We start from the raw sequence: 268,256 nt of genomic DNA on the forward strand, positions 1-268,256 counted from the left end.
TTATTTTATTTATTTATTTATTAGATTTGTATGCCGCCCCTCTCCGAAGACTCGGGGCGGCTAACAACAATGAAGAAGACAATGTAACAAATCTAATATTAAAAAATAATCTTAAAAACCCCAATTTCAGAGACCAATCATACAAACAAGCATACCATGTATAAATTCTATAAGCCTAGGGGGAAGGGAAAATTTCAATTCCCCCATGCCTGACGACAGAGGTGGGTTTTAAAGAGCTTGCAAAAGGCAAGGAGGATGGGGGCAACTCTGATATCTGGGGGGAGCTGGTTTCAGAGGGTCGGGGCCGCCATAGAGAAGGCTCTTCTCCTGGGTCCCGACAAATGACATTGTTTAGTCGACGGGACCCGGAGAGGGCCAACTCTGTGGGACCTAACCAGTCGCTGGGATTCATGCGGCAGAAGGCGGTCCCAGAGATATTCTGGTCCGATGCCATGAAGGGCTTAATAGGTCATAACCATGATGTTGTATAAGTGCTAAAAAATAGGAATATGTGGAAAAAATGAATACCTTTCTATGCTTACACAAAAGGTCTCAACTTGTTTAGACATGTTTGAAAATTATGTACGTAACAACTCATAGGAAATAATTCTAGCTTCCATTCATGCCACAACAAGTTCTTCTCACAGGAAGCTTAGTTGTAATTAGGAATTCTACAGCCAAGCACTTTATATAATATATGTTAAATGTTTTTCTGGACAATTTTACCATTAAAAACTCTGAATTCCCAACTTCACCATTGCAACCCTTGTCATTAAAACAATTATTGAAGAGTTGGCAACTAAAATCATGTTAAAAAAGAAGCAGGATTTCAGCTCTGGTCTCTAACCTGTTCTTTCAAGTCTTCCAGCCGTGCACTCATTGCCACTATAACTGAGTCAATACACTTTTCTGCTTCTTTTTCCCCCACATTTTTCCCAGCATTAGAACCTTCTTTAGAGAACTACGTTTTTGCATAATGTGTCTGGAGTATTTGAGTTATTTGAGCCTGGTCATTTGTGCTTCAAATGGATACTCTAGATCAGTGTTTCCCAACCTTGGAAACTTGAAGATACTTGGACTTCAACTCCCAGAATTCCCCAGCCAGTGAATGCTGGCTGGGGAATGCTGGGAGTTGAAGTCCAGATATCTCCAAGTTGCCAAGGTTGGGAAACTCTGATCTAGATTGATTTGTTCCATGGTCCATTTGTTTGCTTTCTTGGTTGTCCATCGTATTCTCTGGAATCTTCCCCAACACCAAAGTTCAAAGGTATCAATACTTTTCCTATCCAGTTTCTTCAAAGTCCAACTTTTCATTTCCATAGAATGTTACAAAGAACGCTATTACTTGCTCTACACTAATCTTTGTAGATATAGACATATCATGGTATCAGAATATTTTTCCCAAGGCTTTTCAGAGAATTAAACAGTATATACATTTAATAATTAATAATAATTAACACTCTACCACAGAGCTATCTGTTGTATATTTCTTGACTGCTTGTTCTTTACGATTGATGGTTGATCCTAAAAGGTTGAAGGTATCTAGTACCATTTCAAGATTTTTATTGCCAATTCAAAGGCTGCTTTTTCTACCTTGCTTGGTCTTCTGTGCATTTAATGATAATTTCATTTGTCAATGTACTATGTGCTGTAGTGGATAGAAACAGTATTGATGCTTTTGAAAGTTTGTGTTGGAGAAAACTCTTTGAGAATTCCCTGGAGAACCCAAAAACAAATGAATAAATCATCAAACAAATCAACCCAGAATTCTCCTTCAAGGCACAAATGACCATGCTCAAATTACCCTACTTTGGTGACATTATATGAAGAACTAATTCTCTGGAAAAAACTCTCATGCTGAGAAAGTGGATGGAAAGAGAAGATGAGAACAACTAGCAGCAAGATGGATGGACCAAATTCTTTGTTGCTCTTACTGCATTTCTGTAAACCAGGGGTCCCCAAACTTTTTACACAGGGGGCCAGTTCATTGTCCCTCGAACTGTTGTACGGCCGGACTATTAAAAAAAACTATGAACAAATCCCTATGCATACTTCACATACCTTATTTTAAAGTAAAAAACAAAATGGGAACATACTATTTAGAGGGGGGGGAGAAATCTGAAATTCATATATGTTTATGTTTTGTTTTTAATTTTCTTTTGTTAACATCTGATTGGCTATACAAGATTTTCTTGGTTTATAGAAAAATGTATAAAGAAAGAAGGAAGCACTTTGGCATAATGATTAATAAGTTAGAAATATAATTGGTGTTGTACTTTTGAAGGAACATTAAGGAGAGAATTTAATTAAAATAAAAGTATGTACCTGTGCTCCTGTCACTCACCCGCGGGCCGGATAAATGGCCTCAGCGGGCCGCATGCGGCCCACGGGCCGTAGTTTGGGGACCGCTGCTGTAAACTGTTTAGAGACTTGAAGTAGGAAGAGACATATTGTAAATCCTAAGAATAGAATAGAATAGAATAGAATAGAATAGAATAGAATTCTTTATTGGCCAAGTGTGAATGGACAAACAAGGAATTTGTCTTTGGTGCATAAGCTCTCAGTGTACATAAGAGAAAATATACATTTGTCAAGAATCATGAGGTTCAACACTTAATGATTGTCATAGAGGTCATATAAGCAATGAGGAAACAATCAATATTAATAAAAATCTTAAGGATACAAGCAACAGGTTACAGTCATATAGTCATAAGTGGGAAGAAATGGATGATAGGAATGAAGAGAAAAAACTAGTAGTAATAGTAGTGCAGACTTAGTAAATAGTTTGACAGTGTTGAAGGAATTATTTGTTTAGCAGAGTGATGGCATTCAGGGAAAAAACTATTCTTGTGTCTAGTTGTCTTGGTATGCAGTGCTCTATAGCGACATTTTGAGGGTAGGATTTTTTGGCCAGAATGCGAGGGGTCAGTAAATATTTTCATAACCCTCTTTTTTATTCATGCAGTATGCAGGTCCTCAATGGAAGCCAGATTGGCAGCAATTGTTTTTTCTGATTATCCTCTGAAGTCTGTGTCGATCTTGTTGGGTTGCAGAACCAAACCAGACAGTTATAGAGGCGCAGAAGACAGACTCAATGATTCCTCTGTATAATGGTATTCTAGTACGTAGAATCATCCATGATATGGAAATAGGACATAATCAAGTAAATAAATTTAGTTGGTCAAATGTTTAGCACTGTCATGATGCATTAGGAACAGGCATTCAACATCTAATGTGAGAACTCATGAGAAGTTGAAGATCCACTTAATAACTGTTTAGAAAAAAACCTGTCACTTGTCTTTTTCTTTTTGTTTATTAAATTTGTGCAAGCAATGTGTCTCCTTTTTTATCTTGCCTACTCTGAGAGTTCCTTCCATGTAACCATTTCCTTTCCAAATTATAATAGTCCTAACCTGTCCCACACTTGAGCTGGGCAGTAATACTTCCAATTGTCCAGTGGGATCACTCAAAGTAGCAACCAGCCACAGTCATGGGTTGCTACCAGTTTGCACCGTTTTGGCAAACTGGTAGCAACAGCGGGAGGTCTGCCCACACACACCTGGAATTCTTCAAAAACTCTATGCGTTGCACACCCCAATTCCTGAATCGGTAACAAAGATAAATGAAACCCACTACTGAGATACACCCATACTCTCTGGTTCTTCTTTTGCTACTTTTTCTTTCATTTGGTAACAATTAACAAAGTAAAACCAACAAACAAACCAGCCACCATGGAGAAGGCCTAGTAAAACTGCCAGAAACCAGTGAGAATTGATGACACATCTTTTCTTGGAACGAAAGGAAAAACTGCAGGAGCTGGAAGACGGGTGAGTGCAATAATTGCTCTTTTATTACAGATGAAATGCTGAAAATCAGTTTTTTGCTATTGTTTTTCTCTATAGCGGAGCTTATTAATTCTGACATTAATTAGATCTGAAGGCAAGCATTGGAATCAGGCCATGAAATAATGCAGACTTTGGATTGACGTGGCTGTTGAACATGGATGGGCCCTTGATTTCCAAACATTAAACAAAACATTAAAGAAAAAAGAGAGGAATACTAAACTTAAAGCTTTTAATATACATAGAAACATAGAAGACTGACGGCAGAAAAAGACCTCATGATCCATCTAGTCTGTCCTTATACTATTTCCTGTATTTTATCTTACAATGGATATATGTTTATCCCAGGCATGTTTAAATTCAGTTACTGTGGATTTACCAAACACGTCTGCTGGAAGTTTGTTCCATGGATCTACTACTCTTTCAGTAAAATAATATTTTCTCATGTTGCTTTTGATCTTTCCCCCAACTACATATCTCTCACTCCTTACCCTTCCTCTCATTACAAGTGACACAATTTTGTTCTTAAACTAATCATGCACATTTAAAATGTTCATATTGTAATCTTATGAACCAAGTTTAATCGCCTAGAACAGTAATAGCAAACCTTTTTTCCCTCGGATGCCGAAAGCCCGTGTGCACACACTAACTCACCTGCGGCTATAATTCAGTGTCTGGGGAGGGCAAAAATTGCTCCCCTGCTGCCCAGAGGCTTTCTGGAGGCCAGAAACAGCCCATTTCTGCTGGACCCGGCAGGCCCGTTTTTCACCCTCCTCAAGCTTCACAGGCTTCCCTGGAACCTGGGGAGGGCAAAAACGCCCTCCCCATCCCCCTAGAGGCTCTCCAGAAGTCAAAAATGCCCTCCCAGAGTCTCTGTGTGAGCCGAAAATCAGCTAGCTGGCATGCACATGCGTGCTGGAGCTGAGCAAGGAGAACGACTTGCATGCCGGCATACATGGCTCCGCGTGCCACCTGTGGCACCCATGCCATAGGTTCGCCATCACTGGCCTAGAAGCTCTGGGAATGCTCACAATGGGACAGCTAAGAGGACTTCCTTGGACGTTATGCTTGTTAATTGGACAATCTATAAAACCCTTCAGTTGAAATTACATTTTTGAATACTGCTTGAAGGCGAGGGGCTTAATTAAAGCTACACTGAAATGAAAGAGAGATCCCCAACATAGCCTGCAGTTGTTAAGACATATCTTTTTTTAAATTTTATTTTATTAATAGAGTTGAAAGGGACCGTTAGGTCATCGAGTCCAACCCCCTGCATGAGCAGGAAACCCTACAGCACCCCAGCCAAATGGAAGTCCAATCTCCTCTTGAAGGTGTCCAGAGTTGGGGAGTTCACCACCTCCCCTGGCAGGCAGTTCCATTGGTTGATCGCTCTGACCGTCAGGAAGTTCTTCCTTATTTCCAGGTTGAATCTCTCCTTGGTCAGCTTCCAACCATTGTTCCTCATCCGGCCCTCTGGTGCCCTGGGGAATAGAGAGACCCCCTCCTCACCGTGGCAACCCCTCAAGTATCTGTAAACTGCTATCATGTCCCCTCTAGACCTTCTTTTTGCTAGGCTGTCCATGCCCAGTTCTCTCAATCTCTCTTCGTAAGTCTTGGTTTCGAGTCCCCTAATCATTTTGGTTGCTCTTTTTTGCACCTTCTCCAGAGTTTCGATGTCTTTTTTGTAGTGAGGTGACCAAAATTGGATGCAGTACTCCAGGTGGGGTCTGACCAGGGCATAGTAGAGTGGTATTAGTACTTCCCTGGTCTTGGAGCGTATTCCTCTGTTGATGCAGCTTAGGATTGAGTTGGCTTTTTTGGCTGCTGCTGCACATTGCTGACTCATGTTTAGTTGATTGTCCACCAAGACTCCAAGATCTCTTTCGCAGTCACTACTGCTGAGTGGGGTATCTCCCAGGCTGTATGTATGTCTAGGGTTCTTTTTGCCGAGGTGGAGGACTCTGCATTTGTCGGTGTTGTCATTGGCTGTGAAATTAGAGTCACCTCTATACTATAGCCTATACTCCATACTACAGTGGTGCCTCTACTTAAGAACGCCTCTACTTAAAAACTTTTCTAGATAAGAACCGGGTGTTCAAGATTTTTTTGCCTCTTCTTAAGAACCATTTTCTACTTAAGAACCCAAGCCAGGAAAAATTTCCCAGGAAAATTGTAAGCAGCACGAAGGCCCAGCCAGTTTCCTGCCATTTCTCTCTCTGGCGCAGTGTATGGGAGGCAGCCTTGTGCTGGGTGTATGGGAGGCACGTGCTCCTCCTTGCCACCTCAGAGTCATAGTTCCCTCTAAGCTGAGCAGTGAGCAATCGCTCACTTAAAAATCATCATCAACTCAGAGTTTTCCAAACCTGCCCAGAAGCCGAGAGGGAAAGAGTGAGAGGGAAGGAGAGAGAGGGGAAGGAGAGAGAGAGGAAGAGAGGAAGAGAGAGAAACAGATAGAAAAAAGAGAGGAAGGAAAAGAGAAAGAAAAAGAATGGGAGTAAGGAAGAGAGAAAGAAAATCAAAATCTAGTTTGAAACTAGCTCAACTATTTAAGTGGCATTTTGATATTGATAGAGTTGCCCTATTATGATCTCACTGTTATAGACACACAGTACAGTATTTTATTTTGAAATTCTCTGAGGCAAAACAGGGTGGGTTTTTTGTTTGTTTGTTTGTTTATTTATTTATTTATTTATTTATTATTTCTGTGCCGCCCAGTCCCAAAGGGACTGCCGCTCAGACACTATACTTTTCCGCCCACCCCCCAAAAAATTAGAGAGAACACTGCTCAGAGTCCCTCTTTTTTTTTTTTAAGCCTTAAAGTTTTGGATTTTTTTTTATTCCTCCCACCTCACCTTCTTCCTTCTGCAGCGACTCTCCTCCTCGTCTTCTTCCTCCTCCTCCTCCTCCGGCCCAAATTCCGATCTTTTATTTCTTTCCTAATGGGTTTGCACGCATTATTTGCTTTTACATTGATTCCTATGGGAAAAATTGCTTCTACTTAAGAACGTTTCTACTTAAGAACCTGGTCACAGAACGAATTAAATTCTTAAGTAGAGTTATCACTGTATATTGCATAACATTAAGGTATTTAGAGTCCTGCTAGCCTCCTTTTATGTTTGTTTCCTCTGAGAACTTTGGGCTGAATATCTAAGAAGTGTTCCTTGATAAGCAAGAAAATGTGCTTACTGCTATGGGTGTGAGGCTAAGGCCTAATCCCTTTGCCTTCCTAGACTTTGCTTGCTTGCACCAAGGCCAGGTCACTGTCCTCTTGTGAAAACCTCCAATACTTGCTTCACTTTATTAAGCAAACCACCAAAGTAAATATTCATTTGCAATTGCTGGCCAGAGCTCTGATAGCCAGCCCAAAAGGTGTTTTTAAAAGGCAAAGAGGTCTGAAGTGGTATGCAGGGTTGGGTTCTGGATTCTTCTGCTGCCAGTCCACTCAGGGACGTGACACGTGGGTGAGTGTGCTTTGCACACGCGTGCATGCAAAGTGCTAAAAAAAGGGCATTTATTTATTTATTTATTTATTATTTATATATTTATTCTTTATTTGTTTGTTTGTTTGTTTGTTTGTTTGTTTGTTTATTAGATTTGTATGCCGCCCCTCTCCGTAGACTTGGGGCGGCTGTGATTCTAGGAGGACTCCCAGATTATGGACCCACTCATGCACGGAAGCAAAAAACAAGATGGTGGCGCTTGGGGTGTGGCAGGCCTCGGTCACTGCTGGTTCCAGCAACCCAGGCCGCCAAGCTAGGGTGGGCTACTGCCCGGACGGGGAGGAGCACAGTGGGGTAGCAAAAATGGAGCTCCACCCCAGAGCACCCAATTTGCACTGAAAGATATTGAAAGCAAATGCAGAGCATCCTGCATAAGCCACGCCCACAGTGTGGTAGTAAAAATTTTGGTAGCCCTTCACTGCCGCCAAGTTACTAACGGGTCTCTAGAACCAGTCCAACTGGTAAGAACCCATCTCTGGTGGTATCTGAGATGATTACTCGCCATTCCTTTAAAGCAGTGTTTTCCTACCTTGGCCACTTGAAGATATTTGGACTTCAACTCCCAGAATTCCCCAGTCAGCGAATGCTGACTGGGGAATTCTGGGAGTTGAAGTCCGGATATCTTCAAGTGGCCAAGGTTGGGAAACACTGCTTTAAAGAATACGGACTCCAACATTCTTATTGTAATATTTATCAAAGAATCTCTTAATTAAATAGAAAGTTCAGTTAGCCCTATAAGAAAATTATTGGAATGTGTTCAAGATGAATAATCAATCCTCCCCGAATCAAGGGGTAAGAGAAGCTTCAACTGAAATTTAATCTCAAAGAAGAATAAAAGCAACATTTAATGATCTATGGGAGTAACAGTACAAGTAACATGTATTGCTACCACTGAAAACAACTGGAGACTTTTAAAAAACCTGCCTTTAAATAAAACAATAAATGAATTACCATGGCTTATATAGAAACTTAGAATTAGAACACACAAGCATGTAATAGATTTAAACTAAATGTTAACCGCTCTAAACTAGACTGCAAACAATACGACTTCAGCAATAGAATGAACAATGCTTGGAATACACTACCTGACTCAGTGGTTTCTACTTCTAACTCCAAAACCTTTAACCTTAGATTATCTACAATTGACCTCTAACCTACAATTGACAAAATTGAACATGTCCAAAGACGGCCTACAAGAATGGTGGAATGAACTCAATCTGTATAGTCTGGACTCTAGAGCACAAAAGGAAAAGGGGGGACATGATCGAAACATTTAAATATGTTAAAGGGTTAAATAAGGTTCAGGAGGGAAGTGTTTTTATAGGAAAGTGAACACAAGAACAAGGGGACACAATCTGAAGTTAGTTGGGGGAAAGATCAAAAGCAACATGAGAAAATATTATTTTACTGAAAGAGTAGTAGATGCTTGGAACAAACTTCCAGCAGACATGGTTGGTAAATCCACAGTAACTGAATTTAAACATGCCTGGGATAAACATATATCCATCCTAAGATAAAATACAGAAAATAGTATAAGGGCAGACTACATGGATCATGAGGTCTTTTTCTGCCATCAGTCTTCTATGTTTCTAACCTTTCTGAGAGGTCTGTAAGGGGCGTGCATAAGCGCACCATGGTGCCTATCATCCCTGTCCTACTGTCCTATTGTATTTTATCATTACTTTTTATCATTGTGTTTTTAAGCCCTTGAAATCAATTTTTGCTCAGTGCTGGAGTTCGGTTTTAAACTTCTGGCATACATTTAGCCAACATGTTTGTAGAATTCCAATAAAAAGGAATTTGAAACTTTCTTCAATTGCAGGTTCTATTGTGATTATTGTATTATTGTCTAACAGCCAATTGGAATCCTGTAATTTACATTGTTTATTTGATGTTCTATACCCGGGCTATCAAACTCGCAGTTTGTGTGTCAGGCCACACCCATGTCTGCTTTAACAAAGGGGGGAAAGCAGGGGTGAGCTACCGCCCAGACCGGAAAGAGGGAGGCAGTGGGGTAGCAAAAATGGAGCTCCACCCCAGAGCACCCAATTTGCACTGAAAGATGTTGAAAGAAAATGCAGGGCATCCTGCATAAGCCACACCCACAGTGTGGTAGTAAAAATTATGGTAGTCCTTCACTGGGGGAAAGTCACATACATCACATGATCCCTGTTGGAAGAAGTAAATTTGTCTTTATTGTTGCATTACAAATTTTCAGATACATAAAGAGTGCCCCTATGAAACTGCTTTTGCATTTATGAAATATTTTGGAGTGTTCATAGAAACATAGAAGACTGATGTTGTGGTTAGCTCTGGCCCAGCTCCTGCCCCAAGGACTGTGGATGTGGGGGAGACATCCACATGCTGCAGGCCTGTTTTGCCCCCGGTGGAATCTGCTGATGAAGGCTCCTCTGACCAAGAAGACATGAGTGACAGGGAGGAGGAGAGTGTGGCAGACAGCTCAGAAGGAGATGAATTATCTAGCTCCTCCTTGGATTCAGAACAAGAGTTAATGATACAGCCACGCATGTGGAGAGCGATGCATAGGCAACAACAACTGAGAGATTATTATCAAAGAAAATGAGGCCACCTATGGTTGGGTGGGGCTGTGGTAATTAGTGAGGCTGCTATAAATAGCAGCCTGTGGGTTTGGCCATTGTGGAGGATTATCTGATCGTTGTGTTTTGTGACTGCCAAGTAAGACTTTGACTTTTTGTGTGCTGATTTTTCCCTGCTTTGAAACTAAACCAGAGCAAAGTGTGTGTCACTTTGTGAAAGAAGAAGGACTTTGAATTGCCTCACAGCTGCAAGCTAAGTATCACAGAACTGATAAGAGACTTGTACAAATTACCAGTTTGTTTGGAGACGAGTGCTCTTGGCTATACCAAAAGAGGGCTTGGTTTAAGTGAATTTTCATTATAAAGAACATTGTTTTGCATTTTCAAACGTGTGTGTGTGTCTGAAATTTGTACCTGTGAATTTTTGGGAGATTTCTGCTGCAATCTGTCAATACTTTTAAAGTAATTCCAAAGGGTTTATGCATCCAAAAGTTTACACTTTAAAAAAAAAAGATGCAGCAGAAAATTCTAATGAGAAAATGACGATCTGCCCTCTTAGCAGAAGCAGAGTTTTATTCAAGACTCCACCAATCTGAGAACATTGCTTTTTTATCTTCAAAATTGCCATGGAATTATCCACTGCTACACTAATTAGCCAATCATTGTTCTGTGAATCTGGTTCACCTTGGTTAATTTATCAAAATTATGGATATCCAGAAAATGAAGTTGAGTAACTCATTGGAGAAATGTAGCCTACATCAGGTGGCTGGGTTTGCACTTCTTAGTTCTTTCTTGCTGCTGAGATAACAATATCTCGTTGTTCGCTGGCAAAACACACAGAGAGTAATTTCAGCTGCCTTTTCCACAAAATGACAACTCACTTGTCTACCTGGACTATTGCCTGATCCAATTTTGCATGATCTTCACTTATTTCTAGTCTTTCTCTTGCAAGTCTCAATACAGAATATGATGCCTATAACCAGTCCTTCAGCTGCTTTCCCCCAAACTGGGCTTTGGGGCTAGAAATAATTCTGAATCAGGAGGTAAAAAATAGGGAAGGTCTCACTGAAGGAGAAGTTTATCTCAAGAACCAGCTGTTTCTTTTCTTGTGAGTTGAATCGGCATTTCTTTACCTCAGTGGTGTGGAAATTATTCCAAGATAATTACATGTTATTAACAAATAGCCATAAATAATGAGTCATTCTTTTGCAATATCAACATCACATTGTTAGGTCTATCATAATGTTCAGGAGAATATTTGCCTGGTGGCACAAGTGGATATTTATAACACATGGGATATTTGAGATTCATTCAAAGTAGGTAATGAAAGTAAAATAGGTGTTGTTGTTTTTTAAATAGCAGCAATTTCTGTTATAATACGAGAATAAAGATTTTTAATAAGACACAACAAAATGGCTTCCAAAAGAAGTACTGTAATGGCCCTCTTAAGCAAAGTTTGTTCCCCAAATACCGAAAGGTTGCATGAGGACTGGATGAAATGGTGGAAAAGCAGTAGGAGAGGTGAGAAAAAAAACTCACCTTGGGATTGGCTAAACTTTTTTGGAAGTCAACAAAAATGAATAGGTACTATAGAATAGGCGTGTATTAAAAAATGAATTGGTACTATAGTACCTATAAGCCATTAAACAGAATATGCTTTATAACCTTCCTGCCTTGATTCTTCTGGAACTCAGACCTTTTTGGCCAGAAAGACTTGGATTTAGGCATGTATACAAGGAAGAGGCATTAATGAGTAACTGTTTTAGTTCAAAAGGAAAGCAAAATTGTAAATTGCTTTCTTTGTGTTCTGGGTACTGGTTATAAGAGCAACAAAGAATCCTGGAGATATTTGAAAGACCTCTATGTGTGATTCCTTTTGTGACAATCTCAGTAGGAATGTGCCCTCATGTTTCCCCAGTTTTAATTCATCCCTTGGACTGTATGTTGTTTAGACCCATAAATAATCACAATGGAAATTAAGATGGGTGATCTGCTATAGAGGTCAGAAGAAATGTTACCTTTTCCCCATTTCAAGGTCATTAACCTAAGTTGGTGCAGACTTAAATTTGTACAGCGCTGGTGGAAGCAGATAAAGAAGTTTTCAGCTGAGATGGAGGAAAAGGGATTATTCCAGCTGTGTCATGGGGGGATTATTGTTTTCAATAGCTTTCTAAGACAGTTTTGGAATGAATGAGTTTGTAACAGCAAGTTGAGTTAAAACAAAATCATTGGATTGCAGAATAAAAACCAGCCAGACTTTTGTTCTGTGGCTTAAACTCTCTCTAATTAAGCTATCATTCTCAGCAGTACCAATCAACATGGTCAGTATGGAGAGAGGATGGGATTTGAAGTTCAATACTATCTGTGGCCCTTCATTTTCTGTCACTATCCCAAATAAAGTGACAAACTAGTACACTTGAAAGAAAAACTACACACATTAACAGATCATTAAGCAACAGCACTTCAGAGTGTTCTTGTTACACGGAAAGACAGGATTGTTATAGCTATTTTTTATTTTTCGTCTAGATGCTTTCAAAAATTATGTAGTGACTATCCAGTTTGAGAATACCAGAATGATAGAGTTCAACTTTAATTTTACAACAAAGAGACAGGCTTAACCATAGTTTCAACTAGGAAACTGTAACCATTTCAGATTAAGCCAAGCATACAAATTTAATAAATAAATAAATAAGTATAAACAACATCTACATACTGTGCAAAAGAGACAATAAACAATCCATGAAGGGAACAAAAATACAAAACACACCCAAATAAGCATAGATTAACACCAAGATTAACATCAGACCAACAATCAAGAAGTAAAATGTAAACCTAAATTGAGTCTAAACTAGTGTGTGGTGCTCATTTCATTTTTTTGGCTGAGGGAGCCAGCGTTGTCGAAAGACACTTCTGTGGCCATGCAGCCAGTAAGACCATATGGCAAAGGTGCACAGAACACTGTTACCTTCCCAGGTATTTATCCACTCACATTTGCATTTTTCAAATTGCTAGATGGGCAGAAGTAAACAATACTCCAATCAAGGAACGACATAGCAAGCTAACAATAAACAGTCCAAACAAATGAACTCCAAAACCAACCCCATCAACACTGACAGGGGAAGCCACTAAAATAGAAACTGAAAATAAACCCACTCCCTACTAGCACTGATGATGTTACTTAGTTTGGGTAATGAAATGTCTTCAAGAAAACAATGAAGAACGGAGAGCACCAAGGACCCCTCAGACTAGACTGAAAAGTAAAAAAAGAAAAGAAAAAAACCCTTCCTGAAGAAGGCAGGTGCAAATTAGGTCCATATTATTGCTGAAAACTTTTTAGGGATGTCTCAGTGAAGCCACCTAGAAATTTATGTGATGAGAGGGCATTGCATGTTTTCCTGGACATATAGGAAAGGCTATAATGCGATATGGTAAATAAATGGGATACACAAGGACTATGTTGTAATAAACAGCAGCCGCGCATGCCTTTTGCCTTCTCCATTTACATCTTGGGTTATGGATTACAGATGCCTTTTCTGCCTAGCTGATGTTTCTATATTTATGCCAGGCCTTAGGCTTAGAGTGTTCCAGTCAGCTCAGTCTATTTTCACTAATACATATCTAATGTAACATTGGTAGCAAGCTATATTAAGATGACATCTAGTCTCACGAAAGGTTATCCATTGAAAACAAAAAGTCAGCATGCTATAAGAAACCTTGTGGAACTGACTCGTTAGACAACTTCCTGGTTCCATCTCCATGAACAAGGATACTCAAAGGAAACACCCTGATCACCAGATAGTATGTTGCGATCTATAAGAGGCAGGATTTTTTCTCCCCAGTTGGATTCATATGATACCTTCCTCCAGAGAAACTCTGGTACAATGCCCATTGCAGGTTATGTAAGGTTGCAAAACCTGCTTCCAACATTTAGACTGTGGATCGTTTGGCATAAATAATTATACCTTTTAGGGGGTTATTGTTTAAGAACAGGTTCATATATAATCAAGCTGCAGGTCTGTAGAACAATTGGGTTTCAGCTCCTACAAATTGCAATCAGCCTGATCACTACAGTAGTCAGGGATTATGAGAGTTGCAATTCAGCAATCTCTGTGGAAATATACGTTCTCTTTTCTTTTCCTTTTGGACACTCCCCAAATAACAACTCTATTTATCATGATAAGTAGAATTCTATGGAAATAGTGTTAGTTTTACGTCTTCCGATCAGAAGCAGAAAGAAGAGAAAGAAAATTACATTTTGACTTGATAAGAAAGGAAAACAAGTACATCTCTATTAGCCATAATCTAGGCCAGATTAATTCCCAGTACAATGATGGTGAACCTTTTTTTCCCTGGGTGCCAAAAGAATATGGGGGGTGCTATCGTGCATGTGTGAGTGCCCACACTATCATTCACTGCCTGGGGAGGATGAAAACAGTTTCCCCCGCCCTCCCAGAGGCTCTCTGGAAGCTGGAAATGGCTTATTTCCCAACTCCTGGTGAGCCCAGTAGGCTCGTGTTTCATCCTCCCCAGGCTCCAAATGCTTTCCTGGAACCAGGGAGGGTAAAAACACCCTCCCCCATCCCCCTGGAGGCTCTCTGGAAGCCAAAAACACCCTTCTGGAGCCTCTGTATGAGCCAAAAATCAGCTGGTCGGCACACACAGGCACATTTATTTATTTATTTATTTATTTATTTATTTATTTCTTGACTTGACTTGACTTGACTTGACTTGACTTGACTTGACTTGACTTGACTTGACTTGACTTGACTTGACTTGATTTGATTTGAATGCCGCCCCTCTCCGTAGGCTCCGTAGAACTAGGGCAGCAGCTCACGTGCCAGCAGATAGGTTTGCCATCACTGGCCCAGTATAAATCCAGGACTTTAATCAAGAATAAGGCTTGCTCCTTCAGCAAGTGAGTCACAACCAAACCATCAAACAAATTGAACTGTGGACCTGGCCAAAGTAAATATGAATAATTGCCACTAGGTCACTGGTAGGTAAATGATGCTGAGTTTGAAAATATACTGCTCAAAAAAAAAATAAAGGGAACACTTAAACAACAGAATATAACTCCAAGTAAATCAAACTTCTGTGAAATCAAACTGTCCACTTAGGAAGCAACACTGATTGACAATCAATTTCATTTTGTTGTCAGCACATTCAATGGGAATATTTCATTCATTCAGATCTAGGATGTGTTATTTGAGTGCTCCCTTTATTTATTTATTTATTTATTTATTTATTTATTTTTGAGCAGTCATATATATGTGTGCATATTTGAATAAAATCAAGAGAAGGAAGTAGCAACAGATTCAGATGTATTTTCAACTTCAGTAACTTTTAACATGTATGGATTTCAACTTGAGAATGTATTTTATGTTGTAATGGAAAAGGGACTTTCCTTTTTAATGTTGGAAGTGGCTATTTCTGTATTACATGCTCCCTTTAAGTAGAGTACTGCAAACCACATCAAGAAAGGGCAAAGATTCCCCTTCAGATATTTATAACTCCAGTACCCATGATACCTACTAGGGATGATTGGAGTACTGCCGTCCAAGAGCACAGGTCTAGTTGACCACAAACGTTGAAAACAATTTGGAATATTTTTAGCTATCTGGAATCTTGTACCGTGCAACTTGCAAGTGTTGACCTATTTGCCATGTCTGCCAAGTTCAATATCTGCAGTGATTCCATAGCGGATAGGATCATATAATGCATTAAAAGCTATTACTGTATAGCCTGCATCTATTGGCTGTATACTGGATACAGCTAATATAAACTTCTCTCTTTTTTTAATAGAGCTGTGGATGAATGAACCAGAAGGGATAGTTTTTCCTGAACAAGGTTATCTTGCAGATACTAAGGTGGTAAGCCATCTAGATCAGGAGTCTCCAACCCTAAAACTTTAAGATCTGTGGACTTCAACTCCCAGAGTTCCTCAGCCAGTTTATGCATTTATTTTAAAAGATTATTTACCTGGTTACTGCCTTAGATTATATGCTTATGCTGCAGTGAATGCATTTTTTATTAAAACGAATGGACCAATTCAAAAATATTACCAAATTTATTGCTAAATATACCTTCAAAAGTAGTAGATGAATAGGCACCTCTTTGATGGGAAGGCAACAGCGTTCCATGTGCCTTAGCGTATAGACATACCGACCACATGACCATGGAAGCATCTTCAGATGCTGGTTCCCTCACCTAGGAAACGGAGATAAACACCATTCCCTAAAGCAAGATTCTCTCACTTTGGCAATGTTAAGACTTGCAGACTTTAACTCCCAGAATTTCTTAGCTAGCAAATCTGGCTAAGGAATTCTGGTACTTGGTACACAAGTCTTAAAGTTGCCAAGGTTGGAGAACCCTGCCCTAGAGTCAGACACACTGGGTTTTTTCAAGTATATGCTAAGGATGTTGCTGGATTCAGTGTGAACTTCGCTTCTGAACAGTTATAAAACTTATTAAAATCTGATTTATGTTGTAAACTGGGTTTACCTCCAATTTTAAGACAGAACCAACGAATATTAATCATCAGAAGAAAATAGACGCAGAGTACCCTTCATTAGCAAATACAGTCCTAGGAACAAATTCAACCAATAATTTATTGCAGGTTATTCCTGATAGAAATTCTTAATTTTCAGATATAGAAATTCTTGAATTTCCAGTTAGACACCTTGCTAGACATGTCACACAAAGCTCACCCAGAATTCAGAAATACCCAATTTCCTCAGCAAGAGAGGTATGCAAATCTGCGTGGGAAGCTCCAACACATTATTCCCAGAACAAATAGCTATTATGCATGCAATAATCACTGAAACCAAAATCACATATACAAACAAAATGCAAGCATTTGAAGTGGGTGTGTCAAGAAGTACAAGAGTATTTGAGAGCTCTTGCTCACAAACATGTCCTAGCAATTTCTTTTTCTGCCATACTTTTTCTGCCATGTTACCTACAAGAAGAAACCATAACTAAGACAGCTTCTTTCTTCTCCCAGCAAAATTTAGCCATAAATGTACTCCAGCACATTTCAGTGGCTTCAGTGGCTGCTGATATGACTCAAGACCTGAGATCTGTCCAGTTAGCAAAAATTATCTTGACACACAGTCAGTTGGATATTTAGGCTGGATTTGGCATTTTTGTATGCTTATCGAACCCTTCCCAAGAACTTGGGATGAGCAGATGTGGATGTTTGATGATGTTACAGATATGATAAAAGGATGCAAGCTGTTCAGAATAAAGTTGTTTTTTGCAATTGACTGAAGAATTAATCAATGCTGATGGTGTTCCAGTGGTACTCTAGTTGTTTTGGGATTTCACCAATTACTATTTTATTGTTGTGGTTTATTGCATAGTCAACCGGATAAGGCCAGATTTGGCACTTTTATCTACCTATAGAGTCCTTCCCAAGGACTTAGGATAAGCAGATGTCATTTAACAGATTAACAGAGTATGAAGGGACCTTGCAGGTCATCTAGTCCAACCCACTTATCCAACCAGGAGATCCTACACAATTTCTGACAAATGGCAGCCCAATGTTTTCTTGAAAGCCTCCAGTGATGACGCTCCCACAACTTCCGAAGGCAAGTTGTCCCATTGATTGTTTTCACTGTCAGAAAATGTATCTTATTTATTTATTTATTTATTTATTTATTTGATTATTTGTAGGTTGAATCTCTCCTTGATCAGTTTCCATCCATTATTCATTGTCTGGCCATTGTATGCTTTGGAAAATAGCTTGATCCCTTCCTCTCTGTGGCAGCCTCTCAAATATTGGAATACAGTAGTCCCTCGCTATATCGCGCTTCACCCACCACGGCTTCACTTCATCGCCGGTTTTGAAGTCAGCGTTGGCACAGATACGGCGCTTAGAAGTTTGGAAGGGCAGGACAAGCCAACCACCCCGCGGCTGGGCGAATGATGAGCGGGGCAGGGACTGAGCTCCGGCGGAGGCCCGTCCCCTCGTTCAACCCGCCTCGCCAGTGCCGAGAAGGCAGTCTTTGGAGGCGTGCTTAGTGGTTGGCGGCGGCGGTGTGCTTGGGGTTGTAGAAAGAGCTTCTGGCAGCGCGCAAACGAGTGAGCGCGAGCAAAGAAAGGAACGCGACGCGACGGGGATTTCCAGACTGGGCTCGAGGGCGGGAGAGGAAGTGCTGGGCGGGTGGAGGGGGGGAAAAAAAGAAAAGAAAATAGAGAGAGAGAGAGAAAAAGAACCAGCTGGGGCAGCTCACCAGGGACTTTCCAGCCGGGGCAAGGAAAAAAAGACAACGTTTGGCCGAACTGCTGCAAAGAACCGCAGTGGGTCGGGAATGCTCAGGGGCGGCGATTCTTTTGCCCCCCTCCCCTTCTTTTCCTCAGGCACAGAGTAAGTAGTAGTGGGGGGGAAAGGTTGGCCGGCCGTTGCTCGCCTCCAGGCATCCGGAGCTGGTGGGAAGGAGGAGAAATTCCCCATCGCAGATTTCACCTATCGCGGCCAGGTCTGGAACGTAACACCAGCGATAGGTGAGGGACTACTGTACTGCTGTCATATCTCCCCTGGTCCTTCTTTTCACTCGACTAGCCATGCCCAACTCCTGTAAACATTCTTCATATGTTTTAGCCTCCAGTCCCCTAATCATTCTGGTTGCTTTTCACTGCACTTTTTTTTTTAGAATCTCAACATCTTTTTATAGTGTGGTGACCAAAACTGGATGCAGTATTCTAGGTGTGGTCTTACTAAAAGATTGGCAATGATTGGCAGCTGACTTCCAAGTAACTGATGAAAGAGGAAACAAAGTTATGAAAGAACGTTGTAGAAGAAATTAACCATTTCAGACAGTTAAAACAGTGGAATAGCTTGCTTCCAGAAGTTGTGAATGCTCCAACACTGGAAAATTATTAAAACGTTGGATAACCATTTGTCTGAAGTAGTGTAGGGTTTCCTGTCTGAGCAGGGGGTTGGACTAGAAGGCCTCCAATGTCCCTTCCAACTCTGTTGTTGTTTGTTGTTCTTGTTCTTGTTATTTTATTCACAAAAACAGTAATACACAGCAAATGAGATTTTGTATCGCAACATCACAAGTCGAACACTTCCTAAACATCTAGGACTGTATGATGTATTTTTGTATGATGCACGCAGATCCAATTACAGTTGCATTTTGCAACTGATAGACCATGATTTTGTCAATGCTTATTCTTTTCAAATGCCAGCTGAGGTCTTTTGGCACAGCACCCAGTGTGCCGATTACCACTGGGACCACCTGTACTGGTTTATGCCAGAGTCGTTGTAGTTTGATTTTAAGTTCCTTGTTGTTGTTGTTGTTATCAACAATACAACACAGCAAATGAGATCACTATGCTGGATTTTGTATTTTATCACCAGTTGGGTACTTCCCAAGCACCTAGGACTACATGATGTAGTGGCGAATTATGTGTGCTAACCGCAGTAAAGTGGCCTTTTGTAGTTGACAGATGGAGATTTTTAATTATTATTTTATTATATTGTTGTTGTTATATTATTATTGTTGTTATTGTTATTGTTTTGTTGTTACTATTATTATTACTATATTATTATTACTGTTGTTGTTATTGTTATTGTTGTTGTTGTTGTTGTTATTATTATTATTATTATTATTATTATTATTATTATTATTATTATTATTATTATTATTCACTGATCCACCAATCATTTTCCTTAACTTCTGGTTGGGTGTCTGCTTTCTGTTGTTTTGAAAAACCAGTGCCCAAAACAAAACAAAAGGCAAACAAAAAAAATTCCCGGAACTTCGATGAGTAGTTTCTTGGAAGGAGGGCTTAAGCGAACACCACAAGAATTCCGGGGAAGGCTTTCCTTTTTCACCCGAGGCCCCTTATTTATGAAGTATCACGGCAACAAGATTCAGGAGCGTTTGGTGAGGCTTTTTTTTTCGGGCGAAAGGGGCGAAAGCTCACCTCTGTCTAGTTGCAGGGGTCTCCAACCTTGGCAACTTTAAGCTTGGGGGACTTCAACTCCCAGAATTCCCCAGCCAGCTTTGCTGGCTGTGGAATTCTGGGAGTTGAAGTCCCCCAAGTTTACCTGGCTGTGGAATTCTGGGAGTTGAAGTCCCTCAAGCTTAAAGTTGCCAAGGTTGGCGACCCCTGTTCTCATGCACCTGTCCTTGTTTTGGCAACAACAACAACCAGACTCCTCCACGGGAGAGCCGCTTCCTAACAGGCGCGCGAGGGCAACCCCTTCAGCGACATCCCCGTTGTATGACAGGAGAGGTCGGCGCTAAAAGGGCGGCAGAGCTCAAGCGAGGAATTGTCTCCCTCAGCTCAAAGCCCGACTGAGAGATAAGCGAGCGCGTTATAAAGGGCAGCCAATCGGAGCAAGCCCTGATGCTGGGAGGAAAGGGGGGCCCAAAAGAGGGGGGGGGGAAGAGAAGAGGACTCGTGAGGCAGGGGGGCGCGTCTAATCCCCTGAGAGGGAAGCCGCCTCCGCCTCTCCTCCTCCCCCCCCCCCCCTTTTAGGGTCAACAACGCGAGCCTCTCGCGCGCCACTTCACAAGCCCGGAAAAACTTTCCTTGGAACTTTGCCCGCCGCTGACGCCAACAATCGCTCCGGGTGGGCCCCCCGCCCATCCCTCTCCCCTAAGCCAATGGGAAGCTGGGGAGGGGGGAGAGGAGGACCCGCCGACACCAATCGTGAGGCTCCGGACAGTCCTAAGGGACTTTCAGCGGACGGGATGAGGGGAGGCGTATAAAAGAACCCGGAGGAAGCAATTGAAGTTTGGCCGCCGCCGCTGCCGGTGCCACCGCCGCTCCTCCTCCTGCTGCGCCCGACGGCTCTGCGGCTGCCGCTGTTGCCGCCCGCCTGCTTCTCCTTCTGAGAAGGAAGCCGCGGTTGTGGCGCTGGGTACAGCCGGGAGCCCAGCACAGCCGCTCTACTGCTTCCGCGGGGGGAGGAGAGCGCAGGCGGCGGAGGAGCGCACGGGAAGGGAGGGGGCGGACGGGCGGGAGGAGGGAAGAGCCGCTGCTTGACGGACTCCCCCCCCCCCCCCGGGTGGGTGGCGCGCGCGCGGCTGCAGCCGGAGAGCAGCGAGCGGCTCCATTCATTGAATGCGGCCAAGCAGCCCCGAGGAAGGAGCGAATCCCGGCCAGGCTGCGTTCTTTCCCGGACTGAAGAACCGGCGGGGGCTTGGCTGGAGACGTGCGAGGTAAGGAGGAGGTCGGGAGAGGAGACGGGAAGGGAAGATGGAGAGCCGGGGGTGGGGGGAGGGCGAGGCCGGGGGTCGTGCCGGAATTGCACCGGCTGCTTGGAAAGGCCGAGGGGGCGAAGCACAGAATGGAGGGCTTGGGGAGGGGGGCACAGCGGGGTCTGGAGAGAGGAGTGGCGCCCGTCCTTCTCCCTTCAAGTCTGGAAAGGTGAACCGTCAACATCCCCATACATACTCGGTGGTGGTTTTTTTTAAAAAAATGCTGTAAGACAGGCTACTCGGGAGGGAAGAGGTACTCCCTGAGAGAGAGGCGGGGGGGGGAGAGCGGGAGGGAGGGAAGGAAGGAGAAAGAGAGAGAAGAAAGGGGGAGGGAGCAAAGGAGAGAAAGAGGGAGAGGGAAGAGAGAGGAGGGAGGGAAGGAGAAAGAAAGAGAAGAGAGAGGGGGGAGGAGAGAAAGGGAGAAAGAAGAGAGAAGGGGAGGCAGGGAAGGAGAGAGGGGGAGAAAAGACAGTGGGAGGGAGGGAAGGAGAAAGAGAGAGAAGAGAGAGGGGGAAGGAGCAAAGAAGGGAACAGGGAGGGAGGAAAGGAGAAAGAAAGAGAAGAGAGGGGAAGGAGAGAAAGGGAGAAAGAAGAGAGAAGGGGAGGCAGGGAAGGAGAGAGGGGGAGAAAAGACAGGGAGGGAAGGAGAAAGAAAGGGAAGAGAGGGGGGGAGAGAGAAGGAGAGAGAGAAGAGAGCAAAGGAGAGAGGGGGAGAGAGAAGATAAGGAGGAAAAGAGAAAGGAGGAGAGAGGGAAGGAGAGAAAGAGGGAGAGGGAAGAGAGAGGAGGGAGGAAAGGAGAGAGGGAGTGAGGAAAGGAGAAAGAAAGAGAAGAGAGAGGGGGAAGCAGGGAAAGATAGAGGGGGAGAGAAGACGGGGAGGGAGGGAAGGAGTAAGAAAGAGAAGAGACGGGGGAGGGAGTGAAGGAAGAAGAGGGGGAGAGAAGATGGGAGGGAGGGAAGGAGAGAGAAGAGAGAGGGGGAGAGAGAGCAGGAAAGAGAGAGAAGAGAGCAAAGGAGAGAGGGGGATAGAGAGAAGATTGAGAGGAAGGAGGAAAAGAGAGAAAGAGGAAGAGAGAGAAGAGAGGGAGGATGGAGGGAAGGAGAGAAAGGGACAGAGGGAGAAAAGAGAAAGGGGTGGAAGGGAGGAGGGAAGGTGAGAGAGAGAAGAGAGGAGGAAATGAGAGAAAGAGGGAAAGATAGAAGAGGGAGGGAGGGGGAAGAGAGAGCTGCCTGCAGAGAGGATGTTTTGGGTACAAAACTAGCAGGCTGAGAGAATCCCGGCCTCCCCTGAGTCTCCCAACATTGTTCCTCCTCTTTCCATGTCTTGTTACAAGCCTCTTGGCAAGAGAGGAGAAGAAAGAGGAATGCCAGTGAGGGGAAAGCAGGTCAAGTGGGAACTGTCTTTGGAGCTCTCAAGGGTGCAAAATTTGGAGGACGGTCCCTTGTTGGTTTGTATATCAGCAAGGTCCCTTTAGGTGCAGTGGGATGAAGATCATGCTAGCTCAAAAGGGAGGGAATAGAGGTGGGGGGGGGGGAATCCAAGGACAAGATAGTGTAGACCTGCCTTGGAACTTCTCAGAGGCAAGTGGTTTTCAACTCACAGAATTCCTCCGCTGACTGGGAGCTGAGGCGCATACATCTTAATATTGCCAAGATTGGCCTGAAAGTGCCTTCAGGCCACATATTAAATCCCACGTTACTATATTCTGAGTTAGGTACCAGTCCAAGATGGACCAAACCGTGATGTAAAGCAAGTTGCCATAACACTAACAAAATGGATTGTGATCTGCAAGGTGGGATTTAATTGACCTTCTCCAAATTGCAACTTGATTGGGAGGTCAGCCTTGTTACTTGCTGCTGGGCTAGATCTTCATGGCCCTTTGCCCTTGAAAAGAAAGCAAACATCACACCTTCCTAAGGCAAAGTGCAGGCACCCTTAAAGCCTTCTGTTTGTGTAAACAAAACAACACAAGCACGAAGCTGAGCCGACTTAATTTATCTCAGGTCTATCAATAGGGAAGAGACGTTGCAGTGTTTAATGAAGTACAGTGGTACCTCTACTTACGAACGCCTCTACGTATGAACTTTTCCAGATACAAACCAGGTGTTCAAGGGGTTTTTTGCCTGTTTTCATGAACCATTTTCAACTTACGAACCCTCGCTTCTCTCTCGGTTGCTGCCGCTGCGAGCAGCAGCCAAAACAAGCACTTTTAAGTTTGCAGGCTCTGATGATTGCAAGGGAACTGGAGCCAGGCATTGCCATGCAGGGTCTCCACCCCCCCCCATCTTTTCTACCGTCATGGCAAAGCACGAATGCGTCAGAGGAGAGAGAGAACGGGCAGCGAAGGTAGTAGGCGAGGGGGATTTTGAAGTGAGATCAGGTGGTTGAGGAGAGCTCCTTGGACTCACTTTCAAGATGCCCCTCGCCCGCTGCTACCTTTGCCAAGCAATCACATTCTCCGCCCAATCTCACTTCAAAATCTCCCTCGCCTGCTGCTCCGTTCTCCGCCTGATCTCATTTCAAAATCTCCCTCGCTTGCTGCTACGTTCTCCGCTCGATCTCGCTTCAAAATCCCCCTTGCCTGCTGCTACGTTCTCCGCCCGATCTCGCTTCAAAAACCCCTCGCCTGCTGCTACGTTCTCCGCCCGATCTCGCTTCAAAAACCCCTCGCTTGCTGCTACGTTCTCCGCCTGATCTCGCTTCAAAACCCCCTCACCTGCTTCTACGGTCTCTGCCTGATCTCGCTTCAAAAACCCCTCGCCTGCTGCTACGTTCTCCACCTCTCACCCACCGCTTCCTCCGGTCGCCACTTCTTTTTTTTTAAGCCTTAATGGTTTGGATTTTCCTAATTGATTTGCATGCATTATTCACTTTTATATATGGGAAAAATTGCCTCTTCTTACGAACTTTTCTACTTATGAGTCTGGTCATGGAACAAATTAAGTTCGTAAGTAGAGGTACCTCTGTACTTGGAAATCCCTTTGTGGTAGCCCCAATGGGTATGGTGATTGGGGGTATAGTAAGCTTTCAAGAGCTACTACAGCAATACTCCATTCCTTGCCTAGGAAATCTAACAGCTCCAAGACAATAAATTGAAAAAGTCATTCTGTTGCATGTGTTATATTATATCGATTGCAATATTGGGGTGAATGGGATAGATCATCTTATACAGAGTAGGTCAAAATTCTTTTGCAGCTCCTGAGGGATGTAAACACCATATTTAGATGCTCATTTCTGGCACCTTGATAAAATTTACCAAATACAGTTATTTTTCAATGACTGATCTGCTGTTTATAGCTCAGTTTGATACTGAGGAATGAAATAGCCCATTTATTGGTCATGAATGCCCTAAGACAAATATGTACTTATTGCATTCAGTTTTAGATGAGGAGTCACAAACAACCCAGTTAAATAAATTACAGACCACCTACATCTCTAAAAAGATTCTATTTTCTTTATCATGCTTAATAATATAAAGAGGACTGACACCAAATTTATTAGAGTACAAGTGCCTTGTAAAAACTAGCTCTGCAAATTTCCATTCCATCTGTCTTGTGGGGAAATGGATTCAATCTGGGTTAGATTTAAATTGCTTAGTTCAGCCAACACCTCCTCACTCCTTATTTTTAAGGGCAGGGAGGGGGAATTAATAACTAAGCAGAACTAGTATTACAAGAGGTGATAATCACAGAAATCAATGTCTACAGAATTTGGAGATTAGGATAAAGATTATCAAACTCAGATGAGCAATATGAGGGGCATTGAATAAGCTGATAGATAACCAGATATACCTATTATTGATAGAGTGGAGTGGGGAGAGAAGAAGTAGAAAAATATGCTTATGCTAAGAGAAGCTGCCCAAAAAATCCTCATTAAGTCCACTGAAAGTTGAGAAATATAGGTAAAAATTGTGGAAGACCTTAAAAAGCACTGCTTATGTTCCCCAAACCCTCAGAAATAGTTTAAATACTCACTCGTGACTGACCTGTCTTCATTTGACTTTAAAGGCTGGAAAAAATACCAGCTTGACCTTGTATAAATTATGCAACAGCAAAAATCCCATCTACACAAAAGGAATAGAAGAAGAATAACATCAGAGGCCTGGCACTTTGCATACAACAGCTGATCTTGGAGAGAAGGCAACTGACAAGAATAACAATGCCACAAACTTGTCAGCACCCCCCCACACATCCCACCCTGCTTTTTTGTCTGAGCAAAACTCCTGTAGAATCTGACCTTTGGTAACTAGCAAGAGTTCTTTCCAGTGAGAAAACTGAGCCTTGGAGTTTCAAATAATAATAATAATTTATTGGATTTGTATGCCGCCCCTCTCCGTAGATTCCGTAGACTCGTTTTCAAAACAAAACTCACTTCGTGGTCATTTTAACTACACTGTAATTGATGTTTGAACAGAAAGAGAACAAGAACTGTTTTCAAAGAGTTGGAGGGCAGTGCCAGCAGTTCCCGCAAATATGGGGAAGCTTTAGATTCAGGCATATTTCTTCCCCATCGTTTTCAAAAGGTTTTTGTCAACTTACAACCACAGCTGAGCCCCAAATTTTTGTTCCTAGGCAAAACATTTGTTATGTGAATTTTGCCCAACTTTATGACTTTTCTTCTCGCAGTTGTTAAGTGAATCACTGCAGTTGTTAAGGTAGTAACGTGGTTATTAAAGTGAATCTGGGTTCCCTGTTGACTTTGCTTGTTAGAAGGTTGCAAAAGATGATGACGTAACTCCAAGACACTGCAACCATCATAAATTCAAATTTTGATCACGTATCTATGGGGACGCTGCAACAGTTGTAAGTGGGAGAACTGGTGATAAGTGACCTTTTTCAGTGCTGTTGTAACCAGGCAGGGGGTTGCCACTACTGCTGCTACCGGTGTGGTGTGCACACAACTTTGGATCTCTGGCATGCGTCCCAGCGAGATTTTGCTTCTGCGTATGCGCAGGAAGCAAAATCTTGTGAAGGGAGCCGCGAGAAAGAGATTTCAGTATTTTTTTTTTGCTTCCGCACATGTGGAGTTCTTCACTTCAGTTTTTCACTTTTGTGCATGCGCGGAAGCAAAAAAATAGCTAAAATCTCTTGCGCTCAAGCATGTCCCCTTGCGAGATTTTGGTTCCAGCCCATGTGGACTTCACTTCAGGTTTTCACTTCTGCGCATGCGTAGAAAAAAAAAATCGATGAAACCTCTCGCGCGCAAGCATGTCCCCTTGCGAGATTTTGGTTCCAGCCCACGTGGAGTTCTTCACTTCATTTTTTCACTTCTGCACATGCTCAGAAGCAAAAAAAAAAGATGAAATCTCCCTCGCACATGTGTCCCCCAAGATTTTGCTTCCTGTGCATACGTAGAATCTCACTGGGACATGCGCATGTGCACGCCAGAGACACAAAACTGTACACACAACTCCATTTTTATTACCGGTGCGGCGTCCTCATCCGTACTGGTAGGAACCCGATACTGGTTGTAACTTTGAACGGTTACTAAGTGACTGGTTGTTTGTTGAGGAACACCTATATCTCCATGAACCTTGCGTGGGAGACAAAGACACAGAAGGGCATGGCTTTTGGGAGGGGTAGTTTCTAAACAGTTCCTTTTCTCTTAAAGGCTTCCTCCATCTTCTTGACTCTTCATGAGCAAAACCTCTGCTAGCCAAGAAGGGAGCCGTTCGCTGTGAACGCAACCTGAAGGATGCCCTGGAACGTCAAATGGTTGAACAGCTGCAACAGCCATGGCTCCCAGTCTCAGAAGCAATGCAAGAAATCCTCTTTCGCTTTCTATCAAGCTGTGAGAGACCAGCTCCCAGTATGGCTCTTGGAGGACATGAGGCGCATGGAGGTCTTCCACTGGCAAGAAGGAGGCAAAGTCAGCGCATACTCCCCTTCAGAGGCCCTGCTGTACGCCCTGGTACACAACCACCAGCCTTATGCCCGATATTTACTGAACCAATTTCCTAAAAGTGCCCTTGCAGTACCAAGCCTTCACTTCAGCTGCTGTCACTCTTCAGCTCCTCACTTAGCCATGGCTGTGCGGTACAATCGCATCCACGTCCTGGTAGAGATTCTGAAGGCCATCAAAAACTTGCCAGTAAGCGACCGAGCTGCCTATTTGGACCGCCGAGGTTGCAGTCGAGTAGAAGGTGGCAAAACAGCCCTTCACATGGCTTGTGAACTGGTGAGGCCGGAGTGTTTGCTTTTGCTACTGGGGCACGGAGCCTCCCCTTGCCTTGGTGACTGTGCTGGGAACACACCTCTAGACCTACTTCTGCAACAAATTTGGGAGAGCCCTGCATCAAATCTCCATACCAAACTTCTCCTCCTGGACTCGCTCTTGTTCTTCATGCCGACAGGCTTCCATTTTGCCATGAAACAGCAGCTGCGGGAAGACCAACAACTATGGCAGGACCTTCTGGGTGATAGCCGCTACCAGTGGTTGGCTGGTTTTGCTCCGTTCTCCCTCTTTGTTAGATCCATGCAAGTTTTAATTGGGAGCATTTCGCGCGAACATTTCCCAGAAGCTCTGGATGGCCTACCTTTGCCACACTTTCTGAAACCTTTGGACCTGAAGCTGAAGGGCTAAGACTATAAGCTAGAGAGCCCCTTCTCTCACTTTGACGCCCCCCCCCTCTCTCCCTGACCTTTCAGTTGCTGCTTGTGTGATGAAAATAGGAGAACCCGTGTGCTGGAAATGAAATCTCTGTGGGAGAAGGAGAAGCACTTGTTTTAATTAGAGACTTTTGTTCCCAAAGATTTTAATATGTTGTGTTTTATTTAACTGTTGCTCAGTCGGAGAGAGTGGAACACTTGAGAGTGCATTCTAAAAATACATTTCATTTTATGGCAGGATGCACAGCTTAAAGCTTAACTTGGGCATGACGATTTGTAGACTGCCCAAGTGAATTAGCATTTTAGGCCAGAAGCTAAACCAAGCAATAAAACAAGAGCAGCTTCTGCAATCCATACTCAGTAGTTAATAATAGTAAATAATGCACTAACTGGATACTGATTACCAGAAAAAACAAAAAAGAACCTGGATATGCTCGCAACCAGCAAAAAAAGTTTGGAGTATGTCCAGTTTTTCAACCTTTTGTTTGTCAACTTCAAATTACATGCCACAGGATTGTATATAATTTAAACAAGGACAACACAACCAGTGTTTGAAATGTTGGTTTAAGCTATTATCTCTTATAGAGTTGTGTCCAGCTAATATGAAAAGGCACAAAAATATCATTTCATATAAAACAGCTATTAGATATTATAAAGAATTGGACTATCGGCCAGCTATCCTTACTCTCTTGCACTCTCGTTATCATATTTCTCCAAAAATAAGACCCTGTCTTATATTTTTTTTGAACCCTGAAATAAGCACTTGGCCTTATTGCCATGCACTCAAAAGCCCGATTGGGCTTATTATCAGAGGATGTCTTATTTTGGGGAAAACAGGGTATTTACTCAGACAATATATTGCAATAGGCAATTTCTTAAAAGAATTATTGTTATTTTCTCTGCCACCAATAGTTATTTTGTTATTTTCTCTGCCACCAATAGTTCACTTGTTTAAAAATACACATATCCTAAAGGAGGTCAAATCAGCTGAGCATCAAACAAATAGGAAAACATCATTAAATACATAGCAATCTCCATTGGTATAAATAAGAACAATCATAGTGGAACCATATAGGTAGTAACTATTTCAGTAGAAAATAGTGAAAACTGAAAAAACATTCCAAGTCAAGAAAATATTTTTGCAGTCATTCGAAAATTATTTGAGATCAGAAGGAATATTGAAGAAGATGAAGGTCAAGAAAGAAGATGTAAAAATGCAAAGCTTCACATGTCCTTGTTGCCATTCTTCTCTTCAGTGACATGTTTCATCTGTCTGCTGTCTGTCTGTCTGTCTTTTACATTTGTATAGCCACACATAGTGACTCTTTGTTTCATAAACTTATTTAAGAACATGGAGCTATAAACATTAGTTCACCGAACACATCTGGTCATTCTTACGGATGGGTCCCCTATCTCATTGCAAAATGGTCAAGAAGGGCAAAAAGTGGCTTGGATGAGAATGAGATGTAAAAGAGGGCAAATTGTGCACTCACAGTCATCAAGGTCCAAATGCAGGATTAAATCCAAAAGGATTAGAAAAAGTCCGTCCCCATCATACACAGTTATTGGGTAAAATGCAAAAAACTATTTTACTTCAGTGGTTCTCAACTTTTCTAATGCCGCGACCCCTTAATACAGTTCCTCATGTTGTTGTGACCCCCAACCATAAATCTAGCGCCAATTCTCCCAACAGAGCTTTAAGGTGATTGGCAGGAGGGTCAGAGGGACACCCCCACCGTAAAAGCCTGATTGGTCGGATTGTAAAAATATGTTCCAAGGTGCCAGAATAGAAGCTTTAGTTCCTAACACCATGAGAAATTTGTCTTTTTCCATGGTCTTAGGCGACCCCTGTGAAATTATTTATTCATTCATTCATTCATTTATTTATTAGATTTGTATGCCGCCCCTCTCCGAAGACTCGGGGTGGCTCACAACAACAGAAACAATACAAATCCAAAATTAAAACAATTTAAAACCCATTAATATAAGAACAATCATACATCTCATACAAACCATACATAAAGTGGAAACGGCCCAGGGAAATCAATTTCCCCATGCCTGACAACAGAGGTGAGTTTTAAGGAGTTTGCGAAAGGCAAAGAGGGTGGGGGCAGTCCTAATCTCGGGGGGAGTTGATTCCAGAGGGTCGGGGCTGCTACAGAGAAAGCTCTTCCCCTGGGTCCCGCCAGACGACATTGTTTTGTCGATGGGACCCAGAGAAGGCCAACTCTGTGGGAGCTAACCGGTCGTTGGGATTCATGCGGCAGAAGGTGGTCCCGGTCATTCAACCCCCCAAAGGGTCCCAACTCCCAGGTTGAGAACCACTGCTTTAGTGGCACAGAATAATGGCTTTGTGATGAGACCTGGGCTGCAAAGACACAATCCTTAAGTTCCTACCCTTAGGAACTAGACCATTTTAGCCTACTCTCATTGGCAGGGACACATACTCATAACCCGGAGTTGCCGGAGAAAAACTAGGATATTAATGCAAAGAATCAATACTGAGAATAGGAGACATGCAATTCTGACCTTTAAGGGAAAGAAGCAGAATGGAATGTGGGTGGTAGAGTTGGAGGAGAGCCAGAGCTGGTATTCAGCCGATACAGTACGGTTCAGGCGAACTGATAGTGGCAATTCGGATTTGTTCACCAAACCGGCAAATACAACCCCTGGATGGCCCTGCCCCCATTCAATCCGCCCACCTGCTTGACGCTCAACCCTCCCATCCATGCCCTATATACAGTATGTTGCCTTCGCAGACGGCCCAGCTAGTCACCTCCATGCCTTTCCTGCTTTGCTCAGCTGACCAAAGCTGAGCTTCCCGCCCGCTTGCCCTTTGGCCTTGGGTCAGGGGCTGGGACCCAGGGATGCACCATTCCCTGAGGCCCTGGAACCTCTGCCTGCTCACCCCCCACCTTGGCTGGGTCAGGGAACATCCCATTCCCCAGCTCTGGCCTTCTGGGAGCTTCTTGCATGCCACCCGTTCTCCATTCACCGCGCATCGCCCCGTTTCCCCTCCTTCAGAGGTCCCGGCCCTTTCTCAATTTCTCCGCTTCCTCCCCCATGACCTCCTCTTTTTTTGTCCCGCTGCCAGGGAAGGGTTAACCTGAAGCTGCCGACTATTTTTTGGCTTCTAGCAACAAGGGGGGCAAACAAATGTGGGCTGAGGGGAAGCCCAGTGGCAACGGCTCAGCCCTGGCTTGTGGGCGGCATGCAGTAGGAGGCCTCTTACAGATGGAATTTAGTCACTTTCAGACCCTGGGCAGAAAATAATAGGAAGAAACAGGTTGCAATAGCTGTAAGCTAATTTTTTATTTACTACCGAGTTCTGTGGGCGTGGCTTGGTGGGAGTGGCTATGAGACTGAGTGGACAGGGTCAACTCAATGTCACTCACAGTAAGGTGTCACTCCACCAAGGTACGCTCACCAAGCCACACCCACAGGTAATAGAAAAATTTGAATCCCACCACTGAGGAGAGCCCCTGGTCTTGCTCAGAATCTGTTGTCCTGCTTAGCTTAGGTATCCAGAGTTGGAAGGATGCATTTAGACCAGTGTTTCCCAACCTTGGCAAGTTGAAGGTATTTGGACTTCAACTCCCAGAATTCCTCAGCCAGCGAATGCTGGCTGGGGAATTCTGGGAGTTGAAGTCCAGATGCCTTCAAGTTGCCACGGTTGGGAAACACTGATTTAGACCCCCAATTTCTGTCTCCTTCTCTCTGCACCTCCGATACATGACTGGGTAGCACCTGCCTGAATCTAACCAATCTTAACCTGTGAAGCAATATATAAATCTAAGTGCTATTGCTATTAAGTCTGTTATGTGACAAAATGTCGAAGAATAGATCTAGATCTTCTTCTATATAAATCCTAACAGATATTTGAAAATTCCTATCATTGCCCTGCTCAATCAACTGTTCTCAAGGCTAAACTTACCTGTTCCTTCACTCTGTCATCTCAGGGTTTAATTTCTAATTCTTTGGACACCTTTGTAGCCTTTTTCCAAATTGATCCATTTCTGATTCCTTCAGTGCAGTGTCAGAATTTAGTACTGCACTCAAGGTGACTTTCGGCCAAAGCAAAACAGTGTAAAAATTATTTCCTATGCGTTAAAAAGCATCCTTCTATTGGTACAACCCAAGATTGCATCTGCTTTCTTGGCCTCCAAGAAGATACCTTTCTTGAGTACCAGATCTCCCCATTCTATCACTTGCACAATTGATTTTTGTAAGTGAAGAACTCTGACTTTGTGTCTTAAATTATAAATCATATAGTATTAACTTGTTAACCTATCTTCTAACTTTAATTGCAATAATCTATCACACACATACCTGTCCTTGTGAAGTGCAATCCTTATTCTAGTGATTAATTATCTTGATACATCAGACAAGGATAATCAAAATCAGATCTTTTCTATCATGGTCATTTGGTTATAGTAGTTTTACCGTTTCCCAGTCTTCTTCCGTGAACTGGAAGGATGAATGAGCATGTTTCCTGAATGCTCAAGTTCTAAACAGGTCTCCCTTGAACATGGCGTAGTGGTTCACCAGAAGTTTGATAAAAAGTCTCATTTTCCTGCCTGTTCCGAAGGGCCATCAGAACCTTGAGAAGTTACAATAAGAGGCAGTGTTTGCCCAACATAACCAGCCACAGCTAGGCAACCAGATTTTAGTCTGATATAATGATGCCCAAATTGTAATCCAGGACTGATTTGGCATAAATGTCAAAACTAAATAAAAACAAAGTAATAATAAAAAATTTGAGCATGAGATTTGGCCAACTGGAGTTTTTTTTAAAAAAGTTGAAATCCTGAAAATGCCCCTTAGAAAAGGACATACTATGCATACTATGATGTCCAGTGTGAGAAGTAAAATGGTAGATTAACACTTGACCTGATCCAGCAATAACTACAGTATTTTTTATTTAATGAAACTGCCACTGTGCCTATAAACCTACCTCAGCATTTCTTTGAGAAATTCATCCAATGTCACTTCGTTACAGGATCTGTCATTCGTCCAGGAGTTGGGAATTCTGAAGGTAGACTCCCTATTTGGTGTTGGTTTTATTTTATTTACCTCCTCCTTTTCACTATTTGTCCTTCTCCCATTATTCTCTACCACAACCTCCACATATGCCAAAATAGTTCAGCAGCTCCCTGCTAAAACAACTCTGATTGATTTCACCAGCATTTAAGTATAATGATCCCCTTTTGGCAAGTGGACTTTTGGCAAGTCGCCTTTTGGGGGTAGCTCTTCATTTTATGCCAACTTATTACTTACATTCCCTAAATAAAAAGGAGACAAATGAGAAACTTATCTGTCCCTTCTAGAAGGAGTTGCACAGAAGGTACTCTTGAAAAATGACTGCAAACGTAAGAAATATGTCAAGCCCCTTGAAAATATGCTTGCCTCCCATCCTTCTCAACATTATCCCATACCATTTCTCTAAACAATGAGTTTCCCCCTTTTCATCTGAATACTCAACATCCTTCTGCTACCCAGTATCAAGCTCTAGCTTGGGTGGGTTTCCTCCATTTGCATTTGTGTACTTCTACAAACATACATAAGCCCACAGCCCTTGCTTTAAAGCCAGCCTATTTATATCCATATTTCCTATAGAATTTGGTTTGGAAGTGACATAGAAACATAGAAGACTGACGGCAGAAAAAGACCTCATGGTCCATCTAGTCTGCCCTTATACAATTTTCTGTATTTTATCTTAGGATGGATATATGTTTATCCCAGGCATGTGTGGATTTACCAACCACATCTGCTGGAAGTTTGTTCCAAGGATCTACTACTCTTTCAGTAAAATAATATTTTCTCACGTTGCTTTTGATCTTCCCCCCAACTAACTTCAGATTGTGTCCCCTTGTTCTTGTGTTCACTTTCCTATTAAAAACACTTCCCTCCTGGACCTTATTTAACCCTTTAACATATGTAAATGTTTCGATCATGTCCCCCCTTTTCCTTCTGTCCTCTAGACTATACAGATTGAGTTCATAAAGTCTTTCCTGATACGTTTTATGCTTAAGACCTTCCACCATTCTTGTAGCCCGTCTTTGGACCCATTCAATTTTGTCAATATCTTTTTGACAAATTACTGTTGTAGAATAGTTGATTTAAATCATAGCTGCATCAGAGACAGAACCAATTTTCAAACTTGCTAATATATACAGTGGAACCTCCACTTAAGAACTGAATTCGTTCCGTGACCAGGTTCTTAAGTAGAAAAGTTTGAAAGTAGAAGCAATTTTTCCCATAGGAATCAATGTAAAAGCAAATAATGCGTGCAAACCCATTAGGAAAGAAATAAAAGCTCGGAATTTGAGTGGGAGGAGGAGGAGGAAGAGGAGGAGGAAGACAGTCACTGCCGAAGGAAGAAGGTGAGTTGAGGAGAATCAAAAAAATCCAAAACTTTAAGACTTTAAAAAAAAAAGAGGAACTCTGAAGGGTCGAGGAGAAGCATGCGCCTCTCATACACCCGGCACAAGGCTGCCTCCCATACACTGCGCCAGAGAGAGAAACCCAGGGGGAATGGCAGGAAACTAGATATGCCTTCGTGCCATTCTCAAATTTCCTGGGAAATTTTTCCGGGCTTGGGTTCTTAAGTAGAAAATGGTTCTTGAGAGGAGGCAAAAAAATCTTGAACACCCGGTTCTTATCTAGAAAAGTTGTTAAGTAGAGGCGTTCTTAAGTAGAGGTACCACTGTATTTGGATGAACAAACATTTGTAAAAAATATAAAATAAAAAATAAAAAAGTGTTGTATGGAACAAGAAGCCTACTGTTTAATTATTGTTGAGGGGGGGTTGTGTGTGTTACCACACAAAGAGCTCTTTTGTTTCCTAAGACTTGAAAACCTGCCCAGGAAAGGTCTTTCATCAAGCTCAGTCAGTACATGTCATTGCAAACGTCATTGCTGTGAAGGCATTTCTGCAATGTTCTGCAGTGGAATTTTTCAAAAGCCAATGAAGGGCTACTGCAAACGTGCTTTACAAAACAGTAGGGGGTTGTTATCATTAGCCAAACTAAAAGGGAACAGAATGGATACCATCATGGGCATAAATGGTAGACATAAATGGACATTTTCCCTCGAGGTTTCAAGCAGGAAAAAGTAAAGATACATATGGAATCATCAAGATAAAGATATTAGGAAAAGAGTTGCAAGGTTTTCATTCGTCATATGGCAATCATGGCCAAATTGCATGGAGGATTTCAGCAGACGTTTTGCATCAGATGCAGAGTTTGTTAAGTCTTTCTCCTTGCCTTCCATTCAATTTCTGAGCAGACAATTAGAATTATAATTCTAAGGATGCAACATTTGTATAAAGCTTGACTTTAAAAAAAAAAATCCAGGTCTATGCAATATACAGACTTGAAGGCAACAGACAGGAAATAATTACTTTTCTTATATTAAATCAGCCTACCCCAATTTAATAGTCCCTAGGTATTATTATTATTATTATTATTATTATTATTATTATTATTATTATTATTAATTAGATTTGTATGCCGCCCCTCTCCGTAGACTCGGGGCGGCTCACAACAATAACAAGAACAATGTAAGAACAAATCTAATAATTTAAAAAACACTATGAACCCCATTATTAAAAGCAAACATACACACAAACATACCATGTATAAACTGTATAGGCCCGGGGGAGATGTCTCAGTTCCCGCATGCCTGGCAACAGAGGTGGGTCTTAAGATCTTTACGAAAGGTATATTCAGTGTCAACTCTTGAAGTCCTAAGACGGCATGACCAACTTTGAAACATTCTAAATGTACGGAGGACATCGTGTTAGGGAAGGGTGCACAATATCCCAAAGACTATATGAAAAATGTCTTCAAGTCTGAGCTCATATTTGGAGCGAACAAAGACTTGAAACAAATGGATCTACCACCTGCTTCAGCCTTTATTGCAGTTGGTAACCCAGTCGCTAATGTTTTGACAGTTTCTTCAGCATGAGGCTCCTTTCTGATTGTTAAAGATTACTTCAGTTTAAAAAATAAAATAGAAAATTAGCAAACTGCAGAACAAAACCTTCTCTCTTCCATTATTTTTATTTCTGTAAAAACCTTTATGTTCTGAACTGGTTGAACAGACATTCTTTAAAAATAAAAATGATGGATGGCTGCATTCCAATTCTTTGTTTCAAAAGGAAGGAAGGAAGGAAGGAAGGAAGGAAGGAAGGAAGGAAGGAAGGAAGGAAGGAAGGAAGGAAGGGAGAGAGGATCATTTGTAATGGTAGAAAAATAAAAATAAAAATGATGGATGGCTGCATTCCAATTCTTTGTTTCAAAAGGAAGGAAGGAAGGAAGGAAGGAAGGAAGGAAGGAAGGAAGGAAGGAAGGATGGATCATTTGTAATGGTAGAAAATATTCTGGAAAACTAAAAATTCATCATTTTGTATTCTGCTCCAATTCTATTGGTCATACTTTTAATGCCAGCCCATTTAGGAAGACAAATTGCCCCCTTCAGTGAAATTTGAGACAGGTCTAGTGCCAGAAGACTGTAGAGGGGAGAAATATTATTTTTGTCTTCAGAAAAGGAAGAAAAGAGAACAGCTAGTCACAGATCTTGCTATTGATAGTGGGAGGGAAACTCTGAAACATATTATTAAGCAATCTTTTTGGGAGCATGTATTTTGGCAGAAGTCATGATTAACCAATTTCATGCCATCTTTTGAAAGTTTAATTGATCACAAGTGTGCTACTGTTAAACGGATATAAAGTTTGTTGAACAATTGTACCCAGTAAATAATTGTACATCAGTGGCTCTACAACAGCCTGGAAGAAGTGATGAGTGGTATACTGCAAGGGGCCATTCCAGGCTCTGCACTGTTTAATATATTTATCAATACTTGAATGAGAGGTTAAAAAATAGGATTATCACATTTTGAATTGACCCAAAGATAGGGGAGGGAGGCAGCAAAGTTTAGAGGATACCACCAAGACCCTTTATTTGAATAACAAAAACCAAACATATGAAAATTGAAGGCAAGAAAGGACATAACTGATAGCACTTATCATTGGTGGATTTCAGCAGGTTCTGACCAGTTCTGGAGAACCAATAGTGGAAAATTTGAGTAGTTTTGGAGAACCAGTAGTGGAAATTTTGAGTAGTTTTGGAGAACCAGTAGCACAAATTTTGAGTAATTTGGGGAACCGGTAAATACCACTTCTGACTGGCCCAGCCCATCTATTTTCAGTCTCCCGAGTCCCAGCTGATCTGGAGGGAATGGGAATTTTGCAGTATCCTTACTTTGCCACATCCACCAAGCCACACCACACCCACCAAGCCACACCCACAGAACCGGCAGTTTAAAAAAATTGAATCCCACCATTGCACTGTAGGCAAATAAAAAGATTTTGATAGATCAACAGCTGAACAAGAATTCAACAGTGTGATGCAGCTGCTAAAAAAGTTGTAAGCTACATCATAAAATATATATCTTTATCAAGAGCTCTTGCCTCACAATCAGGAGGTTGTGAGTGCAATCCTAGGTAGAGGCAGATGTAGGGTCTCCTGCTTGGGCAGGGGGTTGGACTAGATGACCTGCAAAGTCCCTTCCAACTCTGTTAAAGCTGAGTCAAGTCATCATTGTAGTTTACATTCTTCTTTGGTCAGGCCACACATAGAATATTACATCTAATTTGGTTACCAGTTTAGGAGAAACAGACAAACTGGACCTTTATGGAGGAGAGCAACCAAGATGATGAGGAACCTCGAAGGAAAAAATTATGAAGAACAGTTGGAGGCAATGAATGCATTTAGCCTGGAGAAGGGAGAACTGAGGAGGATATATAATCTCAGCTTTCATCATTCTTCCCCGTTGTGTTCATCACAGTTTGGATATTGTTGGTAGCAAGGTGGCTTTTCAGTACCAACATTACTCATATGGTTTTCACACCAGTCTATTCCTGACTATAGTAAGCTGCCTGCATTTCACAAATGAAAAACAACTGGTTGTTGCCTGTTTTAAACAAAAAATATTCAGATATCATTGCCAATTTTTCACAATTCACCCGTGTTTCTGTGTTTCTAACAACTATGCCTTAAGACAAAACTCACAATTATAGATTAGGCAAATGAGATGTTTGTGTACTGTCCATAACCTATATTTGATCAGATGAGTTCATACAACACAATACCATATATTAGCTAATCTCATTGTAGACCAGCATATTATGTGAATCCAGCTTGTGCAGTTTCAGTTATAGATTTCTTTGTAAGTCAGGGCCAGAATAGAATAGAATAGAAATCTTTATTCACCAAGTGTGATTGGACACACAAGGAATTTGTCTTTGGTGCATATGCTCTCAGTGTACATAAAAGAAAATATACATTTGTCAAGAATCATGAGATACAGCACTTAATGATTGTCATAGGGGTGAAATAAGCAATGAAGAAAAAAATATTAACAAAAATCTTAAGGATACAAGCAACAAGTTATATCATACAGTCATAAGTGGGAGGAAATAGGTGATAGGGATGATGAGGAAAAAAACTAGTAGTGATAGTAGAGCAGACTTAGTAAATAGTTTGACAGTGTTGAAGGAATTATTTGTTTAGCGGAGTGATGGCATTCGGCAAAAAACTCTGTGTGTCTAGTTGTCTTGGTGTGCAGTGCTCTGTACTGACGTTTGGAGGGTAGGAGTTGAAACAGTCCAGGATGCGAGGGGTCAGTAAATATTTTCACAGCTCTCTTTTCGACTAAATTTAAACTAGGGTTAGTACCCCACAAGTAAATTAAGTACTTTACGCAAACATACTAATACATAAAGTAAATATTCATTCAGCAAAGATCCGTGTGAATCCATGTGCTGTATAGATTCCCTGTCAAATAATTACCAGGTTGACTCATTCTTGCAGTTGTTTTCCTGCCACCATTCAACACTGTATCATCTCAAGCAGATATTCAGGTAGCAAAATGGCATCCCTGAAGACAAGCCTGAACTTTCCTTGGAATTCAGTGTTGCTTTTTAAATTGAAAGCTAAAATACAGGAGGGAAGAATAATGAGGAATTGAGGAATTTATGGAGCCAGGGGAGGGGCCTTCCGGAGGGGGGATGGTGTTGTGGTTGGCTCTGGCCCAGCTCCTGCCCCAAGGAATGTGGAGTGGACGAAGGCTCCTCTGATGAAGTAAGCGTGAGTAGCAGGGAAGGGGGGAGTTTGGCAGACAACCCAGGAGGAGATCAATCCTTATCATCCCTGGATTCTGAACAAGAACTTATGACAGACACACGCATGCGTAGAGTGATGCATAGGAGAGAACAACTGAAGGATTATTACAGGAGATAAGTGAGGCCACCTGTGGTTGGGTGGGGCTGCTGTAATTAGTGCTACAGCTAAAAAGAACAGCGTGCTGGTTTAGCCTTGTGGAAGTTTATCTGATTCATGGTTTCGTCAAGATCGTGGTTTTGCTGTTTCCCTGTTCAAGATTGTGTGTGGACTATCTGGACTTTGGAATTGGACTCAATTTCCCAGTTACTGGGTGAGAAATTGGATTGCATTTAACCTGTGCCTTGTGTGTACCAGAAAATCCCTTTGACATTTAAAAAGGGAGTTTTTTCTGCTTTTCTATTGATAAAAGACTTTTGGTTTTCCTTCTATCGTGTGGTGTGTGTCTTTTTGGACTAATTACCCTGTAATTAAGGGCGGTTGGGACACGCCGGCAGACCACAAATAAAGCATGATTCCTCTGGATCTAGGCTTCTTTTTTGAGAAGTATTTGGTATGACAAAAATTGAGCAGAATTTCAACAGAATTAATTTTCTTTTTTTTTAAAAACCCCACCTCTGATTACATGCAATAGCTTTTGTGGATCCTCATCCTGAACCTCAATACATCGCAAGGCTGAATCACAGTACTGAAAACAGGCTGCAGTATTTGTCGGGCCTCGGAGAAAAATTAGCTTTCAAGTTTTTCTTTATCCGTCAGAAGTTATGCCATCAGTTATTTAATTTTGCAATTTGTGCTTTCATAACCAGGCTCACCATTAGGCAAGCTATTTAGGGTGCATCAATAGAGATGTTTCTGGCAGAGATTCAATGATGCAAGGGTGGCATTCTTGTTAATGGTACCACAGCCTTATTATGAACTCTGCAGATTTCTGCTGGGTAGGAGGCAATAAGCGCAACAGCTGTGAGAAATCTTAAGTACCGGTATATAATTGGTGGCCTTTTGTTCCGCAGTCAAAAAAGTCTTTCCTTGCCTCCCACTTTGGCACCAAAGCGTTAGAAACAGTTGCCCAGATACCTACAAGTTTTTGTGTCATGTTGCTATATGAGAGAAAGAAATAGGAGGTTCTGCTGTTTGGTGGCTGATCCCCTTTTTGTCTGAATAAGCTCCAAGGGACCTAATCTGAGCTGGCGTTTGAAAGAAAGCATGCTCATTGTCAGGAAGCCATCAAAAAAGTATAAGTGATGACTGAGAAGTCTTGCTTTCATTTTCTTCCAAAGAGAATTCTTATTATAATGGAAGAAAGGCCTTTCAACACAGTATTCAAGTGGGATCTCATCAGGGACATTGTTTGTAGGAAGCGCTGGTGAAATTGCCAGATCCAAGCGAGAGAAATTGAAAACCCTACACTATGTGGCATAGCCGTGGTGCCTTGCATCAGTGAGTCTGCGGAGAGGAGCGGCATACAAATCTAATACATTTATTAGTATTAGTATTATTTTCTATTCTTCTTTCATCATGGTAAATGAAATACCAGCAACTAGGACTGTTACCCTGATCAGAAAAATCTCACAGAACAATCTGATGCATGTTTATTTGGAAGCAAACCCAAATACCCATAGTAAGTGACTGTTAGATAATAGTACAGAGCAGGGATGGGTTAAAACTTACCTCACTGCCGGTTTGCTTCCTCTCGCACTGTGTGGGCGAGTGCGCGCATGTGCATGCACAGTACTGAAAAATCCAGGAGGCGGAGCCAAAAACAAGATGGCGACCGCATGCACAGTGTCGGAGATTCAGCTTCTGAGCATGCTCAGAAGAAAAAAAAATCCCCAAAAAAGATGGCAGTGCCCAGCGACTGGGACTGACTGGTTCCATGATGCCATCATGACATCACCAACAGGTCGCTACCGGTTCAGGAAAAATTGTCCAAATCAGGAGGAACCCATCTTTGGTACAGAGGCTTATGAACACATGGACCAAAGGAGATTGTCTTTTTCTTTCTTTCTTTCTTTCTTTCTATCTTTCTTTCTTTCTTTCCTTCCTTCCTTACTTCCTTTCCTTCCTTCCTCTCTCTCTCTCTCCTTCCTTCCTTCCTTATTTATTTATTTATTTATTAGATTTGTATGTCGCCCCTCTCTGTAGACTCTTACTTCTACATAGCAAGAAAAAAGGGGAGAGGAGCGTGGTCATCAGCCGCGGTGGCAAGGAGTTCACCGCACTTTTGCGGGAACCTCGAATCCCTGTCATTTGGGGGTGTTGATTCCATTTAGAATCGGCCCAGAACTTCCCTGAAGGGAGACTTGAGCAGCAAGTATGTGTCAGCTTGAATGGACTCCAGAGGATGGTAGAGGATGGCCTGAAGGAATATTGTCCATGGAGCCACAATGGGCGGACATGACTTCGCAACTAACAACAATAGTACCTAGGGGAATCTGAACTTCGTAATTTTTTTTCTTTTTGCATTTCTCTTCATGTGACCTGTGATTGGAAGAGCTTCCCTCCTGAGATCTTTATTGGGCTTAAAGAAGGCCATAAAACACGGCTCTTTCTTCAGGCATTAAGGAAAGGACATTAGTGGAGCCTGTTATGTATGTTGGTGCTGGAGCTTTTTTAAGGTGTCTCAGTTATAGTAAGATTGAATTCTGTATTATGTAATTTTTAGATTAACGTGTTTTAATGCATTAATATCCTGGATTTATGTCTTTAAGATGAAAAATATTTTTTTCCAAATAAGTTAATGAATGTTCCCAATATTCTCAAAACGTCTCCTATAAAATTGAAATATAATTATACTGGGGCTTCCCTTTCCCATCCAATATCTGTTATAACTTTGTGATAAATTCTATCCCTTATATATCCAACAACTTTCAAATAGGTAAAGATAAAGGTAAAGGTTCCCAGCTCTGGGGGGCGGTGCTCATCTCCATTTCTAAATTAAAGAGCCAGCACTGTATGATTACGATTCCGTGGTCATGTGGCCACTATAACTAAATGCCAAAGGCGCATGGAACGCTGTTGCCCTCCCATCAAAGGTGGTCCCTATTTTCTACTTGCATTTTTACATGTTTTTGAACTTTTGAACTTTATTAGGCTGCGCAACTCCGTCCAGACTCTGGGCAAACTGCCGGGTTGGCAGAGTTGGCACTTTCAAATAAGTTCTCATTATGGTGATTTTTTTTCTCCCTTATTTTGTCTTGTATCACTGTGCCACACCTCGAAGTTTGAAGAACTACCCATTTGTGCAGTCCAGTTTGATCTGCAGGGTTTTTTTTTTTAAAAAAAGTGGAATGTTTTCCATTCTTGTTTCAGATCCTGCAAAGATCTTGCCATTTAATCCATTAGTCTATTGCACACTTTTTCTAAGGGTTTCATGAACTGATATTAAAATATCAGTGGTTATATCTTTCAACATTAATAAAACTTGATGAAGACATTTTTTCTATAGTAGAATATTCTATAGCCAAAGCAATTTCCAGAGATATGCACCAGTAAATTCTCACACTGAAAAGTAATCTTATTTGAAGTTCACTTAAAAGGGCAATTATTCTTGATGTGGTGCTGTAATTGAATTGGTAATATAATGGAAAGGCAAAATTGCTTTGCATATAGGTACATTCATACATAAGTTGCATTGAGGAGATAATGTGAGGTCATCTATTGTCCCTATTGTATAAATCAGCCAATGTCTCCCTGTTGTGGCTAAATCTCAAGAGATATTTTGCTTTTTTTGCCATTGTTCTACAAATAGAATACTATTTAAATAGTATAGAATTAGCTTTATTTGTTTCAGATTGTAAAGATCTGAAGATTTCAGCCATTGTTGTGTTCCATGACCCACACTGCTTTAACAGTTCACATATATTTTGCATTCTATGTAAAATTTGCTGGTACAATCAGAATCCACTGTTCCTGATCCTAAAGCTTCAAAGTATTCCCAAACTGTGATACTCTCACTAATTTGGCTCATGGTTGGAATCATTAGGTTCTTTTCTTTGTATTCTGTGTTCAGAATACAATTAGTCCATTAGTCAATTAGTCCATTGCACACTTTTTCTAAGGGCTTATTTGCTATTACCCATACCTTCTCAGAAACCTCCTGGAGAATTGCATACTTTGCACAAAATTGCACACTTTGGGGTGAATTTTGTTTTTGAAGAGATTTAATAATAATGTTTCATTTTCTGCATTTCTACATGTGTGACAATGGATTGCTGGAGGCTAAAATATGGTGTAATAATTAAGGAACTTACCAGAGCATCTCCAATTCAAATCCACCATCAGCCATGATATTTCATATGCCGATTTGGCTCAGTCACTCTCAGCCCTATCTACCTCACTGAGTTGTTCTTCAGTGGGAAATTGTGTGTGCTATCTGGAATTCCTGAAATAATGTATGACATGAGTAAATAATTTAAATGGCAATAATTTTATAGCATCTATCATCCCGATAACCAGTAATCTTTTCTTCTGAATTTGGTAGAGCTTTGTATCAAGGCATGATTTATTTCTATAAGTACATGAGCATGTTTTCAAAGACCTTTCAAACCCAGAAATGATTGTTATCTCTTTGATTGAATACTTAGCTCCTTATGAAAGCTGAACATTTATTTTGTTAAATGCCTCAAACAAATGACTCCGGCTGTTTTACGACAATGTAAAGATCAATCTGAATCCCCTCTATTCACCTAAAAATCATACGCAAAGTTGCATAAATATACAAATACAGTGATACCTCGTCTTACAAACACCTCGTCATACAAACTTTTCGAGATACAAACCTGGGGTTTAAAAGATTTTTTTGCCTCTTCTTACAAACTATTTTCACCTTACAAACCCACCGCCGTCGCTGGGATGCCCCGCCTCCAGACTTCCATTGCCAGCGAAGCACCCGTTTTTTGTGCTGCTGGGATTCCCGAGGCTCCCCTCCATGAGAAACCCCACCTCCGGACTTCCGTGTTTTTGTGATACTGCAGGGGAATCCAAGCAGGGGAATCCCAGCAGTGCAAAAACAGACGCTTCACTGGCAACGGAAGTCCAGAGATGGAGTTTCCCAGCGAGGGGAGCCTCAGTGAAATCGCAGCATCGCAAAAGCAGAGAGGTCCGGAGGTAGGGTTTCGAGGACTTTGGTGTTTTTGCAATGCTGCAATTTCACTGATGCTCCCTTCGCTGGGAAACCCCACCTCTGGACTTCTGTTGCCAGTGAAGCGCTCATTTTTGCGATGCTGGGATTCCCCTGCAGCATCGAAAAAACACAAAAGTCTGGAGGTGGGGTTTCCCATGGAGGGGAGCCTCAGGGGAATCCCAGCAGCGCAAAAACGGGTGCTTCGGCTGGCAAAAAAGGTGAATTTTGGGCTTGCACGCATTAATCGCTTTTCCATTGATTCCTATGGGAAACATTGTTTCATCTTACAAACTTTTCACCTTAAGAACCTCGTCCCGGAACCAATTAAGTTTGTAAGACAAGGTATCACTGTACAAAGGTAATCATCTGGAATCAACCAAGTAGAATTAAGTATTTGATGAAATAAAAAAATTGTTTCCAGCCAAATAGTATTATTAGCTCAAAACCTGGATTTCTGGGACCTAGAAAAAGAAACAGTAAGGTTTTCTTGGAAGTTTCATTAATTTTATCAAAATCTTTATTATATACCTCCATAAAACCAACTTAGGATAGTTTTACTCTGAAACATAATAGATTGGGGTAGCCTATATATTTCATAAATAAATATACCAAATTTAAATATCAAAACAAAAACACTTTTTAAGAAAAAAATCTAGTTTATTGCACTTATCTGAAAGCTTATGGGGAAAAAACTACAAGTCTATGGAAGTGAAACTATAAACATTTCAGACTGTTAGAAGATACAAAATAACTCATTGGTCTTAGAAGAGTTGTCTACACCAAATCAAATTTATGAATGAAGCCAATCACACTTATGCACCATATAAACAAACTCCAAAACTAAGTAATTAATGAAAGTGGGGAGCATTTTTAAAAGTGTTATTGTGTTTATATACATGCAAACATTCATACATATTTTTGGGTACACACAAATGCAAGTGCGTCATTTTCCCCCCGTAATTAGAATATAAATATTTGGCCAGAAGTGCATCGTGGGGCCACTCCATTTGCTCAAAATGTCTGGACTTTAGAGAAGTGATTTCATTGGAATTCCAGTTGTCAAAATACTTCCAAAGTAATATGCCAATTGAACTAGGGGTAGATGGTCAGCTAGTTAGTTATAAAACCCCTCAGAGGTTGACTCAAATAGATGAGATCTCAGAATAAAACAAATGTAGCCACTTGGCCAGTCCAAAATAAAAGAATCAACCATTAACATAGCATTGATCATACAAATGCTACTGCTGACAAGTATGTCTATGGTGCCAAAATTAGTTCTTATGCAGAAAATCCACTAATACAAGATTGTATCGGGTAGTTTTAGAATGAAAGAAAAAAAATCTCATTATCTCCACCCAGGTTCATCCAGCATCACTTCAGTTAGCTCATTTGCAGATTCAATAATAGTTGCTTCAAATAGTCAGGTCTCAAATAAATATACATACATACATATTAAAAAGTATTATAAATGAAAACTATTGGGATTATATTTTGTTTTATAGTGTTCTTAAGAAATTTGATAATTATGATACATAAGCTGCAGTGATCAGTAAATTATACATTTAAGCATCTCTGCTGTAAACATTTTAAATATAAGACATTGCAAGATTTAGCTAATGTAGCTAAAGTTTCCTATTATAAAGATAAATCCTGATGAGTACCACAACCTTTCTTTTGGGATAAGCTTCTTTAGTACTATATTTAGATTTGATTATAAATTATGGTACAAAAGGAAATACAGAATCTACTCTGAACGCAGGCTTAATTCTGTCAGGCTAAATATGGTACTGAATCTCACCCACAGAGCCACTCTCATTTTATTGAAATGACTTATAATATTGTGTTTAGCTCGCATAGGCATCTGTGGAACAATAGCCTAAATTGTTTAGTAAAACATGTAAGGCAATCTCCCTTAACCAAAAGCCCTCCAAGATACCTTACAACCAAAATGTCCACACTTCTCAATCAAAATGTTTCACATGGCTGGGAATTTGGACAGTAATAATCTCAATTCACAAGAGACTCAAAGTTAGAAAAGAATAAAGGAAACTAATGCTTTTAGCCCAGTTAATCAGAGCAAAAAACTCAGTAGAGCTCTGATAATGAAACTTTAATCTGAGCACTAAACTGTGCAGCTCTTTCCACTAAAGAAATTACAGTATTTTATTCCTTTAAAGGCATACCCATTTTTCCTAAGAGATTAATGTCCAAAATGAAAACTAAATCTTTTCCAGCAGCTGAGAAATAGGTAATGTAACAGAAGTTCTTCCTATATAATACAGACATTAGCTTGCATGCTACAGCAAATTCATTTTGCTGTTAATGAGGTTAAATTGATACATTATGGTCAAAGTACAATTTCTAGAATAAAGACAAGTTCACAATTTCTTTAAGCTGCATTGCCTGCCTCACCTGAGATATACTGAACAAGACATTTCACTAAACAATTTGAGGACTACTGTATAAATTAGTCTCCTATGCCTCAAAAAGGTAATGTTATAAAATGTTTGTGGCTTCAAAAGCTTGGCATTTCCCAAGTGACAGGATTCCCAAGGATGTGTTCTTACTTATTTACTGTTATTCATTTTATATCACTTCCCACTCATCCTCAAAATCATCAGAGTGAAACGATATAGAAGCATCACTGTGTTTCTGCATGTTGCAAGAATGCTGGAATGTCTTTGTGAGACGATGGATGAGATTTCCTGAAGAACCAATTGCCCATAGTTCATCTAGAGGTGTAACTGGAAAACAATAACAGAAAATTAGTTTTAGTATACAGCACAGAAGAACCATGACTCAAGAAATGTAGCTTACCTCCAACCAGAAAAATATAAGGCTGAATTATACTTAAGAATATGGCCATTGAAATCAACAGGATTTGTGGTCAGCGTTCATTTTTCTCATAGTAGTTATAATTATAGTTTATAGTTTATTAGATTTGTATGCCGCCCTTCTCCGAAGACTTGGGGCGGCTCACAGCATAACCGTAATACAATACATTACAAATCCAATAATAAAAATTAAATCAATTTAAGAAAGCATTAATAACATAATAAAATCCCTAATGATGCAATCATACACATTCAATCTAATCTATCATACAGTAAGGCCAAAAACATAATAAAAAGGGGGGGGGGAATGGTAATTATCCCCACGCCTGGCGACAAAAGTGGGTCTTCAGCATTTTATGGAAGGTGAGGAGGGTGGGGGTTGTTCGAATCTCTGGAGGGAGTTGATTCCAGAGGGCTGGGGCCGCCACAGAGAAGGCTCTTCCCCTGGGTCCCGCCAGCCGACATTGTTTGGTCGACGGGACCCGGAGAAGGCCAACTCTGTGGGACCTAATCGGCCGCTGGGATTTGTGTGACAGGAAGCTGTCTCGGAGATATTCTGGTCCGATGCCATGTAGGGCTTTACAGTGATCCCTCGATTTTCGCGGTCTCGATTTTCGCGAAACGCTATACCACGGTTTTTCAAAAAATATTAATTAAAAAATACACCACGGTTTTTTTGCTATACCACGGTTTTTCCCACCCGATGACGTCATACGTCATCACCAAGAGTCACTTCTCTGTCTCTTTCTCTTTCTTTCCTGCCATTCTCTGCTTCAATCATTTTCTCATTTCTCTTTTTTTCTCCCCTTTTTTCTATCATTTCTCTCTCTCTTCCTTCCACTCTTCTCTCTCTCTCTTTCTTCCTCTCTCACACTCTCTTCCTCCCTCTCTCATCTCTTTCTTTCTTTCCTTCTCTCTCTTTCCTTCTCTCTCTTTCTCTATCTCTTCCCCTCTTGCTCTCGAGCGGCCGGGCGAACGGCGGGTGGCCGGGCGAAGGGCGGGCGAAGGGCGGGCGAGCGGCGGGTGGCCGGGCGAAGGGCGGGCGAGCGGCGGGTGGCCGGGCGAGCAGCGAGCGGCGGGTGGCCGGGCGAGCAGCGAGCGAGCGGCGGGTGGCCGGGCGAGCAGCGAGCGAGCGGCGGGTGGCCGGGCGAGCAGCGAGCGAGCGGCGGGTGGCCGGGCGAGCAGCGAGCGAGCGGCGGGTGGCCGGGCGAGCAGCGAGCGAGCGGCGGGTGGCCGGGCGAGCAGCGAGCGAGCGGCGGGTGGCCGGGCGAGCAGCGAGCGAGCGGCGGGTGGCCGGGCGAGCAGCGAGCGAGCGGCGGGTGGCCGGGCGAGCAGCGAGCAGCCGGTGGCCGGGCGAGCAGCGAGCAAGCGGCCGGGCGAGCGAATGGGTGAGTGGCGAGCGAGCAAGCGGCCGGGCAAGCAAACGGGCGAGCGGCGAGAGAGAGAGCGGCTGGGTGAGCGGCGAACGGCGGGCGAGCGGGTGCTGGGAGGGCGGGGGCAGCCGACATTCAAAGCAATCTTTGTCGGCTTCCGCACTTTCGTCGCTCCCCGCCTCCACCATCTCGATTTTCGCGGGAGGTCTTGGAACGTAACCCCCGCGAAAATCGAGGGATCACTGTATAGGTTATAACCAACACTTTGAATTGTGACCGGAAACTGACCGGCAGCCAGTGCATTTAATGTCTTTGCAATAAACAATATTTAATATTTGATTTAATGTCTTTGCAATAAACAATAACAATGGAGTATTACTTGGATACCATTGGCATTGGCAAATCCCCACGATCAATTACAAAAGGCAGCTGCTGTACTTTGAACAGCTTACATTCTGTGATGATATCTTTAATACCAGTAAACAACAACATCTGTCTATTTCAGGTCCTTGGGAAGGATTGGAAAGATGGATAAAAATGCCAAATTCAATCTAAAAATCTGACTGAGTGTGCAATTAAATAATAATAATAAATTAAATTGTCAACAATGTTTGGAGAAAGAAACTCATTCTCATTTTCTTTCCAACTTCGTCTAAATTTTAAAAAAACCCAGAAAACATAAATAGTCCAATGATTTAGTTGAAAGTAGTTGTTAGAACAGAATTTGCTTATCACTTTGTGTGTATGCTGATACCTTTACATGATTTGTCTTGGTAGTGCATGGCTCATGGGCTCTACAGTAAGGAGTTAAGCCAATGGCAGTTTGTTATTCCAAATGGAGATCAAAACAATTACCGTAAATAAGGTCTCTTTAAGGCTGTTTGAGGGACTTAAAATCTAAATGTAGAATGGAGGTGGGTGAAATTAAGATCAAACGGATTAGAACTGCTAGTATATTTTAGCTTTCTGATCTTGAATAAACAGAATTCCTGCTATAATCTCCCAAATAACATGTTAATGGAGGGGGGGGGAGAGATACTCACCTGCCAAACAAGAAACATTTCCTGGAATCTTCTTCCAGTAATCGCCTGCAGGATTTTTATCTGTGATGCCATATCGACGTGCTACATCTCCATTTGGACAACGTGCCCATACAGTCTTCATGCTTATTACTAGCTCACCTGCCTGAAGCCCTAAAAGCCAAGATGTTTGAGGTGAATACTATCCAAATTGCATTCAGAAGAAACATATGATTAGAATAAACGAAAACAAAGCATAAAAACACAAGAAAAAGGGTAGCTTCATACATTTTAAAAAAAATCTTCACAGTTAAGAACTGTATGTACATTTCACGAAATATTTGAGTTCATTTATTCCTTTTTAATTTACTGGGCCTCACAACATCTTGTGATGAGTGTCACAATTTAGGATGTTGGAAGATGGAGGACATTTTGTTGCATAATCAGATAAAATGTGTTACAAAGATTTAAGTAAATTAATTAAGATGGGTCCAAGCATTGGCAATACATGTAGTCTTTGATTTACAACAGTTCATTTAGTGACTATTCAAAGTTACAATGGCATTGAAACACGTGACTTATGAGTGTTTTTCAGTGTTACCACCTTTGTAGCATTCCTGCAAAATTCAGATGGTTGGCAACTGGTTCATATTTATGACTGTTGCTGCGTCCCAATGTCATGTGATCACCTTTTGCAACCTTCTCAAAAACAAAGTCAGTGGGGAAGCCAGATTCACTTAACAATCAGGTTATTAACTTATCGGCTGCAAGGATTCACTTAACAATTGTGGCAAGAAAGGCCGTAAATGGGGTAAAATTCACTTAACAAATCTCTCACTTAATATCAGAAAGGTTGGGCTCAACTGAGGTCATAAGTTGAGGACTACCTGTACTCAAGTTACCACCAAAGCATGTAGTTGTTAAGTAATCTTACCTGGAACCTGGTCCCAATTTGTGCCTACTGGCATTTCTTCTGTAATCCCAGTGCGCACATGAACATTGCATTTGTTGTCAATGGCCCACAGACTCTGATCATTAGGACTAGAGTACACCCTCATCAAGTGGACTCCGGCTGCCTACAAAAGTGAAACATATTGTTTGATGTTACCAATCCTATTTTGTGAATTGGCAAAGGGAGGAAAAATAAATAAGCGGAGAAACCACTGATCAAATTAGTCAATTCTAGAAAAAGAAAATGTCAACATCACTGAAATAAGTAGTGATATGTCTACATATTCCCCATGAATATCAATACAATTTCAGTACATTCAATTTCATCCCTCCACCAATAAGCATGCACAGATGGTAAAAGAGGAGAAAATTATTAGAACTTTTTAACTGGTCACAAAATAAAACTATGTTTAGGGAAATCAAGGTTTCAAAGCATCGATCACAATTTTTGTGCAAGTTATATTACTTAAGGGTTTTTTTAATATCTACAAACATTTATGAGAATACAGCCATAAAATGCAACCCAAAATATAGCAGTTAAACATACAGTGCTCAAAAAAATAAAGGGAACACTTAAATAACACAATAGAACTCCAAGTAAATCAAACGTCTGAAATCAAACTGTCCACTTAGGAAGCAATACTGACGATCAATTTCACATGCTATTGTGCACATTCAACTTTGTACAGAACGAAGTATTCAATGAGAATATTTCATTCATTCAGATCTAGGATGTTTTATTTGAGTGTTCCCTTTATTTTTTGAGCAGTATATTTCATACCTAGTGATATAAATGAATGAATGAATGAACAGGATAATGTGTACCTGAATAACATCTGTAGAAACTAAGAATATATCCATAAAATGTTAGCATAAAATCAGCTCTGTCCTTTAACATATTATTAAATCTAGCCGTCTAGACCACCTATTGCTCCATTTTGCTAATCCAATGTTTTTACCTATCTATTTCTAAAGATATTGCTTGAATTTTAAGTAGTTCCTTCAATCTTCAAAATCTTTCAAAATTTAGAATTCCTTTTCTGAGGTTTTAATACTGCCCATTTAAGCTGATTAAAAAAATTTCTACCACAATTTATGGAATCCCTATTTTTAAGATGCTATTTTTGTAACTTTTGCAAATTATTTGATGCATGCTATTGTATAAATCACCTTTTTAGACTTATGGAGACCTTCCTGGTATAGTCCAGCATTGCTGGAACATACCGGTAATTTTCATTTGCATGTTCATTTTATCAGAAAACCAACCAGGAAAATTGTTCAAGAAGGTTCCATGCTTTTATTCATGACATTATATTTATAATGCCTTCAATGGTATGCAGAGTTCCATAATGTTCTGACTGGATTAGTCTTTCTTGCCTTTTTGTTTCTGCATTACTATTTTGCACAGGAAACCTGAAAAGGGCACACAAGCTTTCATGAACTCTATTCAACTGAGACTTCCGAGTCTGAAGGTAAGCCTGACACCATTTTTATGCCCCCCCCCCCAGGGATGAAAGATAACATGACTGTCCCTAACTAGCTTTATACCCAAGACTAGAACTCATATTCCCCCAGTTTCTGGCCTGGCACTTTTAATCACTATACCAAACTCAACTGGCTCTCTAATTATATTCTAGCAGAGATAAAAACGTATACAGTGATCCCCCGCTCGTTGCGAGGGTTCCGTTCCAGGACCCCCCGCAACGAGCGGGTTTTCGCGAAGTAGCGCTGTGGAAGTAAAAACACCATCTGCGCATGTGCAGATGGTGTTTTTAACTTCCGCAGCGCTAGCGAGGAGCCGAAGATTGGGGGCGGCGCGGCTGTTTTAAAACGTCGCCGCCGGCATGGGGGGCTTCCTAGCAGCCCCCCAAACCCGGGTTGGGGGCCCGGGGGGTGCTGGCAAGCCCCCCATGCCGGCGGCGACGTTTTAAAACAGCCGCGCCGCCCCCAATCTTCGGCTCCTCGCTAGCGGGCAGGCAGGCGGCGGACAAGCCGTTCGCTGGCGCTGGCTCTCGCCGCTTTCGAGCTGAGTCCTGAAGCGAATTCGCTTCAGGACTCAGCTCGAAAGCGGCGAGAGCCAGCGCCAGCGAACGGCTTGTCCGCGCTCGCTCTCGCCGCTTTCGAGCTGAGTCCTGAAGCGAATTCGCTTCAGGACTCAGCTCGAAAGCGGCGAGAGCCAGCGCCAGCGAACGGCTTGTCCGCGCTCGCTCTCGCCGCTTTCGAGCTGAGTCCTGAAGCGAATTCGCTTCAGGACTCAGCTCGAAAGCGGCGAGAGCCAGCGCCAGCGAACGGCTTGTCCGCGCTCGCTCTCGCCGCTTTCGAGCTGAGTCCTGAAGCGAATTCGCTTCAGGACTCAGCTCGAAAACGGCGAGAATGAACGGCGTGGGCGGGCGAAGGGCGGGCGGCAGCGAGGAGTTTGCGTGGGCGGTGGGGAAACTCCTTGCTGATGCCCGCTGCTCGCCCTCCCGCCAGCAAGAGGGGGAAGACCCAGGGAAGCCGCCCAGCAGCTGATCTGCCGGGCGCCATCTATGCATGCGTGCCCATAGAAAAAAGGGCACGCATGCGCAGATGGTGTTTTGACTTCCGGGTTGAAAAATCGCAAATTACCCTGTTCGCAATGGTCGGGGATGCAATAACCGGGGGATCACTGTAACTTGATCTGACCGTCCGGATCTGAAAGTCTGGATTTCCAGTATTCTTTATCACTCACCATCACCACTCAGTGTTTTTCATTTACTGCGATCCATAAAGCTACCTTAAACCTTATTTATTTATTATAAATGATAACAAAGGGAATAACATTAAAAGCAGAATTATTTAAATGGTACCTGATTTTCTAGTTACTCTTAAATTCAAGTTCTGATTAATTCTACATTATCACTTAAATTCTGTTTCCAAATAGCTAATCCCTATTTTTAAAAAGCAGAGGAGCTTTAAAGGGGGAGAAAAGTAGGCAGCCTATTTAATCCTTTCTTTTAATCACAAAACAACTTAATCTCTCTTTTATAACTGAGAACATGGATGAAAGCCACATAAGCAGAAGTTCAACTGCCAAGATTATAGAACAGAATAGCATAGAATAGAATTTTATTTTACACACACACACACACACACACACACACACACGGAATTTGTCTTGGTGCATATGATCTCAGTATATATACTGTACAAGAAAAGATCAGTTTGTCTAGAATTATAAGGTACAACACGACAGTCCAGCAATCAAATCATATTAGAAACCAGTCAAGATAAATCGTAAGGATACAAGCAACAAAGTTACAGTTACAGTCATTTGTAGAAAGAGATGGGTGATAGGAAGGATGAGAAGATTAATAGTAGTGCAGACTTAGAAAAAGGTTTGACAGCGTTAAGGGAATTATTTGTTTAGCGGTGATGGCTTTCAGGAAAAAAACCCTGTTCTTGTGTCTAGTTGTTCTGGTATACAGTGCTCTATGGCCTCGTTTTGAAGGTAGGAGTTGAAGAAGTTTGTGTCCAGGATGTGAGGTTCTGTAAATATTTTCACAGCCCTCTTTTTGACTCGTGCCGTATACAGTTTCTCAATGGAAGGCAAGTTGGTAGCAATTGTTTTTTCTGCAGTTCTAATTATCCTCTGAAGTCTGTATCTATTTACAGTCTCCTTCTTGGAGTTTACTACTCGTGCCTGTCTATTCAAATTTTCTCCTCTTTAGTAGAAAGAAATAACATTATTATTTCACCCATGAAGCACAAACAAACGTCAGCAATTTTTTGAATGGAGGCTGCAATGCATTCCTCTGCATATGGGATCACTGGAATGTGGTAATTTTGGATCCGTTTTGAGGACAACATTAAGAGCAAGAATGGGAACTGTAACCCCCTGGGAAGCATTTCTTACATTCCCATATTTAAACAGCTAAAATTAGTGCCACTAACTTTCAGGATTAAAATAGTCAAGATTTTAGTGCTGCAATTTTGGACTACTGGGGGAGATCTGCTACTCAGATGCATCCCACTAAAATTAACCATTCTCTGCTATTGAGAAGCGGGGGGAGGGTTGCAGCAATTGATGTGCATAAACAGCTCTGAGCTACATGTTGTGTACCTCCCCTTAACATGTTCTTCATTTAATCATGGCCTCGCTTAAATAAGATTTGCATAAAAATCTATACATAAGTTATTTTACTATGTTATGAATATCAATACTGAAGACCATGAAGCCTGACATTAATAAGCCTCTCTGTGTGTGAGAGAGAGGGGGGAAAGGAGAGGAAGACAGAGGAGGAAAGAGAGGGAGAGGGATAGAGAGAGAGGGAGAGGGAGGGAGGGAGAGAGGGAGACAGAGAGAGAGATTTTGGTGTGCCTGGTGTCAAGACAGGAAAATCAGGAATATAAAGATGTATTGAAAGCTTAAGCTCTCTACAAGAATCTGAGCTACTAATGGTCAAAACCTAAGAAATGTAGAAAATGTAGGATTCTTGTACAGCGTCCACATACAGCACCACCGAGGTGGTGCATCTTGTAATGCACTACCTCGTGGTGCAGTACTGCAAGCTAGTTCTGCTGATCTCTGGCTGCCAGCAGTTTGGCAGATGGATTCTCAGTAGGCCCAGGGTTGACTCAGTCTTCCATCCTTCCAAGGTTGGTAAAATGAGGACCCAGATTGTTGGGGGCAATATGCTTACTCTCTGTAAACCGCTTAGAGAGGGCTGTAAAGCACTGTGATGCAGTATATAGGTCTAAATGCTATTGCTATTTATCATCCATTTGCTATGTGGCAACCAGAGCCATTCTTGATGTAAACACACCAATGATGGAATTGTTTCTTTAATTATGGCTAGCACTAAGTTAGTTAGCTTTTAGTACAACTAAAGATCTATTGATTGATGTTGCAGAACTTATACTACATTATTGACACCAGGTATAATGTATGTAATGTATTATATTCCTGTCGCATGAATCCCAGCGACCGGTTAGGTCCCACAGAGTCACCTTCTATAGGTCCCATCAACTAGACAATGTCACTTGGCAGGACCCAGGGGAAGAGCCTTCTCTGTGGGGTCCGGGCCCTCTGGAATCAGCTCCCACTGGAGATTCGTACTGCCCCCACCATCCTTGCCTTTCGTAAGAGTCTAAAGACTCATCTATGCCACCAGGCTTGGGGTCATTAGACACTACCCCCTGGCCGATGAATGTATGGTGAGTTTGTTGACTGAACAGACATGAATATATTTTAATTGGTTTTCAGACTTTTAGATTTTAACTTTAATTAATTGGATTTTATATGTTGTATAAACATACTAAACCAAATTTAATTAATTTGTTTTTTATATGTTGTAAGCCGCCCCGAGTCTTCAGAAATGGCTGGCATTTAAATCTGATTAATAAATTAATAAATAAATAATTACTTAGCATATTCCAATTGTTTTGATCCTGTTTGGTCCTGTAGGTTTTGAAATGTTGTATTTTTTTAAAATTTCAGTGGTTCAATTGTTCGGTTTTATTACCACATTTTGGGATTATGTTTAAGGAAAAGCAAGCTAAATTGTTATTCCAATAAAAAATTAATAGCAGGGATTAGTGACATATATAAATATAGTAAGTAGGAAATTAAGTACAAGATAAAATGAGTAAGAGAAAAACCAGCTGCTAAACGTAGTGAAGTTTCACTTTATAAAAATAAAATTTGCAACTTCATCATACTTCCAGGATACTGGCCAATTGCTGTTGTAATGACAATATCCCCTTCAATGACCTTATCCTGCAATCTCATTTTACATACTTCATTTTCAAAGTAGAACTCGGGTGCCCTAAGGAAAATTTACTCTGGACATGTGCTCTCACTGACACATGCATGTCATCTTAAAACTTTTTTATAGATCTATGCTCTATTCTAGGGCATGAAGCCATTAATCTAACCTTTCTACATTATTTACAAAAAGCAAACAAACAAACGAGTTCTTCCATTTATCCTAAAATCATAGGTTGGTGCATTTGCCCTTTTTAGACAGATTGTTTTAGGAGACTGTGGGAGAACAACTATTTATACCAATGGCATGCTTCAACAACAGAATTGTTAACACAAACATCATCAGGTCTTTAAAAATCTTGAATATGAAAGATATGATATAGCCTGTCCACTTAAATACTCCTGTTTACTTCAGCAGTCTCTGAGATTTGGTTCCAGACTGTCAAAAGATTATTCTCAGAGTATATGTCAGGAGGGCTTCAATCAGAATTTAAGGAAAATAAAACTCAGAGTCCAGTTTGAACTTCAAAAGTGAATTTTACTCAAATCCAAACTGAAAGCATCAAAACCTAAGCAAAGACTGAAGAAAAAGCCGTGATAGTTGCCCATATCAAAAAATCCCACTTGCCCCCCCCCCCCTTTGGGAAATAGTCAATCCCCATTGTTGGTCTTTGTCAGATGGACACATCTTCACACACACACCCGCATCATACTTATGGAATGCAGCTTCTAACAGACTTTTATTTTCACCTCTTCTCAAGGAAATAGAAACTCATCCTGGCCTTTGCCAGAGAAACGAAAGTTATCAGGGCCCTCCAGAAACTTTCCCCTCCCAAATTCCCCATACCCCTCCCCCTGTTACTTATGACAGTCTGACAGTGGAAGCGTAGTCGAGAGATGAAACATAACGAGGCTGACAATAAATCATGTCAGTTTTCTTTTTCCCTGCTTAAGGTTTTCTTGCCTGTGCAAATAAATGATGGCCTTCATGTTCATATACTGAGACATATGGAGAAGGGAAGGGAACTCCCACATTGAAAACAGTATCATTTATCCCTTCTCCATAAACAAAGTAACAAGTGTTTTATTAACAATCATCTTTCTCTTGTTTTAATGCTGGGATTGCCCTCACTTTCAGCAAAGAAAAGCTCTTACATCCCAGTGGCTCTAATTGCCAAATCATTTGTTATTTGTTATTTCTGCGCCAGCTCAGGAAGCTCAAACTGCCCAAGGAGCTGCTGATTCAGTTCTACAGAGGAATCATTGTGTCTGTCATCTGCACCTCTATAACTGTCTGGTTTGGTGCTGCAACCCAACAGGACCGACACAGACTTCAGAGGATAATCAGAACTGCAGAAAAAACAATTGCTGCCAATCTGCCTTCCATTGAGGACCTGTATACTGCACGAGTCAAAAAGAGGCAGTGAAAATATTTACTGACCCCTCACATCCTGGACACAAATTGTTTCAACTCCTACCCTCAAAACGTCGCTACAGAGCACTGCACACCAAGACAACTAGACACAAGAACAGTTTTTTCCCCGAACGCCATCACTCTACTAAACAAATAATTCCCTCAACACTGTCAGACTTTCTACTAAATCTGCACTTCTATTCTACTAGTTTTTCTCATCATTCCTATCACCCATTTCCTCCCATGTTGACTGTATGACTGTAACTTGTTGCGTATATCCTAAGATTTTTATTAATATTGCTTCTTCGTTGCTTATTTGACCCCTATGACAATCATTAAGTGTTGTACCACATGATTCTTGACAAATGTATATTTTATTTTATGTACGTTGAGAGCATATGCACCAAGACAAATTCCTTGTGTGTCCAATCACACTTGGCCAATAAAAATTCTATTCTATTCTATTCTATTCTATTTATAATAGTTCTTCAATAATGAGAGATTCTGTTTCAATTTTTAGCCCCAGAACATGTCCGTGCAGTTTTAGGCAAATATAAATCCTACCTAGGGCTAAGAATGTATGTGACTCAGCTGGCTTTGTGTCTAAGATGGGCCTTAACAGTCTCCCAGTTTCTAGGCTAATGCCTTAACTATTGTAATTATCAATTCATTTGTTAATATTTATAATACTAAAATAATAAGATATTATGTTGAAAAATTTAGCTCTAGGCAATAAGGAGCTGAAGGCTTCTATTGCTTAAGACTACCCAATTAACCCCTTCATAGAGCAGTAGAGATCATCATATAATACTATAATGTAGTATTCAATAGTGTATCATTTTCTGATTAAGCCAACACTGACGGATAAAAGGAGCTTAGAATTTGAGTTAAAATAATCTCTGCATCTCTTGAAAAACCTGTCTGTTCAAAAGAATTCCCTGAGCTCCAGTGTAATATAGCATGGTCTAGATTGCTGAAATAGCTCGAAAGTTGTTTAAATTGCTTTTTTGGATTTTAAGACTTAAATTGGGGAGAGACATTGGTTTTCCTACCCAAGTCTATATTTTATATACTACAGGAAGGTCCCTTCAAAAGTCTGAACATTTTGGTGAGGGGGGGGGAGTAAAGGTATGAGAAGGGAAGGGAGAGAAAATGATATAAGGTTTTATTCTGATTAACATTTAAGTCATTTTAAATGACTTCACCCTAATGAACTCTATATTAATTTAAAATTATGAAGTGTATATAGTATATATTATTGAAATGCTTTAAGCACAAGATAAATGATCAATACAGTGATCCCTCGATTTTCGCGATCTCGATCTTCGCGAAACGCTATATCACGATTTTTCCCACCCGATGACGTCACTCTCTTCCTTCCTTTCTCATCTTTCTTTCTCTCTCTCTTTCTCTATCTTGCTTCTTCCTCTCTCACACTCTCTTCCTCCCTCTCTCATCTCTTTCTTTCCTTCTCTCTCTTTCTCTATCTCTCCCCCTCTTGCTGGCGGGCGGGCGGGCGAGCGGGGGCATCAGCGAGGAGCCGGGCTTTCCCCTTTGCGTGGGCGGCGGGAAAACCCCGGTCTTCGTCTGCTCGCTGCTGCTGCCGCCGAGCAGATCAGCTGCTGGGCGGCCGCAGCAGCAGCGAGCAGACGAAGACCGGGGTTTCCCCGCCGCCCACGCAAAGGGGAAAGCCCAATTCGGCTCCTCGCTGCTGCCGCCGAGCAGATCAGCTGCTGGGCGGCCGCAGCAGCAGCGAGCAGACGAAGACCGGGGTTTCCCCGCCGCCCACGCAAACTCCACCATCTGCGCATGCGCGGCCATGGAAAAAGGGCGCGCATGCGCAGATGGTGTTTTTACTTCCGCAACCCTACATCGCGAAAAATCGATTATCGCAAGGGGTCTTGGAACGGAACCCTCGCGATAATCGAGGGATCACTGTAATGATGTGATATTTTACAAATGATATTGACTGGATTTAGAACTCTACAGTTCTAAACAGTGTTATATAGTAATTATTAATAAGAAAATAAAAATTCCTCTGCTATTATAGCCATAAAGTACTTGCATTTCTAAAAGGAAAAAAGAAAACAGGCTTAATTTATAAATCCCAGGAATTTCTGTAAAACTTCAGTATATAGTGCTAAATTATAAAAATAAAATGGATCTGAATTTTAGCACAGATAATAATTGGTTATGCTTTGAGATTTTTGAAAGCTGGTATAGAAAAAAGAGTTCAGTAATTTTAAAATGTGCAGCTCACATAAAGTAAAAGCCTGCTTGCTTGTAATTTTAAGACAATTTTAAGAAAAACAGAACAGGCTTATAGTGTCATAAAAACTTTTTAATATCCTAGTTACTCCCTGTATGACATATACTGTTCTCAGTTTATGAACAATTCAAGCAGGATATATTTGTTTTCATATGGGAGAAAGCCAGAGCCATACCATAATCACCAAAAGAACCAATGAAGAAAGCAGATCACATTCTTTAGTAATGAGCCTCCATTTGATTACCAATTATTCCCCAAGTCAGATTCACCAGCAGAGGTAAGAAACTTGAGAAAATTTAAGCAAGGTTACACTACCGATAGGTTGCACATTTATGATTTGTATCAGCATGGCCAGCAGAACATAATTTTGGAGTGTAAGATGAGTAAGAAAATGTAGCATTTCATTGGCAAATTGATTTGTAAGTTAGGAAATATGTCAAATGGGGAAAATTATACTTGCAGAGCTCCATATTTCAAAGAAATCCTAGACTCTATCTGCACTTCATCTCCATCACTGTGAATATGATACAACATAATCTCAATCAAAATAATCGACTTTCAATGTACCATAAATGGTTCAGTACAGTAGATTAAAGCTAGGAAATTTTAGCACATTATTTATTTAGGCAAGATAATGTTGCATTTTCAAATTTGCATGGAATAACACCAGGGGTTATTATATAAACATTTATATAGTTATATGTTTGTTTGTTTTTTTATGTCGGATCACCCTGGTATATTGAAGGAACGTCACAGCTCCTTTTTGCCTCTAGGCCCAACCCAGGACCATTTCAAGGGAGTTAATTTATTTATAGCCGACAACTATATTCTGTATGTATGTATTGTCGGCTATAAATAAATTAACTGCCTTGAAATGGTCCTGGGTTGGGCTTAGAGGCAAAAAGGAGCTGTGACGTTCCTTCAATATACCAGGGTGATCCGACATTAAAAAACCCCAAAAAAACCCACCATATAGCCCCTCCCTGGTACAGAGCTGGAAGGGATCAGGTCTGATAGCTCAACTGCTAATTCTCTGCCTTACAAGGCAGAGTCCACCAGATCGAATCCCAGTAAGGAAGGGTGTGGCTAGCTGATGAGGCCAGAACAAGGCCGAAATGGGACCATCCTAGTCTCCCTTAATTTTAAAATTCCAGCTAAAAAAACATTTAACATTTATATAGTTTTATATACAAATATAAATCATTTATATAGTTTGATATACAATTATATAAATTGTTCACTGAGATTTGTTTAATCTGCTTTATGTTGCTAATTGGTAAGAAAGCAAAAGCTTATTCATTTATTGGGTTTATATGCTACTGATTCAACTCATGCGCTAACAAGATAAAACAAATAAAACCACTATGAACCAAGTTATGCCTTTAAGTCAGAACTTGGTTGCTTTTGTCACTGCTTGTTTCCCTTCTTCAGTATGGGGGAACAGCAGGATGTTAATCACCATAGTAAGATGCAAAGTGGAAATTAATATTCCCCTTCTGTTTTTCTACCTGCTTACCTCTGTGGTGAATAGCAGCTGCTGATCCTGACATATGCAGAACGAAATAAATGATGACATAAGAGAACCTGTTATTGAAATGGCTTCAATAGTGTAGCTTGATTTTGTTGTATGAAAACTCTAGGGGGCTCAGAGGCAGGGAAAAGGAGAGAAGAGGGAGCCATTATCCCTGTAGCTGCTATGAGGAGTCATGCCAAAGAGAAACGGTGTTATTGATGATTTAGGCATTAGGAAAAACTCAGGCTTCAGGGACTGGATAATGTTTCAAGTACTTTAATCAGCGGCAGTTATATCAGCAGGTCTGCTTGGTATTTTCTTTTTCATTGTTTTATATTGCCTTGAACGTATTCTGTATTAGCAATTTTAAACAGAAAATGACTATTGATGGCCAGGCTTCAAGAAATATAACCTCAGTTGTTATTATGTCACAATCTGTGTTGCATTCCCATCACCAGACTTGTTTAAAAAACAAATGTAAACAATTATCAAATTTTCATATGCAAACCAGAGCATTCACAAACCACAACACAAGAACAAGAGGACACAATCTGAAGTTAGTTGGGGGAATGATCAAAGGAAACATGAGAAAATATTATTTTACTGAAAGAGTAGTAGATCCTTGGAACAAACTTCCAGCAGACGTGGTTGGTAAATCCACAGTAACTGAATTTAAACATGCCTGGGATAAACATATATCCATCCTAAGATAAAATACAGGAAATAGTATAAGGGCAGACTAGATGGACCATGAGGTCTTTTTCTGCCGTCAGTCTTCTATGTTTCTATGTTTCCATTTCACATCCTTGAAGCATTTTATTCTTCAACATGTAAGTCACAAATATATGAATATACTTGGACTTCTTGAAATCACATGTGAAAGTCAAGAAGAACATCACACTAAATGTTCCAACCCAATTTCATTCTGAAAGTGTACCTATTCAACAGAATTTCTAAGTTCACAGCTTTAATCTTCTTTAATAGCTTTAGATTCCTAACTGAAAAAATGCAGGCCACTGAAGCTGACTGTAGATCTGAAGGTTAGCGGTTCAGATCTCATTACCGGCTCAAGGTTGACTCAGCCTTCCATCCTTCCAAGGTGGGTAAAATGAGGACCCGGATTGTGGGGGCAATAGCCTGGCTCTGTTAAGAAGTGATATTGCTAACATGTTGTAAGCCGCCCTGAGTCTAAGGAGAAGGGCGGCATAAAAATTGAATAAATAAAATTGAATAAATAAATAAAACCAACTGGTTGAAAGTTAAAAGAAAAGTGGTTTTTTACCTGGATGGGTGGCTCAATCATTATCCATGCAGGCAGCATCAAATTTGGATTCAGAGGCTGAGTTCCAACTCGGAAATAAATCCCACCACTGCTGTCACAGGCCCAGATGTGCTGATTTCCACATGCTAAGCTTATAAGTTTCACAGCACCTAAATAGAAATGGGGGATTTTAGTTAGTTAGCCTCTTCAACTGTGATTTATGACACCAGTTAAACTTAACCTACATGATTACTGAATTCTGCCCTGCCCCAGACTAATAATTTCAGGTGAATGGAGATAAAATACTCTTCTCCAGTATCCTATGGTCATGTAACATACAATGAAAAAATGAGATCTAAGCACACTTTTCCTTTCATCAAAAATAATTTGGACATCAAACTTAGTAAGCAAACAAGTCCTTATCACCAGTGCTTCTAATGTGCTCTCAAAATGCCAAATGTGCCTACCAGGCCCAATGTTGGACACTCCTATACTGAATTATCTAGAACAGTGTTTCCCAACCTTGGCAACTTGAAGATATTTGGACTTCAACTCCCAGAATTCCCCAGGCAGCATTCGCTGGCTGGGGAATTCTGGGAGTTGAAGTCCAGATATCTTCAAGTTGCCAAGGTTGGGAAACACTGATCTAGAATGAACCCCTTTGCCCTTTTTCGGCATTCTTTCAATATACAGAACCTGGAGGGAGGAGGGGGGGAATTACTTTACTAAAGAGGTGTATATACTTGCAGAGGAATTCTCACATGAAATTCTCTTTCACAGCCAATAATAGCTTATATTCCATTTCAGATTACCTTTGCAACCTTAATTCCAATGCAATTAGAAAGCAAATTTTGCCCTCAAAAAGAGGGTGAAAACTTGGGTGTGTCTTATACACCAAATGTAGCCCCCCCCCAGCCACCCCCCCCCCCGTTTGGCCTCTGCCTCCTAGCAATTTACCTCCTTGCACAAAACAGAACAGAGCCTGTTAAGTCAAGCAAGTGATTATCAGTTTCCTGACCCTCAGCTGATTGAGGCTGAAGGCAGGCCATATGCTGAAATTGAAAGTGAAATTAAAGTTGCAAGGAAGCAAATTGCTGGGAGGGAGAGGCAGAGGCAGAATTTTATTTTCTTGTGCTAATCAGACTGCTGAAACTGGATGCAAGAAGGTAAGTCAATAACTATAAATGTCTATAGAATGTTCAAATTAATAGACTTATTTTTTAAATACTGCTTTATTATTAAGTTATCTAGACAACTTGACAAAATGAAGCAGCTTTTTTTTTTAAAAAAAAATGCTTGATCTGAAGAGGCCCAGTGCTATTGTATCTTCTTTTAAATAGCAGAGAATAATATATACATTAAGAAAGCCATATCCATTTTAACAGCATCTGTACATGTATAATCTGAAATGTAACAGTGTCCTGTTTAATATTAAGATAAGGCAGCTGAGTTAAACCCTGACTTAGTCATGTTTAGAGTAGATCTATTTAAATAGTTGGGAGGAGTTAGTGTGACTACATTTAAGAAAACTTTCTGGCATTAATATACTACTATAATGTAAATTTCTCCAATCTTTTGCTATTTCTATGGGTCAGGCATACATGCCCATAAATACACAGCAAATAGTGTATATCATCTGTGCTGTTTGCTGGGAGGCAGAGGCAGAATTTTTTTCCTTGTTTTCCTCCCTCCAAACGAAAGTGTGTCTTATACTTTGATGCAAATATACTCCGAAAAATACAGTATGTGACTTCCGGGTCTATTATCCACATGTCCTTTTAATGTAGAAACTCCTGTTTCCACATCTTATACGAGAACATGCAGTGTAAAGGAACACAATTTGTTGCATAATTATGAGATACAAGTTTTCACATGAACTCAAGTGAACTCCCTCTGGAAAACAGCTAAGCTTACAAAGTCTATAAATACATTTTAATGTTTCACATTCCAAATGTTGCTAGCAAATAATGGCTGCTAATGAGATCTATGAGATAATATCTCAAGATTAGTTACTTTTTCATTTCCAGTATACTAAGCTAATAAGAAACATTTATCATAGAGAGCTATATGATTCACAGGGCATGTACTGCATTTTTAGTTTCATTAAAACAGTTGTAGCAACATTTTGCTGCTTTCTCTAAGATTGAAATAGAAAACATAATGATGGCAAATAACTCTGCCCAGTTGTTCGTCTGTCTTCCAATAACCAAATACTTTTTTTTAGAAGTGTCAGCTTGTGTGATTCTTTGTTCTTTAAAAGCCATAAGTATTGCATTCATTTTTAAGAAATGGAACTATTCATTTTTAAGAAATTTAAGCAATAATTCGCATAACCTTTTCAAATATGGCAGTATACAGGAAATGAAATCCCACATTAATGGCTTTTCCCTAACCACTGAGTTAAATGCTACCCAGCGATGTTTGAGCTGACAGAAAAGTATGACTGCCATAGACGATGCCTTACTTGCCTCAACTCCATTTTATGTATTATGTCAAAAACAGCATCAAATTATAAGAAGAGACAGCTTACTAAATGGAGATTTTGAAGACATTCAGTTTCTTACAAAAAAACCCAATGAAGCTCAACTATGAAGCTAAACAAGCTCTACCCAAAACAAATGGCAAGAATTCCTCTAGGTTAGTGTTTCTCAACCTTGGCATCTTTAAGGTGTGTGGACTCCCCATCCAGCAGAGTTAAAAATGTCAAGATTGTGAAACAATCTATATGTGACTGTGAACAGGTGAGACCACAATATCTTCAGCATCACCTTGCAAACAACCAAAATGACCTGATTTGGCAGCATGAACAAAGCAATGTCTTTTACAGATCTTCTGCTAAGTATTTGCCCTAATTTATTTCTATACATCTTATGGGTAGGAGTCAAATGTTTGGTCACTACAGAATTTTAAGATTGTGACACAAAACTGGCCCTGGTTTCTGAGACAAACAGTCCTGAGGAACAGACAAAATATATTGTTTCATAAAAGACATCTAGAAACATCTTGAAACATCCAATGATGTGAGGAAAAAAGTTTCAAAATGATCTTTCAAAAGGAATGAGAAGAAAGAGGGAGATAAAATTACATTTCAATATATTCCAGTTGAAAATTAACACAGTATCCCCACATTTTGGGGACCACAAATTTTGGACACAAAAATAACATTATAATTTTCTATCACGATCACATTACTTTTTTAAAAAGAGCACATTGTACTTAAAAAGGGAAAAAAAATGTTGAGCAAAGCAACTTTATCCTCAGTCAGATATCTGATATAACAACTATTGCATTCAATGATTGAGATTCCTGGCTTAATTGTGGTTGTAGGCTGAGGACTACCTACACATCACTCTCCCTCTCTTCCTCCCCCCCCCCCCCCCCAAAACTATCTACCTATGGATGAAAGAAAATTTCTGAAAGAAAAGGTCATGTAATCTGGGAAGAAAGACACAAAAAACTCATCATGAAACAAAATGTGAATGAATTGCCTATTCTTGGGAAGGGGGTATATATGTATATGTATGTACTGTATACTGTATATTAGACCAAGGAAAGAAGAGTGCCACATAAAACAACTAAGTGGGAGAATGAAATATTCTAACTACATGGCTAAAGTCTTAAAAACAATTTATCAAAACTGGATTCAAATAAAATCAAAAGGATATGAAACCTTCGCTTATTTCTTTATAAACTCTTAAATTCTGCCTTTGTTTCAATATTGTTACACAACACCTAATGAGTCAAAAATAATTTGAAAACATTAGGATAAATTTTGTGTTGATCTAACTTTCAGTAGAGCTATTAAAAATTACTTCATTGCTTGATGGTCAGCTGATGGTTTTAATCTAATAAGTGCTGGGATTTTTGGAACCGAGTCACATACCACCTCCTCTGCATAATTTGACAATTTTTTACATGCACAACACAATTTGATGTCCAAATATACACTTATTGTATTTTCAGCTTCTATTCTCACTCCAGTATTGGTGTTTCTCTTACAAAAAATGATGTGAATTATTCATCTGGATAATCATATGTTTCTGTTAGCCATCACATTGTCAAAGTCCATTTGACTTTATTGCAGAAATTCTGAATATAACAGAGCAAGTTTATTTAAGTCACATGCTATGATGACTATTCAAGTACATGAAGAACAAAGTTGAAATTTCAAAATCCATTGTAATGCTTAATGCAATTTAAGCAGAAACGTTTTCTTGGTATTAAACTAGAAAACTTTTTCAGAAAAAAAAGGTAATGGTCATCTTTTATATAAAATGATAGCAACCACAGAGACTATGCTGTGCAGTGAATATCAATATTTAAATGAACTATGATGCTTGATGATTCTTCTTGAATCAGTGATGATTAAACACCTTGCTGTGTTAGAGATAGAATCCTAGGAAAATGATATCCAGGACCTTTATTTGTTTGACAGTGTTATTCCTGCATTATCGCTCTACTAAGTAACAGGTAACAGGGATTCTCTACATTTCAGGGCTTTCCCACTGATTCGCTCCAGTGTGCAACTGGGATTTTGAAATGTCTCCACCTGCACTTTTGGCTGTTTTGGTGATTAATGGCTACTAACGGCAGGGAAACAGATGGTGACAAAGAGAAGAGTCCACTGAAAAAAGATACCAAAATAATAAGCCCTTCATGGCATCGGACCAGAATACCTCCGGGACCGCCTTCTGCCGCACGAATCCCAGCGACCGGTTAGGTCCCAGGAATGTTTGTGTGTGTGTTTGTTTTTAAAAATGGGGTTTTTAGTGTTTTTTAAATTATTAGATTTGTTCTTACATTGTTCTTGTTATTGTTGTGAGCCGGCCCGAGTCTACGGAGAGGGGCGGCATTCAAATCAAATCAAATCAAATCAAATCAAATCAAATGTGTCATACTTCCCAGCAGCCGATCAGAGCCTACAGGGTTGGCCTCACACGGGAGTTGTACTTACTGGCCACTACTGGTACGCTTCCCAGGATTGTCGTGGCTGCATGGGTGCCCAGCGTGTGTGCATGTGCCCATTGGCACGGGATTTTGCTTCTGCGCATGTGCAGCAAGCAAAATCTCGTGTAAGGATGCTCTCACGCACGGGATTTCACCTATTTCCAGCGATTTCTTAGCTTCCGCACATGTGTGGAAGCAAAAAAACCCCCAAAATTGGCAAAATCTCATGGCAAACATAACATATCTGACACATCTTTCTCCTATTTTACTCACAGCAATTTAAATTATTATCATTACATCAGAGCAATTCTGTGTGTGAACTCTTTTCAATTATATAGAGAAAAGAATCATCCTAGCATAAACCCGAAAGCACCAGCCTGAAGATGACGAGTGGAACCTTGTGGAAACGTTACCAGGAATCTCTAAAATTTACACAGGAAGAAACCCGAATATACCAAGACCTTCATACCTGTACCCGTGAAAATCTACAAAAACAAAAGAATCTAATTATCTACATTTCAGCTAAGAATTTTCTAAAGCTACAATTAGATTTACCTAATTGAGCAAGGTCCAGTTTGGTCCAATGCATTCCTGTTGGGCAATTTGGTGAAAGTGTTCTTATGAAGACTTGTCCCAGACTATTCAAGCTCCATATTGCATCCCGGCAAGCTGAATAATATACCATTTCATTATCAGAAGGGAGCTGAACTGTTGAAGGATGGAACTGAGGATTCTGATCACTAACACAAAATAGGTCCTTGCTACTTTGGGACAACCATAAGAAACTCCCTAATGGAAAGACAAAGATTTTATTAGAAACTCAATTTTATTTAAGAAACCTTTATAAAGATTAATCAATATTTGTACATAAAGCAAAATCTGCATTCTAAGATTGCATTAATATAATTAATATTATTATCTTCATAATGTAGTTAATTCACAAATACTTGGAAATCTTTAAACACATTATAAGTTGATTTAAAGTTATTCCTATATTCCATTTTTTTAAAAATCAAGGCTAAGAAAACATTATTTTTAAAAACCCTATACTGTATGCTGTTTTATCCTAAGATTCTCTTTTCCATACAACTAGATGTTTCTAGGAAACCAACAAGCAGAGCATGAGTCAATACAAACTGCTGATGTTAATCACATAAGAGAGGATTTTAAATTTATAAAAATATATACAAATGTTTCATTCCATGGTTTACCTTATATAAAACCATTTTTTTATTTTTAATACTCAGGAAATTAGTTAATTACTATAATACATTGGCACTGTTCTAAAGTAAAACTGTTAACACTAAATGTGAACAAAACAATCTTAGGCTATGCAGCACTGAGAAAAATATAGTAATATAAAAATTTAATATATCTATAAAACATGAGTGAGGATTAGGCAATTAAAATGTAGACAGTAAGACATATAAAAAGTAAATGACAAATTCTCAAGCTATAGTTTCACTTGATCATTTATTAAATATAATATATGGATTCCTAGTGAATCCATGGTTTAAAGGAACTGGCAAGGATGACCTTTGTAAGTTCTTAAATCACAGTGCAAATTAAAAGTTCATACTTTGAGTAGGAATTTCCAATTTTGCATTCACCTTCTTCTTGCTATGTATTAATTAACTTAGAACTAAACAAGTTTTTAAATTACCCAGTCCTAATACTATTTTATGGTTAAACAAAATGGTAGCAAAGATCAATTTACATGTTTATCTTAGCAGACCCGCGTGAATATATTTTATGCACACACACACACACACACACACACACACACAGAGGGAGGGAGAGAGGGAGGGAGGGAGGGAGGGAAAGACTTGTTTTAACCTTCTTTTGTTGGAGCTGCAGAAGCTAACACAAAAGCCCATTTTGTAGCTGAAGCAGTGCCTCGAGGCACAACATTATTCCAATATGTACCTGCAAAAGAAAACACGAAAACAATTTATATAAAAACAACCTCTGTCCCATGTACAGTGAGTAACGTATGAACTACATTTTTGTTCCTTAGATTTTTATTTTAAAGAAGAACATATTCTATATTGCTGGTTTCAATTTTCATTTTGACCTAATAATGACAATTATTAAATATTCAGTGAAGATATTCCATTCCTACTGAGGTAGCCCAACAAGACAGGCCACATGGAAATTATGGATTATGTTATAAAAGAGCTACTGTAACAGAATCTTTTGAGTCTGTATCTGCTTTCGCTTCCCTCACCTTATGCTCTTGTGAACCAGGAAGGACTTGCCTGAGACATTTTTCATGTTACTTTTGTTGATCCGGGTCCATGTCCTTCCTACCTGACCGTTGCTTAGATAGCAGCTCTTCCTCCTGTCCTTCAAGGTCATTCCCTCTGTCCACTACACATCCAAACAAGATATTCTTTGCAATCCAGTTTGACTCATCACTTTCTTCTATATAATCTTTCCTTCCTAATGTTTCCTATCAAAATCTAACCCATTTAAGATTTTTTTAGGTAATCTAAAATAGGACATTTACTCCCCAAAGTCTGGTTTATAATATACAGTGATACCTCGTCTTACAAACGCCTCGTCATACAAACTTTTCGAGATGCAAACCCGGGTTTTAAGATTTTTTTGCCTCTTCTTACAAACTATTTTCACCTTACAAACCCACCGCCACCGTTGGGATGCCCTGCCTCTGGACTTCCATTGCCAGCAAAGCACCCATTTTTGCTCTGTGGGATTCCCCTGAGGATCCCCTCCATGGGAAACCCCACCTCCGGACTTCTGTGTTTTTGCGATGCTGCAGGGGAATCCTAGCATCGCAAAAACGAGTGCTTTGGCTGGCAAAAGGGGTGAATTTTGGGCTTGCACGCATTAATCGCTTTTCCATTGAGTCCGGAGGTGGGGTTTCCCATGGAAGGGAGCCTCAGGGGAATCCCAGCAGCGCAAAAATGGGCGCTTTGGCTGGCAAAAGGGGTGAATTTTGGGCTTGCACGCATTAATCGCTTTTCCATTGATTCCTATGGGAAACATTGTTTCGTCTTACAAACTTTTCACCTTAAGAACCTCATCCCGGAACCAATTAAGTTTGTAAGACAAGGTATCACTGTACTTCTACTTGATATGCAATTGTTTGTTTGTTTGTTTGTTTGTTTGTTTGATTGATTTTTATGCCGCCCTTCTCTTTAGACTCAGGGCGGCTTACAACATGTTAGCAATAGCACTTTTTTTTTTTTGGTTATCTTGATGATAGGGGAAGGAAGGGGAGCAAGAAGCAAAAGCATTTTTCACTCTGATCAGGCAGTTTTTCTTTCCACACATCCCAATTTCTTGTTTTGGGTCATACTTGCCAAAATGTATGGAGGAAATGAAGTTGCTTACTGTGGTATGGAAATATTGAGTAAATTAATTCAGATCCTAATGCATCTATGAACCTTGAGAATGATATCCAATACTCAGTTTTACTTATGGATCTGAAATATATACTGCTAAAAAAAAATAAAGGGAACACTGAAATAACACATCCTGGATCTGAATGAATGAAATATTCTCATTGAATACTTTGTTCTGTACAAAGTTGAATGTGCACAACAGCAGGTGAAATTGATTGTCAATCAGTGTTGCTTCCTTAGTGGATGGTTTGATTTCAGAGAAGTTTGATTTACTTGGAGTGTTGTTTAAGTGTTCCCTTTATTTTTTTGAGCAGTGTATTTTGAAACTTCGGGCATTTTAATATCTATTGCTATTATCAGTAGCAAAACAACATAGAATATTAGAATGCCAGCATACATTCTACAATATAAATACATATGATACATATATAAATCGTTCCACAATATAGTCATTCAATTTTAAGGTACTGTAAATAAGGCAGATTTATCTTTTTTTTTTCATTTTTGCATGCAGAGTTTCTGCATATTAACTGAAATGCATATCACTGAAATAAAATATAGAATGGGTCTCAGGTGAGTTGAAAATGTCCTAGATAGGACTCAGTCATATGCCTCTACCACTAATACCTTTTATACATTTTTCAATATTAAATCTGGAAACTCAAGACAACATGCATACATTGTGTTTGTTCTTGATTTGAAGGCACATGACGTAATGATCTCACTAAATCTAAGCAAGAGTGGGTGTGGCCAGCACCCAGATAAAGTAAGTCTGCCTAGACATTCTTTGAAAGCTACTTAGAAGATCTCTGGAGGAACCAAAATAATACAAATGTTAGTAATTTAAAATAAGAGATGGCAAAACTGTATACTAGGACAGAGGAATATGTGCCGGGAAAGCAACATTAGGCTCTGCATGCTTGGCTATGATACAACCAAATTCTATATGTTTGCTGATTCCCACATGCCTCTTCCATCCACAAATTGATGTATGACTTGGCAGCATGCTTTATGCCCAGGTGTGACACAACCGACAAGATATTAACCACCATTGCTCAAAATAAATGTGTCCGGACACTTTCTGCTTTGAAAAAAATTGGTAGGAGTAAAATAATTGCTAAATGACTTTAGATGTCTGTATGCCAACAAGGTAAATTTAAAAGCAACCTGAGCAACAAAAAAATGAACTTGCCTATGAGATTTCCCTTTGCTACATGAAATTCATTTTTCCCAGAGGAAATCCAGACACCGCTGCTATTGACTGCAAGTAGGCTTGGTTGACACTGAAGTTGTTGTGACCAGAAAGTTGTGCGTAGTTTGTCTGCCACTTTCTCAACAGGAACCTGGGCTGCTGTTGCTACTGTTTGTGTTGCATGGATTATTGTCTGGAAAAGGCTGCACTGATCGAAGACAACATAATCGGTAATGCTTACCTGGGGGGAGTAAAATACATAAAAGGACTAATTTAGTTTCAGAGCACTCATTAAACCCTCTCTTGCTACGTCACAGGAAAACTCCAACAAAAGGAACAACTTATTTTCAACAGTATACAGTGATACCTCGTCTTACGAATCCCTCTTCATACAAACTTTTCGTGACATGAACCCAGTGCTTAAGATTTTTTTGCCTCTTCTTCCGAACTATTTTCACCTTACGAACCCAAGCCGCCGCTGCTGGGATGCCCTGCCTCCGGACTTCAGTTGCCAGTCAAAGTGCTGGGATTCTCTGAGGCTCCCCTCGCTGGGAAACCCCGCCTCCGGACTTCCGTTGCCAACCAAAGAGAAGGATTCCCTTCATTTTTGCCAGCGCTGCTTTGAATCCCAGCGAGGGGAGCTTCAGGGGAATCCTAGCGCTTCGGCTAGCAACAGAAGTCCGGAGGTGGGGTTTCCCAGCAAGGAGAGCCTCAGGGCAATCCCAGTGCTTCAGCTGGCAACAGAAGTCTGGAGGTGGGGTTTCCCAGCGAGGGGAGCCTCAGGGGAATTCCAGCGCTTCAGCTGGCAACAGAAGTCCAGAGGTGGGGCTTCCCAGTGTGGGGAGCCTTAGGGGAATCCCAACGCTTCGGTTGGCAAAGGAAGTCCGGAGGCAGGGATTCCCAGCGGCGCAAGGCAAAAGGGGTGACTTTTGGGATGGGGTTGCACGCATTATTTGCTTTTACATTGATTCCTATGGGGAAAATTGCTTCGTCTTACAAACTTTTCATCTTACGAACCTGGTCATGGAACAAATTAAGTTCGTAAGATGAGGTATCACTGTACAGCCTTTCACCATTCACATTTTCAAGAAACATAAGATACTGCTTCAAGTAGAAGTGGAAAAATGTCAGCTTTGCAACTATTCTATTTTTTTAATTATTTATTAAATTTGTTGCCTATCCAACATGGGGACATTCTAGGTGGCTTACCGTAGGAATAAAATAAAGGGAAGAAAGAAAATGAAAGGAATGTAAATAGAGCAGAAATAAAATAATAGAACAATAAACAATGGAAAAGAACATAATGAAAATACATCAAACTTTAAAAATGGATGGATGGACAGCACTGTGTGTGTGTGTGTGTGTGTGTGTGTAATTTGTCATCAGTCCAGCAGGCACCCCAGCCCCCCTACATGGAGCCCCTCATGTGATCCCCAACCGGCAAGGCCAGGTCTTTAGGCTCACAGGAAAGGATAGAAAAATGTGAGCAGATCTTACCTTAGAGGGTAAGATGTTCCAAAGGGCATTATAATTTTATAATTCTGACTTTGGTGATGGAGAAAACAGGTATGCAAACTGTATCATTCAGAGTTCTGGAAGCCTTGCATGTAACTTATTTCAATTTCACACTTTGGAAGTAGGACAGTAAAAACTGTTATAAGTTCTACAGTCAGCTATGTGGTGTGTTAACAAGAATAATCAGTAGCTCAAAAATATCCCAGCAAATTTAACAGTCCCTTTAGAATAAAGATGCAGCACAGATGCTCAACAAACTGGAAGCTGTATTGACAGCAAGCAGTCCAACTTACACAAATCCAGTTTTTGACAGGAATCCCTAGATGACCCAATGGGTCTAGCCAATTAGATAGAAAGTCTCCAAAAGATATAGCCATCTTAAGCCATGAAAACCACCCAAAAAGTAAATGAGTGAGAGAAATTAAGTTTAGGAGGCATTCTCTTTAAAGATCCTTGTATCCCTAACCCCTAACCCAGGGGGTCTTCAAACTCAACAGCTTTAAGACTAGTGGACTTCAACTCTAGAATTCCTCCTCCAGTCATGCTAGATGGGTAATTAGAAGGCTGGGATTCTCCTGAGGCTTTCCCTGAAGCAACGGAAGTCCGGAGGCGGGGCATCCCAGCGGCGGCGGCTTGGGTTCATAAAGTGAAAATAGTTAGGAAGAAAAGGCAAAAAAATCTTAAACACTTCGTATCTCAAAAAGTTCATTAGAAGAGATGTTCATAAGACAAGGTACCACTGTAGTTGCATTGACATCCTTCAGTCTAGAAAGCCCATGGTATCATGCTCTGGACTCTGCAGAGCACAAGGCCTGGGTAGGTTAGTATGGAGGACAGACTGTTACCCAAGCAACAGATTCCCCCCTCTGCACGTCTCTAAAATAATCCAATGGAATGGCAAAGGCCAATACAATTGATTCCAGCTACATCGCAGGATTTATCAGAACATGATTGTTGTACACAGTCACGAACTGCTTCTGGGACTCCGGCTTTGGATTTTGCCTCAAGGTTTACTCCTGAAGCCTTTTCCAATTATGGGTATACCACAAGGCAGTGGAGGTTTGCAGTCAGAGCTTTCCTTCTCCTAATGGTTGACCAGGGCGTCTTTCATGTCTTGCTGTGCTCTTAGCATACCAAATTGCTTGCAGAGACCGCCTTCATGACTATTGACTATTCTAGTAGATTTCATGCACTCAGTCCACCGGAATCTGTTTTCCATGCTCAGGATAGACAAGACCCTATCTCGTGACAAGGTCAGTGACCTATCAGCTACTCTCAACCTGATTTAGCCAGCCTGTTGAAGTTGTTGCCCGGGTTGCAGCCGCTACGCATGCTACAGCTACTAGGAGCCACAGGTGAGAGCTGAGTGACAGGTGGGGACCCTCCCCGTCTTCCGCAAGATATTAAAGACTCACCTATGCCACCAGGCATGGGGGGATTAACTCCCCCCTCTCTTCTGACTATAGCACTTGAAAATGGTATGACTGTGTCGCATTGATTGTTTTTAATATTAAGGGGTTTTAATTCTACTTTTATTAATTGGATTTGTATTATTGTTTACTGTATTTATTGTGGTTGTGAGCCACTCCGAGTCTTCGGAGAGGGGTGGCATACAAATCTAATAAATTAAATTAATTAAATTAAATTAAAGGTGAACGATCTGCCCTAAAATCTGCCCTAAAATGAGCTGCCGTAAAAGAACACAACATGCCCCCCCCACCAGAAGTGCTACCCCTCCCTGAACACCCCATACACCCCCAGAATATAGTAAGAAGGTAGCATATGAAGACATTATTACGCTGATGATTGTTATCTTCAGTAACCTTACAGCATTCTAACAGATGTAATAACTCTATAATGATAATGTTTCCATTCTAAATGTAGCTACATTTTGCTTTACAATTTGTAAAATAAAATTTATAATTATTAGTTTTGTTATGATATTTATTTTCTGTCTCAGAATTGTTTACTTTCCCTTTAAAAAAATATTCAATTAAACTAATTAAACTTAATGTTCGGTTGAACGATACTGCTTTTCTCTTGGTAGAATATCAAGACTCCCTTCCCACATTTTTGGCAACTTTCCTATGAGTTAGAACTCCAGTTCCAGAATCTGATTATAGACATAATTCAGATTTATAAATAGCATTCCTACAAAACAGTGAAACAAGACAACCAATGGATATCTAGATCTAATTAGTAAATGAAGCATGATTTCATCACTATCTTAGGGTGGCAATCATTTATGGGTCTTCCCCAAATCTACTTCCTGTGATCTTCTGACTGGGATTGAATTCAGGATATTATCAGGAATGCAAGTAAGAAATCTGAGCCTCACCACCAAATAAGCCCCCTTTTATACTGTAAGTAGAATAGGAAATGCCTACTTGCCACCAGTGGTTGTCGTCCCCTTGTGGCTTCTTTGAAACAACACCAGTCCTAAACCATAGATTCCCATGAATATCTAAAATCCAGATGGTCTGCTGGTCTCCAAGAGTAATACACACCGGTTCTAGACCTTGCACTTCACTGCAAAAGCAAGCAATACTTGTTTTTCTCACAAAATTTATACAATCGATTACTTAAAATTTTCTATCAGTTTACAAGATTGAACATAACATCATTAAATTCAAAACACAGATATTGCTGTGTCCCTATTACATTATCACCCATAGTTTTAAAACTGTAGATAGATAGATAGATAGATAGATAGATAGATAGATAGATAGATAGATAGATAGATAGATAGATAGATAGATAGATGCTAATTAAAAGTTCATTAGAAAAGCAAAATTTTAATAGCCTCTCTGAATCTCTTTAGGGAAAGGGCCATCTGGATCTTGGTGAGGCAGTGGGATATCTCCCAATATATATTTGAACAATACCCAGAAGGCAGTGGTAGGTTGCTGCCAGTTCAGACCGGTTCTATAGAACCAGTAGTGGGAATTTCCCCCCACTTGCTGAACCAGCAGTGATAACCAGCTGGGCATACCCCGGAACCAGCCTATGGCACTGCCATCTTGTTTCTGCATGCACAGAAGCTGTTTTTTGCTTCTGTGCATGCACTGCTGGGTTTTTAGCACTGTGCATGCATGCCCATGTGGCACGTGAGGAAGCAAACTGGCATCAAGGTAAGTCAGAACCCGCCCCTTCCGGAAGCCTAGTGGAAGCCAACACATTGGCTCTAAAGCTAGTTATATGAATTAATGGATATGAGCATAAATTGACCATTGCAGCCTGCACAATGGTAAATTCCAGGCAGTTTTCTAAGGCAGCCTGACATAAAATCCATTGCAATTGTCAATTCTAGAGATGATTAGAATGATTACCAGGGCTTATTAACATTCCTACAGAAAATATTCCTTCCTCTTTTTAAAAAAATACCAACCATAGTGGAATCTCATTGTATTCCAATTCTATTTATTTGCAATTTAATATATTAAATTCAAAAATGGTATGGCATAATTTAGCCAATTAGCACAACTTAATATTTGCAGATACATTTTATTGAAGAAAACTGAAATTTACATTCCATTGATATCAATGGGCTATACTATAGCAATGATTATCTCTCGATTATGCCACTGCTCATTTTAAAGATATCCAAACTACTTAGTGCAAATTAAATACTGCTTAATCTAATTATAATTTAAAAAGCTAATCAATCTTCTCCAAGTCTTACAAAATCTAATAGCAGAACTGTGATTGAAAGTCACTCACAACCAAGTATACAACTGTTAGAAGCCAATCATGAACAATTTGCAAAACTTAGACAGATAACAAATTTTGGCTTTCCTTGGATCAGAATTGATCATACACAGAAGGCCTAAAGGCCTGGCTCTCCCCTCAAACACAGGCTAGGATGAGGTTAAGTCAGGTCAAGAATTTGTTTAGTCTGGTGGAAGAGTTGATAGAAGAACATCAAATAAGCGAATGAATAATGTTATCTGGATCTAGAAGTCTACATATAAAATATGTATGCAATTCTCATTATTAAGATGTAATAATAATTGTGCGAGATGAAAAAAGTGCATGTTCAATTGTATAACTCAGTGGACATTCTTTCCTTCTTTCCCAAGTTTCAAAACATTTAACAAAAAAAGAAAAAAAAATCAATAAAAACCTGATGCCCTGGTTGGGTGATGCAATATGATCATGTGATGCAATATGTTGTCTAAACCCATGCAAGTCCAAATTAAGATGATGAAAACGCTGGTCCTTGCAAAATCAAGAACTATTATAGGACATTCCTACTGTTTAGAGACTGTTTACCTTATGATATCACATTTCCACTGCTCTCCTTCAGGACAGAAACTGCTTACACCTTCACGAAAGAGAAGCACACGCTGTTCCGTTAATGCCCAAATTATATTATTTCTGGCCGTAATCTGCGATAGTTGATATGGACAGTCTACTTTTACTGCCCTGGCACAGGGACGATCCACGCTGAGGCCTTCAAGTAAAATACAGAGAGCAATACTTGTGTCACTTTTTTAGTTTAGTTTTATTTCCTTTCTATGTAATTTATAACCTACTGTATTTTTCGCTCCATAAGATGCACCGATAGGAGGCAGCTAGGTTTGGAGGAGGAAAACAAGGAAAAAATATAGAGGACCACAGAAAGAGGTCCTCTCATGTGCCAGCTCTGCCTATTGCCTCCTGCACTGTGGAAAAGAGACAGAAAAGGCAGGCAACAACAAAGACGTAAGAAGTTCAGCACTCTTCTGAGTTCAGCATTGTAAGCCCCCATTGCAGTGGTGGGCTACTGCCCGGATGGGGGGGGAACGCAGTTGGGTAACGAAAATGGAGCTCCACCCCAGAGCCCCCAATTTGCACTGAAAGAAGTTGAAAGAAAATGCAGGGCATCCTGCATAAGCCACGCCCACAGTGTGGTAGTAAAAATTTAGGTAGCCCTTGACTGCCCCATTGCCACGGCCTGGCTGCTATTCACGGTACAGTTTCCACCCAATTTTGGTGCATCTTATGGAGAGAAAAATACGGTACTTAGAAAGATAAAGCTGTCTCTGTTTTTGATATTATTATATTTGACCTATACCCTATACCAGTGATGGCAAACCTATGGCACACATGCCACAGATGGCATGTGGAGCCATATCTGATGGCATGCGAGCAGTTGCCCTAGTTTAGCTCCTACGTGCATGCGCACACCAGCCAGCTGATTTTCAGCTCACAGGGAGGTTCTGGAAGGGCATTTCTTACTTCCAGGGGACCTCAAGGAGCGACAGGATGGGGCGTTTCTGCCCTCCCCAGGCTCCAGGGAAGTCTACTGGGCCAATGGGAAGTCAGAAAATGGGCCACTACTGGACTCCAGAGGGCTTGGGAAGGGCATTTTTGCCCTCCTGGGGCATTGAATTATGGGTGTGGGCACTTGTGTGTGTGCGATAGCACGCACGCACATGCTTTCGGCACCAGAGGGAAAAATGGTTCGCCATCACTGCCCTATACCTTCAACATATTTCTCTCTTCTGTGTGGCAATAATTCTATTCAACTGTTATCCAGTTCATTCAGTTACTTAAAATTGTTTGAGGATCAATCTAGTGTGAAAGTACTGCAGGATAAAACTAATACCTTTATCATTATAATTTACAAGCAAAGAACTATGGTTTTTGCCACTGGATTTGGCCACTGTATGTGATCAAATATTAGACTCTGTATAATTACTGGAGCACATATGTACTGCCACAGTAGGGGCAAAATATATAATCCCCTCCTCCTAAATTTCATTGCAATCTTTGGTATAGCTTCCAACAGTGAGATTAAATTTCTCAGGGAGACGGGAAGCATAGTTGGCCAGACATCTAAGAATTCCTGCAGGACAAAAACATACTGTATAACAAATCAAAATATTTACTGTGAAAACCAGTAGCAGCTCATAGAAAAAGGGCAGCAATTCAATCATTACAACCATATTTTTCATTGCAATGAAGTACATAAGTAAATGCAAAATAATAATCAACACCTATGTTTTGAAATTCTAAAAATGTCACTACATTTTTGTCAAATTAGTAAGAGAAAAGTCATTCTGATGTTAAATACAAAGAAGAGCTTTGTATTTAACAACTGGATGGCTTTTCTCTTATTGATTAGAAATATAAAATTATTATTAACAAAGAAATTCCCCATTGAGGCTGACACTGTTTGTTTGTTTGTTTGTTTGTTTGTTTGTTTGTTTATAATTTCTATTTCTATGGCTGCACATTTAGGCACAAATTCCTTCCACCATGTTATCATCAAAGCATGAACACTGTGAACACAATAGAAGTTTCAATTTTTTGCTTGCTCGTTAGTATGAAACAGCAGCATGACTACTGGCTGGTTCCAGGCTCGCTGATAATGAAACCCTGTTAACTGCATGCAGAGAAGAAAATTTTGCTGATTCCCTTGTGTGTGAGAGCTTTGTATGTTGCCTGAAAGCAAGTCTGCTAGGTAAGGGAATCCTACAGTGCTGTGGGGCAATTTAGGTTGATTCAAAACCATTGATTTTTATGTAATACTAAGGCAGTTTAAACATTTTCCTCAATGAACAAATAAATAAATAATGCTCTCTCTTACCTTTCAACAAAATTCTTTGTTGGATCAGTCATTTGATAGGCAAAACATTTTTAAAGGACTCCTATTGTAGATCAGCAAATTTCAAGCCAATAAACCCGTGAAAGACTTTAAACTAAAACCATTTGCCATGGTTAAATCCATCAGCATCAGTCAGTTAATAATTTATTTGGTTTTAGTTTTCAAAAGTCTCTTTCAGGGAACACTTTTATTAGCATTAATTTTTTTGCATTGATTTGTAACAACATTGAGTAGAGTGTTTTAGTTTGTAATACAAATGAACACAACCTAGCTATCTCATCATAACAGAATTGCAATTGGACTTCACAGTGCAATCAACCCATTGGCTACAAAACTTCTTTCAAGAAAAATTGTCCACTTGCTTGGAATTTTCACTGAAAAACCTCCACTAATTTTTGAAGCATTCTCTCAGAATGTAATTTAGTAAGGAGGTAATTCCAGAAGAAATATAAAAACTAGCTTAGGTACCTGTCTGTAGATAGAGATCACCATTTGTTCGGATTATCCAGGCTGTGTCATCACTCAAGGACACAAATGCTGCTTGAGGTAAAGCTTCATACCAGTGACGTTTTCCTCTGATAGTTACTTTGCCACAGGCAAAAGCTTTATTGGTTTTTTGCTCAATCTTCCATAAAAGAGTCCCTATGGAAGAAATCTCGCATAAATAAAATTACTCACAAGAGATCACCTTTAAATCTAATGAATTTCTTGTTTGTTAGCAGCAGTGATTTTAAAGTCTAAGTCTTCATCAACCTGGGGATGGTCTGACCACCATGACAAGGAAATGGGAATATGGAAATGACATCCCATGCATTACTGTGGAATGCAGTAATTTATAAAGGACACATACAAGGTTATATTCTTTAGAGCAGAGGTCCCCAACCGCCGGTCCGCGAACCAGGACCGGGCCGTTGGGGTTTTTCAGCCGGTCCGCAGCGCCAGGGCCCCCTCTGCTCCTCCGCCACCTCCTGCCTTTCACCGCAGCTCCTCCCGCACCCGGAACGCACGCCCTGCCCACCTCACCTTTGCCAAGAGCACTTTGGTCCCGGGCTCTTAGCAAGGGGGTTGCAGGAGAGGCGGGGCCGGCGAAGGTGATATTCAATGTCGGGGGCGCTCGGGCGGTTGCGCGCGCTCCCTATCTCCCTGCTAGCCCACTCGGAATATTCAAAATAAGAAAAACCTTCGCCGGCAAAGGCTTTTCTTATTTTGAATATTCCGAGTGGGCTAGCAGGGAGATAGGGAGCGCGCGCAACCGCCCGAGCGCCCCCGACATTGAATATCACCTTCGCCGGCCCCGCCTCTCCTGCAACCCCCTTGCTGAGAGCCCGGGACGAAAGTGCTCTCGGCAAAGGTGAGACAGGCAGGGCGTGCGCGCATCACCGCTGAGAAGAACGGAGAGAGAACGAGAGTGAGTGAGAGCAACAGACAGCAAGATAGAGAGAAAGTGAGAAAGAGAGAGTGAGAGAAAGGGGGGAGAGAAAGAGATAGCAAGAGAGAGAGAACAAGAGAGAGAAAGAGCGTGAGAAAGAAAACAAGAGAGAAAGAGTGAGAGAGAGAGAAAGCAAAAGAGACAGAAAGAAAACAAGAGAGAGAAAGTGAGAAGAAGAGAGAGAAAGAGGGGGAGAGAGAGAGAAAGAGAGAGGGGGAGAGAGAGAAAGAGAGGGAGAGAGAGAAAGAGAGAGGGAGAGGGGGGAGAGATAGCAAGAGAGGGAGAGAGAGAAAGAGAGAAGGAAAGGGGGAGAGAGGGGGGAGAGAAAGAGAGAGGGAGAGAGAGAGAGGAGATAAAGGAAGAGGAGAGAGAGAAAGGAAGAGAAAGAAAGAAAGAGGGATAGAAAGAGAGAGAGAGTGAGAGATGCTCAGTGAGCCTTTCTTTGAAGTTGCCTTTCTTTCTTTCTTTCTTTCTCTTTCTTGCTTTCTTTCTTGCTTTTTCTTTCTCTCTTTTACCTTCCCTTCCTCTATTTCTTCTTTTCTTTCTCCTTCCTACCTTCTTCCCTCCCTCCCTCCCTTCAGTCCTTCCTCTCTTACTCTCCCCTTTCATAAGTTTCCTTGCTTCCTTCCTCTGTTCCTGTCCCTTCCCCCTTTCTTTCTTTCTTTCTTTCCTTCCTTCCTTCCTTCCTTTCCTCCCTCCATTTCTTGCTTTCCTTTTCCTTCCTCCCTTCTTTCCTCCCTCATTCCCTTCTTTCACTCCTTCCTCTCTTACTCTCCCCTTTCACACCTTTCCTTGCTTCCTTTGCACCCTTCTTCTGTTCCTCTCCCTTCCCTCTTTCCTTCCTTCCTTCCCACCCTCCGTCCATTCATTCACCCATTCCTCTCTTGATCGCCCCTTTTACGGCGCCGCTGACAGCTAGCTCCCCCCCCACACACCGGGCCATGGAAAACTGGTCTAGCTTAAAGCCGGTCCCTGGTGCAAAAAAGGTTGGGGACCTCTGCTTTAGAGGAACAGTCACAAGATAGTTGCAGAGTTTTAAAAATCTAAATCAAAATATGAAAAATGCCAGCTCACGGTAAGCTTTCTTCTCAAGTATTAGGCTAATGAATGAAATCATCTTGTAAGCATTCTTTATATGACAATAACTGCAAATAAAATATATCTCTGGTCATTCTTATTTCCAGAATTCAACATCAAAGAAAGTCCAATATAATGAACATAAAGATGTAACCTACAAGTCATCTAGTATTCCTTCCACCCACAACTCATTTTTCATTTATGTCATGCCTTTTAAACTGAAAACCTAAAGCTCTGCCCTGTTGCTTTCCTTCTTACATGCAAATAAAATATAAAAATTAGAACCAAGCAATCTTTTTAGGAATGTGGTGGTCTTACAATAGAATTATTGTATCTATTGTAGCTGAGTGAATAGCTACTTCTAAATAGGGACTAATTTGTTCAAGCAATCACCTAAGACACTTACAGTTTCCTTGGTAATAAACAGCCCTCTCATTAAAAAAGAGAGACTTAACTAGTTTTTGTATCTGGTGGCACTGGCATTGATGATTAGAGAAGTTGATACAGCATTTGTCAAATAAGAAGTACAAAATAGACCTACAGTACTAGCCAGACGTGGTTCGTTAGGAAAGCCTGAAAGCTGAGAAAATTGATGGGACATGGGCATAATAGATTTACTCAGAGAGGACAAAGGATGGAAACAGAACCTAAAAGATTAATTTGCTCCTGATTTATTTCTGGACTGATCCTGGACAGACAGGATGTTATCTATGTTGACATACATAGTATCCTAGCATTGGTTACGCTTTTAAGGGATGGAAAAACCTCGTCAAAACAACAACAATTTGGTGTAAAAAGAGATATAAAGACAGTTTACATATGTAAATCCATCATTTTCAGAATCAGGAATCCAAATGCTACAGAATGTTTTGTTAATACAAATACTAGAATACATATTTCTACTACTTCATTTCTTTTTGTGGGCAATAAGATGTTTTATAAGAGGACAATTAATAAACATCTGCTACTTGAAGTAAAACAGTTGAAAATGACATTTCTACAAAATAAAGTTTGAAATCCATTCATGTTAAGAGCCTACAATATATTGATATGCTCACAACAATTAAACAAATAATAAATACACTCAAACCATTTTTTTCTGCTATAGGAAAAATGGGATTAAAAATCTAAATCTAACCTGAAGGAGAGACTGCCATCTGCTGGACGTTATCTTCAAATTTCTGCCAACGCAACCCAGCACTAGGTAATGCACTACAATACAGGCTACCTTTGTAATCCAAGCACCAAATGTATTTATCGGAGACAACTAGGCTCAGTATTCCATAGCCAGGACCTGCGTATCCCATCCAGCTTTCTGCAAACTAAAGACTGAAGAATTAGAAGAAGCATAATATACCTTCATGATATATGAAGCTGCCTAATCTTGAAATTATGTAAAGACTTGTGTTTTTTGACAAAGGTATGTTTTAATGTTTAATAAAGATAATTGGGTGATCATTGCAAAGCAGGTAGCTTAAATATCTCTAGCAATGGCTGTTTAATTTGTTTAGTGTGAATTCCCCAAGTTTATCATCAACACCCAAAGTCATAGCTTATACAATATTCTAAATTCTCAATTCATTTTGATGATTGTGAGAAAATTCTGAAAAATCTCAATTCAATAGTGAGCCAGAAAAATAGATATAGGTAGTCTTCAACTTATGACCACAACTGAGCCTAAAATTTCTGTTGCTAAGCAAGACAATTGTTAAGTAAATTTTGCTGTTTTTTTAAAAAATGACCCATTTCACACTTTTTTGCAAAACCAGGAGCATTTTTGCATTCCCCCAGCCCTAAAGAGCACTCTGCAGGCCTCCTAAACCTCTGCATACCCTAATTTATTTATTTTTTAAAGGGATGCAGGGGCGGGATTTCAGGAAGCCAAAAATGACTACAATCAGTGTATAAGATGCACTGACATTTCCACCCTCTTTTAGGAGGGGGGAAAGCTGTGTCTTGTACTCAAAAAAATACATTTGGATGTATGCTCCCTACTCAGAAAGCAAGAATAATTTTGGATATAAGGCACAACTTTCCCAGTTTTCTTTCTAATAAAAGTGGATCTTTCGCCACCTGCTTTCAACATTTCAAATATGCCTGTCAGCTGAAAAAATATGAATGAAAAGATGTAAAAAATATAGTAATTCATTAAACTTTAATTCATAAAGAAAGGCTTTCCTATTTCTCCTGCACTATTTCAGATTCTTTTCAAAAGCATCACTTTCTGGCTGCAGGAAAACAATATGAATATGACAAGATGTTCAAACAGAGTGGGGAAACTGAAGGAAAAGGCAATGTGAATACAGGTGTGTTGCAGTCAGTTTGGAGAGACATTTTACAATGATATTTCCAAGAATCGGACCAGAATATCTCCGGGACCGCCTTCTGCCGCACGAATCCCAGCGACCGGTTAGGTCCCACAGAGTTGGCCTTCTCCGGGTCCCGTCGACTAAACAATGTCGTTTGGCGGTACCCAGGGGAAGAGCCTTCTCTGTGGTGGCCCCGACCCTCTGGAACCAGCTCCCCCCAGATATCAGAGTTGCCCCCACCCTCCTTGCCTTTCGCAAGCTCCTTAAAACCCACCTCTGTCATCAGGCATGGGGGAATTGAAATTTTCCCTTCCCCCTAGGCTTATAAAATTTATACATGGTATGCTTGTATGTATGATTGGTTCTTTAAATTGGGGTTTTTAAGATTATTTTTAATATTAGATATGTTTACATTGTCTTTTTAGCCGCCCCGAGTCTTCGTAGAGGGGCGGCATACAAATCAAATCAAATCAAATCAAATCAAATCAAATCAAACCAAATCAAACCAAACCAAACCAAACCAAACCAAACCAAACCAAACCAAATCAAAAAATAAATAAATGAACAAACAAACAAACAAAAATACCTGATCAGATTTTGAAAGCATCTCCTTCTCAATATTTGACCTGGCTTTATCCCGCGGAAGATGGCAAGCTCCCATTTCGGTCACATTTGTCTCCGAAGACGAATAAACCAAGCCATGCCCATAGATATCCTCTTCATCACTTGATGCGCATCTGTCACCTCTAGCACTGTGAGAGTTACTCATCCATTCACCAGCATAATCAGCAATGACTCCTCCTTTGAAATCCTGTCCAAGTAACATCCTCTCTTGAGGATTTCTTTCTTTTTCAGAAACAGCACGATAATGCTCAGGATTCCCCGGGACTGTGGATTGCAAAGATGGTTGCTGCTCCATCCCCATAACAACTTCACTCTGAGCAGACAATTCATTGGTGCAAAAAGGCGTGTCCCTATTTACAGATGTTCCTTTTGCAGAGTTGGTCTCTTCTAGGGAAGCCGAGGGACCCGGCGGATGTAATCCATCTAAAGTGCATTCCGTTTTACGTAGGAGAGGAAAATGGCCTTCATTTGGGGATATCTGTTTGGGGCCCATTTCTATCTTTTCAGACAGGGGGTTCCAGTTGTGTTCACTAGCATCACTACCCATTTTATTTTCCACAACAACTAAGCAGGGATTTGTAACAGGCAAGGCATCTTCTTCTTTCTCACAATTAGAGAGTTTTAGCAGTTCTAGCGGCTCCTTGTTGTCGTCAGGCGTTAGAGCAACTATTGATTCCAGAGACTGAAGTACACTGAATGTTTCAGTATCGTTTTGTGTTTCCATACTGAACACACTTTCCTGTTCTGCGGAACAGATGCTTAAGCAGTCTGTGGTGCTGCCTTGGAGGCTAGAACTAATGGAGCACGATTTCACATTTAGTATCTGGAAACTATCAGTGAAGGCTTGCTGTTCATAAGAGGGTGTGCTTTCCAGAGAGGTAGGGTTTCTCCTGGTGCCATTTTCTAAATTCAAATCAGGTTGGAAAAGGTGGAGGCAAGAAAAATTAAAGGAAGGAAAGGAGAAGTTTATTAAGAACCAAATATCACAAAATAAAAATTTGAAATTTGAATTTATACTTCATTCTAACTTTTACCCTGAGTGATTCAGTAGACTAAACTGCCTATCTGAACACTAGCAATAACTAGCAATGCCCTATGGGTATACAACTGCTGCCCTGGATAGAAATACTGTGGTCTCATAAATCTGGAAGACTCTGAATTGGAGAAGGATGTCATGAAGTATTTTATGGTCACCCTCAGAGGTGGGCTGCTAAGGTGGCACAGTACTGCACCTGTGCAGGTAGCAGAATCGCGCATAGAGATGCAGATGTGCCTATGTTTCAGCGCAGTTTTGTGCTTTCATGCATGCGTGGAAGCAAAAATCTGCACCCAAATACGGGTGCAGCTGCGTCTCTGCACGCAATTCTGCTACTTGACAGGTGCAATAGCAGAATTGCGCTGGACGCCGCTAGCACTCAGAGCCACGGGACGAGCACACGTCACCGTTCCACCCTAGCAGCCCACCTCTGGTCACCCTATAAAGTGGAAATACTATTCAGGATTTCATGCAAGGTCTTCTTCAACTCTGTTTTTAAAAATTATTTAGTTGAAGATGGTGGAAATTAAACCCAAGTTCTTTTATGAAGAGAACACACATTTTGTCACTAAACTTGATACTCCTGATTGCAATTTTAGCATAAACCTAATATAAATATAAATAATATAAATAAACTAATATGTTGTGGTACCTAAGAGTCTGAGCTTCGACTTAGAAAACCATTTTATTTTGCCATTAATTATGTAGAAAATTTGTCTCACCTTGTTTCATGCACTATAAAATAGTAAAATCATTGATCTATCTGCCCAAGACTGCTTCAGGTTTAGAAGATAACACATATGAAGCATTTTGGGACATCAGAAGTGTTACAAAAAGGCTGCTTTCTGCTATGACAATTCTCAACAGTAGAATAAAACATATAATCCAATACTTGATTCCACATTTGAAATTGGAACATTCACATTTCATCCTTCTGCTTTAAAAATATATTGACTCAATTGTGCAGATCCTATGGAACAAAAAACACTGAAGGCCAGCTAACACCAAGAGTCTTAAAAAATCCAATTACCGTAGATACAAAATTTACTACCCAATTAAGACAGAATTACCTGTGCAAATGACAAGTGTAATCTGAATTTTAAAAGGTGTTGGCTTACCTGAAGGCATTGGCTTATTCTGTGTGCTGCGGGGAGAGTCCAAGCATGGGATAAAACTCTGGCTTGTTGTTAAGGGACTGAGTTTAAATTTAGCTTGAAGTACACCCTCTATCTGCTTCATAAGTCAATTTTCAAACGAAGACATAGATGAACTTCCAATGAAGTAGAGTCAAGGTAGTAGGTGTCGCGATCCTGGGCCACACCAAGCCAGGGCAGGTTTGGACTCTCCCCGCAGCGCACTGAGAAGACCGTTCAGGTAAACCAATGCCTCTTCTCCTGTGCGCTGCTAAGAAGAATCCAAGCATGGAATTTACCCAAGGTCAATTGTCTAGAGTGGGAGAAGGCCGGCCCAGGGGAGCAAAAGTGGAGCAAAACCTCTGTAGCACCCGCCTGCCAAAGGCAGCCTTGGTAGAGGCAAACAAGTCAAGTTTGTAATGTTTGACAAATGGGGAAGGTGAAGAGCACATAGCCATTCTGCATATTTCTTCAATGGAAGCCTGCATGGCCCATGCCACTGAGGTAGCTGGACAATAGGTGGAATGTGCGGTGATCCTACCAGGGACAGAACTGGACTATCACTCATAAGCCCGGCCGATGCATGCCTTAACAACCAACCAGAGTGGGATCCCATGCTTGGATTCCCCTTAGAAGTGCACAGGACCATATGCCAGGATTTAAAAAACAAGTGTACAGAGTAAAGCAGCCAAACTCTTATACTATTCATAACAAATGTATAAATTAATTCATTCTGAGATTAAGAACAATAAAAATTATGTTAATTTTATAACTCATTACTCCTGCGACATTCTCCTGCGACATTCTATTAGATCAGATTGGAATTTTACAGGCTACATACAAAAGGGGGGGAAATTAAGAATGTAACAATTAGTCTTTCTCCTTGAGCATTTACCTGCCTTTTTCTTTTTCTTTTTTTTCACTTTGATTTGTTTTATAATCAGTTCCTGGTTGAAATCTTCTGAGCTGATCAGGCTCAACCTTTGTGAAAGTTGTTGATCCACTCTCTGTATTTCTGATGACGTTTGATCCCCATTGGTCAAAGAACTGGAGCCACTGTCCATAGAATTCATAGAACTGCTCCTGCTTCTTGATTCACTGACTGCAGAGTATTCTCTTCTTCTTGGGTTAGTGCTCAAGTCCCCTAGTCCATCAAAGCTCTGTGAGCGAATTTTCTGTGCTACTTCCTGGTCAGCTCTTCCTACAAAGCCATTTTTGTCACTAGGTGTTTGGGGTGAGGAGAAGTTACTTGATTTTGGGTTTGCTTCTAGAGAGGGATCACATGAGACTGAAGCAATTACTAAATGTGGTCTTTCTAATTTTGGGCTCAAATCAGATTCCAGGCTGGTCCAAGCTTGTGAATTCGTATCTGAAATATGACAAATTGATAAATATTAGATGACAATTTACAGGAGCAAGAAAACACAGGAATGACTTATAAAATAGAATTAGTATAAAATGAGTGGCCTTCTCAAATGAGTACTTCTTCTCACAACATACATAGGTTATTACTTCCATTAGCATAAAATGTGTTTTTAAAAAGGATAAATTAATATTTCACAACTTTGCTAGTCATATTAGCAGCAATAGATGTAAACAAATATGAAATATGTACATTACTTATATATTTCCTAGAAATATCCACTTAGTTATTGCCAAAAAGAATATGGGGTAAGAGAAACATTTATATTATTTACATAATATCTGATGTTTTTTTCCACAGTGAATATGACAGTAATGAAAAATTGATTGGAGAAAAAAGTAAGAACTAAGAACTAATACAGTATTGAACAGCAGCCAAATCTTTCTACTGCCATAACATCTTATGTAAAGATCAGGTTACAATCTTTATTTTCTTAAAACTGATCTGTTTTAGCTGGAACTAATTGTTAGTTACATTTAATATGACCTGACAACATTATCAAGGAATAGTTGCAATGTGATGGATAACCATGCAAAAATAAAATAAAATCTATTCATGTTTTACTGTAAAAAAAAGCTTTCTCTTCTACGCTAATGCCTAAGTTATTTGACTTCTGAGAACCCCCCCCCCCCCCAAAAAAAAAGAGTAGGGAGTTCCTGGCAATAATAGTGTGATCTCCATCTCTAGTCACCTGCAACACTAGTTAATAGAGAATTGTTTCCTAATAATCAGGAGCATATGAAGATTTATGGATGCCTCTTGCCTTTGACATTTGATATTAGGTTTAAGAAATGGCTATGTTTGAATAGTTTTACTGAATATAGCTTGTGTTGTTTTAATATAGTTTTTATAGTATGGTTCTTTTAAATTTTTCATTCTTTTGTATGTACCATGCCCCTAATGAAAGAATACAAGAACAAGAATTTTCAGGACACAATCATTTTATACATACCAATATGCAAACCTATTGACATCAATCCTTCAGGCCTGCTTGAGATTCTAATGATATCTCTGTCTCCCTTTAAAAGGAATATCTCATTTTCGGTACAGGACACAGATACTATATCCCCACATCCTTCCAAACTTCCAATCATGGTCTGTGAAAACAAGGGGGGGGGGGGGAGATAGGGCTCCATTAAGATACAGCATTTTTAAAAATCAATGCTACAATCAACCACACCATCATTTGTTTTAAATTTAAACGAAATACTTGTGCAACACTAATTCTGGGTCCCAAATTCAGTAGAAACATAGTCTAAATTCTAGTTTGGCTATGCAGTGAGCAGAACTTATTTCACACCAGTTGCTGCAGTATCAGCAATAATAAATTTCCATATATACTCACCTACAAGCCCATCTACAGGTAAGCTGACTCTCAAAGTTTTACGGTCCACCTGCAGATAAGCCAACTCACATTTTTTTGGTGAGATTTTGGTTTAAAAAATAAGGAACTGTTTATATGCAGATAGGCTTATAAACAAGTATATACCGAAAATGCAGTTGCTTTCAAAAAGTCAGCCTCCAGGAATCAGAGAGGCAGCAGTGGTTTGCGACCCTACCTGTCAGCTTCCCTACTGATCTTCTGGGGAAGACAACAGGGAAGAACTGCAAATCCTATGATCATAGGGCGCTTGGCAATCTATCATCAGTGCAAATGAGTTGCCAAGCCCCCATGTCACATGTAACTTTGGGCATGGGTTGGAAATCTCTTCATTCATTCACTTAAATTCTAATTTCAAATGGCCACTGAATGAATTGTCATTCATCCAGGTTTACCTGTATATAGATCTGGGTAACTGGAACTGATAAATATTATCTGAGATTCACTAAAATTGCTAGAGTCTTTTTTTAATTAAAAATATATATTTGCTTCTAATTGCAAGTTCTGGTGTCTTCCCAAAATAAGATAGTTTTCATATAGAAGTTTATGAACTTGGTGTTATATGAACTTGCAGCAGCAGACCTCATAATAGTGGTGCCTCATAGACAGTCACTTTTAACCTGTTTTAGTTTTCATGTATTCCATTCACCTCATTAGATACCTGGAATATAATCCTGGGAAAAATATACAAAATATATATATTTTGAAAGAGTACAAAGATTTAAAAAGTTAGAGAAAATGCAGAAGGAAGGCTTTCTCCCCAGATACTACAGTAAGTCTTAAAAGAGCTTATAATCTAATCGTGTAAGGAAAATAATTGAAAATTGTGTATTCATTTCTAGGAGCTACAAAATTTAGCTTGGGAACTCTATGCACCTTGCATGCTGCAGCCCAACGCAACATATTTCTTTCAAATCGAGTTACAAAAGACACCCACTAAATTGCAAGGCAAAATCTTTGCATGAAACATTTTTCACATGATTCCTTTCTATCATGCAACTATCTCAGAAACGAATTACAAACTCACTGCATTCTGTCTTGTCTTTCTTACCTGGTTTACTGTATCTAACAAATAAATGCTATATTCATTCCAGCTCAACACCCATCCTTCTTGGAAAAAGCAGGAAATGAGTCCAAACTGTCTTTCTGGGAAATTACAGCTGCTCTTGTTAAAGGAGTCCGCTCGGGGGTATAATTCAAAAGTCTTCATTCCAGCAGTAAATACATCTTTAAAAAGATATGTGGCTTGAACTGTCCCATGAACATCTGATTTCCAAAGGCGAATGCCAGGTCTTGAAGCAAAGAGCATTAGATCACTTTGCTTACGCAGCCCAGGTATAAAGCAGGCGCCAAATTTGCCTGTACTAAAATGTAAAAGCAAAACAATTATCAGTACAGATAAATGCATTTGAGAATGGGGGATATTTGTTTAACACAAGGTGTTTGGGGTGAGGAGAGTATTTTTAGTGAAGAATGAAATCATTGCTTAGAGTTGTTCAGATACAGAGGTTGTTTGGCTTTTTTAAATAGGGTTTTATATGCTTTTTAATATTAGATGTGTTCTACTATAATATTGTTTTTATTATTGTTGTGAGCCGCCCCGAGTCTTCGGAGAGGGGTGAAATACAAATCTAATAAATTATTATTATTATTATTGTTGTTGTTGTTGTTGTTGTTGTTGCTATTATTATTATTATTTCCCAAAATGGGAAGGTGGTGAGACCCCTCCACAAGAAGCCTCCCCTGGATCCAGAAGAATTAAAGAACTTCCCTCTAGTCTCCAGCCTTCCCTTGTGGCATGAGAGTCATTCCTCTATCTTGGTGCTACTTGACCTCTCAGAGGCTTTCGATACCATTGACCATGGTATCCTTTTCGGACGACTAAGGGAACTAGGGCTGGGAGGCACCGTGTTGCGGTGGGTTTCCTCCTATCTCTCTGGTCATTCACAGTCAGTGTTGGCAGGAGGACAGAGGTCGATCCCTAGACCTCTTGTTTGTGGGGTGTCTCAGGGCTTGGCCCTCTCTCACCTCCTATTTAATATCCACATGAAACCACTGGGTGTGGTCATCCGACATTTTGGGGTGAGGTATCAGCAATATGCTGATGGTATCCAGTTGTATATCTCTACCCCATGTCAGTTCAATGACGCAGTGGATGTGATGTGGTAAACAGTGTTGGCTGGCAGGCCCGCAGGGAAGGGCCTTCTCTGTGACTGCCCCAGCTCTCTGGAATCAACTACCCCTTGAAATCCAGACTGCCCCCACTCTATTGACCTTCTGGAAAGCATTGAAGACTTGACATATTTTTGAAATTTCAAATGTGCCTATCAGCCCTAAAAAGCTAATGACATACTTTAATTTGTGACAAGTAGAAATAGCATATATTTTCAGTTAAGCATGCTATTTTAAATAAAACCGGTACTTGAAATCATTCACCTTTTAAAAATAAAAGTTTTAAATATTTTTAAAGAAAAATATTTTACCACTCTTAAGAATTAAAGTTATTACTGTGAGTTTTAAATAGAGACTTTCCTTCAAACCAAAATTTGATAATTACGTTTTTCTGGGTTGAGTTCCAACTTGTTTGACAGATTTTTCTTCAGTATAAAAAAGTACAGTTCGTTGTAAAGTGGAGATCAACAACACTTTCTGGCTATAATCTAGCTGTACGATTGAAGATGGTTCTTCTAATATTAAACTGGAATTGCAAAGACCCTAAAAAACAGAACATAGATACAGAAATAGTTAAATAGTTATAATTCAATACGACTGGCACTCACTGGAACCCAACTCACATAATTCATCTGTCACCATGTTGAAGGTGACCAAATGTTTCCTCTTGGGCACAAGATAACAATATCCACTTACTCCGTATTGTCCTATTGGTCAGAAGGAGATGCATGGTCCTCTCAGAACCCCCATCAGATACAACTCATTTTAAAAAACACCACCACCAGATCTCTCAGTAATAGATGTCGTACTTATTGGCTCCCCACTTTCAGGAAAGATGTTGCAGGATTACACGCATCCTTGATCGACCCGGCAAGAAACTGTATTCCAGGAATCAAATTTTGGAAAATAACGTTTTAGTCAAATAGCTACTCACCTGATCTAAATCCAAAGCAGAATAAACTATTTTCCCTCGGTCATCCCCAGAAAATAACTTCATTCCATTCGGACTCCATGCCAAGGCTGTAATGCTGCTTTTGTGAAAACCAGACACATTAAATCTCCGAAGCTGCAAATAAAGATATCATGTATCATCAATATATTGCATAAAAGAGACTGAAAGGGGAAAAAAGAGGAAACATCCATTGGATTGATTCATTAGTCTAGTTTACAAGTTGGTATTTCTCACTTTGACTATTTTAGTTTAACATATACACCAAAAGTCATTGAATGTGTTAATGGAGAAAGGAGGGGAGTAGAAAGAAAATGGAAAAGAAGAGAAAACTCAAAAATCTACTGTATTTGAAATCTTTAAATATTAGATTTTTTTTTTAGGTGTCTTAATTAAGGAATTATACACCTCCAAGAACAAGTTGTGATTAGGACAAGCTTCACATAGGGTCCTTACTTGTTTGTTTCTCCCAGGTAATGAAGAAACAAGCTGAAAAATAGCAATCTTGCCTGAAACTGTTCCCACTGCAACAAGATCATCAAAGCAGTTTAAGAGTTTCACAATGGTAATGGATTCATTCTTCCCCTAATAAAACAAAATGATGATTATGAAATTAAGAAATAAACTTCACTTGTTTCAGGTCAGGCAATACTATTTTTAAATCAGGACTTGGATGTGGTTTAAATACTATCATTGAATAATTAAAGAACTAAAGAATTAAAAAGTGAATCTCAAAAATGTCGATCTGACAAATAACTAGCTTGATTGCTGTAAGAGATATGAAACTAAAAATATAAAAAGTGGACAGCAATCATCATGTTAATGACTCAGAACTTTTGTGACACATCTTTGGGTGAGAATGAAAAAAATATGGATAAAAATATCTGCAAATTGCACAATTTTAGGCATTATACTGCTGCTCCTAAGAGTTTTTTACGATTAGTCATGAATTTATTTTAAGGCCCTTCTCCATTTCTGCAGATTTATTTTTTCACACTTTATACATGAACAATTGCATTATAAGAGCCTCGATGGTGCAGTGGTTAGACTGAAGTACTGATAGCAGTTTGGCAGATCGAATCTCAGTAGGCTCAAGTTTAACTCCATCCTTCCAAGGTCGGTAAAATGAGGACCCAGATTGTTGGGGGCAATATGCTTACTCCTTGGAAACCACTTAGAGAGGACTCTAAAGCACTGTGAAGTGGTATATGAGTCTAAATGCTAAATGCTAATGCTATTAGTTATAATATTACAAAATCTGAAAAGTGCTATATTGCTGAATGTTGACAAAGATTTTACTTTACCTTGCTGCTACTAACATCCTTTGTTGCAAAAGTTAGGCTTAAATTGAAGAAAGTAGGGAAAAGCACTAGGCCACTCAGGTGGGAACTAAATCATATCCCTAATGAATATACAATAGAGGTGACAAAAAGATTTAAGGAATTAGATTTGATAGACACAGAAGAACTATGAATGGAGATTTGCAACATTTTACAAGAGGTAACAACTAAAACCATCCCAAAGAAAAAGAAATGCAAGAAAGCAAAATGGCTAAGGAAGCTTTGCAAATAGCTGAGGAAAGAAGGGAAGTGAAAGGCAAGGGAGAAATATGAAGATACACCCAATTTAATGCAGAATTCCAGAAAATAGCTAGAAGAAATAAGAATGCCTTCTTAAATGAACAATGCAAAGAAATAGAAGAAAACAATAGAATAGGGAGGGACCAGAGATCTCTTTAAGAAAATTGAAGATATGAAGGAAATGTTTAATGCAAAGATAAGCATGATAAAGGACCAAAATGGTAGGGACCTAACAGAGGCAGAAGAGATTACGAAGAGGTGGCAAAATTGCACAGAAGAACTATACAAGAACAAGCTTAACGTCCCCTGATAACCACAATGGGATGGTCACTGGCCTTGAGCCAGACATCCTAAAATGTGAAGTCAAATGAGCCTTAGGAAATCTGAGCAACAACAAAGCTAGTGGAGGTGACAGTATCCTAGCTGCTATTCAAAATCTTTAAAGATAATGCAGTAAAAGTGCTACACTCAATTTGCCAGCAAATTTGGAAAACAAGGATTGGAAAAGGTAAGTTTAAATTCCAATTCCAAAAAAAGGCAATGCCAAAGAATGTTCAAACTATTGCACTATTGCACTCATTTCACATGCTAGTAAAGTTTTGCTTGAAATCCTACAAGCCAGGCTCCAGCAGTATGTGGATCGAAAACTACCAGAAGTACAAGGTAGAGGAACTAGAGATCAAATTGCCAACATAAGCTAGATCATAGGGAGTTCCAGAAAAAGATCTACTTCTGCTTCATTGACTATGCTATAGCCTTTGATTGTGTGGATCACAGAAATTGTGGCAAGTACTTAAAGAGATGGGAATACCAGACCATCTTATTTGTCTCTTGAGAAGCCTTTATGCGGGTCAAGAGGCACAGTGAGAACTGGACACAGAACCACTGATTCGTTCAAAATTGGGAAAGGAGTCCGGCAAGGCTGTATACTGTTGCCTTACCTAATTAACTTATATGCAAAGCATATAATGAGAAAGGTGGGGCTAGATGAATCGAAAGTTGGAATTAAGATTACCAGTAGAAACATCAACTTCAAATATGCAGATGATACCACTCTAATGGCAGAAAGTGAAGAGGAACTAAAGAACCTCTTGATACAGGTGAAGAAGGAGAATGCAAAAGTTGGCTTGAAACTCGACATTAAGAAAATTTAAGATCATGACATCCGGCCCTCTCAATTCCTGGCAAATAGATGGAAAAGAAATTGAGGTAGTGACAAATTTTATTTTCCTGGACTCCAAGACCACCGCATGTGGGGACTGCATCCAAGAATTAAAAGACATTTGCTCCTGAGGAGGAAAGCTATGACAAATCTAGACAGCATATTAAAAAGCAGAGACATCACCCTGCCAACAAAACTGTGTATAGTCAAGGCTATAGTTTTCCCAGTTGCAATGTATGGCTGTGAAGTTGGACCATAAGAAAGGCTGAGCACCAAAGAATAGTTCAAAAAGGCCTTTGAACTATTTATTTATTTATTTATTTTATTTATTATTTAGATTTGTATGCCGCCCCTCTCCGAAGACTATGGTGCTGGAGAAGACTCCTGCGAGTCCCTTGGATTGCAAGGCGATCCACAGGGTCAGTCCTAGAAAAGATCAACCCTGACTGCTCTTTAGAAGGCCAGATCCTAAAGATGAAACTCAAATACTTTGACCACCTAATGAGAAGGAAGGACTCACTGGACAAGAGCCTAATGCTAGAAAAGATTGAGGGCAAAAGAAGGGGAGGACAGAGAAATGAGGTGGCTGGATGGAGTCACTGAAGTAGTAGGCTTAAGCTTAAATGGACTCCAGAAGATAATAGAGAACAGGAAAGCCTGGAGGAACATTGTCATGGGGTTGCAATGGATCTGACACGACTTCACAACTAACAACCACTACAACCACTGCTATTTGTTTTTAATTAATAGAATCATAAACATATTGTACCATAATGAAAGGAATGCTTTTGTTTCACATTGTTGTTTGGACTCAATTCAAGGGGTTGGTTTTAACCTTTAAATCTTTATATAATTTTAGAAGCAGACATCTCCTTCATTATGAACTTGATCAGGAATTATGATTTATAAGCTTTTGGTAGATATTAGTATTCATAAAGACCCATTTTAAAGAAGGATCTTAGACAATCTGCACAGTTTTTGCTGTCTCTAAACTTCCCATTCTGGGGAGTATTGTGGAAAAGTTGACTGCAGTTTCTAAAAAGTCCAGAGAAAATAAATTATCTGAATTCTTTTCAATTAGTTTAAAGCATATCAGTGAGAAAGAACTAACCACACTTGAAGGGAGAGGTATTTAAGGTTTAGTTTTTTAGTTTTTCTCCTCGTTTTATACCATGCAGCAGCATGCTCCAGATTCCATCTGTTGAACAATGACATCTGATAGAAACCAAGATTCAAACAGGTACTGTGGTTTAAATGAACCTTGAAGATCTGGCTCTTTCCATGAACTTTAGGCTACAACGAATTGTGGAAATCCTTTGCAAGGGGCTGTTATGTTTATTTATTTACTTACTTACTTATTTATTTATTTATTTATTGGACTTATATGCCGTCCCTCTCCGTGGATTCAGTGTGGCTTACAACATTCCAATAAAAAATACAATATATAAAACACTTCTAATCCAATTAATAGAAATAATTAATTTTAAAATTATCTTTAAAAGCTAAACATTTAAAAATCAAACATTCACATGCATACTACAACATCCTACAAATTCAGTGGGCAGAGGCTGGGGTCTAGTGGCTGTTCCCATAGGAAGACTTCCTTTTCTATTTTTCTTTTTCTGTTCGCTACTGTTCTAGTTCTTTGGTTTTCTCTCTCTCTTTCTCTCTCTCTCTTTATGTACACAGGGGATAGAGAGAGAGAGAGAGAGAGAGAGATGTTGTGTGGGTGTGTGTGTAAAGAAAACCAAAGAATTAGAAGTGGGTGTATCTCCAATCACTGAAAAGTTGGGTGGTTTTAAAAAACGTGTCTTAAAATGTATTAGTGCTGCTGAGGATTTTATTCTCCCATAATGAGAAATCATGTACTCTGCAAAGATACAATGCAGTAGAAGAACAAATGTGTCTTCATAGGGGCAGAGATGGTTTCCAAATTGTACATAAACAGAGCTACTCCCACAATTGTTTTCAATATACTTCACTGTCTGCAGCTGGGTAGCAAATAGCTACAGATACTCAGCATACCAATAAAGCAATGCTCTGAGGCAATCATGAAAACCAACTGAATTAGCTTTCCATTTAAAAGGCAAGTACATTAATATAGGGATGCTGCAAAGATCATAACTGAGATCATCACATTTTTCAAAGCTGTTGTGACTTGAGTGGTCACTAAACGAACTGTTGTAAGTCAAGCATTATCAGTACAGCATATATCCAATTGCTGTCATTTACTTTAGAAACAATTGCTTATGAGAAAATTGTATATAAATGAGGTGATACCAATGAACAGTATAATAGCTTCTGGATGAAACATAAATTTAAACAGTACAGTGTTCCCTCGATTTTCGCAGGGGATGCGTTCCGAGACAGCCCACGAAAGTCAAATTTCTGCGAAGTATGAAGTATGCGAAGTGGCTATGAACAGTATCACAAGCCTTCCCTTAACACTTTAAACCCCTAAATTGCAATTTCCCATTCCCTTAGAAACCATTTAGATTATTACTCACCATGTTTATTTATTAAAGTTTATTTAAAAAAAATATTTATTAAAGGCAGATGAAAGTTTGGCAATGACACATGATGTCATCGGGCAGGAAAAAACATGGTATAGGGAAAAAACCCACGAAGTATTTTTTAATTAATATTTTTGAAAAACCGTGGTATAGACTTTTCACAAAGTTCGAACCTGCGAAAATTGAGGGAACACTGTATAGAACAAATTTGCCTTAAGTGTTCTTTAGGGTGTAAATCAAATACAAGTTACTTAATTTAAAAAGAGACTGAGTACAATAACTTACAATATAAATAATTTTTAATCTTGTTTTTAAAAGACCACAGCAACTTACTTAAAAGAATTTTGGACTTTATGTGTTTATCTATTTTTGAGATGGATACTAAGTTAACCAAACATTCTAAAAGATAGAGATATGACAATATTAAAGTTTGTCTTACCTCAAAATTGTATTTTTTCATCTGATTCAAATGCCTGCAATACAAATACAGCATGCCAGTACTGCTGCCAACTGCTATGTAATCCTCATTAGTGTCAAGTGCAGTCAAGTAAACCACAATGGAACGAAATCCTTTCTGGATTTTTGTGGGAATGGCATTGAGAAGGTTGTACAAGGGGCAAAACTCCTTGAAGACAAATGATGGTATCACTGATGCCATAGTAAACACAGCACACTACCTATAGACTAGAAAAGATACATTTCATGTACTCTTGCAGCCCATGAAAAAGCAAATTTTTAAGACCCCATATTATAGCATTCTAGGGATGTGCAAAACTATCAATTTGGGAATGAAACATTTGGGGAGTTCCAGAACATTGTGCTTTTCCTTTCGACTATGATGAACCTCTTCTAGACCAGTGTTTCCCAACCTTGGCAACTTGAAGATATTTGGACTTCAACTCCCAGAATTCCCCAGCCAGCATTCAGAACTTGAAGATATTTGGACTTCAATTCCCAGAATTCCCTAGCCAGCGAATGGGGAATTCTGGGAGTTGAAGTTCAAATATCTTCAAGTTGCCAAGGTTGGGAAACACTGTTCTAAACCATATCATCCCATGTATGAAAAATTTGACCCAGAAAAATGTTTTGAGCACTTCAAACTGCTTCTAATTCAAAGGATTTATGTTTGGAAATTGCTCACCCACTTCCTGGAATATCATGCTTTAGGAGAGGTCAGCATATCCTGGAGCAAATATATATTAAATATCCATTATAAAACAAAAGTGAAAGTTCAAAATACTGTTCCTTACTGAAAAGAAGGCATATCTCACTCTACATATTTGCATGCTAATATAAGTCAGGTTATGCATTTTCACTTGACAATCACTTTATGCAATGTGTGAGATTATAAAATTTAATAAACAATTGTTTAATCCTCTCCTGGTTTAAGAATTAAATGTAATTTGGGATTTTTTATCTTTGGGAAAATAGATGAATTTAAAAGGATATATTGTAATTAATAGAGCTTTATATAGATTCAAGTAAGATTTTTTTTTCTTCCATTAAATTTTGTCAACAAAACAATTCAATAATTTAGCTCCTCTCCATTCACTTTTAACTCCATTCACTTTGGTTGTACAGATTTGGCACAAAATGTGGAATTAGTAGGACAGTGAGCCTAATATCCTGCCAGAACTTTAGATCAAGTGAAAAAATGATCTATCAGGAGACAATAATGTATTAGCAAACACTGTAAATAGATGATGTGTTGATTTTAGGAGCTAAAAAGGAGGGGAAATACATCACAAAAATGGGTACTTTTCAAAAAGTGTTGAACCTCCAATTTTCACCAACACCTGAAGGCAGTAATGGGCTGCCAAAATTTTTACTGCCAAACTGTGGGCATGGCTTTTTTTTGTGGGTGTGGTTTGATGGTCACATGATTTGGTAGGAGGGGCTTCCCGGCCATGTGACCGGATGGGAGGGCTTGACAATCATGTGACCGGGGGTGGCTTAAGGGTCATGTGACTGGATGGGAGTGGCTTACCGACCAAGATAACTTTTCAAATAGGTGCTTGGACTCTTTTTCAGTCACATTGTAAGGTTTTGTACTGAACCTCAAAGGTTCAGTATGATAACAGGTTAGGCAAGTATGTCAATTTTCTTTAATTGCTATAAAAGTTCAGTTCTAGATAATTATTAAAATGATTAAAGCATTTATGAGTAAAAACATACCATTTAATTATTTCCTATTTTAAAAATAATTAAGGATCATACTAAGGTACCAGAGAAGGAAGGATAAAAAAACTCTTAAGTATTTAATAAATAATGCACAAACTTGCTACCCCCTCTGTGTGTCCCTCCCAATGGGGACAGCAGCCCATTACTGCCCAAAGGGTGCTTTTTTTGAGGAGCATTTCCAAAGCAGCCTAACAAAAACACTGTTTAATAACAACAACAACAACAACAACAGAGTTGGTAGGGACTTCTGGGATCTTCTAATCCAACCCACTGCTTAGGCAGGAAACCCTACAATACTTCAGACAGATGGTTATCCAACATCTGCTTAAAAACTTCCAGTGCATTCACAACTTCTGGAAGGCAAGCTGTTCCAATGATCAACCGTTCTGACTGTCAGGAAATTTCTCCTTAGATCTAAGTTACTTCTCCCCTTGTTTAGTTTCTACCCATTGCTTCTTGTTCTACCCTCAGGTGCTTTGGAGAACAGGTTGACTCCTTCTTTGTGGCAACCCCTGAGATATTGGAACACTACTATCCTGTCTCCCCTGGTTTAGTTTTAGTTACAGCTGGCAAAATCCACTTCCAGGCGTTTTTAACAGGGACCAACCTCAGTCTTTCGAGCAAATGCAGATGACCATAGCAAGCATACAAGCCATTTCAACGGGGAGACACGGTAGTTCCAGCCTCAGCAACCTTCTTTTTGAGAAGTTAACAGATGAACAGAGTTGGGACAGGGATCTTCTAGGTCATCTAGTCCAGTGTTTCCCAACCTTGACAACTTGGAAGATACCTGGACTTCAACTCCCAGAATTCTGGGAGTTGAAGTCCAAATATCTTCAAGTTGCCAAGGTTGGGAAACACTGATTTAATCCAACCCTCCACACACACCCCGCCAATGCAGGCCGTCAAAGGAGAGGGGAGGCGGCTGACAACTCACCCCCCCCCCTCCACCGCTAAAGAGAGCAATTGCCCGGCAGCAATTCTTTCGAGACATTAACACACACATCCCGCCGCCGCCCTTAAGACCTTAGCAACACGGCCCTTGGCGACCCAGCGGCCGCCTCGCCTGACTAGGCCGCAGGCTCCCTACCTCAGTAGCCCCTCATGATCAACACGGGAAGCGGGCAGCCGCTCTCTTCCCAGGCCTGACGATGCTGGGGAAAACAAACCCAGCGCCAGCATTGGCAGCAGGCGCGGAGCCTCTTTGTCGGGCGGGGCCGGACGTGAGCGCATTTCCGAGAGGAGGGGTTTCGGAAGAGGGTCGCTGTCCGCGGAGGCGAAGGCTGAAAAATGGCCGGTGAGGCTTTTTTCTCAAGAGTAGAACAGGTGGGTTGGGCTGGGAGGAGGGTTTCTGACTTCTTCGCTAGGCCGCGGCTAAGCCCGCCAACATCTTGAGCGGGGAGGGCTTCCTGTTTAAAAGAGAGGCCGGCGGATGAATAGAGTAACTGCAGGGTTAATTTACTGACAGTTCGAAGTTACAACGGCACTGGAAAACAATGTGACTTAGATCCATTTTTTCAGAGTTACAACCTCGCGGCAGGATACCCAGAATCGCGTGATTAAAATTATTTTAATTTTGTGTTTTCTTTTTTTTTAAAAGTTTTTTTAAAAATTGGTTTTTACAGAATAAAAAATTAATATACATATCAATGGCCCTTTGAAGATCATAGCCCATTTCTTTGTATTCCTTGTTTACAAATCTATGTGCAATGTGTTCAAGTCAAAAGAGCAAAATAAGTTCAGTAATCCCTCGCTTTTGCAGATTCGCTAGTTCACAGGTTTTCAAAGGGGGCTTAAATCCATTAAATCCATTAAAAATTCATAAAATTCTTCTACAGCACTTCTGTATCCTATTAAAGAAACTGGTAGGATATCACATGTAGTTCCAGCTGAGAAACATTATAGAATGACTGTTTAATGCAAAGGGTGGGTTTTAAAAGTCCAGATACTCGTTAAATACATTAAAAACTATATTTCCTTTACTTCACGGAAATTCATTTTTCACGGGTGGTCTTGGAACGCATCCCCCCCCCCCCGGTGAAAAACGAGGGATTACTGTATAGTGAATGACAGATTAGTAGTAATTATTCACATTTAGAAACATTTGTTTGTTTGTTTTGTCAAGTGCATATTGGTGGTATATAAAGATATAATATTTATATACATGATACTAATAAAAAAGAAACATTAAGACAGGGGACAGAAAGCAATCTGGTGCACTTATGCACGCCCCTTACTGACCTCTCAGGAATTAGGAGAGGTCAACAGTGGATAGACTAAGGGTAAAGTTTTGAGGGTTAGGAGTCTGGTAGTGAGTTCCATGCATCAACTACTCGGTTACTAAAGTCGTATTTCCTGCAGTCGAGTTTAGAGCGGTTTACTTTAAATTTGAATCTGTTGTGTGTTCGCATGTTGTTGTGGTTTAAGCTGAAGTAGTCATTGATAGGAAGGCCATTGTAGATGATTTTATGGGCTATGCTTAGGTTGGGTTTAAGATGATGTAGTTCAAGCTTTCTAAACCTGGGATTGTAAGTCTAGTTGCATAGGGTATTCTGTTGTGAGTGGAGGAGTGGAGGGCTCTTCTTGTAAAGTATCTCTGGACATTTTCTAGAGTGTTTATGTCCGAAATATGGTGCGGGTTCCAGACAGATGAGCTGTATTCAAGGATTGGTCTGGCAAAAGTTTTGTATGCTCTGGTTAGTAGTGTGAGAAGCTACGTACCAGAGCAGAAGCTACATAGAATTAGGTTAACAACTCTTAAAGCCTTTTTGGTGATGTTGTTGCAGTGGGCTTTGGCACTTAGGTCATTTGGTATGAGTATTCCAAGGTCTTTAGAATATATGATATTCTAAATATGATATGAATATTCCAGGGTCTTTAGATATAGAAATATCCATAAACCTAGCGGGTAAAGAAGTAGGTACACAGAGGAAATAGTTTCCTCTGCTTATCTATGTGTTTTTGTGTTCTTTTGAACTTGGTCTATATCAATATTATGTGTACAGTATATCTATTTTTGTGTACACTAACACATTGTATCATTCTATCTTACCTTGGATCCATTTATACCAATTGTTCCATATCTTATCAAATTCTTTGTCATTTGTGTTTTCATTAGCTAGTGGTTCTAGTCCCAGGACGCCTGTATTGTCCATAAGTGCAAGAAAAATCAAAGATAACGCAGCAGACTGGCATAACCTAATAATGAAGTGGGAAACCCTGAATGATAATGGGTTTTCTATTGCCACCAAGATTGCGAACATCAAAAATGCTACACAGTAAGTACATTGAACTCATTTGTCAACAGAGTCTGTGCAAAATTCATTTTTATTTCATTTAAACTGAATTTGAAAAAAAAGTCATGATGCACTTGGAAGTTTAAAGAGATTAAACAAAGATGATTATCTGTTAGAATTATTAAGGTGATAGTGAAGGTATTTTTCTTAAATACTAAATGATTTTTTAAAATTATTTATTAGGTTTAAAGACAGCAATTTGGAGATAGATCATGAAGATCCATCTGACAGTGAAAGACTGCCACTTAACTCTAACATGGAACTGGAGCAATTCTGTACAGAACTACTTGAGACTTTTAAAAAATTGGTACTTCTTACTAGAATTTGTGCTGAGAAGCATTTCTATACCCCTCACTGGTCAATAGAAGTATATCTTTGCAGCAAATTGTCATATTAACTTTTAATTATTTTATTAAGCCTATTCAAGATAACAACCTTTAACTTGAAAAGATATTAAGTATATAAGCGAGATTTTAAATGAATGTATCCTATGCCTACTAATTCAGGAATGCCAAACAAAACTATTAAACCAGTGGTTCTCAACCTTTCTAAAGCTGCGACCCCTTAATACAGTTCCTCATGCTGTGGTGACCCCCAACCATAAGCCTAGCGCCAATTCTCCCAACAGAGCTTCAAGCTGATTGGCCGGAAGGTCAGAGAGACACCCCCACTGTAAAGGCCTGATTGGTCAGATTGTAAAAATATGTTTCAAGGCGCCAGAATAGAAGCTTTAGTTCCTAACACCATGGAATTATTTTTCCTATTATGTTAGGTGACCCCTGCAAAACAGTCATTTGACCTCCAAAGGGGTCCTGACCATAGTTCCCTCTAAGCTGAGCAGTGAGCAATCGCTCACTTAAAAATCATCATCAACTCAGAGTTTTCCAAACCTGCCCAGAAGCCGAGAGGGAAAGAAGAGAGGAAGAGAGAGAAACAGATAGAAAAAAGAAAGGAAGGAAAAGAGAAAGGAAAGGAATGGGAGTAAAGAAGAGAGAAAGAAAATCAAAATCTAGTTTGAAACTAGCTCAACTATTTAAGTGGCATTTTGATATTGATAGAGTTGCCCTATTAAGAGCTCACTGTTATAGACACACAGTACAGTATTTTATTTTGAAATTCTCTGAGGCAAAACAGGGTGGGTTTTTGTTTTTTTTTTTGTTTTTTTATTTATTTTTTCTGTGCCGCCCAGTCCGGAAGGGACTGCCGCTCAGACACAATACTTTTCCGCCCACCCACCCCCCAAAAAAATTAGAGGGAACATTGGTCCTGACCCCCAGGTTGAGAACTACTGTATTAAACTATTTAGTTGTGGCTGTTAAAAATGTCCTTGGAGAAACAATATGCTTTGTTGCTATTGCTTACCTTGTCTGTGCCTCTTTTCAAAATTTCTTAGCTGCTAAAATCAGTGATCAAGCAATTTTGTCCAAAGTTTACTGAACGTTCACTTCTTAAATATTGAATCTTACTTGTTCTCAATTTTGCTAGGCTAAGATACATGAGAAAATGGAAAAACTGTGTTCAACAACTAAAGGTGTTTGTGATTTAGAAGCATATCATCATACAGCAGAACCCAAGGCACCCTTATTTCACACATGGCCTGTTTCCCATTTCTGTAAGTAAATCTCTCATTTTGATTAGAACAATTTAAAAGAAATTATATTAATGAATTCAGGGGCCTTGATACCTGCCCTTCGTTAATTTATCAGTGATTTGTGTACTCCTGTCATCTTTCTACTAGCTGAGAAAGTATATTCAGATTCAGTTATCTACTTACATCTTGTGGAGTAAGGTCATTTAAAGGCAAAGAACTAACTTAGTTTTTTATATCACAATATCCTCCTTAAATTTCCCCTTCATAATTGTCTAACAGTCCAACTGTGACTAAATGATTTATCAGTTTCTGATGAGCAAGTAAATACATTCAGACACATTGAAATTTAGTTCTGTCGAGAGAATATTTCATCTGACTGCAGTTTTCAAATTTATATATTATAAATTGAGATGGATACAGTTTAAGCCAAAGTTATCAATTGTATAAAACCTTGAACAAAACTTCAGAATTTACCATTTTTCTATCCAATAACTAATACTGAAAAGTTTTAAGCTAATTTTTTATGTATTGAGCTGGATGTCTAGTAAATTCATAGGCATACCTCTGCTGTTTTCTTGGCAGTAATAAGATTCAAGTGCTAATCAGGTCTGATCTACTTAGATTCCAAGATCAACCACATATTATGCAAATACTATGTTGCAGTATGATGAGAAATGTGACACAAAAATAAGATATAAAACACATTGCAACACCTTTTATTTTTTTCTTCTTCAGATGATGTCTCGCTCAAGCTCTTAGATATGTATTCGCAAGAACTGAAACTCAAGCACACCATTGTGGAAGAAATTGCTCATACTACTGACCAAGATCTACTTATGGTCTATTTATCATCCTGGTTATATCAGCCCTACATTGACAATAACAACATAATTCTGTTAGAAAGTATGTTGTTAGAAACAGGACATAGGCAGCTGTAATTATACCTGTTTATTTGATATATCACAAATTTAAATCTTTAAGTAGCTAATATTGTTATGGATTTATGATTTTATTACAACTTATTTATAATAAAGTTCTTATTTTTTATGATTTATAGCCCTTCTTTTTGTTTCATATTATACCACAAAGCACAATTTATTTTTATTTCAAAGTATATTATAGGCAACATGGTTATTTTCAGAAAACAGTACAGTGTTCCCTCAATTTTTGCGGGGGATGTGTTCCGAGACTGCCTGCGAAAGTCGAATTTCCACGAAGTAGAGATGCGGAAGTAAATACACTATTTTTGGCTATGAACAGTATCACAAGCCTTCCCTTAACACTTTAAACCCCTAAAGTGCAATTTCCCATAGATCATTACTCACCATGTTTATTTATTAAAGTTTATTAAAAAAATATTTATTAAAGTCGGATTAAAGTTTGGCGATGACATATGATCTCATCGGGCGGGAAAAACCGTGGTATAGGGAAAAACCCCGCAAAGTATTTTTTAATTAATATTTTTGAAAAACCGTGGTATAGACTTTTCGCGAAGTTCGATCCCGCAAAAATCGAGGGAACACTGTACTCTATAGTTTATCTGGGTATGTAACTGGGCTCTCAGAAAATTAGTGATCTCTTAAGTAGTTGAATCCTTCCCTAACATAATGTGTCAATATGTGGGAGTAATTTCCTCAGTCTACTCAAACTGGATACAAGTTATCAAGGAAAAATCTACAACTCTACAATGTATACTTCTCCACTCATATGACAGTAAAGCTGCATAATTATATATTTATATTTTACATAAATATATAGAATGTGCAGAAGGCATAGTTTCAGACTCCTATCTTGATTAAACATTACCACTGGCATACAACTTACAACATTTTAAGTGATTAATACAAAAAATAAGCAGTAGAGTAAAAATTTCAGATTGTGTACATCACATTTACAAATATGCCAAAACAGAACAATTATGGGGCAATTATTTAACATGTTAGTGTTCAAGTCATTGGTTGTAAGAAAAAATTAAACATTCTGAAGCCTTTCAAAAAACCCAAGCAACTTGTGTGATACAGCTAGGATAGGGTTATGGAAAAGCAATAGCGGCCACGTATGTAAAATTCAGAACTATTCCCTTTAATTTTTGGCAACATAGATGCTAAATGAATCTCTTATGACGCTGTTCAGTGTTCAGATTGTATTTATAATCTCTGTTTTAATTTATTCCATTCCAACAAAATGTTGGAAAGATTATGTAAAGGAAATTACCTCTTAATTATAAGCAGGATGACTTATTAAAAAAACCTTAAGAAAATGGGGACAAATTTGCTGTAATGGGAAATTCCAGTCAAAGAAAGATCGTGTTCAAAAATGGGCCAAATCTGGAATGGAACTTACAAAGAACATAATTCTAGGAAAAAATCCCCAGTGCTATGGGAAAGGGAATTGTGCTTAGAATGATGCATCTAGTGCCTCCATCCTGAATTTTAGGCAATGTGCAGGCAGTGAACTGGTGACAAGGTAAATTAGAACCCTCTCCTGAGAAAATCTATATACTATACTGTATATATAAAAGTGAAAAACACTCATGCTATGATCACAAAATCTTCAGAACCATAAAATCTACGAACTTGAAATTTGGTACGGAATTTTGTTTCTAAGTGCTCACTAAGAGGATTTTTCAACACGACCATCAGTTCATTAGCATTTCTTATAATATTATTATTAATATGCTCTAATGCTAGTTAGTTAGACATTCTACTCCCTCTCCCAAGCTGAAAATAACTGGAAAGAACGAGATAGCATAGGAGATGTTTCTGTGGGGCAAGTTTATGGGAGAGAAGGGCATAGGATTGGGGAGCCTTCTGAGGGGCAAGGCTGAAGGAGACAAGGGGAAAGGAAAGGCCAATTTTAACTAATCATTAATTTTCAAGCTGTGTCAATTTATCAAGCCCAATCATATAGTTTCCTAGTGGAGCACAGGTATTCAGCTAGTTAATATATTTTACAATTGCAATTATTATTATTATTATTATTATTATTATTATTATTATTAATTGAATTTGTATGCTGCCCCTCTCCGAGGACTCGGAGAATATGTAGAATAGGACACATCTGAAAACCTAAAGTAGATGAATTTTTACTTTTAAACAATCCACGTATACATGTTCTATGTCATAAACTAAATATTTAAGAAAATTTTGATTGTTTATTACCCAATGCCGGTAATAGATATAGTTAAAACAATTAAATGATTCAATATCAAGAACAATCTGTAAGCACTTTAAATCTCAGATAAAGCTCTTCTACATTTAAAAAAAAATTACGGTAAATTAAATTGGAAATCTGCTAGAAACAACAATCTATAAAGCACTAGGGGTTTTTTTCAAGTTTATTCAGGATAACATACACAAGAATTTAAATGTTCATTTTTAAAAGAATTCTGGCAGCTGTCCTTAATTTTATACAATACTGTAGTAGGTAGTCAAGCCATATTGGTACAATATATTTGTCTCTCAGGAGAAATTCATTTTCTATTAACTCCTTATAATACTACTGATTAAGCCCCTCATTAACATTGCATTTTAAGTGCTTCTAGCTTTCCTGAAGATTTGACTCATTCAGCCATTTGAAGAATATTGACTCTTGGGAAGCCAATACATCTTCTCTTATGCAGACAAAGGCCTGTGCAAATGACAAAAGTGCATTGTGATATGATGCAAACTCTATAAGTTATGTAATTGTGGGCAATATGGCAATTCAAGTACAAAAGCATTAAACTTGCATGATAGTATCCCAATGCAAATTTTATCATTTTGGTGTCCTGGTTAGAAAAGAACAACCTGCTCCTAAATACCTCAAGAGAAAACAATATTATTAGAACCAGATTAGCAAAATTATCATTCTGGGGAGATAACATCAAAATCTGGATATTTTTAAAATTTGTACTGTATCTTAAATATGGCCATGCTTGTAGAATTAAACACAAATTTATGTTTAATATACATTTTAAGTAGACTTTCAAAACTGTTTCAAAAATATTTTTATAATGGCTTAAGTTTAGCATCACTGTTAAAAGTGCTACAACTTCCAAAGAATTTGTATAATGTACATAGCACCAGCAAATTACAAACAAATGTATAACCTATAGCAACAGGAAGAAGCAAAGCTTATGCCCCCAAGAAAACTTCCCAGTTTCCATGATCTTCAACATTATCATGTTGTACTTAGTACATTCTCTACTTTTCTTCCACTAAAATACCATTAAATTGATTGTTCATATATTTTCAAGGAAGGATGAAGCTGGTCTTTTCAATTTCCTGAGATCTAAACTGATGAACTTCTATTGTGATGTTTAATACTGTTAAAATTATTAAACTTTTTTAAAAGTTCAGAATTTAACAGCAGTTTTTCTTAAGTTCTTGATATATTTTACTTTTACTCGTTTTTTCATGAAGAAACCAAGGAGAATGATGACTCTATTTTTCAGATGTTTCAAGAGATATAATGTCATTTCATTTACTATGTCCCAACTTGAAATTATCTTTGTTCTTCTTGTGAACATTCTCTATGGTCAGCTGGGTATCTCAAATAATTTAACCATGGTATATTTAAAGGATTTAAACATTTCAATTTTTCTTCAGTGTGTTGATCACATAAATCTGTATTCGTTTTATCATCCACAATTCAGATTTTTTTGCTGTACATTTCTAAAGCTTAAGAAAACACAAAATGCTTTAATTTAAATGTACATTTTAAAGAATAATCTATATAGCTTTTTGAATATAGAACACTGCAAGTTAAGATTTCTTTCACTATACATAAAATTTGGTATTTTTTATTGAAAACATTGAATATCTGCCAAGGTGAAAAAGGCATGAAAAGTACATTGTAAATGGATGAAACAGCACTTGTCCAATCTCCAACTAAAACTGTATGAGGTTGTTGGCTCTGGGAGTGAAAAAAATCTGCCTGAACATAACAAGGCCTCATAAGGTATTTACAGAATTTCTCCACCTGTTTCTATTCTTCATTTAGAAATATCTGTAATTTGCCCTCAAACAGCCCTTCCAGGAATCTTTGCACTTGGTTTTGTCATAGTGCTAAAACATGAAGTGCATTTTGCATGCATAAAGCAGAGGGTTGTGATTTACATGTCATCTATATTTCACCGTGGCTGATTAAATTCTGTTCTCCAGAGGCCATAGGTTTTGAAGAATGGCTTCCCATATAATATAAGGGGTTTCAATTTGGAATAGAAATCCCCATCCATTCTCAAACCCATGAATAAGCAATGGGATACTATTTTCCAATAGGAAAGTAGTGATAGGCAGATAATAAGTGGAGTAATCAAATAATGCACTTCCGTGTGTGTGTATAGGAATCACTTGGACAACTTTCTAATGCCCCATCCATGCTGCAACTGATTCTATTGATGAACAGTGTCAATATTTATGGTACCCCTTCCTTGTGAAAACCCCTAGGCAATTGTTCTATTTTCTATCAAGAAACTGGTAAAGATTACATTTTGAAAAACATCTGCAACAAAACAGCATTCAGTTATAAACCATGAATTCAAACATAGCTGTTTATTATATTTGCCCATTTTTAATCAACCCTATATGTGTATAGTCAAATCAAACATTTCTATCCTTTAGTGACCATATGCAATTACAATGATGATGAAGGAAACACTGATGACTCTCTCAGAACTGTAGAACAAAAGAAAGCTGAAGTAAAGCCATAAGCACAATTGCAGTTTTACTTAGCAATTGTTTAACTACAGAGTTGCCCATTACAATTGAGATCTTCTGTGATTTAAATTATTTGCATCTCATTTTATGAAGATAAATCTATTTTTAAAATTCATTTGTTCATTATTTTATTCCTCCTTGATCTGAATGTTTGACATTAATTTTCTCCAAAATGTTTTCCTCTCTGGTTTTATATGGCAACTTTTCATTGAAACTCTGTTAGTAGAGATGAGGGAAAATAACTTCATTTCCAATATCAGTAAATGTTGATTTACTTTTGAATGCGTGGGAAACTCAAAATTTGGGGTGGGGCAGTGGAGGAACTATTGCATGATCTCATTTGGCACATAAGAATAAAAATGAATTATTAAAACATATAGCGTTTTGCAAAAGTTCAATATTTTTACTCCAGCAATACATAAGACAAAAAAAAAACCAGGCAGGAGTAGCTAATGCCCTTACTGCTACTGTTGGACTACAATTGCCATTAGCTGCAACTAAAATGGTTAATGGCAGGAATTAGGATAACTGTAATTAAAAGCAAAATATTATTCACACTCAAATAAAACACTCTAATACTAATTCCATTATTAAGAGAACATTAAGGAGCAATGTCATGTAACAAAATATTATATCTTATTAATACAGGCAAAAAGTTTAAATTTTGCAAAAATATAAGTGATTTTCAATCCATTGCTGATACTTAGCAGGATAAATTTTAAAACAATAAAAGCATCTTATCATGTTTATATGTTGCAAAATATATGTTACCATGACAAATATGTTTATTTTATACCTCAGCTGCTCATTTTTGTCCTGAAATATGGAGCACTATAGGTTCAGCAGTAGATTCAGCACATTCAGGAAAAGAATTTATCTGGATTTTTGGCACTTCAAGACAACAATCTGTAATTCCTAGTGATTCTGCTATCTGTTAAAAACAAAAAAGAAAAATTTCACTGAAGGTGCCACCTGCAGAAAATAGTCATTCATATCATGAAAAGTGATCAAGGATTTTCTCTGTATTTTGCATTTCTGTTTGTTACATGCTAAAGACTTCATACTTTTTCTAAAATTTAATGCAATGATATACTCAGGGCTTATTAAGAATCCTACTAATAAAAGAAAATCCAAGTTGAATAATTAAGTATGTCATAATATCTTCTTCACCCATTTCAAAAATAATTCTTGAAACGTATCAGGACTTTTTTCCTCTTAACTAAACTAGGCGTGGGCGTGGCTAGCGTGCGATACATACCGTCCGTGGGTTTGACAGCCTTGCTTTACGTGATATTCATATGTCTTTTCTCCTACATCTTCCAGTTTTTAGAATTAAACAAAATATCAAAAACGGTGGGCTAAGATTAGGATTAGGGTTTGACTAAAAGAATTACAGTATTATACAGTGCTCAAAAAATAAATGGAACACTTAAACAACACAATTGTTGTTGTTTAATTGTTGTACAACTCCAAGTAAATCAAACTTCTGTGAAATCAAACTGTCCACTTAGGAAGCAACACTGATTGACAATCAATTTCATATGCTGTTGTGCACATTCAACTTTGTACAAAACAAGTATTCAATGAGAATATTTCATTCATTCAGATCTAGGATGTGTTCTTTGAGTGTTCCCTTTATTTTTTTGAGCAGTATATAGCAGCAAAAGCAGAAAAGTATACCAGATTGACCAACATATACACTGTATTGTTTGTCAATGCTTGAATTCCTCCAAAACAGGAAAAGTAAAAACTTTTTGAGCAGATTCTTCATTTTTGGAATTGTTTTCTTTATGTGATTATCAGTTTTGAGGTTGTCTTGCTCTTTTATGTTTTTATACTTTCTTTGTTGATTTGTTCAGCACAACAAAACAAAATAATAAGTGTTCATTCAATTTGTTTTATTTAAGCAGATCAATTTGCAGAGATTATTATATTAGGACAAGTTATTGTATTCACATCCTGCTTGTTTTCTTTATAACCATTTGATAGGCCATTATAGAAACAGAGTATTGATCCAGCACAGTTTATGTGAAAATGGAAGAATGGATACATAGAGTAATTTGTTCAAAAAACTATGCCAACCACATTGCTCATATTTTCAATGATCATTTCAATGAACCACATTGCTAGTACTGTATTTTCATTGTTTTCTTTTTAAAGGAAATGCAATATCAATTTTATCTATACATAGATTGATTAAGAAAGCTAACAAAAAAAATATCTGAATTATTCTTACCTTGTGGTTTTTAATTTCTAATGGTTGCTTTAATTCATAATTATTAAAATAATCTTGACACATTTTTTTTACCATTGAATGAAGCTCTTCAAACTCCCGGTAAACATCTGGAAAGATTGCTTTTGTTCGACATTTTTTCTCTACCTGATCGAAAACAAGAGCTATATAACAGTATAAGCAAGCTCACAAATAAAAATTGTATATTTCATGTAGAATCTTTTATTTCTTTTCCATTTCTGTTATAAAGGAACTGGCTTCAGCTGATTACACATATATACGTTTTCTAATACTAATCAGCAGACTTGGAATGTTTCCTTGGAAATCCCATTTTCTCTTAAGCAATATCATACTTGCCTTGTTGATATTAGATCAAATTATTCCTACTTTTATACAAAATAGGGTTTGTATAAAATACCGAATTTCAAAGACTTGCCTTCATCAGTAGGAAGTCAAATACAGTAACAACTGTTGTCATATGTGGAACTACCAGCTCCATAAACTCTTCATTGGTGCACTGCTGAATCAGCTGTTAAAGAACACAATTTATTTAGAAATGTCATGAAGTGTTAATATGTAGATAAATAAAAATAAGGAATAATATAAGGAATGATACCTCTTTTAGCTTAGCTTTTCTTTTAAATCTACTAAAATGCTCTGCTGAGATACTCTTAAGAGAATTTGAAGATAATTGACCAAGACTGCTAAATGTTGTAGAACATCTTGATATATTAGCCATCTTTGGTTGATATGATCTTCTCTGTCGTTTTCTTCTTCCAGGCCCCAAATGGGTGCTGTATGCTTCAGACTTTCTATCTTCTGCAGAAATGTCAGACTTCAAAAAAAATGTTCATTAGCATTGTTTGAAATGTTTTGCTTACATATATTCATCATTCAGTTTGAAATTATAGCACCAAATCTGCATTTCACCATGTAAAGATAGTTAAGACCTCTCAAAGATAGCAAATGCATTTTTGAAACCAAAAAAAGGAAGATATGGATTTAAAAATGTTGAAACATGTAGTACTGTATTACAAAAAGCAAAAATGTGATGAGGAGTAAATTTACAAACTTTTTCAAATTGTGAAATGGTAATCTGTAGATTTTTATTTCATATTTGAAATTCAAGATTATTATGAAAGCAACAGCCATTTATTCCTTTCTTGTCATGCTTCCTAATCCAGCTAGTCATTATGAAATTAGAATGTTTAAACTTTAGCTTTGTGGTTAATGTTTCCAATGAAAATTTCATTTTGTTTCATCTAGAATTTAATTATTTATTTTATCATGGCTGAAGGGATTCTTGACAATTTCTTCTAGAATCTTAGTTCAAAGACATGCATTTTTATTCATTCAGGCATGCTAGTCCCAATTGTCTAGAATTACCCATATACTGATAACATACACGAGATTACATAACTCAAAGAAGCAGCTGTTGATAAACAATCCTGGCAAATGGTGTTCATTACGTCATCATTAAGAGCTGCAAATGATCAAATCATCAGACAAACACAATAAGTAACAATAAGTACGTTTTTTAGTATTTTACCCTGATCTAGGGTATATTCGTGATATGCCTGTGCTTCCTGGCTATATTCCTAGTATTTAGAATTTGGACATCAAGATTTGTGCTTTTGGAACACAACATTGAAGAAAAAAAATCTATATGTGTTTTGCAGCAACGGATTGTTAATATTTTTTTTTTTTTTTGACAAAACATTGAGGAAGAGGAATTTCAACAAAGGAGGGGTACTTGTGCTCTCTGAGCTTGGTTGTTTTCTTGCAGACATTTCATTACTCAAACTACATAACATTATTAGTACAATATCACTAGCACTGATGATGTTACCTAGTTTGGGTAATGATATATCTACAAGAAAATAACCTAATTCATTGAGCACAAGGACACCCCTCACTTCAAGCCTGAACTGCAAATATTTTCCTTTATTGATAATTTCAACACAGTCTTTTCCCATGAAGGAAGGCAAATATATGTTTCCCAGGATAATGTTACAAGATCCAACCCGGATCAGTCACCAAGACCAAGGATTTGTCTTACGAGCTTTCAGATTCGTGCTGGAGCCCATCTTCAGGGAATTTCTCTCCAGCTAGATGCGCTGAAGATGAACTCCAGAAAACCGGCTAGTGAGAAGTTCCCTGAAGATAGGTTCAAGCATGAGTCTGAAAGCTCAGAAGACAAAATCTCTCATCCCAGTGTGATTGCCTCAGATTGGATCCTGCAAGTCATTTTTCCTGGAATTCTTATATTCATAATGAGCCAGATTTCTTCCCCTGTCCTTTTATCTGTATGATTGTTTTGCAATTATATTTTATTAATTTCTTGAATCAATTCTTTCCTTTTATTAATAGGTTTAGCAGGTCTTTTTAAAATAGTGAGTGGGATATCACTCTTAAATATGGTAGTAGCACCAGATTACAGCTCATTCTCTTTAAATGCATTAACAAAGAATATGTATTACCTGCTGTTCACTTTCTGTTTGAATTTTTCCCCCCAATTCTGTAGCTAGTCCACTTTTGCTGACTAAAGCAAGAGTAACTGATAAAGGTGAAGAAGGTTGATGGCTGCTTTCACAATTTGCCTTTTTAGCACACTCCAGTTGTGTCATTCCAGAAAGTCTATTTATAGGAAAAGATTCTGAAGACTCTTCGTGCTCATGGCTTGGATTTATTCTGTAGTGCCGTGATAATCCTCTTTTTCCTATGTAGGATTTTTCACAGTTCTGACACTTAAACAATTTTGGTTGCAGGTCATAGTTAAAGGGGCTAAATAATTCACAAAGTTCCTTTACTTCCTGGCATTCATCATCTTCTAAGCTCAGCTCAGAATAGTCATCAGAATCAGATGGGTGACACTCAGCCTGGTTTTCTGTTTTGATAAATTTGTAGTCCTTAACTTTATATTTTGGAGGGCGAGAAATCCGCCCAGAACGAGTTGTCACTTTCAGAGATTTTTTACTCTTTTGCTCTTTTGGCTGATTCCCCTCATTTTCAAGAGTTTTTGCTGGACAAGTTGGAACCAAAGAAACATTTGAAGAATCTTCTCTATCTTTTGTAATGGATTTATGTTTCTGCCCAGGTGTAATGATTTTACTTACTGGTACTTGTCCAAGGGGATGTAGAGGGGCCGAAAGAAATAGCTGAACTGTAGGTTTAGAAGAATTACATAGGAAAAATTGTTGAGATCCAATGCCTGTAAAAGATTGTATCTGAAAAATCTCAGGATTAATGGTGCTGAATCCTAAAGGCTTAGAACTTTTCTCAACTGCTTGAGATCCAGATATATTTTTAGACAGAGTTGTTGCAGAAAATAATTCCAGTCTTTTCTTTTCTTTTGTCTGGTCAGATTCTACCTGGATATGAGTGGTTTCCATCTGTTTTATATAAAAAAAGAGAGGAAACATTAAAGATTAATTTTTAAAAAATTGGTCATAAACATTTTCTAATTATAATTATATTGTTTCCTTTTCTTTTGATTCTATACATTCTAAACTTTCTTGGGAGCAAAAAAAGCAACAAGCTTGCTAGTTATGTAACATTTTAAATAAAGTTCATGCAGACTACAGATTAAACATTGGGTGAACTCATGAACAGATCCATGTATGGATAGCCCTCAACTTACAACTGTAATTGAGCCTGCAATTATGGTTGTAAGCTGTGGTCATTAAGTGAGACACCACATGACTGGGCCTTATGTTAGGACCTTTTTTGTGATAGCCATTAAGTTAATGTTGCATTTGTTAAGCCTACACATCAGTTGTTAATTGAACCCCTTTTTATCAATGTCCCCCCCCCCCCAGAAACCAGTAAAATATATGTAGAAAATTGTAGTTGCATGACTGCAGAATGCTGCAAACCACCATGAAAATAAATAAATGTGAGCTGGTTACAATGATGTGACTGCAGGCTGTGTGTGCGGCCATTGGAATGTCAAAAATAGGTTGTAAGTAACCATGGTACTTTGAAATGGTTGCTAAGAGACTGGCCATTAATTGAGGACTGTCTCTGGTTATCTTAGCAGCAATAGCGGTTTGCCCTGCCTTCCTCTAGGTTTTTTTTAAAGTCTCCAGTGTTCTGTTATCCCTGGAGGTTTCCCATGCACCCTAACCCTTTCCACTAAGGATGCATTACTATTACTATTAGTCTCCTCATCGTTCCTATCACCCATCTCCTCCCATGTATGGCTATAACGTGTTGCTTGTATCCTTACGATTTATATTAAAATTGTTTCCCAATTGCTTATTTGTACCCTATGACAATCATTAAGTGTTGTACCTCATGATTCTTAACAAATGTACCTTTTCTTTTATGTACACTGAGAGCGTATGCACCAATGACAAATTCCTTGTGTGTCGTCACACTTGGCCAATAAAGAATTCTATTCTATTCTTTTGCGTGATAGACCCCTTCAGAGATTTGATCCCTATTATGATCCTTATTAACATGTTTCCATTTCAGTTTTTCCCCCTTTTACAAGCTAACGTTTCTAGTCCCCTCACCCTCCCAGTAGCCCTCCCATTGAACTCATTCTAATTCCCCATTGCTTTTGAAAGGTGGTCTCTAGATATGTATGTATACATACATATATACATACATATACATATATACTGCTCAAAAAAATAAAGGGAACACTCGAAGAACACATCCTAGATCTGAATGAATGAAATATTGTCATTGAATACTTTGTTCTGTACAAAGTTGAATGTGCACAACAGCATGTGAAATTTATTGTCAATCAGTATTGCTTCCTAAGTGGATAGTTTGATTTCACAGAAGTTTGATTTACTTGGAGTTATATTGTGTTGTTTAAATGCTCCCTTTATTTTTTTTTAGCAGTGTTTATGACAAATAAATATACAAACATATATATATACACACACACATATATATACTGCTCATAAAATAAAGGGAACACTTGAACAGCACAATATAACTCCAAGTACAGTGGTACCTCAAGATACGAATCCCTCGTCTTACGAACAACTCGTGATACGAACCCGGGGTTCATAAAAATTTTGCCTCTTCTTACGAACTTTTTTCGAGTTACGAACCGGCGTTCGGAGACTGCTGGGAAGCCGCGCGGCTGTTTTAAAAGGTGACAGCCGGGTGGCGGGGCTTCCCAGAAGCCTCCCGAACGCCGGTTCGTAACTCGAACAAAGTTCGTAAGAAGAGGCAAAATTTTTATGAACCCCGGGTTCGGTTCGGGAGGTTGCTGGGAAGCCCCCCAGCCCGGCTGTCACCTTTTAAAACAGCCGCACGGCTTCCCAGCTGTCTCCCGAAGCCGAACGAGGAAGTTCGGCTTTGGCGTTCGGCTTCAGGAGACAGCTGGGAAGCGGCGCGGCTGTTTTAAAAGGTCGCAGCCGGCCTGGGGGGCTTCCCAGCACCCCCCCAAGTTCGGGGGGGTGCTGGGAAGCCCCCCAGGCCGGCTGTCACCTTTTAAAACAGCCGCGCGGCTTCCCAGCAGTCGCCGAAAGCCGTTTTTTTGCGGGGGGGGGGGGGGTTTGGTTGCACGGATTAATTGACTTTACATTGTTTCCTATGGGAAACAATGTTTCGTCTTACGAACCTTTCGTCTTACGAACCTCCTCCTTGCACCAATTAAGTTCGTATAATGAGGTATTACTGTAAATCAAACTTCTGTGAAATCAAATTGTCTATTTAGGAAGCAACACTGATTGGCAATCAATATCACATGTTGTCAGCACTTTCAACTATACAGAACAAAATATTCAATGAGAATATTTCATTCATTCAGATCTAGGATGTGTTCTTTGAGTGTTCCCTTTATTTTTTGAGCAGTGTATACATACATACATACATACATACATACATACATACATACATACATACATACATACATACATAGACAGACAGACAGACAGACAGACACAGAAACAGTGTTGGAAACCGATAAGGGCAGAAAGCGAAGGGTGGTGTGACTTTTCCCGATCTACGCGATCCTTTACGCCCGGTCAAGTTGAAACAAACCCCAGGAACACAGGATTTAAAACCCACGCCAAGCTCTACAATTCGCGCCCAACGACTCCCGAGAAGCGCCTCAACGACAACGGCAGGCTTCTACCTCGGGCAGGAGAGGCCCCGTCAAAGGAAGAGGCTCTGCCTCAGATCCGACCTCCTGAACTCCATCCCGCCCCGGCTGCAATGGGCCGTTCAGGCTGGCGACCGTCGGCAGACCCGACCCCGAAGTCGAGGGGGAAGTCGCCGGGTTGAAACTCAGAGACAGCAAGAGGGCCGGGGGCCGGGCGGTGCTTTGCCCTTGAGGTAATAATACGGCAGTCCCTGCGGGACGACGGTCCTCGGCCTTCCGTGTCGCCTTTCCGACCGGTGGAGGGAGCCCCTCGTCTTGTAGCTTTCCCGCCGGGACGCCTCCAAGAGCCGCCGCCTCGGCCGCCCGACGAGGCTTCCCGCAGCAAAATTCAGGGACAGGCCTCAGCGGGTTCTCGGCCAGAAGGCCTGCTGCCGGGCCCTCAGGAGGACCAGCAGCAGCGCCGCTCCCGAAGCCCGGAGAAGACATCTTAGGAGGGAGGCGGTGGAGGGGAAGGCCTCATCTCGCGCCTCAGGACAGTCGATGGCTCGGGGAAGCTCGGAGCGGGCGGGTATGCCGGGCACGTCACGAGGAAGGGCGGAGAAAGAAGTCGAGCGCTGCAGCTGGAGCTCTGCCGGGGGGAACCGAGCCTGGTGTCGTGCCTGAAAGCGTCACCCGGCGGCATCCCCCCGAATCCGAAAAGGAGTTGAGCTCAGCGCCCTTTAAAAAGCGGAGACGGTTACGCTTTCCGTGCCGTACTTAATTTGCGAAGGCAAACCCCCAAAGCAGCACCCGTTCTGCGCTGTTAAAGATAACAAAACGCCGTTCAGTTCCTATTGAACTTCGTGGGACGTCTTTTAAGTCAGTGTTTCCCAACCTTGGCAACTTGAAGATATTTGGACTTCAACTCCCAGAATTCCCCAGCCAGGCTGGGGAATTCTGGGAGTTAAAGTCCAGATATCTTCCAAGTTGCCAGGGTTGGGAAACACTGTTTTAAGTTACTCGTTTCTGGGAGAGTCTTAGTTAATTAATAATAATTAAGACAGACAGATAGACACACACACACACTCATTCACAATTAAAAGCAACACGACTTCTGTGGAGCGTATTAGCTCCTTTCTTGAAGATGTGTTATTACAGATGTACCCCCTGCTGTATTATTTAAATAAATTCAGCTGGTATCTTCATGCGTGCATCTTTTTACGATGACATTCAAGCAACTTTGGCCGTGGGTGAAGCATTCATTTGAAATATATTACTAGAATTACAGTACAACGAAAAAAGAAATCGCCCGATGGCCCGTACGGGGATCGAACCCGCGACCTTGGCGTTATTAGCACCACGCTCTAACCAACTGAGCTAACCGGCCATCTTGTTAAAGGAGTTGAACTTTAGCTTCTTTCTGTTGTTAAATCTCGATAACATTGTGTCTAGCTGGAGGTGGAAAAGTTATTTTTGTGGTTCTTCGCTTTTAATTCTAATATAACTTACTTTATGTGATCTCTCTGTCAGACTAAAAATCCCACACCAGAGCAAAAGAAAAAGTACATATAGTAGCAAATTATTTCACAAAGTATAATTAATAATAATAATTTATTAGATTTGTATGCCGCCCCTCTCCAAGGACTCGGAGAAGCTAACAACAATAATACAACATGTACAAATCAAATGTTAAAAAACAATTTAAAACCCCCCTTATTATAAAAAAGAAAACAATCACACAACCTAACAAACCATACATAAAACCATAGTAGCTGGAGGTATATTAATTTCCCCATGCCTGGCGACATAGGTGGAATGTTATTAATGCTATAGAAATAAAGTTGATAGCTAATTTCTTCACAAGTGTATTGGTGGGTTTTTGGTTTTTTGCAGTAGTTTGAAGTCAAAGTTTGAAGTCAAAGTTTGAATTTTCAAAATTCCATTTACACGTTTTCTCAATATATGGACTGTGGAGTACAGAAGTAGGTTCCTACCAATGTGGTCTGGGACGCTGTTCCTGTAGTGACCCACCAATTGCAATTTTGGCACAACGGCTCCAATGCTGCCTTTGCCAGTCCATGCACACCACCATCTTTTTTTCCTAATTTTTGGTGATTTTTCAGCTCTCTGAGCATGCACGGAAGGAAAACCGTCCCTCTGCGCATACATGGAAGTAAAATCATGCAGGGGATGCAATGCGCACGCAGCAGACTGGTAGGAAATGGTAAGAGTAACCCATCTTTGATGCAGTATATGAAGCAAAGCAAATCAATAATACAATACATTACAGTTAATTATTATTATTTGTTATTACTGTATTATTTATTAGATTTGTATGCCGCCCCTTTCCGTAGACTTGGGGAGGCTCACAGCAATGATAAAAACAATATATAATGACAAATCTAATAGTTAGAATCTAAAATAACAATAATACATTTTAAAAGTCTAAAAAACAAGAAACCCCATATAAAAAACATACATACAGTCATATCATACACAAAAAAACCTACATAGGCAGGGGGAGATATTTCAGTTCCCCTACGCTTGACAACAGAGGTGAGTTTTAAGGAGTTTACCAAAGGCAAGGAGGGTGGGGGCAGTTCTAATCTCTGGAGGGAGCTGACTCCAGAGGGTCGGAGCCGCCACAGAGAAGGCTCTTCCTCTGGGTCCCGCCAAACGACATTGTTTAGTTGACGGGACCCGGAGGAGACCAACTCTGTGGGACCTAACCGGTCACAGGGATTCGTGCGGCAGAAGGCCATTCCATCCATTCAATCCTGGTTCTAAAATGAAATTACCTATTACTAGTATCATATGGTTATTTCTGTCCTGCTACTGAATTTAAATAAGCAGTGTTCTCTTAAGCACATTTACTTATTACTAAATTTCAAGGAATACTTTGAGATTTCTTTCAGTCTGTCCTGGTTTATAATGTCAGTTTCACAAACTCCTTGACCTACAACTATTCTTTCAGAGCTACAACTACCCTGCCAGGTAAAATGTGACTTAGGACTATTCATCACACTTCTGTCATTGCAGCATTCCCAGTCATGTGATAAAAATTTGGATGCTTAGCAGTCTGTATTTATGATGGTTGCACCGTCCCAAGGTCAATGATCAACATTTGTGACCATTACATAACAACTGTAGTGATTTGCTTAAGAACCATGGCAAAAAAAATTATAAAATCAAGTGTGATTCATTTTATTTTATTTTAATTTATATAATTTTATTTTAATTTTTAATATTTTAATTTAATTTAACTTTAATTTAATTTATATATGTATGTATGTATGTATTTATTTATATTTGTCAAATATGTATTGGTAGTATACAAAGAAATAACACTGTTTATATACATGATATTGGTAGTAATGAGAGAGAAACTAAGACAGGGACAGTAGGCATGCTGGTGCATTTATGCACGCCCCTTAAAAAACAAACCTGTTGGCCCGTACGGGGATCGAACCCGCGACCTTGGCGTTATTAGCACCACGCTCTAACCAACTGAGCTAACCGGCCACTGACAAACACACTTTTTAACAATGTAAATTCTGGTCCCAATTGTGCTTTACTATCTGTAGTAAATCCAGGGAATTGTAGACACCATGGAGTTAAGAAGAATTCCTGATAACTACATGGGTAGAAGCATGCAATTTTCTTCAAAGCATTATAGTAATGCTTTGGCAGTATTTTTAATATTTTTAACTTCTCGTTTTACACTAATGCCTTGATTATCTTCCCTCAGAGTATTAAGTGGGACAGCCCTGTTTCCCTTTTTCACTTCATTCAGATAAACCAGTTTTTTTTCACTTGTGGAATGAGAATTTATTTAGAATTGTGCTTTGAATCATTCACAGATACGATAGAAGCAAAACATGAAAAAGAACAACTGTAATGCTTAGAGAACGATTCACCAGTAAGCAAGGACTAAGGCAAGGAGGCATGATATCTTTTTTTGTTTATTTCATGTACATATCGATAGGAATAAATGCATAAGAAGTTAAGAGATATTAATTCATACACCTTTTTATGCAGATAATGCCATGTGGTTACCTGAGAATCCAAGAGTTGCAATTAACAGATTTATGATGCAACCAAGAGTATGGATTTGTAAATTAACGTATCAAAGACCAAGATAGCTGTTTGACAGGTAAAATGAAGTGAACAATTCTAAATAATACACAAATGGTGAAAACTTAGAGCAGTCAAATAAATTTGTGCATGTTGGTAGTGTAGAATGTTTGTAAAAATGGAGAAAAGGAGAGTGGGTTTTTAAGATTTATGACTCCTGGTAGAAAGGTAAATGAGCAGTCTTTGATTTGTTGTAAGAAATGTTTGTTGAAGAAATTAAAATGGCTGTATGTGAACATTGTAGATTCTCAAGCTTCTTCTTTCCAATATGTATTTAAGATGGACCAGTGTATGTGTCAGTGTGTGTGTGTGTGTATGTGTGTGTGTGTGTGTGTGTGTGTGTGCAGATCACTCCAAAATAAGACTGGGTCTTATTTTCAGGAAATTACGGTAGCATCTGTATATATTTGTTACCAGTATATACAGTGGTACCTCTACCTACAAACACCTCTACTTATGAACTTTTCCTGCCTGTCGGCGACTACTTCAGCTTCAACCACAACAACACAAGAGCCCAGAACAGATTTAAACTTAATATTAACCACTCCAAACTTGACTGTAAAAAATATGACTTCAGTAACTGAGTTGTTGAAGCGTGGAACTCATTACCGGACTCCATAGTGTCATCCCCAAACTCCCAACACTTTACCCTTGGATTATCCACGGTTGACCTATCCTGATTCCTAAGAGGTCAGTAAGGGGCGAGTACAAGTGCACTAGAGTGCCTTCCATCCCGTCCTATTGCTCTCCTATATCTCCTATACCTGTCTTCTATTCCTATATTTATTTATTTATAAATATATATCTTCTTCTATTCTTTTATTGATATGTTCTATTCCTATAACTTCTTTTCTATTCTTTCTTAGATATATTTTACCATGAGTATATCCTCTATAACCTTCATCATGTATTTTACTATGTGTATACCCACTAAAACCCTCATTGTGTATTGGACAAAATCAATCAATCAATAAAATAAATAAGAACCAGGCATTCAAGAATTTTTTGCCTCTTTTCAAGAACCAATCACTTACAAACCCAAGCCTCCGAAACTATAACCGGAAAAGGCAGGGAGAAGCCTCCATGGGGCCTCTTTAGGAATCTCCTGGGAGGAAAGGGCCTCCACCCTCTCTATGGTTTCCCCAATTGCATGCATTATTTGCTTTTACATTGATTCCTATGGGAAAAAATTGCTTCTTCTTACAAACTTTTCGACTTAAGAATCTGGTCATGGAACGAATTAAGTAAGTAGAGTACCAATGTATGTGTATACTTTTGAGAGCAGGCAACAGAATTTCATTTTTAATGTTTGTCAGTGAGCCCACAATAATTAAAAAAAGACCCAAAAATGACAATAAAGGTAATCCATCTATGTAAGAGCACAATTTTATCTACTCAGTAGTGATAGTTGTCCCAAAAGGTGAATGCAACTGGAATTGGTTATTGAATGGGTTATTTGAATGATAAAGCAAGAACCAGAAGGGTCCAGAATGAATGAATTCTGAATGAACATAGGCCAAATACAAAAGTCAACAGTCAGTACAAATATATTTTCCTATATAGAAAATGAATGAGTACTGAACAGCAAATTGAAAGTATAAAGGAAAAGTGAACAGGGAGAGACTGGAAAAAAGCTTGATTGGATAGAATTGATTGAATTGTATCACAAAGATTCAACAGACAATATATGGAGTGTGTGGACAGTGGGAGCAAGTATAATCTGCAAGGATAGAGATATGGTACAGTAACTAGATATGTGAGATAGATTGGTGTGTGAGATAGATTGGTGTGAACTAGATTGCACCTTGCTTTAATCTGGTTTTCCTCGTGGCTTTGTCATACAGACCATTCCTGCATTTTACATAATACAGTTTACCTCAAAAGGGATAACAAAAGAGGAGTGTACAGTTAACCCAATTTATAGGGATCCTAGCACCTATTTATTGCACGAGGTCTGCAAGCACCAAATGCAGAAGGACCCCTGCAGGAAAATTATGTCTCCACGCCATTTCATACCGCCCCGCCCCACCCGCATCTCTTTGACCATTGCCAACCACCAGATGATGGACTAAAATGGAGCTTGGTCGATTTCCACGCCACGCTACACTAAAACATAGTGGGTGAGTTCACTATTTAATAGACGTCTGGAACACGGCTTATTCCCAGGAAAAACATATCCAACTCTGTTGCCTCCTTAACTAGCCGGTTTTGGCCTAAGAGGAAAACCCCGTACTGTATTTTATATCCGAAGTCGGCATTGGAAAGACTACTGTCAAGAGACCCTCCTGAGACAGTCGTAACGACTGAGGATGCGCAAAGCCGAGCGGGGCTGGGAGCCGGCGGCCGAGGAGTAAAATTGACACTCCGCATGCGCAATCCTGAGAAGCCGCCCCGCAAACATGAATCCTGCCCTTCGCCTGCCGCAGTCAATAGGAGAGGGCGGAGGTTAGTAACTGCGCTTGCGCCACTCTGTCGGAGGCCGCGCAGCCTGCGAGGGTGGGGCTAGGTCGTTTCCCCGGGTTGAGGAGGTGGTTGAGGCTCCGGGGTTGCCAGGGTGACGGGAATACAACATGGCGCGCTGACCAGTTCTGTCGTGGGGAGGGGGTCTGGCGGTTCAAAGAGGACCCGTGTCCTCGACCCACCCCCTCCCCACCCCTTGACCTGGCGGGAACCTGCGGGAGAGGCGGGCTCGGAGGATGCACAGTAAGGGAGGAGCGCAGTGGGGGTTCGCGGCACGTGGTGGAAATAGGTCGGGAACGACGCTCGGCGTTGGGGAGGGCGGCGGCGTGCGTGGAATGGTTGCTGAGGAAAAGAGGAGGAGGGCGAGAGACGCCGCACCCCTCTCCCTTTCTCATAAATCGGGCGAGAGAAAGAGAGAAGCGCTCTCTCATAGCACTTGGCGTATTTGGTTGGATTCGTTTACTGTTTGGAGATTCCATTGGGCGCCCTGCAGAGATTGGGGCTGAGGACCCGCAGTCGAGACCAGGCGGTTGGGAATTATAGCAATAGCATTTAGATTTATATCTCGCTTCATTGTGCTTTTACAGCCCTCTCTGAGCGGTTTACAGAATCAGCATATTGCCCCCAACAATGTGGGTCCCGATTTTGCCCACCTCGGAAGGATGGAAGGCTGAGTCAACCTTGAGTCGGGGGTGAGATTTGAACTGTTGAACTACAGCTAGGAGTTAGCTCAGGGCTTCTCAAATAGTGCCCCCCCCCCGGGGGGGATGCAAAACAATACCAGGGGGGAGATGTGTGACCCCAGGGAATGTGAATTTTTTGCCACAGGGAGTAGCCGGTGCTTTGCACCTAACAATAGCACATAACACAAAATAGGACATACGGAATGCAGATAACAAACGCTTAAGAGACACAATGGAAAAATATTTAACAGGGAAGAAAAGAAAGGAGAGAGATGGATATAACGACAAACAGCAGTCTCTCGAAAGCTGAGATGAGGAAATACCGTGTTTCCCCGATAGTAAGGCAGTGTCTTACTATCTTTTTACCCCCAAAAGCCCCACTGTGTCTTACTTTGGGGGTATGTCTTACATTGTCCCGGGCACCCGGGGCCGGCTCGTCTTCGGGCTTCGGCCCGGGCGAGGCCTCTTCTTCTCCGGGAGGGCGGCGTTAGGCGGCGTTGCGCGGCGTCGGGCCTGGCCTCCATCCCTCCTGCGCCGCGGCGGGGCCGGTCCGCGATGCGCGTCCTGGGGGCGCCCGGCTGGCCGGCTCCGGAGGCTGCGGCTCCTCCCGCTGCTGCCCAACGCCGAGGATGCCCCGCGCCCAGCCCGGCTACGGCAGCAGGCAGGCAGGCAGCCCCAGGCGCGGCGGGGAGAGCAAAGGCGGCTTCGGCCCGGGCGAGGCCTCTTCTCCTCCGGGCGGGCGGCGTTGCGCGGCAGGCGCGGCTGCCTGGAGGAGAAGAGGCCTCGCCCGGGCCGAAGCCGCCTTTGCTCTCCCCGCCGCGCCTGGGGCTGCCTGCCTGCCTGCTGCCGTAGCCGGGCTGGGCGCGGGGCATCCTCGGCATTGGGCAGCAGGCAGGCAGGCAGCCCCAGGTGCGGCGGGGAGAGCAAAGGCGGCTTCGGCCCGGGCGAGGCCTCTTCTCCTCTGGGCGGGCGGCGTTGCGCGGCAGGCGCGGCTGCCTGGAGGAGAAGAGGCCTCGCCCGGGCCGAAGCCGCCTTTGCTCTCCCCGCCGCGCCTGGGGCTGCCTGCTGCCGTAGCCGGGCTGGGCGCGGGGCATCCTCGGCATTGGGCAGGCAGGCAGCCCCAGGCGCGGCGGGGAGAGCAAAGGCGGCTCCGGCCCGGGCGAGGCCTCTTCTCCTCCGGGCGGGCGGCGTTAGGCGGCGTTGCGCGGCAGGCGCGGCTGCCTGGAGGAGAAGAGGCCTCGCCCGGGCCGAAGCCGCCTTTGCTCTCCCCGCTGCGCCTGGGGCTGCCTGCCTGCCTGCTGCCCAATGCCGAGGATGCCCTGTGCCCAGCCCGGCTACGGCAGCAGGCAGGCAGGCAGCCCCAGGCGCGGCGGGGAGACCAAAGGCGGCTTCGGCGCGGCGGGGAGAGCAGGCAGCCCCAGGCGTGGCGGGGAGACCAAAGGCGGCTTCGGCGCGGCGGGGAGAGCAGGCAGCCCCAGGCGCGGCGGGGAGACCAAAGGCGGCTTCGGCGCGGCGGGGAGAGCAGGCAGCCCCAGGCGCGGCGGGGAGAGCAAAGGCGGCGGCGGGAGTAGCGGACGCCTCCCTCGCTTTTAGTACCGTGTTTCCCCGAAAGTAAGACATATGTCTTACTTTCGGGGTATGACTTATATTAGCCGACCCCCCTGAAACCCCCCATATGTCTTACAATCGGGGGGGTCTTACTATCGGGGAAACACGGTAGGACGAAGCTTATGTAGCACTTGGCTTCACTGTGAGAGGAGGAAAGACTGGTATGTTTACTGTGTCTAAAAATGTTGGTAGTGGACAGCATGAAGCCAAATAAATTAAGGTGTCGCTTATACACATTATACTCCAAGCACGCTGATAAGCCACTTGTGTTTTTTCAGCGAAAACCTGCCAAATATAGCAAACAACCATCCAAGCGGAGAGTTGGGGTGTGTGTGTGAAATGTTTACTTGTTCCTGGGGGGGAAGCATAACAGAAAATAATTCAGAAGCTCTGAGTTAGCTGAAGTAGCCTGCAGTGCTGCACTCTAACCACTGCCCCACCCTAGCTCTTATCCCGCTATGGCTCCCGGCAGGAGGAGTTTCAGGCAGGCGCCAAGTATGACAGAGTGGCCCCCATTGCATCTTGCAATAGAAGCGTAGCTCCAAAAAACGAGCTCCAGAATTAGGGCTGATTCACTCCAATCATTCTGATAAGGGGTTTCTGTCTGGCTCCCACAAGAGGAACTATGTCGGTGTACTTTTAGTGGTTCTGCATTTCTTTCAGTTCTTTACATAATACAGCTTACCTCAACAGGGATAAGAAAAGAGGAGTATAACAGTTGTCCTTCAGCCTTTCCAGAGCGAAGCTTCAGTGGATATTACTGTATTGTGTCTGCTCCAAAACATTTTGGACACCACGGTGAACTCGATGAAATGGTCCATGAAAGATCAAGCCACAGTAAATGTGAAGCCTGTATTCCACCCTCTTCCATGGTTACTAGTGTAGAGGTTCAGTTTATCTTGTTTTTTGCAAGCTTCATCTTTGGGCACAGTTTTCACTGAACTCAGAAATGAAAAGGAAGCACTTGGTTGTTAGAATCCATTCCTTTAAAGCTGAACAAGGAAATCCTTTGAGGGCTGGAGGCTGTTTAGAGGCTGTATAGCAAATAGAATCTTAAAATGGGAAATACATAGCTTTTTGGTGAATATCTTGTTGGGTTCTGTTTATTAGATGCAAAAAAACCCCATCCTATTTTAAGGAATGTGTTGTGTTGTGTTGTTTTGTTTCTTTTCTCAAAAATGCACCATCAGTTTTCGGTAACTGCAGTCAGGGGCTTTTATTGTTTTTATCCTGCCAATATTTGTCTTGTCAGTCTACGTATGTCTTAGCTCAAGATGGTCTCCTGTTTCCCCCACAAACATTAAAATGGTTTTGGAGGCTACAGGTTGCCCTTTCTTGCTCTCATGGTTCATTCATATTTGTAAAAACAAGTACAAGCTAGCAACTTTAGAGGAATCCTGTCAGTTAAAGTACGGTACATGTTTCTGTGTATAAATTTCAGCAAGTTTTCAATATCATATTATAGAATTTGAAATAGCCTGACTAGGAAAAATATCTGCTTTAAATCTATTGGGCAGGTGATTAATGACCTTTCACACACTAATGTGAAAATGATCACATGCACATAGATGTTAAGATCAGACATCCAGCCCTTGATTTATCAATGAAACCAAGTGGAGCAAGTGGCTAGTTTTAAATTTCTGGGTGTTATCATAAAAGAGGACCTGACCTGGGGCACTCACCTTGCAGCACTGGTCAAAAGGGCCCAGCAGAGATTATAGTACCTGAGACTTCTCAGAAAGCAACAACTGAATGAAAAACTGCTGGTGACTTTATATCACTGCACTAAGAGAGTATTTTAACTTACTGCACCTGTGTATGGTTTGCCAATTGCACAGTGGCAGATAGGACAGTGCTCCAGAGGGTTAACATCATTGCCCAGAGGATCATTGGTTGCCCTCTCCCCTCTTTGTAAGAGCTTTATAGCTCCTGCTGCCTTAAGAAAGTTCAAAACATTCTTAAAGATCCATCTCATCCTAGACACCTTTTTAAAAAACTATTATCATCTGGCAGACAGTACAGGACAATAAAAACAAGGACAAACAGGGTGAAAAACAGTTTCTATCCCCGAACAATAACTATATTGAATTCTACTGTATAGTGCAATATTAATGCAATATTGGAGTTTTCAATTTAATTGTATAGAACGTGAAGGATGTGTGTTTTTGTTTTATTTTTTTTGTATAATGTACATTGAAAATGGCATTGAATTTTGTTGTGCATGGTACAATGCCGAATTAATGTAAACTATGCAAATGTTAAGGCAGAGATATAGAAATAAAGTATTGAGTAATCTTTTTTAGTCATAATTTATATAATCTATTAAAAATAATTTATATTTATATAAATTGAATAAAAAAGGATAAAATTATACACAAATAAATCATAGGCTCTATTAGAATAATCTGTTTAGACCGAGTCGCCTTCTTATGTAGTGTATTCCCTGACAGATAGTTGCCCATCCTGCAATTGGATACATTCAATAAAGATCAACCTTGTTTTAATAATTGGTTCTTGAGCTTCTTCTGTAATAAGCTCCTGATAGTCAGAAATTACTTTCTTATTCCCAATTGTTTTTTCTCAAAACAAAACATATCAAATTCCCCCAGTCTCTCATAAAACTAAGTTCCCTGTTCCAATCATAAATAATTTTGCTGAAATAAGAAAAACCAGGTTTATATTACAATGGGAGAGAGAGTAAAAGTCACATGATAGGGCTGTATATCGCTTGTAGAATAGTAAACTATATTCAGTGCCTGAAAGTTATATAGGCAAGCTATGAAATTTCATTTTAATGTATGCTGATTCATATACAAAGTTATTCTAATATAATCTAAGATCATAGGTTCATAGGCACATCCTTGAAATGTATAGGCTTGCTTCTGACCTCAAATCACTGAAAATCATTATCTTTAATTTCCAAGTTATGTTGAGATAGGAAGCAAATAAAATTGGAATAAGCCATCAACTATATATATGTGTGTACAAAAATAAAAACATTAGTAACCACCCAAAGCCTGGAAAATATAGAAAATATCGCTCCATCGACTTCTTTGATACACAGTAATACTGGAAAGTTTGTGAATCCTTTTGAATTTTCAACATGTCTGCATAAATATGATCGAAAATATTATCTGTTCTCACAAATCCTAAAACTAGATAGAAAATCCAATTAAACAAATGAATCAAAAATATTTTGAGGAAAAATTGATCCAAGGCTATGGTAAAAGTACATAAACCTCTAAGAGTATCGGTTGATTTGAAGGGATAATTAGAATCACAGTTTTAATCAGTGGGATGATAATCAAGTACGAATGTGGGAAATTATGCCCCTCTTTAAAGAATAGAATTTTGCTATCACTGTCAAAGTCTAAACTCACAACTCAGGTATGTGGAAGTGTGTCATGGCTCAAACAAATGCAATTTCCAAGGACCTCTGAAAAACAGGAGTTTCTATTCATCAGGCTGGAAAAGGTTATATAACTATTTTCAAAGAGTTTCGACTTTACCAATAGTCATTAAATAGAATGTTTAGAAATGGCAATTCAACACCATTTTACCCTCCCCAGAAGTGATTGACAAGCAAGAACAAGGTGTATAATTCTTCATGAGGTCTCAGACCCAGGAAAACATCTAAGGCTTCTCTTGAATTGATGAATGCCAGCATTCATGAGACCACCATTAAGAGAACATTGACAACAATACTGAATATGGCAGGATTGCAAAAAAGCCTGCACTACTTCCCAAAATAATAATAATAATAATAATAATTTATTAGATTTGTATGCCGCCCCTTTCTGAGGATATTGCTGCCAATGTTCAGTTTGCAAAAGACCACATGGCTATTGGAAGAATGTTCTCTGGATGGATGAGAGCTTTTGGGCTTATTTGTTAAAAGGCAGATACTACATTTTAGCATAAGACCAACCCATATGTGAGAGATGGTGGTGGCAACATATTTTAGGCTTGCTTTGGTGTCTCTGGACCAGGGCAGCTTGTCATCATTGATGGAATTATGAATTTTGAATTACATCAGCAAATTCTACAGGAAAAGGTCAGGATATCTGTAAACTGAAGCTGAAAAAAAAGTACAGATATAGAAAGTCTTCATAACCCTGTTAAAATGCCAGGTTACTAAAATTTTCAAAAATCAGACCAAGAGAAATCACTTCAGAATTCTTTCCACCTTTAATACCGTATAACGTGAGCTGTACAATTCAGTTGAAAAACAAACTGGATCTTTTGAAATCACAGTGAAATCTTATAATGACACTGTTGCATAAATATGCACACCCTTAAACTAACACTTTGTTAAAGCACCTTTTGTTTTTTATGAGAACATTCTGTCTTTTGGGGTAGGAGCCAATCAACATGGCACATTTTGCCTTGGGGATCCTTGCCTACTCTTACAAAAGTACTCAAAATCTGTCAGATTTTGAGGGCATCTCCTGTGCGCAGTCCTCTTCAGGTCACCAATGGATTTTCACTTGGACTGAGATCTGGACTCGTTGGCCATTCCAGAACTTTGACGATCTTCTGGTGAAACCTTTCTTTTGTTGATTTGGAGGTATCGTTTGGGTTGTTGTATCAGAAGGTAAAATCTTCAACATTTTAGTAGACACCTGAAGATTTTAACAGGGGTATGTAGACTTTCTACTGTAGGTCATATAACAAAACAGCAACTCCAAACATGACAGAAATAGTTGAAACTATGTTTCTATGTAAACTAAAGTTTGGAACGGGCAAGAAAAATCTGACTAATCCTATAAAAATATGGTGGAAGGACCTGAAGCAGACATCTCAATCAAGGAAGCCCGCCAACCTCCTTGAGTTGATGATAAATAAGGGGGAATGGCCTCCAAGCTGTTGTTCAAGACTCATCAACAATTATTATTTCTGCCCCAAGCAGGCTCTCCATTTATTGAAAGCAAAGTTTCACATACTTTTGCCACACAAATAGGTAATTTTGGATCTTTTCTTTCAATAAATAAATGAACAAGTATAATGTTTTTGACTCATTTGTTTAATTGGGTTCCTTTTATCTGGTTTTAGGACTCTGTGTGTTTATATTTGAGTTCTATGGTTCTACATATCAGGACATACTAAAAAATCATCTGTTCCTTAGCAGTTTTTAAAAGTAAATAAAATACAACTTCAAATGAACACATAACATATTATACTATGCCGTTTGTTTTACAAAAACAAAGCCAAAATTGAGAAGCTATGTGTGGAAAACTAAGTATACCTTATGATTCAATAGCTTGTAGAACCACCTTTAGCAGCAGTAACCACTGGAAAGTAATTGTTGGCTGTGTGACTATCAGTCTCACATCATTGTGGTGGAATTTTCACCTGTTCTTATTTACAACATTGATTCAATTCATTGATGTTTATGGGCACTTGTTTATGCCCAGCTCTCTTGAGATCCTGTCACAGCATTTCAGTTAGGTTGAGGTCCAGACTTTCACTGGGCCATTGCAACACCATGATTCTTTTCTTTTTCAGCCATTCTGTTGTAGATTCGCTGGTGTGCTTGGGACCACTGTCCTGTTGCATCATCCAGTATCGTCCAAGCTTTAGCTATCAGACAAATGGCCTCACATGACTGTACATACAGTACATATGACTATAACTACATGTACTATGAACACAGTCTTTTGATTTTTCTTCCTTCTCATTTTAACACTTCATATACAAAAAACTTGTATCAACAAAACAAATTCCTTTCTATTATACAATAGCTGACTTTTTCATAGACCAGCACTGTGGTTGAATAAAAATAAGGAAATCCAATCATAATCACGGGATCTTTTAGATAAAATAAGTTTTAGGTTGGACTAGAAAACTTCCAAGGTTGCCTCCAACCCTTTGATTATATGATAATATAAACAAATCATAAATGGAAGTTTCCTTCACTATACCGTGTTTCCTCGAAATTAAGACCCTGTTATGTTTTTGAACATCAAATAAGTGCTTGGCCTTATTTTCAGGGAGGCATTATTTTGGGGTGCATGGAGCAAGGTGGGGCTCCTCTTGCTATCTTGCTATCTTACCTAATTTCCAGCTCTCTCCTTAACCTTAACCAAAGTAAATAGTATTTTTGGAGGAGGGCTTATTTTTGGAGGAGAGCTTATTTTCAAGGAGAGGGCTTATTTTCGGGGATGGTTTATTTTGGGGAAAACACAGTAAAATATACATTTAAAAACATGACAATGGTTAAATATTAAATATCTTATTAAGTATGATGAGTTATTACTACAATTACATTGGGAATGCTTCTCTTTACAGCTAGATGCAGTCTGAAGAAGTTAATTCTCACAGAAGTTAGGCAATGGAGAATTATAAGAAGTGCTCTAGAACTGATATGTATGGGAGACGACCAAACCAAATTTTAGAGCAGAAAGGTATATACAAAAAATAGTCAGAATTGGGTGAGTTTCCAGATGTATATAACTCAGCAGAAAAAAAAAGAATGAGTGAGGGATCAATGTATCTGGATAAATATTGTTTGTGGGCCTATAGCACATAGATAAATTTGATTCATAAGTTATTCTTATTCTTATAGAATAACATTAGAATTAAGTTCTTCAAATTTACAAGCTTGGAACATTGTTACATGATTATTGATAATGCCCTAAGATACATTAAATTGTATGTACGTATAAAACAGTCCATTGTAATGATGCTACTGATATTATTTAAGCAAATAGCAGTAATGATAGATGGATGGATGGATGGATGGATGGATGGATGGATGGATAGATAGATAGATAGATAGATAGATAGATAGATAGATAGATGATAGATAGATAGAAATATATAATTTATATCTAGGGAAGATATAATTTATATTTAGTGAAGTGAAAACAACAAACTTCGGTTTCTAAAAACTAAACTAAAACTTACACTGTTTTTATCCTTCAGATTATCTCATGACCATAAGTAGGTGAGATGTAGTTGGTAGAAAACACTTAAATGTTAATTTAGCAAACCAGAAATAGAATTTCTCATATAATTCTCAACAAATTGTACTGGTGTAATCTTTTCCCAGTGCAGAGATGTGAACTTTAATTTTAAATAACTACAGTGACAATATGAAACAAGTATTCTGTTAGAATAAGTAAACTACAATTATGAATATGTTTGATAAAACAGAATTTAAATATATAAATTTACCTTCTAGTTTATTGTTCCAATATAATCTTTTTAGAATACAAAACAATTGGTAAAATTGGAGAGGGAACATTTTCCGATGTTCTGAAGGTACAGAGTCTAAACAATGGACGTTGCTATGCTTGTAAACAAATGAAACAGCATTTTGAAAGGTAAAGTATTATTCTTTTCCATTTTACGTTCTGGTTTAGTTTCAGTATATAAATGTTTTGTTTAAATTTTCATTGCCAAAAGTTGATTATAAAAGAAATATTTTTATAAATGCATATGTAAAATCTAGCTGCCATTGGAGATCAAAATTGTTTTTCCTGACATATCTTATTGGCCTTAAATAAGTGTGTTCAACCTAGTAATTCTTGACCCTACAGTGTAAATACAGCATTGCACAGATTTGAGATTTCCTTCTCAAGAGCTCATAATCACTGAAAGACAGGGAAGTGTGTACTATACTGTTTTCTATGTCAACAAATAAGAAAACATGGCACTTTGCAAGTAGTATCTCATACAGTAGTTATACAGAAGCGAGCCATGAAATGTCACACTGCACCCAGGCAAGCTGGCAACATGCTGCAAGAGATTATTATACCTTATGATTTGTGTGATTCAGGAAAATATATGCAACAATGTGTAAATGTCAATTGTTTATTTTTTTCTAATCTTTTCTGCTAGCATTGACCATGTGAATAACCTGAGAGAAATTCAAGCATTAAGGCGATTGAATCCACATCCAAATATCCTTACATTGCATGAAGTGATTTTGTAAGTGATGCATGCTTTTTGATTCTATACCATTCATATTGCTCACCAGATATTTTATAGAGCTGTTCAATTAATTACTATTTATCAAACAAATCTCATTCTGAGTAAAATTATTTTGCAAGAGGAACCTTTCACTGTAGGATGACAAGATTTCTTGCACCTTTTCTCAAGTTGACAGCAAATAGGGAGTAGGTTGAGTAGGCTACTTAACTTTGGAATTTAATATGAGTTGAATAATATATCTTTCTGTAGTTACTGAACCATCATTCTGTTCTATTGACAGTATGTGACATAGGCTCTCAGGATTGATCTGGCAATCTAGAAAGACTTTAAAAATCACATTAGTTTTATTCTATGTTCATAATTGGCCTCTGACAAACTAATGGTAGAGTCAGAAACACAATAAAAATTCATGGGCTCAAGATTGAAGTGTTTAAATGGCAATGTGTAGAATCCAATCTCATTTCCATAGGTGCTGATTTGAGATTTTGTAGTGAGGAATTTTATGTGTCATTAGATTCTGCTCATTGTGTCGTATGAAAAATCATATCTGGTTACCTGCCTAATGGAGATGATCAAAATAAAGAATATTCTGAACATGCATATATTTTGTTACCATGAAAGAGAAATCTCACAATCTTCAAACATCCTCACTACACATTTTGCTTTTAACCTACACATATTACTATTTAACCATTTCTGAAGAAAGAAAATATATTTTTATTTTTAAAAAGATAAATTTTGAAGGCACATAATAAATATTCAGTGGTAGCAGGAGGTGGGGGAAGAACAAAGGAAACATTGAGACAAACCCTTGACCCTTTTGTATATATGTCATATTGTTGCATTGCATATTCACAATGTGCAGACCTTGTGGAACAATACTGCTTCCATCATTTTGATAAATGATGCAGATGCCTATATCCAGGTCTCAGGGAGAAAGTCTTTCACAGAGCAAGGCAATTTTCTCTCCTATTGCAGAAAGTTGTAGTTCAGTAACTGCATGTAGAATTATATCAAATTTAATTTTGATTTGTCCAGTTACAATTATTTGTCAAGTTATAGAGCTCAGAAAGATCCCCACCTGTGACCACATAATTGGTTAAGATGGGTTATGATCTGATATTATAAGGCATATTTGTGTGTTCATAAGTTATCCTGTTGCTTGCTTAAAATTAACTATAATTGATTGTGGCAGGCAAAAAAAATGTTAACATCAAAAGCATTTTTTTGCATTTTAAATAATGATGGTTCTAATTAAATAAAATATATGCAGCATGGATTTACTTTTAATTATCATGTACATAAGGGTGAGCAATTTGTAAGTAACATGAGATTATCAAAGGTTTGTCCTCTGCTACAGGTGCCTCCTCTTCTCTTTCATACTCCCACTATTACTATCATGCTGATAAAGAGGAATGATCTTCCTCCTCACAATTGTCATTCAGTAATTCACTTATTAGACTTTTTTATTATTGAGAAACTGATTCAGCAGTGTAGCAAAGGTGCATGGGTATGAATCCCCTGGAAATCCTTGTTTCCTGGAACATTTGATTTCCGATTTTCTGTTAAAAATGCTGGGGAAGTTGGTAAACAATTTTGATGAGGAAGATGATTTTTAAAGAGAGTCATCCTCATAAGCCTTATCTGATATCTTTTTTCAGAATCATGAAAGATGAGATGTCAAAATGAAGTTGATTTTCCTTTTCTTATTCAGCAATTTTGAGTCAGTATGCATAATGATAAAAAGCTTGCTCATCTCTAGAGTGGCATATAGCAGTAGCACTTAGACTTATATACCACTTCATAGTGCTTTATAGCCTTCTCTAAGCAGTTTACAAAGTGAGCATATTGCCCCCAACAATCTGGGTCCTCATTTTACCCACCTCGGAAGGATGAAAGGTTGAGTCAACCTTGAGCTTGGTGGGATTTGAACTGCCAAACTGCAGGTAGCCAGCTGTCAGCAGAAGTAGCCTGCAGTACTGCACTCTAACCACTGTGCCACGCGGCTCTTCTGCTCTATAACTGCTCTATTTAACATACAGTGCTTTTTCGTGCATATATAAAAGCTAATAAAAATACAGAAAACTAATAATAGTGGAACCACTTTTAAAAAATAATTGAAAATCTGTCCCATTCTTTAAGTGCTTATACAACTTATTCTTCTTTGTTTCATATAATTCAATTAAAACCCACTTTTTAGTGACAAGAAAGCTGGTGCTGTTGCATTAATATGTGAACTTATGGACATGAATATTTATGAATTGATCAAAGGTATGTAGCATATACAATATCTGAAAAATGTCTCAAACATTTTTTTTGTAATTGTAAGTAAGTAAGAAAGTTGCAGTCTCAGTTTAGCCAAACATCAAGTAAGTCTCTGTTGCATGTTGAAAAAAGATGTCTTTTACTTGCAGTTATGGAAAAACCTTCAGATTAGCATGGATGTACATAGAATCTCTTTCTGGTGGCAGTAGATCTCCTTCAGAATAAGTTAAGGCAGAGAGAGGTTTTGGAATATAGGGGAAGTATCTCCATAATTACATATATTGAAAGATATATGCTATCCTAAAGATGGGCCAGTCTGTAAGAAAATTTAAGGAGAATATAGTTCATTAATTACTGCATGTATTTGCTATATTAAGAATTGTTAAATCTATGCCCCACCCTTACCATCAACCCGAGCTAAGGCAGCATGGATAGTCAGTCAGAGATGACAATTGTATGTCAACAACTGGAAAACTACTTCATTTTGATACAAAATTGCTATCTTTGTTACAGCAGTTGTGTATAAAATAAGAGTTTATTCTGCTTCCAAATACCCATGATTCAGAATGAATAACTGCATGAAATATAAAAGCTTGAGTCCTTTTTTAAAAAAATTCAGATTACAATAGAAAACCATTTCAACTGATATATGACTAGTAAAATATAATCTAAAAGACATCCTAGCCTACTGTGTTTTGTGTCTGTTGTGTTTTGCAAATCCCTTTTAAAGGTAGCCTTATAGAGGACACATTGTAGGAATCTAACCTTAACAGTGATTCAGATATGAGTCCAGTAGCCAGTTCTGTCACTTTAGAAAGATATACCAATGGTGCATCTCCTGAAGGTGGACAAGGTGCTCTCAACAGAGCAGCTTTGAATATCCTGGCTAAGTTAGGGGACATGGCTATAGGCCATAAGTAACCAGATTTAAAAATCAGTCAATTAGCCAAAATCGTTGCAAGTTTTTTATACTCAAGCGATCTTTATTTTAAAAATAAACCCTACTAAACTTGATTTCCAAATTCCAGGAAGGAAAAAACCATTGCCTGAAAAGAAAATAACTAATTATATGTACCAGTTATGCAAATCTCTTGATCATATACACAGGTAGGAAAGCTTTTTTACTTATTTGCTTGCAAAATTACAGTTTGAATATTTAAATGGGCTGGAATCTGTAGACTTTCATTCATGTATCTAATTTATATACAGGTGTCATGGACTTTGACTAGCTTTTCTTTTCTAGTTGTCATCTCTTCTCAGGAATATCTTCAGAACTTTATGGATACTTTTTTGGGGATGGGTGCAACAACTTACATTGAAACTAAGGAGTAGGCTCAAGTACTCCCAAGGGATATGTGGTTTTCTGCACCACAGTCTTAATATAAAAATACTTACCTTTCCTTTGATTTTTATCTTGATGCAGAAATGGAATATTTCACAGAGATGTGAAACCTGAAAACATATTAATAAAGGTAGGTTGTCTTTGATAATTTTAAAACAGGAGCAATATGAATGTACTAAAATTCTTATGTTACAAAATGCTTGTTCTAGGACTGGTATTTGAATATGCACCCTATGTCTATAGGAAAACGTACATTTCAACTTTCTGATGATTAACTGTCAAAATACTTGATCTAATATTGTCTTGCTTTTTCGCATTAGATTTTTTTATTACTCATGGAAAATACATGTTTTTAGACAAGTCAGTCATTTTTGAAACAGGCTGTAAAAAAAAATCAAATTTTATTTTCTTACATAACTTGTGCTAGCAATTATCTGAAGACTTAATGTTCAAAGATTTGATGGTAATTGAGAGCAGAATTTCCACGCTAAATGACTGCCACAATGAAACATGCCACAATGACTGCATCATTTAACAACAGCATCCTTTGGCTGTCATTAAGTGAGGATTTCATGTGACCAGGACTTGCAATTTCCTGCCAGTTTCCACAGGCAAAGCCAATGAGAGAAGCAGACTGAAAGTTGCAAGTTAACCAGACAGTTTGCAAGCAGGGTGGAAGGCAGGTGACTACTATGGATTGAGGGGAGGATTTCTGTGGTGAGTGCATTTGAGCTGGGAAGAGGTTGCTGCTAGACCAGAGTAATGCATGCAGGCTGGTGCAGCATGCATGTGGTGCAGCCGTGCACATGGATATAATCACATGGCCATGGAGGTAATCTGCGGCTCGAATTTTGAGGATCAGTCAAAAATACTGTTTGTTCAGAGTCATTGCAACTTCAAATGGTTGCTGAACAAATGGTCTTTAACAAAGAACTACTTGTATGTAAGTTTATGGAGATTCTCAGTCATACAGATTATGGTTTTTCCAAAGGTGCTTTTCCAAAAGGCAGTTAGACACTCTTGGTGTTTTTTTCCCCCTTTAAAAATGTTTCGCTTCTTATGTAGAACTGAAGAAAATCCTTGGATGAGAAGTGAAACATTTTCAAAGAAAAAATAAGAAAGTGCATTTGCCTTTTGGAAAAGTTGCCTTTGGGACTACCTATGCACTATTTTCACATTTATTTCACAAAGGCTGTTTTGTGGCCAAGGATTCAAAAATCAATTATGCCCAATTTGGACCATTAAAAAAATAGTCTTTTCTGTTCAAAATTAGAACAGGTGAAGTAGATAATTTAATCTTGAAGTATTGTTCATTACTTGTAAATATTATTTTGATGCTTGATCATTTGAGATGTACAAATCGTCTTATTGTAGCAAGATCTTCTCAAGCTTGGAGATTTTGGATCCTGTAGGAGCACCCATTCTAAGCAACCATATACAGAGTATATCTCTACCCGCTGGTATAGGGCACCTGAATGTCTTCTTACAGATGGTTACTACAGTTATAAAATGGACATCTGGAGTGCTGGCTGTGTGTTTTATGAAATTGCAAGGTAGGTTATTTATCAAAAGGAAAGTGGGTAAATTAAAAAGAAAAAAGAAATTCTTCTGAAGTACAGGCCTGTGCAGATATGAGACAGTAATTATGTATTATGGAAAAAAATAGAAATATAACACCGGGGAAGATTTGAGGTTCAACACTGAAACACACATGGAGAAAATTCCAGTTCAAATGTCGGCATTGCTAGTCTATGAACTGCATAATGGCACAGGGAAAGTAATTTAACACTTTGAAAGTAGATTTAACTCTATCTTGATAAGAAAGATTTTGGTATTTGTCACTGTTTGTTAATCATTGTGTTCTTATCTTGTGTAGAATCTCATTGTTTTAATTGAGGGGTTTGTAATTCAGCTTAACATAAATGTGTATAGTACAGCTGAATAAAGGAAAAATAATGTGAAGTTTAGCTGAGGGTCCTAATGTGATATCCAGGCTTCAAGAGTAGCTATGTTATCTAGTTGCAGATAATAGTAAAGATGTCTCTAAGTAGGACCTTTGAAGCAAAGCCATACCATGTGCATATTATATTGAGTTTTGGGGAATACTGTATAGGCTTTAGCAACAAATACTTCATTTCTGGCTGATGAAATATTTACGGTATGTTCTTAAGTAGCTACAGACTGAATTATACAGATAACATTTTGCAATAACACTTGTCTCTTTTTTATGCTTTTTCCCTTTTTATTTTGAAAGATATTATATAATACACCGGTGGGAAATGGGATTAATGACAGTGAATTCAATGTTAAAAAATACTATAGTATTTGCTTTTATTATTTAGTATCAACAATATTATTTAGTACCGAGAATGAACAGTTTTCTCATAATAAAAATATAACCTTGTCACAGATGTTGGTATTCATCACATTATTAATTCTTTATTGTTCCTAGTTTCCACCCACTTTTTCCTGGATCAAATGAATTGGACCAAATATCAAAAATCCACGATATCATAGGTACCCCTCCTAAAAAGATTCTTCATAAGTTCAAACAGTAAGTGTAGTTTCCCTTGATATTCATTACTGCATTTAAGTAATGTTGTCTAAAATCACATCTGAAGAGTGTGTTTTAGTACCTTACAATTAAATCTGACGAAGCATATATCCAGGGTCTACTTTTCAGAATTCAGAACCACAGTCACAACCATCTTATTTTCATGTCCTTTTTTCATAATTTATTAAGATTGTTTTATACTATTGTTCCCTTAATGTGTGCTTCTAGCATTTTTTGCAAGTGTCACAGAATATAGAAAGCCCCCCTTGCTATAAATTACTGTAACTTCTGTGTATTTTTGGCATTCAGTAAACATCCAATTGAATAGAGCTTGAATTCTGTTCATTTTTTTGAGACAAGCATAAATAATTTTCTTGGCAACATGGTGCAAGGGATTTGCCAGTCCTGCCTGCAGACCTGGCATTTCTTATTGGTGGCCTACCCAAGCATTGATCAACTTTTGTTCAGTTTTTCAAAATAAACTAAGATTATAAGTGCTGTCAGTTAGTTGGGCTGATGCTATATAGACTTACGGTAACTATCTTTACTGAATGACCTTTTAAAGGGTGCTTATTATTGGCTTCCGGTTTGGTGGAGATCGCGGCGAGACGTGTCTGGCAGGGCTCTGCCAGGCGAATCTCTTCTACCCCCTCCGAAGGTCGCAATTGCGATCGGATCGGGCCCGGATGGCCCGATCCATGAACAGGGGGCTCTCCTCTGCCCGAGGACCCATCGCCAGGACTCCAGAGGCAGCGGTTCGCCCCGCAGCTTCGGAGACGGGAGAACCGCTCCTCTTTGCTTAAGAGGACCGGCCAGCGCTTTCTCCCCTCACTCAGCGGGAAGAATAAAAGCAAAGAAGCGAAAGTAAAAATATCTACATCTACATCTACATAGAAAAAGAATATAGCAGAGAAAGGACTTAAGGTAAAATCTCCATTGTGTTTCGTTTTTAAGTCAGAAGATCGTAAAACTTTTAAGTAAAAGTTTTTTTTTCCAGGGCGAAAGTGAAAGTTTTTTTCTTGTTTAAACCCATCCGCAAATAACAGCCGGACCTAATTTTTTTTTTCTTCACTTTTACTTTTCCATTTTGAACGTGAGCTTGGGAATCTACAAAATAATTTTCTGACTTTATGCTTTAACAAAATAGTTTAAATTTGACATGACTATTTAGAAAATTTTAACTGCTAAAGAAAATTTCTAGTGATGAACAGAATCTGTTCTTGATAGACTTTTAAAACCATAATCTTCTGGACTTAATTTTTGAAGCGGAGGAACACAGTCTTGCTGCCTTTTTTTTTTCTTTCTTGCTGCCTATTTTCACAACATGAATAACTTAATAATCATGAATTAAATGGAACCTAGAAGAGATTGAAATCACTTCTTTCTTGGATTACTTATTGTTGGATTAACCTATTTGGAATACTTGCTGAGCCTTTTGGACTATTTGCTGACACCTTTTGGATTATTGCTGACACCTTTTGGATTATTTGCTGAGAACTCTTTGGTTTAACATCTGCCTGCTGCACGAAAATTAACTTGACTCCATCTTGGGATCTCTTTCTTTGTTCTTTGCTCCTGTCTTGAATTTGGAAAATAAACTGACTCCATCTTGAACACAAGCAAGCTTTGGAATTGCTTTACTCCTTGAATTTTGAATTGAAATCAAATATAACTTTACCCTTTGAGATTTGGATCTTCATTTCTACTTCCTAGCAAAATTACAGGATTTATAAGAAGAACTTAAGTATACAATACTGTTATTGTGTCTTTGAATAATTATCTGGTTTTTTCCCTGATTTTTCTTTGACTTTCTTCCTTACATTTTTATTACTAGAAGAAGTTTGGTTTGAACTATATGCATTGTTAATAAACCTTGGGTTCCTGCTCTATTCTAAATAGTTGAACTAAAATACCACCCTCCTTCTTTTTCTTTTTGAACAATTCTTTTTACTTCACTTTTTCCCCTTTTCTTTTTTTCTTCCCTCCTCCTAAAGTCTTTTCCTCCAAAAAACTTTTTTTTTCTTTTCTTTCTTTTGTCTTCTATATACAGTTGATATTCCTTCTCTTCTTTCATTTTCTGTCCTCCTTTTACTTGAAAAGGCTAATATTTGTTTTTTTTTCCCTGTGGCACTAAACAATAATATTTCTTTTTTCTCTTCTTCTTTTGAACTCTGTTATTAATTGAATTGCTATTGAATTGGTATAGTCATATTATAAGGGAAACAAAATATATTGAATAGATTTGGAATTTATAGTAATTTCTTTTCCTTTTCACTATATATAAAATTGAAACTAACCTTAAAATTTGAAATAGTGGATTCTAATTTGATAATGTCCCACACCTCAACTTTTGTTAAAACAACAAAGAAACAAACAACACCAACTACCCTATCTCCACAAGTGTCACCGCATTCTTCTCCTTCGCATCAAGTGCTAACCATGTCTACCAAAGACAAAGACAAAGACAAAACAATGCAGTCCAATCTTGCAACTATTCATGAGACTTTGAATGCTTTGAAGGACTTTATGGTCAAATCACAAGAAGATGCCACTCAACAAAGAGAGGCCATAAAGGAGGAGGCAACACAACAAAGAGAAGCCATAAAGGAGGAGGCAACACAACAAAGAGAAGCCATAAAAGCTGACTTGGCAGAATTTAAAGTGGAGATGGCTCAAATGAAAGCTGATATGGGCGAGATGAAAGATCAGATAAAGCAGATTCAACAAACTCTTCAAGAAAGTGATGACCGAGTTAAAAAAGTTGAAGAGCAAGCTGACAAAAATGAGAAAAGAATGGAGTATCTTGAAGGGAGAGCTGATGAAAGATACAAAAGATATGATGAATCTATCATCCAGCTGGAGATGCAACGAGCTTCGTACGGACTTCGATTTCAGAATATAAAAGAGGAAAAAGATGAAGACTTAAAAACGACTATGGCGGAAATCATTGGAGGTATACTTCAAGAGGACCCCATGGCTTTACAGAAAGAAATCGATGAAGTATACCGAATTTCGAATAGCTATATCCGTCGACACAACCTCCCAAGAGAGATACATATTAAATTTACAAGAAAGGCGTTGCGAGATGAGATACTTCATTATTCAAGAAACTCCCCGCCTCAACGACATGGAGTAGAAATAAAGATATTAAAACAAGTTCCAAGAAGTGTCAGAGAAAACAGAAGAGATTACCACTTTTTAACCAAAATCTTGATTAAAGAAAATATCACTTACCGTTGGCTTATTCCACAAGGACTTTCTCTGACATGGCGCTCTACAAGGTACAAACTGGAAAACGTAGATCAAGCTATGTTCTTTCTTGAACAGAGTGGTTTGGGCCACTCCGACCATGCAAGTAAGCAACTAGTGGTCCAATTACAACCAGCTCAACAGCAACCAGGGGAAAAATCACTAATTCAGCAAGAAGAAAACCTGGGGGCAACTGCCCAAGTAATAGAGCAGGACCAAGGCTCTAGAAGAGTTCAACCTCAGCGAGAAACCAAAAAACCTATTAAATGACAACGAATAAAGACTTGAAAATCTTTTCCGTAAATGTTAATGGACTTAACGAACCAAGAAAAAGGAAGCAAATTTTTTCCAAAATCAGAAACCAAAATGTTCAGATTGCAATACTACAAGAAGTTCATATTAAAAAAGATAACCAAAAATTACTGTTGAATCCCAAAATTGGAAAAATGTATGCTGCATTAGCAGACCAAAAAAAAAGAGGTGTAGTGATGTATGTCAAGAATTCTATAAATTCCAAACAAATATATAAGGATAAAGAGGGTAGGATATTGATTGTACAAGTAGACATTGAACCCAGACCTCTAGTGGTTGTTTCTATTTATGCCCCCAATGAAGACCAAATGACATTCTATAAAAATTTACACCAAATAATAACAGATTTAGCTATTGATAATCTATTGATAATAGGTGATTTTAATGCTATCGCAAATAGACAATTAGACCACTCAGGAGGGGGAGGTAATAAAAAAAGGGGAAAAGGCAAAAAAACAAGAAGAAACTTGCTACCCAGTACTTTTCAAAAAATGAAAGCGGAACTATTATTAAGCGATATTTGGAGGGAAAGACACCCTCTCAAAAGGCAATTTACCTTTTATTCCAATCCTCACAAAATTTGGACGAGAATTGACATGTTATGGGCACCAAAAACGGTGGCAGAACAAATAAGAGAAGTTGAGATAGACGTTAATACATGGGCCGATCATAATCCAATAGTGGTCTATATGACGATGAATAATAAACAGAACAATTGGCGGATGAACAGGTATATATTAAACGACAAGAAATATAAGGATTGGATTGAAAAGGAATTAAAAATATTTTTTGAAATTAATAAAACATCAGATACTACTCTACAGAACTTATGGGATACAGTTAAAGCGTACATAAGAGGTTTAACAATATCTTATACAGCAAAATACAATAAGGAAAAGAAATTAGAGTATTTACAATTAACAAACGAATTAAAACAATTAGAATCCTTATCGCAGCAACATACTAAGAATAGAGATCTAAAGACAGAAATAAACGTAATTAAACATAAAATTAGAGTTATAGAACAAAACCAACTAACTGAAAAGATTAAAAGAGCAAAGCAACAATACTTTGAATATGCAAATAAACCTGGCAGATGGCTAGCGTATAAACTTAGAAAACAGAGTCAATCAAAATTAATCCAAAAATTAGAAGATAAAGATGGTAAAAGAAAATTCGATACAGAAGGTAAGGCAGACATTGTGTATAATTTTTATAAGGAATTATATGCTAAAGATCATGTCATTGAAGATGAAGTTTTTAATTATTTAGAGGCTTCAAATTTACCACAAATAACAGAAGATCAACAGGCTACCATGGATGGACCAATAACAATGGAGGAACTCCTAATAACAATTAAAAAACAGAAAAGCAACAAGGCCACAGGCCCAGATGCCATACCTGCAGAATGGTATAAGATAGATAATGAAACAATAAGAAATCATATGTTAGAAACTTTTAATTCCTGTAGACTTGACGGAAAAATTCCTAAATCTTGGTCAGAATCACTGACAACCTTAATACATAAACAGGGTACAGAACCAGAAAAAATTAAAAATTATAGGCCTATATCACTATTAAATGTAGACTATAAGATTTTTATTGCCATTTATGCAGAGAGACTCAAAGGAGTTATAAATGGAATAATACACCAAGACCAAAATGGGTTTCTTCCAGGGAGACAAATTAAAAATAATATTAGAACTGTAATAAATATACTAGAGTACTATGAACAACACCCAGATAAGATGGCATCTTTAATGTTTTTGGATGCTCAAAAAGCCTTCGACAACGTTAATTGGATATTTATAAAAATGCAATTAAATAAAATGAGATTTGGCCCAAAATTTGTTAATCTAATAGATACCATATATTCAAAACAAACAACGAATATAATATTGAATAACAGTCAATTACCAATACTTGATATAAATAAGGGAGTTCGCCAAGGATGTCCTATATCACCATTGTTATTTATTATGACCCTTGAAACCTTATTAATTAAAATAAGAGCGGACCCCAGAATAAAAGGTTTAACCGTAGGAGATGAAATCTATAAACTCCAGGCCTTTGCAGATGATCTAATGTTTATAATTGAAGAACCGACTACAACAGTTCCTACTTTATTACAAACCATTGAACAATATGGAAACGTAGCAGGTTTAAAGATAAACAAAAACAAAACACATTACTTGACTAAAAATATGAACAAAACACTAGAAACTAAATTAGAAACTATTTCTGGAATAAAGACTGTAAAAAAGGTAAAATATTTAGGAATAAATTTAACAGCGAAAACAATAACATTAAAAAATGATAATTATATGAAATTGTTAGCAGAAATTAAAAAAGACTTAGCAACCTGGAACAATTTGAAAATATCTTTCTTAGGAAGAATTGCAACAATTAAGATGAACATTTTACCCAAGGTCTTATTTCTTTTTCAGACAATACCAATAAACCCAGGGGGTATCTTTTTAAAAACTTTAACCAACTTAGTTAAAAAATTTATATGGCAAGGTAAAAAAGCAAGGATAAAAATGAATTGCTTAGAAGATATCAAAGAAAGAGGAGGATTTGGCCTTCCAAATTGGAAATTATACTATCAGGCCGCCGCACTAACATGGCTTAGAGATTGGATAATCTTAGATAATAAAAGAACACTCGAACTAGAAGGACATGATTTAATGCTTGGATGGCACGCATTTTTATGGTATGATAAGGACAAAAACCATTCATACTTTAAAAGGCATACATTAAGGAAATACTTACTAGAAGTATGGAAAGATATAAAGAAGAATCATTTCTTAAGCATCCCAGATTGGTTAGCTCCCTTAGAAGCAATAACGCATCCAAAGTCTATAAAGGACAAGAAAATGACTCATAGATATAAAGAACTATTAAACGATCAGATGAAGCTTAAATCTAGAATTGAACTACAAGAAGAAGGGATAATAATAGATTGGTGGCACTATGCCCAGATCCGATCTAGATATCAGAAGGATAAAACTCTTTACATTTTTAATAAAAGTAAGAATTCTTTAACTACCTTAATAACCACTAACTCTACAAAAATGATAGGGAAAATATATAAACTACTTATTGCTCATAAAAATATAGAGTTGACTTTAAAAGATACTATGATAAGATGGTGTAGAAATATTGGTAAGGAAATAGATATAGACACATGGGAGAAAGTGTGGATTAATAATTGGAAAATGACTAAATCAGTTTCCTTAAAAGAAAACCAAATCAAAATGTTCTATAGATGGCATCTCCCACCAAATAGGATAGCAAAAATGTTTCCCAAAACATCCCCAATATGTTGGAAATGTAAGAAGGAAATAGGAACTTACTATCATCAATGGTGGACATGTAGCAAAGCAAAACTATATTGGAAGATGATTGAAAAAATATTAAAAGAAATAATAAAACAAGATATAGATAATACCCCGGAATTTTATTTATTAGGTGTCACAACCCAGATCTATAAGAAAGAAATTTTTTATTTAATCATACATATATTAACTGCGGCTAGAATAATATATGCGCAAAACTGGAAAGGGGAGGAAATCCCCAAGGAAGAAGAGGTTATAGCTAAGATATTAGATTGCGCTGAAATGGATATGATGACAAGAAGATTAAACGATCAAGAGGATACTAAATTTTACGAAACATGGAACAACGTTTACAAATGGATAGATAAGAAAAAATAAGATATATCTTTAGTGGTTGTTTTTTCTTTCTCTTTATTCTGTATTAGTTTTTATCTAGATGATAACAATAGAAATATTAGTTTAAAAGGATTTTTTGATGATTATGATATAGCTATGTATGTATAAGTATAAACAATATATTAAGATTTTTGAAGTATAATAGTTGAATTTAGTCTTACTGTTTAGATTGAAGGTTTAACACTATTTTATTATAGTAATTAGGATTATATTAAAGGTATCTTTCCTTTTTGGTAACTATGTTATACTAACCTTAATACCCACATTAAGATTTGTAAACTTCAACCCAAATTTATTAATCTTTTCTTATTTTTTATAATAGTTAACACATATGTATTCTTTTTCTATATTTGAATTTATACTTTCATAAGAAGCGGGGGAAATACACCCCCACTTTATGTTCATTGTTTGTTTGTATTTGTTTGTCTTTTTATGAAAAATAATAAAAAAATTGAAAAAAAAAATAAAATAAAGGGTGCTTATTATTAAATGTTCCTCTTATTCCAGTTCAATAGTTATCACCTGGATAATTTAGAATTACTTTTGACTTCCCATTTTCAAGTGAGGGTGGCATCAAATGGATTTAAATAAAATATTTGTGATGTTATGGCGCCATAATACAAGTCTGCCCAATCTATTTGTATTCTAAATTTGAGAAGCATTAAATTGTAACCATTTCATGATACACCCATACACATGTAATTTGCCCTATATGGCTGGCTACAGGGACAAAGAATGCTCTGAAAGTGAAACTTCTATTTTAATTTATTTTGTATTCTTTCAATAACAATAAGGCTGATTCTGTTGACAGCAATGCATTTTCTTTCGCTGGATTTATGCAGGTCAAGAGTGATGAGTTTTGATTTCCCCGCCAGAAAAGGAAAAGGAATCTCTCCATTTATCCCTAACCTGTCCAATAAGAGCCTGACGCTTATGTATGCAATGATACAGTATGATCCTGATGAGAGAATCTGTGCTCACGAAGCACTGCAACACCCTTATTTCAGAGAATTAAGGTAAGGGGATGTGAAATGATTTTGAATTGAAAATGTATTCAGTTGAAAATGTATCTAGCCAGCTAAGATTTAAAATAACTAAGCATAATCATTCTTGATCAATTAAGCTAATAATTTTAGTTAATACTTAAGTTTTAGTATTTAGCCTTTTCATTTCAAATCATTGTTTAATAGGTCTAAAGGAAGGAAGTGAGTGGTTTGATTGTATTTCAAAGGTCATATATGAGATTTTATCTGACTTACTCTAAACAGGTTGGCAGAGAAACAAGCTTTAACCATACACCGAAAAATGAGATTAGTAGAAAATCCATTAGAAAGAGATTCTGTTGGCTTGCGGCGAATTTCAAAGGAGGATCAAAGGCAGGTAATCTTTAAATCAAGACTGAGTAATAAACCTATTTAATTGCTGTCATTTTTATTCACATACCTACAAAACAGCTCGATGTCAACTTTGTGATTTTATTAATCATCCTAGACATGTGAAACATGTTTCAGAATTCTGGTAGAAAAATATTCTAACGTTTTTAATGGTTTTTTGTTGTTTTAACTATTGAACCCCTATTTGTGATTTACAGGTTCAGAAAGGCTTTTAAAAAAAAATATACCATTATCTAATATGCATGCATTGCGTGGAATAGTATGTTATTTTAGTTTTAGATGCTATATATGGCTCCTGATATTTTGTGGTAATTCTTTGAGGACAAGACCCAGGGGACCCAGGGGAAGAGCCTTCTCTGTGGCGGCCCTGGCCCTCTGGAACCAACTCCCCCCAGAGATTAGAATTGCCCCCACCCTCCTTGTCTTTCGTAAGCTGCTTAAAACCCACCTCTGCCGCCAGGCATGGGGGAATTGAGATACTCTTTCCCCCTAGGCCTTTACAATTTTATGCATGGTATGTCTGTATGTATGTTTGGTTTTTATAATAATGGGTTTTTAATTGTTTTTAGTACTGGATTACTATTATATGCTGTTATATTATTGCTGTTAGCCGCCCCGAGTCTCCGGAGAGAGGCGGCATACAAATCCAATAAATAAATAAATAATAAAATAGTCATATGTTTTTTCTGGAAATTATCCAATTTATATCTAGGTCTATGCAATAATAATTTATTTATTAATAATAATAATAAATAATTATGGAATGTCTGCCAATTTCCCAGTTATTCTGGGAATATTAAGGATATCGAAAATCTAGCCAATAAATCCCAAAGTTTATTTTAATTCATTCTCTACCCTCATCTGCCCCCCCAAGCCCCTTCTCCCAGAATCATAATTGGAGAACAAAAATTTATTATAGTACATTCCTGTATTTTATTGCAGAATTTTAGACACACCAGATTTAAGCTAGCAATACGACGTTTCTAGGGTTTATCTAATTCTTTGTAATTCTGGTGGATGTTCCTTGCCTTGTTTACATACTCAAGGATAATTTTTTATGCTAATAGAAGAATAAGAAATGAAGGAAATTGTGTTATTCTAAGGCTTAGAATAATAGATTCCAAGAAGATATCTTCTAAGGCTCGATTTTATAAATAAATGATCAAAGTTTATAAGCCAGTTTTGCAAACAAATATCAATTTTCAACATACCGTATACACCTTTGAAAGTCTGAAAATACTGGAATGTAACCTTTGGCTACTCTTTTAAAAATAACCATTTAACCCTCTTCCCTTTTATTAAACGAACTATATAAAGGCTTCCACTGACACCACACTCCCAAATGATGAGATCATTCCAGAGGCAAGCTGCAATTTTCCCTAAGAAACATTTGGGTAGAACTTTACAATATTTGAGAGTAACTGCATAGGTGGCAATATCTAAACCATCCTAAAGCATATGTGAGGTGATCAAACACATTTAGCCTACATAACATTATTTTTAAAAATTGAACTTGTATTTTTATTTTAAAAGGCCTTTTTTAGGCAAGCCCAGGAGAATCCATTGGGACATCATGGACTTTCCAATGCAGTTGAGTTGCCAAAACTGACAGTTCCTGCTGTAACCAACCTGACTTCTTACCCTAATCCTTCATTTCAGTCAGTTTTTACCCTCCCAGCATCCAACAGACAAGTCCAGGTTTTGCAGCCTATAACATATTTTGGGACACATCGCAAGGTAATTCTGCCTTGCTTATTAGATTACATGCTATTTTGTACAAGTAGATTATATCCCATTTTAACTTCTATTGTCTCATCAACAGCCTGAAAAACAGAAGGAATTTAAAACTCCTGTGAAACAGTACCACCTTCCTGCTCTGGAAAGACGAGGTGGAAGATTTTGATGGATCAAAACACTCATGAGCTGTCTGGATTTTTTGAAACAGTACACAAATGGCAATAGTGCCTTATCATCTCAAATGCTGCAACAAGAACCTACAACAATCCTTCTTTGGGACTTACCCTTTTTTTTTTACAAGTCAACAATGTAACCATTTTTATAGCTCAGAATGCACTTTGATTTTTTTAAAGGAGTTCCTATTTTTTTTAAAGTTTTCTTCTATGATGATCATATATTTAACGGTGTTGCACTGGCAGGAATGAATTGCTAAATTTCTGGGGGAGGGGGTTGTACATGTCGTCATAGGGATAATCAAAGCCAATCTTCTTTATCATTTAGAAATTTCAACATGTAAATATAACAGTATAAAAATTTGTGTTCTGAAATAAATATAAATTAGCAGGTCTTTGTATGGATGGTGGATGAAAAAGATCAGTCATTACTCAATATTCTCTTGTATGGAAATCTATAAGTAGGCTTTTGGTAGATGTATATTGTCACACTGGCATAGTTCAATGTAGAATGTTACACATTTGTTTTGAAAAGTCCATGATGTTTGAAACTCTTGTGCTGGAAGAAATAATCCACTCTAAAGGGCATTTAAGTTAGCTTTTATAGAGGTATCAATAAAAATAAATTTATTAAAGAACTAAGAGGGTTTTTATAGGATTATGATGAGATCAAGTACTATGTCCTCTCACAAAGAATTGTCAAATACCATTACTCTGTAACAAGAACAAAATGATGTATTGCACTAGAGTAAAAAAATATTGATACTGTAGAAAGAGTTGCACCTTAAATAACAGCCAAATAGCAATGCTTCAATAAAAGTGGCAAAAAGATAGCTAAGACTGGACTATATCTTTGAGGAGGGAAACCACAATAGTAAAGTTTGCTGAAAAGTCACAAACAGAACACAAATGCAATATAATACATAAAGCTGTATTTTTCTTCCTCTAGGAAGACAATCATTTGCTTGAGGATTCAGTTCCTCATGATAAGTTGGTTGAATGTAATCTTGCCATTATTTATATTTCTGTACAAACCAAACAATGGAAGGATTGAGATTTATTTTGAAGAATTTTCATATTATTTCACAGGATCATTCATGTTTTCAGGAGAAGGTTTTCTTTTGGGAAGGATAGGAAGTTAATTTGAAATTTAGAATTTGAAGAGCATTATTTAGTATCTAGTTTTAGTTTCCATGATATAAAACGATGTTGAGACTCTTAAACTCTGAAATTGCAGAGAAGATAGCAATATTCCAATATTTAAGGGGCTTCCACAAGCACCTGAAGGCAGGGCAAGAAGCAATAGATCCAATCAAGGAGAGAAACAACCTAAAACTAAGGAGACATTTCCTGACAGAACAATTAATCAGTGGAACCACTTGCCTTTAGAAGTTGTGGTGTTAACAATACTGGATGTTTTTAAGAGACTGGACAACCATTTGTCTGAAATGGTATAGGGCAGTGATGGCAAAAACTATGGCACGGGTACCACAGGTGACAAGCAGAGCCATATCTGCTGGCACGCGAGCCGTTTATTTGTTTGTTTGTTTGTTTATTTATTAATTATTTAGATTTGTATGCCGCCCCTCTCCGCAGACTCGGGGCGGCTCACAACAGAGCTCTAGGTTAGCTCTAGGTTAGCTCCAACATGAATGTGTGTTCTGGCCAACTGATCTTTGGCTCACACAGAGGCTCTGGGAGAGTGTTTTTGGCTTCCAGAGAGCCTCTGGGGGGAATGGGGGAGGTTGTTTTTACCCTCCCCTGGCTCCAGGATAGCCTTTGGAGCCTGGGAAGGGAGAAACATGGGCCTACTGGGCTCACAAGAAGTTGGGAAACAGGCCGTCTCTGTTATACTGTTCTACTGGTATAGGGTTTCCTGCTTGAGCAGAGGGTTGGACAAGATCACCAAGGTCAATTCCAACTCTATTATTCATTCCCCCTCCCAAAAAACTCTCCAGCAGGAAATTCTGAGCAAAATTCTCAAGTGTAATCTGGATCTCAGCCTATATTAAAACAATGGTTCCCAACCTTTTCAGCATGGCTGACTGGTAGTTTAGTTTTAGTTTAGTTTAATTGGGTTTGTATGCCGCCCCTTTCCGAGGACTCGGGGCGGCTCACAGCATATATAAAAGACATGATAATACAATTGATCAAATTAATATAATTAAAAATCTTTAAAAATTCTAACTTCAAAACATTCATTAACATTCACTCAATAAATCACACTAAAAACACTTATTGGTCAGGGGGAAAGATCTAATGAACCCAGGCCTGGTGACAAATATGAGTTTTTAAACTTTTTCGGAAGGCAAGGAGGGTGGGGGCAATGCGACTCTCTGGGGGGAGCTGATTTCAGAGGGCCATGGCCCCCACAGAGAAGACTCTTCCCCTAGGTCCCGCCAGCCAGCATTGTTTGGTTGATGGGACCCTGAGGAGACCAACTCTGTGGGACCTCACCGGACGCTGGGATTCATGCAGCAGAAGGCGGTCTCGGAGATAATCAGGTCCTATGCCATGTAAGGCTTTATAGATCATAACCAACACTTTGAATTGGGTCCGGAAACCGATCAGCAGCCAATGCAGTCTGTGGAGTGATGATGAGATATGGGCATGCATTGGAAGGCCAATAACCACTCGCGCGGCTGCATTTTGGATGATTTGAAGTTTCCGAACACTCTTTGGAGGTAGCACCATGGTAGGGGGAGAGGAAATGATTCTGGGCCAGCGGTAGGTATGTGCGTGCCCACCACTTGCACAAATTGAGCTTTTTGGTGCCTGCACATGTGTGAACACCCACCACTCACACAAATAGAGCTACACACACACACACTTGCCCAGTGCTTAAACGGCCTGGTTCCAAACAAGCCATGCTGTTGTGCTAAACAAAGATGGAAAAATCTCTTTCAAGAACGTTTATGTTCATAAGGCATGAGCATTATTTCATATACACGGTGTGCACAATTATTAGGCAAGCTGCATTTTTGAGGATTAATTTTATTATTGAATAACTACATGCTCTCAGTCAATCCAAAATGTTAATAAACCTCAAACCTGAATATGTTAAAAAGTAAAAGTGGGGTTATGCCTATGTTAGGAGAATATCTATGTGTGCACAAATATTGGGCAATTATTAGTGTAGAAATTATGCAACTAAATGAAAAATGAAAAAAATTCCCATCTCACTCATTTATTTTCATCTGTTAAAGTGAGAATAATAAAGAAAACAACTCAAAATTTACAAAGAAACGTTTTTAACAGTTCAAAAACAACATATAGCTACCCTTCTTTTTGATAACAGTTATAAGCCTTCCATTCATGGAATCTGTCTGTTTCTTGATCTGTTGATGATCAACTTTTTGTGCAGCAACAACCGCAACCTCCCAGACACTTTTCAGTGACTGTACTGGTTTCCTTCACTGCAAATCTCCCATTTAAGAAGGGCCCCCAAGTTCATAATAGGGTTTAGGCCTGGTGAGTGAGGGTATGTCATTCTTTCATCTTTAAGGCCTTTATTGGCTAGCCGCGCCATGGAGCACTTGGATGCATGTGATGGAGCTTTGCCCTGCATAAAAATCAGTTCTTGAAAGATGCAGGCATTTTCCTGGATAAATTGCTTGACAAAGGTGTCTTCTACAAACCTGTAGTAGGTTTGGGAGTTGATTTTGAGTCCATCATCAACCTGCAAAGGTCTGACTACTCATTTTAACTACCTCATAATACCAGCCCATACCCACCTCCGCCTTGCTGGCATCTGTGCCCGTTACTGATCCAGCCATGGGCCTATCCATCTGGGATCACTCTAATATCTTCAAGGATCACTCTGATCTCATCAGTCCATTAAACCTTCAGATATTTCTTGGCCCAGTCTTGTCACTATTAGCCATGAATGATCGCTTAAGCTTCGGCTATTCTTGGATCCATGATATCTCGGGGCGGCGGACGTACCACAGCGAAGAAGAGTATCCATAAATCCACGGGAAGTATGCACATTTCTCAATCGTCTGGGACTCCCGTGGGGATGGAGAGATAGAAAGCTCCAGCAGTGGTAATGAGGAGACCCCATGGTAAGTGATGCCGTACAACCTTTTCTTATATCAGTGACTGTTGGGACAGCAACCAAAATTCAAGAGTGTAAGGCTTTGGTAGATTCTGGATGCATTAGGTGTCTTATGAGTTCTGCTATGTCCACTCAATTGGGACTCTGACTCAGGTTAGCTACTCCAATTAGGTTTTAGCAAATGGATGGTTCATTGCTCGGTGGCAAACCAGCAACACATGTCACTGAAGGGGCCTCCCTAGTAATTGGGCCCCATCAAGAGCAAATCCATTTTATAATGATACCTCGCATAACAGAAGCTATAGTTCTTGATCTGGTATGGCGTGATAAATGGGACCCAACGACATGGTGTGGTGGTGTTTGTCACCATTTGCATTTGTATATTGGACCCAAACCCATCCTCATGAACAATGTGCGGGTAGTTCAGAGGATAGAGTTGGAAAGTTACCTGTGGTGTACGATGATCTCAGGGAATTGTTTAGTGAATGGGAATGTTAATACCCTACCTCTCCACCGTGCAACTGATTGCATCAGTGAAATATTACCTGGAGTGGTTTTGCCCAAACTGAAGATGTATTTGACGATTCCCCAGAAGATGGAGGAAATGCACATTTATATTGATAAAAACCTAAACCGGGGGTTATACAACTGGCTGTTGTCAAGTGGCTGCTCCAGTGCCGTTTCGAGAGGATGGGCGTCTACACCGCAGCGTTGATTTTTTTTGTATCAACGCAGTGTGTTAAAACACTTATATCCACTCCCGCTAATCATAGACATGCTAGCACATTTGGCATAAGGGAAGATCTTTACAAAATTGGATCTCAGGGGGCGTACTATAGAATTCGGATTAAACCTGGTGACGATTGGAAGTTATCAGTTTAGAGAGTTATCAGTTTAAAGTCATGCCATTTGGCTTCCAGGGAGCACCTGCTGTCTTCATGCAACTTATAAATGAGGTGTTGCAGGACCATTTATATAAGGGAGTGCTCGTATACCTTGATGATAAAATAATATACGGTACTCAAAAACCTAGTGGAACACATTCTATTAGTTCGCCAGGTTCTTCAGAAATTGTTAGATGCTAAATTATATGTTAAAATATCAAAGTGTGAGTTTTATACAAAATAATTAGACTACTTGGGTTATTGCATTTCCCCAAAGGGGATTGAAATGGATTCCAAAAAGGTAAAAGAGGTGGCAGACTGGCAAGCCCCTAAGATGCAAAAACAAAATTACAAAGCTTCTTGGGGTTTGCAAATTTTAACCAGCGGATTATCCAATTTCCTAATGTAGCATTAAGGTTGACAGACCTTTTGCTCATTAAACTCTTGCCAGGAAAACCATTTCCAGGCCTCTCTTTACAATGGATGATGCCGTGTCAGCGTGCCTTTGAGCAGTTATTTATTTATTATTTATTTATTAGATTTGTATGTCGTTAAAAATCTTATTTGCACAGGAGCCGGTGTTGAAGCATCCCGACCCTGCTAAGCCATTTGTTGTTCAGGCCAACACCAGTGGTGTGGTAGTGGCTGCAGTGCTGCTGCAAATAAATGAGCAGGGAGTGTTACAACTGTGCATGTACACCTCCAGGAAATTAAATGACACTGAAAGCAAATGGGCAATCTGGAAGAAAGAAGCATTTACAATGTGGTGGGCTCTACTGACGTGGAGACATTTATTGGAAGGGGTGGGATATACTTGTTTGAGGTCTGGACAGACCATAAGATCTTAGAATCTCTCTAGGCCCCATGTAAATTGTCACCTAAACAAGTCAGATGGGTTTTATATTTCCTGCGGTTCAATTTCCACCTCTGGTATATATTGGGTGGGAGGAACTTTCTGGCGGCATGTATTGTCTAGAACAGTGATTTTCAACCTTTTTTGAGCCATGGCACATTTTTTACATTTACAAAACCCTGGGGCACATTGAGGGGGGGGGGGGCGGCTAAAAAAAAGTTTGGACAGAAGAAATTTCTCTCTTCCTTCCTTTCGCTCTATTTCTCTCTCCCTCCCTCTTTCTCTCCCTTCTTTTTTCTCCCTCTCCATCCCTCTTTCTCTCCCTTCCTCCCTCTTTTTTGCTCTCTTTCTCCCTCCCTCTTTCTCCCACCATCCCTCCCTCTCTCTCTCTCTCTCTCTCTTGCTTTCTCTTTCTTTTTCTCTCTCTCTGTTTCTCTTGTTTTCTTTTTCTCTCTCTTGCTTTCTTTCTTTATCTCTCTCCCTCTTTCTTTCTTTCTCTCTCTCTCCCTCTTGCTTTCTTTCTCTCTCTCTCTTTCTTTCTCTCTCTCTTGTTTTCTTTCTCTCTCTGAGCTTCGCGGCACACCTGACCATGTCTCACGGCACACTAGTGTGCCATGGCACACTGGTTGAAAAACACTGGTCTAGAAAACCCTAGTTCGCTAACAGGTGTGATAAAACCATTCAGACAATTATCCCTGGTCCTGATGATAAAACTAAAGGTACACCAGTCCTAATAACTGGAGATACCAGTAAAATAATCTTACCAAGTCTAGTGAAGAGCATTAGACAGGCCTTGATAGTTATCAATGGTATCAAACCAATTCTACCAGTCTAAGAGATGGGTTAGTCTGGAAAGGGAATAAAATATAGGTTCCTGAAGCAGTCCAACGTGAAGTGCTATATAGGTGCCACGATGTACATACAGCTGGTCACTTTGGGTTCTTAAAGACTTTACATCTGTTCAACCATCAATTCTGTTGGCCCCACTACAAAAGGATGTTGAGACATATGCACGTTGTTGTACAACATATATCACAATGAAAAAACAGCCAGGCAAACCACCAGGCCTTTTGCAGCCCATAACAACTCCAGGTAAACCATGGGAGGAGATTGCTATGGATTTTATTGTAGATCTTCCTAACAGCCGCGGTAACATGGTACTCTGGACCGTCATTTACTTATTTTCTAAACAGACCTATTTTATTGCTTGTCTAAAATTACCATCCTCCAACTTGTTTCTAAAACATATATACTGGCTACATGGTGTCCCTGAGAGAATAATTTCATACAAGTCACTGCAAGATTTTGGCGGCAGTTTCTACATATGATTGAATCTTCACAGGGGTTGAGCTCTGTTTTCCACCCTTCCACTAATGGCTCTATGAAACGGACAAATGCAATGATGGAACAGTATATTTGGTGATATGTGAAATACCAACAATGTAATTGGGCAGATTTGCTAACATTCACTGACGTGGCCTATAATAATGCTGTTCATAGTAGCACCAGATATACCCCGTTTCACATTGCTAGAGAGCCCAAATTTGTGCCAATCCTGAAATGCCCTTCAGTGCAGCCTGATATTGTGGAGATACAGGAATGGATATCTAGAATACAGAGGGTATGAACCAATGTTCAAAGATAATTGGAAACAACTAGACAAAGATATAAAAGGCAGGCCGATAAAAAGAGAAATCAGGAAAGAGTATCAGGAAAGACTTAATGAACTCAATTGGTATAGTCTGGAGGACAGAAGGAAAAGGGGGGACATGATTGAAACATTTACATATGTTAAAGGGTTAAATAAGGTTCAGGAGGGAAGTGTTTTTAATAGGAAAGTGAACACAAGAACAAGGGGACACAATCTGAAGTTAGTTGGGGGAAAGATCAAAAGCAACTTGAGAAAATATTATTTCACTGAAAGAGTAGTAGATCCTTGGAACAAACTTCCAGCAGACGTGGTTGGTAAATCCACAGTAACTGAATTTAAACATGCCTGGGATAAACATATATCCATTGTAAGATAAAATACAGGAAATAGTATAAGGGTAGACTAGATGGACCATGAGGTCTTTTTCTGCTGTCAGTCTTCTATGTTTCTATGTTTCTAAATCCTTTTTACATTGAGCAAAGATTCTATCTTTCTACTAAATACATTAATATTAAGGTACCATGTAGAAAGCTAGCACCAAAGTTTATCGGTCAGTTTCTTGTTATTAAAATAAACCCTGTCACAGTACAGTTGAAACTCCCTCCATTATTAGGGAAGACGTAACCTGTGATTCATGCAAGTTTGTTGTATCACCACCCAACCCTATAGACACCGATAGTGAACTGCACTATGAAGTCGAGGAGATTCTAAATACCCGAGTATATCAGGGCCATGTCTGGTATTTGATCTTTGGAAAGGGTGTTCATTGGCGGAAACATCATGGGTCCCATATCACATCATGGCCTGGTTTCACAAGAAACATCCCAGGAAGCCGATAGATTAGAGTAATGGGTATCTTTAATGTCTACCTTCTTTCCTAGGCAACCTTGTGGTGGAGGGGGAAGTATGTTAGCCCTGAATGATTGGGCTGCCATTCGGTCTGGGGGAAAGGTCCTCGTCACTCTGATTGCTGGCTATGACACTGCTGTTATGTCAAACCCAGAATACGCTGCCGGCACTTGCAACAAAGGCAACAATCACCCAGCTGGCCAGTGGCTGTTGTGGAGCGTTTGCACCAAACGCAAATTCTAACAAGATCATGGCTTAGCTGGAGTGAGAGGGAGAGAAGTGGAGTTGTGTGGTCAAACATGGAAATGTTTCAAATGCGGGTAGGCATATTGTGCCTTTGCGGCAGACAACACTTCTTTTGGACTATTAATTGTTAGAATGTGCCAGAGACGTCAGATTAAAAGCTTCGTTCGCCACAACCGCTGTGTTCGAGCTATTTTTCCCAATCAGTTCCTAGAATCTGACAAGTCATTTCAACCTATGTGCCTTGTTCAGTAGTTGTAGGATTTCAGCCTTCCTTACCTTGGCCATGTCTCTGAGCACTGAACACCTTGTACTTCTGGGTACTCCAGGTAGATTGCAGTTCTGACATATGACATCACTGGAGGATAATAGGTCCCTGATAGCTTCATGTTTGATTCTTCTTTGGCTGTTAAGGTGAGTTTTTGTCTCTCAATACGCTTCTTCGGACACTGTTGACTATTTGCAACAAAACGTTTGATGGTTCTGTGATCACAGCCCAATATCTTAGCAATTTCAAGAGAACTGCATCCCTCTGAAAGACTTGTTACAATTTTTGACTTTTCAGTGTCTGTTACATCTCTTTTTTAACCCATATTGCCTGAGGAAAAGCTGCCTAATAATTATGCACACCTTAGGCCTCCCTCATTACACAAATACACATCACCTGATATGCTTTTGTCAACTAAGCATTCACGTTTACACAGGTTGAGGTGGAAAATATGCATAAAAATGATATGGTCAAAATACTCACTTGCCTAATAATTGTGCACCCAGTTTAGTTACTGGCTTTAGTCATTTCCAGAACATTAGAAATTTATTCTAGGATCTTGTAATTTAAAACAAGGCACCTACAGTATTGAATAAAGTACACAGTGATTTGATTAAAGAATTGAAACATTATAGAATCTCTAGTTAATGTACAAACTTCTAAAATAATTGTTCAAATTACGTATTTTTTGTTTTATTGTATGAAAAGCAGCTACTTTGCCTTTAGATGTCTGAAAGCTCAAGAACAAATTTTGCCTGTTGACAGTCATGTGCATTCTCCCAAAGGTGATGACAAAATCTTTCTGTTTAAATCTCAAAGAGGCAACACCAGGCTAAATACACCCACTATTATTTGATAGAGTAATTTACTTTATGATTTCATCATAATAAAAACCCTTGTACATTATATTCTCACATTATTTTCTACATATATACATAATCTGAAGCACATTGTATTTCATTGGAAACAAAGTCTGAGATTCATCTCCTATTAACATATATTGAAAACAAATTACTTGACAATTTTGCGGATAAAAGGGGAAAATTCAGAACATATATTGCTTTTAGTTTTGCTTAGATATTTGATAATAAGGCAACCTTTGTTCATATGTTGAATTAATAACTTATAATACAGTCCAATGTCAGTGCTTTTGAATTGCATGAGATCAAACACTAAAAATATTGAAAAGATTAGAATGTTGGTCAAGTTCAGTTTTGGAATCTTTTTTTTAAAGCTTGCAAATTTCATAATTGCGAAGGTAAGCAGAAGGATGGCTGTATGTAACTTCCTAATCAAGATATAGTAGCACAAGGACCTGTATGACTGCTTGAGAGTTTCATGCATAGCGAGAAGAGACAAATTTCCCAAATGCTCCAGAGTTCAGCTTTTTTCAGCATAGCACTGTCTAGAAGTCTACCTGGATACTTGACAAGCTAGATTATTTTATTTTATAAAAGCTGTAATTTTGTACTTGTTTTCCCCATGCACAAAAATATTTGGAAGGATTACTTGATACAGTTTAGACCAGTGATGGCGAACCTTTTTTCCCTTGGGTGCCAAAAAGAATGTGCACGCACATGTATGCCCGAATGCCCAGACCCATAATTCAATGTCCAGGGAGGGTGCAAGCAGCTTCCTCCATCCCACCAGAGGCCCTCTGGAGGCTGCAAACAGCCCGTTTCCCAACTTCTGGTGGGGTTTTGCCCTCCCCAGGCTCCAAAGGCTTCACTGGAGCCAGAGGATGGTAAAAACATCCTCCCCCATCGCCCCAGAGGCTCTCTGGAAGCCAAAAACGCCCTCCCAGAGCTTCTGTGCGAGCCAAAAATTAGCTGGCCGGCACATACATGCATGTTGGAGCTGAGCTAGGGCAAAGACTCATGTGCCATCAGATATGACTCCATGTGCCACCTGTGGCACCTGTGCCATAAGTTCACCATCACTGGTTTAGACTAAAAAAAAATGATTCTCTGTACTTTTTGTTCCGTAGATCAGTGTTTTTCAACCAGTGTGCCGTGGCACACTAGTGTGCCGTGAGACATGGTCAGGTGTGCCGCGAAGAAGGAAGGTCAGGTTCCGGTCTCACAACTTTTTGCTGAGAGAGTGAGAAAGAGAGAGAGAAAGAAAGCAAGAGAGAGAGAGAGAAAGAGAGAGAGAAAGAGTGTGAGAGAGAAAGAAAGCAAGAGAAAGAAAAGAGAGAAAGAGAGAGAAAGCAAGAGTGAGAGAGAAAGAAGGCAAGAGGAGAGAGAGAGAAAGCAAGAGAGAGAGAGAGAGAAAAGGAGAGGAAGGGAGAGAGAGAGAGAGAGAGAAATGAGCAAAAAGGGGAGGAAAAAGGAGAAATGAGAAAATGATTGAGACAGAGAATGAGAGGAAAGTGAGAGAAACAAAAGAGAGAGAGAGAAGTGACTTGATTTAAAGCATATGATAAAAAGCACTCAAAGAATAAGAGAGAAAAAAACTCAGCCCTCACCTGTTTTTGGAAATGGTTCAAGAGTGTGTATACACACACACACACACACACAAGGGGGGGAGGAGACAGGGATGGAAAAAGAGAGGAGAGTGTCTTAGGGTGTCATTTTGTGTCATTTTGGTTGGTGGTGTGCCCCAGGATTTTGTAAATGTAAAAAATGTGCCGCGGCTCAAAAAAGGTTGAAAATCACTGCCTTAGATCCCAGGATTATTAACTATTTTAAAACCTGTTTCCCCCCCGCTGCTTTCTAGTTCCACTTTTACTACAGAATTGTGATTGTTATTTATTATTAATAATAATATTATTAATATTATTATTATTTCTAAAGAAGACAGCTTGGCTGAACCACTTAGTGTTTCTTGCTTCTAAAAGTATAATTGTACATACCGATTTCCAGAGTTGGCTCACAGCAGCAGAAAGGGAAGAAGCAATTCTGTGATGACTGCCCTCCCCCAAAAACATTTTTGCAGAGACAGACTCCGCAAAAGCAGCCCCTTCTGCCTCCACAGGATGAAATGCCTTCTGTGGAGAGAAACATTGTATTCACAGTTAAATCCAAATTTTGGGTTTTAAGCAATTGGTTCACACACTGTGCTGAGCCATAATATGGCTTATGTAGTTTTGGCTTAGCATGATGTATGAACCCAGCCATTATAATATATAATTCATGTTTAAGGCTTATTAAAGTGTGAAGCAAGCTATGGTTTGTTCTTAAGGCATAAACTAGGTCTTGCCTAAGATCTTAAACCTGCCAATGCACAGTAGTTAAAATGGCACTTTTATTTTGCTTTCACTAGCGTTTTGTATTATGCAACCAAAAATAGCCTGGCACTATTTAGTTATTTCGAGCTAATTTTCAAAGTATTTACGATAAGCCCCAAAACACTTCAGAGTATGTCAAAAGGGGCTTATATATGCAGCCCAATGAATAGTAACGCATTTAACACACTACTGAAACGCTGTTTCGACGAGTGCACAGGGCAGTGTTAAAAATATGGAACTGTGGAAATCCAGAAACGAGCTGGATTATCTGCACAAACATTTAATACCCATAAAATCTACAACCTTGAAACATTATTTATCAAAAAGTGGTCTGTGAATTATAGTCTTTAGCACTCAGCATTTTTTTCTATAGCCAGAAAGTGAGGAGACTAGGCTGCAACTACAAGTATTCAAATTGGCTCTTTGCTTCCCCAATTCTTCTGCTTTAGAACCGCCATCAAATAAAAAATTGGCATTGTTTAACGGGGGAAATTGGCATGGGGATAAAGAGGGAAATACCTCTGCCACATCTCAGCCCAAAAAAACCCCCATCAGGGCTTTTGATAGAGCTGGGAAGGGAGGATACGAAGAGAGCATCACTGAATGGTTGCAATGCAAGCTCTGTTTTTTGTTTTCTATGTGCACCCCGAGGCTCCAGGCCTACACGAAAGAAGCAGGGCTTGCTTCACAATGGCTGAAATGCTGATACAACTTTGACAAGAATCTGGGAAATTCTGCCTTTTGATCTGATCTCCAGAGAGGAAGCCTCAGCCGCATAATTCCACTATCAAGCAGACAGCATTTTATTCAAGGGAAAAAAAACTGAAGGGGATTCTTCAGATTTCAGTGTGTTTAAAATTAGTTTAATAGAACTAACCAAGCAGTAGCAATTTAATTACGCAGATTCTCATATTTATCCTCCAACAAGGCATCCATTTTTCATTGAAACAGGAGAATTATGTACTTTGGCACATTATTCTACAGTGGCAATCTATTGTTGTTACAATAATTTTAAATAAACATTTTAGTGTTTTGAATCACGTTAAACAGATATTAAATTATAGTTTCCCAATACATGAAAATGGCGACTACCACTGTTAATTAACATACACCGTATTTTAAAAACTAGGCTTAAGAACTTCATAGAGTTCTAAACCATACTGGGGAAAAGCCATTTAGAATAAAGTGCAGGAAAATAACACCTACTAAAAAAGCCCAGTTCAATAGCTCCTAAATCTGACCTGAGTGTTTTCAGAGATAACATCTTCTACAAGAATTTAAATCATGTCCATACCAAAATATTACATTCAAAAAGTTACATCAAAGGTGATTTAAACAGAAAGTAAACAAAACTGCATATTCAAGGTAGTTTAATAGGTATTTTCTGAATTAGAAATATCATTTCCTTAAATGATTAAAATTACCGGTGTAATGATTTCTTCAATCACTGAATTACATTATTTACATATATAATACAGATTGACTGTAATTGAAACATTATTAAAAGTTTGATACTAAGGATTTGTTTATTTATATCATAACTTTATAGGGTGCCCAAACACCCATTTATAAGTAATTATCCACTAGCATTATGCTATTTAAGTGCAAACAATCTTTTTAGAAAAATCCATGATTGCAGATCCATCTTCCTGAATTACATTTATGAAGCCAGAAAGTAATGACTTTAATTTCCCCTGTCAGCTTTTCAGGTTAGCCATCTCTGATTTTAAAAAAGAAGCAGTGCAACGAGAAAAACTCAACAGTAATATTCTAATTTATAACATCGTTAAACTTACTTGGATTTAAGAAACATTGTATTTTACACGTGTAGGTGTGTGTGAATGTAGGTATGTGATTAAATTACACTGAGAAACATAAAGCAATTGTGATTTTTAATTGTAGTACCAAAAGAAGCATTTTTAAGCAAAATTCTTCCTTAGGTGAGCAGCCTCGAAGTATTAGATGTAAAAATATAACTCATTACAGAATTATTTTGTAAAACACTATGTGATTCACATAACACTCTGCCTTTTAAGAATTTGTGATGCTCTCTGGCTGAACAGCAGCTCCTGGTTCCATTGTCATTACTTCTTGTTCTGTTCAAAGGTTTGCTAGGAGGAGTGTGATGGCTATACTACAGTTCCACTTGGAGAATTGGCCTGGTTTTGGGATGGCAAAACACCCTGCAAACAAAGCAGTTTACATTAATCCAGCAAGAGAATGCAACATTTACTTTGTTAATACTTATGTTTGCAGATTTGCACAATCCATTTATCATTTTAATCATATTGTTCAAAAATATTAGTGAATAACTTTGATATAACAAAACAAGTTCCAAGATTTAGGACATGAAAAGAAGATCAAGGCAATAACAAGTTGTAGTCTGGTATGACAAGCAAGAAGTCTTACAGCATCATGAAAGTTTCCCAAGCTGGCTTCAGAAATAGCCTCATACATATCACAGGAAACTCTTTAGAGATTTCATGCTATATCAGATGTTGAGTTTATCAGAATCATAGAACACTTCAGTTTCTTTATGCAGAAAATGTGATAAAGCTGCACAGAATAGTTACTATTAGGAACTTATCTTATACTAATAAGAAAAGGAAATGAACTGCAAATGTATCTGCATTATGAGCCCTTTGCTGGGGAAAATTACGGTAGTTGCTTTCTGATGTAATTTGCCTTTCAGATTATTTATACTTCTTGCAGTTTATAGTTTGTACCCATAAAATACAATTACTCATGAACAATTTTTACCAGACTGAGATTTTTATTAATGAATGGGTTTCCAATCTGATGCCTGAAATAGCAATTTGAAGATTCTCAGCCAATTTATGTACTCTTTGGAGAGAGACAGATGCTTCAATCTATTTAATTTTTTGTTAGATGAGGAAGGTAAACATTTCTGGCTTTGTTTGTCCACCTGACAGATGTTCTGTTTTTCTTCAGCAGATATGTAATTCATTCTGACATTACATGGAAAATCTCAAGGATATGAGCCATTTTAATGAAGAATGTCCCTCCATGAATGAAACAGAATGAGCAACTATGCCCCAAATTTGATGTGAACTGTAGTTGCAGTCCATTAATATTTAAGCAACTAATGTGTCATATTTTCCTCTAACACTTGATTTTCTCTTTAGTTCATGGCTTAATAAGTCATAATTTTTGTGATCAGAAACTGATTCTTGAAGTTGACAACAGAAGATTTAAAAATATGAGCAAGAGATACATTTCTGATATGCACACAAGCCTCTAACATTTCACAATTCTGCAAACAGAATAACATCAATAAAAGCTTTAAATGTTTGGGGATGGTGGGTAGAAATCCTTCATAATCTAAAATACAAATTTTCCAGATATTTTTCTTGGTTCATATCCCACAGCTACAGTTGGTTACACTCAAGTTTAAAGTCCACTTCTAATATAGAATTAATTACATCTTTGGAATCTACAGGAGCTCTTTCTTACTTTCTCCCAATAATGATAAAATGCTAAGAAAAAGCATGTTTTTGAACTCAAAAAGTTTTACAATGTATATTTGCCCTAAACAAGTTAAGCCAACAGAATCTGTTTCAACACTTTCATACACCCAAGACCTGGCACCTATTTTTAGCTAAGATGCTATTTCTGGTAGAAGCCAGGGAAAAAAAGGTAAACTGATTTAGAGCACTCTATATGTCTTAAGACTATAAGTACCATAAATAATTATTCTGCTAGGCAACCTTTGTAATATACAATATTACTTTGCCCGATACATTAGAAATTCAGCATCGAACTTTAGTTTCAGTATTTAAACTTGGGGAAAGGTGTCAGTAAGAATGAATCCAATTTTTTAAAAAAGTATAGCATGAACAACAATTCAATAGAAGAAATGAAAAATAAGCAAATGTGAACTCAGATGCAATCTCTGTTAATCTGTAAATACTTTAATGATAGCAACTTCTCCAAGTTCCATCCCCAAAGTAAAACCAGTGATAACAGACAATTCAGTCTTGTGAGAAATAGACATCACTGTACCATCAAGATATTTATCTCCAAATTTCCTGATCTCAGATATAATAATGTAATTGTATTATTTCCCTATTTTGTCAAATAAGACATGTTTAATACCTCTACCAAGAGCAACTTAACATTCTACCTCTCATTTGTGGTGTATTTTTAAGTTACTTAAAACTATTATTTCAGGACTTTAATAAGTATAGCAAACAGCAGGATCCTTATTATTTTAAACCGCATATACATATAAAGTAATAGCTTACAAGTAACAAAATAATAATTCCACAATCTTTCTGCAAATAACTTCCTAGTTTCCTTTTCCCTAACTTTAAATTTTCTGAACATATATTTTTGCAAACGTTGTGCAAAACCTATAGGTTTTTTGGTTGTTTGCCTAGATTTGTTTAAGAGTACTTATTGTAAAACATATTTTTTTTAAATTAAAAGATCATTAAGACGTTCCAAACAAGCCAGATGAAATCTTAGTTCCATTCATTTGAGAACACATGTCCATGAAAAATCAGAAAAATACATGAGCATCGGTTTTAGATTTGTGTTTAAAACATATTATTCACCATTCAGCTATAAACAGATGCTAATATACCTTCTTGTTTAGTGACTGCAATTTGTTCTTTAAATTACGAGCCAAATGGTTCTTAAGTAAAACACTTGATTGACAATGAAGATGCTGCAACAATTATAGGGTGCTGTCATTTCATTTAAATAAAGTTCTCCTGTAGTAACAAATAACAACAACAGAGTTGGAAGGGACTTTGGAGGTCTTCTAGTCCAACCCCCTCTTAGGCAGGAAACCCTACATTACTTCAGACAGATGGTTATCCAACATCTTCTTAAAAACTACCAGTGTTGGAGCATTCACAACTTTTGGAGGCAAGCTGTTCCACTAATTAATTGTTCTGTCAAGAAATTTCTCCTTGGTTCTAAGTTGCTTCTCTCCTGTTCAGCTTCCACCCATTGTTTCTTGTTCCTGAGGTGCTTTGGAAAATAGGTTGACTCCTTCTTCTTTGTGGCAACCCCTGAAATATTGGAACACTGCTATCATGTCACCTCTGGTCCTTCTTTTCATTAAATTAGGCATGCCCAGTGCTTGCAACCGTTCTTCATATGTTGTAGCCTCCAGTCCCCTAATCATCTTTGTCGTTCTTTCCTGCACTTTTTCTAGTCTTAACATCCTTTTTGCATCGTGACGACCAAAACTGAATGCAGTATTCCAAGTGTGGCCTTACCAAGGCCTTATAAAGTGGTACTAATACTTCACGTGATCTTGATTCTATCCCTCTGTTAATACAGCCTAAAACTGTGTTGGCTTTTTTGACAGCTGCTGCACACTGCTGGCTCATATTTAAATGGTTGTCCACTAGGACTCCAAAATCTCTCTCACAGTTACTACTGTTGAGCAATGTACCACATATACTGTACCTGTGCATTTTGTTTTTCTTGCCTAAATGTAGAACTTTACTTTTTTCACCATTGAATTTCATTTTGTTAGATAGCGCCCATTGTTCAAAGTTTGTCAAGATCATTCTGTATTTTGCGTCTATCTTCTGGAGTGTTGGTTATTCCTGCCAATTTGGTGTCATCTGCAAATTTGATAAGTTCCCCATCTATCCCCTCATCCAAATCACTGATGAAGATGTTGAAGAGTACTGGACCTAAAACAGAGCCTTGGGGTACTCCACTGCATACATCCCTCCATATAGATTATTATTGTTATTATTATTTATTAGATTTGTATGCCGCCCCTCTCTGCAGACTCGGGGCGGCTAACAACAATAATAATGTAGATCTCAATGAGATGTAGCTCCATTGAGCACTACACATTGAGTGTGATTGGTTAGCCAGTTTTGAATCCATCTGGTAGTATTGCTGTCCATCCCACATTTTTCTACTTTATTTAGTAGTAGGTTATGGTATACTTTGCCAAAAGCCTTACTGAAGTCCAAGTAAACCACATCGATAGCATTCCCCATGTCCACTAATTTTGTCACTTTGTCAAAGAATGCTATAAGATTAGTCTGGCATGATCTGTTTTTGACAAACTCATGTTGACTTTTGGTCATTACTTTCTTTCTAGGTGTTTGTTGATTTGTTGCTTGATTATCTTTTCCAAAATCCTCCCTGGTATTGAGGTCAGGCAGATAGGTCTGTAGTTTCCTGGATCTGTTTTCTTCCCTTTCTTGAAGATGGGAACTACATCAGCTTTTTTCCAGTCCTCTGGCAGTTCCCTGGTGCTCCAGGATCTTTGAAAGATATAGTTCAGTGGTTCTGAGATCTCATCTGCCAGTTCCTTCAGAACCCTGGGGTGTAAGCCATCTGGTCCTGGTGATTTGAATTTGTCTAGGGTAGATAGGTGTTCCTTTACCATTTTCTTCCCTATTTTAACTTGTGTTCCTAATAAGTTATTTGTGATGCTATTTTTGATAGGTTGGACTGTTTTTTTCCCTTTGTGTAAAGACAGATGCAAAAAACATGTTGAGTAACTCTGCTTTCTCCCTGTTGCTTGCCACCTTTTTGCAACTTTCTCCCTGCAAGGGACCAATTGTTTCCTTGAATTTTTTCTTGTTATATGTTGGAGGAAGCTTTTTTTTGTCCTGTGCAGCATTATTCACATTCTGGCATTGTCAGGCACAGAAATTTGGTTGTAACTGGTCAGAAAACAATTTTTTAAAGAAATTACTACCAAAACTACCATTTGTGAAGGCATGCTAAACGAAATAGCGCTAAAAAAGGACCATAACCTCAAAGAAACCTGAAACAGGAATAGCATTCTGGATATCATCAGCAATCTTGATAAGAAGTTCCAACTATATTTAGAATTACAACTCAATATCAAAGATTCAACTTCCTTATAAACATTTCTATTCTGGGAATATGAATTAGTCTTTAAAGTTGTACAGAGAATGTGAAGAAAGCACTGGAGCTCGCAATTATAAGGATGAAATTAAAAACATTTTGAAACAGTTAACTATACTCTTACTGGATTTTGTATTCCACTTCTGATAAAAAAACTTTTTCAAGAATTAAAAAAATCCCACTCACTAGAGCAGTGATGGTAAACCTATGGCAGGGCATGCATATATGTGCCGGCCAACTGATTTTTGGCTCGCACAGAGGCTGTGGGAGGGCATTTTTGGCTTCCAGAAAGCCTCCAGGGGTATGGCAGAGGGCATTTTTACCCTTCCAGGAAAGCCTTTGGAATCTGGGGAGGGCAAAACACGAGCCTACTGGGCCCACCAGAAGTTGGGAAACAGGACATTTCCAGCCTCCAGAGGGCCTCCGGGGGGATGGGGGAAGCTGTTTTCGCCCTCCCCAGGTATTGAATTATGGATGTGGGCACTCGCGGACATGTATGCTCTTTCGGTACCCGAGAAAAAAAAGGTTCGCCATCACTGCACTAAAGATTGCAAAAGTATACCCTCCTCTAGCTTACTGAAAAAGGACCAACAATAGAGAAATGTGAATCATCATATTCTCCTTGATAACTACTTCAGCTAAAGTTACCTTATTTTTCAGTGTGTAAGATGCATCTTTTACTAAGCTTTTTTTTTATAGCCCTAACAAGGTATTAATGGGATCTTTCCTTTGCCTGTTTCTTTCATTGCTGCTCCCTCCGACAATCAGCTGAGCCTTTTTTCAGCCCTAAGGAGGTGCTAACAGTGAAGCAATCTTCCATGCTTTGCTAGCAAGCAATCTTATGCCTTTTTTCAGTCCTAACGAGGTGCTAACAAGTATTCTTCTGAGCTTTGCTAGTGAAACAATGGTCCCTTTGCCTGATTTTCTCATTGTTTCTCTCTGAAGAGAGAGAGAAGTGAAGGGTTTTAGACTTTATGCCCAACCAGGGGATAAAAAGCAAGCACATGGGTTCAAAACCAGCAAACTAATGTGCAGACTAAAGATTAGCCAGATGGATACCTAGTAGGCAGATTATTTTTCCCCTATTTTCCTCCTCCAAAACTAAGGTGCGTCTTATACTCCTGTGTGGCTTATACTCTGAAAAATATGGAAAAATTCCAGTTTGAGCATTTCCAGGTACACATAGGTGGGCTATAAGTGGGCTGGCATGCTTAAAATACAAATCAGAAATGAATTTAGTTATTTACTGTGCATGCTAAATATACCAAAATGTTTTTGAGATCCTTGCCAGAGGGAACATAAATAAAAACTTTTTATTAGTACAACATTTTCCTTTTTAAATGACTTCATTTTTATGAATGGCAGAGGGAAAGTAAGATGCTTTTTTTTTAATCTGTGAAAAGGAAGGGCACATTCTCTTGAGGAGGGAACTAATTTTAAGAGATAACTGTATTTTCCAAATCTGTTTTTTCATATATGCTCCTTTATCCAAGCACTTTTCATAATTGATCTTCATTAAAAAAATGTTACAGTTCAATAGTATTTTTTAATCAAGCATATTTTTAAACAACCAAGTGTAAGTTGATTGATAAACAAATAAAAGCATGCATGCAGTGTCATGAATAAATCAAGTAATTTTCTTGGTCAAATAAATATTCCAGTTGAAGAAGCAAGATTCAGACAAAAGATTATGCAAATAAAGTGGGTCGGCCTTTTCACACACAAATAAGGATATAGATAAAGTCTAATAACATATAACAGTGTTGGTGAACCTATGGCATGTGTGCCACAGGTAGCATGCGGAGCCATATCTGAGGGCACGTCAGCACATCCTGACCAGCTGGTTTTGGGCCTTTTTGGCTGATTTTGCTCTCCCCAGGCTTCAGGAAAGCCTCCTGAACCCTGGGGACCGTGAAAAACAGCCCAACTGGAAGTTCATTTCCAAACTTCCGGTTGGCCCGTTGGGCTGGTTTTTTTGCCATCTCCAAACCTCAGAAGTCCAAAGGTTTCAGTGAGGCCTGTATGCATGCACAGGGGGCAGCAAGTTGTGTGTGTGTGTGCACATGCACGGGGGCAGCACAGGGTTGGTGTGCATGTGTAGGGCATAATGTGTGTGCCCTTTAGACACACCCTATTGACACGCAAGCCAAAAAAAGGTTTGCCATCACTGACATAAAAGAACAAAAGAACAAGATTAATTTGCTCTAAAATTAGGGGATTCATTTTGTTTAACAGTGGAGGACTTTTTAAATTTAAGGCTAAACAAAACAACGGGTTCTGATGCGTTTAATTCAAAAGTCAGATAACTGTTGGGTCGCTCTTAAAAGAAGGTCTAATCCCATATGACTAGACTTGTTTTTTATAATATCATGGCAATCATACATTTATGGAAATACAATTTATCTCTACACATAACATATCACCACACAGCATGTAATTTAGGACAATGCAGAATACTCCCAGGGGGCAGCCACAGTATTTACAAAGTGTGCATTTTTCCTCGTTGCTTGTCACCTCTGAAAGCTCTTTGGCTTTCTTAATTTTCAAATAGATCAATCTATTTTAATATTAATCTAAATAATTTTCATAAACCATCTCTATGGCCTTCTATATGAAAGATATAGTTAGAATCTAAGCACAAGATAATTTTTACTATTGTCACAAGCTACAACAACATCCCATCCAGTATTAGTGTTTTATGTCAGCAGGAAGAAGTTGTTTTATTCACCTGTGACTTTTAAATACTGCCTTGTAATATTTGCTACTGTAACACAATAGTGACGAGTTTTACATACTCCTCACAAATAAATTATTGAAGTGAATGTGATGAAAAAATTGGTGGTGGGGGATGTGTTTTGGATCTTTATTTTGGAAGTACCACCTTGAAAATACACATTTTCCAAAATGATTAAAGGAATCCAACTGAAGCTAAAATTGGTCACCAAATCAATCTGTATGAACATTGTTATATACTTAGGATTCTGCCAAATTAAGTTTTGGACTGCCTGTTTATGCACCTAATTCTGATATGCAACTCACAGTGTTTAACTAACACAGTTAATGAATAAAAGAGCTCCTATAGAATCCAGAAGATATCATTTTTTTCATTTCAATAGCTCTTTAGAAGATTTAGATAACCTTCTTCACCCCTGGTTGTTCTGTCATTCAGACTGGAAATACCAACGTATCAGATGCACCTTCAATTAATAATAACTGAATGGGATATACTTATGATATATTAATATGATAGAAGAACTCAAACCAACATTTGAAATGGGTATGAAATACTCAAGAGATTGTATCATTCATTTAGGCTCATTTATAAAAACCGCAGTTACAGAAGCAGCAGTTACAATGGCCAGTTTTTCAGAAAGCCGCCTGTTGCATTTAGTGAAGTATCAGCTGTGGCAAAACAACATTGCAACTTCAGGCATGAGAAGCACTACTGACAGTTAACTATATTTTACAATTCAGTCTCATTTTTTATTTAATGTCAGTATACAGAGGACAACCCCGGTAAGTTGTAACGTCAAGTATTTAGTAGGGTTCTTCAGCTGAAACAGTGACATAAAATGCTAAAAAATAAGCAGTATGAAACAAACATGATTTTTAAAAATTATAAATATATGAACAATACTTATTAAAGCTTCATTATTATTGCAACAGTCAATTTCGTTTAACAATTTATGTTAGAAAGGCTCTTATGAAATTTATTTAAATTGCCAAGAAATCAGATGGACGTTTATAAAGAAAATACATATGAATTTACTGTTGATTTTCACTATATCATTACAATTTTGTACAGTATAACCTAACGTGTCAGTCTTAACAAATTCATGTATACAGATTTCATAAATGCAGGGAAAAATCTTGCTTTTAAACTTTATACAAGTTATGTGACAATAAATTAGCTGGTTTTCTTTCTTTCAACATAATGCAGGCCAGCAGTTATTCTTTAGTAGCTTTAAAGTGATAGAAGGGAAACATACATGGTCTGTTCAAGTACATTACTTAGTTCCAAAAAATCAAGCATTTCTGAAATGTTTTAGCATGATTCTTTTCTTTCTAATTTGGATAACCACATGGAAGCAATAACTTTTTTTTTGGCTTCACAGAAGGAACTGGCTAATTTTTGACTGGGTATGTTAACTCATATTAATTCATCCCAATAATTATGCATAAGAACTTTTCAAGGAATCCCTGTTTAAATAATTAAATCTAGCCAATTATAGCTAGCACTTTCCACAGCACTTTATATTTCCATTCAATTAAATCATTTTGACAATGAAAATCTCATTTCAAATGCAATTTATCACACTCCGATATAGCATCACAAAATATCTGTACAATATTTTAGCACAGAATTAAGTTAAATGATGATGCTGTACTACAGTTGCTGCTTATTGGAAAATGTTCTACAATTTAGATGTAATTTTCTTTCTTGTACAACATGGTTCAAATAAATGTTGTAAATTTAACGTGGGATTTTATTATACATATTGGTAACACATTTACTCTGCCAGGGTATATGCTGCCAGTTCATTCAATTCAACCTTTATGGTTAGTCAAATCATACTAAGAATATGCAAAGATAAATAGCTGCAAGTTTCCTGAAAATTACAAATGATTAATAATCATGTTGGATAAAATCTGTCATTGAAAGCAATATATCATAGAAATCTAGGTGTGACTAACATCACAAAAAAAATCCAAGATCTTTCTTGCTGTCTTTACCACTACTAACAAGCAAGGAATTGGTCAAAAGATTCATGAGCAACTTAATTTTCTTAGTGATGCAACACATTTTTTTTTACAAAGCATTGCTGAGAAACTTTCATGCCAGAAGAATAGGCAGCCTTCCCATAAATCAGCAGAGTTCTAAAATGTTGCTTTTATGTGCAACATGACTTTACTGGGTGTTTATTGAGATACACATGTGTCTAAACTGTATTTTGAAAAAGAAAGGATAGGAGGAAGCTCAAAACATGTGAATGCAGAGTAAGAAAACCTAAGGCTGTAGTGTAAATCTTCTTACTCCAATCTGACAGTGTTTCGTTCTAACCTATGGGTTCCTGATACTGAAACCATAATTAAATACTTCAGCCAAGGCAGAGAGCAGCCAGACCAAAGCAGTTTATTCTAATGAATAAATATTCTAACCTGTTCTTCTGCTATCCTTGCTGCACCAGTCTATAGACTGGGGGACTGGGAGGGGGGACAGGGGAGGCAGAAGAGACTGGCTCAGTAGCAATGAAGATTCAAACTGCAAAATTGGTTGAGTCTTTTTCCCTCAACCTGGAGGTTTGTGACCCTTTTATCCAACTGAAATCTTCTGACAAAGGCAGAAAACAATTTTAGCAGCAGAAAATTGGTGAGTGGAAACTATATGCTAGGATCCTTGTGAACAAATAACAGTGCAGGAATACAGCAGCTTTAGAGAGTTTAAAATGAAGCTAAAGGGAGTAAACCTAGGATAAGATAAATGTAGGCAGTGTTTAACCCGGGGGAAGAAATATGTTACCATTGTTTTGAAGGTTAATTAAATAGGCATAGAGTTTAATTAAGTGCTCTCCTATAAAACAAAAAGCAAGGTTTCTGTTACAATGACCACCCTGGCCAGAACCCTGTAAACATATCACCTAATTTGCTAATTTAGGCCAGCTAAGTAAGCTCACCAACTTCAAAATAAAGAATAACAACAATAGCAATAAGAAACCCATCCTAAGTAAACGCATCCTAAATAAAATGGCATTTACAACAGTGTGCAATATTAGTTTTCAGAGACCTCATGAATACTATCAGCATGAAACTTACCTTAAAGATTTCTGCATTTGCCAAATATAGAAATCCTAGCTTTTGATACTGCATACTCTATCTCTGAAATATTTGAAATGTCCTCCAAATTAAACTGTTGCTATATGCGAGTTGTATTAATTAGCTCACTTCAGCTCCTTTAAGAATCTCAACCTAATAAAAATGGAAGCAACCTAAGAACCAGGGTTAAATTGCTTTGGAATCTCTGGTCCATTAAACAGAGGGGCAATAATTTCCAATTTCATCAACACACATCTGCAAAATGGCTATCGGCTTTCTTTGGCCCCTGCATAGACTAAGATGGGAATTATCTTAACGGAAATGAATGAAGTGTGAGATTTTATCCTCATAATTTTTCTCTCTCACTCACATGAAAATAATCTCATATTTTTAGATTGTCTATCCAAGATAAGGCATACAGGAAAGACCACATGTCAGAGCATGTTTGTTGAGAATTTAACGAATAAAATTTTATTACACATTACAGAGCAATAATGAAACTGTAAGTCCCAATAGGCTTTGATTTCTATTGGAAGAACTCTACTTGCAATAATTTTCTGAAGTCTGTTCACTCCAGGAATTGACAAATGTCAAGTACGTCATGGCTTATTCTCTGGAAGATGTTTTAAAAGCGCCTCATGTTACATCTCTAAAAAAGTTGACCATCAGCCATTTCAGATATAATTTTCTCATTAACAAATGAGATTGTGCTAGCTCTGATTCTAGCTCTAGCTCTATTGTATTGGACTATATAATAAAATATTTCTCCAAAGCCTTATGTGTGGCTACATAAAGAATTATGCTTGTGGAAGCTGAGCCCAGGATGGCCACATGAGTGCATAGAAATCACCTCAAGTTTTTTTTAATCTTAGCTGCAGCCTTCAAATTGCCAATAAACATTGAAGTCAACCTTTATCGGCATAAAGTGCTAAAAATTTAAATAGCTAGTTTTGTTAAATATAAAATAAAAGATTACCACTGCCAGATTTAAGCCTATGGGTTTAATGAACAATGCTTGAGTTAAAAATACTGTTAACATGAAAATAATCTGAAGTGTCAAGGAAAATTATGGGATGGGGATATATTCTGCTAAGGGACTTTTGTGATCTTACACACAAAAATATTTGAAGAAGTTGATATTAAAAGTCAAGAATATTACAATACATATTTAATATCAGTTTATTCAAATTTTAAATGGAGACAGTATAAATTATCCTGATCGCTATAGAATTAAAAATCCATTACTATGAATATCTGTCAAAAAAGGTGAGAATATATTCTGTGTATTGACTCCTATCTGTTAACTGTTTGAAATTCAGCTGTCCAAAATGTCACAGTAGATGAAATTACAGCCTAGGTAAGATACATTCCTGAATGCCCTTGCAACTTTACCCTCAGTAATTTAGATTTGTTTCAATTATGTTCATATAAAAATAGTTTTGAAAATATAAGAAACCTATCACTGACACTTTGGATACACAACAGATCTCTGGCTGGAAGGCAACTGTATTTCAAAAGGACTTCACCTAGGCCAGACACTTCAAATTGTTCAGAAATACGGCATGCAGTATCCAAAAGTATGGCTCTGAGGAAATAATTTTTTACATTAAGCGTAAAGATTGTTTATATTCAACATTCACTTATGTTTTGAGAGAAAAAAAACTACCTATTCAAGTTCTATTTCTTTGATGCAGCATTAAGGATTAAAACTTACCACTTTACCAGGCCTTGCCCATGTGCAAATAAATCCCTCCTGACAAGCAGTGACTATACAGTCTTCAAGAAAAATTAACACAGTCAGTCTTTCATGTGCTATCTTTTTACAGATAAGAGGCTCTAACAAAGGAACATCTTCCATTCTGGGGCACAGAGGCGTTCCCAAAGTTTTTGCTGGGTCTGTTTTGGTTTTAGTAACTAGATTCAGTTTGTCACTGCTCTTACTAGATATATGTCCCATACTATGATTTCGCTTATGATCTTTTTCATGATGTTTTTCCTTCCGGTCATGTAATGATAAGGTTGCAAACTTACTAACACCAGAGGCAATGGCACCATCCATGACACTGCTTTTGCTGCCAGAATTGGAAACTGCAGAATGTGGAAGGCTATTGGAACGTGGAAGAGGAGGTGGTACAGAGTTTCCAGGTGTTGTGATGCTATTTCCATTACTTCCTGGGTTAGCTCCACCACTTCCTGTGGGGGGACTTGTGGCAGTCATGACATTTGTATGTGTCCTTGCTCTTGAGAGGGGCTGGTGTGGGAAGAGAATGTCTTCTGTTAGGTCCCATAAACATAGTTGTGTGTCCTGACCTACTGAGCCAAACCTATACGTTACACTTACTGGGCGGCTCTCTGTAGAGTTCCTTTTTGATAATCTTGATTGCGTGCTATTTGCGCGATCTCGTCCAAAATGGAGGAGGTCTTGGAAGTCCTCGTCGCTGCCACTGAATTCCATTGGATCATTTTCTTCTACACTGGTTGTATATGGATCAAAGGCCACAACACTGATCCATGATTTGTGCCCATGGCCTCTAGCTATCACCCGACAGTCCACAAAAGACCAGACAGTCACCAAATCGTCCTCGCCACCTGTTACAATATATTTTCCATCTGGGCTCCAACATGCACATAGTAGTCCTCCAAAGTAGCTTTTCATTGTACCATGCAACTCAACTGAATCAAAGTTAAATACACGAAGAAAGCCATCTTGACTTACACATGCCAAGAATTTTCCATCTGGAGAGAAACCAAATTCATTTAGGGCACCTTCACCTACTGTCCATTTAAGTAAAGGATTTCGTGCAGATTTACTTTTGCACGTATGGACTGCAAAACTTTCTCCTTGTTTAAGTAGCTGATAGTGTGGAGCTGTGGTACCACAATTGTGTTCCACATTATATAAGTACATATTGCCACTGGAATGAGCTACTAGGAAGAGACTTTCTGAACCAGGCACCCATTTTACACAAGTTACTCTGGACTTGTCTATTAGTCTCTGAAAAACAAAGGAAAAATACAGTTATCAGAATTCTGCATTGTTCATGTAATATTAATTCTTTGTCAAAAATATATATTTCTTCTTGAAGACAACTAACTCATTATGACTTTGAATGGTATTGAAGTTAAGTTAAAAGAATATCCTTCTTATAAATATGAAATAAAAATATAATAACCAGCCAGATTTGTCATTACTATTTTTAGTATAAAATCAGTCTCAGAAAATTACGTATTCCCGAGAAAAAAATACTAATCTACTAAATTATGACTTAGATGTAGCGGTATTTTTTTCAGAAATGAAATTTTAGACATTCAAAACTTCAGTTCCCCTCCTCTCCCCCTCCCTCCCTTAATTTTGAATCTATGTCGGAAGTTTTCCAATATTTTTAAACAATTACAGTATTCAATTAATTATTCATTTCAAGTCATATAAGTATTAACAATTTTTAAAGGCAGCTAAAATAACAAAATGGCTTGTTTCTCCAAATTAATATCATATGGTTTTAACTGGAATATAAATTTTATACGTGCATTCTGGAGCTCTTAACAAAGGGGAGTAATAGTGGACAACTCACCAGGATGCTTATATACTTATACTTTTATACTTATAAAAGCTAAATATGTTTATTCCCATCCTGTAAAAGCATATTTTCCATGGGAAAATTAAAAATCCCAAAATTCATTGAAGCAACGCTCTGTACAAAATTAAAATATTACCTAATACTTCAGCTTTAAGGTCTCTTTATCAAGTAAGATGACTGAAGAATAAAGTGATGAGTTAATTAAAATTAAAACAAATCCGTGTGCTATTTTCCCATCATACTTAGGATAGAAATTTTTAATAATCAAAAATCTATAACTTTGAATTTTCCATTACACCTAACGATGTAAATTAATATAATTACATTTCCAAAATAATCCACCTATCATTTTAATTTTAACCAACTTCCCTTATGTAAGTTTTGAAATTAAAAATCCTGAAATGATTTCATACAACTTAAACTGGCCCCAATAAAGTACTGTCTCAATGCATTGAGAATTATTCAAGTTATGATATAGTTGGATTAATTTATACAGCTGTTGTAATCTTTAGAGAAGCATTAAATAGAATAATTCCATCTCAGCATTTTTTTTCTTCCACTATTTTTTATTTAGAATAGACAGCATGAGAGTGTTATGGTTTATTGTACAATTAGAGCTAAATGGGCTATATTTATAGATGAATAAGTAGGTGGCAAAAATGCTAGTTTCTCCTTGTCAGGAACTACCAGTTTTGCCGCTGATTGTGAATTAAAAGAAAAGCTATACTGACATTTTTGGGAAGGATGGTTTTGAATTATAGTCCAGCAGATAAATTGATATATCAACTGCTATAAATTGTTATGAATAAAAGATAAAATCAGTGAAGAGATAATGGTGATAGAGAGGGGAAGAGAGTATTTAAACAAAATTGTATGGTGTTTTATGCTATGAAAGCTAGAATAACTTGTAATTTCTCAGAAAACATACATTGATTTTCATCCTTTCAATTTCTATAGAATGAAAAAATTGATTGTGTTAGTTGTTCACATTTCTGAGAAAAAAGTAGCATCTTGGATTCTAATCTCACTGAAAGATTATTTCCTACCCTATCCTCCGCCACCCTGAGTCCATCAGGAGAGGGGTGGCTTATAAATTTGAAAAACAAACAAACAAATAAGATATATTTCCTATTATTTCCTCTAAAAAAGCTTCCTAAAGAACCAAATAAAAAAGAAACCAAAATCTTTCCTCTACCCTTTCCTTTCACAAAACTATGTTATGTTTATGTTTATTTAGATTTGTATGCCGCCCCTCTCCACAGACTCGGGGCGGCTCACAACAGAATAACAAAAAACAATTACAGCAAATCTAAATTTCTACTAAAAACATTTTAAAAACCCCATTTTCTAAACACACATAGCGTTGATAATCTCCTGGACCCAGCTCCGTGTCACCTCCCTGCTGGCCGAAACCAGCCAGGAGGGACACGGATCCAGTAATCAGGTGGCGGAACTCACGGCTCCAATGGCCTTGTCCACTTCATCAGGTGTCACCAGATCAAACTCTTCCCAGACAGGTGGGAAATGAATTTCAAATGAATTTCTCTTCTTGTCTCTCACTGCAAACTTCCTCCCCCCACCCCCAGCTTATATTTTATCTGTTTTGATAGATTTGCAATAACTGGATGAGAAGAACTGTCTATCAACAAATTACCTTTCACCAACAGGATGCCACAGCTGAACAACAATCTAATAGCTAAACCTACCCTATTTTTATCTAAACAAATGTACATGGAAAAACTTTGTTCATGCAAGGCTCATTTTTCATAGCATTAAAACAAGCAAAAAAAAGTTCCTAAAAACACCCATTCAAGCAAGCTTACTGCACATATCTATTTTATTATTATTATTCTTTAGTCTGCATTAGATTTCTAACCACAATTACAAACTATCTTAGCAAATTCAATGAAGTATACGGAATGCTAATTAAAACTGGGGAACAATACAGTTTCAAGACAGAGAAATAATTGTCAGTGGTATAAAACTGACTACAATCGAAGTACAATATACCCCTATCTACTTTAGCATAGTACTCTTGCATTATTCATTGTAAGGATAGGAAGTTGGAGGAATGGCTGGAAGAAAAAGCCAATACAGTGGTACCTCTACTTAAGAACTTAATTCGTTCCGTGACCAGGTTCTTAAGTAGAAAGGTTTGTAAGTAGAAGTAATTTTTCCCATAGGAATCAATATAAAAGGAAATAATGCGTGCAAACCCATTAGGAAAGAAATAAAAGCTCGGAATTTGGGTGGACGGAGGAGGAAGAAGAAGAGGAGGACAGATGCTGCCGAAGGAAGAAGGTGAGGTGAGATAAATAGAAAAAATCCAAAACTTTAAGGCTTAAAAAAAAAAAGAGGGACTCTGAGGTGGCAAGAACATGCCTTCCATATACTGCGCCAGAGAGAGAAACCCAGGAAGAATGGCAGGAAATGGGCCGGGCCTTTGTGCCGCTCTCAAATTTCCTGGGAAATTTTTCCAGATTCGGGTTCTAAAGTAGAAAAAGGTTCTTAAGAAGAGGCAAAAAAATCTTGAACACCCGGTTCTTATCTAGAAAAGTTCTTAAGTAGAGGCGTTCTTAGGTAGAGGTACCACTGTATGTCCATTTTGCAACAGTACTATAAATATACATTATTGTATTTAATATTCACTAGGACAAATTGTTTCCACGTAAAAAATAATTATGCCATACGTGAAGAAAATGTTATAAAGAATGCCAGCACATTAGCATGCACCAAAATTAACATTCACTTACTTCTTCGTTAAATAATTTGCTAGTTTCTTTTTTAATAGGATCTATTAGCTGCACCTGTCCTGCCGAGAAGCCGACTAGAAGAGAAACACTTTCTGCTGTGGCTGTTAAGTGATTGAAGTCATGACATGTAGGTTGCGTTCCTTTGTATATTCTTTTATCTATTGGTTTACTCAAATCAGCAGCCTGCAAGAAAGATTGAAATTGGGATTAGCAATGGTTAATATTTCAGCCTAAAATGCTAACTCTTGGCTAAGAGAGAAAGCAAATCAACTGTTTATAGCCACAAAGGCAGATTTAAAAAGCAGAACTTTTAAAGAAACCAGTCTTGTCCTTATTCAAACATGTATTAAGATTTGCCGTATTTTTATATAATTAGGGATTACTGTTTCTTAACTCTCATCGGGGAGTTGATGTATTTCTGTCACAAACTGTTAACAGTCATGTTCTGTAATTAAAGTTCATACTATCTGCATTTTGCAGATGAAACACATTCATAAAAAATATGTACAGTGAACCCTCGATCATCGCGAGGGTTCCGTTCCAGGACCCCACGCGATGATCGATTTTTAGCGAAGTAGCGGTGCGGAAGTAAAAACACCATCTGCGCGTGCGCAGATGGTGTTTTTGCTTCCACTGCCGCCCGCCCTTCGCCCGCCCACCCCGTTGCTCGCGCCTGGGGTGCGCGCGCGCTTGGGGACTCCCTAGCTCCGCTTCCCAGCTGGGGAGCGGAGCTGGGATGTCCCAGGGAAGCCTCTGGGGGAAGGGGGAAGACCCAGGGAAGCCTCTGCCCGGCGGGGAAACTCCACCATCTACGCATGCGTGGAAGGGCACGCATGCGCAGATGGTGGAGTTTACTTCCGGGTTGAAAACTCGCGAAATAGCCCTTTCGCGATACTTGAGGACGCGAAACTCGAGGGTTCACTGTACATAGATTATGCATATAAGGTACAGGAGGTAACTCTATTCTTTATAATATTATTCACTACAAATACAAGCAATGAACTTTTTACCACATTTTTATAAGCATTTGTTATTGAATCTAGATGACAAATTCAATTCCTGGATTTGGAAAATGTTCAGGTCTGTTTAACCAAATAAAACAAACACTTCACAAACTAATTAAATCTCTGTCTTGAGTGGAGCATCAGTAAACGTCCCACTATGGCAGATGTGTTGGAACAGATTCTCAATTATTACAGTGCAGAAATAATGTTTTGGATATTGGAGATGCAAAGTATCCACTATAAATCTATTATTAAATTTAATTATCCACTATAAATCTATTATTAAATTTCACACCCTTGTACCTATTTTATTTTTAAAACATACAGTAATGATAATATTAACTCCATATTGGCAGTTTAATATAGATAAATGTATATGTGATTATATCCTTGTTTAAGGATAGAAGAAGGATAGAATAGAATTCTTTACTGGCCAAGTAAACACACAAGGAATTTGTCATTGATGCATATGCTCTCAGTGTTCTTAAAAGAAAAGATACATTTATCAAGAATCATGAGGTAAAACACTTAATGATTATCATAGGGTACAAATAAGCAATCAGGAAAATACAGTCATAAGTGGGAGGAGATGGGTGATAGGAATGATGAGAAGACTAAAAGTAATACCGTGTTTCCCCGAAAGTAAGACAGTGTCTTACTTTCTTTTTACCCCCAAAAGCCCCATTACGTCTTACTTTCGGGGTATGTCTTATATTGGAAAAAATAAGACCCACCCGGCCAACCCACCTACCCGAACCCGCAACACCCGTGTCTGGTAAAAAGTAGTATTTTAAAAAATCTTCTTGAAAAATCTGGGTCTTCATTTTTACCCACCGGGGGGGGGACAAAGAGCCCGAAGCACCCTCCCCCCCCCACACAAACACACAGAGACACATCCGCATCCCCGCCTGCCCGCCCCGTCCGGGCCCCGCCATGACGTGGCAGCCGCGTCCGGTGCACACGTCGGCATTGACACGTGTCCGCCCACCCGGCGTCTCCGAAGCTTACCGGTCTCTGGCGGGCGCCTTTCGGCAGGAGAAGCCTTCGCCGGGCTGCTTCGCTGCTTGTTCCCCGCCGCCCCCCCCTCCATACGTCACCGCCGAGGCTCGGCTGCAAACGGCCAGCGAGGCAGACTGGCTCCGAGGCGAGCGGCCGGAGCTGCGCCCTCCTTCGCCCGCCTCCTTTCCGGCAGCTCCCCGTGCGCCCCTCGCCTTCGCCTCGCCGCCAAGGGGTGGAAAGGGGGGGGGTTCCTTTCAAGCGGCGCTGGGCGAAAGAGGGCGGGCGGCCAGCAGCAGAAGGCGAGAGGTGCCTCCTTCTCCGGCTCTCCGGCAGATCGAGCACGCGAAGAGGCACCTCTCACCTTCCGCCGCTGCTGGCCGCCCTCTTTCGCCCAGCGTCGCTTCGGAAGCCGCCGAACACCGTCTGGGGGGCGCTTGGCGAGCGGCACTTCCCCGCGGCACTTGGCGAGCGGAGAGGCGGTCGCCAAGCGCCCCCCTGACGGCGTTCGGCGGCTTCCGAAGTGACGCTGGGTGAAAGAGGGCAGCCAGCAGCGGCGGAAGGTGAGAGGTGCCTCTTCGCGCGCTCGATCTGCCGGCACTTGGCAAGTGGAGAGGCGGTCGCCAAGCGCCCCCCTGACGGCATTCGGCGGCTTCCGAAGCGACGCTGGGCGAAAGAGGGTGGTGGTGTCTCTAATATTAAGTTGCCTCCAAACTGATTTAGTGGATAAACAGAGATTAACACCAGAATTAATACCAGATTAACAATCAAGCAGTAAACAATACCCCAATCAAAGAATACCAATTCAGACAAAAAAAGCAACCAAACAGTACACAACAGCCTAATCAAGGAACCAAACTCCACCACCCCCCTACTCCCAAGAACATTGACAGGGCAAACCACTGTATATAAACAGAGAGCAAATGCAACTCCCTTCTAGCACTGAATATGTTATCTAGTTGGGTAATGAAATGTCTGAAAGAAAACCACCAAACTAACAAAGATTCAACACTGAGCTACAAATGCTTATCTATGTGTGAATTAATGGAGCTGCTTGTATTAGTTTTTCTCTTCTTGTCAAATTTCATTAATCTTTTAGGGCCTCCTCCTCACTAATGATTGCTTTTTTTTTCTGTTTATCTCCAAATAAGCAAATTAGCCTTTATTCTGCAGCAAGCAATCACTCCATGGTCATGCCTTCTGGAGTCACAATCATCCCATAACATACAATATCTTCACTGGCCATCTTTGCCACGCCATACCCCAAAATAAGACATCCCCCAATAATAAGCCCAATTGGGCTTTTGAGTGCATGGCACTAAGGCAAAGAACTTGTTTCAGAGTTCAAACAAATATAAGACAGGGTCTTATTTTCAGGAAAACGCGGTACAAAGGATGGCCCTAAACAAGTGATATTTTGAAACAATTTTTTCTCTTTTCTTTTTCTAAAATGCCTTTTTCTCTCGATTGGTATTTCTTTGATTGCTTCTTTCTATCTTCACGAACTTGATAACTCTTCTTAACCAGTATGAGTGCACATGTGCTCTGGGAGGCCGGGATTGGATAACATAGGATCATTTCAAAATGGGGTGAGAGAATTAACATGTTGCAGTTACCACCATTCTAAACTGCTGTCCAATGGCCTCATTAAAACATATTAGGGAAAATTTGGGTATATTTTTCTCTGCAGGTCTAGCCTAATTGGCTCATCATAAAACTCCTTTTGCAAGCTTCTCCTCCACTACAAATCTGATTCCATTCTGTTGAACTTTCGGATAATTATCATCCCAGTGAGGTGACAAAGTCCCATTTCCTTTACATAATTTAATTTCTCATATTCCATTGGTTGAAAGAGAATGAAAATGAGAACATGCACATATTTCTATAGTTATGAAGATCTGAAGAATTTATTTCTGGTTTTGTATCACAGCAGTGGGCTGTAAAGAAGATCTCATTTGGGAATTTTTTAATGATGTTCTTATAGCTGTGAATGAAATAGTCAAGCAATGCAAATGAGGTGGTAAAAATGTAGATCTTGGTTGCCTATTATGAATATTGTGTCTGCTTTGAACGTTGTTAAAAGAAGCATGTCTGAACATGCAAGTTGGATGTTGATAAATATTCTCTCTGTGGATGTAATTAGTCACAAACAGTAGGTACACTAACTGCATTAACCCCATGAATTATGTGAATCAATCCTCAAAATACAAAATCTTGCCATTTGTACCTTCTCTAAAATCAGCATACAGTATACCATTCCTAAAGTATTGTATAGTATTTTCCTGACACATGAGAGAGAGAGAGAGAGAGAGAGAGAGAGAGAGAGAGAGAGAGAGAGAACAAGAAAAAGAGAAGGGACATTACCCATGGCTCTATGCACATATATGTAAGAGAAACCAAAAGAAATCTCTTACTGAAATAGGTATAAAAACTTCACAATAAACATCAGCAAAAAAAAAAAACCCTGATAAAAATGCTTGGCTTTATTTATGGAATAAACTCTTTCTGTTTTGGATGAAAACACATACTCCATCAATATATTTTAATAAGGTTTGAACACGATAGAATCTAGCCCAGTGGCCCCCAATCTTTTGGGCACCAGGAACCAGTTCCATGGAGAGAGGATTTTCATGGGCTGCCTGCATCCTGCAGATCGGGCTTCCCTTGTTTGCATGGACTAGTTTCTGGCATGCTGTGAAGTGATGCGGGTCCACGGACCAGGGGCTGGGGACCCCTGGTCCAGCCAACACAATTGATATTGCAAGGGAATGTTATTGGATGAAGAATATCAGGAAGATTCAGGTATGCACAAATAACGTAGACTGGAAAGATGTAACCTTTGCTACCAGATGGCTAGAACATTATTAATCCATGACAGGACGGTCTTCTTTACTAAAAACAGATAAAATACTTGGGTTTGAGAAATGGAATTAGATCAATTTTATAATTGGGCTTAGAATTGTTTTGTATTGTTTTTTTAATATGTTGTGAGCCACTCTGAGTCTTTGGAGAAAGGTGGCATATAAGTCCAATTAATAATAAACAAACAAACAAACACATAAATAAATAAATAAATAAATAAATACATAAATAAACAAATAAACAAATACATGCCCAGTAAATGTATTGAATGTGACAGTTTGGATGTGATAGTTCGTTTTTAAATGACTAGTTTTTAAGACATATTTTTAAAAGTAATTATTCTATTACTATTCAGACTGAATCACAACACTTAGGAATGTTTTATATTGTATCTTTTTATCGGAATGTTGTCAACTGCCCCGAGTCCACGGAGAGGGGTGGCATATAAGTCCAATAAATAAATAAACAAACAAACAAAACAAACAAATAAATAAAATGAACACAGTGCTAAATATTTACAAACAGTAGCAATCAGCCACAATGATGATATGTCTATGCAACCTTTCTCAAAGTAATACTGTAAATGTATCCATGTCAAGAAAAAATTTAGGAGAAAGTAAAACAATTACCAAATTCACAGTATATGGCTGCAATATTCATTTAATATATCTCCCAACGAAAGACTTCAGTGTTCAAAAGAAAGGCCAATGTAATATAGACTGCAACATATTTTCACCATAAACACTGTGCAATGAACAGCAGTGCTGAAGAAATCAGGCGGAACCAAATTAATTTTCCCACAAGATATCTGGAACATATTAATGGACAGTTTGAAGGAGCCTGTTAAGGGCTGCTTACTGTGATAACAATTTATGAACAAAATAATAAAGAAATAAGGACCAAAGCTCTTTTATGGGGCTAAAGAAAACATCACATATATTAAAGTCTACTTTTATTACGTTGAATAAATGCAGAGAAATAACAAATTTATTGACATTGAAAGAAAAATACTGTAGTAAATAGAAACAGACAAGCTAAAATAATGGAGTAAGTACGCACTGGACCGTTCATTTTCTAGCCAATATTTTCAATAGTACCAGCATAAGTCTTTTAAACTAAGGAAAAGATGAACAAAGTTGACATAAGCATTGAGCATTCATCCACTTATAATGTCAACTGATAGATTTCAGGGGAAAAGGTAATCCATTCAAGATATATGTGCCTGCTAATGAATAGAATATAATTTTATTGGCCAAGTGTGATTGGACACAAAAGGAATTTGTCTTGATACATATGCTCTCAGTGTACATAAAAGTGTACATATTGTGTACATGATGACTGTTTTAAATAGTCACTGATAGAAATACCTATTTTAAAGGTAGTAGAATCCAGAAAAGTTGTACTAATTCAGCAGTAGTTTTTTTTCTGCCAGGGTGAGAAAATCCTGAGAATCCTATTTATTTTTCAGCATCTGCATAAAGCAAAAGATGAAAGCTGAATTTGCCATCCTCCTAATATATAAAACTTCCTCTTTTGACTTGATGTAAATTGCTTATTTTATACACACACACGTTTCCCCAAAATTAAGACCCTGTCTCAGATTTTTGAACCCCAAAATATGGCCTTGGCCTTATTATTGGAGGGGTTGTTATTATTTTTGAGGTGCAGGAGGCAGACCCCAAAGAAGCCGAGCCAATCTGGGGTATGTGTTGGTCTTGTGTCAATGCCTGCAAACACCCGCCTCTTGATTGCTCTCTGTCTCTCTCTCCCGGCCAGCGGCCGAGAGATAGAGAAACAGCAAGCGAGAGGCGGGTGCACCAGGCACCAATGCAAGATACACACGTCTCATGGGACTGGCTCAGCTCCTCTGGGCTCTGCCTCTGGCAACGTTTTGAAACCTTACAAAGAGTTACATGCATGTCGTACTGATAAATATGACATGTATTTGTATGCTTCCAACATACATTAGTTACAATGGAAAAGCATCTATATCAGGGATGTCAAACTCATGTCATCACACTGGCATCCCATGATGTATTGGGACTTTTTCCCCCTTCGCTAAACTGGGCATGGGCATGGCCAGCACGTAACGCATCCGTCCGAGGGCCTGGATTTTGACAGCCCTGGTCTATGTGATACAATAACTTTTCAAAGGTTTAATTTTTAATTAATTTTTATTCTGTATATCACTATTTTTATAAATAGGTTTTTACATATTTCAAATTTCTGCACAATTAAGGACTAAATGACCAAACAGTACCTAGCGGTCTGACTAATAAAGAGAGAAGGGGCTTTGGCGTTACCTGATACGCTTCTTTTCAGTCTGCTGAGAGAGAATCCCAAGAATGGGTTAAATCCACCTTTCTGCCCATAGATTGAGTCCTTTTAAACTTTGTAGCCACATGTCTCTTGACTGTCCCCCAGTTTTGACAAAGATGTAACAGTTGACTTGACACTTTACTGAACCTATTCTCCATTCCTGGACTCTAGACCAGGTGGTCGCCAGGGTGAGATTGGATTCTCTATCAGCATACCGAGAAGAAGCGTATCAGGTAAGACCAATGCCCCTTCTCCAGTGTGCTAAGCAGAGAATCCAAAGAATGGGACCTACCAAAGCTGGCTTGTCCTAAGGGTAGGACATAGTCTGGTTCTGAGTCTCCCGGTTTGAGTGTACCTTTTAGAGAACCCGCCTGACAAAGGCCACTTCAGACGAAGTGGAAGTGTCCAATTTGTAGTGTCTGATGAATGGGGACGGTGGGGACCAATCGCTGCCCTATAGACTTCCTCGAAAGAGGCCTGTGTCGCCCATGCCACCATGGTGGTCGCACTTCCAGTAGAGGGGGCCATAAGTCGCCAGTACAATGGAACAGCATACTCATATGTTTTGGCAGTGCATGCCTGTATCCACTGACCCACCATCAATGCCATGACCTAGTTACCCAGTGTAGAAAACTGGAATGACATGAATAAGCTATTCAAATAAAACCCCACGTTGCTAGCTGAAAAACAGCTGACGGGACTGTTCCTTCCTTCCGCTCAACAGCTGATGGTTTAAGCATTTGACTGCTCAGGCAGAAAGTGCTGTTCTCCTGATCACCTCTCCCCAAAGCCGGGTGGTTCGCCGAAAGCCAGCTGATTGTAGCTAAATTACTATAGTTCTAGAGCCAAACAGCTGATTGCTGTGTTGATGGTACTGCTCGCCTGAAAACTTAGTCATTGCAAAAAACCGCTGATAAACTGCTGAGAATCCAAAGAACTTAAACTCTCCATTTTTGATCTGAAGGGTTTTGCTTAAATGCATCTCTCTTGGGCTTAGACTGAGCCAAAAACTGGAGGGCAGTCAGGAGAGGCGTGTCTACAAAGTTTAAAAGGACCCAGTCTCTGAAAAGAAAGGTGGAGTTAACCCATTCTTTGGATTCTCTGCTCAGCACACTAGAGAAACAGGGTATTTGGTTGTCTGATAAATCCAAGAGGGTCTAGGAAAGCGTTCCCCAAACCTGTAAAATATTTATTTATTTAATATTATTCCATTGTTATTTCCATAAATAATTCAAAACAGCAAACACAAACAATATTCCCTATTTTCCCCAAAATATGCCTTGAGGCAGGACTACAACTTTGACTACAACTCAAAATCTAGTTGTTTCTAGCCTGGTGCCTTAACGTATAAACCATTGTTACAATAAATCCACCATTCTCAAAATTTCAATGTATTGTTGTATGCTCAATTGTGTTCATTTTGGTGTTTGGACTTTTAGGGGAGGTATGTATGTTAAGATTACATTAAAAGGAGATGTGAGGGCAAAAATGTTCAGAACCTTGTGTCCTAAATTCTATCTTTAGTAAGTCTTGTTATTGTTATGTCCTCCTTCAATTTTAGTCTAGTTAGCCACTAGTAAATTACAGTGAAAAGTGTATTTTATAATACCTGCTGTCCTGTTGGTATTAGATCTTTCAATGTATTGTTGTATTGCTCAAGATGATTACACCAATCCTGGACATCTCTGTTAACAAGAAACATGCAACAAATAGGTATTTGTAGAGATAGAAGTCATGTAGAGGTTGTGTGCAGCAAGCTGCCCACCTCAAGCAGGCCTTGCATACCTACATGATCTCACCCAGTTCACATCACCAGGATGATGTAGACAATATCCCTGGCTGGTACATGATATCATCTAGGTTGAATCTGTTCTACCCCAGCTAAGAGCGTAGGAAATACAGTTTGTTCAAACTTATTTTAATCAGTAACTGACTACTAATAACAGTCTTATTAGAGGTCACATACATACACACACACACACACACACACACACACACACACCCCTAAAGGCAGTCTTTTCTTGCAAAAGCCCAACTGTTAATTAGTTATCATTAACAGCTGACATAAGTTCAGAAAGTCTTAAATCATATAACAACAATTAGTCTTTGATAGCTCACAAAGCTTGGCAAAATGCCCAGAAGATGTCCTCAATAAACAAACTGAAGCAGATAAGCAGAGAAGAGATGTGCCAGACACAAGGCATACAACAATTGAATTTCACAGGTTGTTTCCTGCAGAGATTCAGCTGCCTCTGCTTTCCTTAATTAGGGGCTACTAGCTGAGCGGCCAATTAGCCCCCAGTCTTACTCTTGAGGAGACCTCCTCTAGAATAAACACTCCTGTCTTTTGGCAGCTCTGCATGCTCATGCATTCAGAAGAGAAGCCTCTTCTTCCTCATCACTGCAATGAGGTACGGGAGGTTCCGAAGGCCCTGGCTGAACCTCTCCCTCCGGCACCATGTCCTTGCCAGCCTCCTCACCGTTGGACTTGGATGCCAGCTGCACAGGCAGGAAGCACATCACCAAGTGAGTCTCCTCTCAAAAGAGATCCACTATCAGCTGCATGGGCTGCTGGAGGGTCACAACAGAATCAACAAGATATTCTTAAGGATTGGTGAGGAGAAGTCACCAATAAAAATGTTGTTGCTCTTTGTTATCTTTTGCTGCTTGGAAAATGATATAAAAGCAAGTCTCCAAGTCTCCGGTGGGGGGGCAGTATACAAATCTAATCTAATAAATAAATAAACACTGTGAATGCAGTCAGACATCTTAGCATCCTGCAATGACTGGTCTCTAATTCCATTAGGTATTAATCTGACAAGGTATAGATTATTCCCCAGCAAATGCTCAAATTGAACAAAAGATACTTTTGGACATCACTCACCAAGATTTGCAAAAGCAACATCTGAAGTACGGTACTTTGTACATGCAAAGGTCTTTTACCTTACACTAAAAATATTTCCACATTAAACTATTGTTGGGCTCTTGCCAAGGTTAAACTAATGTCTTCCCATCCCATAAATCAAGGGGAAGATATAAGGGAATTAATCCTCCAAAAGACTTGAACCCTGTAATAAACATGATATATAGCCAATGGAACATATACTATAAGGTCCATGGTGCTCTCTGAGCTTGGTTGTTTTCTTGCAGATATTTCATTACCAAGCTAGGTAACATTGGTGCTAGTCAGGAGTGGTGTTTCCAAACCATGCTCCTTAGCAGCACTGAAGATGTTATCTAATTTGATCATGAAACAATCAAGAGCACGAAAAATGCCACAATTCAACACTAAGCTACAAATATTCTATTGTAGTGAAACACGCTTTTACCTTCATTTGTGTAATGACCTGATTAATCCTTATTTTAACATCTTTTTCCTGGATACTCAGGAAGTCAGTGTTATGTTAAACATCCCTTTGATCAAATTTCTAAAATTACTTTAGCAATGGTAACGTTTCTAAGTGGTACTATTAAGATAAGGAAGCAATTTCATTTTAATTTATATAAGGAGTCTGAGGATTATATTTAAGAAAATAATAATAATAATAATAATAATAATAATAATAATAATAATGGGACTTCCGACTTCAGACTGACCAAATTCTGAAGCATAACACACCAGACATTGTGATCGTGGAGAAAAAGAAAGTATGGATCATCGACATTGCAATCCCAGGAGACAGCAGAATTGAGGAGAAGCAGCTAGAGAAATTAGTGAAATACGAAGATCTAAAAATCGAGCTGCAACGACTATGGCATAAGCCAGTGAAAGTGGTCCCAGTGGTACTTGGCACGCTGGGCGCAGTACCAAAGGATCTCAGAGGACATTTGAAAACCATCGGAATTGACAAAATCTCCATCTGTCAATTGCAAAAGGCCGCTTTACTGGGATCGGCAAACATAATTCGTCGCTACATCACGCAGTCCTAGGCGCTTGGGAAGCGCCCGACTGGTGATGAAATACGAAATTCAGCATAGTGATCTCGTTTGCTGTGTTGTACTGACATAATAATAATAATAATAATAATAATAATAATAATAATAATAATAATTTATTAGATTTGTGTGCCGCCCCTCTCCGAAGACTCAGGGTGGCTTGGACTTAATTTTGTTATGCTGTGTAGATTTTAAATAAACTTACTGACTAAATCATAACATATAATGTTTTCTATATTCCCAGTAATGCCTCTAACATTCACAGCAAGAATAATCACACTCAACAATATCCCAAATGATTCTGAAGAGCCATATATTGAATAACTTCCTAAATAACATATGTAAGGGCACTGATCTTATCCCTACTGGCAAAGTATTCCTATTAAAATGTCTGACTTTGAGTCCATTCCCATCATATTTTATGGGGTGGGGGGGAATGGACATTCTCAAAAAGTATTTCGTAAGCGTACTCTGGATAAATAATTTTATTCAGAAAAATTAGTCATAGATAACTAGAACCCAGCTATGAAATACTTTAAAAATAATAATCACCACCACGACTTGCATTCAGAAGCCAATTTGGTCTAGTGGTCAAGGTACCAGGCTAGAAACTAAGAGAGTTTGAGTTCTAGTTCTGTCTTCGCAGAGGTGGGATCCAGCAGGTTCTGATGAACTGATAGCAGAAATTTTGAATAGTTCGGAGAACCAGGAAATAACACCTCTGACTGATTCCACCCCATCTATTCTCTGTCTCTCTAGTCCTAGCTGATCGGGAGAAGATGGGGATTTTGCAATAACCTTCCCCTGGAGTGGAGTGGGAATGAAGATTTGACAGTATCCTTCCCCTGCCACGCCCATCAAGCCACACCACATCCATCAAGCCATGCCCACAGAACCAGCAGTAATAAAAAAATTAATCCCACCACTCAGGCATGGAAGCAGCTGGGTGACTTTGGACTAGTCAGTCTCTTTCAGCCCGACCCATCTCACAGGGTTGTTGTGGAGGAAAAAAGAAGGAAGTTATTAAGCATGTTTGCTGCCTTGAGAAGTTTATAAAAATAATAAATGCAAGATATAAATCTAAATAAATAAATAAAAACCACTAGGTAACATGCACCCCACTACATTTCCCCTAATAGAAAAGCATTCATAATTGTCTAAACCAGGGGTAAGCAAAGTTCTATGACATGTGGACTTCAACTCCCAGAATTCCTGAGCCAATCGTGCTAACTCAGGAATTCTGGGAGTTGAAGTCCACAAGTCACAGAAGAGCCAACTTTGCCTACCATTGGCCTAGACCTATAGTACATACAGCCCCCAAGCTGTATATGTACTCTCTCCAGGAGATGAAGCAGTCTTAGATTACCACTCAAAAAGCTCACTTCACTAAGTACTCTGTCAATTTCCTAAATATCAATAGCTTAAAACTCTTTCCAAATAATATTACAAGATGTCACCCTCAAGACTTGAGATTCTGGTCCAACCAATTCCAAACAAATGCACTAATTTAAACTGCAAAAATCTCACATGAACCCATTAATGGACCTTTCCACTTGAACTTCCCTAAAAGAAACTGAGTCATTTTAAAAAGAATTGTCAGATAGTTCTTTATGGAACAATAAAGATAGAGAAGTATTGTATTTTTTGGACTATCAGCCGCACCTCCCCCCCCCACCAAAAAAAGAAGGTAAAAATGTCAGTACATCTTTTACATCGAATACGGCCATTTTTGCTGTCCTGAAGCCCTGCCTGCACGTCCCATTTTTGCTAAAAATTGGTCCGTTTTTCACAAAAATGGGACAGACAGAAGATCTGAAAGCTCCTAGATGCTTCTTCAGAAAGTCTTGCGGGCTGGGGGTGGCAAAAATGCTCCCATTTTTGCAAAAAAAAAAAGGGGGGGGAAAGGGCGTTTTCACCCATTTATTCGCAAAAAAATGTGTGGGCAAAGGGTCTGGGAAGCCTGCAGAGAGCTCCTGGGAACTGGGGGAAGGCAAAAATTGGAGGACAGAAGGGAAAGGGGGGACATGATCAAAACATTTAAATATATTAAAGGGTTAAATAAGGTTCAGGAGAGAAGTGTTTTTAATAGGAAAGTGAACACAAGAACAAGGGGGCACAATCTGAAGTTAGTTTGGGGGAAAGATTAGAAGTAACGTGAGAAAATATTATTTTACTGAAAGAGTAGTAGATGCTTGGAACAAACTTCCAGCAGACGTGGTTGGTAAATCCACAGTAACTGAAGTTAAACATGCCTGGAATAAACATATATCCATCCTAAGATAAAATACAAGAAATAGTATAAGGGCAGAATAGATGGACCATGAGGTCTTTTTCTGCCGCCAATCTTCTATTTTTCTATATTTCCCAGAGCTTTTGCCCACACAATTTTTGCCAAAAAAACAGGCAAAAAATGGCCCAGTTTTTGCAAAAATGCATGTGTTTTTGCCTTCTAATTACCCTATGTAGCATGACTGGAGGAGGATTCTGGGAATTGAAGTCCACTGTCAAGTTTGTAAACCTCTGGGTTAGGGGTGCAAGGGTCTTCAAACTTGGCAGCTTTAAGACTTGTGGGCTTCAACTCCCATTCCTGAGCTAGCATGACTGGAGGAGGAATTCTGGGAGCTGAATTCCAAAATTCTTAAAGCTGTCAAGTTTGATATTTGTAAAAATAATATATCACTACACCATTTGGCTCAAATACATTTCCCCTTGTTTTCCACCTCTAAAATCTAGATACTCCGAAAAATACAGTAACTCCACCTCTTTGAATATACCGTAGGCTGAAATTTGGGCTTAAATCTCTATCTAACTAGACTCATTCTAGCAATCAAAGGAACCAAAATTGAGCTATTTGCAATATTTTACTCTTCTGATAGATTAATTACTCTAAAATAGAAATCAGATGTGACAGGATGCACCACCATCACAAAGGCACATGATGACCTAGACAAGTCCACTGACTGTTCCCATGGAAGCCATGAAATCCTAAGCCTCCTCAGAACTAACCGGGGATGAAGTGCTGAAATCACACAGGATAAACAGCTTTGATACAGCAATCATTAACCTAAAGCAGTGATGGTGAACCTTTTTTGCTTCATGTGACCAAGGGGGGGGGGGCCTGCAGCCCACACCCATAATTCCATGCGCCCACACACACACATGCACACGTGATACAACCCCTCCCAGCACCCAATGGCATGACCATTTTTTGCCAAGTTCCAATTAAACCAGAAGCTCCATTTTTTTTGCTTCCCACAGGTTTTAGAGCCTTTCTAGGAACCTGGGGAGGGCAAAAATAGCTTTCCCTTTCACAGAGGGCCTCTGGAGGCTGGAAACATTCAGTTTCCCAACTTCTTCAAGTTGGGAAACAGGCCATTTCTGGCCTTCTGAGTGCCTCTCGGGGGGGGGGGTGTTGCCTGCCTACCCCCCCCCCCCCAGCTCTTAGAAAGGCTCTGAAGTCTGTGGAGAGCAAAAAAACCCCTGGAAGTTCCGGTTTAACAGAAAGTCAAAAAACAGAACATTTCCAGCCTCTGGAGGTGCCTCCAGGGATTGGGCGGGGAAGGCCGTTTTTGCCCTTCCTAGGCTCCTAATAAGGCTCTGGAGCTTGAGGAGAACAAAAAAAGGGCCTTCCCACCCCCTTTGGAGGCTGAAAATAGGCTGTTTCCCAACCCCCAGTGGGCCCGGAAGGCTCAAAAATCAGCTGGCTAGTGCGTGCATCCACGCCGGACCTGAACTTGTGACCCCACCAATATGGCTCCACGTGCCACTTGTGGCACACATGCCATAGGTTTGCCATCACAGTCATAAAGGTAAGACTGACAGCTCAGGCCAGGATGCCACTTTACAGATGGGAGGGTGCTGCAACAGTAGCATCCCTCTCTTGTTCCTGTATCTCAATTGCTAGAGAAATGGACAGGTTTATAGATAATACATCTGTCATCTTTTTAAAACAACACATTATCTTGGAAAGCTATTAACTAGGCCAGGTTCAATAGTACATGCATGGGTAATTACAAATTTGAGATATGATCTACTGCTAACAATGCCTATTCTTGCTTTCCAATATTTATAATCTACTATCTAAATAAGGTTATTGATCAGACTAACTAAAGAAAAACATTTATCTATTCCACATGTCAAAGCAAATTATTAGGACAAACTAAGAAGAGGATAGAGTGTAGGAAATACAGAATATGTAAACCAGAAACACACACTGAAATTTGCTGAATCCCAAACTGAATCAGACCACTCTATTGAAACTATATGTACGTCTCTACAAATGAATAAAGCCTTTACAGCGTACAGAACAGGATGCAAGTTTTCTGGAAGCATCTCATATTATTTTATTTTCTTAAAGGATTCCAGAAATGCATTTTAGATACTGTAATGTCACATTATGGAGTCAAATAGTCCCCATTTTGAAGAGAAAAAGACTTCTTTCTGACACCCTTGTCCTGCCTGAAGTCCTGATCCTCTACCTAAGTATCCACCTGCCAGCCAGCATACTGCTCCTTTCACCCTCTCTTCTTTGGTCCAAGTACTGTAGCTCATAACAAATGATCTTCAGAGTGAGAGGCAATGATCTAACTGTTGTAGCAATTGTTTGGTTTGCAGCTGCATAGATGGGTACCATGATTACCTCACTCATGGTATCTAACACTGAAGAGCTCATTCTGAAGCATTTAATCCAGGAAGGGGTGATGGAACTGCAGTCATTGAGTAATAGGCAATGCAATATATCGCATGAGAATCTGGTATCAATCCAATGTTGTTTTCTGTCCATTCATTTAAAGCTACCTATTCCCCAAGCCTTGATGACAAGATTATAACACAAGGATTTTTTAAATAAATGTTCTATATTAACACTTTTGAGAAATATGCTCCTTCAATCTTCTTTCCTTATGTATCTAATAAATCTTTACACTTGTCCACCATTCAACTTTCAATTACAGTAATGGGTAAGTGTTACAATACATATTCTTTCATACAAACTACCTGCCAAACATAAAGAGTGTCTATGTGGTTCAAGAGCCCACACATCTTTCAAAACCAAAAATCAAACCAAAGCTATACTGTATCCCATCTATTTCAAATTTGGTAAAATGCATTTCCAAACAAGAATCAATGTGCCTGAAAAAGTAAAGTTGTATCATCTTTGTATGTAAATAATTTATACAGCTCCACCATCCAAACTCCCATACCTATTTGCTACATCTTGGTTTCTTCATGGTAACAAGGTATCTTAAATTTTCAATTTGTCCTGATATATATTTAAAAGTAAATCATTGTACATACCTGTGGATTATAATTAACAGGAGATACAAAGTTTTGGTTTCAATATGACCATGACAAATTGATTGGCCTCTGAACTTGACCAAATCAAATTATATCCTGAATTAAAATCACATGCATATTTTAAGTCAATATCATGTTATTGATGAACCTCTGGTTTTATACTCTGTTTTCCCCAAAATAAGACATCCCCTGATAATAAGCCCAAAAGGGCTTTTGAGTGTACTGTATAGCAATAAGGCCAAGAGCTTATTTCAGGGTTCAAAAAAATATATTATTTTTGGGAAAACATGGTAGTAATATTACGACTTAATCAAGTGTTTTCAATTTGCAGAGGGTCTCTACTGTAACAATAAGATTGATCAATATAATTCGGTTCTTTCCCTTCCTTTCCTAGCATAGATGGCATTACACATGCAAGTTTCCATAACCTTTTTTCAGCAGTATTAAAGAGATAAGTATTACTACAATCTAGCAATGTATTTTCCTTCTTTTGGATAGTCAGTTTTGATCATTGTTGCTGCCTTTCTCCAAGCAGGAGACAAGGTAATAAGATGATGGATAAACCAAGGGCAATTATATAATCATGAAGGGAGTAGCAACAATAAAGCATCAATGAAAACTAGAAAGGAGAAATCTTAACTGGGTGACAGAATTCAGCTACAAAGTTGAAAATCTGTTGTAATCTAATAATTCTCCTTTATTGACCTTACAAATATCAATTTTCCCAAATGACCAACCTAAATAACAGGCAACAATTATAAAGTTAGTAGCAGCTGCAAAATGTTTTGCACTCTGTTAGAGATGCTTTGGAACCCTAAGAATACATCAGCTGTCCGCAATGAGTTAGGGCAGCTGGGTCTTTCTACAAGCTCTGTGGTTGCTCACTGCTTTAATGAATTGCAGTCAGGTGTTGTGTCTGTACTCACATATGTGCAAAGTACTATCCTGAGTTAAATCCGAAACACTGCACATTTCTGCTATCTAATTTATTTGGGGGAAGGGGATCGTTTAATGGACCCAAATATGTTTTAACTTCCGTAAAATGGAGAAGATTCTATACGCATTGAGGCAGAAAATAAGTCAAAGCCCATGAAAAAGATTATCAATGAGTCTGCAATTCAATTTTGATAGATCTACTAAAATAACTTCTATTTTGGGCTTTTTCTAGAAAAAACTTAGAACCAGAAAAGAAATAATCCAGTATTAAAACAAATGTAAAAGTAATTAGCCTTGATTATGAAGCAAAAAAGGAAGATAGTTAACCTGGTCAAGTAACATTTAGAAGTTTGGTTTCTAAATGTTATTATTAGGAGCGCAGAAAAGCATTTATATTTTCTCAAAATGGCATCTTCTATGCATACTGCATTGCTATTTAGACAGAGACAGAAAACGCAGATGGATTGATTAATCAAATTATGCAATTTTTATATTCAATCTGTTTCCCCATAATCAGTGGGCTCAATGTAAGAGGTCCAATATAAACACTTAAACTCCGGAACAACTTAAGATGGGATACTTTGAAGAAAGCTTTTTTCACTCTTCCACTTCTGTATATATACTGCTCAAAAAAATAAAGGGAACACTTAAACAACACAATATAACTCCAAGTAAATCAAGTAAAACTCCAAGTAAGTAAACCAAGTAACTCCAAGTAAACTGTCCACTTAGGAAGCAACACTGATTGACAATCAATTTCACGTGCTGTTGTGCATATTAAACTTTGTACAGAACAAATATTTCATTCATTCAGATATAGGATGTTTTGAGTGTTCCCTTTATATTTTTTGAACAGTGTAGTAAACATCTGTGATTCAATTCCTGGTGCCTTGACAATGGTGATTTCCAGACAACGAAGATCCCTAAATATACCACCATTTTGGTCCTGCTCAAAAAAGAAACAGGATCCAACTAGTGCCACCACACTGTTCTTCTACAATCATGATCAATATTCTACATTTCATTTACCATGGGATATACATACATGGTATTAATATTGCTAAGAAAAAGACATTGGTTAAGTTATAGAAAATGTAGAAGAGTTGTTTTTCTGATTATCTCAGAAAGAATATACCACATTAAAAAGTAATAATAATATTTATACTGTTCCCATAAAAGAAATGTACAGTTGTAACTAGCTACAACAAGAAACATGTTTACTGCAGGAACAGCCATTTCCTTGTAATATCTCTGGAGACATGATTCAAGGAACCAATGAACTATAGATATAAACAAGATAGGGAATAAAGCCAAAGTCAACTGCAGTTATCCTATTAAGCAAAAAACAAAGTCTCTCTCCAGGTCAAATTGCATATACCAGTATGTCTCTAAGAAATGTCATATTAGTATAAAGTGTGAAAAATAAACATGCTCCTTGAGCATAGTTATAGATCCAGACAGCAACATTACCTCAGCCAATTTTCTGGATTATTTTTCTATATAATCTCTGCAGAACCCGCATTAATTAGGCTGAGGAACCTGATAAGAGTCTAAAAGAGTCTCCCCCTACCCGGGCAGACTAGATGATGTTGGGGCAAGTTAAACAAATGGAAATGGCACCCTCCAGTAACACTTCTCACCTCCATGATCAGGAGTCACCATTCATTCTGCGCTCTCACGGACAGAAAATAGTTGGCATGTAAAATGAACTCGAGAGCTCATGCAAACAAAGTAGGGAACCAGTGAACAGAGCTGAAAACTGGTCCTGCTTGTTCCCTCATTAGGAAGAGCATGGCACTTGCTTTTCCTAACAAGGGATTTCCACCTGGCAATCCAAGTAGAGTGACTGTCAATTTCAGCCACAGTATACCTTTCTCTTTTGTGGCAAGGTATCATATACAGCAGAGGTCCCCAACCTTTTTAGCACCAGGGACCGGCTTTAAGTTAGACGAGTTTTCCACGGCCCGGTGTGGGGGGGGGGGCTTTGGTCATATGGGGGTGGGGTTATGGAGGGGTGGAGCTTAGTGACGCAGCCCTCCACACTTCTCCACAGGGCGGGGAGAATCAGGAGGCTCCTTTGGCGGCTGGGGGCTGCCTGGCTTTGTGATTTTGGCTGGGGGGGGGGAGTTAGGAAGGTCCTACTTCTCCCCCCCCCCAGCCAAAAATTCAAAGCCTATCTGCTGGATACGGGCGATGAGTGGGACAGAGCGGCGCGGAAGCCTCTTGCAGCAGCTGCCACAGCCACCGGCTTCGGCGCCATTCGTCCCGCCCATCGCCCGTATCCAGCAGAAGCTGCTGCCCGAGTGCTCTTGGCCGGCGGGATTTAAAGTGCTGGGGTGGGGGGTGTCCCAGCGGGAGGCGAAGCACTGGGGTGGGGGGGCTGTCAGGACACCCCCACCCCAGCACTTTGAATCCCGCCGGCCCAGAGCACTCGGGCAGCAGCTTCTGCTGGATACGGGCGATGGGCGGGACGAACGGCGCCGGAGCCGGTGGCTGTGGCAGCTGCTGCAAGAGGCTTCCGCGCCGCTCTGTCCCACTCATCGCCCGTATCCAGCAGATAGGCTTTGAATTTTTGGCTGGGGGGGGGGAGAAGTAGGACCTTCCTAACTCCCCCCCCAGCCAAAATCACAAAGCCAGGCAGCCCCCAGCTGCCAAAGGAGCCTCCTGATTCTCCCCGCCCTGTGGAGAAGTGTGGAGGGCTGCGTCACCGCCCGACGCCCCACCCCGTCCTGCATAATGTTCTCTGCCGGGAGGGCAGCGCCGCCGCGGACCGGCTGAAAACCCCCAACGGCCCGGTCCTGGTCCGCGGACCGGCGGTTGGGGACCTCTGATATACAGTATATCATAACAACAAAATGAACTGCTGAGAGATTACTCAGGAAACAAAAAAGAGTTTAACCTATGTTTTAAAATAAATTCCATAATAGTGAAAATGCTCAAGAAATACAAAGGGAAGAGAGCAGAGTATATATACAGATATCTATATATTTCAGCTAAAACCTTTAACCACTAACACAAATCAATTTACCATAGCTAAAAATCTCAGAAAACCACTAATTCTGAAAGTTCACAGTACAGAAAAGGAATGTGTTTAAGAGTCCAGAAGGAGTTGAGTGGCCTATAACTAATAAAATAAAATAAATAAGACAAGCAGACAAGAATATAGTACCAAGTCTATGGGCCGTTTAATAACAGCAATAGACAAATCAAACCAAACTGCAGCTTTTTATCTATATGAAGTGTAACAGCTATGAGATATATATCCAGCACATTATGGGAAACAATTGAAGATAATATGCAGAATGATAGACAGACAGACAGACTTCTTTATTGGCCAAATGAGATTGGACACACAAGGAATTTGTCATTGGTGTATATGCTCTTAGTGTACATAAAAGAAAAGATGTATTTGTCAAGAATCATGAGGTACAATGCTTAATGATTGTCATAGCAGTCAAATAAGCAATCAGGAAACAATCAACATTAATAAAAATCTTAAGGATACAAGCAACAAGTTACAGTCATACAGTCATAAGTGGAAGGAAATGGGTGATAAAAAAACTACTAGTAATAGTAATGTAGACTTAGTAAATAGTTTGATAGTACAAGGGTAAGAAATTTGGGATAGAGCAAAAAACCCCTGGTAAATATGAATATTGTCCAGACGTACAGAAATAGATTCAAATTTACAGAACCTATTTTCAGAATATAAACATACTAAAAAGAACCCCGTCAGACAATTATTTCAAGTCAGTTAAGAAAATAAAAATTGATAATGGCTAAACAATCGACCGACATGCAAAGGAAATAAAGAATACCATTGGTAAGCAAATCATCTCAGAAAAAAAAAATACACTGCCAAGCATCCTTTTTAATTCTACCAAACTCTAACTATCCATAGAAAGTTGTGATGTTGGATAGGGCTTGCCAAATGTATTCACAGCTGAAATAATATTTGAATCATTTATATTTGAAAGAAAATAAAACAATAAAACACAAAAAGCAACTAAACAAACAAATTAAGAAACAGAACAAATTGTTCTATTAAAATATTTGCTACACAAAAATAAACTCTGTCATAGAAAAGAAAATCTTGGGACTTTCTAGAGACCAGACAAAGACAAGCATCACTGATAAACCCTTTACCACGGACATAGGTATTTTAAAGAAGCTAATAGTAATACATCAAATCCATGAAAAAGGGGGTTTCAACTTAAGCTTGATTCCAGGAATTTTCTTAGAGACAATATTGGTAATACTGTTGGCAACAATACTGAAATTGTTTGCCACTTTCTTCTTTTGGCACAAGGGAGGAAACATATTTAAACTCCAAATAGGATGAGGAATTCCAAAACTTGAAAACAGTTTGAAGCAATATATCAATCATCAATTATACCTTTCAAAGGATATTCAAAGGCAGTCCCCCACACAATATACTACAGTCAGTCTTTAACTTGCAACCACAAACTGAGCCCAAAATGTCTATTGCTAAGCATGACATTTCTGTTGTTAAGCATTTTGTCCCATTTTACCACCTTTCTTGCCACAGGTTTTAAGTGAATCGCTGCAGTTGTTAACTTAGTAACATGGTTGTTAAGTGAATCGGGCTTCAACCAGAACCTTGATTTTAGTTGTCAGGAGGTCACAAAAGGACACTGCAACCATTATATATAATACCAGTTGCCAAGCATCTAAATTTTGATTACAAGACCACTGAGATATTGTAACCATTGTGTGAAAACTGTCCGTAAGTCATTTTTTTCAGTGCACTTAACTACTAACAGTCACCAAACCAATTATTATAGGTTGAGGACTTCCTGTATAGTGCCCCATAAGCTGACATTTATGTTTACTATGCAAGGTAATTTTTTCAGATATTTTCTGTAATGAATTTTTTAAAATGTATTTATATTTACATATTAAGTAATCCAGAATAGACTTCTGAGTAAGCACACACCGAGTTATACCTCAAGACATTAATACACAAAAACTACAGTAGGAGTCCCCAAATTTGGCAGCTTTAAGATTTATGAACTTCATCTCCAAAAATTCTGGAAGTTGAAGTCCACAAATCTTAAAAGTTGCCTAGTTTGAAAACCTGAGCTACAGAAAAGAAGGACTAAGGGAGACATGATAGCAATATTCCAGTATTTGAGGGGCTGCCGCAAAGAAGAGGGGGTTTAACTTACTTTCTAAAGCACCAGAAGGCAAGACAAGAAACAATGGATGGAAACTAATCAAGGAGAGAAGCAACTTGGAATTAAGGAGAAACTTCCTAATAGCGAGGACAGCTTGCATTCAGAAGTTTAGGGTGGTTCATCACTGGAGTTTTTAAGAAGACACTGAAGAGCCACTTGTCAAATTGTAAATACGGTCTCCTGCTTGACCTAGGGATTGGATTAGAAGACCTCCAAAGTCCCTTCTAACTCTATTCTGATTCCAGTTTTGCAATACAAAAACTAATAAGGCAAGATAATAAATGTCTTTTCTAACAGAATGCTAACTGTGAAATAACACTCTTCATTACAATGAAAGTAGAGAAAAATATGAAGTTTAAAACTGTAAAAGTCAGAAAACCTATATATTGACACTCAGCGGCTGTAGCCTAGAGGTGGAGTTCTTGCCTCACAATCAGGAGTTTAGGCTAGGTAGACGCAAGTGTAGGGTCTCCTGCTTGGAGAGGGGGCTGGACTAGATGATCTGCAAGGTCCCTTACAAAACTGTTAATATGTATATGTATTTCTGTTAGTTATTTTAACTGCAGTCTAGATTTCTTTCAAGACTGAGGCAAATGGGCATAATTTCAAATTGTAGACCATCTGCCTCTGATTCCAAGACTATCTTATTAGAGGACAAGTGCTTGCTTCATTTGAAGTCCATTATCCTATGCAGAGAAAGCCAAAATAGTTAAATCATTTTGTCTAAATGAAGGTCAAAAAACTTGTTTGATTTAAATCATGAATTGTATTAATCCTAATCCTAACATACTATTAGAATAAAACAATAAAAAATCTGGCATAAATATTCCTATGGATACGTTGTTTTAAACTTTGTTTTAAATGAAACTTTGATTCTAAAAGCCGTTAGTAATTTAGCATGCTTATTAGACAGACTATGTTCCACTACCAAGTTTGTAGTAAGCTTACCAGTTTTTATTCATTATTAGACTATATGATACCTTAACCAACCTGATGGCCTCCAGATACTGGTATGATTTGAAAGGCTCTTCTTAAACAAGAATTGACCATTGTATCTATCTTGTCATCATAGAGTATGAACATTCATTTTAAATCTTTTAATTTAAAATAAGTCACCAATTGTTACATAAGACGTACAACACAAATATAAAAGGTAAGACTTTGTTGCTACCTTGTTACATAAGATGTACAACACAAATATATAAGGTAAGACTTTGTTGCTACCTTGTTTCCCTGAAAACACAATCCAGCCTTATATTTTTTTGAACTCTGAAATAAACACTTGGTCTTACTGCCATGCACTTAAAAGCCTGATTGGGTTTATTATCGGGGGATGTCTTATTTGGGGGCAAACAGTGTATGTATTTTATGACACATATCATCACTTTGAAATCCAGGGCACTCAAAAATAAAGTGTGAGCAAACATTCCTTTCCACTTAAAAGACTGAGCACATTTACTTTCAACAGCAGAAAAGTAGCAAGTATAGTAGAAGTGTGACATTTCCACTAATGTTTGACTATGTATCATTTATTAGGAATATTTTACATCAACTTTTCCCAATCTGACACATTCTTGCTCACGCTTAACTATGTCATCTATCACAAGCTAACAAGAGCATTGTCATGCTGCCCATGAAGGATACTGGTCCAACCTACTGGAAGCCCCACAACTGTGAATTTAATTTAGCCTTTTCCAAACACTTGTAACATCTTTACACCCATGCTTCACTATTAAACAAATACTGTACACATTTGTCCACTATTTATCAATATTTCACTATACAGTACACTATTTCACTATTTCTCAATATTCTCCCTTGACCTACTAGTATACTTGGGACAAATGCAATATTTTTTTCTCCCTGTAACTAAACATATTACATTCATATTTGAAGCTTTTTCTCCGAAAAACTCAAAGCAGGATATACAGCACTCCCTTCTTTCAATATTTTACAATGACACTATGAAGTACATTTTATGACCAGAACCATCACTAAGTTTTGTGATTGAATGGCTAGTTAACCTGGGTCTTTTAACAACACATGCCAAGTTCAAACAATAAAATACCTAGTTCTGACAGATACATGTACTTCAATGACTATTCTGTGATTGGCCAGTTCAAATCTCACTAGGCTCAAGGTTGACTCAGCCTTTTATCCTTCCAAGGTGGGTAAAATGAGGCCTCAGATTGTTGGGGGCAATATGCTGACTCTGTAAACTACTTAGAGAGGGCTGCAAAGCACTGTGAAGCAGTATATAAGTCTAAGTCCTGAGTCCTTCGGGATTGGGCAGTATAAAAGTTGAATTAAATAAGTAAATAAATAAATAAATAAGTGCTATTGCTATTCCAACCTCTGACAATTATTCCTTATCATATCCAACACGTTGCACAACAACCTGCTGAGAGAGGGCTGCAAAGCACTGTGAAGCGATATATAAGTCTAAGTGCTATTGCTATTCCAATCTCTTGACAATTGTTCCTTATCATATCCAACACGTTGCACAAGGGAAAACAAACACACAAATCTATAGGCTTTTCTGACAAGTAGAAAGCCTCCTACTTCCGAGGTAAACACTTCTATTCGGAAACGATGAGTAGGACCCTGTATCAAGGGGTGGGGAGGGAGAAACCGGCGAGGAAACGCCTTGTTGACAACCACGGGGTGCCGGAGTTTTGCTACACCACCCGGCCCGACCCCTTGCTAGGGATGAGCAAAGAGACCAAAGACCCGTCCCCCTTGTGCCTCCTACTCCTCCTCACCCACCCACCAACCCCACCAAGTACTGACAAACGGCGCTTCCTCCCTCCCTCTTCGGCGCGTTACCTTGCGGACCCCCTTGTAAATGTAGAAGTAAAGCTCCCGGCCCACATTGAAGCAGAGCCGGTCCCCGTTGCCACTCTGGTCGTTGACGTTGACGAAGGAGACGCGGACGGGATTGGAGCCCTGCGAATTGAAAGGCACCCGGTTGGGCCGGCTGTACTCCGAGTGGCTCAGGAGCTTGTAGAGCCCCTCGCGGGTGGTAAACTGGGTCTTAATCTCGTTCATCTCCTTCCCTCCTCCCTCCGCCGCCATCTTGGAAAGGAGCATTCATCGTCTTCCAGTACCCGGATGAAAGGCCAGCGCGCAGACGCAGCAAAGAGGTTGAAACTGTTTCTCCCGTCTGAAAGCGCACGAAGGGAAGCTGGCGAAGCGTTCCTGCCATGAAGTGGGAGGGGCGAAGTCTTTCCCTGTTTACCGCGGGGCTGCGCATGCGTCAGCCCGGCCTGGTGCAACGGGATGAGGTGGGAAAGGTTCAAAGCGACGGGCTTTCGGAGTGAAGGAAGTGATGGGAAGATTAAAGGAGAGGAGCTTTCGGAATGAGCATGCGCCGAACGGGAAACTACTTCCTGGTGCTTTTGCGTTCTGATTTTGTATTTGATAGAGGAAGGTTGCAGCTAGAGCTCCATAGGTACTTCTGTTCGATAATAATGCAGATTAATTGCGGATTTTGTATTTGGGAAATATATTGCACACCAGTGATGAGCTGCTGCCCTGGGGGGGGGGCGTAGTTGGGGTAGTAAGTTTACGCGCTATTTATTGAATACTTAATAGGTTTTTTTATTGTCCTTTCTCTAGTATCTTAGTATGATCCTTAATTACTTTTAAAATGGGAAATAATTAAATGGCATGTTTTTACTCATAAACGCTTTAATCATTTTCATCATTAGAACTGAACTTTTATAGCAATTAAAGAAAATTGAGCTACTTGCCTAATCTGTTATCATACAGAACCTTGTGAGTTCAGTACAAAACCTTAAGATATGACTATGCTCCTCAACAAATAATGCTGTCTATCATTTGTCCTTTTCGTGGCTATTCAAATAATGTGACTTAATCAACTGAAAAAGAATCCAAGCACCTATTTGAAAACTTATCTTGGTCAGTGAGCCACTCATGCCCAGTCACATGACCTTTAAGCCATCCCAGTCACATTTATTTATTTATTTATTTATTTATTATTTGGATTTGTATGCCGCCCCTCTCCGAAGACTGTCAGGCCTCTCCTACCTGGTCACAGGTAGGAGATTGTCAGGCCTCTCCTACCTGGTCACATGACCACCAAGCCACACCCACACAATAAGCCACACCCACAATATGGTAGTAAATTTTTTTACAGTCCTTCACTGTTGCATACCTTTTTCATTGCTCAATTCATGTTGTATTCTTCATTTGCAATTAATGTGATTGTATAACAGCTGTTATATTCAGTTATTCAACTTTTGGTTACTTAATCTTAACAGGTAAATAAGTATTCTGTATCTTTGTTGATTCTTGCCTCCCAAGAATGGGGAGGATTTTCTGTATAAATGCATTTATGAATACAATAGAAAATTACCATGCCCCTGTTAAAATGTCAGAGTTTTGTAAATGTAAAAAAAAAATCAGATTGAGATAAATCACGTTGGGACTTTTTCCATCCTTAATATAACACATAAGGTGTACAATTCAATTGAAAAACAAATCTTTTAGGTGGAAAATAAATTAGAATGTAAATGGATAACTGTTCACAGACTCTTATAAGGAGGAATGTGGCTGTGTTCAGAATTAATCACGTTTAAACTGATGTCATAATATCTGTCATCAATTAAAGTGACATTGATCAAGCCCATATAAAGTTCAGCTGTTCTGGTCAGATTTTTCTGACATTTACGCAATTGCCTCTTCCAACAAAAGCCATAAAAACAACTTACAAAGCATCAAAGTGATCTTACTTTCAGGAGCAGAATATAAAAATTTCCCAAGACATTAGATATACCATGCCAGTGGTGGGATTCAAATAATAAATAGCCCTACATGGCATCAGACCAGATTACTTACGGGACCGCCTTCTGCCATACAAGCCCCAGTGACCGGTCACATCCCAAAGAATTGGTCTTCTCCAGGTCCCTTCAACTAGACAATGTCGCTTCCCCCTAGATCCTGCCAAGCTGTTTGCCTAGCTCATCTCCAGCACACATGTGTACCAGCCAGCTGATTTTTGGTTCGCACTGAGGCTCTAGGAGGGCATTTTTGGCTTCCGGAGAGCCTCCAGGCTAATTGGGGAGGGCGATTTTGCCCTCCCCCATCCTGGAACCTGGGGAGAGTGAAAAATGGGCCTATTGGGCCCACCAGAAGTTGGGAAATGGGCTGTTTCTGGCTTCCAGAGGGCCTCCGGAGGGCAGGGTAGGCAGTTTTCGCCCTCCCCAGGCACTGAATTATGAATATGGGCACTCGCGCAGGCGCCAATGTGTGTGCGCACGCACTTTCTGCAGCTGCGGGAAAAAAGATTTGCCATCACTGTTCTGTGCTATAGATCAGGGGTGTCAAACTTGCGGCCTGCAGGCCAAAGCATCACACACTGGCCACACCCATCCCCTGTTCAGCAAAGGGGGACAAGTTTCCATACATCACATGACAACAGCATGTCATCCTAAGTTTGACACCCTTGCTGTAGATTATAATGCTTTGAATGCCATATGAAAAATGTTAGAAAATCACCCGCAGATTCTTATAGATCAGTATATAAGCAATTTGTCTGAATTTAGTTTGACCGGTCATATTTAGAAATATTTCCAGCAAATCAGAGCTGTGAAAACAGCACCTTAAATGACATCCAGAAGCCAACTGATACAGTTCACATAGTGACATGTGTAGAGGGAGAAGTGCCTGTTACTGCTTTCACCATTGCATTTTGAACCATCTGTAGCTGCTGGCTGGTCTTCAAGGGCAGCCTTGTTTTGTATTGTCTGATCTGGTAGCTTCGTTTTTGCATTTTCACTGCTATTGTTCCAAATGGCATTTTTAAAAACATTTTGCAACCACCTCTAACTTATCTTCCCTCAAATTGCATGATGATGATGGGTTTTCTCCATGCAACCTACACCATAATAGCTTGACTAGCCATTACACTGCTATTACAAGACAATTGTTTTATTTATTCATAAGACCTACATGGCTGTCCATCTTATTTATTTTATTTGTCAAACATGTACAAAATAGCAGGCATTGGTTTATACATAAACATAAGTAAAGTAGGTACATTAAATTAGGACAGTAGGACAGGGATGGTAGGCACAATGGTTCAGTTATGCACACCTCTTACCCTCTTAGAAATACAGTGAGGTCGGCTATAGACGGTCTAAGGTTAAAGTTTTTGGGGTTTGGGGAAAAACCACAGAGATGGCTAGTGCATTCCAAGCCTTGACCACTCTGTTGCTGAAGTCTTATTTTCTTCAGTTTGGAGCAGTGTACATTGAGTTTGAATCTATTGTGTGCTCGTGTGTGGTTGCGGTTGAAGCTGAAGTACTCATTGACAGATAGGACATTGTGGTAGATTATTTTATGAACTACATTTAGATCATAACGGAGGCAACGCAGCTCTAAGCTATCTAACCCCAAAATTTCAAATCTGGTAGAATAAGGTATTTTACTGTGTGCAGAGGACTGGAGGAATCTTCTTGTGAAATATTTCTGGACTCTTCATTGTATTAATGTCTGATATGCAGTGCGGGTTCCAGATTGGTGAGCTGTATTCAAGAATTGGTCTAGCAAATGTTTTGTATAATCTGGTTAGCATGTAATATATGCCAGAGAAGAAGCTACACAAGATTAGATTAAGAACTCTTAATGCCTTTTGGGCAATGTTGTTACAGTGGGCTCTGGCACTTAAGTCATTAGATATGAATATTCCAAGGTCCTTGACAGAGTGAGGGTCGTCTACAAGACTGTGTCTTCAGTCACGACTTTCATGATCTTCAGTCATGATCTTCAGTCGCAACTCTGGGTGGTTCTGGGTCCTGTCAACTAAGCTATGTCGCTTGGCGGGACCCAGGAGAAGAGCCTTCTCTGTGGCGGCCCCGGCCCTCTGGAACCAACTCCCCCCAGAGATTAGAATTGCCCCCACCCTCCTAGCCTTTCATAAGCTTCTTAAAACCCACCTCTGCCGCCAGGTGGGTTTTCCCCCTATGCCTTTACAATTTTATGCATGGTATGTCTGTATGTATGTTTGGTTTTATAATAAGGGTTTTTAACTGTTTTAATATTGGATTGTTATATGCTATTTTTATTACTGTTGTTAGCCGCCCCGAGTCTACGGAGAGGGGTGGCATACTAATCCAATAAATAAATAAATAAATAAATAAATAAATAAGCAATTGCACAGAACCAAAATGCCATAGGAAAATATGATAAAAGATAATACAAAAGCCATAATGGCAACAAGGAAAACTTGAGTCAATCTCTTCTCATGCAGCTGGCACCACCGTCTCCAGGCTCCAATGTCACCCTACCCCAGCACTAGGGGCAGTAAAGGACTGCCATCTTCAGCGCTACCAGTTCTCCATCCAAGGCTATCACGGGTTTCCGTGCACCTTTTGGTGTGAATTTGGCTTCTGTGCCTGGGCAGCAAGCAAAATCGTGTTTGAGGACGCGCGTAAGAGCGAGATTTCAGTTATTTTCACTGATATTTTGGCTTCTGCGCATGCACAGAAGCAAAGAATGCATCTACGTGCGCATCCTGAAAATCGCTACTGAAATGTAGCACCTTACCGTTTGGGAGCAGGCCATCGCTGACTAAGGGGAAGGAGTAGCCTTTAGCAGCTTTCCAGAAGGCCCAGAGACTGGGGACCTGCTGAAGGGAAGAGTATTCCAAGGCAGGGTTCTCCAATCTTAGCAACTTTTATTTATTTTATTTATTTATTTATTAAATTTGTATGCTGCCCCTCTCCGTAGACTTGGGGCGGCTCACAACAGTAATAGAAAAAACAATGTACAATACAAATCTAATAATTAAAACTAAAAACCCATAATTTAAAAAACATGCACACAACATACTATACATAAACAATATGGGCCTGGGGAAGTTATCTCAGTTCCCCCATGCCTGACGGCAGAGGTGGGTTTTAAGGAGTTTACGAAAGGCCAGGAGGGTGGGGGCAGTTCTAATCTCAGGGGGAAGCTGGTTCTAGAGGGTCGGGGCCGCCACAGAGAAGGCTCTTCCCCTGGGACCCGCCAAACGACATTGTTTAGTCGATGGGACCTGGAAAAGGCCAACTCTGTGGGACCTAATCGGTCGCTGGGATTCGTACGGCAGAAGGCGGTCCCGGAGATATTCTGGTCCGATGCCATGAAGGGCTTTTAAGACTTGTAGACTTCAACTCTCAGAATTCCTCAGCCAGCAAATCTCCCAGTTTGGACTGGTTCACATGAACTGGTAGCAACCCACTAGTGATGTCATGATGACATCACAGATCTGGTTCTGTCAGTGCAAATTTGTGGATGTTGCCATTTTTAAAAAAATTGGAATTCCCCCCCCCCCCCTGATTTTTAAAAAAATCCTGTTTTTTCCCTTTTGTTCATGCACAGAAGTTGAGTTTCCGACACTATGCGTCCATCGCCGTCTTGGTTTTTTTGTGGAGGGGGGGGAGTTAATTTATTTGGATTGTTGCCACTGCGCATGTGTGTATGTGTGAAGTGCATGCGTGCCCATGACACATGCCCATGTGGCGTGGGAGGAAGTGAACCATCCGCAAGGTAAGTTAGAACCCACCCCTGACCTGGCCGTGTGGTATGTAGATCTTTCAAGAAGATAACCAGCACTCTTGAATTAAAACTGGAAAAAAATATTGACAAAATTGAACGGGTCCAAAGACGGGCTACAAGAATGGTGGAAGGTCTTAAGCATAAAACGTATCAGGAAAGACTTCATGAACTCAATCTGTATAGTCTGGAGGACAGAAGGAAAAGGGGGGACATGATCGAAACATTTAAATATATTAAAGGGTTAAATAAGGTTCAGGAGGGAAGTGTTTTTAATAGGAAAGTGAACACAAGAACAAGGGGACACAATCTGAAGTTAGTTGGGGGAAAGATCAAAAGCAACGTGAGAAAATATTATTTCACTGAAAGAGTAGTAGATCCTTGGAACAAACTTCCAGCAGACGTGGTTGGTAAATCCACAGTAACTGAATTTAAACATGCCTGGGATAAACATATATCCATTGTAAGATAAAATACAGGAAATAGTATAAGGGCAGACTAGATGGACCATGAGGTCTTTTTCTGCCGTCAGTCTTCTATGTTTCTAAAACTGGGACTCAAGTGTGCAAATCACACAATAGGGGTATATAATGGGGAAACCTAGGGGCATCCTAGGTTTGCCCATTGTACATACACTCTTCCATTCTAGACCAATTGTAACTTCCAAGTGATCTTCAAGGGCAGCCCAATATAGAGCATGTTTCAATACTGCAATCAGGAAGTGACCAAGGCATAAATGAACATGAGCAAGGGCTCCAGTCCAGAAATTGGCATAATTGGCATTCAAGAGTTAACCTGTGGTAATAGATGGCCAATAAATTTAATACACCAATACAATGAATCTTTGCAAGAGCCCCTTGGTCACAGCTATGATCTGCTCCAGGGGTGGGTTCTACTTACCTTTGCATGACGTTGCACATGACTGAACCGGATCCATGATGCCATTGTCACATCACCAGCAGGTCACTAATGGTTCGGGCGATCTGGTCGAAACCTGGAGAGACCCATCTCTGATCTGCTCCTTAAATGAGAGCTGTGAATCTATGAAGGCATCCTCCCCCATGTAATAATATGTGCAGGTGGGCATGCATGCGTGTGAGATTTCAGCGATTTTTTGCTTCTGCGCATGCACAGAAGCAAAAAAACCCACCAAATTCTTGCACACACGAGTGTCCTCTTGCAAGATTTTGATTCCTGTACATGCGCAGAATTAAAATCTCGCCGGGACGCACCCACCCGCCCGGCAGTCATCTGGAGCTGTGTGCGTATCACCAGTTTTACTACCGATGTGCAGTGTGACCCGTACCAGCTAGGAACCCAATGCTGAATATGTGGGAATTGACCTTAAGGACAGGGGAAGACCTCAACCAGAGCAATGATTTGATAATTGGGGTGGCGCAGCAGGTTGAGTGCTGTACTGCAGGCCACTGAAGCTGACTGTAGATCTGTAGGTCAGTGGTTCAAATCTCATTACCTGCTCAAGGTTGACTCAGCTTTCCATCCTTCCGAGGTGGGTAAAATGAGGACCCGGATTGTGGGGGCAATAGGTTGGCTCTGTTAAAAAGTGCTATGGCTAACATGTTGTAAGCCGCCCTGAGTCTAAGGAGAAGGATGGCATAAAAATTGAATGAATGAATGAATAAATGAACGAACAAACAAACAAACAAATAAATAACAGGTAGCTTGTCCTGCAGCAGGAGTGTGGCATGGCAAATATCTCAGAGGGAGCCCACTTTATTTGCTTCGTTGTAAAGCAAAAGAGTGGGTGGTGATATATATTCCGAGTCTGCGGAGAGGGGCGGCATACAAATCCAATACATAAATAAAATAATAAATAAATAAATAAATACTTTCAGACTATTCCCATAGGAAAAAAATGTGTCCTGAGTTTAGCATGAGAGCAAACTATACATTAAAATAAAATTATTGGGAACAGTTTGTGCACAACTCATATCACATGCTTACCCATTATTTACTCAATGTAATATTTGGGCATTTAAAAAAAAAAGATAAAGATAAGATCAGCGTCTGCATTCTTCCATGCAGTTTTCTTGAAAGTGTTTTTTTGGATTTGAATAATATGATAACTTAAATATGCTTGACTGCTTTGTGCTTGTGCTAAGCCAACTAGATGAGAAGGAATGCTTATATATGCACTATACATATCTAAATGGCAATGAGAATATAATGTTAATGGCAGGGGGGAAATGTATTGAATTTCCCCCCCAGAATCTGAATGTACTGTTTTGGCTCCCTCTGCTGAATATGTGTCAAACTGCAAGAAGTTAACGCCACTTTATTTTTAAAAGAAATTATACTACAGTACAGTACAGTATTGACACAGTTAAGGGGCAAGATCTTCACTTTTTCTGCTTTTCCATGTCTCACCTCCCTCTCCAGATCTATAAATATGCAACAGTATTAAATGGGAACACAATTAAATTATAAAGAAGCTGTATAATTTTTTGCTGGATTAGCAAAAACATATGAATCATTTCACACAGTAAGTCTTGAATGATGGAAATTATCTCATTATGATACAGTGATTACATAGCGAATATACACGTGGTCTTTCTATCATACTTGTAATGATCCAGCTAATGATTAAACAGCTTGGGATGATAGAATGCAAACCTGCAAGGGGCAAATAGCTACAGTACTCAAAATGGTACTTCTGCTTTGAATAATGCCAAAGGCTTCCCTGATTTTGGTGTACTTGTGGCATTCATGGTTTTAAAACTCTACCAAAGTTCTGACAAGGAATTTGTACAGTTTCTTCTCTATGGCCAAGAGGGGTTCATCTGGTCCCTCCAGAATAAATTAAATGATAAATTAGACATAATTATTGAACATGGAGGACTCCTGCAATGCAGTTACACAGAAGAAAATAAATTTGAAAGGCAATATTTACAGCTGTTGGAGTTGTTATGAACTATAAAGGAATTCATGAGTTGGCTGAATTTGTTGCAAATCTGTCTATAGCGGATGATGCTTTGTAAATGTCACTGAAAAAAATCCATGAGCTATTTCAGGATGAAATCCTTTTTCTGACAGATGTAGTGCTGCAAAATAGGCTGGCCTTAGAGTTGTTACTAGTGGAACAAGGAGGAGGGCTCTATATCTACATGAATCAAAGCTGCTGTATGTTTCATGGAGGCTTCGTTACCCAGCAACAGAAATTAGCTAAAATTGCTTCTACCCTGATTAAAAAAAAAGAAATCAGGGATACCTTTCAAGAAAATCTAAACATTTGGGGCATAGTTGAAGTTTGGGACAATGGAATATTTACTGCAGGGGTCCCCAAACCTTTTACACAGGGGGCCAGTTCACTGTCCCTCGGACTGTTGGAGGGCCGGACTATTAAAAAAAACTATGAACAAATTCCTATGCACACTGCACATACCTTGTTTTAAAGTAAAAAACAAAATGGGAACGTACTATTTAGAGGGGGGGAGAAGGTCTGAAATTCATATACATTTATGTTTTGTTTTTAATTTTATTTTGTTGACATCAGATTGGCTATAGAAGGTTTTCTTGGCTTATGAAAAATGTATAAAGAAAGAAGGAAGCACTTTGGCATAATGGTTAATAAGTTAGAAATATAATTGGTGTTGCACTTTTTGAAGGAACATTAGGGAGGAAATTTAATTAAAAGAAAATAAATGTAACTGGATGACAAAATTAGAAAAAAAAACTTTTGCAACTTTTTTTATTTTTGATATTAGTTACTAACAAAATACTGCATTTTATTCATGCAAAATTAGATGGTTTGAATGTATGTTGAGAGAAAAATTTTAAAAAATTACTCCGCCCCAAAACAGTCCTTCCTTCCTCTGTCCCTCCATTCATTTCATTCTTTCTTCCTTCCTTTCTTCCTTGTTCCCCCCATTTCTCCTTCCTTCCTTCCTCCTTCCTTCCTCTCTACTTATCCTTCCCTCCCTCTCTTTCCCTTTACTTTCTTTCTCTCTCTCTTTTCCCTGTGCTCTTGTCACTCACCAGCGGGCCGGATAAATGACCTCAGTGGGCCGCATGTGGCCCGCGGGCCGTAGTTTGGGGACCAGTGATTTACTGCTTGTGGAAATGGCTAAGATTGCCCGTAGCAGCCAGGATGCTATCTTCTTCAATGCGTCCCTTCAATATCTACAAGGCAGTGTTGTCATTATTCTCTTAGTTCTGCCCCAAGGAGAACTCCCATGCCATTTCAAATATGAAACTCTCACGCTTACTAAATATAAGAGTGGTTCAGTTAAAAAATTAATAGGTTGCAAACCAAGTGTGTGTTTTGCATTTGGAATTTTAGGCGTTATTGTCAGCTTTTTAATAAATGTGATGCTAGTATTTTAAGCATATAATCCATGTTCCTTTTGAAGTCGAGGAAACATGTTTTTCCTCTTAGCCAAAGCATTTCCTGTGTTGTTCAAAAAGTAGCCTATTAAGAAAATAAATATGGTTGTATTCTAAAGTCCTGAGTGTGGCAAGTGTTACAGAAAAAAGACCGGGTGAGAAAGTGGAAGATGTAACATGTTTTAAGAATGTATTTTGGCACTCTAATCCAGTGTTTTTCAACCAGTGTGCCGCGGCACCTTAGTGTGCCGCGAGACATGTTCAGGTGTGCCGCGAAGCTCAGAGAGAAAGAAAGCAAGAGAGAGAGAAAGAAAGCAAGAGAGAAAGAAAGAAAGAGAGAGAGAAAGCAAGAGAGAAAGGAAGCAAGAGAGAGAGAGAAAGAAAGCAAGAGAGAGAAAGAGAACAAGAGAAAGAGAGAGAGAAAGAGAGAGAAAGAAAGCAAGAGACAGAGAAAGAGAGGGAGGGAAGGAGAGAGAGAGAAAGACATAGAGGGAGGTAGGGAGGGAGAAAGAAAGAGCAAAAAAGAGAGGAAGGAAGGAAGAGAAAGAAAGAGGGAGAGAGAGAAAGAAAGAGGAAGGAAGGGAGAGAAAGAGGGAGGGAGAAATAGAGCGAAGGGGAGGAAGAGAGAGAGAGAGAGAATTTTTTTGTCCAAACTTTTTTTAGCCCCGCCCCCCCTCCCCGCTCAATGTGCCCCAGGGTTTCGTAAATGTAAAAAATGTGCCGCGGCTCAAAAAAGGTTGAAAATCACTGCTCTAATCAATGCCTGTAATTTGATTTGATTTGTGGTTTTTCTGCCATATCACATATGCACACGCATTTGTTTCTGTAGCCTATATAAAGATCTTGCTTTTTGCTTTGCCTAAAGTTTTTTTTGGGGGGGGGGGTTGATGAGAGAGGGAGAGAGAGAGAGAGAGAGAGAGAGAGACTATGTAGATATAATGTTTCTCTCCCAAATTCAAGGACTGAGTTCTTTTTAGCTCCACACCGCTCTAGTGCCTGAGTTTCTTAGGCTAGAAAAGGGGTGTCCAACCTTGGCAACTTTAAGACTTGTGGACTTCAAATCCCAGAGTGTCTCTAAAGTTTCCAAAGTTGGAGACCCCTGGGCTAGAATACCTCACACTGAATTAAACTTCCCTCCAATTCCTTGCTACTGTAGGCAGCAAAGTGGGCCACCATGATCAAAGAGTGCAAAAGAAAGCTGCATTCCTTCCATATATGTCCTACTATTCAGACAACCAATTTTAATGCTGTACCCAGAAGCGCATCTAAATTAGTTGCAAGATCAGACCTCCAGCATTGCCTTGTTGTTTCTTAATATTTATGAGAATTTTCTTCAGACTTAGTGGTTGTATGTATTCAAATACAGTGCAGGCATGACACTGATTGCCTGAAAAAAGGAAATGTCATTGTCTAGTATGGACCGTTTATTAATATTTCATTTGAGTGGATGGAGCTGTGAGTTGTAGGTGACAACCAGTGGTGTTCCATTGTTTTATGGAAGTCTATCTTTTAATCTGCTATCTTTGGGAATTGAGCAGGCTGCATGGATAGATTTTGTTGGATGGATTGTTCTGTCTTCTAAATGCCTAGTATAATTCTATCAATTGAGCTCAGGTGGGTCTGAACAAAGTGGTTGTGGTACAGAGCAGGACTTTGATGTGTAGCAATACTGCATAATATGGTATTTATGTGCCCACTGTGTAGTTTTACAAGGACATTAAGGAAGGGGCTTTTCTCCTACATGCATTTATTTGTTTATTCTTTCAAAAAAGTGATGAACTTTACAATAATATCTATCTTAAGTCTGCTCACCATTTTTAATTATTTTGGCTGTAGATTTTGTCAACTTCCTCAAATAACTTCTACGTCATCTGACTCGCAAGTGGACATAGAATTCTGAATATGTGATTCTAACCTGTTGTGGTTAGCTCTGGCCGAGCTCCTGCCCCAAGGAATGTGGAGGTGGATGTGGGGGAGACATCCACATGCCGCAGGCCTGTTTTGCTCCCAGTAGAATCTGCCGACGAAGTCTCCTCTGACCAAGGCAGCGTGAGTGACAGGGAAGAGGGTAGTTTGGCAGACAGCCCAGGAGGAGATCAGTCATCTGTATCATCCCTAGATTCTGAACAAGAATTAATGACACATGATGCATAGGAGACAACAACTGAAGGATTATTACAAGAGAAAATGAGGCACCTGTGGTTGGGTGGGGCTGCTGTAATTAGTGCTACAGATAAAAGTGCAGCCTGGTGTTTTAGCCTCATGGCAGTTTATCTGATTCATTGTTTCGTCAAGATCGTGGTTTTTGCTGTTCAGGATTGTGTGTGTCTCTCTGGACTTTAGAATTGGACTCAATTTCCCAGTTATTGGGTGAGCAATTGGACTGCATTTAACCTGTGCCTTGTGTGTACCAGAAAATCCCTTTGACATTTAAAAGGGAGCTGTTTCTGTTTTTCTGTTTATAAAAACTTTTGGGTTTTCCTTTTATCGTGTGGTGTGTGTCTTCCTGGACTAATTACCCTGTAATTACGGGCGGTTGAGACATGCCGGCAGAACACTAGCCTAAGATTTGTTTGTTTGTTTGTTTATCAAGCATGTACAAGATAGTAGGTATTGGTATAAACATAAACATTACCAAAGTAGATAGAGGTAAATTAGGCAATAGAACAGATACGATAGATCATGACAGGATCTATTAATTGCAAATATTTGCAGATATGTATCAGCTGCCTCAAAAATTGTTACCTGAGCTTACAACATCTGATGCTGCAGAAGTGAAGGTTGTGTAACTGATAGCCTTGGATTTTGCTGGGTAATGCTGGATTGGATCTAGGCCATATCAATGGACAAACTAATGTCCTTTTGTCTATTTCTTTGTAGCTCTTTCAAACAGCACTGTGAGTTTTGGAGAGGAAAATGATGAAAATGTTACTTTGGTCTGGCACTTAAGGTATCACACTAATAATCAGAAGACTGTGAGTTCTAGTCAGTGGTGGGCTACGATCCGGAACGCTAAATTGCACTCGCCGCCGCGGCTCCTAAGTTCTTGCGGGACAGCGCAATTTTGCAGTTGCACCTGTGGAGGAAGCAAAATTGTACACAAGAGCTGCAGGTGCAACTGTGTTTCAGCATATGCAGAAGCAAAAAAACCTCACCAAAACACGGGCACACCTGCGGTTCTGTGCGCGATTTTGCTTCCTCCACAGGTGCAGCAGCAAAATCGCGCTGGTCCCACAAGAACTTACAAGCCGCGACGGCGAGCACAATTTAGCATTCCGGCTCATAGCTCACTGCTGGTTCTAGTCCCCTCATAGGCATGAAAGACAGCCAGATGACTTGGGCCACTCATTCTCTTTCAGCCCACAACTCACGTCACTCGGTTGTTGTTGTGGGGCAAATAGAAGGATTATGAATAGAATAACTTATTATTGGATTTACAAAAGAAGGTTTCCAAGGCCTTGAAGAAATCTTAGACATGGAAGAAAAAACTTTTCAATGGAGTTTCAATCCTATGATAGCAACTAGATGAATTAAAGATCACGGTTGTTAGAAGGAAAAGAAAGGACTATAAAGTTGACTTATTTGATCAACATTAAAATAAGATTTAAAAAAAAAAAATTGTGGAAACTCTTTATGAACTTTTTACTGGCATTTGGAATTGCTACGTATTAGATAATGGGGGACTATGAGAAAATGTGAAATATGTATTATAGAGTATGAGGAAAATTCAATTGTCTATACTTGTTGCAAGGAAGATTGGGAGTCAGTTCCTTAATTGTTTAATTTTTTTTTCATTTTTTCTTTCTCTTTTCGTTTTTCACTTTTGCATCTGTACCATATTTCTTTTTTCTATATTCTTACTTTCTCTGATTTCGGTTTGAATTACTTGTCAATATCATTAAACTCTTTAATAAAAGTATTTTAGAAAAAAACAGAAAAGAAGCATGGGCAATTTTTTTCTGACTTTGTTGTTTTTATTTTTATATTATTTTTATATTTATTTCCAGTAAAGGCATGGTTAGATAGCTAACCCTTGAATAAATGTTGTTCTTCTTGCTATAACCACAGCTGAAGCAAGAGCAATGTTAAAATAGTAAAGACTGTATAAATGATTCATAAAATAGGATCAACTTACCTATGAAAGAGACAGGCGCGATTGAAGAAATCTATTGCTCATCTACAAATAGCTGTAAGAACTTCTCTCCTCTTTAGAGTTGAGCTGTTAAGGTCAGTGAAGATCCACTTGTCTTATATGAACATATGATGGGCAGAGTGTTTGCATCATCGTGACCAGCATATTATTGTTCTGTCGGGCTCTCTGGTAGAATCCTCCCAAAAATTCACAGGTACAAATTTCAGACACACACACACACGTTTGAAAATTCAAAACAATGTTCTTTATAATGAAAATTCACTTAAAAAACTAAGCCCTCTTTTGGTATAGCAAAGAGCACTCGTCTCCAAACAAACTGGTAATTTGTACAAGTCCCTTATCAGTTCTGTGATACTTAGCTTGCAGCTGTGAGGAAATTCACAGTCCATCGTCTTTCACAAAGTGAAACACACTTTGCTCTGGTTTAGTTTCAAAGCGGGGGAAAATCAGCACACAAAAAGTCAAAGTCAGTAAAGCAGTCAGGAAACACAATGATCAGATAATCCTCCACAGTGGCCAAACCCACAGGCTGCTATTTATAGCAGCCTCACTAATTACCACAGCCCCACCCAACCACAGGTGGCCTCATTTTCTTTGATAATAATCTCTCAGTTGTTGTTGCCTATGCATCGCTCTCCTCATGCGTGGCTGTATCATTAACTCTTGTTCTGAATCCAAGGAGGAGCTAGATAATTGATCTCCTTCTGAGCTGTCTGCCACACTCTCCTCCTACCTGTCACTCATGTCTTCTTGGTCAGAGGAGCCTTCATCATCAGATTCCCCCGGGGGGGGGGACAGGCCTGCAGCATGTGGTTGTCTCCCCCACATCCAGAGTCCTTGGGGCAGGAGCAGGGCCAGAGCTAACCACAACAATTATCTTTTTTTAAAACCATACCTGTGGATGCACCTGGCATGGCTCCCTTCAGGGACATTCACAGAGAGAGAGGAAGAGGCACTGGCTTGGTGCTTTAAACAAATTAAAAGGCTTATTTTTATATTCCTATCTTGGAAGAGAGTTTGCAGATTAGCCTTGGTAGATGTAAATTGACCACAGTAAAAGGACTAAATCAACCATGAAGAAATGAACAAACTAACATCCAAATGCACGCTTATTTGTATTGCTCCTCTTTGGATCTACAATTCAATTTTCAGGATTCAATTCAGTCAGTTCGCTTTTCTACTGTGTGTCTGGGAGTGTTATAATGAATATTTCATTTTTACTTAGCACAGGTAATATTATTTTCCCCCCCTCGGATAGCTTGATCATCCTCAAGAAAAGCCAATTGGTAGTCGAGACAATGGTGGAGAGACCTAAGAGCAGGTAAAACCAGCTGTCCCTCTTTTTCTCCTCTGCCTTTTTATCTCGCTCTGCCTTCTTTTGTCTCTCTGTCACTTGGTATCAAATGAGATGTCTGGCTGGAACTGTTCTTCATTAGTTCACAATATTTTAGGGAATAATTGTCGACTGTGCAGATCTTTTATACAGCCTCCCAAGTTATACCCACTCCACTCTTCAGTTGATAAAACATCAGCTGGTTTATCAGGAAACAGATCACGTTTCCACATTATTCTCAATAGTAGGAAAACTGTCATTACTATCTTGATTACTAATATTCTTTCCTACATCAGGATTTCCTACATTCAAGCGTTGCCAAAAAGGAGGAGTCAAACTATTCGCCAAAGCACCTGAGGGTAGAACAAGAAGCAGTGGGTGGAAACTAAACAAGGAGAGAAGTAACTTAGAACTAAGGAAAAATGTTCTGACAGAACAATTAACCAGTGGAACAGCTTGCCTCCAGAAGCTATGAATACTCCAACACTAGAAGTTTTTAAGAAGATGTTGGATAACCATTTGACTGAAGTAGTGTAGGGTTTCCTGCCTAAACAGGAGGTCGTTTTTGTTGTTGTTGTTGTTGTTGTTGTTGTTGTTATTATTATTATTATTATTATTATTATTATTATTATTATTGGATTATAAGTCGGGGTGGTGCAGTGGTTAGAGTACAGCACTGCAGGTTACTTCAGCTAACCACTAGCTGTGGTTCAGCAGTTCAGAATTCACCACTGGTTCAAGGTTGACTCAGCCTTCCATCCTTCCGAGGTGGGTAAAACGAGGACCCAGATTGTTGGGGGCAATATGCTGATTCTGTAAACTGCTTAGAGAGGGCTGTAAAAGTGCTATGAAGCTGTATATAAGTCTAAATACTATTGTGAGAGAAGTGAAGTTTAATTTCCAACCTTCCTATCAATTGCCTCTGTGTAGATTCACTCTAGTAGTAGATCTTAGGAAGGTCTAAGTTCTCAGAAGTGGTGGTATAAGAGAAAAAGTGGCAGAAGATATTACTAGAGTATTGCTGGAAGAAAACAGAGAGCAAATGTAATGAACCAAGGGTAAGATCCTTTATTAAGGGTTACCTTGTGGTAATAAAGATATTTACAAAATAATTTTGTGCTCTTATTTTTCCCGGAGGCAGTTGGCCAGTATACCTGTTCCAGGTGATCGGTCCTTCTTAGGTAAGGAGAGGCCAGAGGAACAGGCATGGTACACTTGTAAAGAGTACAGTAGTCCCTCGCTATACCACGCTTCACCTACTGCGGCTTCACTTCATCGCGGGTTTCTGAGGAAGTCGATTGGCAGATTTAAACAGCCCGCCGAACTCAATCGGCAGGTTTTTTAAAAAAATATATATCTAAAATTGTAAATACTGTATTTAAATACTGTATCTAAAATAAATACTGTGTGGGAAGGGTTTATAAACACTTAAAACAATGAAAACTTAACAATTACAATATAAATACTTAAATAAGTACTATCAGTCGATAAATTCCCCATCGCGGATTTCACCTATCGCGGCCAGGTCTGGAACGTAACACCAGCGATAGGTGAGGGACTACTGTATTGAAAGCATGAAAGCATCTATCAATCATTACTGTTGTCATATAAGCTAATATTAAGACTGTTAAAACCTGGCTTTTCCGGCAGACCTGGAATTAGGTTGATTGCAAGTATGTATGTTTTTTTTTTATGACATTACTGTTTTATTGCATTGTGGGTTTTTATTATTACATTTTAACTGGTTTTATTGTTGTTGTATTTATTCCTATTGTTAGCCGCTCAGAGTCCATTTTGGAGTGAGTGGCATATAAATACAATAAACAAACAAACAAAAAGAAAATGTAAACAAATGTAAAAGAATATAAAAATAACTAATATATATAAATAAATACTAAAACTTAGACAGCCAAGAAGAAGCTGAAGATTGCCTTGATAAAAGTAAAAAACACTTAATCTCTCCCCTGGTATAGCTAACAAAGCTAGGAGAGCCTGTGGGCTTAGCCTGTGTGGGACATCTACCTAATATGTAAGCAGCCCAAGTTTGAATCCCAGAAATGTATGGCTAGCTAATGAGCATTGCGCACAACCGTGAACCGGTAGCGATGAGATTTGCAATCCATTACTGATCTGGGGTCATGTAATCACCTTTTACGACCTCCTTAAAAGAGAGGTCAATGGAAAGGCCAGGTTCGCTTAACAGCATTGCTACTAATTTAACAATTATAGTGATTCACTTAACAGAGTGGCCAGAAAAGTCATAAAATCGGACAAAGCTCACTTAACAAATTTTTGACTTAGCAACATAAATTCTGGTCTCAATTATAGTCGTAAGTGGAGGACTACCTATATTCCATGCTTTTGTTCAATCCGGCTAGAGAAACAGATTGAGAAAAGCTACCCTAGGGAGTTTTCTTAATCTGGCATGGGGAGTTCTTACCTGGCCTTTAAGTCTTCATAATTACGGTAACTTTTTAATACAGATGATATTAGCATTTTTTAAAAAGGCATCTGTGCTTTTTTTTCAAGTTTAGGAAATAACAATTTTCTTAGTCAAAACCACTTCCTTTGATGTGCAAAAACTAACCTATTTATACAGGGTCTATATTCTAGAGCCTTTTAGGATTGTAAGTGTTAAAGGACAGTTGGATGGGAAAAAGAGGAAATGGAACATTTAAAAGGTGGTTTGTTTTTTCCTCATATCTAAATGTCTTTTGTTACTTAATTTGTTGCTTTGACACTAATCTGAAAATGATGCACAAATACATATGTATGGATAATTTGTTTCTGTATGCTGTATAAAAGCTCGACTCCTCTTAATAAAAATGCTTTTTTGCTTTACCTGAACAACTTCTGGTTTGTATGGGGGGGGCATGAGGGTGGAAAAGCCATTTTACAAAGATATTGCTTCTCAAATTCAGAGACTAGGCTCTTTCCAGCCTACTCTGGTGCCAGTTTTAAAGACAACAGGACAGCCACTGAATGTCTGGTGTCATCTACTATGGGGTCACTTGATTTCACCTTTTGACATTATGAGATAAGCATTTGTGACCTTTGCTGTTGAACATAGTTGACTAAACAATTTTAATAATAATAAAACTAAGGACAATTTAAGTTTACTGTATTTCACTCATGGACTGAGAATAAAATGAAAATAATAACATGTGGACAGAGCAAAATGAATACCGGGTATATTTGAACTCCCATTGAAATGCTAAAAGGGAAAATTTCAGTCACCTTTAAGTCAAGATCAGCTGAAATAAATAGGTATCTTGTAAATTGCTTTAGTTTTTACTGAATACCACAAAGACTGTGTGAAAAATGGCCATTAAGTCATTTTTGTCATCAACTTTGTAAATTTTGAAAGGTCCCTAAATGAACTGCTTTAATTCGAGGACTAGTTGTACTCTTTCCTAAGTAAATGATGGAAATTTAGGGCAATAGATTTGGCTGGAGAAAGTCCCACCAAAACTGCACACCTTAAAAAAGGGCTAATTTTCAAGTCCTCCAAGGTTCCTTCCAAGTTCCAACTCTGTTTTTTGTTATTGTTATTATTATTACTATCGTTATCATCATCATCATTATCTACATTCCATTGCTGGGGGGGAAAACGCCACCAGTTTCCCGTGGCTAATCGATTCTAGACAATTCTAGAAAGGCCAATCCCTTCCCGCCACTTCTAGCAGGGAAGGTCATCCTGGGAAAAAGAAAGTTTAATCTTCCTCCCTCCCCCGCCCACCAGCGTCCAAGCTGCAAGGAGGGGGGAGCGGGGCGGGGCCAGCGAGCTCAATGAGCAGCGGTGATGATGTCATTGTGTCATGTTGCCGAGTTTCCCCCCCCCCAAGCCTCCCGCCTTGAATAGGCGCCAATGGCAAAGGGAGCAAGCATAGAGAACGCAAGCGGTTGGCATTCACGCATGCGCTGTTTCCCCTCCAAGAAGGGTAGCGGGGGGAGAAAGCAGTCGCACGCCCAGATCGCGGGCTAGACCGGTGCCTACTAAATCGCGAGGAGGACCTCGACTACCCAGTGCAGGGAGAGCGAGCATTCTCGCGCACAAAGACTTAAGCAATTGAATTGTACACTGTCACCGAGGCCCCTTTCCCACCCACGCTCTTGCTTGACTCCTCCCACTTCTTCGCCGAGAGAGAAAGTTCGAAAGAACGCCGGCCCTTGTCTCCGCCCCTCCCCTCCCTTGTCTCCGCCCCCTCTCCCTTCCCTGTCAGTGAAGGTTCCCGATGGTTCTGGAAAGAGGCGGCGGCGCGGGTATATAAAGGGCGCGGGAGGCGGGGGCTCCGCGCAGTGCAGTTCGCGAACAGTTTAAGGGCGGTGCGGGCTTCCTTCGGTGGACAGTCGTGCAGCGGGTGATTTCACACCGTTAAAGGTGAGGACGCGGCCGCTTGGCGACCGAGGTGGACGCTCAAACCCAGGCTTTTCCCTCGTCCCCCCCTCATAAATTAGAACTACTTTCCAAGAGGGACGGGTTTTACTTCAGGCCTTAAAAACGGCTAACGGGAACCGGACAGCAGCCACAACAGAGCGGCCGGTTTGGCTCGCGCCGCCTCACAGGAGACGAAGGGACAAGCCGGTCGCGCTGAGGGAAAAAACTCGTTACTTTTAAACCATTTTTTAAAAAGTGAAGAAGGGGAACACACGGGGTGCTTTTTCCTCACAAGATTCGCTTACAAAGGAAGCGAAGCCGGTAGCCAGACGGGGAGAAGCGACCTGGGACCGAGGGATGAATGAACGGATGAGCTTTGCATGGCGGCCTGGCGGGGTTTGAGGGAGGGGGGGGGGAAGCAGGACGACGAATGTTCTCGGCCGGGGAAGGAGGCGGGAGGCCGGGAAAGCGGCTGTCGGCGCGGAGAGGGAAGGCGGGCGAGAGAGCGAGAGAGAGAAAGGAACTGCTCTCCTGAGTTTGGCGGCGCGCGACCGACCAGCCTCCGCGTGGACGAGAGAATTGGCTCCTGGCGGCGCGGGGAGGGAGGGGGGGCTCTAAACGGATGTGTGGGAGCAAGAAGACTCTAGCAATTTCTAGAATTATTCCACGTTTGGCTCGGCCGCCAGCAGGGGGCGCAGAGGTTGGCTATGGAATCCTCGAGGCTTCTCTTCGCCTCCTGAGCGTCCAGCTGGCTTGGTGGGTGGGTTATAAACCGAGGGAGAGTCTTCCCCCCCTTTTTTTTTTCGTTCCTGCCTTGCCAATAACTTGTAAAATGAAGCTTGTTTGGCTTCTTTGCCTACACGAATGTTTTGAGTTCGACAGTCCACTGTTGACCTCACCCAATTCCTAAGAGGTCAGTAAGGGGGGTGCACAAGGACACCAGTGGGCCTAACCATCCCTGTGCAATTGTTCTCTCTTCTCAGCACCCAACGTATGTATATAAACTGTTAAATTTTTATATTACAAATATAAATCAAATAAAACACTTGACAAATAAAATAAAACGGCCATAAACTTAATAGTATGTGATGGCTTTCCTTTTTTTTGACAGATGCCAGAGGAAGTACACACCCAAGATCAACCAATGGAGGAGGAGGTGGAGACCTTTGCCTTCCAGGCAGAAATTGCTCAATTGATGTCTCTGATTATCAATACCTTTTACTCCAACAAAGAAATTTTTCTCAGAGAGTTGATCTCTAATTCTTCTGATGTAAGTACAATTTGTACAAAAGTAAGGATCTAGAAAATATTTCCATTTTTATTTTATTTTATTCAATGGCTGTTTGATGTTTTGCAGGCTCTTGACAAAATCCGGTATGAAAGTTTGACAGACCCAAGCAAATTGGATTCTGGAAAGGAGTTGAAGATAAGTCTTACTCCTAACAAACATGACCGTACTTTAACCCTTGTGGATACTGGCATTGGAATGACCAAAGCTGACTTAATAAATAACCTGGGTACCATTGCCAAGTCTGGCACCAAGGCTTTTATGGAAGCTTTGCAGGCTGGAGCAGATATTTCTATGATTGGCCAATTTGGTGTTGGATTCTATTCTGCATACTTGGTGGCTGAGAAAGTGACAGTGATTGCCAAACACAATGATGATGAACAGTATGCCTGGGAATCTTCAGCTGGTGGATCATTCACCGTTAGGTTGGACAATGGTAAGAGTCAAATTACAATAATTTAAGGATTAATATTAGGGGGGGGGATCCAAACTGTAGCTGTCAGGTCAGGTTTGAAAGCACTGAAAGAAGTAATGTGGAAACAAAATACTTTGTTACTAAATTTATATCCTGTAATAATTGCTTAAATCTAATAAGAAACCTTACTGTATGCATCAAAAGAATAATGCTATGAATAATGCAGCATTAAAGACCAGATATTTTTGCTAGTGCCATAATCTAGATTAGTGTATGTCTTGGACTAGTAACTGATTCCTTGTTTTATGGATCTTTTGGTGCAACAGTAATTAACAATAATTTATTTTATAGGCGAGCCTCTTGGTCGTGGTACAAAGGTTATTCTGCATCTGAAAGAAGACCAGACTGAATATTTGGAAGAAAGACGAATTAAGGAAATAGTCAAGAAACATTCCCAGTTCATTGGCTATCCAATAACTCTGTTTGTGAGTAACCTGTTCTAAATAAAATAGTATCTGAAACTTTGTATTTACCTAAATGAATTGCTCTGAAGGTGATAATGATAATTTTAAATTTAACTGCTTTAGCAAGAGAAGCAAATTAAATTCATAATGTGATATAGCAATACGAACAAAGGACTTTATACTTTTGCCTTGCTTATAATTTATGTGTAGATTATATTTCAATTTATCAAATTTGCTCTATCAGGCTTGTCTTTTTCTGTTTTTATATGCTTAATATAGGTAGAAAAGGAGCGTGACAAAGAGGTGAGTGATGATGAGGCAGATGAGAAAGAGGAAGAGAAAGAAGAAAAGGAAAAAGAAGAAAAGCCTGAAGACAAACCAGAGATTGAAGATGTTGGTTCTGATGAGGAAGAAGAAAAGAAGGATGGAGATAAGAAAAAGAAGAAGAAAATCAAGGAGAAGTACATTGACCAAGAAGAGCTGAACAAGACCAAACCAATTTGGACCAGAAACCCAGATGATATTACTAATGAGGAATATGGTGAATTCTACAAGAGTCTGACTAATGACTGGGAGGATCACTTAGCAGTCAAAGTAAGATTATTTATTCTTTTGGGAATGGGATATTTGTTTGTAATACAAATTTTAGGTGAAACACAGACAAAACTGGTGGCATATCAAAATATAAAATGGCTTGTGTTTAAAATACATTGACCCTTTTTGTAAGTAAACACTTTAAAATAATATGGACATAGTCCCCATAGTTTAAACATAAATTTAGAAGAATATTTTCCATCTGATATTATTACTGTAAAATTCAAATTGAATCTTTCAATGTAAATTTTATTTTATATGTGTTTGATATTCTATGCCAAAGATTTTTGCTAATTAATTTCCTTAATGTTGCAGCATTTCTCTGTGGAAGGACAGCTTGAATTCAGAGCACTCTTGTTTGTCCCAAGGCGTGCACCTTTTGACTTGTTTGAAAACCGAAAGAAAAAGAACAACATCAAATTATATGTACGCAGAGTGTTTATCATGGATAATTGTGAAGAGTTAATCCCTGAATATTTGAGTAAGTAGTTCTTTATCTGTTAAAAGTTGCAGATCGCTACAAGGTCGAAAATAGGTCATAGTTAATCTAGTTAAGTGTAGTAGCTATTTGAAAAAAAATCATCACACACAAAACTTAAGTTGAATCAGTAGAAAGGAGAAAGTAGAAAGTCAGAAGAAAGGGGAAATCAGTATTGGCAAAATAATGGAATGAAGGCAGGAACTTTTCTGAAAGGGAAGCTAGCATTTTATTTATAGAAAATGTGTTCTACTTTAGGCTCAGAAGTGAGTTTTTAAAGTTTACCTTACAAGCCTGTATATCTTAAGAGATTTTCTAAGCTACCCTGAGAAATGAAAAGACGGTTATAATTTAATCTTATTTACAGATTTCATGAGAGGTGTTGTTGATTCAGAAGACTTGCCTCTGAATATCTCACGTGAAATGCTTCAGCAGAGTAAAATCCTGAAAGTGATTCGAAAGAATTTGGTCAAGAAATGTTTAGAACTCTTCACTGAGTTGGCAGAAGATAAAGAAAACTACAAGAAGTTTTATGAACAGTTTTCCAAAAATATTAAGGTTCGTTGATTTGAAACATTTACTTCAATTTTGCCATAAATGTTTGCATGCAGCTTACAAAAATGGATCTTTCTTGTAGCTTGGCATTCATGAAGATTCCCAAAACCGCAAGAAATTGTCAGAGTTATTAAGATACTACACTTCTGCCTCTGGGGATGAGATGGTATCACTAAAGGATTACTGCACTCGGATGAAGGAAAATCAGAAGCATGTGTACTACATTACTGGTGAGTATCTTCAGATTTATCTGGGTTTTTCCTTCTGATTGGGGCTTAATTGCAATTGTAATGTTTACAGGTGGTCGTCATTTAGCAACTATGCCATTATGTTGAAAAAATGTTTGCAAGTCTGTAAAACAAAGAAAAGTTGAAGTGATATTGTGAATAGTCATGGTTAGCAACTACTTTGCTTATGGTTGCTAAATGAGGAATAGCAATAGAACGTAGACTCTTATACTGCTTCACAGCCCTCTCTAATGGTTTACAAGATTTGGCCTATTGGCCCAACATTCTGGGTCCTCGTTTTATCCACCTTGGAAGGCTGACTCAACCTTGAGCCAGTGAGAATCAAACTCCTCCTGGCAGTGAGTGGAGCAGAGTTATATTGCATTCTAACCACTGCACCCCCACGGCTCTTGTGGAGCTTTAGTCTTGATTGTGTCTCCACTTAGTAGGTTACCATGATCATGGTTGTCTGGTAGACTCACATTAAAAATTGGTGCCATAAATTGGTTAAAATTCTGTTGAACTTTGCTGAAGGTATCTTTTTCTTTTAGGTGAAACAAAAGATCAGGTGGCTAATTCTGCATTTGTGGAGCGACTTCGTAAACATGGCTTGGAAGTAATCTATATGATTGAACCTATTGATGAATATTGTGTGCAACAGTTGAAGGAATTTGAGGGGAAGACTTTGGTGTCAGTAACAAAAGAAGGCCTGGAGCTTCCTGAAGACGAAGAGGAGAAAAAGAAACAGGAGGAGAAGAAAGCCAAGTTTGAAAGTCTCTGCAAGATCATGAAAGATATACTTGAAAAGAAAGTCGAGAAGGTAGGTATAGTTAAGCTTCCATTGCAAATGAATAGATGTTTTTGCCCACAAGCCCTTTTATAAAACAAACATGCTCTCTTTTACAAGTTCCGTATGCCAAAGATTAGTCAAATAGCAACTGAGGGTTTTGTTCAAAAATGAAAGTTTTTTTTAAAGGAAGTGAAATGTAGCTTTCTATGGTGATTGGGCTTTTCTCTGATTGAAATATTAATTCTTACAGGTTGTAGTTTCCAACCGACTGGTTACGTCTCCATGCTGCATTGTAACCAGTACATACGGCTGGACTGCAAACATGGAGAGGATTATGAAAGCCCAAGCTCTCAGGGACAACTCCACAATGGGTTACATGGCTGCGAAGAAGCATCTGGAGATAAATCCTGACCACTCTATCATTGAAACACTGAGACAGAAGGCAGAAGCCGACAAAAATGACAAGTCGGTGAAGGACCTGGTCATTCTTCTGTACGAAACTGCACTTTTGTCTTCCGGCTTCAGTCTAGAGGACCCACAGACACATGCCAACCGTATCTATAGAATGATCAAACTTGGTTTGGGTAAGTTAATCTTGGTAAAAATTAGGGTGCGTCCTAGAAGAGTGCTGGGAGAACTTAATGGGTAAAGTAATTGTGTCCCCTTTATTACAGGCATAGATGAAGATGATGCCACTACAGAGGAAGCAAGCCCAGCAGTCACCGAGGAGATGCCACCCCTGGAAGGAGATGATGACACTTCACGTATGGAAGAAGTGGATTAACTGCCCAATTATCTGAAAGAAATGTGGATGTTCCCTTTGTCCCTTGGCTTTGAATAAGTTATGTTTTGTATATTATGAATGTTAACCTGCTGAAAAATTCATGACATTTGTCTGCATTCCTTCTTTATATTTATTTTTTCAAGATGTTATTCTTTTATTTTTGTTACATTTGCTTTTCTAGGTAATGTGGGATGCCATTGAGGGAATGTCCTTTCTTGATATATAACCCTGTACATTGGCAAATAAATATTATTTGGGTAGTTTATGGCAGGATTTTGTGCTGGTGGACAGAAAGGGAGTCGGTGGGAAATCCAGTTCTGCAAATGTTATGGTTAAATCTCTGAAGTTACATAATTAAAGACCTGTATCACACAGTACCTGGTAACTAGGTATTTGGAACTGAATATTGTGGAATATTTAAAATCAGAATTCCAACCTGTTGATGTTTAGTTTTTTATACTGTAAAAAAAAAGATTCTAAATTCCACACTTAACATAGAATAGAATCTACTGTAAATCTATTGTGTCTAATGCAGTTTTGCATGTATGGTTCTACTCTGGAACTATCAAGAAATAAAAATGTTCAAAATTAACTTGAGACAAATGACTATTATTTACATATTTAATAACTAGTGCTTTTTAATTAGGGCTAAATAACTGCATCTCGTTTAAAATAAGAGTAGAATATAATAACTTGTACAGGAATCTTCAGAATTTGTGTCCTAAAAAACTCAAAAACATTCTAAAAATACTTTTGGTACTTCAAAGCAGAAATAGGCAGTATGGTAAATCCACATTGGTTTTATTTAAGAATAACTGAGTTGGAAGAAACCTTGGAGGTCTTCTAGTCCAACCAGGAGATTCTAATACCATTTCAGATAAATGGCTGTCCGGTCTCTTCAACACCTCCACTGATTGAGCACCCACAACTTCTGTGGCAGTAAGCTGTTCCACTGATTGTTCTCTCGAGAAATTTCTCCTTAGTTCTAAGTTGCTTCTCTCCTTGATTATTAGTTTCCACCAGAGGTGGGCAGCTAAGGTGGAACGGTCACGTGTGCTCGTCTCTGTGGCTCTGAGTGCTAGTGGAGTCCAGCACAATTCTGCTACTGTAGATAGCAGAATCGTGCATGGAGACACAGGTGCGCCCATGTTTTGGTGCGGGTTTTTTTTGCTTCCGTGTGCTGAAACTGCGCCAAAACAGGCACACTTGCTTCTTCGCCTGCAATTCTATGCGCAGCTGCAGTAGCAGAATTGCACTGGACTCCGCTAGCACTCGGAGCCACGGGATCAAGCACACGTGACCGTTCCACCTTAGCTGCCCACTTCTGGTTTGCTTCTTGTCTGGCTTCAGGTGCTTTGAAGAAGAGATTTAGATTTCAGAACATTTGCTATTTTTTTCCCCCTGGAAGACTAGGCATACCCGATTCCTGCAACCATTCTTCATGTGTTTTAGCCTCTGGTCCCCTTACTGTTCTTTGTTCTAGTTCAGTGGTTCCCAGCCTTTCTAATGGCACGCGACCCCTTAAAAAGTTCTTTAAAAAATAATAAAAATAATGAAATAATGAAATAGAGAAAAAATTATCGTAGATAAAATGTTATAGCAGTTTACGTATGTCACTCCTTCCCCAGCAGGGTTACATCACAATTCAGTTCTATTCAATCCTTTTCAGTTAACAATTCTAGATATCAAGCCATTTTAAACTAATTTCAATAAATGTCCATAAAGGCAACAACACACAGTTGTATCCATGATCAAACATCCAATTTTGTTTTTGCTAGTCCAATTGTGGATAATAAAGTTTTGTATAAAAAGCTTTGGAAACAAGATTGACAGCAGAAAAAGACCTCATGGTCTATCTAGTCTGCCCTTATACTATTTCCTGTATTTTATCTTAGGATGGATATATGTTTATCCCAGGCATGTTTAAATTCAGTTGCTATGGATTTACCAACCATGTCTGCTGGAAGTTTGTTCCAAGCATGTACTACTACTCAGTAAAATAATTTTCTCACATTGCTTCTGATCTTTCCCCCAACTAACCTCAGATTGTGCTCCCCTGTTGTGTTCAGTTTCCTATTATTTACTTTTATCTTTACTTTTCCAAATCCAATCTTACATTGCCTCTTCTAATTGGCTATAAATCCTAATAGGGAAAAAATGTGGTTTCATTCAAATTCTTTGCATCCTGTGCATTTGTATCTCGCTTTTTCACAAACCTACCATGTGAATTCCTTTCATGCATTCCACTTTTCTGGCAGTTAAAATTTGAAATGGTTTAAACCAAACCAGTCGACCAGAAATCAAATATACCGTATATTATTAAATAACGTTCAATATTAACATTTCATTGAAGCCCTAATGAGGACTGGAATGACTGCTAGATGACAGGAATTTGCAACGGAATAAATCACTTCTCGTATTCTTCCAGTAGACTGCTCAAAGCTATCAAAGTGATTTTTAACAGAGTTGAGTTAAATAAACAACACTCATGATATAAAATGTTTCTTCTAAAATGGCTGAAGTGCAAATAGAATACTGAATATTGTTAGTGCGTCTTGGTCAGAAAGCTAAGGAATTTGGCTCAGTTTAAGAATTTGCAGCATGTATTATTTTTACATTTCTATTGTAAACCCTTAGTCAAGTGGGAAATACTATCATTGGAGACCATAATTATAACCCCTTGCATTGATAAATGCTTCATATTTTTGTTAATAGTTTTCAAATGGTTTTCTCACAAAATACTGATACTCTTATAAGGGTAACTTCATATTGATGAGTGATGTCATAATAGAGAATATTCCATAGCATGCTGTTATAGCAACAATTATAACATGGCATGGAATGATCGTCTTGATGTTGGATACCTCACTCACATCTAGATGTCTGATTGTCTTGCAAGTTTGATAGGCTTGCATTTGGAGTGTATTAAAGTTAACTGAAAGGTAGGCTCATTCTAGTTGGAATGATTCTGATTAATTTACAATACATGTACCAGGTTTCGTAGATATGAGTCAGGTTAACTCATCTGGGAGGCAGTCTGCTTCATTCTCTGAAAAAAAAATTGAGTGTTAAATGTAAACTAGGTATTACTCTTAATAGCCAACTCATTTTTCACACACCCAAAAAAGTTTTAGAACACCATAAAGTGAAGCATAGGAGCCACAGCAGGGAAGTCTTTCTCTCCATCTCCTGCAATTCTGCTCCAACTTGTTTTTCTTGTCATTCTCACAACTACACCAGTTGTCAGTTACAGTGGTACCTCTACTTAAGAACTTAATTTGTTCCGTGGCCAGGTTCTTAAATAGAAACGTTCTTAAGAAACAGCAATTTTTCCCATAACAATCAATGTAAAAGCAAATAATGGGTTCAAACCCATTAGGAAAGAAAGAAAAGCTCGGAATTTGGGTGGGAGGAGGTGGAGGAAGAAGAAGAGGACAGTCGCTGCAGAAGGGACTCAGGCGGCGAGGAGGAGCATGCGCCTCCCATACACCCGGCGTAAGGCTGCCTCCCATACACTGCCTTCCATACACTGGCTGCTGCTGCTGTTACCTGCTGCCAAGTCCTTCCCATGCTGAAGGGCTCCCCTCTTGCTTACTCGCTTCGTAGCCGGTGCCTTTCCTTCACTGTGGTGACTCCTCGGCTGCCCAGAGCGAAGGGAGAGTTTTCTCTGGGTTCTGGCAGAGGTTTAAAATGCTTCGTTTGGAAAGGAAAATGCTTCGTTCGTTCTGGACTGCCAAAGCCTCCTTAAGCGCCACTGAAAGGCTCCTCTGGCCGCCCAGAAAAGCCCGAGATGGCCAGGATTAAAGGGGGAATGGCAGGAAACTGGCTGGACCTTCGTGCCGCTCTCAAATTTCCTGGGAAATTTTTCCGGGCTCGGGTTCTTAAGTAGAAAATGGTTCTTGAGAAGAGGCCAAAAAAATCTTGAACACCCGGTTCTTATCTAGAAAAGTTCTTAAGTAGAGGTACCACTGAACTTTCTTTCCTGACTATGCTCAGGCTCCATGAAAAATGAGAGGAAAAGCTTTTCTGCTTTTATCCCCTCTACGCAATTGTCAAACCCAAACGGTTTAGGGGCCACCAGCTATTTGGGGCAGACTCCGTATTGAGCCACAATAGGTGGGAGTAACATTAAAACTTCTTTCAGATGTTGGGCTTCTCCAAACCCCTCTTCAGGGTAAAAAAGGCACAAGTAGACAATAAGGTCATTCATTTTCAATGGTTGACTTCCAGCTATGTACAATAATGGATGAAAACATACCAAGGCTGAAGAAATCGCCACCACTTTGGATATGAGAATTGGGTAGAAGGTCATCCTTCAACAAGGTTTTCTCTCTCCCCACCCCCACCCAATTTTGTTTAGACTCTAATGGATTTTACCAAGTTTCCAGACTATATGGAGGGACTCGGAGACAGATTCATGGTAAAAAAGTTTATTTTCCTTTCCTTACATTTCCCCCTTGAGTACCATAATATATATGGTAATATATGAAATATATAATACTCTGCAAAATTTATAAAACAAATCATTGTTATATTTTTTTACATTCAATGTTACATACTGAAGTAGAATAATATTTTGTATTATCTGGCAGAGACCCAGTGGTTAATATAGTGGTTAAGACAACAAGCTAGAAATTGGGAGACTATGAATTCTCGGGGCCAGAGGTTTAGTCTTCCAAGCTTTTGGACTCATAATGGAACCAGGGATGAAATGTTTCTGGTTGGTGCAAGTTGGTCGTCGGAGAGCCGGTCGCAAAGGGAGCACGAGGGTCCACCCATCTGCCCAGATGCCGCCATTTGGGTTCTTTTTGTGGCATGTACATAGTGCCTGGTTGTGTGTTTCTTTTTAGACATTGATTCGGAGTTATTGATTTAGTTATTGTTGGCCAGCTATTAAATCATTGGCTGTTGTTTCCTTGTACAGTGTTCCCTCGATTTTCGCGGGGGATGCGTTCCGAGACCACCCGCGAAAGTCGAATTTCCGCGAAGTAGAGATGCGGAAGTAAATACACTATTTTTGGCTATGAACAGTATCCCAAGCCTTCCCTTAACACTTTAAACCCCTAAATTGCAATTTCTCATTCCCTTAGCAACCATTTAGATTATTACTCACCATGTTTATTTATTAAAGTTTATTAAAAAAAATATTTATTAAAAGCAGATGAAAGTTTGGCGATGACATATGACGTCATCGGGTGGGAAAAACCGTGGTATAGGGGAAAAACCCACAAAGTATTTTTTAATTAATATTTTTGAAAAACCATGGTATAGACTTTTCACGAAGTTCGAACCCACGAAAATCGAGGGAATACTGTACTGTCAAGCCCTCCCCTCCTAAATACTTGATAAACTAATGATAAATCAGCCCTCCTAAGTCTGGAAACATGGAAGACTAAACCTCTGGTCCCAGTGATCCACCCAGATTGGATCCTGCAACATCGTCCTGGGACATCTATCTACTTTGGCCTGTGTCAACCAGTAGAGTGGATTAATAGTGCAGCCAAAAGAAAAGAGGTCTTCATTTCACACCCTGTTAATGTGTAGAACTGGCTGCCAACAGCTATAGAAAATATGTACCATTTCTCAACTTTATAGGCCAGATACATTGAACAAACCGTAGTTGTCCAATTTTGTCATCCTGACCTTGGTGTCCATGGTGATGGGAACTGGATTCCCGAATTAAGATTAAAAAACATTAAAAACATTGGTAACCTTAAGATATTACATCATAATACATTTTAAAACAGGGTATAGAAATTCATAGCAAAGAACCCGGTCAACCATTATGGTATTTATAAGTAGCTTATATTCTGGAAGATCACTTTCTGAATACCAAGTTGTGGAAATATTTTTTTAAAATCTGTTACCTTCTTCTAAAAAAAAGGAACAATAGTTTTTGCACTGCTAAAAATATATTATAATAAAACAATATTTTGTTTTAAAAAAACAGTATTTTAGTAAAGTTATTACCATTAACAAAGTTATTGGTTCTTTTCTCCAAATTAGAAATGTACAGTGGAATCTAAGACAAAACCAATCTGTGAAGCCAATTTCAAGGTACAGAATGTTGCTTCTCCTAACTACAACCCTTCTTGGCCCTGAAGATTGGAAGAAGGGGGGGGGGGAGGAAGTCTTTTCTTTGAAAGTTCCACAGTGAGATTTTCAAGCGCACCCAATATTTTGTTATCAGGGTTATTCATCTAAAGCAGTGGTTCTCAACCTTTCTAATGCCGTGACCCCTTAACACAGTTCCTCATTTTGTGGTGACCCCAACCATAAGTCTAGCACCAATTCTCCCAACAGAGTTTTAAACTGACTGGAAGATCATGAACCCCCCCCACTGTAAACGCCTAATTGATCGGATTGTAAAAATATGTTCTAAGGCTGCAGAATAGAAGCTTTAGTTCCTGACACTAGGGGAAATTTGTCTTTTCCAATGGTCTTAGGCTGTGAAATGGTCATTAGACCCTCAAAGGGGTCCCGACCCCCCAGGTTGAGAACCACTGATTTAAAGCATGAGACCTGAAACTTGGCAACTTTAAGACATGTGGACTTCAACTCCCAGAATTGTCCAGCCAGCTATGTTGCTGTCACATGACATATTGTGATATGTTTCCCCTTTGTGGGGGATGTGGGTGTGGCTTTTGTATGATGCATCCAGCCCGCAGGCTGTCAGTTTCACACCTCTGTATTGTATACATACATACATGCATGAATAATATTTGCATTAGGCAATTTTTTTTTCCTTTGTCATATTTCACATTTGTTATTAAAACACTTTTTATATGTTCCCTGTTTCATCTTTGACAATGTATGTATCACCATCACTATTTCTCCTTTTTTGTTAACTAAAAAGCAACAAAAATACACAAACACCCAAGAGTTACATGGTTTAATTGGTTAAAACTATCACCTTGATTGAGATGGGTGACTATAGAAATTAAATAAATCAATAATAAAAAATTGTTTTTAAATGTTCCAGCTGTATGAAAAATAAAGATTCAAATTTTGTGCAGGTTTCATATCATATAGGCCAGTGATGGTGAACCTTTTCGGCACCGAGTGCCCAAATTTGAATTTATTTGTTTGTTTGCCTGCCTGCCTGCCTGCCTGCCTGCCTGCCTGCCTGCCTGCCTGCCTGCCTGCCTGCCTGCCTGCCTATCTATCTATCTATCGATCTATCGATCTATCGATCTATCGATCGATCGATTTATTAGATTTGTATGCTGCCCCTCTCCGCAGACTCAGGGCGGCTCACCACAACAATGAAACAATGTATGATAAATCTAATATTTAAGTAACTAAAAACCCCTTATTAAAAAGCAAAACATACACACAAACATACCATGCATAAATTGTATAGACCCGGGGGGGGGGAATATCTCAATTCCCCCATGCCTGACGACAGAGGTAGGTTTTAAGAAGTTTACGAAAGGCAAGGAGGGTGGGGGCAATTCTGATCTCTGAATACACATGCATGCATGAACATATGTATGTGCCAGAATTCTGGAAACCAAAGACTAGCTGTCCGGTGTGCGCATAGTTGTTTTTATTTTTTTGGGTGGTTTTGACTATTTTCAGGTTGTTTTTCAGGCCATTTTCAAGGCATTTGGGAGGGTGTTCCGGGCCATTTAAGGTCATTTTTGGCCTGAAAATGGCACAAAAACCAGGGTGTTTTGGGGCCTGAAAACCATCTCAGTAACTATTTGGAAGATGACCTGGTTTTGGGCCCATTTTCAGGTTGTGCTCTGACACCCACGAAGACCAGCTGGCTGGTGCACATATGCACTCCGAAAACCGGAAGTGCAGCTGGCAATGGTGTGTGTGCCTACAGAGAAAGTTCTGCATGCCACTTCTGCCGTGTGTGCCATAGGTTGGCCATCACAGATATAGGCTTTAAGTAGCCCCTTTAAATAGCATCTTTAGGAATGAGAAACCGTGATTGCATTGGCTTGCTCAACTTTGTCTGATAGAAGAGACAAGGTCCAGATCCCATCAGCCAAGGAATAGCAGCTGGTAGCTCTAGGAAAAGAGCCATGTTTGCTTTAGTGCCTGTCCTTTGGAACATTCTGTCCTGTCGGGGAATTTTGGAGGGGGCTAATAGACGAATAAAGCATCCCACCTCCACCCCATGCATACTTTGGTTCTTTTATTTGCCTTGTTCATCAGAACTAATGAAGCTCCTTGGATGAGAAGCAAAATCTTTTTTTCCAAGGAGACAAAAAACACATTTCTTCCTCAAGAAAAAAACATAGTTGAGTTGCCTTTTGAAGAGGCAGGGGTGAGATGTCTTGATAGGATCTGTGGTCTTTTGGAAAAACAGGAAAATAATGGATCAGCTCAGTGGTTCTATTATTTGTATGGTACCTTTTCAAGCAATCCATGTGACAATATATTATTGCAAGGTTCCAGAGTAATTTTAGGCAGGGGACAGATGACATGGTTTTAAAAATGGCTCTCAAATATTCGTGTGAGTTTTGATGAACTAATTTTGTGTGGAACAGGTTATGCTGCAGAAGCCTCCAGATGGACTCCAAGAAAACACAGGTCATGTGGCACATGAAGTAGGTTTGTATATTTTTTAGCTTTATTATATAATATTTCAATCACTGTCAATTCTATAATTGGATCAAGAATGAAGTTTAGGGCCTTGTAATGGGATCATAGGATGTGTTTGAAACTGCATGAGATGGGTAACTATGCACTATTCCTTCTTAATGTTCTGCCGGGCTCTCTGGTATGAGCCTCCCAAAAATTCAAGGGTACAAATTTCAGACAATTCAAAACAATGTTCTTTATCACAAAATTCAAAAGAAACAAAGCACCCTTTTTGTATTGCAAAGAGCACTCATCCCAAAACAACCTTGTAGGCTGTACAATTCCCTTAATCAGTCCTTAAGTACTTAGCTAGCAGCTGTGAAGAAACGTCACAGCCCTCCTTCTTCCAATGAAGGGAGACACACACACTTTGCTCTGCTTTGGTTTCAAAGGCGTGAAAAATCAACAAACAAAGTCAGGAAAACAGCAAAGCACAGTCCTGAAGAACTGCGATCAGATAATCTTCCACAACGGCCAAATCAACACGCTACTATTTGTATCAGCAGCTCTAATTACCAGAGCCCCACCCAAACACAGGTGGCCTCTCTTATCTCCTGTAATATGTCCTCAATTGGTCTCTTCTACGCATAACTCTGCGCCTGTGTGGGTCCAAGACTTCTGCATCCGAATCGACCGAAGATAATGGAGATTGGCTTCCTGGGCTGTGTGCCAAGCCCCCCTCTTCCAAGTCACTCCCACCTTCTTCGTCCGAGGAAACTGCACTACCTGACTCTGTCGGCAATAAAACAGGCCTATGACATGCTGATGTTTCCCCTGCATCCACCTCCACATCCTTGGGGCAGGAGCTGGGCCAGAGCCAACTACAACACTTAACATGAGTAATTAAGACAAAGCTTTGGACATATACATATAAATTTGCATTTTTGTTTGCCAGCTGAAACTTTCTTCCCCAGTTGTGTAGAAACTATAGCTCCTAGATTTCCATTCCAACATATATTCCAATTCTTGGATTTATAAGGACAACACAGCAGAGTTATTTGTGGCGAGTAAATTGGCTAGAAGGTTAAGCAGGATTGAAGATGTAGGACTAGACTAACAAAGTGCATCTTTATACTTTACATAAATGCCCTTTGCGATCATATTGTAAGCAACTGTGTTCTCTTCGTTGATAATGTAAAACTATTTAATCCCACCAACAATGTTATCACCCTTCAAAAAGACCTTGACTATGTGCCAGATTGGTCAAACAAGTGGCAATTTCAAATCTCAACCAACAAATGCTGTCTTACACATTGGCAAAAAGAATCAGAATGCAAAATACAAACTTGGAGGACACACCCTTGTAGATGACCCTCACTCTGTTAAGGACCTTGGAGTACTTATCTCTAATGATCTAAGTGCCAGAGCCCATTATAACAACATTACCAAAAAGGCATTAAGAGTTGTTAACCTAATCTTGCAGAGTTTTGTCTCTGGTAATATTGTGCTACTAACTAGAGCATACAAAACATTTGCTAAACCAATTCTCGAATACAGCTCATGTATCTGGAACCCACACTGCATATCAGGCATTCATACAATTGAGAGAATCCAGAGATATTTCACGAGAAGAATCCTCCATTCTTCTACTTGCAATAAAATACCTTATGCCACCAGACTTGAAATTTTGTGCTTAGACAACTTAGAACTTCGCCACCATCAGTCTGACCTAAGTGTAGTACATAAAATTATCTGCTACAATGTCGTAATCTGTCAATGACTACTGCAGCTCCAAGCTCGATTGCAGAAAATATGACTTCAACAACAGTGGTCAATACTTTGATACACTATCAGAATCTGTGGTTTCTTCCCCAAACCACCAAAACTTTAACCTTGGACTGTCTACTGTTGACTTCACCCCATCCCTAAGAGTCTATAATGGATGTGCATAAGTGCACCAATGTGCCTACCATCCCTGTCCTAATGTTCCATTTAATTTGTACCTTTTTAATTCAATTTTCAATTTATTAGATTTGTATGCCGCCCCTCTCCGAAGACTCGGGGCAGCTCACAACAATAATAAAAACAATATTCCAGCGAAAACAAATCTAATATTAAAAAGCACATAAAACCCTATCATATTAAAAAACAAACAAACAACATATACATACCCAAACATAAATATAAAAAAGCCTGGGGGAAAGGTGTCTCAACTCCCCCATGCCTGGCGGTATGTAATGTTTATACTTATATACTGTTATCTTATATTTGCTTGATTACACAAACATACAATTCTCCACTGCATCTGGAAGGAGAGTCCAACATGGGTAATTCACCAATCTTATTGGTAGAGACTGAGTTAATTTAAATATTTAAATATGAGGTAGTCACCGCCCCTTAGCAGCCCCCAATACCTCAGTTTTAAAAACTCAGTCTTAGTGTAGAGACTGTTGAGTTGGCTTCTCTGATGAAGCATTAATAATAATTGTAATAATAGTAGTAATAATAATAGTAATAATACTAATAATGATAGTAATAATAAATTATTAATTTTTCTGGGTTTTTTTCCCCTTTCTTTTTGCAGGTGCTGTGAATCAGGAAAGGGATTTCAAGGGGTCTCTGCCCTCCGCGGGCAGAATCACCCCCACCGTGAATCTCCTCGAGCTTCCCTTCCCTCAGTGGGTACTATGCTCAGCGAGGAGCAACTCAGCCTTGGGTCCCCGGCCTCAGTGGCCATACCCGGCTGCCAGCTGAAGGTGAGGGGGTCAGCCCCCCTCACTGGGAAGCTTGGACGGCAAGAATTTCGCCGGGAACGAAGGCGCTTGGGTTTGGCGCCCAGCCAGCGCCTCTCAGCTGTTCGGCGGCTAATTTGACAGCCGCCGCCGCCGCCGCCGCAAGCCGCTCGCTGAGCCGGAAAAGCCGCGCGGATCGGCTATTTGAAACGGCTGTCAGATTCGAGCGTGGGGGGGGCAGGGCCCTTACCGGCGAGCCTCCCAGAGACCTGTCAGCGGCAGAAAAAGCGGGAACGCCATTTTTGAAGGCAAGGAATCCCGCGCCCGCCATGATTGGGCGGGTAATGTTGCTCTCCGCCCAATCACTGGGCGCGACCAACTGTCACTGGGCAGCATTATGCTCTAAATTGCCTAGACGCCATTTTTCGCTGATATTTGGCCATTGACAGTCGTGTCTGTCAAGTGTCTCTTAAGCTCGCTGTTTAAAAACAACTGTGAACTGTGAGTATGGAGGAAAAGACCCTTGAGAAGTCATCTTCCCCCAGTGTATTGCCTCAGGATAAAGGCAAGGGGAAGTCCAAGGACAAATCTAAGGCCCAAGCATCTTCATCAATGAAGGAGGCAGAGAGGCGCATTAAAGCGTTGGAGCAGAGACTGGAGGCAGCCCTCTTAACTCCTAGAACCACCTCTCCCTTATTGCAGGCCAGGGATCCACCAGCCCAATGTAATTTGAGACCATCAGAGACATTATCAGAGAGGGAATGGTCTCCAGAGAGGCAACACTTCATGCCTCAAGTGGTTCCTCCTGCTGGGCCTCAGCAACAGAGACCAGGGTCTGCCAGCCACTCATTACGGAGTGCCCCATCTGCCACCTTTACACCCACTGCGGCTGGGTTGCGTGTGGCACCTGATACCTGGCAGCAGATGTCCCCTGCCTTGCAAGGCCTCATCTCTGATGTATACTCACAAGGGATGGCTGTGGGGGTGCAACAAACTGCCCAACACCCCCGCTCTGCACAGCCCAAGAACCTGTGGGCTGCACCGCCCCCCTCGGGTATGGGGTCCTGGATGGAGGAGCCGTCTCCCCTGGAGGACATGGAAAAAGAATACGATTTTTCAGATGATGAATCAGCTCCAGATCCTCCTGTGCAAGCTGGACTTTTTAAGGCTCCCCTTTTTAAAATTCTGCTACACAAAGCTAAGCAGGTGGCAGATTTACCAGGTCCAACCAAGGCCTCCGAGGCCTCAGAGGACCCTAAGCCTTCAGCAGTGCTATTCAAGGAGCCCCAACCTGAGACTGAACATGTGCCATCCTCCGATATATTTAGGCAAAGCATCAAACGCCCATGGCAACAGCCTGCAGCAGCTCAAGGTCCTTCAGTCATCGAAAGGAAATTTTATACCTTGGATGATGACATGGAAAAGCTGCTAGAATTTCCGCCCATCGATCAGCCAGTAATGACCTTGATCTCTAAGGCCTTAGTACCATCTGAGACTGGTGACAGCTTGAAGCCGGAGGATAGAAAGGCGGAAATTTTATTGAGGAAATCCCATCATATGGCTAGCTGGGCGTTTCGGGCAGCGACCGCAGCTTCATTTTTCAATAGGGCCTCCATAATGTGGTTACAGGAGGTACAGGCCCGCCTAGGTCCGGAAGAAGGTCGCTTACGTCAGGACCTCAGTAAATTATTGGCAGCTGCGGAGTTTTCTGCGGATGCAACTCTCCATGCCGCAAAGTTTTCGGCTAGAGGGATGGCGGCGTCACTTGCATCCAGACGCCTCCTGTGGCTGAGGAGTTGGCCAGCGGACCTGAAGTCCAAGTGGAACCTGGCATCATCTCCATACCAAGGGGAGAAGCTCTTTGGAGAAGCCTTGGACCCTGTCCTCATCGAGGATAAGGACAAACGTAAGACCCTCCCTAGAGCATACCGGCGCCAGGAGCGTAGACCCAATCCTTACGCTCGCCGTCAGCCCTTTCGTTGGGATTCCTCTTCCTCGGCGAGTCAAGGTAATAGGTCATACACCCAAAATCAGTATGGCCAGCCCACCTTTAGAGGGGACCGAGCGGCCTTTCAGGATAGGCCAAGAGGATACCAGCAGTCTCGGCGTCCTTTTAGAGGGAACCAACGTGGCTTCAGGCGCACAAAATGACTTGGCTCCATTACAGCCCATAGGAGGCAAACTTCAACGCTTCAGTGCCTCCTGGAGAATTACCTCCACCGACAAGTGGGCAAGGGCCACAATATCAAGAGGACTGCGCCTGGAATTCTTGCAGCCCCCGCCAAACCGGTTTGTCACCTGTCCACTAACGCGAGACCCACTCAAAAGACGTCATCTTCAACTGGAGATAACACACCTTCTCAACATACAAGCAATAGAGAAGGTGCCCGAACATGCCAAGGGCACGGGATTTTATTCCGTTGTGTTCCTAGTGCCGAAGTCTTCGGGGGGGTTCAGGATGATATTAAACCTAAAGCTCCTGAATACCTTCATTCGGTATCGCAGATTTCGCATGCACTCCCTGCAGTCAATTTTGGCCTCTGTTCGGCACAACGATTTTCTCACATCTATCGACCTCAAAGAGGCTTACCTGCATGTTCCGGTTTGGCCAGCTCATCGTCGGTACCTCAGGTTTTGTCTCAACGGGGTCCACTACCAGTACCGTGCCATGCCGTTCGGCCTATCTTCGGCTCCCCGTACATTTACGAAGCTGATGGACATTCTGACAGCACATCTAAGGGCCCAGTCCATAAGAGTTATGGCATACTTGGACGACATAATCGTTATGTCCAAGTCTATGGTCCAAGCGCAACACCATCTGGCGCTCACACGGGAAACTCTGGAGAGGCACGGCTACACGGTCAACGTGGAGAAGAGCCATCTTCATCCCACCACATCAATCCAACACCTCGGCTCCATCATAGACACCGCAGAGGACACGGTCTCGCTAACACCAGAGAGGGTCCTCAATATACGGAGATTGGTAACCAGCCTTCGTTGACAAAGGCAAATACCGTTGGCGACATTGTCCAAGGTACTAGGGACTATGGTCTCAGCCATAGGGATTGTGCCTTGGGCTCGCCATCATATGAGGGGCCTCCAATGGTTTCTCCTCCCGGCCCAGAGGGACAAGATGAGTCACTCCCACCGAAAGGTGCGACTCCCAGCTTCAGTCAAGCAGTCGCTGGCATGGTGGTTGTCCCCAGCCTTGATCCAGGGTTCTCCTCTTCGCAGCCACGAGCGTGTGATCATCACAACAGACGCGAGCTTGTCGGGCTGGGGCGCTCATATGGGGCCTCATATAGCTCAGGGCCTGTGGTGTCAGGAGGACTTAACCCAGGTCAATATCAACGTTCTCGAACTCAGAGCGGTTTTCTTAGCCCTTCAGGCCTTCGCTCCCTGGGTTCAAGACAGGCATGTCCTGGTTCTGACGGACAACGTGGCCACAAAAGCCCACCTGAACCATCAAGGAGGTACCAGATCTCATCGCCTCATGACTCAAGCCACGGACCTCTTCGATTGGGCCGAATCTCATCTGGCCTCTCTGACGGCGGAGCATATTGCCGGGACCAGCAATGTGCAGGCGGACTGGCTGAGCAGGTCCACTCTGGATCCTTCGGAGTGGCAGCTGGACCCTGCACTCTTCAAGCAGATAGTGCTACGATTTGGTCTTCCATTGGTGGACCTCTTCGCAACCCCAGCAAACACCCAATTGCAGAGGTTTTTCTCCCGGTTTCCGACTCCAGGGGCGGAGGGGGTCAACGCCCTATGGTCACCATGGCCCCAGGGGTTACTGTATGCCTTTCCCCCCACGTGTCTTATTCAAAGGATATTAGACAAGACAATTCGGGAGGGGGTGGAAATGATCTTGGTGGCTCCCTATTGGCCGAGACGGCCTTGGTTTGCAGACCTAGTAGCCCTGTCGGTGTCTTCCCCGTGGAGGATTCCAGATTCCGAGGTAGTGTTGGTTCAGGGGTCAGTTTGCCATCCGGACCCTCAGTGGTTCAAACTGACCGCCTGGCACTTGAAAGGGCGGGTCTGAGACAGCAAGCCTTACCAGACGAGGTTATATCCACCATACAGGCAGCACGTCGCCCATCTACGGTAAGACTCTACCAGTCCACTTGGGCGGCCTTCTGTAAGTTTTGTTCGGATCACCAGCTTAACCCGGGGGAGGCTTCGGTTGTGTCAATCTTACGATTCCTACAGTCAGGGGTGGAGAAGGGGTTAGCCCCAAATACCTTGAAAAGGCATTTAGCGGCTCTGGCAACCATCATCCGGGTACCCCACGCTCGCTCCCTGGCACAGGATCCTTGGATTAGGGATTTTATTAAGGGCGCGATTAACACTCATGCGCCTCCAGTGCATAGGTTCCCGACGTGGGACCTTTCCCTAGTACTCAAGGCGTTGACAGCCCCTCCTTTCGAGCCAATGAGGACGATTCCAGTACGATTGCTCTCCTTAAAGACTGCCTTTTTAGTGGCAATTACGTCGGCACGCAGAGTGTCGGAGCTGTCGGCCCTGTCTACGCGTGCAGATTTATGTATATTCCACCCTGATCGGGTAGTTTTAAGGTTGGACCCTACATTTATCCCCAAAATTAACTCTGGGTTTCATAGGGCTCAAGAGTTAGTCTTGCCAGACTTTTGCACACATGGACAGCACCCTCTCGAGCTGAGATGGCACAAGGTAGATGTTCGGAGGGCCTTGAAAATCTACATCAGACGGACTGGACATTTCAGGAAATCTGAGCGGCTGTTTGTGTCCTTTGGTCAGCGATCAATGGGTCTGGCAGTGTCAGCTAAATCCATCAGTCGCTGGCTGAAAGACTGTATTGAGGAGGCTTACAAAGCCCGGTCTCAGGTACCACCAACCGGGGTAACAGCGCATTCCACTAGAAGTGCAGCCACTTCAGTGGCTTGGAGGACTCAGGCGTCCATTGAGGACATTTGCAGGGCGGCTACGTGGGCGTCTCCTAATACCTTCATACGCCATTACAAACTGGACTCAGTAGCTTCGGCGGAAGCTTCGTTTGGGAGACGGGTTTTGCAACAAGTGTGTTCAACTCCTGCGACCGTAGCTCAGCCTTTTCCCTCCCATGGGTAGTAATCTTTGGCATATCCCATGTTGGACTCTCCTTCCAGATGCAGTGGAGAAGAACCGTTGTACATACCTGAACGGTCTTCTCGATGCACTGGAAGGAGAGTCCAAACCCACCCGGCATGGTTGTTTCGCCAAGTCGCTGGAGTTTGGGATTCAATTTACACTGTTATGAGGTTTTATGGTTGTTGTTCAATAAACAGGTTATCCTTAAACTGGCTTCGTTTTTAAAACTGAGGTATTGGGGGCTGCTAAGGGGCGGTGACTACCTCATATTTAAATATTTAAATTAACTCAGTCTCTACCAATAAGATTGGTGAATTACCCATGTTGGACTCTCCTTCCAGTGCATCGAGAAGACCGTTCAGGTATGTACATAAATATAAAAAAGCCTGGGGGAAAGGTGTCTCAACTCCCCCATGCCTGGCGGTATGTAATGTTTATACTTATATACTGTTATCTTATATTTGCTTGATTACACAAACATACAATTTTTGACTACTGCAAAGTGCTCTACATGGGGGTACCCTTGAAAAGCATTCAGAGACTACAACTGGTCCTGAATGCAGCCATGCAAGCTGTTGTGGATGTACCTAGGTACACCCACATCACACTAATACTCAACAAGCTGCATTGGCTACCAATCAGTCTCCAGATGCAATTTAACGTATTGGTTATCACTTTTAAAGCCCTTATGCTTAGGGCCAGAATACTTATGGGACCGTCTTCTGTTGCATACCTCCCAGAGACCAATTGGGGCCCACATGATTGGCTTTCTCAGGGTCCATCAGCTAGACAGTGTCAGTTGATAGGGCCATGTGGGAGGGTCTTCTCTGTGGCGGCTCCAGCTTTGTGGAACCAACTGCCCCCTGACATCGTTAAGAATATGGTAGTTTGGCTTAACACAGGACAGTACTTAAAACAAGATGCCAGTTTGGATCGTCAGTTTTGTAGTGAAAGATAATCAAAAAAAAAAATTCAAAGGATAATTAGGTCCAAAATTGAATGAGTTACTTTTTGAGGAAAGATATTTGCGTAGTGTCAAAAAAAGATGGTAACACAAAAGATAATTCCAAGCATGAGAAATCTAACACAGAAGCAAATGTAGGTTTCCAAATTTAGAATTAGGTTTGCAAGCCAAGATCCCTGCTGCCCATTGCTGGTACCTGGAAGAGAGTCTGATGATAAGGAAAAAGCACCAGGTTACCTTCCTGCCCCATTAAGCTTCCTGTGGTCTGTCAAAAGAAGGGGATGGTGGCTGCATGGCTTTATCTTCTCTGAGCTGGGGGTATTTCAGCATTTCCCATTCGAGGGATCAAGAACAAGTTTGTTATCAAATATTTCTATCCTGGTACTCCACAGCTGAAGCCAAGTCTGAAATATGTATCATGGCATTTCATATTTATGGATCGCTTTGGCCATTTATAAAATGGGGTTTGTAAAATGGATATCTGTAAAATAGCACCTAAGTTCTCTCTATGTTTGCTCTTCTCCTCCTCTCTTTTTAATAAAATAAAATAAAATGAATGAGAGCAAATCCCCATCCCATTCTTTGCAGAAGAAACACCTACTATTATTGAAAGAGAAATTACTAACTCTTGTCTTGATAGATGATTGGAAAGTGGTACTACAGAATCAAAATCAAAACATATTCAAAAGCCTGAATAGCCCTAACAGTCGGGCATAATAGATTGACCATGAGGTCTTTTTCGGCCATCAATCTATGTTTCTATGTTCATAATTTGATTAGAATAGAATAAAATAGAATAGAATAGAATTATTTATAGGCTAAGTGTGATTGGACACACAAGGAATTTGTCTTGGTGCATATGCTCGCAGTGTACATAAAAGAAAAAGATACATTTGTCAAGAATCATGTGGTACAATACTTAATGTTTGTCATAGGGGTCAAATAAGCAATGAAGAAACAATCAATATTAATAAAAATCTTAGGATACAAGCAACAAGTTACAGTCGTGCAATCCTAAGTGGGAGGAAAAAGATGATAGGAATGATGAGAAAAAACTAGTAGAAATAGAAGTGCAGACTTAATAAAAAGTTGACAGTGTTGAGGGAATTATTTGTTTAGTAGAGTTATGGCGTTGGGGAAAAAACTTGTTCTTGTGTCTAGTTGTCTTGATGTGCAGTGCTCCGTAGCGACGTTTTGAGGGTAGGAGTTGAAACAATTTGTTTTCCAGGATGCGAGAGGTCAGTAAATATTTTCCCCGCCCTCTTTTTGACTCGTGCAGTATACAAGTCTTCAATGGAAGGCAGATTGGCAGCAATTGTTTTTTCTGCAGTTCTGATTATCCTCTGAAGTCTGTGTCGGTCCTGTTGGGTTGCAGCACCAAACCAGACAGTTATAGAGGTGCAGATGACAGACACAATGATTCCTCTGTAGAACTGTATCAGCGGCTCCTTGAGCAATTTGAGCTTTCTCAGTTGGCACAGAAAGAACATTCTTTGTTGTGCTTTTTTGATGATGTTTTTGATGTTAGTGACCATTTCAGTCCAAATCAAGATGAAAACAACATGGGCATATAACAATACAATTTAGACTTTTATATTGCTTCATAGTGCTTTATAGCTCTAAGCAGTTTATCGTGTCAGCCTATTTCCCCCTACAATCTAGGTCCTCATTTTATCAACTTTAGAAGCCTGAGTCAACCTTGAGCCGGTCAGGATCAAATTCCAGGCAGTGGAAGGTAGAGTTAGCCTGCAATACTGCTTTCTAACCACTGTGCCACCATGGCTCTAAAACTGTATAAATAGAACACCATTCCTTACATTTGATAATTAGCATATGCTTTACATATGGAAAAAGTTATAGTCAAACCTCATTTAACAAACTTTGTAGACCAAAATGAAAGCAAGGCTATGTCAAGTATACCTGGTCCCCAATAGCATGCACATTACTAAGCTCCTCTAGATCTGGGGTCTCTTAACCTTGACAACTTTAAGATATTTATTTATTTAAATTATTTATTTATTTATTTATTTTGTCCAATACACAATACATATAGAAAAGAATACACATGTAGTAATATATATAAAGAAAAGGATGGAAGAAAATATATAAAAATAGAGGAGAAGATATATGAAAGGAAGAAAATATATATGATATATGAGATAAAGGAGAGACAATTGGACAGGGGACGAAAGGCACACTAGTGCACTTATATACGCCCCTTACTGGCCTCTTAGGAACCTGGAGAGGTCAATTGTAGATAGTCTAAGGGAGAAATGTTGGGGGTTAGGGGTTGACACTATTGAGTCCAGTAATGAGTTCCACGCTTCGACGATATGTGAACTTCAACTCCCAGAATTCAACTCCAAGAGTTGAAGTCCACAAGTCTTAAAGTTGCCAAGGTTGGAGACCCCAGATCTAGGTAACTGAAGTAGATCAGAGAGACTCCATTGCAAATCTTCTTCCTATGAGTACATGAAGCCCTCTCTCTGCAGGAGTCTATACTTTCCTGGGTTCTCTATCAAAAGCAAGGAAACCAAGGGTAGCAATTCTAGAAGAAACGGTCAGCTTGGAAGTCTCTTCTCTACTCCAAAATGTAGCAACTAGTTGTATTTTTTTTAAAAAGCCTACAGCTATTGACCATTTTAAAAAGCAATGAAATAACTTCTTCACGAAATGCACTTGTTTAAAAACTTCCAAAGCTAAAGACAAAGATAATCTCTTGGCACAACCATAACTATATGATGACCAAATCATTTCCTTTCTGGTTCTTTGCAGGTCAACAGTGGAAGAGAAGAAACTGTACCAAAGGAGCATTTAATATCATTGCCACCACTGGATCCATGAAGCTGCGGAAAAGAAAGACAAACTTGACCCATAAGGTGCCCTAAGGGCTTTCTCTCGCTGGGTGAGAGGGAGAAGGGTAAAAGGCTGGTCACAGCTGAAAGATACAGACAGTGACAAGTCTTGTGTTCCAGAAATCTCTCCCTTCTCCGCAATGTTGTTTTGTTACAAATCATTTCTGCTCGCATCATAATATACGGTAGCAAGGCTGGCATGTTATCAGTCCTTGTTGTGACACCAAGGCAGAATGGTTAGGGGTAAAACACAGAAATGAAAGCCACATATTTACAATCAAAATCAGTGTAACATTAAAGCACTGAATTCATACTTGGAACTGTGTAAAAAACCCTCCCCAGTGTGGTATCCTCCAGAGCAGTGGTTCCCACAGTGGGCAGTACCGCCCCCTGGGGGCAGGGGGCGCTAAGGGGCCAGAGGGGCGGCAAGTAGTTTGCCATGCTTTTCTCCCCACTTGGCACTTTCAGCCTACCCACCCCACCCCCAGCCTATATAACTTATTCTCGTGCCTTGCCTTGCCTGTCTCCCCAATGCCTTGCCTTTCCGCTGCTCGCTTGCCCTGCCCCTTGGCTGCCTTAAGGGCTGAGCCCAATCAGCCTGCCAGGTAAGCCTGGCTCCCCGTTCTTGGTGCTAGCCAAGCGACTGGCCTGCTCCCACTGCCTCATGAAGCAGGACTCTGCAAGGCTTGTGCCGTTACATGGCATCGGACCAGAATACCCTCGAGACCGCATTCTGCTGCACGAATCCCAGCGACCGATTAGGTCCCACAGAGTCAGCCTTCTCTGGGTTCCGTCGACAAAACAATGTCGTTTGGCGGGACCCAGGGGAAGAGCCTTCTCTGTGGCAGCCCCGGCCCTCTGGAATCAGCTCCCCCTCGGAGAGTAGGACTGGCCCCACCCTCCTTGCCTTCCACAAACTCTTAAAAACTCACCTATGTCGCCAGGCATGGAGAAATTGATTCCCCCAGTTGTTCCGTTTTATGCATGGTTTGTTGAATTGTGTGATTGTTTTTAATAAGGGGTTCTTAATGTGTTTTGTTTTTAAATATTGGATTTGTAAACTGTATTGTTTGTTGGAAGCTGCTCCAAGTCCTCAGAGAGGGGCGGCATACAAATCAAATCAATAAATCAATAAATAAATATGAATAAATATGAATAAATAATAAATAATAAATAATAAATAATAAATAATAAATAATAAATAATAAATAATAAATAATAAATAATAAATAATAAATAATAAATAATAAATAATAAATAATAAATAATAAACAATAAATAATAAATAATAAATAATAAATAAATAATAATAAATACATAATAATAAATAAATAATAATAAATAAAATTTATTTATTGGATTTGTATGCTGCCCCTCTACGTAGGCTAACAACAGTGATAAAAACAGCATGTGACAATCCAATATTAAAACAGCTAAAAACCTTTGTTATAAAACCAATCATACATACAGACATACCTTGCATAAATTGTAGAAGCCTAGGGGGAAAGAATATCTCAGTTCCCCATGCCTGATGGCAGAGGTGGTTTTAAGGAGCTTACGAAAGGCAAGGAGGGTGGGGGCTATTCTAATCTCTGGGGGGAGTTGGTTCCAGAAGGTCAGGGCCGCCACAGAGAAGGCTCTTCCCCTGGGTCCCACCAAACGACATTGTTTAGTTGACGGGACCCGGAGAAGGCCCACTCTGTGGGACCTAACTGGTCACTGGGATTCGTGTGGCAGAAGGCTTGCCTTTCGTAAACTCCTTAAAACCCACCTCTGCTGTCAGGCATGGGGGAACTGAGACATCTCCTCCAGGCCTATATAGTTTATGTATGGTATGTTGTGTGTATGTCTTTTTATATTACAGGTTTTTAGATATTTTTAAATATTAGATTTGTTGTTGTACATTATTTTTATTTTATTCCTTTTTCTCCCCGTGCTTCATCCTTTTGGTTGAAATATTTATATACTAATACCTAACGCTGCTTTGTTCTAACAGCTTTCAGATTCTGGTGCCAGATTCTGGGAAGAATTTTCAATTCATCTTGATCACACCACAAGCTTTTCTAAGTGCTCAAGGCATCCAAACGCTAATGTTTCCGTCACTGATCTGATAGAGGGATTGAAAATAGAGGACCAACATTCCCTGTCTCCACTGTCTGCAGCGTGGCTTCCCTCAACAGAAAGTCCCAGCGACATTGATATGGAACCCAACAGCGATCTCCAAACAGCCAGCGAGGTGGTGAACCTTCCCCAAAGATATTCCAGGACTGCAGAACCTTCCACAGGGCTGGGAGCTTTTACTGAGGCAGCAGGCTTGATACCTGATCACTCCCTACTCATGGATGTTGAGTTCTCAGAATCTGCAGGACTGACACCAAATCCTGTGGTGGCAAGTTTGCCCCTGCTAGCAGGATCCGATGGCGACATCGTGATGCACGATGAGACGATGATCAGGAAGTCAAAAGGGATACCAATGCTAGAACGAGTTGGGGAAACGCTACGGCAGAAAAAACTGCGTGCCACCCAGGCTTGAGGCAGAACATGGATATTTGTCAATATTACATAAGAGCAGTGACAATACGTGGTGGGTAGAGCAATGGAAGAAAAAAAATATTTTTCCCCAAAGTTTGTTCCTTTTGTTTTTTTCTTGCTGTTTTCTTTTCTGTGTCCTTTTGTAAGAAAACTTGTCTGTTTGTGTGTGTGTGTGTGTTCCATAGCAGGCATGTAACTGGGCAGACCCCTACATTTCCTTTCAAGCTCCGTCCAAGTTTACTGGATGACAGAAAATAAAAAGAAGTCCTCCTTCCCAGTTCTTTGGCTGCCCTACCCTGAGACTTTTGAACGAGCTACAGACTGTTCCAACTGTCTTGGATAATAATTCTAGTCATGCTTGGAGATGATGGGAGTCTCAGTCCCACAGAACTAAAGTAATCTCACACTACTAACCAGAGCATGCAAAACTTTCGCGAGACCAATCCTTGAATACAGCTCATCTGTCTAGAACCCACACAGCATTTTGGACATAAACACACTAGAAAATGTCCAGAGATACTTTGGTAGAAGAGCCCTCCACTCCCCCACTTGCAACAGAATACCCTATGAAGCTTGACTTACAATCCTAGGTTTAGAAAGCTTAGAACTACGTCGCCTTAAACATAACCTAAGCTTAGCCCATAAAATCATCTGCTACAACATTCTTCCTGTCGACTACTTCAGCTTCAACCACAACAACACATAAGCACACAACAGATACAAACTTAAAGTAAACCACTCTAAGCTTGACTACGGGAAATGGAACGCACTACCAGACTCTGTAGTATCATCACCTAACCCCCAAAACTTTACCCTTAGACTACCCACTGTTGATCTCTCCCGATTCCTAAGAGGTCAGTAAGGGGCGTGCATAAGTGCACCAGCGTGCCTTCCGTCCCTTGTCCTAATGTTTACCTTTTACTAGTATCATGTATATAAATATTATTATATCTTTGTATACCATCAATACATACTTGACCAAACAAACAAGCAAGCAAACAAGTAAATAGATAGATAGATAGATAGATAGATAGATAGATGGATGGATGGATGGATGGATGGATGGAGGGATGGAGGGATGGAGGGATGGAGGGATGGAGGGATGGATGGATGGACAGACGGACGGACGGACAGACAGACAGACAGACAGACAGACAGACAGACAGACAGACAGACAGATAGATAGATAGATAAAAGCAGAAGGTGGAGACCGATTGGGGAAAAAATTACAACCACACGGAATCAATAAACTGACTTAGCAAAGTGGCAATTGTTATTAGAACCCATCCCCCCACTCTAAACAATATAGGAGAAAAAAAACCCAGGCATTAGCCACCATTCGTCAAGTGTTACCATTGTAACGATTTTGAGATTCCAACTGATGGGAATGTTCACCTTCTCTTCTTTAGTAGTGTAACGGTTGAAGTGTAGTGTAGTGTAACAGTAGTGTAACAGTCTTACTTGTGTATTTATATTAAATTGGACCCAGACTATGTTTGCATCCTTAGCAGCAGTGAGTTGCTACCAGTATGGTATGCAACAGTAGTGGCAATGGTAGTGGTCACGGCGAAAGGCTCCGTCCACCCTCCCTGGACACTTCTGCGCATGCCAATAGTGATGAGATTTAGAACCCATCACTGATCCTTGGAAGGAAAACTCCTTACAAAAATGTGCATACAGTATTTCCATTTTTAATCCACAGTCCCCCTGAGAACATAGTTTATTCAAGGTTTCAGACTTATCAAAACCTTAGTAAAACCAGACCTGGAATACTGCATCTAATTATGGACACCACATTACAAAAAAGATGTTGAGACTTTGGGAAAAAATGCAAAGAAGAACACATAGGATGATTAAAGGCCTGGAAAGTAAAACATACGAAGAATAGTTGCAGGAACCATCTAGAGCAGTGATGGCGGATCTATGGCACGGGTGCCACAGGTGGCACGCGAAGCCATATCTGCTGGCACGTGAACCATTGCCCTAGCTTAGCTCCAGTGTGCAGGTGTGTGCCAGCCAGCTGATTTTTGGCTCACATAGAAACTCTGGGAGGCCATTTTTGGCTTCCAGAGAGCCTCCAGAGGGATGGGGGAGGGCATTTTTACCCTCCCCCAGCTCTAGGGAAGCCTTTGGAGCCTGGGAAGGGCGAAACACGAGCCTACTGGGCCCACCAGAAGTTGGGAAACAGGCCGTTTCTGGCCTCCAGAGGTACTCTGCGGGGGCAGGGAACTGTTTTTGCCCTCCCCAGGCATTGAATTATGCATCCTCTTTTGGCACCTAAGGGAAAAAGGTTCACCATCACTGGTCTAGAGAAAAGGAGGACTAGGGGGGACATGATAGTAGTACAGTGGTACCTCTACTTAAGAACTTAATTTGTTCTGTGACCAGGTTCTTAAGTAGAAAAGTTTGTAAGTAGAAGCAATTTTTCCCATAGGATCAATGTAAAAGCAAATAATGTGTGCGAACCCATTAGGAAAGGAATAAAAGCTCGGAATTTGGGTGGGAGGAGGAGGGAGAAGAAGAGGAGGGGGATAGTTGATGCTGAAGAAAGAAAGTGTGGGTGAGAGGAATTAAAAAAATCCAAAATTTAAGGCTTTAAAAAAAAAGGGACTCTGAGGCGGCGAGGAGGAGCACGCGCCTCCCATACACCCGGCGTGAGGCTGCCTCCCATACACTGCGCCAGAGAGAGAAACCCAGCAGGAATGGCAGGAAACTGGCCAGGCCTTTATGCCGCTCTCAAATTTCCTGGGAAATTTTTCTGGGCTCAGGTTCTTAAATAGAAAATGGTTTTTAAGAAGAGGGGAAAAAATCTTGAACACCCAGTTCTTATCTGGAAAAGTTCTTAAGTAGAAGTACCACTGTATTACAATATTTGAAGGGCTGTCATAAAGAGAAGGGAGTCCATTTTATTTATTTATTGGATTTGTGTGCTGCTCCTGTCCCCCTCCCCTCTATTATTTTCCAAAGCACCTGAGGGCAGGGCAAGAAACAATGGATGAAAACTAATCAAGGAGAGAAGCAACCTGGAATTAAGGAGAAAGCTGCCAACAGTGAACACAATTAACCAGTGAAACAGCTTGCCTTCTGAGGTTTTAGGTCCTTCATCACTGGAGGATTTAATAATTTTAAAGAAGAGATTGGATAACCAATTGTCTGAGAGAATCTCCTGCTTCAGCAGGGGGCTGGACTAGAAGACCTCCAAGGTCCCTTCCAGCTCTATTCTGATTCTATTCTGATTCTGACACATTGGAAAAGATTTGAAATTTTTGCTCTGTAATTACGGTATTGGCAGGACATAAAATGAAAAAGGAAATCACAAAGGAAGGAAAGAAAGCAGATAAAAACATGAGTTTCTAGCTCCAAGAGGTCATAGAGTAGAGGGAAGCACGAGAGGAAGAGAATCCATTTCCTCCCTCCTGCATAGTTTTCCTGACTATAGAGATGGGAATTAAATTATCTGGATTAAGTTGAAGACTAGAATTTTCCTAGACCTTTAAGAGTAGAGCTGGTGTCTTTTTATCAGCTTCCCATGAGGGGGAAAAAAACCCACAACTTCACTTAAAAGCTTCAAGGCCTTTCATTTTCCTTCCCCATTGGCCATTTTGAACTCTAGAGCTTCTGGAAGGAAGCACAGGTGCAGACACTGAGGACTATAAAGCAGGAAGGGTAAGGAGATGGGGAAGCAGCCACACTTGTAGGTGGAAAGGAAAAAAAGACAAATGGCAACTTTACAGGAAAGGCCACCCAAGAGAACGAAGATAAAAAGCAGGAAATTCATGGGAGGTAAGTGCTCAGTACCAGACTGCTTCCTTTAGATGTATGTATGTATGTATGTATGTATGTATGTATGTATGTATGTATGTATGCATGTATGCATGTACAGTAATCCCTCATTTTTCGCAGGGGATGCGTTCCAAGACCACCCATGAAAAATGAATTTCTGTGAAGTGTTTTTTTATGTATTTAACGAGTATTTGGACTTTTAAAACCCACCTTTTGCATTAAACAGCCATTCTATAATGTTTCTCAGCTGGAACGACATGTGATGTCCTACCAGTTTCTTTAATAGAGTACAGTAGTACTCTAGAAGAATTTTATGAGTTTTTAATGGATTTAAAATTTTCAATGGATTTAAGGCCCCTTTGAAAACCCGTGAAGCAGCGAATCCGCAAAAGATGAACCGCGAAGTAGCGAAACCCCACTTCAAAATCTGGCTTTTGTAACTGAACTCTTTCTTGGACAGTGGCCGTTCCTGCTCCCTCCTTCCAAAATTTGGGGACTGCTGGTTTACGCCTACTTAGACAAGGGCCAAGCAATATTCAGGCCTCCGGCTCAGAAAGGCAGAATTAGGCAGGACCATGGCAATGGTGTGTTGCTTAGAACCAGTAGCGCTGGTGGCGGGAGGCTCCGCCCACCTGCCCAGGACGTTTCTGCGCATGCCCAGAAGTGTTGTGTCCATGTGCGCAAGTGTGCACATGAACCAGTAGCAAAAATATTTATAACCCATCACTGGACCATGAGCTTTGCATATGGCTGTTTGTTGTTGTTGTAATGTTTTAAAGGGAGTTTAATCTTGATCGAAAGGTGTTTTTTTTAATTTATGAAAATGAGTTACAAGAAATACACATTTCTTCTAATGTTAAGGCTGCTAAATGTAGGAGTTGGTCAATTTTTTTGAAACAGTATTATATATAACAGTATAATACATAACATTATACATAAACAATTATGTAGGAGTCTGTCAATTCTTTTGAAACAGTATTTCTTTTGTTTGTTCTTCAGAAATATACTTGAGCCTCGTTTAGGCTAATTTAATGTATAGCTACAATATTGGTGGCTCTTTATAATTAATGTTTTATACTTTTTACATGCTAGGGCAGTAAGTATTTTAAGACAGATAGAAGCCATAGTTTGTCTACTAGTAGATGGAGTTACACTTGTGTCTCTTATGCCTTATAGATGAGTACATTGTTATTTTAGCCTTTGGGTTAAATAGTGGCAAGTATGTACTTCTGTATAATATGTATGTACAGTATATATGTCATATGCATAATATCTGTACTTATATATGAGCTGCACTGCAGATATCAGGTCATTAGATGGCAGTAGAGAAAACTCTTATTCCATAGCTTGGTTGCTCATCAGTTATAACTGGGACGCAAAGTAACAAAAGGGAAACATTTAACCATTAGATCAAGGAGTGTATATTTTTCTAACCATTTTTTCTCATTCTTTTTCAATAGTGTCATGTGATTTAGTGAATGCAGAGAAAAAATCTGCAGAAATAGAACGACTATCTTACAGATACACGGTAAAGTCATTTTGAAATGCTGGATTTCAAAAACAAACCCAGTTAAAAACTGATTTATTTCACCTGGATTATTCTTGGCTTTAAGTGAATTGGTAAAATGTCTACAGATCCTCAAACATGAATCTTCTGCAAATGTAGAGCAGGGTGGGTCAAACCAGCCCTTGGGATATTTTTATCAAGCTCTGTTGCTACTCTACTTTTATAACCTGCTGGTGTTGCCCTGCCTCCAAGAGTCAATAAACTCATAGCCTTCAAGGCCAACTCAACAGTCTTCCTAGCTTATAGGTAGAATGATCCATAGAAGCTAAATAGGGCTGAGCCTGGTTAGTACATGGATGAGAGACCTCCAAAAACTGAGGGAAAAATCCACTTTGACCAGGGAGATTGACTATACCTGTCTGCAAAGTCCTTAAGCATTAAGCTTGACTTGAATATCCCTAAAATATCCCTCCTGAAAGCTTAAGTTGAGCAACATGATACATGTTTGACTTCCCATCTTTTCTTTAGATGGGAATGGTGCATCATTTATTTCCTGAATAAACAAACATGGAGGTCATCATTTTGTGAATCTAACCAAGATAATGTATATATGAAGGTTTGGTGTACCATATGACATTCCCCCTATGGTTTTGGGGGGTTTTGGTTCAGATTTGTTGTGATTCCGTCTGAGGCCCCTCAGGGAACGGCTGATCCTCTGACGGCTTCCTGCTCAGAGGGGGAAGATGAGGAACAGGAGGTTCAGGCAGACGGGGAGGAGGAATCTCAGGCTGAGGGAGAGGGAGGACAGCCAGAGTCCCCCTCGGGGGAGCTCTCCCCAGCAAGCAGCCTGGATTCCTTAGATGAAAATGCACAAGCAATCATAGATCTCCGGCAGAGAAGAGCAACACAACGAAGGGGACAATTAGCCAGGTACTTTCAGCACTAAAGAGGCAACAGCTGGGTTTGGGTGTGGTGCTCTCTGGAAAGGCTGAAAAGGCAGACCCACCCTTCCTGGCTTGTGGAGTATTATCTTTGGGAGTCCTGGGACCTGGCTGTGATCTTTGGCGTCTTGGAATTCTGGTTTGTGACTTTGAATACTGAAACCTTGGGGGGAAAAGGTGTGGGTCTTATTCTCTACAGTGGTGGGTGTGCCAGCAAGAAGTCTGCTGTATTGTCTGGCCATCAGGACTCTGCTGTGAAGTCTCATAGCCTGCCTGTTGGGAAGAACAGGTTTTTCTCTGTGTTTATTTTTCAAACTATAAAGTGCTTTTGCTTTTACCAGCGTGTCTGGCTGCTTTTTCCAGTTGGTGTTGAAGTCTGGGGGCACCCAGACAGAACAAGATTTAAGCAAAATTTAATGTGCTTTGGGATCGTAACAACAGTTGAGTAACAACTGACTGGAATTTCCAAACGCAACTTTCTTACCTATTGTTTAAACCTAGATAAAAAGACTGTGTTAGAGGGTTGAATTGGGGACCCTATTGAGCAATACTGTTATCTTTTACAGTTAGAACTATGATTAGGAAATAAGAGTCATACTTTTAAAGTAAATACAATTTCCCATTTGTCTCTCCCTTTCACAGCAAAAGTGTTCTGTTGACTCCAGCACTGATTCTGACACTGATGTTAATGAAGAGGTAAGATGCCCAATTGATAGAGTGAATGGGCTGTAATGTACCACCTTGTGGGACTGAAAGGCTATATATCTCCCATTGCGATGCTACCTAGTAACCATTTTATTATATAACATCTCTGCAATGTGAAGATCAATGGGTGAAAAATATTTCCAGCAATCCTGTATACTCTTTTTTTAAAAAACAATCTTAAAACTTCAGGTTGGACCAGAGGTCTTCAAACTTGTCAACTTTAAGATTTGTGAACTTCAACTCCCAGAACTTCCACATGCACGGAGGCAAAAAAACCCTCACCGGAACACGGGTGCACCTGCATCTCCGGGCACGGTTTTGCTACCTGCATGAGCACAGAAGCGTAATTCCGCTCAAACTCATACTAACTCCAGAGCAGTGATAGGCTACCAAAATTTTTACTACCACACTGTGGGCGTATGCATTTTCTTTCAAAATCTTTCAGTGCAAATTGGGTGTTCTTGGGTGGAGCTCCATTTTTGCTACCCCACTGCGTCTCCCCGTCTGTAGCCCATCCCCGATTATTTTATTTTTATTATTTATTTTATTACTTAGATTTGTATGCCGCCCCTCTCCGAAGACTCGGGGCGGCTCACAACATGTAGAAACAAATCATAAGCAATCAGATAAATTTAAAATATTTAAATATTTAAAAAAAAACCATATGCTAACAGACACACACACAGACATACCATGCATAAATTAAACGTGCCCAGGGGGGAAGAGTAGGGGCAGTTCTAATCTCCGGGGGGAGTTGGTTCCAGATTATCTACTATATACACACAGCTCTTCTAAAATCATACACATTCAATTTCATTTACTGTGATAGGAAAAACATACCAAGAGCCCAGAAGGGGGGAAAAGAAAAAAACCCCAAAATGTTGCTACCGGTACTGCGTACCTGACTATACCCATAGGAGCCCACCACTGTTCCAGAGCCACAGAGGTGAGCCCACCCAGAAGTGCTGTTTCACTGTAGGAAAAAATGTATTTCAAATGCTTTATAGTGTTTGGTTACTCTAATTCCCATTTTATCTAAACAAGTAGAATAGAGGCAATCCTTGCTTAGTGACTGCCTCATTCAGCAATTGCTCAAAACTATAAGGGTGCTGAAAAAAATAACTTGACAATCAATGCCCACATGTATGACTTTTGAAGTCCTTCAGTCACATGGTTACCATTACATGTTTTCCTGTGCCTGACCTATTTTCCCTCTCTTCCCACTTGCAAGATTTGAGAGACTGGAGAGGAAAGGATTTATAGGACAGTAAGTAGGCACATAATGGATTGTGCAGAATGTGGCCGCGAGAGCCATCGTGGGGTTTCCTAGATTAGCAAACGTTTCTGCAACACTCCGCGGCCTGCACTGGCTGCCGATCGGTTTCCGGTAACAATTCAAAGTGTTGGTAATGACCTTTAAAGCCCTACATGGCATTGGGCCAGAATACATCTGGAACCGCCTTCTACCGCACGAATCCCAGGGGCCGATAAGGTCCCACAGAGTTGGTCTTCTCCAGGTCCCGTCGACCAAACAATGTCGTTTGGCGGGCCCCATGGGAAGAGCCTTCTCTGTGGTGGCCCCGGCCCTCTGGAATCAACTCCCCCCAGAGATTAGAACGGCCCCCACCCTCCTTGTCTTTCGCAAATTACTTGACCCACCTTTGTCGCCAGGCATGGGGGAGTTAAGTTATCCTTTCCCCCTAGGCTACTACAAGTTATGCATGGTATGTTTGTGTGTATGTTTGGGGGGGGGGGGGTTAATAATAAGGGTTTTTTAGTTGTTTTTATTAATTGGATTGTTCATGTTATTTTACCACTGTTGTTAGCCGCCCCGAGTCTGCGGAGAGGGGCGGCATACAAATCCAATAAATAATAATAATAATAATAATAATAATAATAATAATAATAATAATAATAATAATAATGTTTGTTTGAATAGTGCACTGGGGCCTGTCAGTATTGCTGCATTCCTTTTGATATGTTTCCCAGTTTCACCGATGATTCCATTTCATTCCACTCCAATTAATATAAATACATACAGTATCTTTTTGCTAATTACTGTATTCCAGTTCCAATCTGCCTGAACCATGAGGTTGTACCAGTTGGATAGCATATGTCTAACACATAAAGAGGAATAGTTATTTTGGGGGAATATTTTTCTTTTCTCTCTTTCTTTTAATTGTAAGCTACCCAGAATCATTGGGAGTTTGATAGTTTACAAATCTTTATATAAACAAGTAAGTCTTGGTCAGTTGGACCATCTGCTGAATTACATTTTCTTGGAGTACAAACCATCTAACATTTAGTATATTCCACTGAGTCCTCCGAGAGAGGCAGCATATAAATCCAATCACATAAATGAACGAACGAAGAAGCAAACCAACAAACTTTACAGGAAATTAAAATGCAGATGTAACTTTGCTATTTCTTTGCTTTTAATAATGTATGTAGAAAATCTGTCATTCTGATACTCAACTGGGAGTAAAACATCATTATGACACTTTGAACAGGGAGATTCACTACAAACTAATTCAACTATTACTGTAGAGAGTTTTTTTTCTGAGGCATGACTCCTTGCCTGATTTTTTAAAATTACATTGTTAGCATTGCAACTTGCATGATACTGCAAGTTTTTTTTTAAAAAAAACCTTAGGAAAGTATGGGGAAAAATGAAACATGCTAAGACACTGGTGATGGTAGAACATGCATTGCCATTTTACCTGGTCCTACATAGCACTTCACAAAAGGCCAGAGACTCATCTAAGGTAACATTTGTTTTCAAAGGTAACTTATATTCTCTATTTTCAGGAAGTAATTTCGAAACCATGTTTAATCATGGCTTACTAGAATGGCTCAGTATGTCTTGAGATTCCCTACTTCCACTTGGCATAAAAGTGGCCTTTTTCACTCAGTGATAAAAGAAAAGGGTTTCTTTTCATACCAGTGTGGTCCAAGTTCTGTTTATATCTCCGGGATCGCCTTCAGCCGCACGAATCCCAGCGACCGGTTAGGTCCCACAGAGTTGGCCTTCTCCGGGTCCCGTCGACTAAACAATGTCATTTGGCAGGACCCAGGAGAAGAGCCTTCTCTATGGCGGCCCCGACCCTCTGGAACCAGCTCCCCCCAGATATCAGAGTTGCCCCCACCAGTGTTGCCTCTAATTTTTTTGGGGGGTGGGCGGAAAAGTATAGTATCTGAGCGGCAGTCCC

General features: G+C 39.6%; 7 protein-coding genes and 2 non-coding genes across 23 annotated transcripts; 4 read left to right on the plus strand and 5 right to left on the minus strand.

Moving 5' to 3' along the window:
- Positions 1-20,448: 20,448 nt before the first annotated feature.
- ANKRD9 (ankyrin repeat domain 9) lies at positions 20,449-27,867 on the plus strand. The gene is made up of 2 exons (XM_070751891.1): positions 20,449-21,077; positions 26,728-27,867. Exon 2 carries the CDS (start codon positions 26,812-26,814, stop codon positions 27,697-27,699), a length of 888 nt encoding a protein of 295 aa, XP_070607992.1. The 5' UTR covers positions 20,449-21,077; positions 26,728-26,811; the 3' UTR covers positions 27,700-27,867.
- Positions 27,868-44,670: 16,803 nt separating this feature from the next.
- Positions 44,671-102,205, minus strand: TECPR2 (tectonin beta-propeller repeat containing 2). 4 transcript variants are annotated; one of them, XM_070751893.1, is made up of 20 exons: positions 102,067-102,205; positions 99,235-99,479; positions 93,997-94,125; positions 93,526-93,657; positions 92,977-93,134; positions 91,471-91,783; positions 90,003-90,135; positions 88,511-88,984; positions 85,409-86,349; positions 83,652-83,835; positions 80,476-80,649; positions 77,688-77,868; positions 75,803-75,944; positions 71,901-72,141; positions 69,177-69,266; positions 67,896-68,129; positions 62,415-62,563; positions 50,195-50,336; positions 49,285-49,434; positions 44,671-46,778 (listed from the first exon to the last, which is right to left on the minus strand). In XM_070751893.1, the coding sequence occupies exons 2-20, from the start codon at positions 99,451-99,453 to the stop codon at positions 46,621-46,623; spliced, it is 4,344 nt and encodes a 1,447-aa protein (XP_070607994.1). In that variant the 5' UTR covers positions 99,454-99,479; positions 102,067-102,205; the 3' UTR covers positions 44,671-46,620. The 4 variants fall into 4 exon arrangements, with proteins under 4 accessions (XP_070607994.1, XP_070608000.1, XP_070607993.1 ...); XM_070751899.1 differs by having other exon boundaries at positions 94,050-94,125; positions 102,067-102,177; XM_070751892.1 differs by having other exon boundaries at positions 89,991-90,135; positions 102,067-102,174.
- CINP (cyclin dependent kinase 2 interacting protein) lies at positions 102,187-106,913 on the plus strand. The gene is made up of 5 exons (XM_070751945.1): positions 102,187-102,273; positions 104,095-104,254; positions 104,456-104,579; positions 105,758-105,884; positions 106,599-106,913. Exons 1-5 carry the CDS (start codon positions 102,267-102,269, stop codon positions 106,799-106,801), a joined length of 621 nt encoding a protein of 206 aa, XP_070608046.1. The 5' UTR covers positions 102,187-102,266; the 3' UTR covers positions 106,802-106,913.
- Positions 106,914-108,932: 2,019 nt separating this feature from the next.
- ZNF839 (zinc finger protein 839) lies at positions 108,933-120,771 on the minus strand. Of its 4 annotated transcripts, none has more exons than XR_011559148.1 (7): positions 119,896-120,556; positions 116,276-117,187; positions 114,412-114,630; positions 114,232-114,324; positions 113,799-113,959; positions 112,359-112,493; positions 108,933-110,524 (listed from the first exon to the last, which is right to left on the minus strand). XR_011559148.1 is itself a non-coding variant. In XM_070751912.1 (7 exons), the coding sequence occupies exons 1-6, from the start codon at positions 120,346-120,348 to the stop codon at positions 112,368-112,370; spliced, it is 1,947 nt and encodes a 648-aa protein (XP_070608013.1). In that variant the 5' UTR covers positions 120,349-120,771; the 3' UTR covers positions 108,933-110,524; positions 112,359-112,367. The 4 variants fall into 4 exon arrangements, 2 of the variants coding, with proteins under 2 accessions (XP_070608013.1, XP_070608023.1); XM_070751912.1 differs by having other exon boundaries at positions 113,799-113,942; positions 119,896-120,771; XR_011559149.1 differs by having other exon boundaries at positions 109,189-109,493.
- Positions 120,772-121,154: 383 nt separating this feature from the next.
- Positions 121,155-121,228, minus strand: TRNAI-AAU (transfer RNA isoleucine (anticodon AAU)). Its single transcript has one exon. It is a non-coding gene; the product is annotated as a tRNA-Ile (tRNA).
- Positions 121,229-123,289: 2,061 nt separating this feature from the next.
- Positions 123,290-123,363, minus strand: TRNAI-AAU (transfer RNA isoleucine (anticodon AAU)). The gene has a single exon. It is a non-coding gene; the product is annotated as a tRNA-Ile (tRNA).
- A 3,106-nt stretch (positions 123,364-126,469) lies between these two features.
- Positions 126,470-154,254, plus strand: MOK (MOK protein kinase). Of its 6 annotated transcripts, none has more exons than XR_011559154.1 (13): positions 126,518-126,678; positions 135,015-135,130; positions 135,937-136,051; positions 136,569-136,658; positions 138,862-138,932; positions 139,955-140,033; positions 140,350-140,398; positions 141,643-141,821; positions 142,721-142,822; positions 150,960-151,133; positions 151,386-151,493; positions 153,045-153,248; positions 153,334-154,254. XR_011559154.1 is itself a non-coding variant. In XM_070752015.1 (13 exons), the coding sequence occupies exons 3-13, from the start codon at positions 136,032-136,034 to the stop codon at positions 153,412-153,414; spliced, it is 1,161 nt and encodes a 386-aa protein (XP_070608116.1). In that variant the 5' UTR covers positions 126,518-126,678; positions 135,015-135,157; positions 135,937-136,031; the 3' UTR covers positions 153,415-154,254. The 6 variants fall into 6 exon arrangements, 5 of the variants coding, with proteins under 5 accessions (XP_070608125.1, XP_070608116.1, XP_070608099.1 ...); XM_070752015.1 differs by having other exon boundaries at positions 135,015-135,157; positions 151,386-151,497; XM_070751998.1 differs by having other exon boundaries at positions 151,386-151,497.
- WDR20 (WD repeat domain 20) lies at positions 138,379-210,161 on the minus strand. Of its 4 annotated transcripts, XM_070751986.1 has the most exons (6): positions 209,849-210,161; positions 184,477-184,659; positions 179,860-181,140; positions 165,081-165,215; positions 140,322-140,378; positions 138,379-139,242 (listed from the first exon to the last, which is right to left on the minus strand). In XM_070751986.1, the coding sequence occupies exons 1-6, from the start codon at positions 210,110-210,112 to the stop codon at positions 139,222-139,224; spliced, it is 1,941 nt and encodes a 646-aa protein (XP_070608087.1). In that variant the 5' UTR covers positions 210,113-210,161; the 3' UTR covers positions 138,379-139,221. The 4 variants fall into 4 exon arrangements, with proteins under 4 accessions (XP_070608087.1, XP_070608062.1, XP_070608069.1 ...); XM_070751961.1 differs by lacking the exons at positions 138,379-139,242; positions 140,322-140,378 and having other exon boundaries at positions 164,941-165,215; XM_070751968.1 differs by lacking the exons at positions 138,379-139,242; positions 140,322-140,378; positions 165,081-165,215 and adding an exon at positions 166,809-167,638.
- A 19,466-nt stretch (positions 210,162-229,627) lies between these two features.
- On the plus strand, positions 229,628-235,976 carry HSP90AA1 (heat shock protein 90 alpha family class A member 1). Its single transcript, XM_070752053.1, has 11 exons — positions 229,628-229,792; positions 230,901-231,059; positions 231,147-231,513; positions 231,844-231,977; positions 232,236-232,550; positions 232,866-233,031; positions 233,396-233,586; positions 233,666-233,813; positions 234,362-234,630; positions 234,851-235,184; positions 235,275-235,976. The coding sequence occupies exons 2-11, from the start codon at positions 230,901-230,903 to the stop codon at positions 235,382-235,384; spliced, it is 2,193 nt and encodes a 730-aa protein (XP_070608154.1). The 5' UTR covers positions 229,628-229,792; the 3' UTR covers positions 235,385-235,976.
- Positions 235,977-268,256: the final 32,280 nt, after the last annotated feature.

The sequence above is a fragment of the Erythrolamprus reginae genome, chromosome 1 (genome assembly GCF_031021105.1).
Source record: "Erythrolamprus reginae isolate rEryReg1 chromosome 1, rEryReg1.hap1, whole genome shotgun sequence".
Taxonomy (NCBI): Eukaryota; Metazoa; Chordata; class Lepidosauria; order Squamata; family Dipsadidae; genus Erythrolamprus; species Erythrolamprus reginae.

What these genes read in the sequence shown, in the direction of transcription:
- TECPR2 (XM_070751892.1), bottom strand. Translation starts at nt 99,453, where the DNA reads ATGGCATCAGTGATACCATCATTTGTCTTCAAGGAGTTTTGCCCCTTG. An exon ending in ACGACAACCACTGGTGGCAA is followed by an intron (nt 72,142 to 75,802) that starts GTAGGCATTTCC and finishes TACTCCCCCCAG; the next exon opens with GTAAGCATTACCGATTATGT. An exon ending in ACTGGACCTTGCTCAATTAG is followed by an intron (nt 62,564 to 67,895) that starts GTAAATCTAATT and finishes ATTTCTATTTAG; the next exon opens with GTGCTGTGAAACTTATAAGC.
- ZNF839 (XM_070751912.1), bottom strand. Translation starts at nt 120,348, where the DNA reads ATGTCTTCTCCGGGCTTCGGGAGCGGCGCTGCTGCTGGTCCTCCTGAG. An exon ending in AAACAGAAAGTGAACAGCAG is followed by an intron (nt 114,631 to 116,275) that starts GTAATACATATT and finishes TTTTTTTTGAAG; the next exon opens with TCTGACATTTCTGCAGAAGA. An exon ending in TTGACTTCCTACTGATGAAG is followed by an intron (nt 113,943 to 114,231) that starts GCAAGTCTTTGA and finishes GTTTTCGATCAG; the next exon opens with GTAGAGAAAAAATGTCGAAC.
- CINP (XM_070751945.1), top strand. An exon ending in AACATCAAAAATGCTACACA is followed by an intron (nt 104,255 to 104,455) that starts GTAAGTACATTG and finishes ATTATTTATTAG; the next exon opens with GTTTAAAGACAGCAATTTGG. An exon ending in TTGAGACTTTTAAAAAATTG is followed by an intron (nt 104,580 to 105,757) that starts GTACTTCTTACT and finishes CAATTTTGCTAG; the next exon opens with GCTAAGATACATGAGAAAAT.
- ANKRD9 (XM_070751891.1), top strand. Translation starts at nt 26,812, where the DNA reads ATGCCCTGGAACGTCAAATGGTTGAACAGCTGCAACAGCCATGGCTCC.
- WDR20 (XM_070751961.1), bottom strand. Translation starts at nt 210,112, where the DNA reads ATGCTCCTTTCCAAGATGGCGGCGGAGGGAGGAGGGAAGGAGATGAAC. An exon ending in TTTACAAGGGGGTCCGCAAG is followed by an intron (nt 184,660 to 209,848) that starts GTAACGCGCCGA and finishes TCTTTCTTGCAG; the next exon opens with GCTGCTGATTTGAGTAAACC. An exon ending in GCAAATTATTTAACGAAGAA is followed by an intron (nt 181,141 to 184,476) that starts GTAAGTGAATGT and finishes TTTGTTTTTCAG; the next exon opens with AGACTAATAGACAAGTCCAG.
- HSP90AA1 (XM_070752053.1), top strand. Translation starts at nt 230,901, where the DNA reads ATGCCAGAGGAAGTACACACCCAAGATCAACCAATGGAGGAGGAGGTG. An exon ending in AGTTTTCCAAAAATATTAAG is followed by an intron (nt 233,587 to 233,665) that starts GTTCGTTGATTT and finishes TCTTTCTTGTAG; the next exon opens with CTTGGCATTCATGAAGATTC. An exon ending in AATGATCAAACTTGGTTTGG is followed by an intron (nt 235,185 to 235,274) that starts GTAAGTTAATCT and finishes CCTTTATTACAG; the next exon opens with GCATAGATGAAGATGATGCC.
- MOK (XM_070751998.1), top strand. Translation starts at nt 135,058, where the DNA reads ATGGAGAATTATAAGAAGTGCTCTAGAACTGATATGTATGGGAGACGA. An exon ending in TCTCTTGATCATATACACAG is followed by an intron (nt 140,034 to 140,349) that starts GTAGGAAAGCTT and finishes ATCTTGATGCAG; the next exon opens with AAATGGAATATTTCACAGAG. An exon ending in GTGTTTTATGAAATTGCAAG is followed by an intron (nt 141,822 to 142,720) that starts GTAGGTTATTTA and finishes TATTGTTCCTAG; the next exon opens with TTTCCACCCACTTTTTCCTG.